The sequence below is a fragment of the Toxorhynchites rutilus genome, chromosome 2 (assembly GCF_029784135.1).
Source record: "Toxorhynchites rutilus septentrionalis strain SRP chromosome 2, ASM2978413v1, whole genome shotgun sequence".
Lineage (NCBI taxonomy): Eukaryota > Metazoa > Arthropoda > Insecta > Diptera > Culicidae > Toxorhynchites > Toxorhynchites rutilus.
In genome coordinates this window covers 258,821,900-259,055,765 of record NC_073745.1, presented here as the reverse complement: position 1 = coordinate 259,055,765, position 233,866 = coordinate 258,821,900, and the positions used below count along the sequence as shown (strand labels likewise).

At 37.6% G+C, this 233,866-nt stretch overlaps 2 protein-coding genes and 1 non-coding gene across 4 annotated transcripts; all 3 read left to right on the top strand.

Annotated features, from left to right (window-relative positions):
* Positions 1-28,165: 28,165 nt before the first annotated feature.
* LOC129770071 (leucine-rich repeat-containing protein 15) lies at positions 28,166-195,153 on the top strand. Of its 2 annotated transcripts, XM_055772688.1 has the most exons (9): positions 28,166-28,523; positions 95,937-96,241; positions 148,161-148,719; positions 149,383-149,605; positions 158,700-158,836; positions 158,926-159,078; positions 159,169-159,349; positions 159,614-159,753; positions 183,607-195,153. In XM_055772688.1, exons 3-9 carry the CDS (start codon positions 148,233-148,235, stop codon positions 183,900-183,902), a joined length of 1,617 nt encoding a protein of 538 aa, XP_055628663.1. In that variant the 5' UTR covers positions 28,166-28,523; positions 95,937-96,241; positions 148,161-148,232; the 3' UTR covers positions 183,903-195,153. The 2 variants fall into 2 exon arrangements, with proteins under 2 accessions (XP_055628663.1, XP_055628664.1); XM_055772689.1 differs by lacking the exon at positions 95,937-96,241.
* An 11,898-nt stretch (positions 195,154-207,051) lies between these two features.
* Trnaw-cca (transfer RNA tryptophan (anticodon CCA)) lies at positions 207,052-207,123 on the top strand. Its single transcript has one exon. It is a non-coding gene; the product is annotated as a tRNA-Trp (tRNA).
* A 437-nt stretch (positions 207,124-207,560) lies between these two features.
* On the top strand, positions 207,561-221,915 carry LOC129770070 (uncharacterized). Its single transcript, XM_055772687.1, has 6 exons — positions 207,561-207,684; positions 207,759-207,896; positions 207,975-208,149; positions 219,779-221,246; positions 221,306-221,393; positions 221,460-221,915. Exons 1-6 carry the CDS (start codon positions 207,614-207,616, stop codon positions 221,746-221,748), a joined length of 2,229 nt encoding a protein of 742 aa, XP_055628662.1. The 5' UTR covers positions 207,561-207,613; the 3' UTR covers positions 221,749-221,915.
* The last annotated feature ends 11,951 nt before the right edge of the window (positions 221,916-233,866 follow it).

The window sequence follows — 233,866 nt, the reverse complement described above, 5'->3', positions numbered from 1 at the left end:
GACACATCGCAATCCGAACGAAATAAACTTTTGCATTCTGCATTTCAAGGTTTCAATATTTGTACAACCCGATAGGATTTGGCTCGATCAGATTGAGGGAGATAGAGACACGAATTTCGGACGTTTGTTCGAGCTCCGAAAAAGTAAAACAAAGAATATTTTTACCATCCATTATATCACTATTTGTTATATCAATAAAACAAAAATTGAACGGAAACATATATATCCATAATTAGAAGCTGATCGAGTGAGGGGGTTAAAAAAAAGTTGTGCCATGGCGTACAAGATTCCAGCACTTCTGGTTCTCTGAAACAAACAAATCGAACAGATTCTGAATCAGTAAAGATGCCACTATCGTATGAACCTCGGAAAAGTCAAAAACGTGTTTTTTGATAAAAATTTGAAAAAATAATGCTGTTTAAAACTTTTTTTTTTAAGTTTCTAGATTTTTTTAAAATAGTAAAGTTACGAAATTATGATTTTTTATAGGTTCATGCGATAGAAAGATACATACAGATTGTATTCACATAAACATAGATCGGATAAGTAGAACTTGAGATATCGTGTAAGCTAGTTTGAAAAACATGTTTCGAGAAAAACGCGTTTGAAGTTAATCGTTATGGCCGTACTAGATAAGATATCGCATCACTAAAATGGCTATAACTTGGTAAATAATGAGATTTTCGAAAAGTCTTTTCTATGGTATATTCTTTAATGTCTGAATTAGAGAAATATGAAGAAAAAAAAATGATTTTTTTCAAATTAGTAGACTAGAATACCCTCTTAAAGAACGCAACATTGTGCTAATTTCAAATCCGACCGGATTCAGGAATAAGGGTTTATTTTACCGAAAAACACTTGAAGGGACTTATCTCAATCTGCGATTCGTTTCATAAACGCGACGAAAATACATATTTGTAGCGAACTGTAAAGGGCTAATAATTTACAACAATGTTGAGTTAAAAAAATCATAGCAAGTGAATGGAACCCCGAAGCAAGTTTTCGCTTCAAGAAAGTTATGGCTGGGTCTGGTAGGACTGGAAGAAAATCTGTATCATGAGCTTCTACCAAGCAACTAGTTTCGATGAATTCCAACAAGTACTGCTAGCAGCTGAACGTATGAAAATCAACGATCCAGAACGCTTCTAGGGCACCTCTAAAACTCCACCCGCCTAACACACCAGATATTGCATCTTCAGATTATTAACTGTTAAGATTTTTGTAAGAACTTCAACTTACTGCATAGCATAAGTTCTGAGAGGATGGAATTGTCAAGTTGCATGAAGGATGCTGAAATATTCAGGAAAAAACGGTGCATCTATGATCGAAAAGATGTATGTCTACAAAAATATGCTTTTGGTTTTTTCCTTAGAATCGGCATGAATTTTTCAGGATAATATTTAGCATGATTTAACAATTAAGGGTTGTAGGTCAACGGTATCATCGATCACGATGATACTGCAGATGTTTTGTTTTTAGTATGTTCATTATAGCCATCAGGCACTACCGAACCTGTAAAAGCGAAAGTCATTGATGTTTAGGCGAGAAAATTCTGTTTTCAAACAAAGTGGTTGATCTCATTGTCTGATTTTTTGAAAACTCAAACAGCCAGCCAGCTTTAATAAAAATACTCGAGAATAAGCTCACAAAGGATATTTTAAAATGGATATGGAGATAACGTAAATGGAATTCGGAAGAAAATAATGAGCTTCCGGAAAATGTTGAAAAACATCGAAGATTTCAAGACAAATCGTTACCATTGGTAAGGCTATAATTTTTATCAATAAACATATGGAACAGAAAATAGAAACAAACTTGAAATGAAATTTAAGCGAAAGAATATAATTTCTTGATTTTTTCCTCAAAACCGGAGGAATATCCATGTGGACAACAGGGGGAGGGGTATAAGAAATGTCCACGCTTGACCACGGAGAGGGAAGGGGGTGTCTAAAATCATGCTTTTTCTGTCCACGTGGTATGTGGACAGCCCCCTAGGATTCTCAAATAAGAGTACTTTCGAAATGAAGTTGAGTGGAAGAGACAAAAAAAAATCAAAAAAGTCTGTTCTTCGCATGTATCTCCTTGTTTGTAATTTGTTACGAATGTTGTTTTTCGAACATCACTAAGTACCAACTTGTTTACGTTAAATCGCCGATGGTTGTGTGAAAAAGTAGTTAGCTTCGCACAAGTACCGATCACGATCACGGCGCTGCGTTTTTTCTTCCCTCCCACCGACATGGAGAGTGAATATGTTGTGATCTGTTTGCAGTTTGCGAGTACCATTCACACACGTTGCATGAATGTGTGGGTCAAGCTTTAGCAGATGCTGCTGTTGGTTTGCTCCATGGCATTTTGATGTGGCGCCGTCGCGGACAGTTTCTCGGTCTGTGTCGAGATGAATGATAGAACAAAATGTTTCATGATGCGTGCGATGTTGCAGATGATCGTGCATCGATCGATTGGGGTGCTGGTTGCTTTCGTGGTGACATCATTTGGATTCGCAGAAGAGAACAGAGGTGCAATCAGGGTCAGAAATCAACACGTTGAGCCCAGCGTCGGTCCCTGGGGGCCTACATTGAGCTTTTTGGTAGGAAAGCGTTGACTGACCGGGACTAACAGTTACAAAATAAGAAAATAAAAATATATACGGTTTGTTTTCGGATGTTTTACAAAATGTAACTACTCTCTAGTCGAATTTATGACTATTTTCTATTTATACAATAAGTATTTTTGCGAGCTGGGACCTACACTGATACAGGTCGGACTCGATTATTCGGAAAATTGATTTTATTTTCACTCCATGATTTGCACTGAATTATTTGTATATTGCAGTGCACAATGGTCCAGGAGGTGCAGTTATTGCAATTATATTCGACAGTTATTCTCTAGACAAAAACTGTCTTCGACAAACTTGCTACATACAATAGAGCACTCATTTTTGTGTTATCAAAAATAGTGTGACCTAAATTTTCGATTAAATAAAAAATATAACTTTCTCATCTTCAAAGATAGAGGTAAACATAGTTCGAGAATATTGTGGTCCCAGTTATTTGAGACATTTTTGCAGAACAAAGTTTTTTCCTATTTCTTGAAATTATCAATATATTTAGTGACTGATTGCGCTAGGGTCACCATGAAAAAAAACAGTTTTTGTTACTCTAACTTTTATATTTCAAAATCTACATGCAAACTGTATTCGAAAGACTTTTAGAGCTTTATAATACAAACATTTTGCGATGCAGAAATTGTCAATATCTCAACTCCACTCAGTGTTATTGATATTTCTTCTCAAAAAAAAAAAGACTCTTAATTTGTTTGTCATTCTTTCTGGTGCAAATATAAACAAAATTTATTGACGACATTTGAAAGAGCATATTTCACTCTACATAATGTGTGAATTTCCAAACTATGTTATTTTTTGTCTGAATCAAAAAATGAAATCATGAGTTTTTGGGTGAAAAACCATCAATAACTTTGAGTAGGGTTATGATATTGACAAGTTTTGCATTGCAAAATGTTGGTCTTAATAAGCTCTAAAAGTCGTACGAAAACAAAGAAAAAAAAGTTTTTCCACTCTAATGCAACTTAGAAAAAAAAGCGCTAAATCGATTATATTAACTTTTTGTGGTGGTTTGTCTGCTCTCAGCCACCATAGCAAGAAACCATGCTAATCTTATATTTTACTCAACCAAGTATCAGTTTATGCTTTTCCTAAACGAAGCTTGATGTCTAGTGAACCTGTTCACAAATCAATACGGTGCTTCTATAAGTAAAAGATAATCCTATCAATATCAAACAAAGTAGTCACACACACAAGGCAACGCACAGTGCGTTATGTGCATAGGAGTATGGGACAAAAATCATAACAGTAGAATTTAGCCATAGTAACACTTTGGTGTGATTGAAAAGATTGTTCATAAGTATCAGAATAGAGGCGAATGAACTAAAAAGTTTAAATCCCTCTTAAAGCCAAAAATTAGAAGAAGTAGTAATAAGAACGGGGGTCTCCGTAGCCACATTAGTTGCGCGTTCGCTTAGTAAGCGATCGATCGTGAGTTCAAAACTCAGGCCCCTCATTGACCATCTTTGTGTTGTTACAGAATAACTACATCCACGCAACAATCATCAGCGATGGAGATCGATCCACGGTCGAAATAAGATCGATTCATCCATACAACTGCTCTGCTCTGCAAGACACATCGGGCTGCTATTCTATAAATAACTCTACAATGTTCAATCAACTGTCTCCGCTGTCCGGTCTATCTGGATAATGGAATAGAAAAAATACTCTTACGCCTACATGGCTACTGTGTAAATGTACCATATGCAATGGTATAGAAGGAATACTGGCAAATTGCAACTGTTAATGTGCTAATTATAGATATGGTTACCATGAGACATGTACACGATTAAAATTCGGTTCTGTTACAGCTAAAATGCTAATGAGACTAAAATAAATAAATGGGATAAAAAAAAGTATCAGAACTGCTGTTTGCATAAATGTCTCATGCTATTTGAATAATCACACAAGCGACAAAATCTTTTTTATATAAAAGCATCACATTAAAATACACTTTTAAGTTAATACATAGGGCGGTCCGATAAGTATTCAGCCTCATCGCCCAATGGTGTCAGTATCGCATGTGAGATTACTTATCGTGTAGTACATTCTCTCAAACGGTTTCTGTCAAAATTTCAGTCGAAACGGACTCGTAGTTTTGTTTTGACCGTGTGTGGAATAAAAATGGAAAAAATGGAAATTCCGCCGTCGCCACGGTCAAATTGGTCGAATGCTGCCCCATCCACCGTATTCTCCAGATTTGGCCCCATGCGACTTTTTTAAATGGTTTTATTTAGCTTGCCCTGTAATCTGTTTGCATGTTTGTATGTTTGTATATTTGTATGTTTGTAACATGTTTGTCTGTAGCGCTGACCCACATTAATAGACATTTGACCCGCTTTCTGTTGACCGATTGATCTGAAATTTGGAACACACCTTTATCTCTGTAGTCATCATAAAACTACGTATTTCATGATCTTGAAAATCCAAGATGGTGGCCGCTACAAAATGACGGATCACATATTTTCTCAAAACCTCATCAATATGGGTTTTCCATACACCATTTATCTCTGCTGTCATTTTGAAAAAAATCCATTTGGCCGCCGCTACAAAATAGCTGATTTCATATCATCTCGAAAAAAAGTTGATTGAGATATTTGTATCAAACGAACGAACTTGACTTTTTCGATTTTATTTTAGTCTTATCAACTAATGAAGGAGAGGTGTGATAACTGCTAACTGCTACTTGCCTAATTATTTTCTAACTTTTAGTACATTATTATGTTTAATCACAATTAAACTGTTTAACTTAAAAAGTTTTTTTACTCATTTTATTTCACTTAGTATTTAGTTGAGATTTTAATTTGAACAACACGCCTTAATGATATTTAGAGGCGGAAGTATTTTGATTTGGCGAAAATGCGGTTAAATTACAGCCTCTCATCCTAGTAGGCCTGAGTTCATTTCTAACTGTAGTCTACAGATTAAAAGATTTTCTGAGGCAAACGCAACTCCAGATTTTCTAAGGTGAAACATATCTGGTCACGGCAAGCTTTTGACTCGGATTATGTGCTGTTATGTTTGGTAGATTGAGCCGAGATGATTTGTGGATTACTGCGATTTTGTACAATTGATGGAAAAACATTGCAATGGGCTTGATTTTTGAAAAAAAAGTAGTTTTATTTAAGCTATGCCACCAACGCCAGTTTATTGTGGAAACAGCAAATTTCAATCGCTGTTTCCACAAACGATTGGCGTTCATCCATCGAAGTATGTGAGAATCTGTTTCCAATTATTTCCTCCAAAATGCCACCGTTGAGCGCAGCATGAGAAAGTATCAGGAAGAAAAGTTTTACACATTTTCCGACTTTGTAGCATGCGTCGAGCAGACTAACGTAGTTGAGAACCCGATTGTAACAATTATGGACAGCACCAATTTTTTCCAATCCAAAATGCAATTGAAAACATTTATGTTAAATGAAAATGACTTAGAATGAAAGGGGTGTAAGTGATTTGATCGATTTCTCTACATCGACTCTCTCTTTTGGTCATAGCTTAGTCTCAAATACATTCCCAGCTGTATTTGACAATGTGCAAGATAGGCCAGAACCTCACCTATCAGATTCTATAGCAAACTTAAATTGGAACGTTTTTGCAATTGAGTTATTAACTAAAGAAAAAGTTGATGAAGAGAAATCGATCAAGTCACTTACACCCCTTGCATTCTAAGCCCCTCAAAAGAGATAATGCTGTCAGAAATTAAGTAAAGCAAACACAGTTTATGCGAGTATGTTTTGAGTTTTGTTATAAGATGCGTTTCGATGGAGAATTTAGAAGAGTGCAGCTGTTCACTAAATCCGACATTTACCATTCAATGAACACTCAGCTTCAATTCATCCGAAAGAGAAATTGAGCAGGTGAGGTAAGTAAACATCGTCAAGAAGCTTTGTCTCTTGATTCCTGAAGATACTACAGAAGACACTATTGGGAAATCTTTGTAATCAAAAATTAAATTGCTGAGTTTTAACTATTTAGTTTCAATCGCTATGTGCAATATGTGATAACAACAATACACTTCAATCTAGGATATTTTTTTCCTTTCAAGATGAGTTTGATTTTATGAATTTAAATATTTGACGAGATTTATAAACAGAGCTTCTAAGTACATAATTTGTAGTTCAAGTAGTAAAACAACGTTGCTGTTATAAATGTAGCATTGCACGGGGATCGACTGTTTTTTGATTAAAATATTTGGCATGACGAGCTTTTCGGAAAAGTGATTTTTTACAAGAAAGAAGGCATGTGACTCTCATTATACTAACAGTTCATTACGGAACATGTTGTTATGTGAAATTTCCTGTCCGTGTTCCTTTATTCTATGCCATCAGAACAGGTCAAACAATCACATCGCATCACAATCAAATTACGTCACAACATAAGGGAAATGGCGCCTACGCCATTCCGTTTTCAAGTTTTTACGGAGTCATTTTTTCACATTTCTGTAAAACTTTGCAGTCATTTGAAAGGATTTGGTATTCTTTAACGATCAATAACATAAAAAGTTAAATGTAAATTTCGGCGCTTGCGTCACTTTGCTAGATCACGACAGTAGAGCTTTGGTATTACCACTCTCCCGTATCTGCACAGCTTCGTTGAGTCAACGGATCTGTCCAGACGTGTGGAAGCATTCCGTTATGTTTCCTGTGTTTAAAAAAGGAAACAAGTGTAACGTGGCTAACTATCGTGGCATAACCAGCTTATCTGTCGCCTCTAAGCTTTTTGAGCTGATCGTGAACGATGCTGTCTGTTTTGAAGCTAAGAATTATATCTCACCAGTACAACATGGCTTATTGCCATCAAAACTCTCGAGCTGTGTTGCCACATTTTATGTTTATAGCAGAGAAAAATCATGAGGCATGAAAAAACACCCATTTATTTACTAGAAAATATTATATTTACTTATTCACTTTATATCTAGATTTATTCGACTACACGATTGATGATTTCATCTTGGAGAGAGTCAGTCAGGTCAACGAGTTGGGTGTAACTCTCGACCCTAAGCTCACCTTCGACGCACACCAATTTGCATTAATATCCAATGCCAATCGTCAGCTTGGGTTTATGTCGAGAATTTCTAGGGACTTTACTGATCTCTCTTCTGCTCGCTTGTTCGGCCAATTCTTGAAACCGCATCTGCAGTATGGAGCCCTTACCAACACATGTGAATCGTCAGGATTTAACGGATTCAAAAATGGTTCATCCGTAAAGCGCTTAGAAATCTGCCTTGGCGTGACCCACGGAACCTGTCGTCGTATACAGCTAAATGATCAACTTTCGCGCTCCCAGCAGAATCCCTCGTTTTTGCTGCAACCGCTTCCACATCGGTCAACATGAGCCGATCACGGAAATGATCAGAATATTCGCGTCCGTAGAGCAGTTTTTTGACATTGGAGAATCATCACCACGCTTCAGAAACCGAATTGAAAATCCTGATGTAACAAATAAACAAATAAACAAATAAACATTTTTTTTTTCATTAAATTCGTTTATTTTTACAGGTTACATAAGTTTAAAGGAGCCGAATTCTTATTTATATTTTAATTACTATACATAAACATTTTCTAAATGTAAGGTAAGTAAGGTAGAAAACCGATTACTCGCGGTCTACTCGAGTTTAGAAGGGTGACATATTTGTTCAGGAAAAGGATGGGATATAAGGAAATTGTTACAATAATAATAATCTCACACACTCAATTCTTAAATCTATTCGTATATCTATTGTGTATTTACATTTCAACTTATTCTACTGTTTGTAGCAAGGGGACCAATTGCACGCAAAGGATATAAGGATAATCACACACGAACATCGATAGCTTTAAGGAAAATATAGATTTGGGACATGAAATCAAGGTCTAACCGAGCCAACACATCTCTCACCGGCACATTGGGCTGTCTTCCTCTAGCACTAATGGAGTTTTCTAAATTCGATCTGGCGACAAGATACAACTCGCACGACCAAATAACGTGCTCGATGTCGTGGTAACCTTGGCCACAAACACAAAGATTGTTGTCGGCAAGATTAATACGAAAGAGTAGCGCGTCTAACGAACACTGGTTGGACATGAGTCGGGAGAAGGTGCGAATAAAGTCTCGACTCAAGTCCAGACTTTTGAGCCATGGTTTGAAGCTAACCTTAGGGATAATTGAGTGGAGCCACCGGCCCAATTCATCTTCGTTCCATTTGCGTTGCCAATTAGCGATGGTATTTTTACGGACTAAAGAATAAAATTCATTGAAGGCAATTTGACGCTGATAAATATCGCCTTCAATCGCACCTACCTTTGCCAATGAGTCAGCCCTCTCATTACCCGGAATTGAGCAATGAGAAGGGACCCAGACAAAGGTAATGACATAACAGCGTCTGGATAAAGCACTCAAAACTTCTCGTATTCTCTCAAGGAAATACGGCGAGTGCTCTTCCGGCCTCACTGAACGGATAGCTTCGACAGAACTAAGACTATCCGTTACAATGTAATAGTGTTCAACAGGTCGTGAGGCGACGCTGTCCAGCGCCCAGTGTATTGCTGCCAATTCAGCAATATACACTGAGCAAGAATACTGAAGACTGTGTGAGGTGCTAAAAAATACGTTGAACACTCCAAATCCTGTGGACTCATTAATAGAGGATCCATCAGTAAAGTACATATTATCGCAATTGATACGCCCATACTTTGCATTAAAGATCCTAGGAACGATCCCCGATAGAAGATAATCTGGAATTTCATGGATTTTCTCCTTCATGAACAGATCAAAATGTACAGAGGAATTGATGTAGTCAGGAAAACAAACACGGTTGGGAATATACGAAGAAGGATCAACCTGCATGGAGACGAATTCATGATATGAGCTCATGAATCCAGAATGAAAATTTAGCTCGATCAGCTGCTCAAAATTCACCAATGGGTTCATAACCTTACACCGGATGAGGAACCGAAGAGATAATAAATTGAAGCGATCTTTTAGTGGGAGTACGCCTGCCAAAACCTCGAGGCTCATGGTATGCGTTGAGGGCATACATCCCAACGTAATACGGAGACAAAGATACTAAATTCGCTCGAGTTTAATGAGGTGTGTTTGGGCAGCTGATTGAAAACAGAAACTGCCATACTCCATCACTGAGAGAATAGTTGTTCGATACAACATAATAAGATCTTCGGGATGGGCTCCCCACCAGGTGCCGGTAATTGTACGAAGAAAGTTTATTCTTTGTTGGCGTTTTTTACTCAGATACCTAATATGGGCCCCCCAAGTACATTTGGAGTCGAACCAGACCCCAAAATACTTGAATGACATAGCATGAGTGATCGGTTTACCCAAAAGTTGCTTTGGTTTTGCTGGTCTATGCTTCCTAGAAAAAACCACCATCTCTGTTTTCTCCGTGGAGAATTCGATCCTTAGCCCAATGGCCCAGGTTGAAAAATTGTTCAAAGTTTCTTGTAATTGTCCTTGCAGGTCGGATTCGTTTGATCCTACGACAGACACCACTCCATCATCTGCAAGTTGTCTTAGGCTGCAATTTTGTGTAAGGCAATTGTCGATGTCGCTTACATAGAAGTTGTACAAAAGGGGGCTTAAACATGAGCCCTGGGGGAGTCCCATGTAGGAGACCCGGCTTACTGCCGAATCTCCATGAGAAAAGTTCAAATGTTTCTCACAAAGCAAGTTATATAACATATTAATCAATATAGGCGGCAGACCCCGAGAGTGTAATTTGTCTGACAAAACCTCTATTGAAACAGAATCAAAGGCCCCCTTTATGTCCCAGAATACTTAAGCCGTTTTTTTTTTCGGCGTAAGCCATTTGAATTTCTGAAGAAAGCAACGCAAGACAATCATTCGTCCCCTTGCCCCTGCGGAACCCATATTGTGTATCTGAGAGTAGGCCATTCGTTTCAACCCATCGATCAAGGCGAAACAAGATCATTTTCTCCAACAATTTCCGTATACAAGACAGCATTGCTATTGGGCGGTACGAATTGAAGTCGGACGCGGGTTTTCCGGGTTTTTTAATAGCTATAACTCGCACTTGTCTCCAATCATCTGGAACAATATTATGCTCCAGAAACCGATTGAATAAATTCAACAAGCGAAGTTTCGCTTGTTGAGATTTTTCAGCAAGCAGTTTCGGGAGATTTTTCAGCAAGTTGAACTTAATTCTATCCGATCCCGGAGCAGAATTGTTATATGAAAGGAGAGCAAGAGAGAATTCTACCATCGAAAACTCGGAATCAAGATCGCACCTATCTTGTGGTATATCTCGAACAATTTTTTGCACAGGAGCGGAATCAGGACAAACCTTCCGCGCAAAATTCAAAATCCATCGATGTGAATATTCTTCGCTTTCATTCGTTGAAGAGCGATTTCTCATGTTTCGAGCCACTTTCCATAATTTTTTCATTGACGTTTCTCGTGACAAACCTCCCACGAAATTTCGCCAATAAGCAGGTTTTTTCCCTGTGATCAAATTTTTGAACTGATTCTCAAGGTATAAATACGTTTGAAAATTTTCAGGAGTTCCACGTTCTGTAACAACTTTGTCACAACAGTTTTTGTCTAAAGAATAAATATCTCCTACAAAGTTGTTTTTAGTACTTTCTATCTAAGTTGCATTAGGGTAACCATGAAAAAACGGGTTTTTTTACTCTAATTTTTATATTTAAAGTTCTACTTTTTTTTTGTTCATGGTGACCCAAACGCAACCTAGGAAAAAGCACTATATCGGTTATTTCAAGAGATGAAAAAAAAACTTTGGTCTCAAATAACTTGGGCCACAACATTGTCGAACTGTGTTCACCTCTATCTATAAAGATAAGAAAGTTATATTTTTTATTTCATCGACAATTTTGGCAATCCTAACATAAAAACATAAAAAAATAACATAAAATGAGCGCTCTATCATATGTAACAACTTTGTCGAATACAGTTTTTGTCTAGAGAATATCTGTCGAGCCCTTAATGCTAATTTCCACTTAAATGCATCTCCTGGACCATTGTGCATTGGTTACTGTTACATCATCGTGGTTCCTGTTACAATATCGTGGGTGCAAAAAAGACCAGATTACTTTATTTTGTGTCTGTTTGAGTATGGTTAGTAAATAATGATGATAAAATCCAACTAGAAGGTGAAGCCAATCTTTTTCGTCGTTTTTTCCTCCATACGTTTGATTGAGGATAACTAGATAAATAACTAAAAATGATAAACATTAAAACCAAAATCAATTTCATTTATCAAATCCAAAAAAAGTAAAACTTTTTTCCCGAGAAATTTTTACATCAATCAAATTAATTCATAGAAATGACAAATGGAAACATAACATTCCCTAATGATGGTATCAAACCACTTTTTATGTTTTTCTTCATACAAGGTAGTCCAGGATGACATTTTCTTAGAGACCGAACTCACTCTTCAACGGACCTAACCAGAACATCGGTAACATTCGAAGCAGATGGAACCGTTCCCGTTTTCCCCTCAGAAAAGTCGAAGCCATTTTCGTTAAATACATTTTATATTAAACTTAATCTCAAATCGATATTTCATAGATAATGCATTGCTGCGCTACCAACATAAAACAATGAAAAAAAAAATTGACAATGATTTTTAAAATAACATTTTCACAATTATTCTTCAGCACAAGTGTACACATATTTTGAAACATGAAAAACACGATATTATTTCTGTGAAAATTCCAATGCCCTTATTTAAACCCAGGAATCTATACCAAGGTCAGTAATCTGTGTGAACCTGTAAGGTTGACAGGATATTCAATCAAATGTTCATGAAACTCTAAATACCGATTCTGAAGAGGTTTGTTACACGTTGAAAATGTGTACGTTATATCGGGGGTACGTAATAACGGGCACGTTATGTCGAACTTCACCTGTATTACTTTTCCTGTTGCGTAAAAAACATTTGCAATGCTTTACCAATCCTATCCGTGTGACGAAATAACTTTACGGTATCGTTTTTTCAGCTCTCCAAACCCATTCATTCAACACATCCTATTGAGATTACAAACGACGATTCATATCTATTTTCTTGTTCCTTTGTAGTTGCGAGCCACGTCATGCTGCGGATAATATATACGTTTTGAACAGTTTCCTGTTTCTGTAATCCTACAAGTCTCCTCTCCACCCACACTGCCACCGACTCCGTTTGTACACACAAATGATCCCACCCACACCATCATCATCATCCGATCGTCAATCTGCTTTGCTCATTCGCTGTGACGCCTTTAGTGATTCAAAACCGCCTTTAGCTATGCTTCAAAGCTACGGTATGGGCAGCAGCCAACATGGACTATTGAAGCTTTTCTAGCCGCTGGTAGTTTTATACTCATTTTCTTTTCCTCCACTGGTGGTAGTCCGTGCCACAACGATTGCTATTTGACGGAGGTGGTCATGAAACATAAAACAACGGAAGCATAACTCAAGATTTATATTATGATAGAGAAACGACACTTTACGCTCTCGCTCTCTCGCCATGAACCTCATTCCACCCCCCTGGAGCGAATGAAGGTGGGTGGGTGGCAATTCGTAACACCTTCGAAGCAAGCCGCAAGGGAGCAGCAACCATAAAACGAAACTAATGGAAAATGGAAAATGTTAGCCGATGGCCTGCTTCGTTTCCTCCGTTAGTTCTGCGAGTCGGAGTGGAACGGAAATGGTAACTGAGGCGCCGAGCAGATAAACATGTCAATGTGGAACCAACAAGTTGCGCACAATCGCCACTTGTTTGATTTTTCCTCAATGCTTTTTACGCTTACTGCTGAGCTCGTCATCCGTGCAAAAGTGAGACATTTCATTTTAGCCATAGTAAAAGTGTGTGATTGTGCGCGCTCCTTGTGGGTACCATTGATTATTCCTCGTCGGGAGGGTGAGCAGCGATTCTGATGTGTGCGATAGAGAGGAGAGATCGAGAGCAGCTTGCAAAAGGATCATGATTCTAGATGAGATAACGCGTTTATGTTTCGCAAAGCGCTCTTTTTGAAGGGTGGTGTTCGAAACAGCGTTGCCGTTACATTATTTTTTACTGCCTGGCCTTGACAAAAAGGCTGGTTTTCTATTTATATATGCCAAAATTTTATTTTTGAATTACTTGTGTGTAGTTGTGTGAAAACTGCATTCCAAAATTGCAATAATTCGTAGGAAGGAAAATTCATCTACTTTTTTGCCAACATGGATCAGCTAAAGCAACCCATTAGATATTTCAGGCATCCAAATACTGTATAAAAGTTGTCTTCATACCTGGGAACAAGAATTTCTAATACGGCGTCTGAATAATCATCTTTTGTGTGATACTGCTTTGAACATTCGTTGTACTTAATTTTAGATACGGTAGAGGAGAAAACTATTTCAGTCACGGAGACATGGGCATTATTTACCGCTTGGGTTAGGCTCTTGACACATCATTCCATGAAATATGTTCATTAGCAATGTTATAATTTTGTTTAATAATGAACAATGATCTAAGATGAATTAAGGTCACAAAAAGCATCGAATTTTTACACAGACACGGTGTTGATAGCATCTTGAACATCGAGCTCCAGCAATTATATCATCTGCTTTTATATTTTTTTCCATTCGATGCTGCTAGTTTGGCTATTTTCATTATGGGAATTGCTAAGCCTGTTCCGAAACCGAAAAAAATCTACAATCACGAATAGCTATCGGTTTGCCCACTGCCCTCTTCAAGCTGTTTGTCAATTCAAATCCGAATTCGCGGATCGCGGATAAGAATGACGTTTTCCTTGAGAAACAGTTTTGGTTCCGTTTGGATAGATCCGCCTTGAAGTTATTCATATCATTCAACGGATTGTCATCCAAGACGATAGCAACAGTGTTCTTAGCCATTGAGATGGCATTCTTTAATGTAAGCCACGATAGTCTGATGTTCAATGTGCCTCTATACAGCTACTTATCAGGATCAACAGTAGCTACCTTTATGACAGAGCATTCCGGGTTTCTCTGAATAACACCCATTTTATTTTTTAGTCTTTCAATGCTCTTTTATTATTTTAGTCTTATCAATGCCCTAGACTAATGAAGGAAAGGTGTGATAACTGCTAAGTGCTACTTGCCTAATTATTTTCTAGCTTTTAGTACATTATTATGTTTAATCACAATAAAATCGTTTAACTTAAAAAGTTTTTTTTACTTATTTTATTTTTACTTACGTGTTACTGCACCAAGAATCGTGTACTGAATGACGCGAGAAATCGACCTCAATCACGTAATGCATTCAAATTCGCTTTCATTTTTCGTTGCAAACCGCTATTGGGTTCGTTCTCTCTTTTGCACATGTATGATTTGATAAGGTTTTTTGGTTTTCTTGCATGTTACAAGACGCGAAAATTTGTGTTTGTGGACCGCATAGGATTCTTCGTTTCCCTATCCCTATATTTAAATATAATTGTTTGTGTTATCTCATCCACACTTTCAATACCCCTACCAGAAATACGAAAGTTTTGTTGTTCTAGCTGAAGCAATATTGTGAGTGCATCTGAAGTTATGTCATCTGATTCTTGTTCTCGATCATTATCTCCATTTACCATTGTCAGAAAATCGTCATCTCTGAGCATACTATCTGTACTCATCTCATTAATATCCGATGAATCAAAGTTATCAAACCCTTCTACTGTCATACCATGGACCAAGAGGATAACTTGAGCTTTCATGCCTTTAGATGGACCATTATTTTTACCTGTAACACATTCAGGTGAAAACGATGCTTTCCAGCAAAAATTCAGTGAATTATTGATTTTTTTTCTTCCCATATCGGAAAAGTCAGTTCTACGTGATTACCGCGTTCACGAGCGGTAAATAATTCCCATGTCTCCGTGACTGAAATAGTTTTCTCCTCTACCGTATCTAAAATTAAGCGCAACGAATGTTCAAATCAGTATCACACAAAAGAGGATTATTCAGACGCCGTATTAGGAATTCTTGTTCCCAGGTATGAAGACAACTTTTATACAGTATTTGGATGTCTGAAATATCTAATGGGTTGCTTTAGCTGATCCATGTTGGCAAAAAATATATGAATTTTCCTTCCTACGGATTATTGCAAAATTTGGAATGCAGTTTTCACACAATTACACACAAGTGATTCAAAAATAAAATTTCGGCATATATAATTAGAAAACCAGCCTTTTTGTCAAGGCCAGGCAGGCTCTTAGCCTAAATGCCAAAAAAAATCAAAACTTTGAGTGCTTTGAGGCATCCCTAAATCATGTCCAATTGAGCTGAAACTTTGCACAGGTAATTTTTTTGGCAAATACACGAAATGCACAAGGTCGGTTCTTCAAATCGATAATTTTTTTTTCCATACTTTCATTGCCTCTCCCAAAAGGTCGATTTTTGGCCAAAAAATTTGTTTTTCGAGATGACACCAGATCTCGACGTTTCATGCATTTCTAAGTCATTTGGCATCGAAAAAAATCGATTTTCCAAATTCCCTTTACTCCTTCCTTGGAAGATTTTCGAGGATCAAAAAATCAAAACATTGAGCGCTTTGAGGCACCCCTTAATCATTTCCGATTGAGCTGAAACTTTGCACAGGTCATTTTTTTTGGGCCTATAAACAAATTGCACATGGTCGGTTCTTGAAATTCGACGATGAATTTTTCTCCATACATCCATTGCCACCCTAATATACACCCATTCCATACTTGACCGGTATAGTAGTTTCCAGCTTTTTGTCAAAAGTGGTAATTTTGTTATTTATCGCAAAACATTTGACTCCTTAACCGATTTAGATGATCGACACATTTCGTTCTTTATCGTAAAATATTAGATCCGCATTTTTTTAGGACTACGTCTAACCGGAAGATATAGGGTGTGAAATGAAAATCTAGGCACTGAACAAGTAGGAAAAAATGCAAGATTTGGAACGCTTATAACTCGAGCATTTCTCAATAGATCGCAACGGTGTTTGCATCAATTGATAGGAAATATATCTACGCATCTATCATAACGAATAACATTTCATTTTTCTTGAGATAAACGATTGAATAATTGTGAAGTATCAAGCATTGTCCAAATGCACTATGTGCCCATTTTTGATTGGTCCATTTTGTGCTCCTCAAATCGTACCGACCAAAACGGGCAACCACAGCAGCAGCGAAATACAATGAAGCACGATTGGAAAGGGAAAAGAAAAAAATTAACGAAACATTGGTCGCAGTCTCATACATGCGTAATTCTCGAGCGAGCCAGACGATCATTCTCATCGAAACCGTACACCACATCGTTTCGCATCACATCAACAAACTAACACAAGCAGCCATGTCTGGACATGGCAAAGGAGGAAAAGTGAAGGGAAAGGCAAAATCCCGCTCGAACCGTGTTGGACTGCAGTTTCCCGTAGGTGTATTCGCCAATTGCTCCGCAAGGGTAGCTAGGCCGAGCGCGTTATTACCAGTGCATCAGTCCACCTAGCCGCCGTTATAGAGTTTCGGCTGCCGAAGTGATCGAGTTGGCTGGCAAAACTGCTCGCGCTTTGGTTCGGTGAATATCAAGACAACAACAGGCAGACGCAAACGCAATCGCAAAACTGCAGCAGGTAGCAGAAGAAAAAAGTTTGTTCTTTATACAAACTGCTTTGGTGGAAAATCCAGAACAAGGCGGCATCGAGGGCGTTCGAAATGGTTTTTTTCAAAACCACGAGTACAAAGTTTTCTAAATTGGAACCATTCCATAAAACACGGCGCTTATCAGGGCCATTAAACCTTTCAAAAAAGAGTTTACAAAATACAGTTCAATGCTTTCTAAAACAATATCCAAAATAATAATAACACAAATAGATTTTTTCATAATCCTGTTTTCCAGGATATGGTGAGTATGAGAATTTGGAAGTTGTTCTGAGCTTATTGATGGTTGTGGACTTTCCCGATTATTCAATTTTCACCAATTCTTAAATTGTTTTCAGATTGAAAGTACAGTAATTTACATTTAGTTCGACATTTGGCTAATTGGACGGTCATGTAATGCGTCATATTTAGTTGGACATTTTGGTAAACATAGAGTTCGGGGTCCAAATTATGAAACATTGAAAGTCGACACTGTTCCACTGTCATCACAAATGTTCAATTAAAGGTTAAAATCGCCTCCAATGCGACACTGAGTGGTGCTTCGGCACGTCGCATTAAATATAATATTACTGTATGTCACGAGCTGGATGGGAAGAAATTTTCCAACTGTGAAAGCTGTGGCGAGTGGCAAACGCAATCGTTAAACAGGAAGGTTTAGCCGAACAAGATGGGGATATCGAGTGATAACAAAACAATAAACTCTTTAGATTAAAGATATTGTTGTGATCCTGAAAAGGACCCTTTTTAGTCTGCATGTGAATCCAACGAGCGAACAAATCGTAATGAATGTATTTTTTCTTCTTCTTTCTTTGTTTTTAAGAGGCTTTAAACTTTTGCAGTTCATTCGCCTCTAAGGATGTATTTTTCTGCCATAGCTGCCTTTTAACGCTCTTTCGTTCGTCTCGTTGGACTCGCCCCTTTAGCTGAGTCTGCCGATTTTTCTCTATCCTGTGACCGTGTACCGCTAAAGTACAAAACGCGCGGATACGCTGAAAAATATATCATTCTCTTTCAAACCGTAAATCAGTGTCATTCTTTGTGTGGACACCGACTGGACAACATCGTTGCTGGACGAGCTGGACGGCGAGGAATCGAGTGCCTTTCTCAAGGCAAGAGGGTGGAGGTGGTAGCGCTGGAGTAGAGTAGAGTTTTCAAAGGGCCTTTCTCAAGGCTAGAGACGAATGAACTGCAAAAGTTTAAAGTCTCTATAATACAATACCATACCATAAGTCAGTGTGGTTGAATGGCATCGTTTCACATCACATCGCATCAACGGATTGGTACCGGAGCACCAGTATACTTAATAGCGGTTATAGAATTCCGGCCGCCGGAGTGCTCGAGATGGCTTGCAAAGCTGCTCACGACAATAAGAAAACCCGCCTACAGAACAGAGCATATTCGGTTCGGGGCAACAACTAGTTTCAGCGAGTGGCAAACGCAATCGCAAAACGGCAGCAGGTAGAAGAAGGAAAAAGTTTGTTTATATTGACTGTTTTGGTGGCAAAACCAGCCACCGTAAAACACGGCGCTTTTCAGGGCCATTAAACCTTTCAAAGAAGAGTTATTAAAAGTTTTTCACAATACCAATGCATTCTAAAGTGACATAATATGATATATAATATAAACTGATTTATTTTGTTTATGCTTGTTCTTGAACTTATTGGTTTGGGGTCTTTTAAATTGGTCATTCAGTTTTCACAAACCCATACATGGTTTCCGAATTAAAAGTGGCTTCAAATTCCAACACATTGTATGCAGGATGGCATTAACGAATTTTCTCGGTACCAAGAACTGCTTTCTTTGGTTGATAACTGATGTTGAAAATTGACTGACGTTACATCTGCATTGTATAGAAACATATCTAAGGAGCAACATGATGAGCTATGTAATTCCTGCTGCTCTGTTCTTATTTTAAAGGACTTTAATCCTGTGTTAATTTACTGTTGGTTTTTCAGAACGCTTATAGCTCGTTTAATTCTCGACAGATCGTATAGTTCGTCTCCAATACCTCAGTTCTTTTTCATTTCTATTTACTTTGTTTGCGGAGATACAAATCTTACAATTCATTCGTCTCCAAAACCACAGTTTAAGGTACGGTAATGTGCTGTGAAATATATGATAGTGAATGAGCTGATGACCACCTATGCATTCCCTAACACAGCCATCATTTTGATTGTACGATATGTGCATACGCCAAAATATGCCTGATGTTGAACATTTAATAAGTACAAAGTCTTCAGAAAAAAAATCAAGAATCAACTATGAGATAGTGAGAAAAAGTTGAGAAAGTCTGTAAAAAAAAAGCAAAAACACAACACAAAAGATTCTTTTCAGAACCCCCAACATGTTCATAAAAAGTAAACAGTAAATTAATCCATTTTTCAGGTAGATGGGTAGTAGGAGAAGAAAATAAAACAATATATTTAAAATATATATTTAGCAAAAGCTGTCCCCTTTGTATAGTCCAACGACACTCCGGTTATGTCCCCGACATTGCCCACCCGTCTTTTTTATTAGGGTGCTCATTTCCATTTTAGGGTGGTCCGAAAATCAATTTATTCCACTTTTTCTCAAAAACGACTTTTTTCGGCGCTATATTTGTTATATTTTTTTTTGAAAGCTGAGGAAAGCTTTTTTACATAATATATCTCGAAATCTGAGATGCTATTTCTTTCGTTTTTGAGTTATTATTCTTCCATGTTACTAATTTTCCCCCTTTTTTCCACTTAAAAAAATCATAACTTTTGAAGTACTGTACTGATTCAGATAATCGATTATGAGTTATTTTTCTTAAAAAATTATTATTTTTGCGAAACATTTGTTTTTTTTTGTTTTTTGTAACTATTGATTGAGTTAGTTCTTCATAGTTTTCTCGGTTAAAGATAGAGGGTGCTATATTTTTATAAATTTTTTCTGGAAAGCTTAGGATTTTTTACATAATATATCCGAAAATCAGAAAGATGTTATTTTTCGTTTTTGAGTTGTTATTTTGCAAATTTAACATGATTCAAGTTTTCGTTCAATATTTATATTAGCTTATTGGATTCAATTTAATATATCGATCATCTAAATCGGTTCAGTAGTTCAAATGTTATAAATTTTAGCAAATAAGGCATTTTTGAATAAAAGGAGAAAAATGATTTTTCAGGCCACCGATTAACTTTGAAAACTCACAACTCAAAAACGAAAAAATAGCATCCCTGATATCGAGACACGTTATGTAAAAAATCCTCAGCTTTCCAGAAAAAATATAAACAAATATAGCGCCTTCTAGTCCAAAGCCATGAAAACAATAAAAAACTACTACAATAAATAATTAGAAAAATAAAATCCAATTTTTTGCAAGTTCTATATTTTTTCAATAAGCCCATTGGTAGCTCATTGGATTTCATTTGATATGTCGATCATCTAAAACGGTTTAGTGGTTCAAAAGCTATGAATTTTTGACAAAAGTCATTTTTGAAAAAGTAAAAGTGAAAAAAATGATTTTTCGAACCACCCTAAATCGGAAATGGCCACCTCGACGAAAAAATAAAAAACTACGGGTCCGATGTTATGATTTTTCAAAGTCAACATATGATCTGAGAAATCATTTTTTGCCTTTTCGTGCAAAAATGACTTTTTCAAAAATTCATAACTTTTGAACTACTAGACCGATTCAGATAATCTATATATATAAAAATGGATTTCTGTCTGTCTGTCTGTCTGTCTGATGTCTGATTCTTATGGACTCGGAAACTACTAAACCGATCGACAAGAAAATTGGTATGTAGGGGTTTTTGGGATCGGAGAAGGTTCAGAAACACAAATTTCTGCATAACTCGAAAACTAATCGAGCAAATAGAGCCAAATTTGGCATGTGAAGGTTTCAGAGTGCAATAAATGTTCATATGTTGATTGTTCACTCCTCCCTCCTCTCTAAGTGGGGGCTGCCATGAAAATGAAACACAAATTTCTGCATAACTCGTGAACTTATAATTGGATACGAGGAATAGTTCTATGATGGCATGACCCCTCCCTCCTCTGGAATGGAGAGGGGGTCCCATAAAAATAATACACATATTTTAACCAAACATGGCAATTGAAATTTTTTGGAAAACTCCGAAGAAAATGGAAAAATTTACAAAATTTAATTGGGATACGTTGCACAATTACATTTTGACAAGCGTTTTTAGTCCTTTTGATGTTTGTGCTAACGAAATTGATCTTCGTTCGAAAGTGGAAATGGATTTCAATGTGATAAAACGCACTCCTATGTCGTCTTCTATCTGTATAAATAAAAATGGATCGCAAAATGTGTTGATACCTCCTCAGCTTTCAAGGAAAAATATAAAAAAATATTAGACTAGAGCCACGAAAACAACAAAAAACAAATACAATAATTACGAAAACAAAATCATTCGTTCGTTCAATTGCAAGCTTATCGGACGCATTCTACAGTCGATCCGATAGAGGTGTTTTATTCACATCGATTCTATTGTGTTTTTTTTCACCCGGCGCGCTTGCAAGCGTGGTGAATCTCAATCAGATTAGTGCTACACGATCGAGACGCTGAGGGTCCATTCAACAGAGCAAATACACTCATCATATACGCCACACAGCAGCGGCAAGTAGAAGTTTATTTCTTTTTATACCTTTCTATCTTTTCTTCCACTTTCTGTGCAAGATAAATACCATTGTTTTGCTTGGTGTTTACGTAATCAACAAGCGTTGGCATTAGGGTGACCATCTTCATATATATTGAACTTGAACATTTTTTGGAACTTTTTTCATTTTTGAATTTAATTTAACAAAAAAATAGTTTGAATAAATATAATTTTCTACTATAACTGAAATAGAAATTTAACTTAATTTTTTATTTATTTAGTTTTTTTTTGTTACCAATATATTCTGTTCATATCGAACAGTCTTCGGAATTTATTACTATGACTGAAGGCGGAGAGGATCCCGCAACGACGCCATTGTATATCTCTGATACGGAATCCCCTGAAGAACAGGAAGGTGAAGTAGAAATTAGAAGAAACAAGAAAAAAATAGAAAATGTAATTTCTGATGATGAGGAGGACGAAGAGAAACTGAATTTTCGTCAAAAAGTGTACCCTGAGGGCTCCAAAGGCCCATTCATTGTATACTTTAGACGAAAATCTAAACCCCTCAATGTTATTCGCATCTCTAAAGAACTGACAGAAAAATTCTCCGAGGTTACCGAGATTATTCGGATGGGACCAGACAAATTACGAATTGTCGTCTCCAGCCGGACCCAAGCAAATGATATGAAGTGGTTGCGATCTCTTTGCGATTGAGTATCGCGTATACGTGCCCTGTCGTAACATAGAAATCGACGGCGTAATCACCGAAAAGGGTTTGACCCGAAATGATGTACTCAAGGACGGAGTCGGTCGCTTCAAGAACTCTTCGCTTAAAACTGTGAAGATTCTTGCATGCGACCAACTGAAATCCGTATCTATTATAAATGATAAGAGAGTTCTCAGTTTGACAAATTCTTTTCGAGTAACCTTTTAGCTTTTGAACTTCGTTTCGATAGGTGCGATTTGTTTACCTGTTTGATTGTTTGTACCCCGGGTAATGAGTTGCAACAACTGCAAGCAACTTGGTCACACGGCCGTCTACTGTTGCAACAAAAAGCGTTGCGCAGATTGTGGAGAGAGTCATGATGGGACTTCTTGCGCAAAAGAGCGCAAGTGTCTTCATTGCGACGGGGCTCCCCATGATCTTTCTCAATGCCCGGCGTACATACAACGAGGGGAAAAATCAAGCGTTCCTTGAAGGAATTTTCAAAACGGACCTATGCAGAAATGCTTAAGAATTCCGTGCCAACGACGCAGGACAATCCTTACTCCCTCCTGCAGAACGACGAGCCTGTCGCTGACGCTCCCAATGCGGGAAGTTCTGGTACATCGCAGGGTGCCATCAGGAAAAGGAAAATCAGTACTTTTCCATCACTCCCCAGTAAGAAGTCCGAAATTTCCCAAGTTGGATTGAAACTTCGAACCGAACGTGCTGAAAATAGACCGAAGCAAGTACCTTCTGGTTTACACGGTTCTTCTGCCAACAAGGGGTCCTCAGCACCTTCCGGAACAACACATACGTCTGTTCCTTTTTCGCGGTCAAAGCAACAGTCACAACCTGGCTTGTTTGCGCTTTCTGACCTGGTGGACAACATTATGAATGCTTTGAATATTAATGACTCTCTTAAAAGCATAGTATTATGTTTGCTTCCAGTAGTGAGAACATTCTTGAAAGAAAAATGTGCCTTTTTAGCAGCGATCATTTCTCTCGATGCCTGATTCAGTGCAAGAGGTCAAGGATTTGACCACTGTCATACAATGGAATGGCAGAAGCATCATCCCTAAACTAGATCAATTTAAATTTGTAATTCACAATTCTAACTGTGATATTTTTTCTCTTTGTGAAACATGGCTTTGTGAAGTTCGCGTGAGTCAGTCGATATTGCGTATGACCTCACGAAAAATATTGACTGGAGAAAATGTGCAGAAATAATATCTGAAGCACTTGTTTCAATGCATGAACTTCCTCCACTCGAAGAGTATAACTTTCTATCGAGTTTGATTTACGAAAGCGCACTTCAAGCTCAAAAGAAACGTGTTCCTGCTACCACTTTCCGACGTCGTCCTCCATCACTTTGGTGGGACAAGGAGTGTTCAAAGGTCTACCTTGAAAAATCATACGCTTTAAAAAATTTAGGAAAACTGGATTAGTGGAATGGTTTCGAAAGTACCAAGCTCTAGAAGCCAAACTAAAAGGTCTGATTAAAGCAAAAAAGCGTGGATATTGGCGGAAGTTCGTCAATGGTTTGTCAAGGGAGACCGCTATGAGCACTCTTTGGAATACGGCTAGGAGAATGCGTGGCTGGAACCATACAAATGAAAGTGATGAATACCCTGACCGTTGGATTTTCAAATTTGCAAGAAAGGTTTGTCCCGATTCCGTTCCTGCACAAAGCGTCGTACGCGATATTCCGCTCCAATGCGATTATGAGAATTTCTCGATGGTAGAATTCTCAATTGCCCTCCTCTCAATTCAGCTCCGGGGTCGGACAAGATTAAATTCAACTTGTTGAAGAATTGTTTCTGGAGCTGAATATTTTCCAACATGACTGGAGACAAGTGAGAGTGATAGCCATACGAAAACCCAACAAGCCGGCTTGCGATCACAATTCGTATAGACCGATTGCAATGTTATCCTGTATTCGTAAATTGTTAGAGAAAATGATTCTACTTCGTGTGGACAAGTGGATCGAAACGAACAATTTGCTGTCAAACACGCAGTTTGGCTTCCGCCGAGGTAAAGGGACGAATGATTGTCTCGCGCTGCTATCTTCTGAAATCCAAATCGCATTTGCTCGCAAAGAACAAATGGCTTCCGTTTTCCTCGATATCAAAGGGGCATTTGATTCAGTTTCCATGGAAATTCTCTCAGAGAAGCTTCATAATTGTGGACTTTCACCAATTCTGAATAATCCTGTACAATTTACTGTCAGAAAAGCACATGTTTTTCAATCATGGCCGCTTGAAATCTTCTCGATACAGTTTTATGGGCCTACCACAAGCCTCCTGCCTAAGCCCCCTCTTGTATAGTTTTTACGTCAATGATATAGATGATTGTCTAACTAGAGATTGCACATTGAGACAACTTGCAGACGATGGAGTTATTTCCATCAGGGGTACTAATCCCGCCGTTCTGCAAAAATCCTTCCGATCAGCTGCCAGGATTCTTATTCTCAAGCTGGAGAGGATACAATATCGTTGCCTGCGTATAGCCATGGGGTGTTTGCATTCGACACATACGATGAGTCTCGAAGTCTTGGCAGGAGTACCCCCGCTTACTCTTCGGTTCACAGAATTATCCTACAGATTTCTCATCCGTTGCAAGATCATGAATCCATTGGTGATTGATAACTTCGAAAATCTACTTCAACTGACTCCTCAGTCAACTTTTATGTCTTTGTACCATGAGTACCTTACCCATGAAGTACACCCTTCACCAGGCATATCCAACCAAGTTTGCTTCCCATACTTTTGCAATTCCTCTGTCATTTTTGATCTGTCCATGCGATAAAAAATCCATGGAATCCCAGATCATCTACGCTCAGATTCTATTCCGCCGATATTTTCGGCAGAATATGGGGGCATAGTTAGATCTGATAAAATGTTCTTTACTGACGGTTAATTTATAAACGGGTCCACTGGCTTCGGCCTCTTCAATGAAAATTCCAGTGCCTCTTTCAAACTCAAAGATCCTTGATCCGTGTATGTCGCTGAACTGGGTGCGATATACTACGCACTAGGGATCATTGAAACATTGCCCATCGACCATTATTTTATTTTTTCAGACAGTCTCAGTTCAATAGAGGCAATCCGCTCAATGAAAGTTGATAAGCGCTCATCTTATTTCCTAACAAGAATAAGACATCTATTGAGTGTTTTGGTCGAAAAATTATTCAAGATTACCTGGGTTCCCTCTCATTGCTCGATTCCGGGGAATGAGAAAGTGGACTCGCTAGCTAAGGTGGGCGCTTCAGAAGGCACACTTTTTGAAAGGCAAATTTCTTATAACGAATTTTTTCACATTGCTCGTCAGTACACACTCGTAAGTTGGCAGCGCATGTGGAGTTAAGATGAGTTCGGTCGTTGGTTACACACGATTATCCCTAAGGTCTCGACGAATGCATGGTTCAAGGGATTGAATGTAGGTCGTGATTTCATTCGCGTGATATCTCTGCTTATGTCCAATCACTACAACCTAAACGCGCATCTCTATCGCATATGTGCCTTAATAGAATATATATTTTGGAAAAAAAAAACAAAATCTGAATCTTTGACAAGCCAAATATTTTTCCGAAAAATACTACATAATTGGTTTTTATTTGATGTATAGCTCATCTGAATCGGTCCAGTAGTTCAAAAGTTATGAGTCATGAATTTTCAAAAAAAAGTATTTTTTTTGAATAAAAGGCGAGAAAATGGATTTTTCGGACCACCCTAAAATGGAAATAGACACTCTGATGAAAAAAATAAAATACGGGTCTATGGTAGTGGATAGTTTTGAGAACTGAAATTCACGATTTGAGCGGTAAACAAGTACATAGTAGCGACGAATGTGGTTTATTTTTTTAAAACATTAAAATATTACATTGATAAAGTTTTTTTTTGCCACCGAATGCTCAAATATAGTTTAGGAATTAAATTCAAATCAAGCAAATCAAGCAATCTACCGAGTTAAATTGGAACTGAAAATCATACTAAGTTAAAATATACTGAACAATGCACTAAAGAACACTGTAAGATGTACTATCTTGCCTATTTGAGAACTGACAGCACATTTCATCATATTTTGAAAGCAAGTAGGTGTGGTGAAGAACAATCATACACGTTCAGCAACATACACGGAACAAGCATCTTTGAGTTTGAAAGAGGCACTGGAATTTTCATTGAAGATGCCGATGCCAGTGGGCCCGTTTATGTAGGAACCGTCAGTAAAGAACATTTTATCAGATCTAACTTTCCCATATTTTTCCGAAAATATCGACGGAATAACATTGGATCGTAGATGATCTTGGATTCCATGGATTTTTTGTCGCGTGGACAGATCAAAATTTACAGAGGAATTGCAAAAGTATGGGAAGCAAACTTGGTTGGAGATGCCCGGTGAAAGGTGCACTTCATGGGTAAGGTACTCATGGTATAAAGACATAAAATTTGACTGAGGAGTCAGTTGGAGTAGATTTTCGAAGTTATCAATAACCAATGGATTCATGATTTTGCAACGGATGAGAAATCTGTAGGATAATTCTGTGAACCGAAGAGTAAGCGGGGATACTCCTGCCAAGACTTCGTGACTCATCGTATGTGTCGAATGCAAACACCCCATGGCTATACGCAAGCAACGATATAGAATCCTCTCCAGCTTGAGAATATGAATCCTGGCAGCTGATCGGAAGCAAAAACTGCCATATTCTAACACTGATAATATCGTTGTTTTGTACTACTGAATGAGGCCTCCTGGATGGGCACCCCACCATGTTCCGGTTATTGTTTTGGTTTTGGATTTTTGGATTCTTTGCTGGCATTTCTGTTTCAAATACGCAATTTGTCTCCCCCAGGTACACTTAGAATCAAAATATACACCCAGGTATTTGAGAAACATAGAGTGTTGGATTGTTTTGCCGGATACGTGAAGCTGGAATTGGGCGGGTTCATGCTTCCTAGAAAAAACGACCATTTCAATTTTTCTCTGTAGAGAATTCAATACCCAGCTTGAGGGCCCACGTGAACAGGTTGTTCAGAGTATCTTTCAAGGATTTTTGCAGAACGGCGGGATTAGTACCCGTGATGGAAATAACTCCATCGTCTGCAAGTTGTCTCAGCGTGCAGTCTCTAGTTAGACAATCATCCATATCATTGACGTAAAAACTGTACAAAAGGGGGCTTAGGCAGGAGCGACCAACCAATAGTTTTTATTTTTCGTATCGTAGGGGTTTCATACATTCGTCCTGTCAATGCCATCACATTAGTTTTGAAGCATGTTACGTTTTCAGTAGACTATCCTATTTGATCTATACTATCAGAAAAGTTAATGTAGAAACATCGTTTATTAAACATTATAAGTTTTCCCAACATCGTTAGTTTTCCATTAATTTCATTTTTCATTTGCAATGGAGACGCACGGCTAATGGTGGACTGAGTTCGAAAAATTTCGAACATCCTGCCTTTCGGCCCAACGTGTCACCCTGTATATCCTTTTTCTTGACTCTCAACTCGTGCGAAGAGAACTCTCCCATATTGAGCGCAGAGTGTGGTCTTCCTCTCTATCTCACTTTCATCCTCTCCGATCCATCCTGCAACTGGTGGATTGCCGCTGGGGGCAATTTCTGGAAACGGAGAGGCGCCCATCTATATAATGAATGGAAGCAGCTTGGCTTAGACTGGTGTGGTGGGGTCGTTCTATCAGTTCAGTTTCAGTTCAGTAGAGAAAAGCGCTCGTTGCCGAGTGAACGTGTTTTATTTTTCGTTCCGTACTCCGAAAGGTGTTGTTTCTGATCTATCTGCCCAAAAAAAAAGGATACACTAACACTTTTTCAAAAACTTTTTTTTTCCATTCCCCGAGATATTTTTCCAAGCGTGTGTTTCAGTATATCCTTTGTTGAGAGTGCTTCTGGTGGCAGTCGAGTATCGAGGAAGAAAAAAAACCTAAGTTTTCTTTTGTTAGATTCGGTGCGCGCGGACTCGCGTTTTCTCGCAGGAAGACACGCTCAGTGCTGTGTGTATTCGAAGGTAATAACCGCTATCGTCTGTTGGGGATACCCAAATTCTTCCATTCCACAGCTCAGTGTGGTGTGTATTCTTTTTTATATTCGGGTAATTGAATTCCTCGCCCAAAGGCGAAAGGTGCTTTATGCGTGTTGTGGGTGAGAAGGAGCGCAGCAATAAAAAGCAATCGGGGAAGTTCTTCAAGGACAAAGACCGTAGCTGCTGGCAGGGTGCTGAAAAAGGTGCTGATTTCTCACAATGTTTTGCTTCCCTCGGTTGGTCAATACGGTTTCCCCAGCGGGAGAGGTATAGATAATCGGATAATCTGATTCCCGCCAATGTTCGACCGGTTGGTGAATATCAGGAGTGAAGATTTTTTTTGTTTGCGTGATGGTTTTGTGTTTTATTTCGCATTTACCGGAAACCAGTCGAGCGAAACGTAGTGACAGTGTTGTGATAGGTTCCGGTCATCCTACTGCCAGTGGATGAAATATTTGCCCTGTGATCCTGTGTTATAACAAAGACTGAAAAAAGTCAAAAGTCTGAAAGATTGTTGCGGATTTTGATGACGTTCTTTTGCTCTTGCCGCTGCTCGAAGGGAGTAAATTCAGTGACCATGTTAACTGGTCAAAAGAATATTTCATTCAATTCGTGAATTGAGTTAAAATAGACCCGGATTAGAACGAATTACTTCAACCCATCAAGATAACCATCCTCAAGTGTTAGTGCATATTATCATCATCGAACGACAGACAAACGACCCGCCGCTAGTGCTATGTGTCTCCTCCCGATATGTGTATATGGATGTCATACTGTTGGATGTGATGAAAACAGTTAGCGAATGGAACGAAGCGGCTGATGAAAAATGAATGGAGGATAATTTGAATGAATTGTCTGCCTCCTATTATGCACCCACCGGCTCGGTGGCCGAGGGAGACATTTTGCGTCGCTTCGATCGTCTGCTTTCATTGTATGCATGATGTGTGTGTGTAGTGTTTTATCTTTGCCTAACAAGAGCACAAAACCAGGAAGAAATCATTTGTCGACTGGTAATTGGAGTGAGAATTTTTGGGTGGTGCTGAATAAACTGATTATCTTTATGTCAAAGTGGAAGATAGTAGTTTTGAGATGGAAGTGTGTGCTGATCAACGTAAATCCCATATACTACAAACATTGTATATCAATTTAAAGCAGTTAAATTGAATTTCATTGTTTGTCCATTTTGTGTCCTCGAAAGAAGCATATTCCAATATAGCACCGTAAATGTGAATGGTGTTTTGAGCAGTTATATGAATACAAAATCAACTTTTATTAAACATTTATTATCGTTTTTCAGAGACTTTCAATGTGCTACAAAAAAAAAACCGGTACGGTTGACGAATAACAAAATATAGGTTTTAGGTTGATCGTATACAACACGAAATATTTTGTTTATATTTTTTGATTTGACCAATTTCAAATAATTTTTTTTCCGTGCTTTACAAGCTAACCTATTGATCAATAGTTTTGTTTGTTAAAGATTATATTAGGGGCCTGATTCTCGAATACACTACGAATACACTTCACGGTGGAAACGGTATGAAACGCATTCGCGATGACAACGGTACGGTGTCGACATCTGGATGCGAGATTAGTTTCCCACTAAATTTATCATTATAATATCAAATTATCTTCAGATAAAATTTTTGTATGGGATTATTATACCACATGAAGAAAACAAAGGTTTCCACTCACATTGAATACCAGTTTGATACGAAGAAGATAATTTTCATTAATGATTTTTTATTTGAAAAGTGCTCATTCTGCCTGAAAACTCATCACTATCTTCGACACTTCACTAACTCGTAAAACGTAGTTCAATGGCGTGCCGTTCATTTCGTTTCCACCGTGAAGTGTATTCGAGAATCAGGGCCTAGATATTTGAAATTGTCTATATAAATTTATTGTTGACATAGGACTATGTCTTTGATTTCTATATAGGAGGGTAACTCTACAAAAAATGTAACGATTTATTAAGAGTTTCCAAACGTGTATTACTCAAAATCGTCATTGCGATATATATTGTGTTTTTATTTATCCAGATTTTTTTTTGCTTAAGACAAGAACAGTGAATGTAGTAAAAAAAAGTTAACAATTTAACGATTGAATTGGGTATGTTCTTTTTTCGATTTTAGTAGTCACTCGTTTTCCCTTACAAACGCAACGTGCATTGTTTGCCCACATTTCGGCGTTAGCTCACAATGTGATTAGATGCGTATTATGAATTATTCTCGATTTGTCGCTAAGAGGCATTTATCAGTCCCCAAAGATTTGACGAGAGCCTGGCTCAAAAGGTTAAACGTTGATAGAAATTTTATTAGACTGGAGTTCAGGTTGTTGTCCAATCAATTCGTGCTCAATTCACGTTTCATGGTGTAGGTCTTGCTACTAATAATTTTGTAATTGTAGGCAGGATGTCATTTTATCGAGCATGTTGTTTGGTTTATGAAAAAAGCCATTAATAAATTTAACTGGCTGCTGATTTAGAAGTTCGAAAGGGTATACTAACGCATGTTTTCAGGGCTTCAACTTGATGAGTCAAAAAAGAAAAAAAAATACAAATTTTGAACAATGAACAAAACTCAATTCAAATGCAATTATTACACACAATCACAGTCCTATGTCAAGATCCCGTTCGTGCCCCTAGGCCCAGACCCATCAACTTTTTCAAGTTTGTTATGATGTTTTTGGGAGGGATTTTTTTTTTAGTTGATCATTACCAATTTATTTGTGATATTAATGAACAATTTGAAATGTTCATTATTACTCAAAATGTGCATTCGTCAAACAGAGTGTTGCGTACTTAATAAAAGCGTTCAAAAAAGTCGAAATTATGGATATAATTTATATAGTGAGAAATATGGCATGTTTCCATTATATTGGAAAGCCTTAGCAAATGTAACAATCGTGTTATTCTGAATCTACCGTTCTATTTTAATTTATTCCAAAAATGTTCTCTGGATGTTCATCGATCTAGAACAAAATCGTTAGTTTCACGACCAGTAATAAACTGCCAATATTTGGGTTTTATATGGATTTCTTTTTTCATGTCAAATGTTTTTCATGTTAATGTTTTTTGTGGAATAGGAATAACTGGAATAACTTTCTTCTGCATTAAATATATTAGGGTTTCAAGGTTGAAATAGGAATGCAAAAATGAGAACTTTGACGGTAACACGAAAAAAGGATATTTCAGCCTGAAAACTATGTTTTATCAATATATGAATCATTAAACTTTCCATCTGTAAGGTCGTGTGCACAAGTGGTCAAATAATATGAAAGCTATGACCAAAATAAAAGAGCAAATCCTTACGTCACACCGACAAATTTTGGGAAGCTCTATAGAATTACTATGGAATTCGCTTTCGCGGATATTTCGCACCGTGGATCATCCGCTCGCGGATAATCGGCGTTCCACTGTAATCGTCATTTTTATTTTGAAATAAAAAAATAAAATATATAAGTTTACTTTTTTTTTCATCTAATTGAATGCGTTTGAGATTTTTCTTGTATGATTTTAGGCATTTATTATTCGAGAAATCAGAGAACTACATTAAACGCAACATTCAATTGTACAATGGTCCCCAGAGCCCTATTATAGAATTACTTTAGCATTTATAATGCCAAGAAAAAATAAAGTATTTTTAATATTTGTTAACATAATAGGAACCCTGACGAAAATTTACATAATATACACATTTAGTGTTACCATATAATGCTTCCAAGCATTGGGACAAAAACCGTCATTTAATCGTCATTTTTATTTTGAAATAAAAAAATAAAATATATAAGTTTACTTTTTTTTTCATCTAATTGAATGCGTTTGAGATTTTTCTTGTATGATTTTAGGCATTTATTATTCGAGAAATCAGAGAACTACATTAAACGCAACATTCAATTGTACAATGGTCCCCAGAGCCCTATTATAGAATTACTTTAGCATTTATAATGCCAAGAAAAAATAAAGTATTTTTAATATTTGTTAACATAATAGGAACCCTGACGAAAATTTACATAATATACACATTTAGTGTTACCATATAATGCTTCCAAGCATTGGGACAAAAACCGTTGTATTGTTAATGCTCGAAAAAAAAAAATGATTCGATAATAAATTTACTAGTTAGTTGATCGGTCGTATAGATCCTGAAATAAATTAACCGTCAGGTGAAAAAAAAATGGTTTCGAGAAAAACGCGTTTTGACTTATGTTTCTCGTTGTAACTGTGGTAAGAAAACCAAAATTGGAAAAATATGTTTGATAAAACGTCCAATAAGGGCCCTTCCAATCTGTATATAGTCGCAGATCCCCTGATTTTGTAACGGAATAATATTCGAAAATGCCAAGTTACACAAATTTTATTGTATGTAACGGAATGGATATGCCTGACAGCTTCGATGTTAATAAGCTTCGGTGATGAAGAACTAACAACGATAAAGGAATTGGTTGATGCCCTCGAACCAGTTCTGGTCACTGTAGAGCTGTTATGCCGGAAGAACTGCACCCTTTGTGAAGCTGACGTCGGATTGCAATTTATGCTAGAATGGCTATCGGAGCAACCATCAAAAATTTCGAGGCAGCTACTTCAAGCCCTGATTGAAAGTATTGCAGAAAGGCGTTTAGTATGTGCAGCTATGTTCGCGTATATTAATAATCATTCTGCTCGTAATCGTGACACAATCAGTGCCGATAATATTCACGTTCACATTGAAATGCGGGGATATTTCAGCCTATCTTGTATTGATAACCTACTGCTCAAGCGAGAATCGATAAGTATGAAACAACACCTTCAATGAACACGAGTGGAATGAACATCAATATCAACATGCCATGAAGTTCATTTTTCATTTCCGTCACGATATTCAAAACGTTGAAATTGAATATCACTGCTTGTGAGTGAAAATCAAAGCATAAAATTCAACGTCAAATAATTGAGAGTGAAGTCGATTAATGGTAAGGAAAGGCCGTTTATCACATAAAATTTTTGTTTTTGATGACTTCGGCATTGAAATGTATAGTATAACTCTTTGACTATGTTTCATGAATCTACTTCCGATTGTCCGGAAACGACATACATCCCCAATTATATGGGCAATGGGTGAAAATAATAATCGAACGGCAAATGAAGCTAATCTTGTTTCGATTTCGGATTTAATAATACTGGCTCTAAATGACCAGTAACGATAGAAAATTCCTAAGTAATGCATATTGAGTGAAAGGGCTGCAAAAGCAGAAGAATGCCAATTGGAATACGAATATCGTATTCCGATGCTATTTTGGTCGCTTAACTGCTCACCACCGCAAAACGGTCAACGTTCAACGAAACCCACAGTGTTGCCTTTTCCTGATCCCTGGTCCTTTCTTTTTTTTTTTTTGACGTAGAACTATGTCTTTCATTAAGGGTGCCAAATCAGAAAACAGGTCACGTTTTTATGAAATAAAATTAACGTTAATAAATATTTTTGCCGCGAACGGATTTTAGTGATTTACATACTAAACGAATCGGAAATTCCCTAAGATTTGTTTCATATGCTATACATCAGAATCCCCTGGTTTGTAAATGGTTAAAATTCATGAAAACTTTGGGCGTTTCCATTTTTCCATACATTTGTTCTGTCCATTTGTGTGCTTTCCCGAACAGAGCTGTCAATAACGAGCAACTTATCGACGCCCAACGAAGGGGAAATCGTAGGATTTGAAGTCGCCGTGAACAAAGGAAAAATAGAAGAATGAAAGGGAATATTTCCCTTGAGTATAAACAGTTGATCTCGCTGAGGCAAACTTTCATTCGGCATCGGACTGTTGAGCAATCCAGTTCACTTTGCTTTCGCTGCGCTTCGATCTAAAATTGGACCCCACCAGTGGTAATCCAACTCGGATATCGTCGTTTGCTTTTTCTGTTCGTTTTTCGCGTTATTCGTATCGTGTGTTTTTCTTTCCGCGTCATAAATTGGACGCTTCACGTAGTGTGTGATGAGCAAGAAGAAAAGGAAGACAGGTCCGAGCCCTGCAAAAAACGAACGCATTGCCAGGAGCAATAAGATTTCGAGGCAAGCGTCATCTAATGATGCACGCGATGTTGGTGCAGTGAAAAACGCTCGCACTGAACCGAGCCTTCGCGAGTGTGACACCGCAACGAACAACAGCAAAATAGGCGATTTCGGCACGTCGGTCGAAAATGTAAACGGCTTCTTTGGTGCTTTTGAGAATACATCAATGCATTAAACTGACGTTATGGCGAAGCAGGCGTTAAGGTTATGCTCCAAAAAATATTTGGGGAATACCAAGCATCTTGAATGTATTACTGGAATGTTATAAGTTATTTAGGTTTAGGTCAACTAGGATTGCATTTGGGCTAATATTGATAATAATGAAGCATTGCTACTGTTTTCGAGGTTGGTGGTTGATATTAACAAAAAGAGTCTATTTCGCTTGTTTAGGCATCAAGAAAGTAAATGTCGTTCTGGAGTGTTGTATGTGATTAGGTTTCGCTTACCAGTAGCAAACATTCCTCCACTAAGGGTGACAGTTGCGCTTCTCTCGAGCATGAGAAAGTAACGCAACTTTCTTTGAGGCCTGTATATTAACAAAAGCGTTTCTTTTGAGAATAGCGCAAAATGATGAGAAGTATTTGTATTCCTATTAGCTTCAAGCCACCAATGTATGGTTCTGTATGCATGCTATGGCGAACGCTTGTTTGGCGCTTGGTTTACGTTGTACGAACGATGCCTAGAGGTTCGATTGCTTTGAGGCAATACTAAATAACATGTAGCATGATATTTTATACTTGCAAGTGTTGTCATTGTTGTTGTTTCCGTTCGGTGCCAAAGATATATTGATGTAGTTATGAGATGTGGAATAATGGTGCTGGTGTAACATGTATATAATCGACCGTAGCCGAGTCTATGTCAATTGCGAAAAAGGCCACCGGAATAGCATTCGAGGTAAATTTTCAATGCATTGACATGAAATAAATTGCGATATACGATCAGCTAGTGTATTGTTTTGCAAGGGCAAGAATGAATCATCAATCAATTATCGTCAACTGATTCTACAATGAAAAACCATTTCAAAGATTATTCTACTAAGCAGTTGTTTCGAAAATTTCACATCATTATAGAATAATATCCGAAGGTATAAACAAGCGACTTATATAAAATAACAGCGTAGTTCTACGCCAACAATGCGGTGGTATCTTGGACACAACCTCCTATAATTTTTTCTAAATATGGGAATAAAACACGTTTTCAATAAAAATTCACTGCATCAATTTGGCTTTCGTGATAATCATCAGAAATTATTGACAATAAGGAAAGTGCCTGAATGCAGGCTTTTCGAAATTCATTCATGCTGTTTTCGTTCATTATATTACGTAAAGTTCACGCGTCTCGACTCTTTTGTTATACTCATGACAGATATGATGATTCAACAGACGAGAATTTCAACAGAAGAGAATTCGTCCGACACTGGGAAAAAGTTAATTTCTTCATTCGTGAATAAATTTTGATAATTTTTGACACTGGACATAATTGACTTTGGCGTAGTCTATCAGGCATCTGAAATTGTTAGTGACTTGATGAAATTTGACGATTCTGCTATTGATTCAGTAACTGGACAACAGGAGGAAAAATCCACTGGACGATGCGGAGCCTGCAGAACAGTTGAGCATCAAGGAAAAACTTGACGACGATTGCGGCATTCAAAGGTATCAATGTGCAGTCCAAGCTCAACGTCTACAAACGGATTGATGAAAACCCTCAGACAAGAGTTTTCGTACAGAGGGCATCAGAGGTAAATACATGACAATGGTATTCGATGCTCTTCGTACTGTACGAACATAATTGCCGTTTCTTCAAGAAAATGGTTTTTTTTACCAGTAATATACCGGTTTTACCGGTAATGAAATTTTCATTACTGAATAACCGGTTATTGAAATTTTAGTATGACAGAGTTATACATTTTTTTTCTTGTTTCGGCTCCTGTTTGCCTTAAACTTGAGTTAATTAGAAAGTATATTACATAGAAAGGTTCTGAATGATTCTGATACTGAATACTGTTGTAAACAAATTAAACAGAGTAAACTGAGAGTAAACAGAGTCGAGGAGTCGGAGTCGGAGTCCGAAAGAATTTCATGGTATTAGGAGTCGGAGTCGGAGTTGGAAAAATTTCACCGACTCCGACTCCGACTTCGACTTCCTGTTGAATGACACAACACAATCAAAATATTTAGCTCATAACACGACTATTTATTTCATGATAAGGAATCTTTGATGCTAATTTTGGTTTATTTGTATAATACTTTGCAAAAAGGCCGTAGAACAGTAAAATTACCCATGAGGGGCTCAGAATGTAGGGGGTGTAAGTGACTTGATCGATTTCTCTTCATCAACTTTTTATTTAGTTAATAACTCGACTGCAAAAACTTTCCAATTTAAGTTTGCTATAGAATCCGATAGATGAGGTTCCGACCTATTTTCCACATTGGTAAATACAGCTGGGAATGTATTTGCAGCTAAGTTATGACCCAAAGAGAGAGTCGATGTAGAGAAATCGATCAAATCACTTACACCCCTTTCATTCTAAGCCCCTCCTATATTAACGATACACTCAACCAGAGGCCGTCAGATTCTCTAACATTTTGAAGATGAGAAAGTGTACTGTAATTTCCATCGATCCAAAGATCATAATTTTTTTTAACGAAAGCTAATTAGCGATGGCCATGGAAGCATTATGTGAAACATCAGTAAGGATGAAAGGTTTGTTTTTGACGAAGGAGGATGATAAAACTGTTAGCGAATCTTGCAGCGATAATCCTGAACCTTCATTTTAATCAGAGAGCACATATTTCGATTGATTGACACATGAATAACAAAAAAGCGAAACGACGTCACCTTGGAAAAGAGAATTATCAGGAAAGCCTTCCGCTGAACATCTTTCGAAGTGGAATCCAAGCTTGTTTGCCAGTGATTGAAAAATATGACCGATCGTGCAAGATGACAGTACATTAAGTGATTGCAGCATTTCCTGAGCTCATCGTGGATGTTGCATGAACGATTACTGCCAAGCCACCAACTCAAGTCTGCGTAGAAAGGCTGTTCCAAGCTTTGAAAATTACGCAATCAGATCTTCGAGTCTCCATGAAGGAAGATTTGGCTGAAGCAATTCTGTTTTTACGAGTAATCCAAATTTTTCTATTTATTTTTGTTGCCCAATCGAGAAAATCGTAACAAGGTTCTAATGGAAAACCTGTTTTCGAGTTATTTCATTATTTTTAGCAGGAGTCGGAGTCGGAGTCGGAGTCGGGAAATTTTCCTCCGGCTCCACAGCCCTTGTTGGTGAACAATTTGATTCATGGAATTAATTAACATTTTACAACTAAAAACATCAAAGTTTTTTAATGTTTTCTTTTTTTATCCCAAAAATGTATGATAAACTTGATTGTTTCTGTCTGCGAAGTTAACAAACAAGTGCTGAATATATTTGTGAATTCATGTCGAAGGAGACGATAGAAAGTGATATTTTTCTGTGTCTTTTTCACACTCTCACCATCACAGGAACAAATGAATTTTCATTATTTTCGCGATAACATGACTGTATTTTCATGTGATGTGATTTGATGTGATTTGAAAATAAAATTTACAACTAAGCAACATTTCATTGAAAATACTGCTATTCCAGAGGATTGAGAAAACGACTGTTCCCCGAACCTGATAGAAATAAGTCACAATATAATTGCTACAAGATTTCATGAGTAATTTTCATTATAACATCATGAAACCGTGAGTTATTAATTTGTTTTGTTTTTTCCTTAAAGATTCCATATTGAATGTAAATAATGACGACACCATATTTCCAACCAAATATACTCTGCCTTCTGCTCCCCCTCGAATGTCTCATTGGATCGATTCGAAATGTTTTCAATCAACAGTTGATTTCGGTATCAATGGGATTTTTTTCCTGGACGTGATGCTGACTGTTGTTTTCCATTGCCACTTCGTTGAAACAGTCCCGAGAAGTGTCTTGAGCTTCACGTGTAAGGATTGATTCAGTTTCAGTATCTTTTGTTTCGTTTAACAGATGATGAAGACGGTGAAGAGCAGTTAGCCTCAGAAGATTCATCGGAAGAGAGTTTTTTATACACCAATACGATTTTTGGCCGGTCTGTTCCCATTTGAAGAATTCCCAAATAGTCTGACATGAATCTCGGGTCCAAAAAGGTTGCAATTGCAATTTACAATTTGGATTTTCTCCTAAGGAGTTGAAATTACTTCCCAATCCAGTGTTTAAAAATGTAATTGTAATGTAGTTTTTGTTATTTCATTTTGATTTGTAGTGAAAAAGTGTATCATCTCTCAGATTATCGTTCTACAGCTCTTAGTTTTTTTTCAATTTTGAATACTAATAATTGATTGCTGTTATTTGCATATTTAAATTCGTAGTCCTCACTCTTACTCGTCTAGTACTATAATTATTTTAATATAGCCATTCCATTTGATACCGAAAAGTACTTCTCAGATTTTCATGAAAATTAGTAGTTTTGTTCCTTATCGCAAAATATTTGACCCGTATTTTTTATGTTTTTATTAGGGTACCCATTTCAATTTTCAAATGGTCCGAACAATACATTTTCCCGTTTTTTTTCCAAAAATGCCTTTTTTCAAAAATTTATTTCTTCTGAACTACTGAACCGATTGAGACGATCGACATATCAAATTGAAACCAGCTAGTCTTTTGAGCTAGTCTTTTATTAATTTATTTTATATGTCGATCATCTGAATTGGTCCAGTAGTTCAAAAGCGATGAATTTAAAAAAAATCACTTTTAGAAAAAGAGGAAAAAAATTCGAACCATCGGCTAACTATGAAAAATACGTATGTAAAAAAACCTCAGCTTTCAAGTAAAAAAAATATAGTGCCCTCGGCCCCGAGACCATGTAAACTCTAAAAAAAATAAATACAATGAATAATTACGAAAACAAAATCCAGTTTTCTCGCAAGTGTAAACATTTTTCAAAGACGATTAGATTATTGGCTGAAAACCCTGAGTTTACGATGCCACATGAATAGCTGAATGCTTTTTATATAACCATTCTCACTAATATCTGTCAGAATTTCTACGTTGTTGGAATGCCCAATGTTACTGAATTGGAAGATCATTTGTAAAAACGGAAAAAAATATTTATGTTGGGATTGCAGCAGAAGAAACTATGAGAATAACGGAGGATTTGTAGCAGTTTTTTCGTAGAGGTGATCAAGCAAATGAAAAAAAAACAATATTTTAGTGATCTGATGCTCAAAGCTGCTGTTTCTAACGATCTCACTATGCCTTACTTCTAGACATATGCCGAGCGATTTTTTTCTGAATATAATCAGAAAAACAATATGTAAACTAAATTCAGAAATACTATGTATCAGCATCATCTATCATCACCCCTACCGGTACAGATGAAAATGTGAAAACACGATCCAGAGGCTCAAAAGAAAACAGTTATTTTCGAAAAAAAAAGAGAGAATATTGATTTTTCGGACCATTCTAAAATGGAAATGGGCACCTTGATGAAAAAATTAAAAATACGGGTCTAATATACAGCGAAAAGGAACAACCACTTTTCACGAAATTCTGGGTATGGAATGGCCTTTTTATCTTCTATATTTTCTCTTGAAAGTTTGGGTTTATTTAAATAACATATCCAAAAATCAGAGAGGCATTTTTTTTTTCGTTGAGCTGATTTTTCAAATTCAACCGTTGGTGCAAAAAAAAGTTTTTTTTTAAATTCGTAACTTTTGAACTACTAAACATTTTCGAAAAAAATAACTAGCTAAAAAATTGGATTTTGTTTTTGTGATTAATGATTGCATTTGTTTTTTATAATTTACTTGGTCTCGGGACCAAGGGCGCTTTTTTTCAAGTTCTTTGAAAGCTGAGGCTTTTTTCCAAACATCCAAAAATCGGAGGAGTGTTTTTTTTTGTTTTTGAGTTATTATTTTTGCAAAGTTACCGTTTTGTCTCATATTCCGAACAGTCTCAAATTCCGAACACTTCATTTTTAAATGTAAATTTACTATACTTCAATGTTATAAATAATTGAATAATAAAGGCCCAGACATTCTTTGGGGTATAGGCTAGATTTTAACATCATTCACAGGTATCGATACAGCCTATAGTTTATAATATTAAACATTTGCAAAAAAATGACAGTCAAAACCAAAGATAAAATGTTAGCGTTAGCAAATTCCGTAAAAAACAAGCATCGTTAATTTTTCAATTTTTGTACTTGTTACAACTATTTTGTTTGTCTTTTTTCATGTTAAGTGCTAGAAAGGTATGAATCTACAGTAAATGGATGTGTTGGATTCTGAACAACAGTTAAATATTTCACCTCTGCCAGACCCCTGCATTAATGTGATTTGCTACATGGGTTAAATTTACCAATACAGAGGACACAAGAAATACGAACACGATAATAAGAAAGAGACAGGGAAGGAAATGTGAACAAAACAAGAAATTATGAGAAAACCAAAGGGAGACAAGAGAGAAAGGAAAAAAGAATTATTGGGAAGACGACCATTGCATTAGTCAGAAATCTATGTGTTTTTATCATGTTTTATATGTAGTAAAATTGTAATAAATGTAATTGTTCAGAAAGTTGTGAATAAATTACTGTAGTGCGTAATTATGTTGGTATTCGGTTAATTTGGCGGTTACACACTCCCGAATACATATCCCGGAGGAAATCTCTATCCGTCCTAAACCGAAGAAACGCAGGATAGGGCCCTGCGTATGACAAAGAACCAGCTCCCAAAAATTGATCCTTCGAACCGGATCCTACGGGAAGAAACGATATTTCTGCAAACAATGATATTGTATGCAGAAATACTTATTAAAATTAGTATTGATGTAGTGTTCGGAATTTGAATCAAGTTTCGAACCATGATTCAAATTCCGAACACTTCATTTTAAATGTAAATTTACTGAGCTTTAATGTTATAAATAATTGAATAATGAGAGCTTTAACATTCTTTGGGTTATAGGCATTTTAACATCATTTACAGGTATCGATGCAGCCTATAATTTATAATATCAAGCATTTGCAAAAAAGTGACAATCAAAAGCAACGATAAAATGTTTGCGTTAGCAAATTTCGTAAAAACAACAAGCATCGTTAATTTTTCAGTTGTTGTAGTTTTTTCAACTATTTTGTTTGTTGTTTTCATGTTAAGTGCTAGAAACGGTAAGAATCCACAACAAATGGATGAAATAAAATGATATTTTATACAGAAATCTTCATTTGAATTAGTGTTCGGAATACGAATCAAGTTTCTACGCATGATTCAAATTGCGAACAATACATTATGAAATGTGAATTTACTGAACTTTAATGTTAATATTCAAAACCCTGACATTCTTTGGGTTATAGACTTCATTTTAACGTCATTTACAGGTATCGATACCGATATAGCGCCCTTGGTCCCGAAACCATGTAAACTATAAGAAACAAATACAATCAATTATTACCAAAGAAAAAACCAATTTTTTTTTGCGAGCATAACATTTTTCCTAAAAAGACCAATTGCCAATTGACTTTAAATTGATATATCAATCATATAAATCGGTTCAGTAGTTTAAAACTTATGGTTTTTTTTTTAAATGCATTTTTGCTGTTCGGCGTTTGAGACAAAAGTGTTCGGAATATGAGTCAGTGATAAAAATGGTGTTCGGAATTTGAGACAAATGTGATTAGTGTAATTTTCAGTTTATCACCATGAAAACATATTTGTAAATCAGTTTTTTTGTAGTCAAATGAAAAATAAAGCTCTATTGTATCCAAAAATCAAATGAATTTCGCGAAAAAGTACCATTTTGAGTAATGAGACACTGTTTAAATGCCATCAAAGCTTAAGTGTTCGGAAGTTTAGACAGAACGGTACGATTGTTTTAGTCTTCGTTTAATATTCCTTTGCAACTAGGCTAGATATATGCGATTTTAATCTATTTTATTCGCAGATGTGATATTTTTTAAAAAGAATATTAGCTCATTGGCTTTAAATTGATATGTCGTTCATTTGAATCGATTTTTTTTTCGATGTCTTTTTTCAGCGGACATTAATTTTCCAACAACGTAAATTCAAATACACATAGAATGTGAACAACTTATTCCACCTTTCAACTATTTTTTATGAAAATCATGTATACGGTAAATATTGGGTTGGGGAAAAAGAAATGTCGTATATTGTCAATATATGGCAACACTTGAACATATCTTATGTTGTACTTATCGCATCGGGTCATACTATACGGCTATTTAAAGATTTTGACAGTGTTGTTATTATCCATTTCAGTCTCAAGCTATAGCGCGTCAAAGATGGAGTCCACCAAGCAAGAAATTCGCCATATTTTACGTTTTTACTACCTGCGAGGTAAAACTGCAACGAAGGCGGCCGAAAAAATTCGTGTAGTTTATGGACCCGATACTGTAACGATTCGCACACAACAGCGTTGGTTTGATCGCTTTCGTTCTGGTGTAGTGGCTGTCGAAGATACACCCCGTACTGGTAGGCCAATCGTCGTGGAAACCGATAAAATCGTTGAAATCATCCAAGTAGACCGGCATGTGAGCACTCGTTCGATTGGCCAGGAACTGGGTATAGACCATAAAACCGTTTGGAACCATTTGCTGAAGATTGGATTCCAAAAAAAAAGCTGGTTGTATGAGTGCCACACGAGTTGACGCAAAAAAATCTTTTAGACCGAATCAACGCCTGCGATGCACTGCTGAAACGGAACGAACTCGACCCATTTTTGTAGAAGATGGTGACTGGTGATGAAAAGTGGATCACGTACAACAACCTAAGGTGAAAAAAGTCGTGGTCGAAGTGCGATGAGCCGGCCCAAACCATCGCCAAGCCCGGACTAACGGCCAGGAAGGTTTTCCTGTGTGTTTGGTGGGATTGGAAGGGAATCATCCACTATGAGCTGCTCAACTATGGCCAGACCCTCAACTCGGTTCTCTACTGTGAGCAGCTTCACCGTTTGAAGCAGGCGATTGACCAGAAGCGGCCAGAAATGATCAATAGGAATGGTGTTGTTTTCCACCAGGACAACGCTCGGCCTCACACATCTTTGATGACCCGCCAAAAGCTACGGGAGCTCGGATGGGATGTCCTACTGCACCCAACTTATAGTCCGGACCTGGCTCTAAGATGGCCTCAAAAGAGGCTTGCGAAAACTGGCTGGCTGAGTTTTTTGCAAATAAGGAGGGGGGGGGGGATAATGAAGTTGCCATCTAAATGGCAACAAGTTTGCGAACAAAACGGCGCATATTTCTCTTAAATTAGGTAGTTTTAAGTATGTTAAATAAAGCGTCAAATTTCGATCAGAAATGCGACATTTCTTTTTCTCCAACCCTATATTATACCTTCTATTCATAATGCTATGCGTGAGCTGATGGTCAGATACTGTAACATTGTCAAATATTACCGGATTTGAATCGTCCAACTGGAAATAAGAACATGTTTGGTTTAGGATTGAATTGAAATAGAATATCGAAAGAATTATTTAAAAAAATCAGCATAGGTCCAAATCTTCCGAGTTGTGGTCATTTTTCTGAAAAATTATTCTGATGAAGGGTCAAGTTATCTCCTTATCAGTGTGCTTGTTGCATCGGCACAAAAGCAATTTTAATTTAATTCATGAAATGAGATCTTATTTTTTTTCTTTCAAAGCGTTCGATTATATTGAAATTAACACTTTGACGGCCATGAGTGCAGCCTTGCGCACGCGAAATCTTCCAAAGATTTAAACATGTGCGCTACATCACACGTTTTACGTTAAAACTAATGTCTTTTTCGTTTTCTACAGGCCTCAATACATAGTAGGACATTTCGATATCATAGTTTGGCTTCACTGCTTGTATTATTCTACAAATTACAATTTATCACTGCCCAAAACGCTGCGAAAAGTTTTTATGTCTGGATTGTTTTAATAGAAGACATTTTACGAGTTTGAAATAATGTTACAAAAATGTAATTTCGAACAAATAAATTGTTTTATAATGATTTTTATCGATATTTTACTCGTTTACCTTGAGTTGGGGCCGCGTGTGCAGTACTACACACGGGTAATTTTACCCTTATATGGCAGATAAGTCTGAAATATTATGCCAGATGGGTTCCTGGCACCATCTAGTATAAGAATGGACCCTCCAGGTTTTTACGAACTTTTTGGCCAGAGCACCATGACCGTCAAAGTGTTAAATTCTTCAGCAACTACAGAAATGTTTTGAAATAGACTTGGTGGAAAAACTACAATACTAACATGGGCTTTGGCCTATGATAACTTTCTTGACCACCATGTAGCTATTTAGGTTTAGTAGCTGGAAGAAGGGCAATTCAAATCGAGTGGAATCAGACCAATTATTGCTTATTCTCATTCTCAGATTGTACCCTAACATTAGAAGATGAACACTAACGGAAAAATAACCATTCAGCATGAGATATTAGCAGTTCAATGCTGATATTCCTCGGGGAGCAGCTGCTAACCCGTTCTCTGTCTCGAGTACAGACGCCGCTATGCTATAGATCGGTCTCCGGTAACATTTCGTGAATATACAATCACGCAATCAGATAAGTGCAACGTGCCGTTTGAATATTTATGAGTAGAGTAGAGCTCGAAACGACGCGCTGCGGTATTATTCTTAGCTGTTTTCCCTCCTTTCAACACCACTGCTCTGCTGAGTGATTCGGTGTGACATTTTTTTCGATTACATTGGAATATGTTTCTGGAAATAAAAACACAACGCGATATAATCAATCAGATCTCTGAATAACGGGCCACAACTAGTCTAACTGGCCTATAATCAGCTTAAAGTGAGAAGTTCTAGGCTAGACGCCTTATTTTATTCATTTTTTTACGATGTTTATATGTATGGAGTTTATTATTCAGGAACAAATTACTACTGTCTTTAGCGCGGCGTCGTTCAATACTATACAATACTATTCAATACTAATAACTACGATTCAGACGAAAAGATCGAAACTTTGCTGAGGGATGCAGTGACATCAAAGAAAACAAATTATTTTATTTATTTTTGCGAGTATTACGGGCACTCCAACGTCACCGGTGAATAACGCTTTGATATGGGCTTTTACCTACATTTCAGCCTTCAAACAACCCAAAAAACACTCGCTCAATCCTACCCTGGTTGGAACATAGTCTCGGTGTGTTACGGAGGGGTGGAAACAAAACGACATAGAAACGCCATATCCATCCGCCATAAACTCGCCCGAATCACCGACAGTGCTTTTTTATTAGTTCCAAGGCCATGATCATCATCTGGGCGTGGTGAAAGCTATAACCTCCGGCTCGCCGCTCCCCACAGGATGGCGGACACTGGGAATGCGAAATAACGAAGAAAAAGCACTTGCTTTGTCGCTCCCGGCGGACACATACGCACTTTAGGAGCCATTACTCTCATCTTATTAGTTCCTTCGCTACGGCTAGATGTTGTAGGCTGCGCCCAGGATCATAGGACACGGCTTGCGCTGGGATTTAATTAAACGGCATCTACGATTCCGGCCAGCAGCTGACAATAAATATCGACCCGTGGGGTGGGAGAGGGATGTGCACACTTGTCCGGATGCGTGGTGGGAGCTAATTTGTGATGCTCATAAGTCGACACGAGAGCACAGCGATAATTAATGGTTTATACCTAGCCTAAATCATCCCTAAGGCGTCAGAATGTTTATTTAGGTCTTTTGTAGCTAACAGCGCTCTTCATTTTCTAGATAGCTTTGTTAAATCACTCTCTATGGGTTCTAAATTACCAGTCGAACGATGAAACGAAGGAAGATGTTTTTGACGTAGGACTACGTGTTTCATTTCTATACCGGGGTGTAAAACCAAAGTTTCGGAAACGAAAGCGTTAAGCCGGAGACCGAGATTTTGAGCGTTAATAGCTCCTAATCAACTGAACGAAATGGTATGATAACACTTCATTCGAAAGATAAAATAACTACGCGTTATATACTTGTTACTTTTTCATCCAAAAACTTGTTTCAATAGCCTTAAAATTGCTTTCAAAACAGAAAAATCGGAATTCGGAAATCCACGCAGTCATAATTGAACAGCGATTGAAGCATGTTGTCGCTGTTATGGTGAAGCTAACTTAGTTTATCATGAAAGCGCTGATGAACGGTGTCACCAAGAGCGTTTGTGCACCTTAGGCCGGATTCCCTTCTGGAGAAGAGTGATGTCATTGAAAAGGCGACCAAAAGAGTATCAGCATCGAAAAACGGTTCCGCTTGAGGTATCGGAGCAGCCGCCACACAAACACATACACGCGCGGAATTCTTTTCATCTAGTTGCTATTCAGCATCGAGAAGATTCCGGAAATCGTTTTAATCGTTGCTGAAAAATAATCTGCCAATTCCCCTTGGAATTGAATAATACATTCAAGCGAAAAAGTTTATTTTAATGTTTTCTATCCATATAATACTGCGACCAAATACAATTGGTTTTGTGGTTTTTCAATCAAGTGCGTTCAACGTAAGACCACGTCTTTCGGCAATCTATTAGAGGTGCATTGAATCTTAAGGAGGAATCCTCTACGCGCACTGGCAAACGATGTTTACAAAACAATTTCTAAAACGAGAAATGGGTGTTGTGAGAAAGGATGAGCGAACGCAAGAATTATGTAGACTGATTTTTAATGCAACAGATATTTTGTCTATTAGAAATGGAATACAAATCATATCACAATACAAGCAATGTATTATGTATTATACAGCTTTTTTGTGATTGCTGCTTTCGCTGAATACTAACGTAACGCTCTCTCCAAATATTCATTTATTCATTCATTCAGAATTGATGCAGATGTAACTAAAAACAAATGATCACTAAATCAACGATAGTTCTACGTCACCCTTGCGGTTATACCACAGATATAATCCACTTCCTGTTTTTTAATATGTGTAGTGTAAATGATGTTGGTTTGTATGATTTAGGGTGTTTTCACGCAACTAGTAAATGCTATCGATTTTTCTTCATAAAAATTACATATAATTGGGGTTTGTTGTAAAACCCCAAGTTAAATTTTCTTAAAAGAGAAATCATGAACATGGTTTGTCTGAAAAATGGTTTCCGGTTTAAGGAATCATCATTTTTGAATGAAGAAATTTAAATTTTCAGGTAGATGTTGCATTTCTCATTGTTTGAGTTTACTGTCATCATATTGATCCATTCATAATGTAGACTTTCTTCACGCCCCTTATCTTGGGCATTTTACAGGTGAGCAGCACTCAACACAGACCTTATTTCTGCTACGCGCGAAGGACACCATAAAGAAACTGCAGCGCGCCAAGCGACTGCCATAGTAATCATGTGGACAAACCAACATCAGTGTATCGGACAAACCATGATCAGAATTGAGGTCATCGAGATGCATTAATTACATGAGACGAATTCCATGCCAATTCGTCTTAGGAGTTGACAGCACCTTCTCAGATGGTAGTGAAACGTTGTAGTTGTAAAGAAATGTCATTGGGTCATTTAAGGAACTTTGCATACTTGAGATATTCGAAAAATAATTAGACTACTTTTTGGAAAAAAACAAACTTTTTTTTTTATTTTTTACAAAAATTTATAACTCAAAAACAATAATACCTACAAAATTCTGGTCGAAGGATGAAATGTAGAAAATAGATTTTCGTAAAAGAATACCTAAAATGTTTTGAAAAAAAATTTCGTTGAAAAAAAAGATATTTTAAAAATTTTTATACAACGTTTTTTTTTAAATTCTCAAAAATTATATGAATAACTATTACAATATCCAACAAGTCGTCTTTACATCGGAAGATGGGCACTTTCACACGAAAAAAGATTTTCTAACAACAACTTTTTCATGTTTTGTTTGAGAAAATTTCAAATTTTCTTTTCAAAAGTTTATTTCATATATTTTAAGGAAAACCTGAATAATTTTCTACATTTCATTCTTTGGCCAACATTTTGTAGATCCCATAATTTTTAAATTAAGACTTTTTGGAAAAAAGTTAAAAAAACTAAAATTTTCAAAGATTCAAAGAATTAAATTGAGGAAATTAATTAGGTTTTCATTGAAAAATATCGAACAAATTTTTGAAAAAAAGGTTATTGAAACAAAACATTTTGAAAAATAAAATTCATTTTTCTCGAAAACATGTGTTTTCAAAATTCTGAAAAAATGGATATAAATAGTTGTAACTTACAATTTCCAACAAGTCACCCATACATCGGAAGATGAGCCCTTTACATGGAAAACTTTTTCGAACAACAACTTATTCATGTTTTTCTTCGAAAAATTATTATTTATGTTTGACTCGTATCATCTATCTATATAGATAGATATATATAAAATTGGATTTCTGTCTGTCTGTCTGTCTGATTCTTATGGACTCGGAAACTACTGAACCGATCGACCTTAAAATTGGTATGTAGGGGTTTTTGGGGTCGGGGAAGGTTCTTATGATATTTCCAGACCCCACCTCCCTCTCTAAGGGGGGGCTGAAACACAAATTTCTGCATTTTTTGAGAATTAATCAAGCAAATGAAATGAAGTTTGACATGTTTATAGACGGCAATGAATGTTTTTACGGTAGTTAGACACTCTATCCCCTTCTCTAAAGAGGGTGCCATACAAATGAAACACAAATTTCTGCATTACTCGTGAATTTAGCAAGCAAATGAAACACAAATTTCTGCATTACTCGTGAATTTAGCAAGCAAATGAAACCAAATTAGGCATGCGAAGGTTTTAGGGGACACAAAACGTTTCTATAGGGAATAGACATTCCTCCCGTCTCTCTGAGGGGAAGGGGGGGCTGCCATACAAATGAAACATACATTTCCGCATAATTCAAGAACTAATCAAACAAACGAAACCAAATTTGGCATGTGGAGGTTTTAGGATGCAATCAATTTTTCTATGGTGGTTCGACACTCCTCCCCCCTCTGTTAGGGTGGGCTGTCTTACAAATGAAAAACAAATTTCTGCATAACTCGAAAACAAATCAAGCAAATGGAGCCAAATTTGGCATGTGAAGATTTTCAATTTTTCAAGTGATTGAAAAATCTTGAACGAGAATTGTGTCTGAAAATAATCTGATATTATAATGATATGTTTTGGTAGAAGTACTAGGAATTTTTTAGTAAAAGGTAAATTCAACGGGGTCGATTAGAAGATCAATCAAAGAACAGTTCTGCGATTGGACTCATAAATTTGCGCTTAGTAAGAAAACGTGAATGTTTGAAGATATTGAAAACAAAAAACAAATTTTTGGCGGGACGAAGTTTGCCGGGTCAGCTAGTTTTTATATATAAATTATCGCAATTCACATGCTCTGCTAACTTTTTTTCTATTTAGAAACATGTCAGGAACATGTCAAACGCGAGAATTTACACACAAAAATGTTACGAGTAAAACATTTTCGAAAGAGTCTTCATACAAAAATGCCTTATATTCGGAAAACTATAAAATATAGAAAGTTGACGTCTTCGACAAAAATTTATATTTAAAAAAACTAAAACTTTGAAATTCGTCAAAAATATCTCCATATTGAAAGATCCTATAGGAACGTTATAGGATTCAAATGAGTGTTGGGGGATAAGATTGAGTGAATTTACTTTTGACTAAGTAGGCAAAAATTTGTGTTGGTCCACAAAATCTTTGGTAAACAGAATAAAATCGTTTTTTATTTCTTCCCGACATTTTTTTCCCACTACATCTGCACACATCAAGATAAAAATATTAGGTTGGGGAAAAAGTTATCCATTATTTTTGGGTGAAATTCAAAACTACACCCAAAGTTAATTTTTAGCACATGTTCTGGCATCCCGATTTATTACATTAAATGAGCTGAAAGATAACATAAAATGTTCTACTACCCAATACTTGTATATCATTTGTATAATATATATGCTAGAGCCAATATGAGGGAGCGAAACAGAAGACACATTTAAATGAGAGCATATGAAAGCTTTTCGTATAGTTTGCCAAATACACGGCCCAGGCAGAGAAAGATATATTCTCGTTCATGTTCTTCTTTACCGTCTTAGAAAACACCTTTCAACTTCATTTTATGATGAGGTGTAATATTATCACGCTCCTTTATAATAGCGCTGGCAGCTATATGGGTAGCGTGGTCGTGTAAAGTAACTTTGGATTCCAGCCGGCCTTGGTTCGATCCCCATTGACGTCGTGTGGACTTTTTTTTGCACAATCCCAAATGGAAAGAGAAAAGAAAACAGAAAGAGATGTCTGCTCGCATACATACAAACCATTTTTAAGTTTTTAAAATAGCTCATTATTTGCGCATTTGACTCTCATGTACAGGAAATGGCATTTTTTCTGCCAAAGATGACATGTTTTCTGCCAACGCTAGTTTGGGTGTATTTTTAATATGCTTCGGATTGTCCGATTTGGGTCAAATATGCACCGTTTTGTTGTAAATTTTTTTTCTATTCTAAAGATAGCTTCATATATCTCAATCATAGAAGTCTTGGTCCTCCGATTTTTTTCTTTGACCTTCATTGTTAACACCCTATAACTCACAACTGAATGGAACAAATAAAGAACTGCAAAGGAATTTGTAATAGTGTGAAATGTCACCCTTACAACGAGCCTGAACTTGAATTGTATGATCGATATTACGCGAGATATTGATCACTAAAGCCAGCTACCGAGAAAATAAAGAATAACTTTTTCCCCAACCAAACATTACACTGAAAATAATTCTGATTCTGCAACAAAATTGAATTTCTCATGAAAAATCAGGACAAAGGCTATATTGTGAAAAATAAATAGATTTCAAAATCAGCACATGTCCTGCTAAATCAAGACAGATGGTAACCGTATTCTGAATACAATACTGTACACTATTTTATATGTATGGATAATTTTCCTGTACGATACAAAAAAATCTAGCTCACCTGTAGTATATGTGAAATCACGGTGAACTCAAACATCGATATATGCATACAGGGATGCCAGATGATTTTTTCAAATGTCTTCACATGGTACAAAAAAGTCTTCACTATCATATCGAAGAAAACTAAAGTTCATAACCCATTTTTAAAAATTTGATAGCTTATTCAATGTTTATTCTAATTGACATTTTTATATACCGCATTTTATTAAACTTACCTTGAAACTTTGAAGTTTAGTTCTATAAATGTACAAAGAATATTTACCGTAACTGTGAACTGAATTTTATGAGTTTAGAAATTATAATTGGCTTGATATACGTTGATTGAGTGAATATCGTTCCAGTACATCCACAAAAACGGAACTGTAATAACTCAATTTGTTTATTTCAGCTTTGAAGTTTTGGTTGTAACTCAAACCATATACATAAAACTGATTATTGAAAAAGGTATGTAACTGGAAAAAAAGGTTTGAAAGATCTAGGTTAGGTCTTGATCTAGGTATATTAATTGTATTGGCCCAAAATAATAAAAAAATACAATTTCACAATCATTTTAATTCTCGAGTGCAAATGAACTAATGGCTGCTAGACACAATATGTATTCAGACCGCTTGAAGCTCTCCGGAATTTGAAGTAAAAACAGCATCGAAATCGTAATGTTAGAGTTGTGCATGAAGAATTTTGTTCACTGTTTAAAACGCGTTATTTAAAATAAAAATCGGTTCACTTTTGTGGATTTATTAAAATTTGTTGCGTAAACGTTTAATCTGAAATACCCTGTATATACTTGTGGATTTTCTGCTTGGAAAAGTTTGAAAAATGCGAATGAATGGCCGATGAAAAAGCGAGCGAATGTCCTACCTCTTTTTTTTCGGCTGATTGTTAAAATTTCATGGAAATAATATGTCTCATAAATTCACATGCTCTAACAGTTGGGCTGAAAAGATTATAAGGTACCCAATTTGGTTTCATTTGTTTGATTAATTCTCGAGTGCGGAAATTTGTGTTTCATTTGTATGGCAGCCCCCCCCGTTTTGGGAGGGGGGTCGAGTGTCTAACTATCATAGAAACATTTATTGCACCCTAAAACCTCCATATACATATTTTGGGTGCATTTGCTAGATTAATTCTCGAGTAATGTAGAAATTTGTGTTTCATTTGTATGGCAGCCCCCCATGAAAACCTTCCCCGGCCGCAAAAACGCCTACATACCAATTTTCATGTCGATCGGTTTAGTAGTTTCCGAGTCCATAAGAACCAGACAGACAGACAGACAGAAATCCATTTTTATATATATAGATAATTGCCTTCGAGGGCGATACAGCGTTTATAGCGATCTTGCAACTTTTCGATACCATTTTAATTTTTTCGGTTTCTCTTAAAAATAGGCCTCAGTTTTGATAATTCGGTAATTTCGGTAATGTTCCACAGTTGCAATAGCTGGAGCAGAGTCCGGATAACGTTTGTCAAGCCATGCTTTGGTTTGTACTGTATTTTTTTCCATCATTTTCATTTTCCATTAATTTATTTTCCATTTTTTCACAATAACAAAAGTTGCTTCGCTCTCAATGCTGTAACTCACGAACCAATCGATCGATTGCTGTCAAATTTTGACACGTATCCATTGAAAGATGGTGCTTTGTGATAGTCAAGTAGATTTTTGCAAGAGGCACCATCTAGACGTCAACCTTATGAACTTTTCAGCCGAACTGTTATCATACTGAAATGTCTTCTCGTATTTCATAATGTCTCCACAAAATCAAATGTCTTTACAGTAAGTCAAATGTCTTCAAAATGAAGAAATAACTTCAAACCTGGCATCTCTGCATGCATACGTGATACATGATAGAGCGAGAAACGAATTCATTTTTTGGGAGCCACTTCAATATGCATTGAAGTCCATTTGACGGGGAAGAATGAAATGCGATAGTCGAGTCGTAGAGTGAGATAGCAACTAAACGCCCGAATGGCTGTTGGGTAATGTTGACGGAGAAAATGCTGGAAGAAGCCAAAACTCATTTACAATTGAATAGGAAGGCGAATTCCTTCATAGTCCGCTGACTATCTTCAGTTGAATATGACTTTACCGAGCTCTGGCACTAATACAAATTTTAAGAAAATCAAACAAATTCAGAATTTGTCCATCCTGCTCCATGGACATTTGACGAAATGAGAGAAATCCGAAAACGGTAGCTCAAAGCTATAGTGCACCAGTGGCCGAGTGGTTAGCGTCTCACATTATCATGCCGGGTGTTCGAGTTCGATTCCCGTTCTGGCCGGGGGATTTTACGTCAGAGAAATTTCCTCCGACTTGCACTGTGGTCACGCGTATTCTAGAGCTTGCCCCTAGGAATACATTCAAGGCGTGTTATTTGGCTTAAAAAATCTCAGTTAAGTATTGATAAATGACGCTAGTTAATACATACGTTGAGACGGCAAAAGTTCCACAGGGAACGTTAACGCCATTCAAGAAGAAGAAGCTCAAAGCTATAATTTTTTTTTGTGCTGTCTAGAAAACTTTGGTTAGGCGGAAGGAAATTCCATCTTAATTGGGATAGGAATAAATTCGACGTGACGGTAATTTGACAGTTCAAAATTATTAATACGTAGTGACTGTTTGCGTAACCACGCGAACATCACATAGCACCATCACGGCAGAAATTGCTTGACGATTTACATCCGTGGGGTATTAGGCAAATGTAACTTTCAGAGGAAATAAACAAAGTCTCATTAGTGCGATCTGCGAAAGCGATCGTATAGAAACAGAATTATTAAAGTGGCATGAACCGAAACCATATTAGTTTGTTTCTCTGATAGTTTCTTGATCTGCATTCATAAAATTTGAAACGAGTGTACTCCCAAGCTACCGAGAAGGATCTATTTGTCCAGCAGTCATTCACGAAACAATACCTCACCCGTCAACAGATAACACAAACAAGAAGCCGAACAGGAAGTACCAAATCAACTCGAGTATCAGTGCCTAAAAGACGGCCGTATTCCTATCGCTTATTACGAGAACACTACTCTGATTCCGAAACAATTGAATTTGTCTCCTGCAAATTGCATTCATTCGTTCCAGTTCGTTCTGGTGACAGCGAATGGGATACGAGATACGAGATCCATCGCCATTGCCGCCTGCCGTATGCGGGTATTTGTACATCGTTTCTATCATATCGTTATCATGAGAAATATTCTTCTCCTCCGAGTTTCCCACCCCCGCCCGAACGATTTCTCGTGTATACTCTAATTCGATTTAAGCGATGGATTTTTTGAACAATAAACTGCCCACATCTGTGCAGTTGTTGGGCGTTTGCGATGTGTTGTACCGATCAATGCTCCCTGGTTGTTGGGGGTCTGTGTGTGTATATACTGAACGGCGTTTGCATACATCCATTGCATTATTGTCCAGAGCATCTACTCCGATGCGATGCAGATGTCACGGCCGACGAATAATTCCCCACGGGATTTGACCGTTGCAGCGGCCCTTGATTTACGTTCCAAACTGCGTTTTATGAGGGGGGAATTCACTATGCAATTGCTGTTTGTCTGATAGGACAATAACAAACTGTGATGAACAACCATGTTGAAAGTTCGGGGATTATTTTCTCCGATTGATAGTGACCGTAACGGGAATATTGGAGGTCAAAGCCATCTGCCCAGCCTTATCGGGTGGGGATTTTTGGGATGACTCTAAAAACCCAGAAACCACAGAAAATGCATCGCTCGAAATGTTTTGAACGATTAAGTTGTAAAAGATGTAAACTGTCACTGCTGGATAGTTGGATGTCGTTTGTTCCGAGACTTCTTGAGCTGCCTAAATGTATTACTGTAGTCTGATGCAATTCTCAGGAAAAAAAATGTTCCGAGTAATTCCGAGTAGAATGTGGTATTTCAGTCGCACACATGTAGCCAAACAGTACATTCTTTTCCATGTACATCGTGCAGCTGAACACTTTTATAGCTATAATACCATTGATATAGTGCCATTCTCATATCCGTGCCGGAAAAAGTGACAATCAGACAGCTTCGGAATTCCGACTCACTTCCGTTTTCCATTTGCTTTGTAGAAAAGAGAATCCAAATTGAAAGGCATCCCTTCGCGCGTACTAGTTTCTCTAATCCTTCATTCAATGAAACTACTATCCCTTGGACATGAATGAGAGTTGGCACACTATTTCGTACCATGAGATTCCACATGAAGGTTGTATTGATGAAAAGGAAGGAATATAAGATATATCCAATTTCTTACTGCTGATGATTGCATCGTGAACCTCTGTAACATAACCCAATCAATGTCCCTTTTTTTGTTATGTTAGTTGTTTTCATTGCCATTAGCTAAAACTTCTAGGACACCTGTGTATTGTTTCCATTGTCTTTGATTGAGAAACTCGTCCACATTCATTCACTCATTGAGAATTCGTCTCGATTTGTGTTATGAGGATTTACGTCGTTAGGCTTCCTGGTAGAAAATTATTGTGATTCTTGAATATTTTAATATTTGTTCTAAGATGTAATATCAAACATACACGTACCAATGTTTGATATGAAACATTCCGGATAAAACCGAATTTCCAACTGCTGCCATGAACATAATCTTAATCTAGATCGACTCTATAGAAAAAAGGATCCGGATGTAGGATATGAACATAAAAAAATCATTCCATCGGAAAACAACACTGTGAAGTTGACAACTTCTTTTCACCACTTATCGTAACCACTTGCTGAAGGATACAAAATGATGCCCTGTCCCATTCAATTTCGATCATGAGGGTAGTAAAGCCATTCGTGCATGAATTACTGCTCGCTCCAATGATCAAACTTTTCCATACATTGTGTGCTGCCAGCGCCAAGACTAGGTCGACTCATGTCCGCCTTCCTTCCCTTTTCCCATGCGGGTTCGATAGCAATATCCTTGGGCCACAGTAAACATTTCCTCGGCATTGGGACGCTTTTCCTCCAGTGTTTTTTTTTGAAATTCACGTTTCTTGCCTGTACATGTGTTTGTGTATGTCCCAATCAACCCATGATATACACACACACACACGCAGCAAGTTTTGTCACCGAGCGCTGCTGGGATGATTGAGACGCTTGTTTTGTCTTCGCCCGCGAGGCGAGGTTAAACAAAGTGTGAATGCTTATCAATTATGCAGGAAACATTTCACCTGGTCACGAATGAGTGGGAAATCGATACGGGCGTGATAATCAACACGCTGTCCGTGTCACAATCAGCGTGATAGCTGATGAGCGGAGGAGCCTTTCTGAGAATGCTGAATGTGCTAGTGTCCATCAAACGATATGGATACAATCATACCGCACAGCAAGAAGGACTCGATTATGACTGAATTTTTCATTCACCTTAGGAGTTCGCCGCACCATATCAGATTGCAGTGAAACGTTGTAGGTGTAAAACCATTGAACTTTTAAGCAACTTTGCATACTTGAAATTAAAAAAACACATTCAGACGATTTTTTGAAAGGGGCCTATGTTTTTTTGACGTAGGACTACGTCTTACACTAAGGGTGCCAAACCAGAAAACAGGTCACGTTTTTATGAAATAAAGTTAACGTTAATAACTATTTTTGCTGCGAACGGATTTTAACGATTTGCACACCAAACGAATCGGAAAGTTACTAGGATTTTTTTGATATGCTATACATTGCAATCCCATAGTCTGTATATGGTTTAAATTGATGAAAATTGGAAGCATTCCCATTTCCCCTTACATTTGTTCTGTCCATTTGTGTGCTTTCCCGAACAGAGCTGTCAATAACGAGCAAATTATGCATCCGCTAGAATGGAAACAGTCGGAGACGAATGAATTGTTGGATTTAAAGTCTCTGTAAATAAAGGAAAATAAGAAGAATAAGAAGAAAAAGAATATAAACAACGAAGGGGCGAAAAGAGAATATTTGCGAAGTAAGTAAGCTGTCGCTAGCGTATAAGTATTGCATCTCCTCTGAGGAAAATTCTTAGAATTTTTGTGTGCCCGAAACAACAAAGATCGCTTATTCTGCTCGTTTTGTGTTTTATGTTTCCCCTCGAGCTGTGAACGCTAGCGAATATTTCACTTGAATTGTCCGAGAACGATGCTGATAGTGAATGAACTGGTATAATAAAATCAATGAATGACAAAAATAGGGATACACAACGGTTTTTGTTTGCGCGGTTTTTAAGACGTTTTTTTGACGTAGGACTACGTCTTTCATTTCTGTACCGGGGTGTAAGTTCGAAGTTTCGAAAGCAAGAGAGTGACGCTGGACGCTCTTTTTCGGCGCTCTGGAGTGGTGTAATAATCACTTCATCGGAAAGATAAAATGTCAACGAGTTATATGATTGACACTTATTGGTCCAACAAATCGTTTCAATAGCTTGAAAATTGCTTTAAAAGCAAGCTATTGAAGTTTGATGATGATTGGTGTTCGCAATGTGTTCCCGAACACGGACGCAAAATCCAGGCACCTGGAGAAACCGTCATAGCGAATACATGCAAGCTGTGATTTCTTTTGCTCGCTTGCATTAGTGTTTGGGAAACTATAGCGAACACATGCAAGGCGTGAGTACTTTTACTCGCATTAGTTTCTGTTCTGCTTTCGCATGGAATAGTCATGAAAAATTGTTTGCGTTAAATGCATCCGAGCGGAGGAATATTCACACCCATTTCCGTATTCGATTTGATGTTCCAGTGATGCAATATAATAGCATCAGTTTCTGTTCTGCTTTCGCATGGAATAGTCATGGAAAATTGCCACACCACGATAAAAACGTATTTATAAAAATGAATTTTATGCAAGGTTATATAGACTTTATTTCGTTTTCACTGTGAAATGGCGCCCTCAGTTTCTATTCTGCGCATGGAGTGATCCTGAAAAATCTCGTGTTATTCTCATGAAAACAAAAATGAATCACGTATCAAACATCTTCAATTGCTTTTCCAAGGCCACTCAAATTCCATCGGTTCGTTTCGGGACCACCAACATGTTCGAAAGAGTTGAATTTTATGTTAATAACAATTCCATACTTATACTCATTCACCCACACACTAAAAAGAAAAACTTTCAGCAATCTTTCAATATATTAATTCATTCATTAATTATAAATTGATTCAGATGTAGGGGGTCTTCGTAGCCTAATTGGTTGCGTGTCCGCCACTACGCGAACAATCATGAGCTCATAACTCAGATCCCTCAACTGACCCAGGTCCCAGGTAATCTCACATTACGGTCTGCTGCATCGGTAGTTAGTGCTATTTGTAACATAACAATGGATACCTCATATCAACAGTCACGCTGTGTATATAGCCCAACTGTGAACATTCCAACAATAGGAATAATCTTAAGCCGAAAAAATGCGACATGTGTTGTGCATCGATAGAATAGGAATACTCTAACGCCTAAACGGCTACTGTGTAACAGATAAAATGTGTATCGATAAGATAGGAAAAATTTTACGCCTGAAAATGGCTAATGTGTAATATACAACATGAGAGAAATGAGATGCAATTTCAAATAAATGATTACCGAGCCAACGTAAGTCCTACGTCTACCTTGCGGTTATACCACATATATAACCCACCTCTTGTTTTTTACGCGGATTTTCCAATTAACGCGTTTTTTAAGCGGATTTTCCAATTAACACGGTACCCGCGTAATAAAGTACCAGTGCAATATCACATCTCTCCTTCAGCTCACATTTCTCTGTTATGCTCCCTCAGAGCATATTACGGTAATTAGAGCTTGTAACGGAGTTTAGCGCTTATGAAGGAAATTAGTGCCGCACCTTATCACAATTCTTACGTGGATTTTAGGTGTTGAGTAACGGGGAGCTCACCGGGCGGTACAACGAGGTTTAGCGATTCGTGAATTTCCCTGTCTAATTAGCTCTGGACGGTCCAACAGCGGTGCTGCAAGTGCATCGGCAGTAGAGTGTACACAAGTGTATCACAAGGGAATCTTCTAGCAACAGCAGATGACCTCATTCGTGAGGAAAACCGAACCATATCTACCAGTAACCAACGAAATTACAGGGAAAAACTTCCGGGTTTCGTAAATGAGCAACACTAAACTTTTTACTTCCGTTTCACGTAAGGATAGTCCCATTTGATATCTATCATTAGGTGACATGTTTTTTTACGCGGATTTTCGAATTAACGCGGTTTTTTACGCGGATTTTCTAATTAACGCGGTTTTTTGCGAGGTACTTATCCCCCGCGTAAAAAAAGCTGGATGTGAGCGCAGAACAGAAGGAAAAAGAGAATGAACGATAATTAATGAATCAACTGGGAGTGGCTTTGTGTGATTGTGAGGTTTGGTTCATTTTCGGTATCCCGATTGCAATGGTATAATGATCGAATGTGGTCGGAAGTTGAACTGAAAAGATTGATATGGAACAGATATTTCCAGGCACTGGACATCACACACAAAACATCTCACTAGGAGTATGAATATCGGTTACCGGCACGGCAGCTCATCTCATTTCCTTCTTAACCATCATACAGAGTAGACCAAAAACGATCTACGAAGGAGCAGCTGGTGTTTTCCTTTCCTACCAACAGTCTTTTTTTAAACTTGAAAAAGTTTACAAGTTCTCTTACCTTACCAGTACCAGTGACCCATAATCCTATCAGTTCGCTCCACCTGTTGAGACGTGGTAGCTCGTCGAAGAGGATTCCGTGGCGCGGACAAATGCAAAAAAAATCTAAAACCAATTCACTAAAAAAAGAAAAAAGAAAAAAATCAAATTTGTATCGGGGGCCTTTTCTCAACCGTTTGAGTGCGGAGCAAATTTTGTTAGCATATGCCAAAAATGCGGATGAGCTGGGGTATATTTAAAAAAATACTAAAGAGCTTAGATAACTGATTAGGTCACGAAAGTTGTATTAATAGAAAAAAAAACACATAAAAAGTGAGGTTTATAAAATTTACTAAGATGATACATAAATAATTTTTTTAAAATAATGAAAAATAATATTTAAACAATTTCATTCAAAATTATGGTTTGCTGCACAGAGCGCGTGAAGTCCTTTGTGAAAAATGTCCCCGAAAGACGAAATCATACGTTAAGAGGTGCTATGTCAATAATAATAACATAGAACAAGAAGAGCGCTATAGCGCTCCCCCGTATTCAAACGGTTAATAGACAATTTACACGTTAGGATCATTTTTAGGACTCACGGTCTCTCGTTTATTTTCCGTTTCTTGTCGGTTCATATATCCTTATTATCTACCTACTATGTTTGCATTCTGTTATGGATTGCGCGTACACTAACCAGCAACTCATTCACACATCAAACATACATTATTTTGAAAACTTTTTTCCTATTAAAAATGACATATATTTCTAAACCTATGAGAGATAGAGGAGGTTTACGTCTTGACAAAAGTCTATATGTTTAAATTATCTTAAACTTCGCCGAATATAACATAAGCTATCTGGACTATAAATAACATTAGGATCTCTTTTTTCCACAGAAAATATATGTATTTTTTCCACAGAAAAAATGAGAAAGCTGTTAAGCTTGAGCTTGGGTAGACTGTACACATCATAGTTGCCCTCTGTAATTGACCTGAGCTAGAGAAATTAGAAAAAAATAACCACTGAATCACTAATGGGGTTGAACACTTATGGGGTGGATTTTGCTTCAACGGGTGATTGCTGAAATTTTTTCGGGTAATATTGGGAACTCCAATCTCGATCGCTACGTGGACCACAGATGACTTCGACGGGGAACACTCGGGGGACACTTGGGGGATACTGTTTGACTTCTGCTATACAGCAGTAGAACGACTCATTAAACTATTTCGGAGTATTAATGAAAACCCGCAGTGTGAATGAATTATTGATACATTCCTTGAAGACTGCGAATCGGAAATTGGTTGACTGAGATTGAAAGCAAATTTTTCAGTAAAAAAACAATTAAATGGGACGAAAAATAATGCAATGCGAATCCGATCATGTGGACAGTATTTTTTTTTTGTAGAGTAATTACGATACACACTCAAGGATGTGTTTACAAATAACCAAATAGACGATATACTTAAACGTAAGAAGAGACCTCACCTCAAAACGAATCGATTTGAAGAGTTGGTAGGCTTAAAGACGTTATTCGATTCATGGACTATGCGAGAATGGGACAAGATACGCAATCAAAAAACCTTGAGTGCGTTGTGTCTCACGATGAGCTATCTCTGTCTAATATCTGTTCTACTGAAATGAAAAATTGTCAAAAAATTGACACGACCGCATATTTTCGACGTAGAACTACGTAATTTTATTATACAATCCACTTGTTCACCACTTCGAATATTATTTTAGAATGCATCAACATTTTTGTAATACAGGGTGGGCCATTTAAAGTGGAAGGATTTGTTTTTGCAATAGCAAAGTAAAGAAGTGGAATTTTAATTTTTTTTTTGAAATTCATTTATTTTGGTCCAAGGAGATTTGTTCTAACTACTTTTTGATTATGATATCTCGTAAATGACCGCCTCTGGCCTTGACCGCAAAATGTGCCCTTTTTTCGGCATTTTCCATCACTTTGCCCAATGTTTCGGCCGATATGGCAGCAATTTCTTGTCGGATATTGTCTTTCAGCGCAGCCAGGGTCCTTGGTTTACCAGTGTATATCTTGGATTTTAAATATCCCCATAAAAAAAAGTCAGGAGGCGTCAAATCAGGTGATCTCGGTGGCCAGTCATAATCGCCGTTTTTCGATATTAATCTTCCGGGGAACATTTCGCGCAATAATTTGGTCGTGGCAGCCGCGTATGGCATGTAGCGCCGTCCTGTTGGAACCAGTGATTGTCCAATTCATTTTCACGAACAAATGGCAATAAAAAGATGCCTAACTCTTGCGAACGATGGCGACCTGATGTCGATGGAGTCTCTGCAACACTGGCTCGAACGGCATCAATATTCTCGTCGAAACGTCTTGGTCGTTGTCTGGACAGATGACTGGCATTACCAACACTACCAGATGATATAAATTTGGCATATAACCGACGTATAGTGTTGTCTCCAGGCGATGTTTTAACTTTATTTTTATTTTTCCACGCACGTTTAGTTAACATAATTGAGAAGTTATTTTGAATGTACAGCTGAACAATTTCAGCGCGTTGTTTAGGTGTGTATTGTTCCATGGTTAAAATTGTACTGAAATGACGCTTCCAACGCGGTATGACATTTGTTAATCTGACATCTCTGTCAAAAGTTATGGGGTTGCCAGATGCTTCCACTTTAAATGGCCCACCCTGTAGATTATGTTCTTCGTTACAAATAAATTTGATGGACATTCTTTTACGTTTGATATGATGCCTAGGACTACCAAAATATGTGAACGGATAAATTGTCAAACGATCATTGTATTTTACATTTCCCTCTGAAAATATTGCACAACTCATATTTACGTAGTTCTCGAACCGCGAAATTTCATTCACCTCTAGTATCTGAAATGACGATTTTCTCAGGCTTCTCAGTTTAAAAGTACTTTTTCCGGAAACATATTCCAGATTGCACAACGACAAAAGACGGGTGGTAATGTCGGGCACATAACCGGAGTGACGTAGGACTATACAAAGGGGACAGCTTTTGCTAAATATATATTTTAAATATATTGTTTTATTTTCTTCTCCTACGTGAATACCTACCTAACTATCTGAAAAATGGATTAGTTTACTGTTTACTCTTTATGAACATGTTGAGGGTTCTGAAAGGAACCTTTGGTGTTGTGTTTTTGCGTTTTTTTTACAAACTTGATTCTTCATTTTTTCTGAAGGCTTTGTACTTATTAATTGTTTAACGCCGGGCATCTTTCGGCGTATGTACATATCGTACAATCAAAATGATGGCTGTGATAGAGAATGCATAGGTGGTCATCAGCTCATTCACTATCATATATTTCACTATTGAGCACATTACCGTACCTTAAACTGTGGTTTCGGAGACGAATGAATTGTAAGATTTGTAGTCTCCGCAAACAAAGTAAATAAAAATGAAAAAGAACTGAGGTTTTGGAGACGAACTCTACGATCTGTCGAGAAATAAACGAGCTATAAGCGTTCTAAAAAACCAACAGTAAATACAGGGACGGATGACCTTCGGATTAAAGTCCTTTAAAATAAGAACAGAGCAGCAGGAAATACATAGCTCATCATGTTGCTCCTTAGTTATTTCTCTATGCAATGCAGATGTAACGTCAGTCAATTTCAACATCAGTTATCAACCAAAGAAAACAGTTCTTGCTACCGAGAAAATTCGTTAATGCCATCCTGCATACAATGTGTTGTAATTTGAAGCCACTTTTAATTCGGAAACCATGCATGGGTTTGTGAAAACTGAATGATCAATTTATAAGACTCCAACCACTAATAATTTCAAGAACAAGCATAAACAAAATAAATCAGATTATATTATATGTCATATTATGTCACTTTAGAATGCATTGGGTATTGTGATAAACTTTTAATAACTCTTCTTTGAAAGGTTTAATGGCCCTGAAAAGCGCCGTGTTTTACGGTGGCTGGTTTTGCCACCAAAGCAGTCTGTATAAACAAATTTTTTCCTTCTTCTACCTGCTTCCGTTTTGCGATTGCGTTTGCCACTCGCTGAAACTAGTTGTTGCCACCGAACCGAATGTGCTCTGTTCTGTAGGCGGGTTTTCTTATTGTCGTGAGCAGCCTTGCAAGCCAACTCGAGCACTCCGGCGGCCGAAATTCTATAACCGTTATTAGGTTCACTGGTGCTCCGGCACCAATCCGTTGATGCGATGTGATGTGAAACATCACACTGATTTACGGTTTGAAAGAGAATGATATGTATATTTTTCAGCGGATCCGCGCGATTGTACTTTAGCGGTACACGCTCACAGGATAGAGACAAATCGGCAGACTCAGCCAAAGGGGCGAGTCCAACGAGACGAACGAATGAGCGTTAAAAGGCAGCGATGGCAAAAAAATACAATCATTACGATTTGTTCGCTCGTTGGATTCACATGCAGGCTAAAAAAGGTCCTTTTCAGGATCACAAAATTATCTTTAATCTACAGAGTTTATTGTTTTGTTATCACTCGATATCCCCAACTTGTTCGGCTGAACCTTCCTGTTTAACGATTGCGTTTGCCACTCGCCAAAGCTTTCACAGTTGGAAAATTTCTTACCATCCAGCTTGTGATATGTTGTACAGTAAATTATATTTAAAGCGACGTGCCGAAGCACCACTCAGTGTCGCATTGGAGGCGATTTTAACCTGTAATTGAACATTTGCGATAACAGTGGTACAGTGTCGACTTTCAATGTGGGGTAATAATTTGGACCCCGAACTCTATGTTTACAAAAATGTCCAAATTATTATGTCGCATTACAAGTCTGTCCAATTAGCTAAATGTCAAGCTAAATGTAAATTACTGTACTTTCAAGCAATTTAAGCAATTTAAGAATTGGTGAAAATTGAATAATCGAGAAAGTCCCCATCCATCAATAAGCTCAGCACAACTGCCAAATTCTCATACTCATCATATCCTGGCAAACAAATTATGAAAATTCAATTTGTGTTTTATTATTATTTTGGATAATATTTTAGAATGCATTGAACTGTATGTCGTAAACTCTTTTTTGAAAGGTTTAATGGCCCTGATAAGCGCCATGTTTTATGGAATGGTTCCAATTTAGAAAACTTAGTACTCGTGGTTTTGAAAAAAACCATTTCGAACGCCCTCGACCGCCTTGTTCTGGATTTGCCACCAAAGCAGTTTTTATAAAGAACAAACTTTTTTCTTCCGCTACCTGCTGCCGTTTCGCGATTGCGTTTGCCACTCGCCACTCGCTGCAACTGCCTGTTGTTGTCTTGATGTCCACCGAACCGAATGTGTTCTGTTCCGAATGCGGGTTTTGACGTAGGACTTCGTCTAACCGGAAGATATAGGGGGTGAAATGGAAATCTAGGCACTGAACAAGTAGGAAAAAATGCAAGATTTGGAACGCTTATAACTCGAGCATTTCTCAATAGATCGCAAAGGTTTTTGCATCAATTGATAGGAAATATATCTACGCATCTATCATAACGAATAACATTTCATTTTTCTTGAGATAAATAATTGAATAATTGTGAAATATCAAGCATTGTTAAAATGTACTATGTGCCCAATATTGATTGGCCCATTTTGTGCTCCTCAAATCGTACCGACCAAAACGGGCAACCAGAGCAGCAGCGAAATAGAATGAAGCACGATTGGAAAGGAAAAAGAAAAAAATGAACGAAACATTGGTCGCAGTCTCACACATGCGTAATTCTCGAGCCAGCCAGTCAGCTTAAAAATCCCCGCTCCGCTGCCGTAACGATCATTCTCATTCAAACCGTACACCACATCGGTTCGCATCACAACACATCAACAAACCAACCCAAGCAGCCATGTCTGGACATGGTAAAGGAGGAAAAGTGAAGGGAAAGGCAAAATCCCGCTCGAACCGTGTTGATCTGGAGTTCCTCGCAAGGGTAGCTAGGCCGAGTGCGTTAGTACCAGTGCACCAGTCCACCTAGCCGGCGTTATATAGTTTCGGCCGCCGAAGTGATCGAGTTAGCTGGCAAAGCTGCTCGCGACGATAAGAAAACCCGCATTCAGAACAGAACACATTCGGTTCGATGGACAACAAGACAACAGGCAGTTGCAGCGAGTGGCGAGTGGCAAACGCAATCGCAAAACGGCAGCTGGTAGCAGAAAAAAAAGTTTGTTCTGTATACAATCTGCTTTGGTGGCAAATCCAGAACAAGGCGGCATCGAGGGCGTTCAAAATGTTTTTTTTTCAAAAGCACGAGTATAAATTTTTTTCTAAATTGGAACCATTCCATAAAACAAGGCGCAGGGCCATTAAACCTTTCAAAAAAGAGTTTACGAAATACAGTTCAATGCTTTCTAAAATAATATCCAAAATAATAATAAAACACAAATTGATTTTTTCATAATTTGTTTGCCAGGATCTGATGAGTATGTGAATTTGGCAGTTGTTCTGAGCTTATTGATAGTTGGGGACTTTCCTGATTATTCAATTTTCACCAATTCTTAAATTGTTTCCAGATTGAAAGTACAGTAATTTACAATTAATTCGACATTTAGCTAATTGGACGGACATGTAATGCGACATATTTAGTTGGACATTTTTGTAAACATAGAAATCCAAATTATGACCCCACATTGAAAGTCGACACTGTACCACTGTCATCGCAAATGTTCAATTACAGGTTAAAATCGCCTCCAATGCGACACTGAGTGGTGCTCCGGCACGTCGCATTGAATGTAATTTACTGTACAACATGTCACAAAGCTTGATGGAAAAAAAATTTCCAACTGTGAAAGCTGTGGCGAGTGGCAACAAATCGCTAAACAGGAAGGTTTAGCCGAACAAGATGGGGATATCGAGTGATAACAAAACAATAAACTCTTTAGATTGAAGATAATTTTGTGATCCTGAAAAGGACCCTTTTTAGCCTGCATGTGAATCCAACGAGCGAACAAATCGTAATGAATGTATTTTTCTTCTTCTTCTTCTTTGTTTTTAAGAGGCTTTAAACTTTGCAGTTCATTCGCCTCTAGATGTATTTTTTTGCCATCGCTGCCTTTTAACGCTCATTCGTTCGTCTCGTTGGACTCGCCCCTTTGGCTGAGTCTGCCGATTTGTCTCTATCCTGTGAGCGTGTACCGTTAGTGTATAAAACGCGCGGATCCCAAAAAAAATATCTCATTTTCTTTCAAACCGTAAACCAGTGTGGTTGTACGGCATCGTTTAAAATCGCATCGCATCAACGGATTGGTGCCGGAGCACCAGTATACCTAATAGCAGTCTTCCGAAAAACACTTACACATGTCCACGCGATGTGAAAGTTTCCTGTTTTTGTTTGAACTCGAACATGATTTTCGCTAGTGTTGAATGTCTATCCCGAACACGAACAATGATACACAAACATAAACATGTGAAAACAAACACGATGTTTATAATTCAAGAACATCATGTACAAACATATCACCCGATGTCGCAGTATTCATTGCTTTCGTTTCGTTTTTTTTTCTTGCACGGAAATAAATTATTCATCCTAAAACATTTCTTCGTAGAATACTTTCTCACAGAAACGAACTTGAAATTTAGTTCGCATTACTCGTATTATTCGCATTGCATGAATTAAGAGGCTATGAGATCATGCACATTTGGTCTGATTAAATAGTCCTTGGTTTCGTGCAAGGAAAACATTCTCTGAATAGAAAGAAGCTTTCTAAATGATTTTTTTTGCGTGCATGTTGCCAATTGAAGTTTGGAGAACCGACTGCACAGCGGGTGACGTCGTACAGATGCTGGCCAAATAAATAAATAAATACCCAAAAATTAGTTTTAGATGCAACCTTCAGCGGCACACAGCAGAACCAGCAGAGAAATTTCAGCGGCTGAAACACATCAATAATTTCTCGATGTTATCACAAACTGAATGAAGGAACAAACTAAAAGCTACACTACACTACATATACTATGTGTGTATGCCATTGCATCATCTTTTCTTCTCCTCTTCTTCGCTCGTTTTATAGTTCGGGTCGCGTTCGTCGCGAACAAACAATATTAGACATTTGTAAATATTCAAAGATCCAGCCAAAATTGTTGCTCCCGTGGTCGAGTGGTTGGCGTCACGCCTAACATGTCACTCCTAAATTCTGGTACTTTATATTCGATTAAAATTATAGAAATATTGTAATCAAAATTTGTTGTGGGTAACAAAACATCTCCGCCACGCTCTATTCAATTTTAGTACTTGTTCAAATAGCTGATAATAGCAAATGTAACATGAATTCAGTATATAAATTGATGCGTGCACTAAATAATGATATCAATTGTGAAGAACTCTGACATCAATCGACGTTTATTTTGTTCAGAACAAATAAAGAGGTTTATTTTATTTGCCCAATATATTGGACGAAGCACCCATTGTCATGATAGGAAAGCATTTTGTCCATGTCAACATACCAACACAACACGTGTTGAGTGGTGGTGGTGTGGTGTCCGATTCGTTCCTTTTACTCCACGCACTGCCGGTGCTTGGTGTGAAAATGCAAAAGAAACTGGACATACGATGTTTAATCCTAATGTTTCACGTGATGTTCGAACATGATGTACAAACATACTACGAATACAAACATGTCACATTTTCAAACATATGTACGAAAAAATCATGTTTGTATTCAAACACAAAACTGCGAACAGCAGCGTGGACATGTTTATCCCGGACGCAGTGTTTTTTGTAAAACATGGAAGACTGCCTAATAGCGGTTATAGAATTTTGGCCGCCGGAGTGCTCGAGTTGGCTTGCAAAGCTGCTCACGACAATAAGAAAACCCGCCTGCAGAACAGAGCCCATTTGGTTCGGTGGCATTAACTAGTTTCAGCGTGTGGCAAACGCAATCGCAAAACGGCAGCAGGTAGAAGAAGGAAAAAAATTGTTTATACAGACTGCTTTGGTGGCAAAACCAGCCACCGTAAAACACGGCGCTTTTCAGGGCCATTAAACCTTTCAAAGAAGAGTTATTAAAAGTTTATCACAATACCCAATGCATTCTAAAGTGACATAATATGACATATAATATAATCTGATTTATTTTGTTTATGCTTGTTCTTGAAATTATTAGTGGTTGGGGTCTTATAAATTGATCATTCAGTTTTCACAAACCCATGCATGGTTTCCGAATTAAAAGTGGCTTCAAATTACAACACATTGTATGCAGGATGGCATTAACGAATTTTCTCGGTAGCAAGAACTGTTTTCTTTGGTTGATAACTGATGTTGAAATTGACTGACGTTACATCTGCATTGCATAGAGAAATAACTAAGGAGCAACATGATGAGCTATGTATTTTCTGCTGCTCTGTTCTTATTTTAAAGGACTTTAATCCGAAGGTCATCCGTCCCTGTATTTACTGTTGGTTTTTTAGAACGCTTATAGCTCGTTTATTTCTCGACAGATCGTAGAGTTCGTCTCCAAAACCTCAGTTCTTTTTCATTTTTATTTACTTTGTTTGCGGAGACTACAAATCTTACAATTCATTCGTCTCCGAAACCACAGCTTAAGGTACGGTAATGTGCTCAATAGTGAAATATATGATAGTGAACGAGCTGATGACCACCTGTGCATTCCCTATCACAGCCATCATTTTGATTGTACGATATATGTATACGCCGAAAGATGCCCGACATTGAACATTTAATAAGTACAAAGCCTTCAGAAAAAAATCAAGAATCAAGTTTGTAAAAAAAAACGCAAAAACACAACACCAAAGGTTCTTTTCAGAACCCCCAACATGTTCATAAAGAGTAAACAGTAAACTAATCCATTTTTCAGGTAGATAGGTAGGAATTCACGTAGGAGAAGAAAATAGAACAATATATTTAAAATATATATTTAGCAAAAGCTGTCCCCTTTGTATAGTCCTACGTCACTCCGGTTATGTCACCGACATTACCCACCCGTCTTTTTTTTTATCGTCGCGAGCAGCTTTGCCAGCCAACTCGATCACTTCAGCGGCCGAAACTATATAACGGCGGCTTGGTGCACTGGTACTAACGCGCTCGGCCTAGCTACCCTTGTCGAGCAATTGGCGAATACACCTACGGGGAATTGCAGACCAACACTGTTCGAGCGGGATTTTGCCTTTCCCTTCACTTTTCCTCCTTTGTCATGTCCAGACATGGCTGCTTGTGTTGGTTTGTTTATGTGATGTGATGCGAAACGATGTGGTGTACGGTTTGGATGAGAATGATCGTTACGGCAGCGGAGCGGGGATTTTTAAGCTGACTGGCTGGCTCGAGAATTAAGCATGTGTGAGACTGCGACCAATGTTTCGTTAATTTTTTCTTTCTTTTCCCTTTGCAATCGTGCTTCATTGTATTTCGCTGCTGCTCTGGTTGCCCGTTTTGGTCGGTACGATTTGAGGAGCACAAAATGGACCAATCAAAAATGGGCACATAGTGCATTTGGACAATGCTTGTAATTTCACAATTATTCAATTATTTATCTCAAGAAAAATGAAATGTTATTCGTTGTGATAGATGCGTAGATATATTTCCTATCAATTGATGCAAAAACCTTTGTGATTTGATGCAAAAACCTTTGTGATTTGATGAGAAATGCTCGAGTTATAAGCGTTCCAAATCTTGAATTTTTTCCTACTTGTTCAGTGCCTAGATTTTCATTTCACCCCCTATATCTTCCGGTTAGACGTAGTCCTACGTCAAAAGTACTCAACACCAAAAAATACCCACGACTTGCATGTATATTTGAAAGCGGATTTCCACAGGTACATCGATTTTGAAGTTTGTGTTGGTGAATCGGGTCAATCAAAACTTGGCAGTTAGGGCGTTTAGATAACGTTTGACATTTTAAAGTTATTCAATTATTCATCTCCTGAAAAATAACATTTTATAAATTGTGATAGACGCGTACAAATATTTCTCATCAATTGATGCAAGCATCTTTCCGATCTATTAAGAAATGTTCGAGTTATAAGCATTCGAAATACGGGTAGAATTATCACACAAATCAACAAAACAAAGGTATGGGAAAAAGTAAATTCTTCCGGTTTTCATGAATTATCATTTTCATTTAGAGATTAGCGAATTGTAATGTATAGCATATCAAACCAATCTTAGAGAGTTTCCGATTCGATTGATATACAAATCATGAGAATTCGTTCAGAATGGATATAGTTATTAACGTTAACTTAATGATTTTTTAAAACTTAATGAAAACTTGGCCTGATTTCTGATTCAGAACATTCCTGAAAGACGTAGTTCTACGTCAACAAAGTGAAATTTGATTGAATACAAAGATAAATCATGAAAAAAGTAATAGTGAGGCAACAAATCGAGCGAAGCCATTTTTTTCTGCTCGCATTTGTTAGTGAGAATTCTCTCTAATCGTTGTGCTCCTAACTGTCGCGTTCTTGGTTTCGTAATATGCTTGTGTTCGTCATACTCTCAGTTTCGCAATGCTCTCACCCGTCACGCTCTCGGTTGCATATTGTGTTCTGAACCGCGGCGCTCTCGTTTTCGCGATGTTTGTTTACGAGTATTGCAGCAAACATTATGATTGGAGTTATGCCGGAGTTGCTAACGAGTAGGACCTTAGGTTTTTGTTTTTTTTTGACGCCGCAGTGAAAGTATCACAACAGAAGGAATCGCTAACATCTCTGGGATAGCGACATGAGCTAAGTTTATTTTTTTCCCTATCTCATACATACGAACGTTACATGTAATTTCTTGTGGGATATGTATGTATGTGCGCGGATATGTTTATATGCAGCATGAAATGTTTCTGAGCGAGTGTCGGATTTATTCGGAGAGTGAGAGTGTCGGATACGCTAGTGGCATCTCTTCTTTCTCTCAATATCTCTACCTTTCTAGCGTTCGGCCAATACATCGCTGTTGTTCGGTGATATGACTCTTTTTGTGCGATTTTATCATGAAATCGGGACTTGAATCATATAAATCAGCAGCACAAACATTGAAGTCACACGGCTGAGAAATTGCAACGGGATGCAATCGCGCAGGAACGGGTTTGCCTGTATTACATTTGCATTGCAGTATAGTGGAACCCTGATCATCCACGAGTGGATGATCTGTGTTATTCGCGAAAGCGAGTTCCATAGTGAATCTATAGGCCATGAGGAAATTTGTCAGTATGTGGAAGACTTGTTTCGGTCAACGCTTTGGAATTATCTGGCCACTGGCCTTTCAGATAATGCGAGTTCATTCTCTCCGTACAGAGGTTTGCGCTCTGTTCTCTATGTGTTATGCATTTCTCTGAGGGGCTAATTAAGCTCATGTGTCACGCGAGACGAGTGATTTCAGCTAAATTTAACCTAAGACAAGACGTGACAACTGGCTTCTTACTCTTCTTTCTGCATTTTCGTCGACCAAGTGCTAGATAACAGGAAAGCGAGATGTGAAGGTTGCCAAATGTTATAAAATTTCGGAAGATTATTTTCCCATGAAAAACATGTGTTCTTCGTATCATGTATTTTCTGAGCTGCACTTTTTTTTGTATTAATTGTTCAACCGAATGTTCACTATACATTCATATTTCAAACAATAAGTACTTTCCTGTTATTTTGGTATGCAAAAAAAATTAAATGTGAAAAATTAAATAGAAAACGTAGATTTGATAGTTGGAGTATGATATTTTATTTATCAAGAGATTATGGGCTTTACCGTTTACACTTCACGATGAAATCGAAATGAACGACACGCCATTAAATTTCGTTTCACGAGTTAAAGAAAATGATGAGTTTTCAGGTGGAATTCTTAAAAGGTTGAATTATTGAATTAGAAATTATGAATAAAGATTAACTTTTTCGTATCAAATTAGTGTTCAATGTGAATGAAAAACTTTGCTTTCTTCATTTGGTAAAATAATCTCGTACAAAAATTGTATCTGAAGATAATTTTATATTATAATGATAAGTTTTAGTGAGAATTTCGGAAAGTGTTTAGAAAATAGCTCAAGTTAGGGTAAGAAAGACGTGCTTCAAGTAAATAAATAACGCCAAGTAAAAATTTTCATTCAGATTTTAACAATTTAAAAGTGCCTTCGGGCCGAGTAGTTAGACTTGTTAAAAACCAATTTCGTATCCATATGTCGACACCGTATCGTTGTCATCGCGGATACAATTCATTTCGTTTTCACCGTGAAGTGTATACAGGAATAAGGCTTTATAATTGAACTTTGATATCGTTCAAACACTAACAGTACTGAAATATTGATAAAATAATACATTTCCAGAATATAACATATCGTTTATTCAGGTTTTTATTCTTTGATATGTATGCTTTATTCAGGTTCCAACATGATTTATACTTTACGGTTGGAAAATAATTGAATGTTCATCTCTGCTAGGCCGCTGCTATTATGCTATGCTAGAATGCAAGAGAATCACAAAAAAAAGTAGGGTGGAAATTCCGATGCAATGTTTCCCTCTTCAGGAACTGAACACCGGACGTAATAGAAACGAAAACTTACAAAGAATCCATAATAGAAATTTTCGCTAAAATGAAATGTGAATGCAACTATTATTCAATATTGAATATATTTGGCAACACTGTGAAAATGTTGGAAATCCCATTTTTGTATATTTATCTTTGTCAATTATTTTCCTCATCAACCAATCAGAAGCCGAGTTGCAAGTGGTCCGAGTTTGACAGAAGTGGTGGTCCGGAATCGGCCCCCTATTTTCATGTCTCGTCTCAGAATTTAACGACTAAACGCATGAGCTCCATTTAGAGATGTTCATGGTTGCCAGTCTTTTTAAAGGTTTATTTTTTTAATTTTGTCCCAACCCGTAACGACTTTTTATGAAAGTTTGTGAGACATAGGTTCATATTCTGTTGGTGTTCTGTCAATGATTCTAGATACTCTTTCAGACTCCAGTTTCCTGATTCAGTCTTTTATATTGTGTTTCAAAATCTCATATTTCTTTCCTGGCGTTCATCGATCTGCGTGTTCATCTGTAGTAATTTGTATATGTGAATATAATTGTGCGATATTTATACATTTAGTTCGAAGGATGATGAAACTTCGATCATAAAATTTGTTTTAAAATTGTCTAAAATACTTGAAGTACGTGTGATAAATATTAACAACACAGGCTTTCCTTATCAGTATACCTAAAGATAATCTCTATCGCGTGTTATGACAAGAATTTTCAGAATTTCATTTCGTCGAGGCCATCAATTCGTTTTAACATAATCATATCACTTACCTTAGTGTATCCTGATTCTTACCCCACCCCACTAACAACTATCCCTTCCTTGATAAACGCTAGGGAACCACGTTATATAGGCGACCCTTCTGGCCTTCGGACGGCGAATATCATATTGACCATTTAAAGCTCGAATCATCGAAAATTGCACAACGAGAATGATTTGCTAGCCCTAAGCGCCATTCTGTGTATTCTTTGTGCAATTTGGTTGGTTCAGGTCAATCATGGAGAGCAACTACGAATTGTACAGTCTACCCAAGCTAGAAGTATTAATAAAAACCCGCAGAGCTTTTAATCAAACTTCAGTCCCTTTAACACGTCTTCCATTCTTGAAGGTTCGATACGAAGTAAGATTTTTAGTGAAAAAACGTTGCTATAGGAGCGAAGAACATGTGAGAGTGTCGAACGTAAATTAAATCAACAATGCTTACATGCGCTATTTTGGTTCCGAACAATACTGTATCTGTCCCTAAGATAATAAAGGGTATTTCAATAGGGACGCTACAAAAGTAGACCGATGGGGACAGCAAACGATCCCTTATTTTTTCCCGCTCTCTTGGTGCTTCTCTTCAGTAAGGTTTGTCATTTCATAATGGAAAGATATACGATCCAACAAAGAGTCGAGTAGGCGAAAAGATCTTGGCCTACATCCTTACAAGATCAAATTGACGCAAGAACTGAAGCCGTTTGACCACCCCAAGCGTCGTATGTTCTCGAACTGGGCTGAGCAAAAACTAGAAAATGATCCGAATTTTCATCGAAAAATCATCTTCAGCGATGAGGCTCATTTCTGGCTGAATGGCTTCGTCAATAAGCAAAACATGCGTTATTGGTCAGGCAGCAAACCACACGTACTCCATGAGTCACCATTGCATCCCGAAAAAAATTACTCTTTAGTGCGGTTTATGGTCCGGCGGCGTCATTGGGCCGTAATTTTTCCGTGATGATCAAGTCCAGTACGTCACTGTGAACAGCGGCGTAGTGAGGGTAGACAGCGCCCCCGGAAAACTATGAAAATGGCGCCCCAAAAAGTACCACTTTTTTATTTTTTCACTAGTTTTCAGTTTGCGATATTTTGTAAAAACTACTCACTTATACCAATATTCATTTTAAGCAGTTTATTCATATTTATAAGGCTAGAAATATCATTACCAGCTTGGCTTATTCTCTAGTCAAACATTTGCCTAGCGTGCATTAGTTGAAGTAAAATGGTCCACAATTTCATCTAAATCTAAATCTAAGGTGTAAGGCGATTCTTTAGCGGTTTTTTCAAATGAATAATTTTACTCAATTTCAAAAAACAAATTAACGAATGAATACCGCACAGTTATGTGTATCCATAAGGATAATAAAGAAGTATTCTTATAAATTTTTATCAATGAAAGGACAAATGACATGTGCAAATATATATGCAACTCATTCAAGTCGTTCAATAACTAGAACATGATTTCCAATAAAAAATTGATATCGATTACGACTTGCACGGTTGGAAATCATAAACGATTTATGAATCAATGCAAAATTGATGACAATACAAGACAGAGCAAGAGAATTGTGAATCAAATATTTTTATTATTATTATTACTACCCTGAGGTGCCAAGTTTTCTAAAAATGAATCAATGGCAACTGCCGAGAAATTATATCCTCTATAAATCTAATTTCAATTCAATGATGCAATCAACATAAAGGGTGTGTCACATCAAATTGCATCACGGAAAAAACGCTGTAGAAATTCGCCCAGTAGACCGATCCTTTTGAAAATTTTAGACAGTAAAATAAAAACTATTAAACAACTTTTGGCATTTTCTTTTTATTCATACTTCGAGCCCAAGCCCGTATGCTCGTACCTTCCTCTCTACCCCGTCCATAAGGTTCTGTACAACGTCAGGTTGTAGTTTTTTTTGAACAGAAATCCATTTTCTCTTGAAGTCCGCCTCCGATTTGACAACTTTTGGGTTCTTCCGGAGGGCCTGCTACATAATCGCCCAATATTATAATCTATTGGGCGAAGCTCCGGCGCGTTGGGCGGGTTCATTTCCTTTGGCACGAAGGTGACCCCGTTGGCTTCGCACCACTCCAACACGTCCTTTGAATAGTGGCACGAAGCGAGATCCGGCCAGAAGATGGTCGAGCCCTCGTGCTGCTTCAATAGTGGTAGTAAGCGCTTCTGTAGGCACTCCTTAAGGTAAACCTGCCCGTTTACCGTGCCGGTCATCACGAAGGGGGGCGCTCCGCTTTCCGCAAGAGCAGATCGCTTGCCACACCATGTACTTTTTGGCAAACTTGGATAGTTTCTGCTTGCGAATCTCCTCCGGAACACTGAATTTGTCCTCTGCGGAGAAGAACAACAGGCCCGGCAGCTGATGAAAGTCCGCTTTGACGTAGGTTTCGTCGTCCATTACCAGGCAATGCGGCTTCGTCTGCATTTCGGTGTACAGCTTCCGGGCTCGCGTCTTCCCCACCATGTTTTGCCTTTCGTCGCGGTTAGGAGCCTTCTGAACCTTGCATGTACGCAGGCCCTCCCGCTGCTTGGTCCGCTGAACGAATGAACTTGACAAATTCAGCTTATTGGCGACATCCCGGACCGAACTTCTTGGATCACGTCTAAACTGCTTAACTACGCGCTTGTGATCTTTTTCACTGACGGAGCATCCATTTTTGCCGTTCTTCACCTTCCGGTCGATGGTTAGGTTCTCGAAGTATCGTTTTAGTACTCTGCTGACCGTGGATTGGACGATTCCCAGCATCTTACCGATGTCCCGATGTGACAACTCCGAATTCTCGAAATGAGTGTACAGGATTAATTCACGATGCTCTTTTTCGTTCGACGACATTTTTCCAAATTTACAAAAAATTGACAGTGAAGCATGGACAACGTGATCTATACACTCTTATCTGATTTTAAAGCGAAAGCTGAAGATATAATTCCTAAAAATTAAATTTCTACAGCGTTTTTTCCGTGATGCAATTTGATGTGACACACCCTTTAGTAGAAATATTAATGAAATAAAAGAGCATTAATTGAAAATGAAATCTTCAATTTTAATAGCGATATAGTTTTGAAATCAAGAGAGATGAAGCTCTTGATTTCGAATGTATTTCAAATTAAAATTTACTGTACTTGTTGGAATTTAGTTTGCGAGGAAATGTGTTGCATTTTTGGGATATACTTATACCCGAAAACAATATTTTCTACCATATATACAATCGAAAAATGTTTCCAACGGTTTATCAGATACAAAACAAACATTCAGGATAGAATATGTTTAAAATAAAATCGTTCGCAGTAAAAATTAAAAAATTAAAAAAGCCTATTACTATTATTAATAATTAGTTTTAGAGAAAAAATCATTGTTCTCGTTACCTAATTTTATATAACATTTTACAATCAAACTACTACTTATTAACGGTCACTTAAAAAAACATAATGTGTTGGTAGTCTGCCGTGTACTTTTGGAAAAAAGGCGCGCGTGGTGGTGAAAAGATTGGGCAACCCTGCTATAGCGGATATAGCATCAGATTTTTCATTTATAACGAGAGTCTGACTAACATCTATGTGTATGGATCAATTGAAGCAGATTGTGTCAAATTTCGGGCGGAAGTATTCTTCAGATGTTGAAACAGAGGAACTTGTATCAGAGGCGGAAATGTTCAAGATTCAGATGAAGGATCTTTACCCTGACCTGAACTCTTCGACGCCTTGAACATTATTCTCAGTTATTCTCTCGAAGCATTTTATCCTAACATTGAGACAGTGCTACGAATTTTACTTACGCTTTCAGTTACAAAAACATCGTGCGAACCTGAAACTACGTTCGCACGACGTTTTTGCTGAAATTGAGTGAAATTATTGAGTAGAAATTTAATATGTGAATCAATTGATTAACACAGAGCTTGTATTGTCATCAATTTTGCATTGATTCATAAATCGTTTATGATTTCCAACCGTGCAAGGAGCTCCATCAGTCGTAATCGATATCAATTTTTTATTGGAAATCATGTTCTAGTTATTGAACGACTTCTTTATTATCCTTATGGATACACATAACTGTGCGGTATTCATTCGTTAATTTGTTTTTTTTAAGCTTCTGTTTTACTTATAATTGTTTCTTGACAGCGTCTTTTTTCAATCAAAGTAATTATTTCAGATTAATTGTTGAAATTGTCAAACAATAATTCTCCTGATGCAACAAAACCCCTTTCACCGTCTTCAAAAGGCTACTTGTGCTTAAATAAAATTTCATTTACTTCAAATGATACAATTGTGGCATCGATTTTTCATGAAAATAACTCATTTTTAGCAAAAAAGGCCGCCATTTTGGCATTTTTTCGGATTTAGAAAAACCTCTATATGACGCTTTAGGTATTATCCTAAAGTTTCAAAATATTTATTGGAATTCGTTATGTGACACCCCGTTGCTTCAGAACCGATACCACCAGCAATGCTCCGATTTTCTGACAGCATCTACATATCCAGCGGCCAACAGCGTAATAATCATTATTCGTGTACTTAGAAAACGGAAAATACATCTTTAAATATGCATTAAACAATAACCAAATACTCGAATACTTCACCTTATTCCTAACATCCGAAGAAATATCACAAAAATTCATTGTTTTACGACCATCCCCTTAAGCAATAACTGTATAACAACATATAGCATGGAGGGGCGCCCAGGCATGCATAACAACAAACTAAAAGGGTATTGTTGTAATGTGATGTTGGGTGTTTCAATTTTGCGAAAATCAAAGAGAGGTTATTGGTTTCATGTTCGGACCGAAGCAAACTCTTCTGATAGATGTTTTTTACTCAATTGAAGGATGAAATATAATACGGTGAAAAAAATTGCAAATGACAATTCTTTGATTTTGGCGCCCAAAAAGGCCAGTGCCCCCGGCAAATGCCGGGTTTGCCGCCCGCACACTACTGCCTGTGAATGGAAAACGCTCAATGATAACCGAATATTTTTGGCCCGAATGGACTTGGTTTCAACAGGACGGCGCCACAAGCCACACAGCGAATCGATTTATTGAAAACCAAGTTTGGTGAGTGTGTTATCTCACGAAATAGCCCAGTCAATTGGCCGCCTCGGTCGTGCGATTTGACGCCGTTAGCCTATTCCCTGTGGGTCTACATCAAGTCTATGGCCAACAAGCCAGCGACGATTGATGAACTCTGTACGAATATCGAACGTGAAATTGCAGCAGTAACGGCCGATTTATTCTAATAAAATCTAAAACTTTGTCTAGTACACTATATTGCTATCTTGAATTTGAACTAAATTAGGATTAGTTCCAATTTTTTTCAAAGAAAATATGAAAAAGTTGTTGCTAGAAAAAAATGTTTTCCCAGTAAAAGTGCTCATCTTTCTATGTATGGATTACTTGTTGGAAATCGTAAAATCTATTCATATATTTTTTTTTGAATTTGAGAAGAAAAGTTTTTGAGAAAAATGCATTTTTATTTTTAAAATAATTTGTTTTTTCAAATGAATTTTGTTATTTTTTAATGAAAATTTAACAATTTATAGAATTATAGAATTTTATCCTTTGACCCAAATTTCGTGGTATTATAGTTTTTGAGTCATAAAGTAGTCTAATTCTTTTTTGATTATTTCGAGTATGCAAAGTTGCTTAAAAGCCCCATGTGTTTACACCCACAACGTTTCGCTGCTATCTGAGATGGGCTGCTAACTCCGTCATAGGAGTTGGCATGAAATTCGTCTGAAGGTCGTCTAGTACTCAACCTTTTTTTCATAGGGGCCACAAACACGTGTTGGTAATGATGCCGCGTGCCGCAAAGAAAAAAAAGCTAAATGAAGAAGGGTGATGTTTAAGACACAACCGCTCTGTTAACATAGAATTACGAAAATATTGCCGTCGAGCACAAACATTGAAGAAATTTAATAATAGAGCTCTTTAATAGATTTGATAGATTTGATAGCAAAGACAAGGATTGACAAATGAGTGCTTTCACTGAGTGAGGAGTGAGGAGCATTTTTAGTAGATTGTCAAATTAATTCTAAGTATCAACAAGTACTGTTGATTGCTCGCTATATAGAGCACTGAAACTGGAATACTGAACTTCTTGTACTTGTATTCAGTACTTTTTCAGTATCTTCTAGCAAAGTCACATCTTCAACACAGAACGAAACATCTCAGCAGACACAGAACGGTAACAGAAAATCCGAACCGACACTATCATGTGGTGGCTGCGGAGGCGTAAGCAATACCATCGAAACAAAATTTCAACTTAAGTTTTTCACCGAAGAACACAACTCTTTGTACAACTGACAAAGAGGTGTCAACGGTTGAAACTTTGTACCCCAAATGTAACGCTTTTGTTTCAGAAATTTTAAACATACACCCCAGTACAGGTTCAAATATGATCTGATTCAAAAATACAGAGGCAATCTTCACCATACGGCACGCAAATCGACGCGGTGCCCCCACCGAACAAAATTGTACCATACAAAAACATTTACATAGAATCGAGAAAAATCATTGTGTGATATCAGCATTGAGAAAGACTGCTGTTTGATTGTTGGAGCGAGACGACATGAATGATGATGATGATGTTGATGTTTTCAATTATAGAGGCTTTCAAATTCATCAGTTCATTCGCCTCTAGCCTTGGAAAAGACCTATTTTCAACTAAACACTCGGCCTTGAGAAAGACTGAAAGACTCGCTGCCGTCTGTTACTAGCTAGATGACTGATGAATTGTGAATACTGTGTTTTAAAACCGCGAATGACTTGTTTATACTCAATGAATAGAATACGGGGAAGCTAAGACTGTAATATTATCTCTATCCACATTGTCCGTAGCAGGGCTAGTTATTTTCGAAGCTAATAAATGTGATTGAATTTTATTCATACAACTCTCACTTCCACTACAGTCATTTTCGGTGGATTAATTTCAGTGTATCGGGGTGAAGTGGAAACGAAATATTCTCTACGCATACAGTAACATTGATTCTTTTGTTTCGTTCCTTTCCTTTTTCGTTCTCTTAAAAGTATAAAAGCAGAAGCTTTCACTGACGATTAAAACTGCTTGAACGGGTTATATTTATTTTCATTTCGCATGTTAGAAGATGCTTGCTGCTTTCAAACGTAAGTTTTATTTTACCAAAATGCATCGTCGCGGACCGTGTTCAAAATTCTTCAATCACTTGTAAATAACATGTTTCTCTGTTATTTGGATTACATGTTTGATACAAAAAATATAATAAAATGAAAGACGGCACAGATCGGACTATTCCTTTCTCAAGTTTTTCACCCTCTCTAAGGGTGAAAAGAATAGTCCGATTTGAGCTGTCTTCATTTCATTATATTTCCTGTATCAAACAGGTATTCCATGTTACGAAGAAGCATGTTATTTGCAAGTACGCTGGATTCTTTTTTATGCGTTTTTTGCATGATATTTTTTACGCTATTCGCTCAAAATTACGCGATTTTTTTACACGATTTGCTCGAAATTACGCGATTTTCGACTAGGTCTGCGCTTTCAGCGTGCCCACGCAGAATTGTGAGCGCACGCACAAACACATACACAACGCCGGAAGCACGCGCACGCACATACCATTGGGTGCACAAACACGCACACACACGCGTAAACATGCACAAACATGTGCACAAAAACGCGAGCGCACACAAACATACAAATGGACGCACAGGTGCCCACAAACGCACATACACGCGCACAAACATGCACACGCCCAGACGCACGCGCGGAAAGAATCGAGCACGCACGTGCACACACGCACACAAATACGCACAAATACGTGCACGCGTACGCACACACACCCACACATGCCCATGCACAAAAAAACGCGCACACCTGCACACAAGCAAGAAAAAAAACACGCGTAAACGCACGTACACACGCGCACACAAACACGCACAAATGCGCGCAAACACGCCTACACATAAAAAAAGCGCACACCTGCATGCAAGCAAAAAAAAAACACGCCCAAATGCACGCGCACACACGCACACAAACACCTAAAAAACGCGCGAACATACACAAACACCCACACAAATACACGTGCACGCACACAAACAAGCACAAACACAAACATCGGGCTGTCGAATACTCGGCTATCCGGACTCGAAGCTGACCGGTATCCAGTATCCGACCAAACCACTATCCGTTTCATCACTAATTTCACACTGACAACTAGTGCCGGTAAATAATTACTCCTGCAGGCATACTACACAACACTCACTGCACCGTTTTCATTAGTTTCAGTGAATAAGTTTCGAATGCAACAAGGAAACATTCATTTCTATACAAACTGCCAGAATACATGGATGCTTCAAATTAATTTCTAAGTGACGATTTCTAACGTCGCTTTTGTTTGCAGAATGAAAGGAATCAACGTGAAATGAAAGGAATATGTACGAAAGAGACGAGATATTTTTCTTATTGTGCGTGAAAAGAGAATAGATATATTTATAGCCTGCATGGTTCTGGTTCTGTTCTGAGAAGCGATAGACACATTATTGAGTGACGATGTGCTAATTGAAGTGAAATTGTCAGGCCCTGGTCCGTAGAACGAATGCTGCAATTGCATTTCGAGCGACCAATTTACGTATGTCTAATTAACAGTAATATTTAAATATGGTACCTCCCTCAAACAAGAACACGATAGGAAAATGTGTATTCTTCCAGTTTTCCCCTAACTAAAATCATTTACGGATTGGAGAACCGTAATGTATAATTTATTGAAAAAATAAAGAAAATTGCGATTGGAATGCAAACCATCAAAATTGATTCACAGCTAAAATAATGCGAACATAACAGCTTAACGGTAAAACTGTTTCATAGAAAAACCAGTTTTCTGATTTGGTACCATCACTGGAAAACGTAGTCTTATGTCTAAAAAAGGTCACGATTTTCATATCGATATTTTCTTTTTTATTCACTAATATCGACGGGTTTAGTGCTAATGATCGAATTAAATATATTTAATAGATATTCAATTTACTAATACCACCTAACTAGACAACTAACTAATGTGTAGATGTGAAATGTGTAGTGTGTTAAACTCCGTTATTCTCATCTCATGTCTCCTAAATGATTTCTTAAGTTTTCGTGATTGTTGCACATACAAAATGATAACGGGCCAGGCGGGCCAACCAAAAGAGCCTGTTGGGCCGCAGGTTGAGTATAGCTGGTCTAGTGCTAAATCCGTACCAATGAACAAGATGATAAGCAAACCGTTAATCGTTTAGGCTATTCGTAGGGAGAATTCTAGCATTCAGATATATGAACAAAAGTTTTTTTTTATAATTTGAGCTCATAAAACCTGCCATCATTGATTAATTGATTCGTTTCGGTTCTTCGAAGGATGTGTTCCGACAGTTAAAATGTCCATAGGCTAGAAAGTTTGATTGATTCGGAAAGGTTCCTTGGAAGCGACTTTTGCTCTTTTCATAATTTTTTATTCAATTAGGTGCCTTCCTACCCACATGGGTCCACTGATAGAGGTGATACAAATATTTGCTCATCATTACGAAAGCATCAATTTTCGTTTCGAAGTAAAATGAAAGCTAGTGCCAGCAGAGCTGGGGAATGTATTCATCGAAAAGTCTATATGCAAACTCATTTAGCATCTAGGTATAGGCGATTAGCATGAATGTTTTTTCGAACGTAATCATCCATCCCTCCATGTCATATCAAGTTGGCAAATATATCATTGCTCGTCGTTTCTCGTTCGCCACAAGGATGCTGCGGTACCAACTTGAGGTTTGTGGCGCATATTTTCAGCTCGTTATTCATTCGTACCGATGTTGACAGGTGCTTCTTGATAGCCACCCACAGCAGTGCCACCCTCTGTATGTAACATCATTGCAGAGGGTAACGAAAATCAGTCTCATCAAATTTTCCAGGTACACTCCATAGCGTGAATAAATTTGCCCTAGCATCAAACGACAGGAATTTGCCGATACAGATACAGTGAAAAGGTTATACGAGCACTTTCGTTTGATGGAAAATCGATACACACACAATCGTATTCGATTTCAAGAACAGCTTTTGCTAATGAAAATTGATCGTGGAAAGTTTCCTTGTGAGCCCGAGTCAGGAACAAAAATATTCAATATAGCCTTTGCTAATTTGGCCGCTATAAATAAACTCCAAGAGATAGGGATTTTTGGTGGAGCCTATCCGAGAGCATTAGGGAATGAAAGGTGTGGCAACGGATCGATCGATTGGATAAACGAATTTGATGTCCTGGCAAAATGTTCTCCATATGTTACCCATGTTGGAATACGTCGTGGGATGTTGTCTTTCAGCCTTCAGCCTTCAGCCTGTTGTTGGTTCAGCCTCCTCCGATGTACATTATTCCAACGTTTATGGGAATTGTGTGATTGAGTGCTATTATAATGGTTGCTGCTGAATCGAATTAACATATGTTTTTCCAAGCATCCTCCGAAATTAGTTGGAACAATTTGCAAACGAGGCAAAATATTGCTTCATGGAGAAATAAATTCACCGAGCATGGCAGCTGTTGCTCTGGCTGGAGCTGAAAATTGATAATGGCTCCCAGTTTTCCATCGAATCACTTGTTGTTAATTTCACTTCATCATAACCACTTTCGCATTCGACAAGCCTCCGCCTAGACGCCTGGTTTTGTGGGCCGCAACACGTTTTATGTTTTATGCAAATGAGTGTTCGCATCGCCTCTTGACGGCAGGCAGTCGTGGCTTCCATGAAGGCAGTTCATTAAAACTTTATTAGAATCACGGCGGAAGTGGGGAGTACGGAAAAAAATATCCTCGTCTTCATACTTGCACGCGGTGTGTTCGCACAAAAAGGCAGAGCGCTAGCGTTGCAAAATAATCAGAAACAGTACTGCTGAGACCAATAATAATTACCTGTGAAAAATGGTTATTTCCAATGGCAGCCAGCCGCAGGATCTGAGTTTTAAAATTGTGCTTGCTTGCTTGTTGATTGGGGGAAGGGCTTCAAGTTATCAGGGGGTGGAGAGGCGTCGGCGGAGTCGAGGCATGAATGGGATGGAAAATTCATTAAATTAAATGGAAGCCAAAAGTTTGAGTTGGGAGTGAACCGTTACACTCAATGTACTCGAGTAAATGGACTAATTTAGGCAACAGAGGAGGGGCACTTTTTTTCGTACGGAATACTTGTATTGTGCTGTATTTTTAAGCTTACCGATTTCCCTACTTCTCATAGTCTAATCTGTGTCGGGCTGACACGATGGGGATTGTGTTATATATTTTGAGTTTGCCTTGGGTATTGGCGTTATCTACTAGATTGGAAAAAGCCCGGTTCCGTTTCTTCGGATGGTAACAGTGTTCTTCAACGACTTGTCATGTTGCTGGATTATCGAATTGAATTATTGTGTAATTTGACTTTTTTTTATCATTTTCAGCCTGAAATCTCATTTACGAGAGCTTGTGCTTTGAAGCTAAAGTAGGCAGAATATACATTAATTGGAGAGAATTCGCATTTTTCAAGTGGTTTATTTTCACAGGCTCAGTTACATAAGATTAAAGGAACCATATTCAAAATCTATTTTTAATTCTATAGTTTATTTACAATTTTACTTCTTCTACTGTTAATTGGATGGGGAACCGATTATGGAGTGTATCTAAAATAAGCTGTAAACACATTTTTAATCTTAAAGTCCATTTTCATTGATCGACCAAACAAGGAAACCGTTCCGAAATGTTTTATGAACCTTTTTCTTATAGTGTGTGAAAAAAAAAGTAAAACAATTAAAAAAATGATTATTGGCAATATGCTGTGACCTCCAACTGAACGCCTTTCATTAGGTTTTGTACAGTGGATCAAAAGGCTTTCTTAAATGCAGCATTCCAGGTTTTCTTGAATTTCGCCATGGTATCATTGATCTTACCATCCTTTTTGAAGATTCGCTTGACAATTTCTTTTGTGTAGAAACTAACCGACTTCAATCAATATCGACACAAGCACTTTCTACCCAATTTTTTCCACCTGAATTAACTTCTCATAGTCACTCGCATCCTCGCCGATGACTGTGGTGTAAAATTGTGATCCCGAAAGAGCTCTTGAGTTCTCTTCAACGTAAGTCTCATCATCCATCAGAATGCACGCATTGGATTTCTGCAAAATTCGATGATACAGCTTCCGGGCTCTGGTTTTTGCTCGTGATTTTTGTTCAGAACATTGTTTTGATAATTTTTGCTTCTTGTATGTGTTCAGGTTATTCCGCTGCACAATTCCGACTGTCGCCCGGCTTTTCTCGCCAAATTATGTATTGATATCGATTTATTCCGATTGATGAGGATGATCACTTCCCGGGGTACAGATCGGAGTTGGAAAGTCCTGGTTTTCTTCCGCTTCCGCTAAATCAACGAATGAATAGTGTTCCCCGAACTTCTGGATGGTGGATTTCACACTTGCCAGATTAACACACAAACCCTTAGCAACTTTATTCATTGTAATACCCTTCTCTGGCATCCATGTGTCCAAGACTTGAACTTGAGTCTCCTTTTGTGTTACGCGACATTTCGCAAGGAATGAAAAATCCACACGTAAATAAATCCTTGGTGGACTCTTGACAGATTAAGATACTAAATACAGGTGAGCACCAGGGTTACCATATCTACAGAATTATCTGTATTTATACAGTTTTTTCCGACTTTTTGAAACTAAGAATCTGTTGAAACAGATTATAGATTTTTTGATTTTCATACAAATCTACAGATTTTTCAAAATAACGATCCAATATTAGTTATGGATTGATCTCTATAATATTTTTCCCAACTCACCAATTTTATTTATATAGCATTCGAATCAGCCTGAATAAGAGTCACTTTGGCATTCATATGTAGCGTGTAGTAATGCTTTCTCATGTTCAATCTAAGGCGAAAAGATGCAAAAGTCTGCGTCATCGGCTAGCTTTACAATAAATAAATAACACTGTTTATCTTTTTCCTACAAAAGCACAGTGAAAACGAATCTTTTCGTGGATACCATCACTATCGTCAAATTCATAATAACTATGCCAATCAATGATACTAAAGCTAAAATTATGCTTCAAGATTGAACTTGTACATTTAACCCTTTGCGGTCGTATAAAATTTCGACATGTGTGTCGTACTGGTCGCATCTTTTTACATGATAAAGCAGTGGTATATAACTTTGTGAGATTATGAAAGATGAACGAGATTCCTTTATTTTTTGTAAAAGTATTTACTAAACTATGTTTTTATGCTTATGTTTAAAAATCTTTTTTTTAATTCTTCTTCGTGAGATATTTTTTTGCATATATAATAAAAATAATTAGTTTGGCGTCTTTCGCCTTCATTAATCATTTTCATTAATCATTTCCTCAAGCATGGATGACAACTTTTGTTTATACAGAATACCGTTATCTATTATTCATAGTAGCACCGTTTTTGTTCGTGAATAAGTTCACAAAACGTTAAAATTCGTTTAGAAAAAGTGTAAACTTATACATTCTTATACAGCCATTCCATGCCAAACCGATATAGTGGTTCTCAGATTTTCGTCAAGAGCGGTAATTTTGTTCTTTAACGCGAAACATTAGTCCTGTATTTTTTTATTTTTTCCTTTAGGGTGCCCGTTTCCATTTTAGGGTGGTCCGAAAGATCGTCTTTTTCCACTTTTTCCCAAAAATTACTCTTCGTAACTTTTAAACCACAGAAACGATTTAGATGATCGATATATCAAATTGATCATTGCTCGATCATCTAAATCGGTGCAGTACTACAAAAGCTATGAATTTTTGAAAAAAAAAATTTTTTGGGAAAAAGTGGAAATAAATTAGTTTTCGGACCACTCCCTTAAAATAGAAATGGGCACCCTAATGAAAAAAATAAAAACTACGGGTCTAACGTTTTTAAATAAAGAACAAATTTACCAATTTTGACGAAAACCTGAGAATCACTATATTGGTTTGGCATGGAATTGCTGTATATAAATACACACAGATTTCGATATAGAGTTTCTGAGAAAAAATACAGATAAAAAGGATTTTTTGAGAGCAAAAACACAGATTTTATTATGGCAACCCTGGTGAGCACAACTGCACCGCGTATGCACAAATAAGCTCACCTTAAAGCTTTTCGCATACTTTGCCACATACACGGCCCAAACCGAAAAAGAAATAGATTCACGTTTATGCTCTCCTTTTTACTCTTAAGAGACACTTTCCAACTTCATTTTATAATTAGGTGTAATATTGTCATGTATTTATGCAACAGTACCAGTGGTTATGTGGATAGCGCGGTCGCGTAAAACAGTCTTGCATTCCAGCTGGCCTTGGTTCGATCCCCGTTGACATCATTTGGACTTTTTCTTGGTTACAATCCCAAGCTAACGTTCAGTTTGTGAGAAATAGATGTCTGCTCCCATACCTAGGAACATTTTAAAGCTTTTTTTTAAAGGGTTTGAAAAATGATTCGTTCATTTCACCCTTCAGCGCAGTACCTTTTTTCTGTCGACGATGAAATGTTTTCAGCCATCGCTAGTTTGGGTGTATAATGTATGGATTAATTTACCCAAAATGATTTACAAATATGCGAATTAAACAATGTTCTCGCTATCAAAAAGACTAAGTATTTTCTGTGGGTGGATACCTAATAGAAGGAGATTTAGTTTAAAAAAAATATGAACGAACATTAATTTGAAAATTGTTGCGTTTCGTTGTCAAAAAGTTTCATAGTTACGAGTTGTAGGAAACTGATAATGTTTTATGAAAAAAAATATACAAAAAGAAAAACAAATATTGAGATAATTTTTGTACCAAATTTTTTTCACTTTTGTATTGTGAAACCTGCAAGCAATACCGATGATTTAAATGAGATATCCAGGATAGAGAGACTTAAGGTTAATAAGTTTTATGAAGGCCAAATGTGTATTTTTTTTAAATTTGATAGTTTTCGATTTCAATGATGTAACATTATTTTAGTAATAATTTTAGACCATATAGTTGATATCACAACAAGAGGAACGCGATAGAACACAACACATATTGTTCTTACGAACGTGACAAGGTTGTTAAATTTACCGGTTTTTAAGTCAATGTTGTCCATCTATCGGACGATGTCCAATCGAAAAATATTATTATTTTTTTTCAGAAAACATTACTAGGTGTTCTAGATATTTTGTTTGGTACAGAAAATTGTTCACACAGATAAGATAATGTTCAAAACCATTCTTCTTAATAATAATTCCATTGTTCTTAATAAGTAATACTTTGGTATGTTCTATATATTTTACCCGTTTTCCAATCTGTTTTTTGTTCAAAATAGAACTCACCGAAGAAACGAACTAAATGGTGATTACTATTACCGGGTACGTTACCGAACCCTTCGACTGGATCAGTGCAGATGTTCCTATGTGTTCTGGCAATGTGTTCTGACAATGTTGAAAACATTGTCTCTTTGGCTTATGCCCTTGATATCAACAAATATTCTTATTTAGGAAACATACGTACATCCCGGTTTTCCACTGACGGAATAAGAAAAAAGCAAAAAGACATTCGGTTGCGAGCAAACCAACACATTGTGCCGAAATTTTATCAAGAGACCAATTCGCTCGGCTATGTTTTGAATTAAATAGGATTTTAGCTTTCTCAGTTCACTCGCTTTTAACCTCGAAGAAAACCAATTTTGAATACAAAAAAAATCCGTTTACGAGAAAGCCCACTTGGAAAGTTTCAGCATTGTTTTGAATTAAAAATGATGTCATTCGAAAGATAAAAGGTGTATGAGCGATGTTTGTTACTTATTGACTTATTGATTGATTGTTTCAATACATCATACACGGCTTTGTAAGCAGAGTATTGTAAACTAAAGTTGTCCATGTAATGGTTTGAAAATCCACTATTACAAAAAAAAATTATAGGAGGTTGTGTCCAAGATACGACCGCATTGTTGACGTAGAACTACGCTGTTATTTTATATAAGTCGCTCGTTTATACCTTCGGATATTATTCAATAATGCTGTGAAATTTTAGAAACAACTGCATAGTTGAATAATCTCTGAAATGGTTTTTTCATTGTAGAATCAGTTGACGAAAATTGATTGATGATTCATTCTTACCCTCGCAGAACAATACACTAGTTGATCTTATGTCGTAATTTATTTTATGTCAATGCATTGAAGATTTACCTCGAACGCTATTCCGGTGGCCTTTTCGCAATTGACATAGACTCGGCTACAGTCGATTATATACATGTTGCACCAGCACCATTATTCCACATCTCATAACTACAACAATATATCTTTGGCACCGCATGGAAAAAACAACAATGACAACACTTGCAAGTATCAAATATCATGCTACATGTTATTTAGTATTGCCTCAGTGGAATCGCACCTCTAGGCATCGTTCGTATAACGTAAACCAGGCGCCAAACAAGCGTTCGCCATAGCATGCGTACAGAGCCATACATTGGTGGCTTGAAACTACTAGGAATATAAACACTTCTCATCATTTTGCGCTATTCTCAAAAAATGTATGGGAAAATGGAAACCCTTAAAGTTTACATGCATTTTAACCATTTACAAACCAGGGGATTCGAATGTATAGTATATTAAACAAATCTTAGGGAATTTCCGATTCGTTTATTATATAAATCTCCAAAATCCGTTCGCGGCAAAAATAGTTATTAACGTTAACTTTATTTCATAAAAACGTGACCTGTTTTCTGATTTGGCACCCTTAATGAAAGACGTAGTTCTACGTCAAAAACAATCCTGAGATGGATAAACACTACATAAAATCAAAATTGTATACCTCAAATATAATGGAGCAAAGTCATGGAAATCCATCTGTCTTTTTCCGGTCTCACCCAACACACAGTATGGTCTTCCTGCTAAAAGAATTGGATAATTGAGAATTGATTGCACCCGAATCTATTCTCAATGAATGAACGAATGAGTGGACATTTTAAAAGAAAAAGTTCAACAAACAAATTACAAATATCCATTCATTCCTTCATTCATTGGGAATTGCTTCGGATGCATCTTAAAACAAATATTTAATTCGCTTTCTATTAATTAAAAATTTAAGTGAAAGTTTCGGTGGCCCTGAAAAGAGCCGATGGTTTGTGTGGTTTAGTCGATGAAGCTGAGGATTGTTGACTCATGAACATTTTTTGTTCTCGCGGGAACAATGTACAAGCTGGCCATATGTCCAGATTTGTCAATGCACGAAGTGCACTTAGTGTGGCACTCTTCTTTCAGAAATAGCTGACACATACTGTAGTCACAGGCAACTCTATGTTTGTTCTATTACCATCATTTGTAACTCATCTTTAACCTATGACAACGCCTAAAATTAACAATGTGTACGTGTGATTCAACCGTTGTGACACAAACATTGTCCGTCAGTCTGTATGAAACAAAATAAAAAATAAAAGTCACAGGAGGGTTGTGTCCGAGACACGACCGCATAGTTGACGTAGGATTCCGTTAGGCTATCTGTTGATTTTGGGTATGTTTGAAGAATTACATCGTTAAACTCTTTGATAATGATTCGGTGCCCTGAAAAAGGCCGTTTTGTTTGGTTGTTGGGTATTGTTTGTTCACTCCACCAGTGTTTACCGAGTGATGATGACAGAAGGATGGTAAACAGTCGTTGGATGGTAAGTATCAGACAAAAGATACCAAAGTGGAACGAGATATGATGAGTACCGCTCTCTGTGATCCTAGACGAGATGCCTCCTGTGTTATGTATGGATGAAATAATGAAAAAAAAAAACACACCAATGTAACATAAGATAGTTACCAATACCGAACACAATTATCATTTTTTCTCATCAGTAAATAACATGTTACTTTAATATAGAGAAATCATATTTGAAATGGAAAAGTAATTTTCTTTTATAATTTTTACTTTCTGAGTGTTTATTCAACCCAATGCGAATTTTAATTGGGCGAACAACACCTAATACTATATGTAAAGCATATGGGAAATCACTTTTTCTACTATTTATTCACTTTTCCAATCTTTCTCGTCGTATAAACTTTCCCTGGGTGAAAATGAACATAACAAAACAGACAGCTTAAACCAAACGACCCGTTCTCGAGCGGGAACACACCTTGGTTTTTATTTATGAAAATTGAACTAAATCGTTTCATATATCAAGTCATTTTAACACAAATGCTACCATATACAATTTTACACTTACACTTATGCTAAATTTTTCACAATACACGATCGGTCATTGAAATGAAATTTCACGAAGCAACCAACTTTAAAGTTCCAAATTTAAATTTTATTTGTTAGAATTAATCGTATCACTCACCTTACTTGCAATATAAAAATGCCCTTTACTTTCATGTATTTGCATTGTCGATTTCCCCCAGGCAGCTTGGTTTTGATGTCTCTGTTAGGGACCCGCCGCATGTGTCGTCAATTTCGACCAATCAGAAGTGGGTATTTGCGTTAGGAAAGGGGTTGAGAGTTTTCAATTGTTCGATAGTTAGTTACATGATATATATTATTTTATTCAAGGTGAAAAATTGTTATAGAGTGCCGAAATTGTTTGATGCAAAAATCTCATTAATCCACCATGAAATGACTGAGCAATAAGCGTTTGAAATTGGACATTTTTAGAAAAATATATTTTATTAGCATGAAAAAAAAATCATTTATTTACAAGAAACGTGCCTTTACACTACACCACAGTCTTCAGAATGCAACGCCGTGCTGATGTGTAACAAGTTTCCACTGTTGATAACTGAAGAGTGGTAAACAAAATTGTGTTTTTACAAAATTTAAAATCAAACTTTATCTGTTAAAAAGTATCACATATTTGGCCTCCGAACAAAAAAGTGTATGGTCACTAGGGTGCCAATGAATGTATGGGAAAAAATTGACCCTAAAAATTAAAAAAGTTACCCTATACAAAATGTTTACCACGGAAAAACACCCTATGCCAAATATCAGCTCAATCGGACTCAAGGGACAGTGGCGCAAAGCGGTCAAAGTTTGAGTTTTTTGAAAATCGAAAAACCACCCTAGAGGGGAGTGATGGAAATTGGGGTTTTCGAAAAAAAAGTTGATGCCAAATGTCTTAAAATTGCATGAAACATCGAGATCTAGTGTCATCTGGAAAAAAAAATTTTTTTTTTGATGCCATATGTCTTAAAATTGCATGGTACATCGAGATTCACAGTTATCTCAAAATTTTTTTTTTGATAAAAATCGCCTTTTCAAACGGAAAAACGAGCAAGCGCTAAAAACAAATTTTTTTTGACAAATTTTTTTTCGAGCTAACAGTAAATCTCGACGAATAATGCAATTTTAAGACATTTGGCGTCAACAATTTTTTTCTTGAAAACCACGATTTTCGGTTATCTTTCGGTTTTAAAAAAAAAAATTTTTACGTCTGTGGCACTAATAAATGAAGTTCGAATGAGCAATGCAATGCAATGAATAAGCAAGTTCCGAATGAATAATCCAGATAACTTTTTTTATTGGTACCCAAAACCATACGTTTCGTTTCGTTTTCCGAAAAAAAAATAAAGTCGCAGAGTGTCGATTTTTTTACAAAAAAAAAATCGAGATGACACTAGATCTCGACGTTTCATGCAATTTTAAGACATTTGGCATCAATTTTTTTTTCGAAAACCCCGATTTCCTTTACTCACCCCTTGGGTGATTTTTCGAATTTAAAAAAAAACCCAAACTTTGACCGCTTTCGCCACTCTGCCTTAAGTCCGATTGAGCTGACATTTGGCATAGGGTGTTTTTCCGAGGTGGTGAACATTTTTTAAGAGGTAACTTTTTGAAATTAGAGATCACCATTTTCATTGGCACCCTAATGGTCACCTTGAGCAAAGCATAATAACAACAGCGCGCCTCCATACCAACCGTGTGCGCTTGTGTGAAGAATGTCAAACATAGATCATGGAAAAAATTTATTGAAATATTTAAGGTAACCTAACCATTTACCGACAGGTTCAAAGAACAGACCGAAAAATATTTTATGCATACAATAACTAAATATTTGCTTGTCGTGGTTTGTGTCGAATATATTAGATCAGTACACGCTGGTCCTATTTTATCTGTCAAATAAAGTCAAGTATTTGGCTTTGGTCAAACAGTGTATGAGCACCCTTAGAACGAGCGAAGACAAAACGGGCGCTAGAATTTGATGTGTGCGTTTATAAAGCGAGGAACGCATCACTCAAGTGAGAAGCGGTGTTGAGTATTTGAATTCTGCGCTGTATTTATTCGGCGCTCTCGTGTTTATCAATTTTTTACACTTCGTACCAAGAAAGAATACGTGTTTGTTATGAACGCACGCTGATGAAAATTAAACTCAAGTGCAGCGTAGCGTATGTTTTCTGAAGATTGAGTTCGACACAATCTAGCAGAATCGTTAGACGTTATTCATATCGATGACGCGTGGCCAGGTTGGGCAACAGTTTCATTTTTACGAAGACGCAAACAAATGGGTAGACTCGTGGATCGCTTCAAAGAGCCCGCAGTTCTTCAGACAACGAATCTGTTTTCTGCTAGAAAGATTGAACAAGGCTTTGGCTATAGACAGACGATACCTTCAAGAATGAGGATAGAACAACTTTAGCAGTAAAATCTCAATTTTCTTACAAAAACGGCGGGAAACGGATGTTAGGTACTCATTCCCGTCCCTCTCAATGTAGGGAACTAAAATTTCATCCAATTGCTTCAGATACAAACCTGAATTTATTCGGTTTAAAATGAAACAAATGAGAAGCTTGGCATAATATGAAGGCTGATCTCCAAAATTTCGCTCAAGACGCCCTTCTGATTAAGATCATGCTAATATCTTTACTGTCCATTCCACTAAATACGAGTAGAGGTATGATGTTTCACAGTTTCATTCAAGCAATGTTTTTCCTTCAAACGAATGCATTTCAATAGATTCATAATTTTCTACATCTCACAAGAGTGATTGGATATGCTGCAACGGACGCATTTTATCCCAAGCTCCATTTCCATATGGTTACACACTGGACATGTCATAAAATAATTACATCTATCACAAATCCAGACGTGCCCCAGAAAAAGCAATTTTATGTGACAGACCAGTTGAATAATGGATGGTGAAATGTTAAATAATGGATCACCGTTTATATGCTGACCGGCTTACCAGTGTTTCAGCATCACTCTCCTTTGTGTTCGTCCAAGTGGATATGTATGCTTTCGATTTAAATTCGTTCGTATAAACAAGCACCCATTTGTCGGTTGTTATCCTAGCATTTATAAGCATAGCATTCGTTTGTAAAGGGCGGGGAAAATTAATTAATTACAGCAACTAGATGGAGAGGGGTAAAACACACAAAAAAGCTCAGTTGATTAATGAGAAAATGCCTTAGAGCTTTTTTATCAGTATCTTATGACGCTTTTACACTGGAATTAATGCCGCTCGATTTCAATATTTACATGTCATGTTTATACTGTTTTATGACACTAGATAGATATAGTAAAGGTTGACTGCTTGTCTAAATTAGTTGAATAAATCACGTATAAACCTGGGTGCATGCACAAACAAATTGGAGTAATTCAGTCACTCCTTCGAACTCGAGGGAAAAACTGTGCAAACCATGATATCACACGATACATCACAGAACTAAACATGGTGTAATATATATATATATAATCTTCTTCGTATTTTCTTCTCTTGCAGGGAGTGTATGCTTTGAGCGCAAATTTCTCTGCGGTTGATTTTTCTTGTGTTTCCTCCACCATATCCCGACAGTGGAATCGTTTCCAGAGTTAAACGTATTTTGTTTTTGTCGAAAGTGATTTCCCGCGACAACGGCGGAGCAACATATATTTTAAAGGAGCGGTAAACATCTCCGAAACAAACAACCGAAACAACCGAAAAGAAAAGTGGATCGCCAATATTGACATTCGGGCGCGGGCATCGAATTCGATAATGATATAGGATATGGGACAGCCGGCTGTTTATAAACTCCCATTTGTGTATTGGTAAGTATTGATTCGGTCGATTTCAGTTGATGGCTTGTGTCTTGTGTTGGCAAATTTATATTTGTTTATATTTGTTTGGATTTTCCTTTAGTTTTTTTTTCAAATGGTATAAATCGTCCACTTATGCGGATGACCATGCAATGAAATACTCTCACCCCAGCCACTGCTGATCCTAGATAATTAATCTAGCCCCGGGTCGCTCAACACATACGTAAGCTTACTAATTATTTGAATCACGCAAAGGTTTCATATTTCTTGGAAAGCAAATAATACAGCTCTTTTTTATGTCCTCGATGAGTTGGCTCTTGTTGGCTGTACTTTCTACAGCCTTCGACGGAGGACCGTTGGTTCATTGTAATCATTCGCCTCATCCCACATTTTTCCTTGGACAAGCTACATTTTGTAGGGCATGAAGCTCGGCGACGTCGCTCGATAGCAATTTGCATGACTTTGCCAGTGCGGAGCGAGTGTTGGTGAATAATTCATGTACTGGTACCTTTCATGAGTATTATTCAGCCATTGGAATTCTGATGGGAGAAATTAACCTGACGGTTAAGCTTGATGTGTGTATTGTTTGCACAATTTCTTTAAAAAATATCTTCACACAATACCTGGAGACGCTTCATAGTTTATAAAGAAGTACTAGTAGATTTTGGTGGAGCTCGGCGGATCCCCTGGCAATTAAATGCTCCTAAAACTTTGAGATAATATTCTCCAATAATCATTTTTCCTAGTGGAAAAAATCTTATAGAAATTAGTTTGATATAGAGTTCCGGAAATTAACCGTGTATCAAAAGCAATTCCAAAATGAAATCGTCCCAAAAATGCAGATTTTAAAATCTTGTATTTTTGATTCGAATGAAAGTGTGTATTCCGTTTGGGTTGGAGGAAATATGAGTTTTTCACAGCAATTGGGAATTTTTTGACTCAAGCGTAACTTTTGAAAAGGGCGTTTCGATTTGAGTAAGAGAAATCTTTGATAATTTATATCTCAAAAACTATGAGTCGTACCGAAATAGTGTCTTAGAAAGAGTCATAGAGTATTGATGGTTGAATATGAAAAAAATGTACACTGAGAAAAAAAAATTAGTACTCTGTTTTTCATTTACAAAATAAAAATTCAATTTGCAATATCCAAAATACATATTTTTAATTTTTTTTTAAATTTTTTCATACAAAAAAGAAGTCATGCAGAAAATTTAAAAAATGGGCCCAAGATGGTAAAACTATTTTTGACGAACTTTGTGGAACATCGAATTTTTAGGAATTTTCGAAACTTCGTATTTTAGTATGTTAGCAATCTTAGCCATTCTCGAGATATTTAAATTTTTTTTTGTAATTTATTGTCTTTTTAATAGTAAATAGGCCCTTTAAACATGTTTGTCGTGTTATACCACCATGTTCATGAGATTTTATGAATTCGCTTATAATTTCCAACAACTTTTCCAAATACATCGTTATGGTAAAGACATATGTTTAGGAGTTACGTTACGAAACATTCGAAGACATGTGGGTTAATACAAAACGTAGCGAAACTAAAAAATCTTTTTTATCTTAATACAAACTTTAATCAATCGAAAAAAATGTTGGAAATTATAAGAAAATTCATAAAATTTCATGAACATGACGGTATATCACGACAAACATATTTTTTTTTTTTTTATCCAAAATATATATTTTATTAAGGCTCATATGGCGTCAGCCTAACGGGGCCGGGAGTTCAATATTTTGACAATATTTGCTTAGACTATGTTAGTAATATGTAACCGATTACTCGCGGTTGACTCGAGGTTAGTATTACAAGTGTTCTCATAATTGGTATGTCGCAGTCTTCGATGCTCTGTACGTGTGCCCGACACGGGATACTTCCTATTGGGATGCAGCTGACCATTAATCAGCAACGCCCCCCTAGTCTGTACCCCATATCTAGCGTGGTGCGTCTTTCTCGACTCGAGGAATCCAGGATAGAATGGCGGCGCAATCATCAGCTCGTGTAGAGTTGTCATGAGCGGTACAACCTTTGGCTCTTGTTGAATGATCAGTGGACTGCACAACCTTTGGCCCGTGTGTCTGTAAAGAGTGTGTGTATGTATTGCCGCGACTAAGTAAAAGTTTATCGATCGGATAGGAGGGATATGAAACGGGGACACAACGAAGGAAACATCATTAAACGTTGACATCGGCGTTTCTGAGGAACAGCTATAGATGAAGCAGAAGATCAGGATCCCGGCTACCTAAGATATCCCGGACGGGGATATCCGATTGTCTGCCTTGTGCTCTCAGTGCTCTAGAGAGCTGAGAGCGAGCAGCATGGAACCGGATACACGACCAGACAACATGCTCGATGTCGTGGTAGCCATCGCCACAATCACAAAGATTGTTTGCTGCGAGCCCAATGCGATAGAGATGCGCGTTGAGGTTGTAGTGATTGGACATAAGCCGAGATATCACGCGAATGAAATCACGACCTACATTCAATCCCTTGAACCATGCCCTCGTCGAGACCTTAGCGATAATCGTGTGTAACCAACGACCGAACTCATCACCACTCCACATGCGCTGCCAACTTACGAGCGTATACTGACGAGGAATGTGGAAAAATTCATTATAAGCAATTTGCCTTTCAAAAAGTGTGCCTTCTAAAGCGCCCACCTTAGCTAGCGAGTCCGCTTTCTCATTCCCCGGAATCGAGCAATGAGAGGGAACCCATACTAAGGTAATCTTGAATAATTTTTCGACCAAAACACTCAATAGTTGTCTTATTCTAGTTAGGAAATAAGATGAGCGTTTATCAACCTTCATTGAGCGGATTGCCTCTATTGAGCTGAGACTGTCTGAAAAAATAAAATAGTGGTCGATGGGCAATGTTTCAATGATCCCTAATGCGTAATATATCGCACCCAGTTCAGCGACATACACGGAACAAGGATCTTTGAGTTTGAAAGAGGCACTGGAATTTTCATTGAAGATGCCGAAGCCAGTGGACTCGTTTATGAATGAACCGTCAGTAAAGAACATTTTATCAGATCCAACTTTCCCATATTCTGCCGAAAATATCGGCGGAATAGAATCGGAGCGTAGGTGATCTGGGATTCCATGGATTTTTTGTCGCATGGACAGATCAAAAATGACAGAGGAATTGCAGAAGTATGGGAAGCAAACTTGGTTGGAGATGCCTGGTGAAGGGTGCACGTCGTGGGTAAGGTACTCATGGTATATAGACATAAAACTTGACTGAGGAGTCAGTTGTAGTAGATTTCAATCACCAAGTAGTTATCAATCACCAATGGATTCATGATTTTGCAACGGATGAGAAATCTGTAGGATAATTCTGTGAACCGAAGAGTAAGCGGGGGTACTCCTGCCAAAACTTCGAGACTCATCGTATGTGTCGAATGCAAACACCCCATGGCTATACGCAAGCAACGATATTGTATTCTCTCCAGCTTGAGAATATGAATCCTGGCAGCTGATCGGAAGCAAAAACTGCCATATTCTAACACTGATAATATCGTTGTTTTGTACAACTGAATGAGGTCTCCTGGATGGGCACCCCACCATGTTCCGGTAATTGTTTGGAGAAAATTGATTCTTTGCTGGCATTTCTGTTTCAAATACGCAATGTGTCTCCCCCAGGTACACTTAGAATCAAAATATACACCCAGGTATTTGAAAAACATAGAGTGTTGGATCGTTTTGCCGGATAGGTGAAGCTGGAATTGGGCGGGTTCGTGCTTCCTAGAAAAAACGACCATTTCAGTTTTTTCCGTAGAGAATTCGATACCCAGCTTGAGGGCCCACGTGAACAGATTGTTCAGGGTATCTTGCAACGACTTTTGCAGAACGACGGGATTAGTACCCGTGATGGAAATAACTCCATCGTCTGCAAGTTGTCTCAGCGTGCAGTCTCTAGTTAGACAATCATCCATATCATTGACGACGACAAACATATTAAAAGAGATTATTTACGACAAACAGGCTATACGACAAACATATTAAAAGAGATTATTTAGTATAAAAAAGATTATAAATTAGAAATATTTTTTTAAATATCTCGAGAATGGTTGCATTTAGAAGGAAATTGATAATAACTTGTTTTGTTTTAAATTACATCAGAATTCATAATTTGTGGCTAAGAATGATTGCTAACATACAAAAATTCGAAGTTTCGAAAATTCCTAAGAATTCGATGTTTCACAAATTTCGCCAAAAATAGTTTTACCATCTTGGGCCCATTTTTTAAATTTTCTGCATGACTTCTATTTTATATGAAAAAATTGAAAAAAATAAAAAAATACATATTTTTTGATATTGCAAATTAAACTCTTATTTTGTAAATAAAAAAAGAGTACTAATTTTTCTTCTCAGTGTATATTTTTTTCAAATTAAGCCAACAATACTCTATAACTCTTTCTAACACACTATTTCGGTACGACTCATATTTTTTTAGATATAAATTATCAAAGATTTCTCTTACTCAAATCGATACGCCCTTTTCAAAAGTTACGCTTGAGGCAAAAAATTCCCAATTGCTGTGGAAAACTCATATTTCCTCTAACCCAAACGGAATACACACTTTCATTCGAATCAAAAATACTCATGTTTTGTCATTTGTCGATTTCATTTGGAATTACTCTATATACCTTTAACGCTCTACAGTCCAACCTCGCTTTAAGACGGGTTTCATGGATATTCTTTTCAAATTATTCAGACATTATTTTCAATATTCACCCCCACTAGAACGTATTTTGTTGAAAGTTTGAAATTCGAGATAAAAGTGGAATGGGTATTTTTAGACGAATAAAAAATTTGGGTCTTAGAGGGTTAAGATGGCTTACAGTGTGAGTGCAAAGTTATCATGAAAAGGTGTCCTCAACGTCCGAAAATAACAATCTACTCTGCCAAAGCTCATACCAGGGGAACTATTAAGTCAAGAACCTGAAGACGGTTAACACGTCGAGCCTCGCGTTTGATCACAGGACCTGGCACTGAATTTATCGTTTGGATCCCACCGGTCTCATCGGTTCTGGCTGAGTTATGAAAAATCAACTCGAAAACGAAAAAAAAACAACCCTCTCTAATTTTTTGGATAGTGGATAGTTTGGAGCACAAATCAATTATAAAATTATTTTCTCCCAAGAGACATGATCACTGTGTGAGCTATTGTAATGTATGTTGTGGATCGCGAAATAAAGGGAAAAAGAGGGTTTTTCGAATCATCGGTTAACTTTGAAAAATCACAACTCAAAAACTAAAAAACGCCTCTCTGACTTCTGGACATGCTAAGCGCAGAAAATCCTCAGCTCTCAAGAAAGATATTAAAAATATAGCGTCCCGAAACCATGTAAACTATAAATACCAAATACGAAAAATGTACTAATATTTTGCATAGGGGGGTGTATTATCGTGCAAATCAACATTTCGCAGCAAGTTCCGAATGAAAAATAAAGATAGCTATTTTTATTGGCAACCAAAACCATACTTTTCTTTTTGTATTCCGAAAAAACTAAGTCCCAGAGGGACGATTTTTGACAAACAATTTTTTTTCGAAATGACACTAGATCTCGACGTTTCATGTTTAAGATATTTGGCATAATTTTTTTTTTCGAATACCCCGATTTCCTTTACTCACTCTTTGGGTGATTTTTAGATTTTCATAAAACTCAAACATTGACCGCTTTGCATCACACTCCCTTAAGTCCGATTGAGCTTATATTTTGCATAGGGTGTTTTTTCGAGGTGGTGAACATTTTTTTATGGAGTTACTTTTTGAAATACGAGATGACCATTTTCATTGGCCTAATGGACACTTATGCTTAGTCGCACTGCAGAATTTGCCCACATGTTACTCTCCGCAAGTGGCACTGCGCTCCTTGTTGGCGTAATAAGATGCTGTGTGACAAACTAACTTGCATTTTTGGAAAGTCATAGCCTTTGGCACTAAGAGTCGCATCGGTAGCCTCAATTTGTATACCATGACATAGTCCGGTAGAGCGGAACCAGCAAAAGTGACTCGAAACGAAAGGTGTTAGCGTGGGTGCGTGTCGGTTAGCCTATATATGAGACTAAAACTGACACCAATACCAACACAAAGAATGCACATGGTGCGCAACGATGAAAAGTTGTAGTTTAACTTATTGAACAACCTGTATTTACCTTGGATCGATATTAGCTTTCTTATACACCCACCCAACTCAGTGTTATTTTTCTCCTGTCTACTCTCTCGAATGAATATAAAATCTAAGTAACTTTTGAATATTAGTTTCTCATGGCCACTCAAAAGATTTAGTTCTAGATAGCATTGATATTAAGCATCATCTGAACGCATACAGTCAGTCGCAAAATTGAGTTTACACATGCTACTTGGCTATATATTCCATTTATTTGGTACGAAATATTTTTAATCCATTTATTCTTTTGATGAATGCTTATTACTCACACATTTAACTAGCTATACGTGCAATAAAATTCCGCGGAAAGTTTTTTGACTAGTTATTAAACCCTAGAAGATGAAAAAATCTCAATTGCAAAATTGATTGTACACTTTAAATTTCTTCAAACAAACAAACCTTGTAAGTAAGATCATTGCAAATATGCGTACTTTTTTGTCAATTTGTAATGTCTACACCCAACCATTCCTTGGGCAGTGATGATTTTTGTTTTTTATTGATGTTATCAAAATGGCAAGTAAGAGCTGTTTGCGTCGACACTTTCCGCAGAGTAGCATACAGAAACGATCTGAGAGGTCGTGTTGCCCCTAAATAGTCTTTCTCAAATGTGGATATAAAAAATGACTACAGTTTGCTTAGGCATATGTTAACAGACCTAAGGAGTTCTGGAACGAGGTCCTTTATACGGATGAAATGAAAACCAATCTCTTTGAATCGGATGGAGGACAGATGGCGTGAAAGAAACCAGGATCGGTGCTCCAAATTCAGCATTTTGTTCCCACAGAAAACGGCGGTAGTTGATGTATGATACGTTGGTGACTTCTGGAACTGGAACCATGGAGTTTATCGATTCGGCGATGGACAAGATGGTTTAATTAATCTTCCTGATACGTCCCTGCAGTATCCCGTTCAGAAATTGGATCTCCCTCGTAATATCTACTTTCAACAGAATAATGACACGAATCATGCGGGAATGCCTGCTCTACAATGTCTCAATCAACTCAAAACGAGTCACTGGACTTGAACACTATTGAGTATCTGTGGTGGGAATTCAAGAACCATCTGAAGAATGAAAATCCAGGGAACGAAGCGCAACTCAAATCGACGATTATGGATCTGGGATGCACTTCCGTATACAGTGACCAGAAATCTCGCCTCGGTGCTTGTACACCCAAACTAGCGTTGGCAGAAAACATGTCATCTTTGACAGAAAAGATGCCTTTTCCTGTTCATGAGAGTCAAATGCGCAAATAATGAGCTATTTTGAAAGCTTAAAAATGGTTTGTATGAATGCGTGCAGACATCTCTTTCTGTTTTCTTTTCTCTTTTCATTTGGGATTGTGTAAAAAAAAGTCCATACAACGTCAATGGGGATCGAACCAAGGCCGGCTAGAATCCAAAGTTACTTTACACGACCACGCTATCCATATTGCTGCCAGCGCTAGTATAAAGCAGCGTGATAATATTACACCTCATCATAGAATGAAGTTGGAAGGTGTTTTCTAAGACGATAAAGAAGAACATGAACGAGAATATATCTTTCTCTGTCTGGGCCGTGTATTTGGCAAACTATACGAAAAGCTTTCATATGCTTTCATTTAAATGTGTCTCCTGTTTCGCTCCCTCATATTGGCTCTAGTATATATATTATACAAATGATATACATGTATTGGGGAGTAGAACATTTTATGTTATCTTTCAGCTCATTTAATGTAATAAATCGGGATGCCAGAACATGTGCTAAAAATTAACTTTGGGTGTAGGAAGTTCTGGACGCCAAAGGGAGCCATACCAAATACTAGAGGATTGATTTTTGTTATCTGTTAACATTTCTGAACTGATTTCAATTTTCTTTTAAAAAAAAACACAATTTTGCCACGTCTTAATTGGAGATTTTTTGTTTGTATTTCAAACATGAAGTAGAAATGTGACCATTTTAATTTTTTTCTTATCACTACATGATAATAAAATGGATCGATTTTCGATGAATATGAGTCGCCCATTAATAGAAATTTGACCCCCTTCCTGTTGACCGAATGATCTGGAACTTTGGAACCCACTATTATCTCTGCAGTCTTTATAAAACTGCGTATTTCATTATCTTCAAAATCCAAGATGGCGACCACTCCAAAATGGCGGATCACATATTTTATCATACCTATATTATCAAATGAAAGGGCTTGACTAGTAGAACACAGTTATTCACGAGGAATACAAATTCAAAATGGCCGTCACAACGAAATGGCGATATATATATATATATTTTTTTTTTGGAGTCCTCATCAATATGCTCTTTTTATCAATATCTTTAAACTGTCCGTTTTACCCGCACTAGAAGTTGTTTGCCTTACCCCACCTGTACGATCATTGAACACACAATGTTTTGCTCACAAATGAATTTAACTGAAGTGCCCCTAATATGGCTTCGATGATAACTTACCTACGGAAGTTGTTCGAATTATGATTTTGAACGACTCAAAACACCTAATATCGAGGTCAAAAACATGGTTCAAACATCATAGAATATCATGTAGCAGAGGTACTCATCAAGATAAATATGAATTTAAATAATTTAAATAAATAATCTTACCGATGAACAGACAAACGAGAGGTCGTAATAATACTAACTCGTACAAGTCTTTTGTCACTGAAACTGGATTACCAATATAAAAAATGTTATCGATTACAATCGATATAGCTCGTCATATGGTTGCAAATCTGAAATAATTCATTATAAAATTTTGTAAAAATTATCATATATCAAACTACCATTGTATTATTCATCTGCAAACGCTTTGCCCAAAAATGTGAAAGTAAGTTGATGTGATGGAATTGACATTAATACTCGTAGAAGCAGTTTTTGGGAATGCAGATTCAATGTCTGGAACTGTTAAAAAATACTTAAACGAAACGTTAAATTTTGCCAAATACTGAGTGCCAACTTGGAACCGTGCTTAGATTTTATGGGTCTACATGAAGCTGGAATAAATTCTGTACTACATCTAATTGAACTTTGGAACTTTCGAATTGATTAAAGTAATCGAAATTTGAACATTTGAATTGCCAATCATAGTATGCTAATAATTATCCAACCATTAAATATCTTAACACATTGCTCACCCAGTTGTCTTACTGATAAGACAATGATAGTTCCTGTTAAGAATATAGGCAAACCGCATGCTACTACCATTCGATGACTTTTTGAAAACTGAACTCAGTGTTTGACAGCTTATGCTTCTAAGCTTCCATCAAACAGTCAATTATACAAAAACAGCAGTCTTTCGACGTACCCTAATTGTAGTAAATGTACCGCTGAATACATAATATGCGCATCAGGAATTAAAAATTCAATTATTTCAACTGCTCTGACGTAGAAACTCCTCTGAACAGCTTTCCACCACCTCGGTTCGTTCGACGTGGAATGAACGATGTTTGCTAGAAAGGAGCGCTGTTGGTTCAGGATAGGTCGCCGTCTAACAAACGGTTTCCGGGCGTCTCGACACTACCTACGTGCCCTGTAGGCCCCCCGGATAGGAAGAGTGTAATATCAGCATCGTCATTTTTACCTATCACAGTTTCCGCTAGCAGTCAAGCCGGTTTGATAAATGGTTGTAATGCTTTATGTATCGCCGAGGGCTTGGCGCTGGTACTGAACTCGCGACGGGTGGGTGGCTTCTCCCATCGTTTGCGTGTATCTTTGTATGTATCTCGCGGTATGTTATTTAATGTGGAGTGTATGCACGGTGGAAACCCAGACATGTCGACACGCTAGTAATTTTTGGTCGCTCGAATTTTACTGAACATTGTGATGGTTCTACGCTGCGATAAAATTCAGTATGATGAATAATGAAGCATGTTCCGTAGAAATACCATTTAAGCTTACCTTGTAGCCTGTGAAAACGTTAAAATATTTTATGTTCCTTAAATTTATCTTCTCAACAGTGAAGTAGGACAACGAACATATTATCGTTAAAAGGTAAACATTTCAAATTTACAGCGCTCAGGCAAGGATCCGGTTTCCTCTGAATTTTAGCGATAGGGCAAATGGTCTTGGTTTGTCCGTTTTAGGGTGTTCTCACGCAACTAGTAAATGCAAATCCATTTTTCATCTTGAAAATCACATGCAATCAACCCGAGTTTGGGTTTGTTGAAAATCCCCAAGTCTCTAGTTGCTAACACTACCATAAGGCGTTGAAATTATTCAAACTTTTGTGTTTTTTAACGATTTCCTCAAAAAGAAATTATGATCATGGTTTGTCCAAAAAATGAACATGGTTTGTCCGGTTTTAGAAATCATCATTTTTGAATGAAAAAAAATCAAATTTTCGAGAAGATGTTGCATTTCTTATTGCATAAGTTTACTGTCATCATATTGATCATTCATAGTTTAGGCTTCTTCTTCTGTAGGAGCATTGTATCACTGCGACCATTAGTTCGATCTATTGTAGTGCACTCCAGTTTGCTATGTATGCAGTGTCAGTTCGTTCTATCATTCGGGGAATAAGTGATAGTCGCACCAGGACTTTGCATATTCCCCACGAAGGTATGATTTCCTTTATAAAGCTCCTGTTTTGGTTCAGCTGACCAAATCTTGTTAGGCATAAGAATGGCCTTTCCAAGAATTCACAGTCTTCGCTGAATTAGTGTACTGCATTGACACAGTAAATGTTCCGAAGCCTCAGATTCGAAATTGCAGAAACGACAAGGTGTAATGAATAATTTGGATTGTCTTGGTGTTGATAGATCCCTCCAGTTGGCTTCAATCATTGATATTTCCCAGGTTTTGAGCTCAGGTTTGCATGATGTAGATAATCCGCAAAATGGTTCAAGCCCGACGAATTTAGTTGAAGATCCTAATCTTGCTAAGAGATCGGTTTTTGACGTAGGACTACGTCTAACCGGAAGATATAGGGGGTGAAATGGAAATCTAGGCACTGAACAAGTAGGAAAAAATGCAAGATTTGGAACGCTTATAACTCGAGCATTTCTCAATAGATCGCAAAAGTTTTTGCATCAATTGATAGGAAATATATCTACGCGTCTATCATAACGAATAACATTTCATTTTTCTTGAGATAAATAATTGAATAATTGTGAAATATCAAGCATTGTCCAAATGCACTATGTGCCCATTTTTGATTGGTCCATTTTGTGCTCCTCAAATCGTACCGACCAAAACGGGCAACCAGAGCAGCAGCGAAATACAATGAAGCACGATTGGAAAGGAAAAAGAAAAAAAATGAACGAAACATTGGTCGCAGTCTCACACATGCGTAATTCTCGAGCCAGCCAGTCAGCTTAAAAATTCCCGCTCCGCTGCCGCAACGATCATTCTCATTCAAACCGTACACCACATCAGTTCGCATCACAACACATCAAAAAACCAACCCAAGCAGCCATGTCTGGACATGGCAAAGGAGGAAAAGTGAAGAGAAAAGCAAAATCTCGCTCAAACCGTGTTGATCTGGAGTTCCCCGCAAGGCTAGCTAGGCCGAGCGCGTTAGTACCAGTGCGCCAGTCCACCTAGCCGGCGTTATATAGTTTCGGCCGCCGAAGTGATCGAGTTAGCTGGCAAAGCTGCTCGCGACGATAAGAAAACCCGCATTCGGAACAGAACATCAGGTAGCAGAACAAAAAAGTTTGTTCTTTATACAAACTGCTTTGGTGGCAAATCCAGAACAAGGCGGCATCGAGGGCGTTCGAAATGGTTTTTTTCAAAACCACGAGTACTAAGTTTTCTAAATTGGAACCATTCCATAAAACAAGGCGCTTTTCAGGGCCATTAAACCTTCCAAAAAAGAGTTTAGGAAATACAGTTCAATGCATTCTAGAATAATATCCAAAATAATAATTAAACACATTGTTTTTTTCATAATTTGTTTGCCAGGATCTGATGAGTATGTGAATTTGGCAGTTGTTCTGAGCTTATTGATAGTTGAGGACTTTCCTGATTATTCAATTTTCACCAATTCTTAAATTGTTTCCAGATTGAAAGTACAGTAATTTACAATTAGTTCGAAATTTAGCTAATTGGACGGACATGTAATGCGACTTATTTAGTTGGACATTTTTGTAAACATAGAGATCCAAATTATGACCCCACATTGAAAGTCAACACTGTACCACTGTCATCGCAAATGTTCAATTACAGGTTAAAATCGCCTCCAATGCGACACTGAGTGGTGCTTCGGCACGTCGCATTAAATATAATTTACTGTACAACATGTCACGAGCTGGAAGGGAAGAAATTTTCCAACTGTGAAAGCTGTGGCGAGTGGTAAATGCAATCGTTAAACAGGAAGGTTTAGTCCTACAAGATGGGGATATCGAGTGATAACAAAACAATAAACTCTTTAAATTAAAGATAATTTTGTGATCCTAAAAAGGACCCTTTTAAGCCTGCATGTGAATCCAACGAGCGAACAAATCGTAATGAATGTATTTTTTTGCCATCGCTCCCTTTTAACGCTCATTCGTTCGTCTCGTTGGACTCGCCCCTTTGGCTGAGTCTGCCGATTTGTCTCTATCCTGTGAGCGTGTACCGCTAAAGTACAAAACGTGCGGATCCGCTGAAAAATATATCATTCTCTTTCAAACTGTAAATCAGTGTGGTTGTATGGCATCGTTTCACATCACATCGCATCAACGGATTGGTGCCGGAGCACTAGTATTCCTAATAGCGGTTATAAAATTTCGGCCGCCGGAGTGCTCGAGTTGGCTTGCAAAGCTGCTCACGACAATAAGAAAACCCGCCTACAGAACAGAGCACATTCGGTTCGATGGCAACAACTAGTTTCAGCGAGTGGCAAACGCAATCGCGAAACGGCAGCAGGTAGAAGAAGGAAAAAGTTTGTTTATACAGATTGTTTTGGTGGCAAAACCAGCCACCGTAAAACACGGCGCTTTTCAGGGCCATTAAACCTTTCAAAGAAGAGTTATTAAAAGTTTTTCACAATACCAATGCATTATAAAGTGACATAATATGACATATAATATAAACTGATTTATTTTGTTTATGCTTGTTCTTGAACTTATTGGTGGTTGGGGTCTTTTAAATTGATCATTCAGTTTTCACAAACCCATGTATGGTTTCCGAATTAAAAGTGGCTTCAAATTACAACACATTGTATGCAGGATGGCATTAACGAATTTTCTCGGTAGCAAGAACTGCTTTCTCTGGTTGATAACTGATGTTGAAAATTGACTGACGTTACATCTGCATTGTATAGAAACATAACTAAGAGGAACATGATGAGCTATGTATTTCCTGCTGCTCTGTTCTTATTTTAAAAGACTTTAATCCTGTGTTAATTTACTGTTGGTTTTTCAGAACGCTTATAGCTCGTTCAATTCTCGACAGATCGCAGAGTTCGTCTCCAAAACCTCAGTTCTTTTTCATTTCTATTTACTTTGTTTGCGGAGATACAAATCTTACAATTCACTCGTCTCCGAAACCACAGTTTAAGGTACGGTAATGTGCTCAATAGTGAAATATATGATAGTGAATGAGCTGATGACCACCTATGCATTCCCTATCACAGCCATCATTTTGATTGTACGAGATGTGCATACGCCAAAAGATGCCCGGCGTTGAACATTTAATAAGTACAAAGCCTTCAGAAAAAAATCAAGAATCAACTATGAGATAGTGAGAAAAAATTGAGAAAGATTGTAAAAAAAAAGCAAAAACACAACACAAAAGGTTCTTTTCAGAACCCCCAACATGTTCATAAAGAGTAAACAGTAAACTAATCCATTTTTCAGGTAGATAGGTAGGTATTCACGTAGGAGAAGAAAATAAAACAATATATTTAAAAAATATATTTAGCAAAAGCTGTCCCCTTTGTATAGTCCTACGTCACTTCGGTTATGTCCCCGACATTACCCACCCGTCTTTTTTCATTACCTTTTATACCGCATTGACCAGGCACCCTGTATAGATTAACTTCGTTAGTAGCAGCTACTTGTTTTAAGGATAATATACATTCCCAAGCTAGCTTCGACTTACATGTGTATGCTTTTACTGCATTAAGAGCTGCTTGGCTACCTGAGAAGATACATATATTGGTATACCTGTATTTTCTAGCCAAACAAATATTTGAACATGTTAGAATAGCTCGTATTTCTGCTTGAAAAATTGTAGGCCACTGTCCCATTGGAACTAACATGTTGATTCCTGGTCCAGTAATCCCAGCTCTCGTAGATTTACCGATTTTAGATCCATCGGTATAAAACACGAGTGATCCTGGGCGAATTTTGGGACCACCTTCTTCCCATTCGTTGCGATTGAATTCAATTACTTTGAAGGGAACACTGAAGTTAGTCTTTGTTTCCATCCAGTCTTCATTCATTCTTAATATAGTGTTCAGTTGGATTTGTAAATGCCCTGTGGGATCTCCTTCTAGAAAATGTTTCATACGTTTCAGCCTAAGAGCCTAAGGGTAGAAGGTATAAATGAGCATCTAGGGCTTTGGAAGGTGCGCTGGGCATTGCTCCACTTATTGATAAGCATGCCAGACGTTGTAGTTTATCAAGCTTTTTCGAAGCTGATATTTGTGTAGTTTTAGGCCACCACACTAGCGAAGCATATGTTAGTCTGGGTCTCACAATTGCCGAGTAAATCCAGTGAATCATTCTCGGTTTTAGTCCCCACTTTCTCCCGAATATACTACTACAACTCCAGAGCGCAGTCTTGGCTTTAGATATTGCATACTCCAGTTGGTCGTTCCAATTTAGTTTTTGATCAAGCATGACACCTAAATATTTGGTTCGTTTTGAAAGCTCCAATTGTACACCTCCCAATCTAAGAGGTGGGATCTTATACTTTCTTTTTCTGGTAAATGGAATAATGATTGTTTTTGAAGGATTAACACTAAGTCCTTCCACGTTAGATCATTTAAGTGTGTAGTTAAGGGCTGTTTGAATTCTATTGGAAATAGTATACTCACATTTACTCCTCACTAAGATGATTATGTCATCAGCAAAACCAATGACTTCGTATCATAAATTAGCTAGGTTATTAAGAAGATCGTCGACAACGAGGGACCTCAACAGTGAGGGCATCCTCTAGTTGGTTTCGTTGTTAGAGTAGATCGTCCTAATTTAGCTGTTATTAGTCGGTTGATTAGCATAGCATATATCCAGTTGGAGATGCAAATGTCAAAACTACATTTTGACATAGGACTATGTCTTTGATTTCTATATAGGGGGGTCACTCTACGAAAAATGTTATTGTGACATATGTTGTGTTATATATCATTAGTCAGGAAATTTATTCAGAGTTTTTTTTTGCTTGAAACATGAACAGAGAATATCGTAAAAAAATTAAACAATTTGACGATTTAATTGGGAATGTTTTCTTTCGATTGCATTATCCACTCGCTTCCTCCCTGACGCAACGAGCAATCTTTTTGCCTAAATTCAGGCGTTAGCTCATAATGTGAGTTGATGCGTAAAATGAATTATTCTATTATCTCCGATAATAGGCATTAATTTAATATTATATTGTATGTTGTCCGATTGGACTCACTTCATGTTTTTGTCGTGTAGGTCTCACTACTAACAATTTGTGTAATTATGGTCCAGGATGTCATAATATCGAGTATGTAGTTTGGTTATGTGAAAATGCAATAAATGAATTTAAATGGCTGCTGATTTAGAAGATCGAAAGGGTATACCCACGTAAATCAAATTATGATAGCTTGAGTAGTCGCGATCTTACAGGTTATTACAAACAATGTTCCGGACAACGTGGTAACGAAGGAGATAATGCTATTTTTATCTATAATATATTTTTGTAGTCAAAGATTGATTTGACTCAGGATTATTTTTATGTAGGTCTTAACTATTTAGACTTGTGTTTAAAAATGATACATGATGACTCTTTGTCTTCTTCTGCATGATTGAATAAACAGAAGAAAAGGGTACTAATGGCCAACCTTGGGAATAAATATAACCCGGACTTCTCGCCATTTAGGAAGGAATCCACTGCCCACTCAACCCTTGACTTCGTAAAGACCGCCCTAGCCAATTCTCGTCTCTGATGATACAAGATTGAGCTGTATTGAAGACCTTTGCGGGTCCGGAAATCAATTGGATTGAGCAGTGTTTGCCAAATGATCCACTCATTGAAAAAATCGATTTCGTTCGTTCAAATATGATCTTTCAGGAAACATTTCCCCCAGCGGTATTCTATTGTTGTTATGTGCTGCAAATCACGACACAAAAGAGAACGAGACAACTCTGCATCGGCTCGCACTTCATTGCACACCAGCATGCAAGCAAAGCTATCATATACGCTTTCGGTGCAGAAAGCTTATTTTCTTCTTTGCCTCTCGACCTCTCCATGCATCATGAAACAGCAGGATCGTACGGACAACGCAAAGCGAAAGATTCAAATTCAGCTAATGTAGCAGATCCTGATTTTTAAGTCTCAGAGAGTGCAAACTATATGATTATTTAGCTCGATAGAGGCTAAGGGTAGGGTAGTCAGATTATATTTTCCATTTTTAACGTCTCTATCCCTTGAAATGTGTATATTCATATAGACCGCATAGTTTTTAGAGATGGGCAAACCGTTCACGAACGGTACGAACGAACTAGTTCGCCGAAAAGAGCGAACGAGCGGTCGTTCTTTTTCAAGGAACGATAGTTCTCCCCACGAACTGATTGCGAGAGATTGCGAGCGAACGGTTTATGAACGAACTGATTCCGTAAGAACGGTTTGCGAGTGAACTGTTTGAGAGTGAACTGTTGGAGAGTGAACTGTTTGTGAACGAACTGTTTGCGAGTGAACTGTATGGGAAAGAACTGATTGAGAGTGAACTGTTTGGGAACGAACTGTTTGAGTACGACGTGTTTGCGGGCAAATTGTTTGCGAACGAACGAGTGCAGCTGAACTGATTTGCGCTGGGCGGAATGGATAAATATAACGAGAACGCTTGTAAGGAAAATAAAACGATTTGTCATTTATGAGCAAAATGCATGTAACGCTGGGTTTATTTTGTTAATGTATTCTCAATTTTGGGTTAAAAATTAAATTAGATTTTTGTAATTTTAAAAGCAAAACTTCATATACATATCATATACTTTCTGGTTATCAGAAAAAATCTGGGGGAAGCTGGGGCGATTCATGGATTAGGTAAACATAAAATTTTATAGTGAGGGCATGTTGAGAAAAAAGTTTTTTCGTTGCTTTCAATTCATTGTTTGACCTATTGCGTGTACATGTTATCGTGATTGTTTATATGATTGATTGTTAGTGAAAATCGCTGCTGATTTTTTTCCCTGAATGAACATTATGAAATATGATTTTACATGGAACCTGTGTGTAAAAATGAAGTATGAAATATGAAAAATTGCACATATTATGTGCGCATAAAACTATTACATAATTTTTGTCGACCGATAAACATATTTTCACATACAGTTTGCGACTTTTAATGAAGCAGGTTATCTTTCCCCACTAAATTTCAAAAATATAAATCCCATACGTACACTATCCAATCCAACGATATCAAATAATAGCTGTTTATTGATGTTGGGTTCCAGCCAACATTCTATGTTGTTCTTAATATCGCTGAACGAAAGAGCGAAAGAACGGTTCAAAAGAACTGATTCACTTAGATGAACGGTTAGTGAGTGAGCCGTTCTTCAAAGTGAACTGTTTTGCCCATCTCTAATAGTTTTACTAGCAACACCGCTCCAGTGAGAAGCAAAAACTCTCGCGTTTTATCTCTTTTCCCATTCGCTGCTCTCCGCAAATGGTGACGTAATGATGACGTAATTTTTCTTGTATCATTTATTGCTTTGCACTTTTCTGTGCAGTGGGTTTCGCTATAGTAAAATGGGACGATATATGCGGTTGTATGCAGGCTTCGAAAATGGTATGCGATGTTTGATACAGATCGGATATGCAATCAACAGTCTTCGTTCCTCTCTCAGTTTAATCACTAAATATTATACAAGTGATTAAAGGGTGTGTCACATCAAATTGCATCACGCAAAAAACGCTGTAGAAATTTAATTTTTAGGAATTATATCTTCAGCTTTCGCTTATAATCAGATAAGAGTGTATAGATTACGTTGGCCATGCTTTACTGTAAATTTTTCGTAAATTTGGAAAAATGTCGTCGAACGAAAAAGAGCGTCGTGAATTAATCCTGTGCACTCATTTCGAGAATCCGGAGTTGTCACATCGGGACATCGGTAGGATGCTGGGAATTGTCCAATCCACGGTCAGCAGAGTACTAAAACGATACTTCGAGAACCTAACCATCGACCGGAAGGTGAAGAGCGGCAAAAACAGATGCTCCGTCAGTGAAAAAGATCACAAGCGCGTAGTTAAGCAGTTTAGACGTGATCCGAGAAGTTCGGTCCGGGATGTCGCCAATAAGCTGAATTTGTCAAGTTCATTCGTCCAGCGGACCAAGCAGCGGGAGGACCTGCGTACATTCAAAGTTCAGAAGGCTCCTAAACGCGACGAAAGGCAAAACATGGTGGGGAAGACGCGAGCCCGGAAGCTGTACACCGAAATGCTGACGAAGCCACATTGCCTGGTAATGGACGACGAAACCTACGTCAAAGCGGACTTTCGTCAGCTGCCGGGCCTGTTGTTCTTCTCCGCAGAGGACAAATTCAGCGTTCCGGAGGAGATTCGCAAGCAGAAACTATCCAAGTTTGCCAAAAAGTACATGGTGTGGCAAGCGATCTGCTCTTGCGGAAAGCGGAGCGCCCCTTTCGTGATGACCGGCACGGTAAACGGGCAGGTTTACCTTAAGGAGTGCCTACAGAAGCGCTTACTACCACTATTGAAGCAGCACGAGAGCCCGACCATCTTCTGGCCGGATCTCGCTTCGTGCCACTATCCAAAGGACGTGTTGGAGTGGTACGAAGCCAACGGGGTCACCTTCGTGCCAAAGGAAATGAACCCGCCCAACGCGCCGGAGCTTATGAAGCAGGCCCTCCGGAAGAACCCAAAAGTTGTCAAATCGGAGGCGGACTTCAAGAGAAAATGGATTTCTGTTCAAAAAAACTACAACCTGACGTTGTACAGAACCTTATGGACGGGGTAAAGAGGGAGGTGCGAGCATACGGGCTTGGGCTCGAAATATGAATAAAAAGAAAATGCCAAAAGTTGTTTAATAGTTTTTATTTTACTGTCTAAAATTTTCAAAAGGATCGGTCTACTGGGCGAATTTCTACAGCGTTTTTTCCGTGATGCAATTTGATGTGACACACCCTTTACTGACATTCATACAAGTATCTGAATGATCCTCTCATATTTAGTTATATGTTCGTGAGAGTTTACTTGCATGACACATTGTGTATCATTCGATTTTGATCGAAATCCAAACACTGGGATTGAGCCTGGGAAGTGTGTTTTCATCATGATACTAAGTGTTTCCTGGGAACCGGGCTTATATTGACCATTTCCTTTTTTCAGACCACCAAGTCCGTTTGTGTGATCCTTAGAAAGGGCTTTATGAAGTCTTGCTACAACAGGTAAACTTTCTACCTGTTCACAGGTGAACTTCCAATCCCTTCTCTTAGATTTACGGATTTCTTTGTTATATTCTGTTAGACAGTTTTTGTAATCTGTCCAATCAGAGGGAATTTTTGCTTTGTTGAAGAGTTTTCTAGACAATTTTGTAAGCCTTTCAAGTTTTTTGTTCCACCAAGATGTATCCTTACTTGAAGTTTTTTGCTTCAGTGTTCTTAAAAGTTCTTAAAAGTGTTCACCTCAACACACTCAACACAGAGAAACTTTACTCCTGCTATGCGCGAAGGACACGATAAACAAACTGCAGTGCGCAAAGCGGTTGCCCTAGAAATCATGTAGACAAAACAACATTGGTGAATCGGACCAGAATTGATCATCGAAATGCGTTAATTACCATTCTGAATCATATTTCGGACGCTTAAGGCATATGATACAGAAAACAGATCTAAACTTTTTGCACAGGTATTATTTGGTTGATATTTTCAATAAATTAGTTCAATAAGCTTTTAAGCTTTCTACTTTAGTACCTATTTGATTGGAAACATGAAAAAATCATCGAATAAAATGCTTTTCAAATAAAGCGAATGAGAATCAAACTTCGGACACTATTTATAAAAAAAACTAGAAGTGGGTTATATCTTTGATATAACCGCAAAGTGGACGTAGGACTAACGTTGACTTATCAAAAAAATAAGTAACAAACATATAAATCTCAGACATTTAATCTCTTAGACATACCACTTCGTTTAGCCGGAAAAGAATTATTAACGCTCGAAGGGGGCATCGATTCCTCCTTGGAAATACCCAGCGCAAATAGTACCCACTCCCCGAGCCCCGACAAGTGGAATAATCGTTGATCCGGAGCTGGATTATTAACACTTGAAAAGGAATGCATTCCTCCTAGAAATTACACAGTAAAATAAGGCCTCCTTCCAAACATTTCCAACTTCCCAATAACGACGATCGATTGCAGCATTCGTAAACAAATATTGATATGTAATAGAATATCCACTACACCATATCAAATCGTGTTCTTCACTATCAAATCCATAGTCAATGGCACCCATCGATACCTCGGTTTTCGCTAAATGCTCTGTTAGGTTCGACTGCAGAGGAGAAATGGAATTGAAAAGCGACAAACGGGAGAAAGAGATATTGGAAGTTGAAAGGGGATTGGCAGAAAACTTCAGCATTTTATCATTCGAATAATGTGATTATCATACAACTTCGTTTTGCCAAAAAGAGATTATTAATGCTCAAAGGAGGAATCGAGTCCTCCGAGGAAATATTCAGCGCAAATTAGAATCGAGTATCGATTGCGGCATTCGTACACAAATAATTTTCCTTTAAAAATTTTACAAACTATCACAAATATTCTTCATTATCAAATCCATAGTCAATGGCACCCATCTGTGCAAAAACTTTCCTAAATTCTAATGGGTTATATAAGGTAATAGCACACTCTCCTCGGATACCACGGGCCAGCTGGATGTGACGCGTTTTGCGTGGATAGCACACAAATTGGTATCTTCGAATAGGCCTCCTGCAGTGCCATAACCGCGGAACTTCGGAAGCGCCAGTCGGTTTAAAGTCCTGGTCAATTCCACGAACCAAACGCTGCAAAGGTAGCTTGCGGATCAGCAATTTGGTCGACTTCTGATAGCGACGAATTTCACGCAAAGAGATGGTATCGATGTGGCTTCTTCACACTTCCTGCGACTGATGCGCTTTTCCGAGCTACTTTACCAAGACTTTACTAGATTTACGAGCTGTCTGCTTGGTCCCGATGAAACGAGTCCTCACGGTGCGAGAGTAGAGGTAGAATGAACGAAAGCAAAGGAAGCTTGATGTTATAAACCATAACAGTATTAAATATAAATCCCACCACTTTTATTATGTTCGTAGCTTAGCCTGAGAGAGAAATGAATAACATCGAAGTAAGTATATAGTAATGTATTCGAATCCGGACACTTTGCATTATATTCAATATCATACCGCAGCCATAACATTTTGTGCATGTTGTGTTATTGCGATTGATTAGTAACTATCATGCGATTGATGCGATTGATTAGTAACTATCAATCGTATTAATTCAACATGCACAAAATGTAATGGCTGCGATATGATATTGAATGTAATGCAAAGTGTCCGGATCAAAAAGCGTCCGGATTCAAATACATTACTGTATACTTACTTCGATGTTATTCATTTCTCTCTCAGGTTAAGTTACGAACATAATGAAAGGGGTGGGATTTACATTTCATACTGTTATGGTTTATAATGTGACGCTTTCTTTGCTTTCATTCATTCCTATTTCTACTCTCGCACCGTGAGGACTTGTTTCATCGGGACCGAGCAGACAGCTCGTAAATCTACCGGTGGTAAAGTAGCTCGGAAAAGCGCATCAGCCGCAGGAAGTGTGAAGAAGCCACATCGGTACCGGGAACCATCTCTTGACGTGAATTTCGCGGCTATTAGAAGTCGACCGAATTGCTGATCCGCAAGCTACCTTTGCAGCGTTTGGTTCGTGGAATTGTCCAGGACTTCAAAACCGACTTGCGCTTCCAAAGTTTACCGCCGTTATGGCACTGCAGGAGACAAGCGAGGCATATTTAGTCGGCCTGTTCGAAGATACCAATTTGTGTGCTAAGCCACGCAAAACGCGTCACATCATGCTCAAGGACATCCAGCTGGCCCAGCGTATCCGAGGAGAGCGTTCTTAAACAGCCGCGCTTCCGCTTTCGTCATTATTATCTTAGTACCTTGACATACAATCAACGGCCCTTTTTAGGGACACCAAATTCATGGATTAGAGCTCGGAAAAGTTTCGCAGGACGAACTGAAAGAAGCATTTAGCGAAAATGGTGGTGTCGAAGAAAATTCGACACCGATGGGCGCCATTGACTATGGATTTGATAATTTTTTTTATTAATTCGTTTATTTTTACAGGCTCAGTTACTTAAGTTTAAAGGAGCCGAATTCTTAAATATAATTTTAAAACTATATATATATATCTATATATATATATATATATATATATATATATATATATATATATATATATATATATATATATAAACAATTTTCTTACATCTATGGTTAGTAAGGTGGTAAACCGATTACTCGCGGTGTACTCGAGTTTAGAAGGGTGACATATTTTTAGGAGAAGGATGGGATATAAGGAAATTGAAACAATGTTGATGAACACTCAATTCTTAAATCTATTCGTATATATATAGTTTATTTACATTTCAATTTATTCTACTATTTATAGCTTGGGGACGAATTACCCGCAAAGGAAGGAAAGGAGGGTATAAGGACATAGGTACAATCACAAACGAAGATCGATAGCTTTAAGGAAAACATATATTTGGGTCATGTAATCAAGGTCTAACCGAGCCAACACATCTCTCACCGGCACATTGGGCTGTCTTCCTCGGGCCCGAAGGGAGTTTTCTAAATTCGTTCTGGCGACCAGATACACCTCGCACGACCAAACAACGTGCTCGATGTCGTGATAACCTTGACCACAAACGCAGAGATTGCTGCTGGCAAGATTGAAACGGAATGTAGTGCATCTAACGAACAGTGATTGGACATGAGTCGGGAGAAGGTGCGAATAAAGTCCCGACTCAAGTCCAGACTTTTGAACCACGGATTGAGGCTAACCTTAGGAATAATCGAGTGAAACCACCGGCCTAATTCATCTTCATTCCACTTGCGTTGCCAGTTAGCGATGGTATTTTTGCGGATTAAAGAATAAAATTCATTGAAGGCGATTTGACGCTGATAAATATCGCCTTCAATTGCACCTACCTTTGCCAATGAGTCAGCCCTCTTATTACCCGGAATTGAGCAATGTGAAGGGACCCAGACAATGGTAATGACATAACAGCGTCTGGATAAAGCACTCAAAATTTCTCGTATTCTCTCAAGGAAGTACGGCGAGTGCTTTTCCGGCCTCACTGAACGGATAGCTTCGACAGAGCTAAGACTATCCGTTACAATGTAATAGTGTTCAACATGTCGTGAGGCGACGCTGTCCAGCGCCCAGTATCTCGCTGCCAATTCAGCAATATATACCGAGCAAGGATTCTGAAGACTGTGTGAGGTGCTAAAAAATACGTTGAACGCTCCAAATCCTGTGGACTCATTCATAGAGGACCCATCAGTAAAGTACATATTATCACAATTGATACGCCCATACTTTGCATTGAAGATCGTAGGAACGAACCCCAATCTAAGATAATCTGGATTTTCATGGATTTTCTTCTTCATGAACAGATCGAAATGTACAGAGGAATTGATGTAGTCAGGAAAACAAACACGGTTGGGAATATACGAAGAAGACACAACCTGCATAGAGGTGAATTCATGATATGAACTCATGAATCCAGAATGAAAATTTAGCTCGATCAATTGCTCAAAATTTCCGATCACCAATGGATTCATAACCATACACCAGATGAGGAACCGAAGATATAATAAATTGAAGCGATCTTTTAGTGGGAGTACGCCTGCCAAAACCTCGAGACTCATGGTATGCGTTGAGGGCATACATCCCAACGCAATACGGAGACAAAGATACTGGATTCGCTCGAGTTTAATGAGGTGTGTTTTGGCAGCTGATTGAAAACAGAAACTGACATACTCCATCACTAAGAGAATAGTTGTTCGATACAACATAATAACATCTTCGGGATGGGCTCCCCACCAGGTGCCGGTAATTGTACGGAGAAAGTTTATTCTTTGTTGACATTTTTACTCAGATACCTAATATGGGCCCCCAAATTTGGAGTCGAACCAGACCCCAAGATACTTGAATGACATAGCATGAGTGATCGGTTTACTCAAAAGTTGAAGCTTTGGTTTTGCTGGTTTATGCTTCCTAGAAAAAACCACCATCTCTGTTTTCTCCGTGGAGAATTCGATCCCTAGCCCAATGGCCCAGGTTGAAATTGTTCAAAGTATCTTGTAAGGGTCCATGCAGGTCGGATTCGTTTGATCCTACGACAGACACCACTCCATCATCTGCAAGTTGTCTTAGGCTGCAATTTTGTATAAGGCAATTGTCGATGTCGCTTACATAGGAGTTGTACAAAAGGGGGCCTAAACATGCCCCCTGGGGGAGGCCTATGTAAGAGACCCGACTCACTGCCGAATCTCCGTGAGAAAAGTTCAAATGTTTCTCACAAAGCAAGTTATATAACATATTATTCAATAGAGGCGGCAGACCCCGAGAATGTAATTTGTCTGACAAAACCTCTATTGAAACAGAATCAAAGGCCCCCTTTATGTCCAAGAATACTGAAGCCATTTGTTTTTTTCCGGCGTAAGCCATTTGAATTTCTGAAGAAAGCAACGCAAGACAATCATTCGTCCCCTTTCCCCTGCGGAACCCATATTGTGTATCTGAGAGTAGGCCATTCGTTTCAACCCATCGATCAAGGCGAAACAAGATCATTTTCTCCAACAATTTCCGTATACAAGACAGCATTGCTATTGGGCGGTACGAATTGAAGTCGGACGCGGGCTTTCCGGGTTTTTGAATAGCTATAACTCGTACTTGTCTCCAATCATCTGGAACAATATTATGCTCCAGAAACTGATTGAATAAATTCAACAAGCGATGTTTCGCCACATCAGGGAGATTTTTCAGCAAGTTCAACTTAATTCTATCCGATCCCGGAGAAGAATTGTTATATGAAAGAAGAGCAAGAGAGAATTCTACCATCGAAAACTCGGAATCAAGATCGCACCTATCTTGTGGTATATCTCGAACTATTTTTTGCACAGGAGCGGAATCAGGACAAACCTTCCGCGCAAAATTCAAAATCCATCGATGTGAATATTCTTTGCTTTTATTCGATGAGGAGCGATTTCTCGTGTTTCGAGCCACTTTCCATAATTATTTCATTGACGTTTCTCGTGACAAACCTCCCACGAAATTTCGCCAATAAGCACGTTTTTTACCTTTGATCAAGTTTTTAAATTGATCTTCAAGGGCTGAATACGTCTGAAAATTTTCAGGGGTTCCACGTTTCCGAAAAGCTTTAAACGCATTCGATTTTTCTACATAAAGCTTGGAACATATGCTATCCCACCATAGATTGGGAGGCCTTCGACGAATAGTGGAACCTGGGATGGGTTTCGTTTGAGCGCGAACCGCGCTGTCATAGATCAAACGAGAAATGAAGTTATACTCCTCCAATGGAGGCAAACCATCTCTGGAATTGATGGCTAGAGCAATCGCGTCCGCATATTTTTTCCAGTCAATGTGTCTTGTGAGGTCATATGTCATGTTTATAGATTCAGAAGAATTCGACCCAAAGATGATGGAAATTTTGATTGGCAAGTGATCACTACCGTTGGGGTCCTGGATTACATTCCACTTGCAATCTAACGATAATGAATTCGAGCAAAGCGAGAGGTCAAGAGCACTTGGGTTAGCAGGAGGTTTAGGCACACGTGTTGTTTCCCCAGTGTTCATAACGGTCATATTGGAGTTGTTACAAAGGTCATATATCAACAATGAACGTTTGTCGTCGTACTGTTCCCCCCAAGCAGATCCGAGAGAGTTGAAGTCTCCCAAGATCAATCGTGGCTCAGGAAGGAGTGAGCACATGTCATCAAGTTGTTTGCGGCTAACCGCAGCTCTCGGAGGCCAATACAAGCTGACAATACAGAAGTCTTTGCCTCTGATGTTTGCATGACAAGCAACAGCTTCGATCCCTCCAAGGTCAATTCGAAAAAATGAGTGGCACTTATTGATCCCCAATATACCCCTCCGTATCTGTCATCGCGGTCCAAGCGTATAATATTGAAATCGTGGAAAGAGATATCATCTCGCGAAGAAAGCCAAGTTTCGGACAGAGCAAAAACATCACAATTGAAGTTATGAATTAAAAATTTGAATGTATCCAATTTAGGGATAAGACTACGACAATTCCACTGAAAAATAGTGATATCTCCGACCTCTCTATTTGAATTAAACATCAAGAGAGATAATCATTGCAAGGAGGAGCCATGTTTGCATCAATTGCTGTAAAATTGTCTTTAATACTGGAAGCATTGAGATGACAAGGGTTCTGATGGAGTCGGAAACATTAAAACACTTGAAGATTTGATCCAAAAGATCAGACAACTTTATAAATCCCGATTGGGAATGGATTTGATAATGACGAATACGAAATATATGAAAGTGAATATTTCCCCATATCGAAGAAATCACTTTGATGAAACTGCATCATATAATTATTTGTGTACGAATGCCGCAATCGATAATCGACTCTAATTTGCGCTGGGTTATTTCCTCGGAGGACTCGATTCCTCCTTTGAGCAATAATAATCTATTTCTGGCAAAACGAAGTGGTATGAATCACATTATTCGAAAGATAAAATGAAGATGTTTTCTGCCAATTTTCTTCAACTTCCAAACATCTCTTTCTCCCGTTTGTCGTTTTTGCGTTCGCTAATCCTTTCTCATAACTCCCATTTCTCGTTTGAGAAATTGTTGAGTAAACATCGTGCCAGTGCGCTGGAATTCCTTAAGATTCATTGAACCTCTAAGAAATTGCCGAAAGTCGTGGTCCTACGTTGATCGCACTTGATTGAAAAATCCAAAACGAAATGTATTTGGTTACAGCATTATGTGAGTAGAAAGCAAATAATCGCTCGAAAATAACATGATTTTCGCGATGTGAAACATTTCCCGTTTTTCATGTTATGCACCCAATATTGGATACGAAAATTTTCTACTGATGGGGAAGAATAATTTTCAGAAGCTTTCCTGTTAATTGCGATTGATTGAAAAATCACAAAACCAAATGTATATGGTTGCAGTGTTATATGGATAGAAAACATTAAAATAAACTCTTTCGCATGAATGTATTTTTAAATTCCCAGGGGAACTGGCAGATTATTTTTCAGCAACGATGATAGCAACGAGGGTTCCGCGCGTGTATGTGTGTGTGGCGGCTGCTCCGATGTTTCAAGCAGAACCGTGGCATCACTCTCCTCCTGATGGATTCCCTTCTGGCCTAAGGTGCACGAACAGGCTCTTGGTGACACCGTTCATCAGCGCTTTCATGATAAACGAAGTTAGCTTCTCCACAACCGCGACAACATGCTCCAATCGCTGTTCAATTATAACTGAGTGGGTTTCCGAGCGGCGCTCGCTTATATGCAGATTTGTGATTTCAATAGCCTGTTTTGAAAGTAATTTTAAGGCTATTGAAACAAGTTTTTGGATGAAAAAGTAACAAGTATATAACACGTAGGAATTTTATCTTTCGAATGAAGTGTTTATCATACTATTTCGTTCAGATGTTTAGGAACTATCAACGCTCAAAATCTCGATCTCCGGCGTAACGCTTTCGTTCTCGAAACTTTGATTTTACATCCCGGTATAGAAATGAAAGACGTAGTCCTACGTCAAAATCAAATTTCGAACACTTTATTTTGTAATTTTTTGAACGAATCTACATTACTACATTACTTTATTATATTTTATAGTGAACTGTGAAACACTCACCAAACAATCACAGTAAACTGTTAACGATGATGAAAACTGATGAAACACGGTAGAAATTTATATATTGATGAACGGGTAAATTTTACGTGCTTTTAATGAGTAGTGTTGTCATCTTTTTTGCCGATTATGTTATAATGTAGTTCAAATGTTCAAATGTTCAAATGTCAAATGTAGTTCTCATATGAAATGATAGTAAAACCAATGGATTACTCTAAAAAAGCAATTGTGATATTAATTTTATAGTTATATCATCAGTGCATTATGTATTTCAAGATATTAGAACAAAGTGTCCGAATTATGATGTTGTCCGAAATATGATTCAGAACGGTACATGGTTTAGCTATGTAAATCTGATACAAATGGTGTGCAAAACATGTTGTTTACAATATTTGTAAGTGTTATAATCCAGAAAAGGTCTGAATACCAAATAATCATCTGGTGATTGATTAAAAGTAAGCTCAAATGAGGAGCGCATTGACACCAATAGAAGGTGGATTTTATAATCCTTTCAAACATGTGAATCCGTAAAAATATACTATAAAACTACTGTAAATCATGGAAAAGACAATTTTATTTATATGTTTTGAAACATTCCAATACCTGATTTGACACAGGTACGCTGAATTAGAGCATTCAAAAAAGTGGACAAACCATGATCACATTTTCACCTGGACATACCAAAATCATTTACCTTACTATGTCACGACATAAAACCATATCGATAATGATGTCACGCACAGGGGACACAAATAACGTTGAATGCCCATCGAGATAAGGACATTTTCATGCTATTATACCCCTGTGCCTCTCAGCATAAACGATGGGAGGACAACATTATATTCAATCCACATTAACATACGTGGTATATTCAACGTGACTGTGAATTTCATACCTTTTTTTTTCTACGACTATCCAGTGTCAAGTTGACTGGGTTGGCAAACCAATGAATGCGGAAGGTTCTGACTTAGTAACGACGATGAAGATATCGCTCATCATCTTCGTAGGGTTCACGTGGCATCCACAGATTCATTAAATCACTTCATGTCGGTGGGGTGAGGAGCGATAGAGTGATAGTGACGCAGCAAATCTTGACCACACAAGGATAAACCACAGGGCGTCACCTTCGCCACATCACCAATCCAATCCTGACAGATCTGAGACACGCAGGATTATGAGGGATGTTTTTGGTGTGCCATTTCTGCTATCCCTTCCGGTTGGCTGATTTGTCTTCTTTGTCTGGAGAATTACACAACGTTTCCACTTGCGTCTGCATTATTTTGCGTGCTCCGAGAACATCGGCATGAATAAATTATTTTTTCGCTTTATACTGATTGATGTCAATCCCGGAATGTCATTTGATTGCTGCTTCGTGAGACGAGGGATAACATCAAAACTCAATCGATACCCTTTGTGGGGGAGGATTTTTATTACGCTTTACGTTTTATTACAAATCGTTGTGACAGCAGAAGTCGCTCGTTGGGATGCGCCATGACGGAATATGTTTCATGCAGATCACACTGATTTAAAGCAAGCCCATATGCGGAATCTGTTTAATTTATTCATTAAAAATAAACGTTAGGCCACTGGACAATAACTTACTTCAAACTCTAAATCGATCGGCCAAATGTTTTACAAAAAAGTGTTTTTCAATTTTTTTTACTAAAATTAAAACAGACCGGAATAGATCGAAGCGAGACTCAACTCGCAAGTAGATCGGACAGGTTTTCGAAACTATCCAATAAAGGTGTTTTTGACGTAGGACTACGTCTAACCGGAAGATATAGGGGGTGAAATGGAAATCTAGGCACTGAACAAGTAGGAAAAAATGCAAGATTTGGAACGCTTATAACTCGAGCATTTCTCAATAGATCGCAAAGGTTTTTGCATCAATTGATAGGAAATATATCTACGCATCTATCATAACGAATAACATTTCATTTTTCTTGAGATAAATAATTGAATAATTGTGAAATATCAAGCATTGTCCAAATGCACTATGTGCCCATTTTTGATTGGTCCATTTTGTGCTCCTCAAATCGTACCGACCAAAACGGGCAACCAGAGCAGCAGCGAAATAGAATGAAGCACGATTGGAAAGGAAAAAGAAAAAAATGAACGAAACATTGGTCGCAGTCTCACACATGCGTAATTCTCGAGCCAGCCAGTCAGCTTAAAAATCCCCGCTCCGCTGCCGTAACGATCATTCTCATTCAAACCGTACACCACATCAGTTCGCATCACAACACATCAACAAACCAACCCAAGCAGCCATGTCTGGACATGGAAAGGAGGAAAAGTGAAGGGAAAGGCAAAATCCCGCTCGAACCGTGTTGATCTGAAGTTCCCCGCAAGGGTAGCTAGGCCGAGCGCGTTAGTACCAGTGCACCAGTCCACCTAGCCTGCGCTATATAGTTTCGGCCGCCGAAGTGATCGAGTTAGCTGGCAAAGCTGCTCGCGACGATAAGGAAACCCGCATTCGGAACAGAACACATTCGGTTCGGTGGACATCAAGATAACAGGCAGTTGCAGCGAGTGGCGAGTGGCAAACGCAATCGCAAAACGGCGGCAGCAGGTAGCAGATGAAAAAAGTTTGTTCTTTATACAATCTGCTTTGGTGGCAAATCCAGAACAAGGCGGCATCGAGGGCGTTCGAAATGGTTTTTTTCAAAACCACGAGTACTAAGTTTTCTAAATTGGAACTATTCCATAAAACAAGGCGCTTTTCAGGGCCATTAAACCTTCCAAAAAAGAGTTTAGGAAATACAGTTCAATGCTTTCTAAAACAATATCCAAAATAATAATAAAACACAAATTGATTTTTTCATAATTTGTTTGCCAGGATATGATGAGTATGTGAATTTGGCAGTTGTTCTGAGCTTATTGATTTTCACCAATTCTTAAATTACATCTAGATTGAAAGTACAGTAATTTACACTTATCTCGACATTTAGCTAATTGGACGGACCTGTAATGCGACATATTTAGTTGGACATTTTTGTAAACATAGAGTTCGGGGTCCAAATTATGACCCCACATTGAAAGTTGACACTGTACCACTGTCATCGCAAATGTTCAATTACAGGTTAAAATTACCTCCAATCCGATACGTGCCATTGAATGTAATTTACTGTAAAATATGTCACAAGCTGGATGGGAAGAAATTTTCCAACTGTGAAAGCTGTGGCGAGTGGCAAATGCAATCGCTAAACAGAAAGGTTTAGCCGAACAAGATGGAGATATCGAGTGATAACAAAACAATAAACTCTTTAGATTTGAGATAATTTTGTGATCCTGAAAAGGACCCTTTTTAGCCTGCATGTGAATCCAACGAGCGAACAAATCGTAATGAATGTATTTTTTTGCCATCGCTCCCTTTTAACGCTCATTCGTTCGTCTCGTTGGACTCGCTCTCTGGCTGAGTCTGCCGATTTGTCTCTATCCTGTGAGTGTGTACCGCTAGAGTATAAAACACGCGGACCCCAAAAAAATATCTTATTTTCTTTCAAACTGTAAACCCGTGAGGTTGTACGGCATCGGCATCGTGGACGTAACAAAGAAGGACAAGTTAAGGGAAAGGCAAAGTCTCACTCGAACCGTGCAGGTCTCCAGTTCCCTGTTGGTCGCATTCACTGATTGCTCCGCAAGGGTAACTAGGCCGAACGGATTGGTGCCGGAGCAACAGTATACCTAACAGCGATTATAGAGTTTCGGCCGTCGGAGTGCTCGAGTTGGCTTGCAAAGCTGCTCACGACAATCAGAAAACCCGCATCAAGAACAGAGCAGCTTCGGTTTGGCGCTCATCAACGCAACAATTAGTTTCAGTGAGTGGCAAAGTGTTTCTCCGGCACGTCGCATGAAATGTAATTTACTGAACAACATGTCACAAGCTGGATGGGAAGAAATTTTCCAACTGTGAAAGCTGTGGCGAGTGGCAAACGCCATAGCTAAACAGGAAGGTTTAACCGAACAAGATGGGAATATCGAGTGATAACAAAAACACAACACCAAAGGTTCTTTTCAGAATAATCAACATATTCATAAAGAGTAAACAGTAAACTAATCCATTTTTCAGGTAGATAGGTAGGTATTCACGTTGGAGAAGAAAATAAAACAATATATTTAAAATATATATTTAACAAAAGCTGTCCCCTTTGTATAGTCCTACGTCACTCCGGTTATGTCCCTGACATTACCCACCCGTCTTTTTTCCACATCGAATCAGACTGTGTTTTTTTTCATCGGTTGCGCTTGCGAGTAGAGCGAAGCTCAAAGTGGTGCGCGACCGAGACGCAGAGGATACAATTCAGACAGATTCATCACACACGCCACACAGCAGCGGCAAGTATAAGTTTATTTTTCTTTTGTCCTCCTATTATCCCTTCTACCATCTGTGCTCGATTTACACCATTGTTCATCTGTGTGTTTACCAAATCGGCAAACGTTGGCATTAGGGATGTCTATTTTTTCTTGGTTACATTACCGTTGAAATTTTATTGGAACTTTTTTTCATTTTAGAATTTTATATAAATAAAATAAATTAATATAAATATTATCCGCAGCATAACCTTATAATATGTTTTTTTTTACTTATTCATTTTGATAATTATTATATTCTGTTCATATCGAACAGTTGGCCGATTTTTCTAATATGGCTGAGGGCGGAAAGGACCCCCCGTTGACGCAATTGAATATTTCTGATACCGAACCTCCTCCTGAAGAGCAGGAGGATGAAGCAGAAATTGAGGTAGAAAATTCTGTTTACGAAGTTGATAGTTCCGAAGATGAGGAAATCGACGAGAAACAGGATTTTCGTCCTACAGAATACCCTGAAGGCTCCAAAGGCCCATTCATTGTGTACTTTAGACGAAAATCCAAACCTCTCAATGTCATTCGCATCTCGAAGGAACTAACTCAACATTTTTCTGACGTTACCGAAATTACACGGATGGGGCCAGACAAACTACGAGTTGTCGTCTCAAGCAGGACCCAAGCAAACAAAATAACGCGCTGCGACCTCTTTGCGATTGAGTATCGTGTATACGTACCCTGTTGCAACGTCGAAATAGACGGCATAATAACCGAAAAGAGATAATCGATGGTGTCGGTCGCTTCAAGAACTCCACACTAAAAACTGTGAAGATTCTTGCATGCGATCGACTGAAATCTGTGTCACATAAAAATGACAAAATAATTCTCAATCGGACAAACTCTTTTCGTGTGACTTTTGAGGGTTCCGCCCTTCCAAATTACGTTGCAATAGGGGCACTTCGTTTACCTGTTCGGTTGTTTGTACCCCGGGTAATGAAATGCAACAAATGTATGCAACTCGGTCACACGGCCGCCTATTGTTGCAATAAAAAACGTTGCGCAGATTGTGGAGAGAGCCATGATGAGAATCCTTGCGCGAAAGAGCACAAGTGTCTTCATTGCGGCGGGACTCCTCATGGTTTTACTCAATGCCCGGTGTACATACAACGAGGGGAAAAACTCAAGCGTTCCTTAAAGGAACGCTCCAAGCGGACTTTTGCAGAAATGCTTAAGAGTTCCGTGCCAACGACACAGGACAATCCCTACTCCATTCTGCAAAACGACGAGCCTGTTGCTGACGCTCCCAATGCCGGATGTTCCGGTACATCGCAGGGTGCCATCAGGAAAAGAAAAATTACTTCTTTTCCATCACTCCCCAGAAAGAATACCGAAACTTCCCAAATTGGAATGAAGCCTCGAACTGAACGTGCTGAGAATAGGCCGAAGCAAGTACCTCCCGGTTTACGTGGTCATGCTACCAACTAGGGGTCCTCAGCACTTCCCGGAACAACAACGAACACGTCTGTTCCTTTTTCGCGGTCGAAGCAACAGCCACTACCTGGCCTGCTTGCGCTTTCAGACCTTGTGGATAACATTTTAAATGCTTTAAATATAAATGATCCTCTTAAAAGCATAGTATTATGTTTGCTTCCGGTTGTGAGAACATTTTTGAAAGAAAAATGTGGCTTTTTAGCAGCGTTCATTTCCCTCGATGCCTAATTCAGCGCAAGAGGTCAAGGATTTGACCACTGTCATACAGTGGAATTGCAGAAGCATCATCCCTAAACTAGACCAATTTAAAATTTTAGTTCACAGTTCTAACTGTGATGTATTTTCTCTCTGTGAAACATGGCTTTGTTTAGCCGACGAGCTGAATTTTCACGATTTCAACATTATTCGCCTAGATCGTAACGACTCGTTTGGTGGCGTACTATTGGGGATCAAAAAACGTCACTCCTTCTATAGAGTCACCATCGATTACAGGCATTGAAGTTGTCGCTTGCCAGATACAAATCAATGGCAAAGAACTCTGCATTGCTTTGATATATATTCCTCCCAGGACTACGGTAGGCCGCCATCAGTTCTTTGATATTATCGAGGCATTGCCGGAGCCGCGGTTAATCTTAGGTGACTTCAACTCCCATGAAACAGCATGGGGGTCACTCTACGATGACAACCGTGCCACTTTGATTTATGATCTGTGCGACAACTTCAACATGACAGTTTTAAATACTTGGGAAGCAACTAGGATAGCCAACCCTCCTGCACGGGCAAGCATGCTAGACATATCTCTCTGCTCTTCTTCATTATCCCTGGATTGCACATGGAAGGTAATCCAAGATCCCCACGGTAGTGATCACCTACCAATAATTTTATCGATCGCCAATGAATCAAAATCTAGTGAGTCAGTCGATATTGCGTATGACCTCACAAAGAATATTGACTGGAGAAAATTTGCAGAATTAATATCTGAAGCAATCATTTCGATGCATGAACTTCCTCCACTTGAAGAGTATAATTTTATATCAAGTTTGATTTACGATAGCGCACTTCAAGTTCAAACGAAACGTGTACCGGCTACCACTTTCCGACGTCGTCCTCCATCACTTTGGTGGGACAAGGAGTGTTCAAAGGTCTACCTTGAAAAATCATCCGCTTTCAAAAAATTCAGGAAAACTGGATTAGTGGAATGGTTTCGAAAGTACCAAGCTCTAGAAGCCAAACTAAAAGGTCTGATTAAACCAAAAAAGCGTGGATATTGGCGAAAGTTCGTCAATGGTTTGTCAAGGGAGACCGCTATGAGCACTCTTTGGAATACGGCTAGGAGAATGCGTGGCTGGAACCATACCAATGAAAGTGAGGAATACTCTGACCGTTGGATTTTCAAATTTGCAAGAAAGGTTTGTCCCGATTCCGTTCCTGCACAAAGCGTTGTACGCGACATTCCGCTCCAATGCGACTATGAGAATTTTTCGATGGTAGAATTCTCAATTGCCAACCTCTCATGTAACAATTCAGCTCCGGGGTCGGACAAGATTAAATTCAACTTGTTGAAGAATCTTCCCGACTTGGCAAAACAGCGTTTGCTGAACTTGTTCAACAAGTTTCTGGAGCTGAATATTGTCCCGCATGACTGGAGACAAGTGAGAGTGATAGCCATACGAAAACCCAACAAGCCGGCTTGCGATCACAACTCGTATAGGCCGATTGCAATGTTATCCTGTATTCGCAAATTGTTAGAGAAAATGATTCTACTTCGTTTGGACAAGTGGGTCGAAACGAACAATTTGCTGTCAAATACGCAGTTTGGCTTCCGCCGAGGTAAAGGGACGAATGATTGTCTCGCGCTGCTATCTTCTGAAATCCAAATCGCATTTGCTCGCAAAGAACAAATGGCTTCCGTTTTCCTCGATATCAAAGGGGCATTTGATTAAGTTTCCATGGAAATTCTCTCAGAGAAGCTTCATAATCGTGGACTTTCACCAATTCTGAATAATTTCCTGTACAATTTACTGTCAGAAAAGCACATGAATTTCTCTCATGGCAACTCAAAATCTTCTCGTTACAGTTTTATGGGCCTACCGCAAGGCTCCTGCCTAAGCTCCCTCTTGTATAGTTTTTACGTCAATGATATGGATGATTGTCTAACTAGAGACTGCACGCTGAGACAACTTGCAGACGATGGAGTTATTTCCATCACGGGTACTAATCCCGTCGCTCTGCAAAAGTCGTTGCAAGATACCATGAACAATCTGTTCACGTGGGCCCTCAAGCTGGGTATCGAATTCTCTACGGAGAAAACTGAAATGGTCGTTTTTTCTAGGAAGCACGAACCCGCCCAATTCCAGCTTTACCTATCCGGCAAAACGATCCAACACTCTATGTTTTTCAAATACCTGGGTGTATATTTTGATTCTAAATGTACCTGGGGGAGACACATTGCGTATTTGAAACAGAAATGCCAGCAAAGAATCAATTTTCTCCAAACAGTAACCGGAACATGGTGGGGCGCCCATCCAGGAGACCTCATTCAGTTGTACAAAACAACGATATTGTCAGTGTTAGAATATGGCAGTTTTTGCTTCCGATCAGCTGCCAGGATTCATATTCTCAAGCTGGAGAGGATACAATATCGTTGCTTGCGTATAGCCATGGGGTGTTTGCATTCGACACATACGATGAGTCTCGAAGTTTTGGCAGGAGTACCCCCGCTTACTCTTCGGTTCACAGAATTATCCTACAGATTTCTCATCCGTTGCAAAATCATGAATCCATTGGTGATTGATAACTACTTGGTGATTGAAATCTACTACAACTGACTCCTCAGTCAAGTTTTATGTCTTTATACCATGAGTACCTTACCTACGACGTGCACCCTTCACCAGGCATCTCCAATCAAGTTTGCTTCCCATACTTTTGCAATTCCTCTGTCGTTTTTTATCTGTCCATGCGACAAAAAATCCATGGAATACCAGATCACCTACGCTCCAATGTTATTCCGTCGATATTTTCGGAAAAATATGGGAAAGTTGGATCTGATAAAATGTTCTTTACTGACGGTTCATACATAAACGGGTCCACTGGCTTCGGCATCTTCAATGAAAATTCCAGTGCCTCTTTCAAACTCAAAGATCCTTGTTCCGTGTATGTCGCAGAAATGGGTGCGATATACTATGCTCTAGGGATCATTGAAACATTGCCCATCGACCATTATTTTATTTTTTCAGACAGTCTCAGCTCAATAGAGGCAATCCGCTCAATGAAAGTTGCCCTCTCCCTCTCCATTCCAGAGGAGGGATGGGTGTCATAACATCATACCAACATTCCCCCCCCCCCTTCTCAGAAAGGTTGGAGGAGTGTTGAACCACTTTAGAAATGTTTCTTGTCCTTTCACATGCCAAATTTGGTTCAGTTTGCTTGATTAGTTCTTGAATTATACAGAAATTTGTCTTTCATTTGTATGGCAGCTCCCGCTTAGAGAGGTGGGTGGAGTGTCTAACCTCCGTAAAAACATTTATTGCACCCTAAAACCTCCACATGCAAAATTTGGTTCCATTTGCTTGATTAACTCTCGAGTAATGCAGAAATTTGAGTTTCATTTGTATGGCAGCCCCCCATTAGAGAGAGGGGTGGAGAGTCTATCCACCATACAAACATTCATTGTACCCCAAAACCTCCATATGCCTAATTTGGTTTCATTTGCTTGATTAATTCTCGAGTAATGCAGAAATTTGTGTTTCATTTATATGGCAGCTCCCCTTAGAGAGGGGAGTGAAGAGTCTAACTACCATAGAAACATTTATTGCACCCTAAAACCTCAATATGCTTAATTTGGTTTCATTTACTTGATTAATTCTCGACTAATGCAGAAATTTGTGTTTCATTTGTATGGCAGCCCCCCCTCAGAAAGGGGGGTGGAGAGTCCAACCACCATAGAATCATTTATTGCATCCTAAAACCTGCACATGCCAAATTTCGTTTCATTTGCATGATTAATTCCCGAGTAATGTAGAAATTTGTGTTTAATGTAATCGGTTTTCAAAAAACTCAGACTTCGATGGCTGTGCGACACTAGTAGATGATGCCCTATTGAGCTGATATTTTGCAAAGAGTAGTTTTTCGTGGAGATCAACATTTTTTATCAAGTTCCGTTTAAAAATTTGAGATGACCATTTTTATTGGCACTCTAATCTTTATATTGTTGTAACACAAGAGAACAATTCTATTATCCATTGTCATTGCTATTCTTTTCTATTCAGTCATTGATTGATTATGGTCACTCATCATCATTCACTGTTAAGGATAGCTCAGCTCGTAACTCTATTCCTCCTTTACTTTTTGACGTAAGACTACGTATTTGATTTGATACCGAGGATAACTCTACGAAATTGAAAAAAGAAATGCAACGACTATTGAGGAGATTTCAAAAGCATATTAGGAAATATTGCTCCTGTGATGTATGGTAAACATTTTCCGAGAAGTTAGAAATAATAATCGCTTTGGAGAGCCAATGTCGTGAATGTTGTGAATGCAAGATTTCATACATCGCGTTGTGGGTCATCTCTTATCTTCTAAATGGAACCCCTTGAAGAAATTCGGGAATCTATAATAGACTTATCCTGTACTTTTTCAAGCATTTTTTATGATGATCACTGAGATCCATGCTCACTAATTGAGTGAACTTCTCGCTACCAAAAATTCAAACTAAACTTTCGATCTCTGCCCGTTTCGTTATAAAACCGCTAGCATATTGAGCTATGAACAGTGTTTCTTAAATTTATCTGAATTAATGTGCTTAGTCATTAGTCATGCACGAGTTGGCTATGGAAGTATATCAGCCAGCAAACTCCTATGAAACGGTTTGAACCGGCACGAATGATCGTCCCGTTCGTTCCATCTCGTCTATTATTCGGTGCAAAGAAAGTTCTCGTCGTGCGAAATCAAAATCGTAGCCCCGGAGTAAACATACATTATTCATACCCAGAAATCCCAGCGCTCTCGAGCTGGAGGGGTAAAACTTAAGCTCTATTCGCGTCTACTAGAAAAGGAACGAAGACCGTGCATCCGCCGAATGGCGACTGGCAGCACCTGAGACGACGCCGCGCAAAGGTTCATTTATCATTTCTTTAAGCTGTATGTTCAGGCGCTTTCACCACCTGATGCGCGCTGCACCGCACCTGCCAACCGCAACCGTCCACAATCACGTGAGTCAGATTTGCTGCCAACGCCAACGGCACCGGGTGTGAAAGTGTTAAATTTAGAACCGGACCGGCGGAATGATAATATCGATTTTCCACGTTTCGCGATTGTCTGTGTGTTGGAATAGTCCCTGGTGGCGGCGGCAATCATAGACCATTATGTACATATATTCGAGCGTGCAAGGATCATGAGGAATTGACGATGTTATTGATGGTTTCGATAATAGAATAGGGCAGAACGGTTTCGGCCATTATCGCCTTATTTAAAGCACTTCACACATGGGCCCTCAGGATGAAATTTTGTTTAATCATTGTTTTGGGTCCTCTCAGTATGACGATTACTTTCTATTTCATAGGTTATGTTCAGTGTTACATTTTTTTTCTACGTAGAACTTTTTTTTATTTTTTAACGTACTTTTTTAACGACCTTTTTTTTATTTTTTAACGTAGAACTTACGTCTATCACAATCGGGGTTATTTTTGTTCCCACCGAGCTGTGTTTCCCTACAACGAACTTCAAAATCAATGTGCCTGGGGGGATCCCCTTTGTCAAAACATGTAAGTCGGGGGTATTTTTTGACGTAGAACTGCGTCTTTCATTATGGGTGCCAAAAAAAACAGGTCACGTTTTCATGATAGAGTTAACGTTAATAACTGTTTTTGTCGCGGACAGATTTTGGTGATTTACATACCAAACGAATCGGAAATTCCCTAAGATTTGTTTTTGTGCTATATATAACAATTCTCTGGTGTGTAAATGGTTTAAATTGATGAAAACTAGAAACATTTCGATTTTCCCATAAATTTGTCTTGCTCATTTGCGAGCTTTCCTACCCATGCCGACAATAACGAGCAACTTATCGGTGAGCAACGAAGGGGAATCTTTGCCTAGTGTATAAGAATTGGATCTTGCTAAGGCAAATATTCAGTCTTTTTCTGTATTCGAAGCAATGGACATCGCTTGTTCTTCTTTGTTTTGCGTCATCACATGTCTTCGTTTCGGATTGAGCTGTAAACGCGACCAAATTACTTACTCGCTGATGTCTCTGGTATTGCAATCATTACATCAAACTTACTTATACTTATACTTATACAATAAATATCTTTGGGAACTGGGATCAACACTGATATTGTGCAAACGCTCTTGATGCGGACTTAATGAAAAGCGCAACAAGAAAAAATCGGGGCTTAACGTGTTAACAGAAAAAGATTCTATTAAGAAGAGCGCAAAACGGAGATAAGTGTTTGTATATTAAGTTACTTCAAGCCTGCTCTTTCAAGTATCTGCTCCCGTGTGCATCGCACCAATCGCCTAATTTTTTGATGCGATGATGGGCGATTGTTTGGTGGTGTTAATTATGAAGTCGTGGTAATAAATATGATCAAGCGGATAGGGGAATATTTGCCCTAGGGTATGAATAATGAATCTCGGCTGAGGCAAGTATTCAGTCTTTTTCTATATTCGAAGCAGTTAACATCGCTTGTTTTCCGTCATCATAAGGTCTGCGTTGGTGCCTTTGACATTGCATCAATGCATTGAACTGATGCTTTGATGAAGCGGGCGTAAAGATTGTGCGCCAAATAATTAATTGGGGAATATCAAGCTAGACCATTGTGAATGTCGTGCTGGAATGTTATGAGTTTTTTGGGTTCCCGTGCCAGTCGCAAAACTGCCTTCAACAAGTATGGTATTTGCGCTAAACTTTATCATAGTGAAGCAATGCAACTCTTTTAGAGGTTATTTAGATTAACAGAAATGGTTTATTTCGTTTATTTAGTCACCAACAGAGTAAATGTCGTTCTGGAATTTTGTATGTGATTTGGTTTCACTTGCCAGAAGCAAAACTTTCTCCACTAAGAATTAAAGCTGCGAGAATATCTCGAGAATGAGAAAGTAATAAAACTTTTCTTGAGGCCAGTAATATTACCAGAACCGTTTCTTTTGAGAATAGCACAAAATGAAAATTTCGCCGCTTTCTAAAGCGGCTTTCTTTTCTTCTTTTTTTTCGAAAATTTATAGTGAAATTTCAATCAAAATATTTATTAAAACAATCGTGTATATGATCAACATTTGAATCACGCGGTTGACATAGATCTTTCGTCCGTAAGTAAACATCCAGAAGCCTGAAATACCTGAAAAGAAAAAAAGGGAAAAATGTTATGAGTGAATTTGTTGTCATATACATTGGTGGAAAACAGAGGTGGAAAAATCGAAGGAAATAAAGCTAAATTTGGTGGAAAGAAGGAAAGAAAAGCATCGGAAAAGTACAGGATAGAAGCAAAGGAGGAAAAGTATAGTTCGAAAGGCGAAGGATAGAGGCCAAAAGACGGCAGAAAGTTGTGAGCACGAGGTTGAATAAGAAACTACTTTGTGAGTAATATTGCACCTTTATTGTATGAAATTTGTATTTATAAAATGAATATATTTCAGTTTGAGCTGATCCTAAAAGGACTGCTTCAAAATTCGTTCGTATTCATAACACTGAGCGTTGATAAATGTCAGGTTATCACGTTCCATCGCTTTGTACAGCCAATCATATTTTATTACCATATAGGTGGCAATGCTTTAACAAAAGTAACCAGTGTAACAGATCTTAAGGTTCAACTGGACTCAAAAATGACTCTCGATCTACACCGCTATATGATCGTTTCGAAAGCATCACGGCAACTAGGTTTTATTCCGAATATAGCGAAGGATTTTTCGCACCCATATTGTTGGAAGTTGTGCTACCGTGACCAAGTGGTTAGCGTCACACCTAACATGCCGGGGGTTCGGGTTCGATTCCCGCTCTGGACAGGGCAATTTTTCGTCAAAGAAATTTCCTCCGTCTTGCACTGTGCTCACACGTATTCTAGAGCTTGCCACTCAGAATACATTCAAGGCGTGTTATCCGGCATAGAAATCTCAACTAAGTACTAGTAAAAAAAACGCAAGTAATACTACATTGAGACGGCAATGTTCCGCTAGGAACGTTAGTGCCATTCAAGAAGAAGAAGATTGTTGGAAGTCGTTATATTGCGCACTTATCCGTCCAATTCTGGAAAGCGCATCTGTTGTATGGAACCCTCATCAGATCACATGGTGCCTAAGGATTGAACGCATTCAACGACGTTTCATTCGCTTGGCCTTACGAAACTGACCTTGGAGAGATCCTGACAATTTGCCTCCTTATCCTGATAGATGCCGATTGTTGGGTTTAGACACACTGTAGCGCCGCCGAAAAATACAGTAATCGACTCTAGTGGCCAAATTGATAAACGGAGAAGCAGATGCTCCTGATCTACTGTCAATGCTGAACTTTCGTGTGTCAAATAGATCGCTTCGGAACACAACGTTGCTGCAACCAAGTTTCCATAGAACCGTTTTTGGATACAATGAACTACTGTCAAGTTTTGTTCGTTTCTGATGTAGAAAAGTTTTTTGATTTTAATGAACCAACTAGACACATTTTTAGCAGAATTAGACATGTTTTGAATTAACTCTTACCTAACACATTTTATTCATCAAGACTAGTGTCAAATGAGTTACAACAAATAAATAAAAAAAAAGAAAAAAAAATATGTTGCCCTAAAACGTACTTTTAAACTGAGAAGCCTGGAAAATCGTCATTTCAGATATAAAAGGTGAATGAACTTTCACGGTTCGAGAACTACGTAAACATGAGATGTGCAATAATTTCAGAGGAAAATGTAAAAATACAATGATCGTTTGACAATTCTTCCGTTCACATATTTTGGTAGTCCTAGGCATCATATCAAACGTGAAAAGACGTTCACCAAATTTATTCGTAACGAAGAACATAATCTATTACAAAAATTTCGATGCATTCTAAAATAGCTTGAGCTTGAGCTTGAGCTTGGGTAGACTGTACAATTCGTAGTTGCTCTCCGTGATTGACCTGAACCAACCAAATTGCACAAAGAACACACAGAATGACGCTTGGGACTAGCAAATCATTCTCGTTGTGCAATTTTCGGTGATTCGAGCTTTGGAAGGGGAAGGGGAAGAGAAGGAATGTTAGTATGATATTCGCCGCCCGAAGGCCAGAAGGGTCGCCTCTATAGCGTGGTTCCCTAGCGTTTATCATGGAAGGGATATTTGTTAGTGGGATAGGTTAAAAATCAGGATTCACTACGGTAAGTGATGTGATTCTGTAAACGCTAACTCTAAACTGCTCGACGAAACGAAATCTCAAAAATCGAATGTATTTAAGGTAATAAACATCCGGACGTACGATTCTATACTTTCTGGAATATTATAACAAAGAATATAATACAATTATATATGATTATATATGATTTCGACATCTATGAGAAACCTGAGAAGATCACTAAGAAACCTCTCTACAATAAGAAGGATCTGCAATACATATCGTGCCTTATTGGCTCGAGAACATTCTATTTTCTACATATTTTGACATCCAACGACGGAGGTAATGCATAAGAAACCTAAGAAGGTCACTTGAGAGCCTATCCATAATAAAACAAATCTATAATATATTTCGTGGACTATCACATCGCATGCTTTGTAGCTCCTAGAATATTCTAACAGCCGACTTTCTGAACTCTTGGAATATTTCAACACTCGACCTACCTTACCTACATTGTACTTCGTGACCAATCGCATCGCATACATGTGAACTTACGGAATATTTTGTCACCAGACGTAAGTTGATATTCATGAGAAATTATTTATCGCACATACCTTTCATTGAAATAACTCTCCGCGTCATCTTTGGGAAACCTGAGAAGGTAACCTTAAGAAATCTACATATTCTACTATTTATCGCACGTATTTGTAACTAGATCTAATCGTGATGACGAAGTGTTATATTTGGAGAACCTGAGCAGGTATCAGAGGGGAATTTATATATTCTAATTTATCGAAATCCTATCTCGAATGCGTACAGTTATCTTTGGGAGACCTGAGAAGGTAATCCAGAGAACTCTTCTAAAATCAATCGAGCCGGCGATATGTATCGTTATTCATCGCACGTGCTCTCCAATCGATTTATTTTTGAGAAACATGAGAAGTTAAATTTACATAATCACTCTTATACAAAACGAAAAGAAGCTCTATGAAAGAATTACAAAACGGAACATTAGCTCTTCTACACATAGGGTTTTATTACAATGTTTTTTTAACTGAATTGCAAAAACATTACAAATTCCTACAATTTTGCTACTCATGTAGCAATACTGGTATTTAGGCCAAATCAAAATCACCTGGCATCCCTGTATGCCGCAAAACATCAGACACATACCCACATATACACCGATGGAGAATAAACGAAATGTATAACATACACACAGCTCCAACTCTGGATTCCCTGGAATAATAATACAAATATATGTGCAAGGCCAAGAGAGGGAAACCCCCAAGATAAAGAGCGCGCGACGATTGAGTGCACAACGATACACATATTTTTCACCAACATCCTGAGGAACTAAAGAATTAAAGATCTACTTGGAGAAATGTATAATGTATGTATAACAGGAAACTTAGCTCATTACGCCTGTACGCTCCATGATATACCATCCCTGCGACACGCACAAATACACATTCGCCGCAAACCAGTGAAGAAAGAAAAAAAAACCAACCACACGGCCGTCGTTACCAACAAACTCTCCAGAACCGTCTCCCGTTCCGCCTATATCACCACCCACTACTTTACACTAATTAAAAAAGCATTCATACATGTGGGTAGCTGGAACGGTTAGACAAAATCTAAACCGGAATAAAACCAAATGCACGGGAATATACAAACATAATTCATTCATCATCACTTTTTTTTTTTTTTTTTATTAATTCGTTTATTTTTACAGGCTCAGTTACTTAAGTTTAAAGGAGCCGAATTCTAAAATATAATTTAAAACTATATATATAAACAATTTTTCTTACATCTATGGTTAGTAAGGTGGAAAACCGATTACTCGCGGTGTACTCGAGTTTAGGAGGGTAACATATTTTTAGGAGAAGGATGAGATATAAGGAAATTGTAACAATGTTGATGAACACTCATTTCTTAAATCTATTCGTATATCTATAGTGTATTTACATTTCAACTTATTCTAATATTTATAGCAAGGGGACGAATTATCCGCGAAGGAAGGAAAGGAGGGGATTCACCATCACTGTATGTATTTTCTTTCAAACAAGATTCTGTTCCTTTCTGCGGTTAGTTTCGGAGACACAGGCTTCATCAAAATTTCGATGCATTCTAAAATAATATTCGAAGTGGTAAACAACGTCGAAAATATGCGGTCGTGTCCTAGATACAATCCCTTACAATTTTTTTAATCCAAAATATATATTTTTATCAAGGCTCACACCATAGCCTGACGGGGCCGGTAGTTCAATATTTTGACAATTTTTTTATCATCTTTGTTTGTAATATGTAACCGATTACTCGCGGTTGGCTCGAGGTAATACTAACGAGGGCCTGATTCTCGAATACACTTCACGGTGTAAACGAAATGAACTGCACGCCATTGAACTACATTTTACGAGTTAGTGAAGCGTAAAGGATAATAATGGGTTCTTAAGCAGAATTAGCACTTTTACAATTAAAAATTATTAATGATAATTAACTTCTCCGTATCAAATAAGTGTTCAATGTAAATGGAAAACTTTGTTTTCTTCACTTTGTGAAATAATCTCATACCAACATTTTATCTCAAGTTCGTTTTAAATTATAATGATAAGTTTTAGTGAGAAACTTATTTCGTATCCAGATGTCGACACCGTACCGTTGTCATCTCGGATATACTTCATTTCGTTTCCACCGTGAAGTGTATTCGAGAATCAGGTCCAAAGTGTTCTCATAATTGGGATGTTTCGGTCTCCATATCTGACATCTTAATTTGTTGTGTTTCAGCCTACATGATGATGAATACCATTCAATTTTGTCTAAGTTTTCGAGATGTCCTTTGTCGTTTGATAATTGATTTCTACGCTCGTCTATCTGCATTCAAAAGATTTATGGGATAAGATTATTATTCATGGCTGTTTTATCAAAACACGATGCGAACGCGAACACAAATATTTAATGAGAATCTCCAATGAAAGAAAGTTAACTCGCTACTCCGACATCTGGGGCCCAGACCAGTTCTCAGCGTTCCCTCCACCCAATTCTACTAGTGAAGGACCCGCGGAATCAACTATAAACCAAAGTATTGCTGTTTTTGTTTTGCTTCCGTCGCCGTTTTCCGCGAGCAATCAGCGGGAATTCTCATCTTTTCAAATCTGAGGATGCAAAAGAACAAAAAAATTAATAATAAAAACAGCACCCCAAATCCGCAAGTTCAAGCAAGATTACTCTTTTTTCGTAGTTAAACTTTTTCTGTCATGGTGGTGAAAGACAGAAAAAAGCCGAGTGCAGAAGTCAAGTGAGATACAATTCGCGGGGGATACAATTCCACAACTTTCCTGTTTGCATCCTTCACTTCTGGCTCAAAGCGGGAGGAATACCACCCCGAAACCAACGCAAAATGGCGAAGAAAAAAAAAACATTTAATACACAAGAGGAACCGAAATAGATTTCTGAATCGTGAATGCATACCAAAGATGCACAACTCTAGTAAAATGTGAACAGTGGTGCTCAAACATATTTCGAAAGCATGAGAGCTTGCTTGCATTGTTGAAATATGACGGAAGTAGGTTATTGCTAACGAGTTCAGGTTAAGTTATGACATATTTTCTCTTTAACGTAGGAAAGCATAATGAAATTAGTTTGATTTGGCATGCTGTTGTCACAAGAACGTCAGTTTATGATTTATTTTTCAGTTCAGTTCAATATCATCGCTAATTAGATACAGGATCCGTTAATTCAGAAGCAGACGAGTATACGATAAAATGAAAGTGAAACCATCCAAACCAACTTTTCTGTCAATGTCGTGTGTTATTCTTTTAGTTGGAAATTTGATTTGTTTTTTTTTATTTTTCACCTCAGTACTACCATTTAAGGGCTTATTCGGAAAGCAAGAATTTCGTTGAAAAACCAGCCCCAGTATATTATATAGCAGTATATTGTGAATCATTTAGATCAGGGTTTTTCAAAGTGGTCGATAATTACCCCCTAGGGTTGATATCAGTTTCGCGGGGGTCGATATGAACCAAAACTGATTTTGGGGGTCGACGAGATCTAGAAATCGACCCCTGTTAATTAACACAAGTTCTTATTTGGACATTTCAAAATACTGTATAAGTTGTGTTACGTGTTCCACCTTGTTATATGAATGACTAATATTTTAGTAGAAAGTATTATTCTTCTACTTTTCAAAAACTCAACAATTGAATTCGTTTCTCTCTCTCTCTTATGTATCAAGTATGCATGTATCGATGTTTAAGACCAACGTGGCTTGACATATATTACAAGTCAGCTAGATTATTTTTGTATCGTACACAAAAATTACTCACACATATAAAGTAATGTGCAGTGTTGTGTTCAGAAACAGTGACAAATTTGCGAATTTTGTTAATATAAGCCCGTTTTTATGAATTTTTTTTTCCTCCTAAAATGCACGCTATTTACCAATACTAACGCGAGGATCTTTAGAGCATAACTGATAACTGTCTAAGTTCGTAGGTTTGACTTCACGGCGGGTAGACAATAAACCGTCCATTAATGGTGTAACTTCTTTTTTACATCAGAAATCATGTTTTCGTTTTACTGGACGTAAAAATAAAATTGTGTACGCGGGTAACAAGATTCATGTCAGTGGATTGAAGTCAGGTTGAATGGAGTGGCAGATCATCTTCTAGCCAATTCAAATAATGTTAACGGCGAATGCCGATATAGTCCTAGTCGAAGCAAAGCTACTGAGTGGAGAGTCGATTTTCATTTTTCATCTTCGAAGATTTCGGGCCCTGGTCATCCTTCTTCTTGTTTACGGCCATATTTGACTATCGTTCGAACGATTTAATTCGAGCAATTTAAAAAGACGGGTGGGTAATGTCGGGGACATAACCGGAGTGACGTAGGACTATACAAAGGGGACAGATTTTGTTAAATATATATTTTAAATATATTGTTTTATTTTCTTCTCCTACGTGAATAGTTGTAAAATTTCTTCCCATCCAGCTTGTGACATGTTGTTCAGTAAATTACATTTAATGCGACGTGCCGGAGAAACACTTTGCCACTCACTGAAACTAATTGTACCCTTGATGAGAGCCGAACCGAAGCTGTTCTTGATGCGGGTTTTCTGATTGTCGTGAGCAGCTTTGCAAGCCAACTCGAGCACTCCGACGGCCGAAACTCTATAATCGCTGTTAGGTATACTGGTGCTCCGGCACCAGTCCGTTCGGCCTAGTTACTCTTGCGGAGCAATCAGTGAATGCGGCCAACAGGGAACTGGAGACCTGCACGGTTCGAGTGAGACTTTGCCTTTCCCTTAACTTGTCCTCCTTTGTTAAGTCCACGATGCCGATGCCGTACAACCACACGGGTTTACGGTTTGAAAGAAAATAAGATATTTTTTTGGGGTCCGCGTGTTTTATACTCTAGCGGTACACACTCACAGGATAGAGACAAATCGGCAGACTCAGCCAGAGGGACGAGTCCAACGAGACGAACGAATGAGCGTTAAAAGGGAGCGATGGCAAAAAAATACATTCATTACGATTTGTTCGCTCGTTGGATTCACATGCAGGTTAAAAAGGGTCCATTTCAGGATCACAAAATTATCTTCAATCTAAAGAGTTTATTGTTTTGTTATCACTCGATATCCCCATCTTGTTCGGCTAAACCTTTCTGTTTAGCGATTTGTTGCCACTCGCCACAGCTTTCACAGTTGGAAAATTTCTTCCCATCCAGCTTGTGACATATTTTACAGTAAATTACATTCACTGGCACGTCGCATTACCACCACTCAGTATCGGATTGGAGATAATTTTAACCTGTAATTGAACATTTGCGATGACAGTGGTACAGTGTCGACTTTCAATGTGGGGTCATAATTTGGATCTCTATGTTTACAAAAATGTCCAACTAAATAAGTCGCATCACATGTCCGTCCAATTAGCTAAATGTCGAACTAATTGTAGATTACTGTACTTTCAATCTGGAAACAATTTAAGAATTGGTGAAAATTGAATAATCAGGAAAGTCCCCAACTATCAATAAGCTCAGAACAACTGCCAAATTCACATACTCATCAGATCCTGGCAGACAAATTATGAAAAAATCAATTTGTGTTTTGTTATTATTTTGGATAATGTTTTAGAAAGCATTGAACTGTATTTCCTAAACTCTTTTTTGGAAGGCTTTTTTCTTCTGCTACCTGATGCCATTTTGCGATTGCGTTTGCCACTCGCCACTCGCTGTAACCGCCTGTTATCTTGATGTCCACCGAACCGAATGTGTTCTGTTCCGAATGCGGGTTTTCTTATCGTCGCGAGCAGCTTTGCCAGCTAACTCGATCACTTCGGCGGCCGAAACTATATAACGCCGGCTAGGTGGACTGGTGCACTGGTACTAACGCGCTCGGCCTAGCTACCCTTGCGGGGAACTCCAGATAAACACGGTTCGAGCGGGATTTGGCCTTTCCCTTCACTTTTCCTCCTTTACCATGTCCAGACATGGCTGCTTGGGTTGGTTTGTTGATGTGTTGTGATGCGAACCGATGTGGTGTACGGTTTGAATGAGAATGATCGTTACGGCAGCGGAGCGGGGATTTTTAAGCTGACTGGCTGGCTCGAGAATTACGCATGTGTGAGACTGCGACCAATGTTTCGTTCATTTTTTTCTTTTTCCTTTCCAATCGTGCTTCATTCTATTTCGCTGCTGCTCTGGTTGCCCGTTTTGGTCGGTACGATTTGAGGAGCACAAAATGGACCAATCAAAAATTGGCACATAGTGCATTTGGACAATGCTTGATATTTCACAATTATTCAATTATTTATCTCAAGAAAAATGAAATGTTATTCGTTATGATAGATGCGTAGATATATTTCCTATCAATTGATGCAAAAACCTTGGCGATCTATTGAGAAATGCTCGAGTTATAAGCGTTCCAAATCTTGCATTTTTTCCTACTTGTTCAGTGCCTAGATTTCCATTTCAACCCCTATATCTTCCGGTTAGACGTAGTCCTACGTCAAAAATATATTCTTGTTCTCGTAGTCTTTATCAAGCTGGTTTTAACATTTCCATTGGCTCCATCGTTGCAGTCTGTGCTACTACTTCGCCACCGGAATCTTCCCGTTCCAAACAATATTGATTCAGCCTGTGTTGCAGACCCACCAACAAATTGTCTCTTCAGTTGGACGAGTCTACATTACCCGGCAATGAAGCTTTGTTGTTAGGGTTAGTTCGATATATCAGACATGAAAATATGGTCCAATAACTGCTTTTTGCTGCATATTTAAAGACTGATACAAGAGGAGTATCGATTTTCCAGGCCGTGCAACATTTTTTTTTTCGACAGAGCTATTCCATGGAAGAACCTTATTTCTGTTGGTGCACTATCTATAATTGGTCGTCATCGTGGTTTTATAGTTCACTTAAAGCGACAACTGCCTAAGGTACAAAAAATAAGGGCCCTAGATTACATCAGTTTTTACAATATGTTATAATTGCTTTCAACAAGATTCGAAGCAATCCTTTGAATTCTGGGATATCTACTCAGCTATGTGAGGGAAACGACGAAGTCTTTATTCGGTTACTTCTGCACACTGAAGTTCGCTGGTTATCAAGAGTGTCTTACTTAGAATGAATTTCAGCTATTTTTGAACAAAATTAATTTGCAGCTGCAAGGACGATCTCAGAAAACTAAATCAATAATATCGGTATTTGTGAATAAACTGATTCTTTATAAACAAAATTTAAGCAGAAAAGAATATTCACAGTTTCCGCATTTGTCAAAATTGTCACAAAAGTTTCAAGACTCACTTGGATGCATTACACAAGGATTTTGCAGAGAGGTTTGAGGAACTCCTAAATTTACAAATTTCTCAATGGATAATAAATCCGTACAGTATCTCAGCCATGGAAGAAGCCAATGTGATAATGCAAAAAGAATTGATTACCATCAGCACAGATGAGGAACTTAAGCCGAAGTTCAACCAAGGCTATCAGAATTTCTGGTTGCAACGTAACATTGAAACTCAGTGTTCTGCATTGTGAAACGTTGCTGTACAATACCTTATCGCTTTTCCTTCAGCATTCCTCGTCGAAAAAGCCTTTAGTGTGGTAGAAGACATTTTGACAACACAAAGAAACCGATTGAAAATCAACGAATGCGGAGATTTAAGGCTTCAACTCACCAACTGATTTAAAAAGATTTATAGAAAACCATCAGGTTCATCCATTACGATTATTTTTTGTATGTAATTTGTATGAATAAATATTAGTTACACTTGATATTTACTGAATTTCATCATTTTGATCAAAAAATGATGACAAGTTTAATTATTCAAACAAATGTAAAGTTTTGAAATTGGTCAGTATTTTGTATGTATAAGAAAAAAACAAGAGACATAATTTTTAAAGAAAATTGGCTATAGGGGTCGATGGTATCGCCCCATTCTAGAAAAGGGGTCTCCCACCCAAAATAGTTTGAGAATCCTTGATTTAGATCAATACTAGTTTTTATTAAAGGCGGCTTGCTTCCTGTTTCTAAGCTGCAGACCCTGTAGTTAATCACCTTAGATTGTCACTCGAAAATTGTATTTATCGCTCGTATTCTATTTTCTTTTTTTCTCCAGATGTTAACGTAATCAACGTGTCGGCACGAAAGAAGAAGAAGAAAAACTACACTGGACGGCACCCGCGGGAAGATGCCGTCAGGGAATGCCCACCGGACAGTGAAGACTACTGGGACCACCACCACGGTGACAGCCACGAAGAAGCGATCGACGGTGTCCTCTCCTCGCCTCTGCCCCCAGCAGCAGTTGGCATTTGAAGCTTTGAGGAGGTCTGCGCCGATAACGGTGTACCTGGTAGTCTTGCTGCAGCTGTGTGCGTTGATTACGGCTCAGTCCAACCCGGCCCAAACATGTCCCCCGACGGTCGATATCAATCCGTGCCAGTGTCAGGTGAAAAAGAACGGACTCGATATTATGTGCGAGGCGACCGATGTGCAGCACATTACCAACGCGATGAGTGCGCTGAAAGGGAAGAATCCGATCATCTTCTATCTGAAGCTGCGACATAACAACCTGCCCAAGCTGCAGGGCTTTGTGTTCCTCTCGCTTGATATCCGGCATCTGACGATCCATAATAGCAGTCTGGCCGCTATCGAGGAAACATCGCTGAGTTCTTTAGGTAAGCGTGAGCATTGATGTATTTCGATTCATTTAAAATAGATTAATTCCTTTCATTACAGACAGATCTATTTTTAACGATAATTCATTTGTACTATTAAAATCTTAAATTAGTTTTCGAGCCTCAGGAAAACGTGCGAAAAAGGCTAGGTGCACGGAATCATCACATGAGTTGTCCATTCATAAAAAGAAAGAGAGAAAAGACACGAAAAGATAATTTTACAAAATGACAACGTCAGATCATATGTTCATGGATCTATGTAGAATTATCTAGCCAGAATGAACTAGGAGGCCTGCCATTTCGCTAAACATTGCTTCCTAAGATTGCTCTTTATTCCGGTCCATAGCGTTGGTCCTTATGGTCCTATTAGAAAAAAAAAAGTACAATTTATTTCAATTTTCAATTTTCTTTTCTGTCTGGATAGCAAGGAAGGGACAAGGATATAGAAATATTAGCGAATGATGCTACTTTACTACAATTCATCTTGTACCCATTTTCGTTCCTTTTGGATCTCACTTATAGCGTGTAAATCTTTGGAACAGTTGCTTCAGTGCTCCTAACTCGCCCCAAAAGCTAAAAGTAGAACTGTATTATCGCTTTCATAATGTTATCTCTATAGCCTTCATACTGGACTGTACCTTAAAAATATTACCATTCTTACAGGCCGTGGTTTGACTCAGCTGGACGTGTCGCAGAACCAGCTGATGACGGTTCCCTCGAGTGCGCTGAAAAACCTCCACCACCTGCTGATTCTCAACCTGAACCACAATCGAATCTCCGTGATTCATAACCGAGCCTTCGAGGGACTGGACACGCTGGAAATACTCACCGTCTACGAGAACAAACTGACTTCGGTCGAGCCGGATGCGTTTCGCGGGTTGGACAAGTAAGTGATATTTATAGCTATTTATTAAGCCAAAACCATCATAAAGCTGATGTATAACAAATGTTTCCGAAATGGGAGGTTCATTATGATCGAGTGCGTGGCCTAAAATTAATGTTTTTCAAATATATCGCGATTGGCGTTTCTTGAATGCATTAGAATAATGTCATAGATGAAAGCTGATTTCAGGATCATGTGACAGCGTTTTAACTTTTCACAAACACGTTTTGGTACCTTTTTAATATAGGAGAAATCAGGGTAATACCGACATCCCCTGATTTTTCCAGTTAGAAACCATTTTCTGCAAATTTTCCGATGTCTTATGTACACACTTTTCATGTCAAAACAAACAAAAAACAGTACCGGTCAGCAAACAGGAGTAAGTCTCCGTGTAAAGTTTCGGAAATTCGGAGACGAGTCAAAACAAAAACGTATGAAATCGAATATACGTAACCCATGGAAATTCAGAAGTTGTGACAATTTTTGAACAGACCTCGTATGCTACATTTCAAAGGAAAAGAGAAAAGACAAATTAATAACTACTCTAAATTTTATTTGAGTATAATCGTCATCTCTGAATTTAATTTTGAAGAGGCATTTTAAGTTTAGCAGTTCAATTTTACTTTTCCATAACGCCTCGACCATTTATTGACCATGGATGGTTTATTAGAGGAATGAATATGTATGATTATGAGTTATTTTAACAAATGAAACCTAATTCTATAACGTTCTTTAGTCAAGTTACGCAAAAGATAATTAAAAGCTAAATTGCTAATTATAACTTGTAAACCTCACAATATTTTTGAGCATGTGTTTACTGTGTTTTAGTTTTTTTTATACCAATGCACAACAAAAGCAAATTAGCATTTATAGCTTGACAGTTAATATCTAGACAAAAACTGTCTTAAAGTTGTTACTCATGATAGAGCGCTCGTTTTTATATTGTTAAAAATAAGGTGACCAAAATTGTCGATGGAATAAAAAATCTAACTTTCTTATCTTTGTAGAGAGGTAAACATAGTTCGACAATGTTGTAGCTTCAATAATTTGAAACATCTTTGTAGAACAAAGTTTTTCTCTATCTCTTGAAATAACCGATATAGCGCCTTTTTTCTAAGTTACGTTAGGGTTACAATGAAAAAAACTGTTTTTTTTGCTCTAACTTTTATATTTTAAATTTTACATGCAAACTGTCTTCGAAAGACTTTTAGAGCTTACTAATACAAACATTTTAAGATGCAGATCTTGTCAATATCTCAACTTTACTCAAAGTTATTGATATTTCTTCCCAATAAACACGCTCTTTTCATTTGTTTGTCATTCTTTCTGGTATCGATGAGCTCTAAAAGTCGTACGCAGACCATTTTGATGTAGAATTTAAAATATAAAAGTTAGAGTAGAAAACCCCGTTTTTTCATAGTTATCCTAATGCAACTCGGATAGAAGGCGCTAAAAACAACTTTTTGGGGGATATTTATTGTTTAGACAAAAACTGTCTTAGACAAAGTTGTTACATATGATAGAGCGCTCATTTTTATGTTATCAAAAATATGGCGACCAAAATTGTCGATGAAATGAAAAATCTAACTTTCTTATCTTTAAAGATAGAGATAAAAATAGTTCAACAATGTTGTAGCCCCAGTTATTCTAAACTACTTGGTAGAGCAAAGCTTGTTTCTATCTATTAAAATAATCGATTTAACGCTTTTTTCTAAGTTGCATTAGGGTGACCATGAAAAAACATGTTGTTTCTGCTTCAATTTTTATATTTCAAATTCTACATCAAAACTGTCTTCGTACAACTTTAAGAGCTTATCGATACCAACATTTTGCGATGCAGAACTTGTCTATATCTTAATCCCACTCAAAGTTATTGATGGGTTTTTACCCAAAAATTCATAATTTCAGTTTTAATTTACTCAAACACAAAAAATAACATAGATCTGAAAGTCACACATCATGTAGAGTGAAATATGCTCTTTCAAATGCCGCCAATAAACTTTGTTTATGTTTGCCCCAGAAAGAATGACAAACAAATGAAAAGAGCATGTTTTTTGGGAAGAGTTGAAGTTGAGATATTGACAAGTTCTGCATCGAAAAATTTGTTCAAGATGACAGTAGTTCTCGACGTTTCATACAATTTCAAGACATTTTTCATCAATTTTTTTTTCGAAAACACCATTTTCATGTACCATAGATACATTTTCATGTTTCGCGAGATAAATACACAAACCAGTATAAAATGGTGTGAGTTAGAAGAAAATGTGATTCTGAAATAAAGCTTGAGCTTGACCTTGAGCTTGGGTAGACTGTACACTGTCTGTAGTTGCTCCGCGTGTTTGACCTGAACCAGCCAAATTGCCCAAAGAACACATTGAATTACGCTCGGAAGTAGCAAATCATTCCCATTGTGCAAGTTTCAGGGATTCGAGCATTAAATAGTCAATAACGACGACATCCACGTCCTAACAGTCACCAGAGGAAGGGAAGGAATGTTAGTATGACATTCGCAGCCAGAAGCATGCTACATAGATGCTACTATGCACTATAGAGATTCGTCATTCGTAGACGGAGTTTAAAATGCGACTCTGAAATATAATTCACATTTTTTATAATATCGCTCAAGGGTGGAACATACGATGCAAATGTTTTGATTTTCCTTCATGTCTTAAATGTCAGTTTAATGAATTCGAAGAACATGCTTTGAGTATGACTGATTCACATAGCAGCAGAATAACAACTGACGGTTTACCGCATCAAACCCACATTTCATTATGCGACTTCTTGTTGTTGTTTTTTTTGCGCTTGAATGTGTGATGAACAACTATCAGTTACATATATATATATATATATATTATATATATATATATATATATATATATATATATATATATATTCTTTTCTTTGATTATTTTCGTTAACAGTACACTTCCAAACTGCGTGATCGATATCATCGTAATTGTTTCAAAACCGACAGATATTGCTGACCACGAGGTTGTTGAGGTGCGCAGTGGTTGCACATTGGTTACACACTAGTGAAACCTTGCACATGCTTTCAGTATAAGAAACTGAGAAAAAACGAAATGTGAAAGACTATTCTGACTATAAAGTCTAATCCGCTTCGAACCCGGAAAAAATAACTATCTCGTAGTAGATTCTCTAGTGGTCCGTTCCGTAATTTTTTGTCATCATTTTGTTTTGAAAATTTTCCTCTGCAGAGGGTTTCATCCCCATACGTGATGATTGAAAATAGTTGCGTTAGATGGAAGAAGAAACAACTCCGTCTCCGCCGAGAACTAATTGTGGTCCACTCTGAAAATTGGAGAAGTCATTGAAATTGGCTGAATCTACTGCACCGTCCACTAAAGTTTTCGTGAACGAAAATCTTTCGTTAGATAGAACGCGTGGATTGGAATTTACAATTAGCAGTTGCGTTTCAACGTAATGATAATAATTAATGCAACTGATGCTGATGCTAAAATCCATTTGATGTTGCGTTACTTACTGTTTGTTAGAGATAGATTTGCATTACAAAAGGAGGAGGGTTAAGGGGTCAAGATCAGAATTTTTAGCGTTACGTGATTTGTGCACTACGTCTTATGAAGTACGAAGTGCGCATCCTCATGGACGACGAAACGTAGATCAAAATGGATCAAGGGCAGCTTTTCGAACAAAAGATCTATGAAAGCAGTGGTCTAGGGGATGTCCCTAGCAGGTTCAAATTCATTTTTACCGATGAATCCACATGAAAGCTTATGATTTGGCAAGGTATTTGCAGCTGCGGACCTAGTTTCTCGTGACAAATACTACTATGAATTCCTAATTGTACAAGTAGGATTGCCTGAAAAAACGTATTCACCAAAGCTCACAATGGTCCTGTAAAGTTTGGGTCTGATTTGACATGCTGCTACTACAGCGAAGAAGTATTACAGTGCACAATGGTCCAGGGAGGTGAATTTAAGTGGAAATTAGCATTTAGAGCTCGACAGTCATGATCTAGACAAAAACTGTCTTCGACAAACTTGTTACAAATAATAGAGCGCTCATTTTTATGTTATCAAAAATAGGGTGACCAAAATTGGCGATGAAATAAAAATATAACTTTCTTATTTTTATAGATAGAGATAAACATAGTTCGACAATGTTGTTGTCCCAGTTATTTGAGACTTCTTTGTACAACAAATTTTTTTCCTATCTCTTGATATAACCGATATAGCGCCTTTTTCTAAGTTGCGTTAGGGTCACCATGAAAATTGTTTTTTTGCTCTAACTTTTATATTTAAAACTAGCTGACCTGACGAACTTCGTCCCGCCCAAAATAGATTTTTTGATTTGAATACTTTAAAAAATCCTCGTTTTCTTACTAAGTGAACGTTAATGAGTCCAATCACTGAACTCTTCATTGATTAATTACCCTTTAACCCTTTACAATTTCCTTTTACTATAAATTGTTTAGTACTTCTACAAAAATTCGTCTTTATAATATAAAATTATTTTCAGACACAATTCTCGCTCAAGATTCGTCGCAATTTATTTCATGTCAATGCATTGAAAATTTACCTCGAACGCTATTTCGGTGGCATTTTTTGCAATTGATATAGACTCGGCTACAGTCGATTATATACATGTTGCACCAGCACTATTATTCCACATCTCATAACTACATCAATATATCTTTGGCACCCCATGGAAACAACAACAATGACAACACTTGCAAGTATCAAATATCATACTACATGTTATCTAGTATTGCCTCAAATGAATCGCACCTCTAGGCATCGTTCGTACAACGTAAACCAAGCGCCAAACAAGCGTTCGCCATAGCATGCATACAAAGCCATACATTGGTGGCTTGAAACTACTAGGAATATAAACAGGAATATAAAACAAACACTCCAAGCGTTTGGAAATAACATGTTTCTTCGTTGCATGAAATACCATTTTGATACAGAGAATATTACAGAATAATGACATCTCAAATCGGACCATTCCTTCCTCGGGTTTAGGGCACACCAACACAGTTGGCCTTCCATTTCTGGTTATATAGATAGAAGATATAGGAATGCGTTATTCCGCCTGAAAATCCATTTCCACTTACGAACAAAGATATATTTTCGATAGCGGAAATATCGAATGGAGTATTAACACTTATGATGATGTAATTTTCGAACATGTGGGAATTCGTTTTTCCGATTTTTCTCTACACTATATTGATCTACGGGAAGAGACGAATACAACTAAATACAGGAGGCTAAAATCGTACCATCCCTTTTTTGGGGTTTCCCCTTACCAACAGATTTTGCCTTACATTTTTATTTATATAGATTCTACATACAAACTATCTTCGAAAGACTTTCAGAGCTTACTAATACAAACATATTGCGATGAAGAACTTGTCAGTATCTCAACTTCACTCAAAGTTATTGATATTTCTTCCCAATAAATACGCTCTCGTCAATTGTTTGTCATTTTTTTTTGGGGCAAACATAAACAATGTTTATTGGTGGTATTTGAAAGAACATATTTCACTCTACGTGATGTGTGATTTTAAAAACAATGTTATTTTTTGTGTTTGAGTAAATTAAAATTTAAATTGAATGTTTTTGAGTAAAAAACAGGAAGTGGGTTATATCTATGGTATAACCGCAAGGGTGACGTAGAACTATCGTTGATTTAGAGATCATTTGTTTGAAGTTGAATCTAAATCCATTCTGAATGAATGAATAAATAAATATTTGGGGAACTTCGAAAACGAGAGCGTTACGTTGGAGGCACAAGGTTTTATGCATCCAATATAGGATACGAAAAACCTTGTTCTGAAGAATAATCTTCAGAAGCTAACTGTACTAACTGTACTTGATTGACAAATCACAAACCCAAATGTATTATATGGATATATGGATAGAAAACATTAAAATAAACTCTTTCACATGAATGTATTTTTGAATTCCCAGAGGAACTGGCAGATTATTTTCCAGCAATGATTAGATCTTTCCGGAACTTTCTCGATGCTGAATGGCTTCCAAACGGAAAGAATTCTGCGCGTGTATGTGTCGATCCTTCGCCGTCCACCTCCTCCAGCACGTTAGGCAACGATGTTGTCTTGTCGATGTCCTCACGAAAAATGAATGTGTCTCACCACCAGAATATCGCTTAAGTATGCTTTTTGTGTGTTTTGAATCGTGATTGTGAATGAATCGAGAGAAGGTGTGGTTTACGATGGCAATTTGGAAGGCAAACTAGAGGGGAATGAACTCTCTGAGCTCGGAACTTTCGGCGACTGAGCAATAATCGATTGCGGGCGCATACAATATTGGATACGGAAATATCCTACTGATGGGGAAGAATAATCTTCTGAAGCTATCCTGTTAATTGCGATTGTTACATGGATAGAAAACATTCAAATTAAACTCTTTCACATGAATGTATTTTTAAATTCCCAGAGGAACTGGCAGATTATTTTCAGTAACGATTAGATATTTCCACATTTTCCTCGATACTGGAAGCCCACCAGTGGTTAATACTAACTCGATAACCACCTGTTAATAGTACTTGATTGAAAAATATTTGGTCACAGTGTTACATGGATAGAAAACATTGAAATAAACTTTTTCACATGAATGTATTTTTAAATTCCCAGAGGAACTGGCAGATTATTATTAGATCTTTCCGGAACTTTCTCAATGCTGAATGGCATCCAAACGGAAAGAATTCCGCGCGTGTATGTGTGTGTAGCGATGTCTTCCCGGGGAACCGTTTGTGGCATCACTCTCCTTCTGATGGATTCCTTTCTGGCCTAGGGTGCACAAACAGGCTCTTGGTGACACCGTTCATCCGCGCTTTCATGATAAACGAAGAGCTTCACCACAACAGCGACAACATGCTCCAATCGCTGTTCAATTAGAACTGAGTGGATTTCCGAGCGGCGCTCGCTTATATACCGATTGGGGATTTCAATAGTCTGTTTTGAAAGCAATTTTAAGACTATTGAAACAAGTTTTTGGATCAAAAAGCAACAAGTATAGAACGCGTAGACATTTTATCTTTCGAATGAAGTGATTATCATACCATTTCGTTCAGTTGTTTAGGAGCTATTAACGCTCAAAATCTCGGTCTCCGGCGTAACGCTTTCGTTTTCGAAACTTTGATTTTACACCCCGGTATAGAAATGAAAGACGTAGTCCTACGTCAAAACCATCAATAACTTTGCGAAGGTTTAGGATATTGACAATTTCTGCATCGCAAAATGTTGGTCTTGATAAGCTCTAAAAGTCGTACCAAGACAGTTTTCTATCTTTTAATATAATCGATTTAGCGCTTGTTTTTAAGTTACATTAGGGCAACTGTGAAAAAACGGGTTTTTACTCTAACTTTCATATTGAAAATTTTACATCAAAATTGTCTTCATACGACTTTTAGAGCTTATCAATACCAACATTTTGCGATGCAGAAATTATCAATAACTTAATCCTGCCAAAGTTATTGATGGAGTTTCACCCACAAACTTACGGTTTCAATTTTAATATACTCGAACATAAAAAATAACATAGCTTTGAAAATCACATATTAAATATAGCAACATTTGTTCTTTCAAATTCCGTCAACAAACATTTTTTTATGTTTTCCCCAGAAAGAATGACAAACAAATGAAAAGAGTGCATTTTTTGGGAAGAAATATCAATAACTTTGAGTGAAATTGAGATATTGACAAGTTCTGCATTGAAAAATGTTTGTATTAGTAAGCTCTGAAAGTCTTTCGAAGATAGTTTGTATGTAGAATTTGAAATGTAAATGTTAGAGCAAAAAACGGTTTTTTTTTATCTTGACCCTAACGCAACTTAGAAAATAGGCGCTATATCGGTTATTTCAAGAGATAGGAAAACATTTTTTTTTCTAATTAGATGTCTCAAATAACTGGAACTACAACATTGTCGAACTATGTTTACCTCTATCTATAAAAATAAGAAAGTTATATTTTTTATTTCATCGCCAATTTTGGTCACCCTATTTTTGATAACATCAAAATGAGCGCTCTATTATGTGTAACAATTTTGTCGAAGATCGTTTTTGTCTAGAGAATGACTGTCGAGCTCTAAATGGTAATTTCCACTTAAATTCATCTCCTGGAGCATAGTGCAGTGGTATCGAGTATCGAGTAACGGGATGGATTTCTTCGAAAAGTACATCAATCTACTCAACTGCCCTTATTTCCGTCAAATTGAGAAATATTGGGCAATTGTCTAACAGGAGGTTGTGTCCAAGACACGACCAAATTGTTGACGTAGAACTACGTTGTTATTTTATTCAAGTCGCTTAATCATAACTTCAAATATTATTCTAGAATGCTGCGAAGGTTTTGAAATAACTGTTTAATAGAATGGTTTTTGATTGTAGAATCAGTTGACGATACTTGATTGATGATTCATCCTTGGCCTCGCAGAACAAAACACAAGCTTATCGCATGTCGCACTTTGTTTCATGTTAATGCATTCAAAATTTACCTTGAACGCTATTCCGGTCGCCTTTTTCGCAATTGACTCGGCCATAATCGATAACATACTTGTTGCACCAGCACCATTATTCCACATCTCATAACTACAACAAACTTTCTTTGGCGCCGCACCGCAGTATCAAATACCATGATACAAAAAAGTTCTATAAGACGACGATTCGAGGAGATATTCCAAGCAAATTGATTTTTGTTTTCGATGGAAAATTTCTAATCTGGCAAGAAATAAGCAGTTACGGACGAAAACCCGAGATTTTCATACCAAAGGGGAATCTCAAATGTACAAGTAGAAGTGTATTCTTCCGTTCATTAAAACACACGAAAGACATGTGAAGTTCTGGTTCTTGTAAGTGTATTGAATAACCTTAATTTCGGCTCCTTAACTTGTACGCAATATTTTTCACTTGATCTACTCAATTTTCTTGATCTACTTGATCTACTCAATTTTCCCCTATTACGAAAAGAAACATAAGAATTGATAAATTGACGATGTGATTTTTACTTGTAACTTATTGCGGTCTCGCTCTGAATGCGAATTACTATTTTTGTCTTTATTCATACCGCTTTTTGTTTACTATCTTTCAACAGGAAACTCAAACGATTAAATCTTGGAGGTAATGAGCTCACCTCGGTTCCTCAGAAAGCCCTTGCCATTTTGGATCTGCTGCGAAAGCTGGAACTCCAGGAAAATCGCCTGAAAACCATCAAGGAGGGTGACTTCGAAGGTATGTTTATTTGTGTGCGCGTTTGTTCGCATACCGTGGCATAGTTAAGCAATTATTTTTATTCGCTCCCCGTATTTTGTTCGGTTTAGGCCTTCAGAATCTCGACTCACTCATTCTGGCCCACAATCAACTCACCGAAGTACCAGCCCGTGTCTTCAGTCACTTAATTCTGTTGAATTCCCTGGAGCTGGAGGGAAACTCGATCTCATACATCGATAAGGACGCTTTCGAAGGCCTCGAAGGTATTTATCATTTTTTTTTTGTTTTTGTTGGGCACTTCCACGGTATAGGCGATGATGAAATTTTCCCATTTTTCATTTTCCATTCTCTAGAAAATCTACAATATCTTCGGCTCGGCGATAATAATCTGCACCGTATTCCCAGCGAAGCTCTGCGACCACTCCATCGTTTACGGCATCTGGATCTGCGCTCCAACAATATCTCCTCCATCAGTGAGGATGCTTTCGTTGGGTTCGGGGACTCTATCACCTTCCTCAATCTGCAAAAGAACGAGTAAGTCCGATGTGTTTTTTTTTTGCTGGCTCACATTATTTTCCCCAAAAGTTGTAATCCCCGATGAGTTTTATCTTCAGGTTGAAATCTCGTATGCTTATATACTGTTGCGCCTCGCGTTTTTTGTTGCTGTCGAAAATTTTACATTACAAACCCCCTTTTTTCTCCTCAATACATCACCGGAGCTAATCTCCCAGGGAAATATAATTAAAGATAAATAATCCGCACCGTTTTTTTCTCTCTGCTCGTTCGTGCTCGAATCAGCATCAAGGTGTTACCGGCGTTGGTGTTCGAGAATCTCAACTCGCTGGAGACACTGAGCATCCAGAACAATAAGCTGACCCGCATTCCGGAGGAAGTTATGGAACCAATCATCGACTCGCTGCGTGTGGTCGACATAATGGGTGAGTTGAAGAGACCGGGGTAAACCCGGTTGCCTTTGTTTCATATCACGCCATTCCATAAGGTATTAAAATTGCTGCCGGTTTATGTTGCCAGCCCCTTTCCTCGTGAATTAATAATGCAGGGGGGAAATTGCGGAAGGCTACATGTAATAATTCCCTGGATGAGGAGTGTCATGCGTTCTGAATCGTTTCATATTCACTGCATGATAATTATTGTGGATAGCCTGGGCGGAAATGACAATTAAAGCGAATGATGTTTCAGTTGTATGTGATAGGGAACCTTGAAATTCTGTGTTTAGCCATTAGAATATTCATGGCAGATTATGGTACGGTATTGGCAATATTCCTTGGATTTTAAACGACAAAATGAAAATTTCCGAATGGTTAGAACACGACTATTTCTTGATCAAGCTCAGAGATATTTGCATCAGTCGATTGAAATTTTTTTATGCAACTATAACAATAAAGAAAATAATATTTTGTTTCAAATTTTAATTTTCAAAAAATCAATCATTCCGATTGGTCCACGAGCAATCAGTGCTCCCAAAACAATACCTTCAAAAATGAGCTCTTCGTTACATGTGCGAAAGAAATTCATTAATTTGAATGATTCAATTACGGAGCAGTATGTAGCAAAAGTGCAATTCCAAATGAAATCGAACTAAAAATGCCGACTTAAAAAACATGTATTTTTGATTCGAACGAAAGTTTGTATTCCGTTTGGGTTGGCGGAAATATGAATTTTCCACAGCAGTTGGGAACTTTTTGACTCAAGTGTGATTTTTGAAAAGGATGTATCGATTTTAGTACATATGTGAAATCTGTGATAATTTATATCTCAAAAAATATGAGTCGTATCGAAATAGTGTCTTAGAAAGAGTTATAGAGTATTGATGTTAAAACGTTAAAAATATACACTGAGAGAAAAATAGTACTCTTTTTTTATTTACAAAAAAAAAAAACTTTAATTTGCAATATCTATAACACATATTTTTTATTTTTTTCATTTTTTTCATATAAAATAGAAGTCATGTAGAAAATGGGTACACAATGGTAAAAATATTTTTAATGAACTTTGTGAAATATCGAATTTTTTATGAATTTTCAAAACTTCGAATTTTTGTATGTTAACAATCATTTTTAGCCACAAATTATGAAAAACAAATTATGCATTAAAATAAAAAAGCTCATTATGAATCTCCTTCTAAATGCAGCCATTTTCGAGATATCTACAAAATACTTCTCATTTATTGTCTTTTCGTTATGTTTAGTTACGTTGAAAAACATTATCGCTACGTTTTGTATTACCCCTATGTCCTTAAATGTTTTTCAACGTAACTCCAAAACATATATTTTTACCATAATGATGTATTTGGAAAAGTTGTTGAAAATGATATAAAAATTCATAGGATTTCATGAACATGGCGGTATAACACGACAAACATATTAAAAGAGCCTATTTACTATGAAAAAGACAATAAATTAGAAATATTTTTTTAATCTTGACGATGGCTGCAATCTCCTTCTAATTGATGAAGAGCTTTTTTGTTTTAAATCACATCAGGATTCATAATTTGTGCTTGAAAATAATTATTAACATACAAAAATTCCAAGTTTCAAAAATTCATAAAAATTTGATGTTTCATAAAGTTCATCAAAAATAGTTGAGTCATCTTGGACTCATTTTTTAAATTTCCTTTTTTTTTAATTTTCTTTTTTTCATAAAAATTTTTTAAAAAATTAAAAAATACATATAAAAAAATATATATAGATGTAAAAAATAAAAATAATTGAAAAAGACAATAAATTAGAAATAGTTCGTCAAATATCTCGAGAATGGCTGTATTTAGATTGATAATGAGTTTTTTTTTTATTTTAAATCACATCAGGATTTATAATTTGTGGCTTAAAATGATTGTTAACATACAAAAATTAGAAGTTTTAAAAATTCATAAAGATTCGATGTTTGTTTGTCAGTTTGTCAAAAATAGTTTTACCATCTTGTAGCCATTTTTAAAATTTTCTACATGACTTCTTTTATTTTATGAAAGAAATGAAAAAAATAAAAAATATGTATTTTAGATATTGCAAATTAAAGTTTTTTTTGCAAATAAAAAAAAGAATACATTTTTTTTCTCAATGTATATGTTTTCACGTTTTAACATCAATCTCTTTATATATAAAAATCTCGTGTCACGATGTTCGTGGTCGAACTCCTCCGAGACGGCTCGACCGATTTTCATGAAATTATGCACAAAAAATTTGGTAGGCATGAGAATAGGATGTAAACTATATATGATACCGCTAGGGTACCGATTACCGTATGTTTAATACATATTAGGGTGGCCCTATGCAGACTAAAATTTCTAAACAATTTTTATTTTTATTTTTATCTTAAATTTGGAATAAAAGTATATATATTCTCAAATGTTCATGGGGGTGAACATTTGAGAATATATGGGTGGGTGCTCCTATTTTTAATCGCGATTTTAGTATTTTGGTATAAATAAAATCCGAATGATCGACTCGCCGTTCGTTTTTCAAAGAGAACGAATTAATTCACGTTGATAATGACAGATGGCGCTAAGTTCACTCCATCGAACTTTCATCCACACATGCAATAATCTCAATCCGGCTAGAACCATCCGTATTGCCGGCGAACTGGAACACTTTTTGAGTAAACATAATAAATTATTGAAATTCTTCATGTATGAACTCGGTTTGCAAGGTGACAATCACGTTATTGTCATCAATCCTAATGAAACTCCGACAGGAGATCACGTGTATACATTCAATGCGTTTGTTGTTGAAGACATTGCTGGAGTCATGTTAGGCGACTGCACAGCGATGCGAGAAATTGTGATTTGAACATGAAACAATATTCTGGAGTTCATCGTTAACACCCACCGCCTGAACGACGCTCTCCATCTTCTTCTTCAATGGTACTAACGTTCCTAATATTCCTAACGTTCACCATCTCAACGTAGAATGACTTGCGAACGATAGAGAGGTAGAGAGTAAGCGACTGCGATTCTAGACAATCATAAGCGGTGTGAGGAAAAATACATTCACTTGTGAAACGCTATCATGAGCAACGCCGACGCAGCCTTTGCTATTGCCAGGCCTAAACGCATGCATTGTCATAATATTACAGCACGTTTGTTCAAACAAAAAAAAAAATTAACGAAATATAGAATGAGCTTCATTACAACGTCACATGTATTCGGTTCCACACCTTGCTGGATGTATTCGGCTGGACAGTAAAAGCGAGGATTACCTCAAAAATTCCAGATGCGTCTGTTGATCAACTACTCACCCGTATTCTGAAATCCGACCGCGTCAAAATTACCCGAATCGATTGCAATATCGCATTTTATCATCCATTCGTTTTAAACAGGCTTTAAAGCATAAAAAATAAATGAAATATGGCTCTATTGTGTGTTCTAAGTAACAGAATTTTCTAAGACACTATTTCAATACGACTCATAGTTTTTGAGATTTAAATTATCACAGATTTCACTTACTAAAATTGATACGCACTTTTCAAAAGTTACACTTGAGTCAAAAAATTCCCAAATTCTGTTTCCTCATATTTCTTCCAACCCAAACGGAATACTAACTTTAATTCGAATCAGAATTACTCATGTTTTGTCATTTGTCGATTTCATTCGGAATTGCACAAAAATGACGATGTATACAATGTAACTCACCACGAAAGATAGACTGGCATTTTTTTGCAATCACAAGTTAATGTTATTGATTGGTTGATAAAATATTGAAACACTGTACTCACACAATGGCCTCGTTCCATATACCTCGAGCTTTTTTCATCCCATACTCTGTTGAATTGCGCTATTTGTTATCAATGTCGACCAAACACACAAACCCTCGACACACCCACCGTACGATATCATAACTTTTTCAACTCGCTACTAACTTCTCCAGACCTGTCAAAACAAAATTAAACGTCAGTGTCATACCGGGAAACTTTTTTTTTTAATTTCCTCGAGAAACTTCCTAACGTTATTTCGGAGAACCGTTTCATCCTCCATCAGAGTGCCATATTTGTCTTAATCAAGCAACTAAAAGTTTGGATTACGTGACACTGATAACATCGTGCAACAATATACCACAAACTTCGAAGCGAGCTAACAGTTCTGGCGAAAGGAGGAAAACTACTTCTCGACAACAGCAACAAAAGCTATCTCCAGGAACTTTGTGCGCCATTCGGGGGCCCTGCAGAATACCAACGAGCGAGATCAATTTTGCAGGACGAGGAGAACGACTGATTCGAAGCTTATTATTTTGATTTTTTTATTGGGGACGGTAAAAGTTTTGCTCACTCAAACTCGTATCCACTGGATCCACACTGCAACTCACGACCAGTTTGATTGCTATTCTGCACGATAGTGGAAAGAAATCACGTCCACTCACACTTACGTTCCCCTTTTGCCAGCCCACCGATAACCGATGTGTTGTGATGAAGATTATAGGACTCGATTGGATACTGAGGGCGGAACCAGGAAATCCGATTTATACGGGATGTGGAATACTTCCAAAAGTGGGGCTAATGCTGCTGAAATCGACATTCGAAAAACGTTTCACTGCAAATGCGAATGTCAGAAACAAGAGTATTAATTTGAACGTACATACTGCCGTTCTACGCATAGTTGTCCCATGTTACCTTTTGGCAATTTTCACTTTTCCGCAAAAAACGATGTTTTTATGTTCACTCTTCCGGAAAAACACAAAAAAGGTTATTGTTTGTTCCCATCTTTAAAATAATAACATCAAGTTCAATTGTCCCATGTTGATATGTTAGGCATGACAGTCCCGCCATGTATTTTTTGTAGATCCATAATAAATGAATCGGTTCAAGTACAAGAATTTTATGCCGCGATTTCAGCAGGGCTAATGCACCCATTTCTGGTTTGGAAGAACGAACTAATTCTCAAACAAATGAAACAAAGTTTTACAGAACACCTTGTTAGCGAATGCCCAATAACAATGAGATTTATATTCTGCAAAGGTGCTGCAGATCACTCCCTTCTTCATAAAACGACGTTTTATGCATAATCTTTCGGAGAAACACAAAAACAATATTGTTTGTACCCAGAATTTCAAAACAGTTCCAAATGAGAAAGTCTTGTCATATTTTATTGAACAATAGTTTAGTGTTTATAAAAAATCCGGTGTACTGCTAAACTGAAATGCTTAAAGCTTCTGGCAGACAAATATGCTAGAAAACTTTGATTGCGTTTTTCTCAGTTGCTGATTTTGCAACATGGGTACAACTATGCGTAGAACGGCAGCATAATGGTTGCCGAAGTCATCAAGGTTAATGGGGTTACATGATGCTCAACTTTTCGTTCAAAAACTTGATATTTGTTTGATGCTCGTCAGCCATTCCCTCTGATAAAAAGTTTTCTTTAATTTGTTTTTGGCTTGATTGCACGGAGTTCCTGAATGACGTGACCAAGGCCGACAGAATAGTTTAAACGACTGATAGTAATGACGCTCTCGTGGTAAACTCGTAATAGTTGTAAATTCTATCAAAGTTATTTCGAGGTTTAAAATTTATTTCTTTGTACTTCACTGACAAATAAAAGCTTAGTTCAGCGTCTTTCATATGATTTCTGTGTCTGTTGCTATTTTGGAATTTCGTCGAAAACTAAGCTTCTAGAAAATTGTGGGGGGTCTCTCACGAGCTGCCGTGCAATTCAGACGTGTTTGTCAGTCGCTTCGTGTTTGTTATTATTTCATTCAAGATGTCGGTGATGTAATGATGTAATGTAATGTAAAACTGTGAAAAGTGTAAAAAGTGTTGTTTCTCATAAAATTCGAGTGGTTTTTCGGCGACATTTCATGGAAATTCCTTTGAATAACTTGTTTTCTGATCAACATCATAGTTGTGCAAAAATATGAAGAATTGTGTTTGTGTGACGTGTTGGGACGCGTTTCGATTTTGTTGTGAATGGTCCGTGAAATTCAAACAGAATGTATAGAGGAAAAAGAATGCTGAACGATGCTAGTTTAGTCTATCTAATGCTATTATTGTTATTTTTGAAATATCCAATGTCTCGTGAAAATTCATTTCGAGTTGAGTGTCCGGTTTCAATGTGTTTGCTTTTTTTCTTGCTGATGATCTGTTGTTCTCTTTCACTCGAGTCATTTATGTATACGATAGAGAGGCACAGTGAGCGATTGCATTTTGGAGAATGTTCGGAGACAGCGGTGACGGTGGAGATGTGTACACTGCGACTGTGCGGTGTTGTGTGTGTATGGTATGCTTGAATATACATAGTCAAACACAATCCACGAGATACTTCAACCAAGAAGGGTGAGGAAAAGAGCGTGAAAGAATTTGAAAGTGTTGCCTAATTAGAGGCGTAAATAATCGCAGTGAATATATCACATCCAATGAAATCATCGACATCGATTAGATGACCGTGCAGTGGCGTCAGATAAGTTTAATTCTTATTTTTTTCATACGTTATTCAAATTATTTATTTGTTTAATTTCATCTTCTTGAATCTTGGAATTATTTAATTACCTAATTCTGTATTTTTTTATTCTTAATTTTTCAATTCCTCAATTCTTTAATTTTTTAACTATCGATATCATTAATTCTTCAACTGATAAGGTATAAAGATTTGTGCCTATGGGAGAAGAGATAATTAAAGCACTTCCACTCCCACGGATTTTCCCCTTTATAAATAAAATCATTTCAACATTAAACAAAACTCTTATTTTTAGACATTTATCAACGTGACAGCAACCGGAGTAATGGAGTACATTCGTAACATTTAGTATCTTATAATTCTAATAACCAGTTTCCTCCACAGATGCCATTTCGTAATAGTAATAGTAATAGTAATAGTAATAGTAATAGTAATAGTAATAGTAATAGTAATAGTAATAGTAATAGTAATAGTAATAGTAATAGTAATAGTAATAGTAATAGTAATAGTAATAGTAATAGTAATAGTAATAGTAATAGTAATAGTAATAGTAATAGTAATAGTAATAGTAATAGTAATAGTAATAGTAATAGTAATAGTAATAGTCATAGTCATAGTCATAGTCATAGTAATAGTCATAGTCATAGTAATAGTCATAGTAATAGTAATAGTCATAGTAATAGTCATAGTAATAGTAATAGTAATAATGATTTGCGCCAGTAACACCGGCTGAGTGTATCCTATGGCTTACCTTCCCTACTAACACATTTCCTGAATTCCTGAGATATTTATGAGAGATCGTAGAGTTCTCTGCATCTCTCTTAAGTAAATATCGACCTAACATTCCTTCCCCTTCTCCAGCAGTTGCAAGGACGTGGCCAGGACAATTCTTAACTGTTGGAGAAAACATGCCTTCATCTAAGAGATATTACTAATCACCAGCAACGGATGGAGGCTAGTTTTTAACTTATCAGTTCTGAATTCGTACCACCTACGGTATTGTGCAACTAGCTCAATGCTAATGCTAATGCTAATGCTAATTAAGCTTCTAGAAAATTGTCTGAATTTTTATAAAATTTTGTTTATCATATTTTAAGTACTACACTGAAGAAAAAGCTGATTCAAAAACTAGAATTCGATTCCAAACTAATTGTCATTTCAGAAATGGATCCAATGGTTGAAAAATTAAAGGCAATCTTCTTGGCTACAAAACCATATATCAGAAAATGATAATATCTAAAGGAAAAACAAAGGAAAAAAATGTTATTGAACCTTTTTTCCACTTTTTTTCTATTAATCGATATAACTAAAAATGGATACTTCTATAAACTTTTGTTCAATAAATGGAAAATTGTGTGAATTTTCTTGAAAAATTATGGAAAAAAATATATAATTGAATTGCTACAATGAAAAAAACGCATTTTAAACAAAATTTTGCGTAGAATACAGTTGCAAAACATTTAAATTAATGGAACCAAGTAACTTTTAGAGGTAAAGATGAAACTTAAATTTTGGTGCTTTTATCTATATAAATAAAAATGTAAGGCAAAATCTGTTGGTAAGCGGAAAACCCGAAGAAGGGATGGTCCGATTTTAGCCTCCTATATTTTGTTGTATTCGTCTCTTCCCATAGATCAATATAGTGGAGGAAAAAATCGGAAAATTTTCGGAAAATCGGAAATGAAGGAAGGTCGGAAAATTCGGAAAATTGAATTCCCACATGTTCGAAAATTACATCATAATAAGCGTTGTTAGTCCATTCGAGATTTGCGCTGTCGAAATTGATCTTTGTTCGTAAGTGGAAATGGATTTTCAGACGAAATAACGCATTTCCATATCTTATATCTATATATATAAAAATGGAGTGATGTCTTTCTGTCTGTCTGATTTCGTGACAGTTTGAGACCCCTCACTTCTCTCTGAGGGGGGCTGCCATACAAATAAAACACAAATTTCCAAATTTCTCGAGAATTAATCAAGCAAATCAAGGTTCAATAAATGATTCTATGGTGGTTAGATACCCCTACCCCCTCTCTTAGGGGAAGCTGCCATACAAATGAAGCACAAATTTCTGCATTACTCGAGAATTAATCAAGCAAATAAAACCAAATTTGGCAGGTAACGTAACGGAGAAATATGTTATTTGCAAGTGGTTAAAAATCTTGAACGAGAATTGTGTCTAAAAATAATCTGATATTACAATGTCGAGTTTTGGTAGAAGTAATAGAAATTTTATAGTAAAAGGTAATTTTAAAGGGTAGATAAGAAGATCAATCAATGAACAATTCTGCGATTAGACCCATGAACAGCGCTAAATAAATTTTGGGCGGGACGAAGTTTGCCGGGTCAGCTAGTAGATTTTTATAAATTTTTCGAAAATGCATGATAAACTGGATTGTTTCTATCCACCGCATTGAAGCTGTCCAACCATTCTACAATTCTTTCCTAGACACAACACTGTTATTCTTCTTTTTATCTTGCAAAAATTTAAATGATTCACAACATAATTCATGTACAATTTTCTCAAATGAAAACAATTGAATCGTGCTAAGCAGCGTAACTTTTGAATTAAAGTCAATTTAAGGCAAAAAAACGGTCTCAAGGAAAAGTTCAATAATTCTTTCGTAGATGAGATTTGACCATAAGCGTGGAAGATTTTTTTCATCAAATACTATCCTCTATCACCTGAAATATTTCGGATCACCAGCCTAACAACTTGTATATAACAATATTTCAAACAGATATAATAGTTTTCGATATTCTTTTTAATTTATGAGAAAGTTTTCTCAGCAGTTTAGCCCATTAACGACCAAGCTGTAAAACATATTTTTAACGAACTCCATTGGTGTAATTTTGATTATTGGCGTTACAGAAACCTAAATATTCAAGAATTATTCCTCAATTATTCTAATTAAATAAGCAAAATTGTCCACGTGGACAACAGGGGAGGGGTATGAAAATGTCCACAGTGGGGGAGGTGGGAGTGTAAAATCGTGCTTTTTCTGTCCACGTGGTATGTGGACAGCCCCTAACTTGTAAGATTTTTAAAAATTAACAAGATTTATTTATTTTTTTGTGAACTCCAGATATGTATTTATTGACAAATGGGTTTTGATATGCGCAATGTTTTTGTACAAAAATCTAGCTGACCCAGCAAACGTTGTACTGTCATATAAATTATTGTGTCCAAGATACGACCGCATTGTTGACGTAGAACTACGCTGTTATTTTATATAAGTCGCTTGTTTATACCTTCGGATATTATTCTATAATGCTGTGAAATTTTCGAAACAACTGCTTAGTAGAATAATCTTTGAAATGGTTTTTCATTGTAGAATCAGTTGACGATAATTGATTGATGATTCATTCTTGCCCTCGCAAAACAATACATTAGCTGATCGTATGTCGCAATTTATTTCATGTCAATGCATTGAAAATTTACCTCGAACGCTATTCCGGTGGACTTTTTCGCAATTAACATAGACTCGGCTACAGTCGATTATATACCTGTTGTACCAGCACCATTATTCCACATCTCATAACTACATCAATATATCTTTGGCACCGAATGGAAACAACAAAAATGACAACACTTGCAAGTATCAAATATCATGCTACATGTTATTAAGTATTGCCTCAAAGGAATCGAACCTCTAGGTATCGTTCGTACAACGTAAACCAAGCGCCAAACAAGCGTTCGCCATAGCATGCATACAGAACCATACATTGGTGACTTGAAGCTACTAGGAATACAAATACTTCTCATCATTTTGCGCTATTCTCAAATGAAACGCTTTTGTCTATATTACTCAAAAAAAGTTGCATTACTTTCCCATGCTCGAGAGAAGCGCAGCTGTCACCCTTAGTGGAGGATTTTTTGCTACTGGTAAGTGAAACCTAATCACATACAAAACTCCAGAACGACATTTACTTTCTTGGTGACTAAACAAGCGAAATAAACTCTTTTTGTTAATATCAACAACCTCGAAAACAGTAACAATGCTTCATTATGATCAATATTAGCGCAAATGCAATCCTAGTTGAAGGCAGTTTTGCGACTGGCACGCGAACTTAAATAACTTATAACATTCCAGTAAGACGTTCAAGATGCTTGGTATTCCCCAAATATTTTTTTGGAGCATAACCTTAACGCCTGCTTCGCCGTAACGTCAGTTTAATGTATTGATGCATTCTCAAAGGCACCAAAGAAGCCGTTTACATTTTCGACCGACGCGCCGAAATCACCTATTTTGCTGTTGTTCGATGCGGTGTCACACTCGCGAAGGCTCGGTTCAGTGCGAGCGCTTTTCACTACACCAACATCGCGTGCATCATTAGATGACGTTTGCTCGAAATTTCATTGCCCCTGGCAATGCGTTTGTTTTTTGCAGAGCTAGAGCCTGCCTCCTTCTTTTTCTTGCTCATCACACACTACGCGAAACGTCCAATTTATGACGCGGGAAGAAGAACACACGTTACAAATAACGAATAACGAACAGAAAAAGCAAACGACGATATCCAAGTTGGATTACCACTGGTGGGGTCCAATCTTAGATCGAATCGCAGCGAAAGCAAAGTGAACTGGATTGATCAACAGTCCGATGCCGAATGAAAGTTTGCCTCAGCGAGATCCACTGTTTATACTCAAGGCAAATATTCCCCTTCATTCTTCTACTTTTCCTTTGTTCACGGCGACTTCAAATTCTACGATTTCCCCTTCGTTGGTCGTCGATAAGTTGCTCGTTATTGACAGCTCTGTTCGGGAAAGCACACAAATGGACAGAACAAATGTATGGAAAAATGAAAACGCCTAAAGTTTTCATGATTTTTAACCTGAGTGCTCCCGTGGCCGAGTGGTTAGCGTCATAACTAACATGCCGGGTGTTCGGGTTCGATTCCCCTTCTGGTCGGGGAAATTTTTCGTCAAAGAAATTTCCTCCGACTTGCACTGTGATCACGCGTATTCTAGAGCTTGCCACTCAGAATGCATTCAAGGGGTGTTATTTGGCATAGAAATCTCAACTAAGTACTAATAAAAATGACGCAAGTAATACTACGTTGAGACGGCGATGTTCCTCTAGGAACGTTAGTGCCATTGAAGAAGAAGAAGAACCATTTACAAAACAGGGAATTCCAATATATAGCATATTAAACAAATCTTAGGGAATTTCCGATTCGTTTAGTATGTAAATCGCTAAAATCCGTTCGCGGCAAAAATAGTTATTAACGTTAACTTTATTTCATAAAAACGTGACCTGTTTTCTGATTTGGCACCCTTAATGAAAGACGTAGTTCTACGTAAAAAAAATCACAGGAGGGTTGTGTCAAAGACACGACCGCATAGTTGGCGTAGGATTCCGTTAGACCTGTGGTGGCCAACGAGCGGCCCTCCGGCTTAGTTCATGCGGCCCGCAGCCTTATTTGAAAAATGATGGATTTTTTTCATCTGAGTGATGCAAGAATATAGTTAAAAATTTCTTCAGAAAACTGAATAAAAATAACTTTGTGAGTAATTCTTGTTAACCATGTGTATCCAAGCTGATCATTTCGGTTTTCATTTCCATTTTTTATGGTAATTCAATCTTCTGACAATTGTTCTTGTTAGTTCTCAATGAACTTTTTCGCACTGTTATGCGGTTCTGCTCACGCTCTCATTAATTCATGAGGGTAACTTCTGTAATTGCAGTAATTTAATTTTAAGCTTTTTTAATCGGACATGTTCAATACCATCAGAAGGTTCTTTTTGTCAATGGTCCTCAACGAATCACTTATTAAATTGCATGAAAAGTATTTTTTTCCTGAATAGCATTTTCGTTTCCATTTTCAATTATGGTAAAGAAACATATTTTCAACACACCAAAGCAATATTTCTAGACACCTAACATATTAATTCACTTCTAACCGATACTTGATGAGTTGAATAAGTAAACACATACTTGTAATTACTATTCAAACAAGTGAGAACAAACTATTTTACAAAAAAGCACCACAAATGACCAGAACCGAATCCCATCATGCGACATATCGAACGTCTTGGTTTGTCAAAATTAGCTCATAAGTGAGCATTTCAAGGGTTTTTGGCTACATTAGGATAACCTGAATGGTCTACGGATGACCTACAGATCAATGTTTAAATCGAGTTATGGAAAGACATGACCAGACCTTCAGGTGGATTCAATCAGGTTTCTGTATTATCATCATTTCAATGACCGTAGGTGGAGAAATCATTGATTTTGACGTAGGACTACGTCTTTCATTTCTATACCGGGGTGTAAAATCAAAGTTTCGAAAACGAAAGCGTTACGCCGGAGACCGAGATTTTGAGCGTTAATAGCTCTTAAACAACTGAACGAAATGGTATGATAAACACTTCATTCGAAAGATAAAATGTCTACGCGTCATATACTTGTTACTTTTTCATCCAAAAACTTGTTTCAATAGTCTTAAAATTGCTTTCAAAGCAGGCTATTGAAATCACCAATCGGTATATAAGCGAGCGCCGCTCGTGAACCCACTCAGTTATGATTGAACAGCGATTGGAGCATGTTGTCGTTGTTGTTGTGAAGCTAATTTCGTTTATCATGAAAGCGCTGATGAACGGTGTCACCAAGAGTCTGTTTGTGCACCTAAGGCCAGAAGGGAATCCATCAGGAGGAGAGTGATGCAATGGTTCCGCTTGAAACATCGGAGCAGCCGCCACACACACACACATACACACGCGGAACCCTCGTTGTTATCATCGTTGCTGAAAAATAATCTACCAGTTCCCCTGGGAATTGAAAAATACATTCATGCGAAAGAGTTTATTTTAATGTTTTCTATCCATATAACACTGCAACCAAATACATTTGGTTTTGTGATTTTTCAATCAATCGCAAATCACAGGAAAGCTTCTGAATATTTTTTCCCCATCAGTGGAAAATTTTCGTATCCAATATTGGATGCATAACATGAAAAACGGAAAATGTTTCACATCGCGAAAATCAAGTAATTTTCGAGCGATTATTTGCTTTCTACTCATATAATGCTGCGGATTTTTTTCAATCAAGTGCGATCAACGTAAGACCACGTCTTTCGGCAATTTATTAGAGGTGCAATGAATCTTTAGGAATTCCCGCTCTACGCGCACTGGCAAACGATGTTTACTCAACAATTTCTCAAACGAGAAATGGGTTTTGTGAGAAAGGATTAGCGAACGCAAAAACGACAAACGGGAGAAAAAGATGTTTGGAGGTTGAAGGAAATTGGCAGAAAACATCTTCATTTTCTCTTTCGAATAATGTGATTCATACCGCTTCGTTTTGCAAGAAGAGATTATTAATGCTCAAAGGAGGTATCGAGTCCTCCGAGGAAATTACCCAGCGCAAATTAGAGTCGACTATCGATTGCGGCATTCGTACACAAATATTTTTATCAAAGTGATTTCTTCGATATGGGGAAATATTCACTACACCATGCCATGTATTTCATATTCTTCACTATCAAATCCATATCCATGGCTCCTATCGGTATCGAATTATCATCGACACCACGATTTTCGCTGAATGCTCATTTCAGTTCGGCCTGTAAAAAACTTTTCTGAACTCTAATCCATCAAATTTGGAGCCCTGAAAAGGGCCGTTGATTATATGCTAAACTAATACAGCACGCTCTCCTCGGATACGATGGGTCAGCTGTATGTCCTTGGGCATGATGTGACGCGTTTTGCATGGATAGCATACTAATTGGTGTCTTCGAATAAGCCTCCTGCAGCGTCATAACCGCAGAACTTTGGAAGCGCAAGTCGGTTTTGAAGTCCTGAGCAATTCCACGAACCAAATGCTGCAAAGGTAGCTTGCGGATCAGCAATTCGGTCGACTTCTGATAGCGACGAATTTCACGCAAAGTTCCTGGTCGATAGCGATGTGGCCCACCCTTATTATTTTCGTAGCGTAGAGAGAAACGAATAACATCGAAGTATGTATACAGTAAGCTAATACAATAAAGAGGGTGGGGTTTACATTCGATACTTTTGACGTTTACATTCGATACATTTTATAAAATGACGCTTCCCTTGCTTTCGTTCATTTCTTACTCTACTCTCGCACCGTGAGGACTCGTTTCATCGGGACTAAGCAGACAGCTCGTTAGTCTTTCGGTGGTAAGGCACCACGAAAGCAGCTCGGATAAGCGCACCAGCCGCAGGATAGGTGAAGAAGCCACATCGCTATCGACCGGGAACTTCGCATGAAATTCGTCGCTATCAGAAGTCGACCGAATTGCTGATCAGCAAGCTACCTTTGTAGCATTTGGTTCGTGGAATTGCTCAGGACTTCAAAACCGACTTGCACTTCCAAAGTTCCGCGGTTATGACGCTGCAGGAGGCCTATTCAATATATAATAAAATATAATTTGTGTGCTATCCACGCAAAACGCGTCACATCATGCCCAAGGACATTCAGCTGGCCCGTCGAATCCAAGGAGAGCGTGCTGTATTAGCTTAGCATATAATCAACGGCCCTTTTCAGGGCTCCAAATTTGATGGATTAGAGTTCAGGAAAGTTTTTTGCAGGCCAAACTGAAACGAGAATTTTTGTTTGGATGGCATACAGCATCGAGAAAATTCCAAAATCCGGATTTTTAGCGTTACGTTATTTATGCACGACGCCTGAGGACATCGACAAGACAACATCGTTACTGAACGAGCTGAACGGCGAGGGATCGAGGGATTCATTACCTGGCCTGACCTGACCTGAAATGCAATCAGTTGGTTTTAACTGTGAGGGAGCGCAGAAAAGCCGATGGATCAGAAGAAGAAGAGAAGGTGACCAAGAGAGTATCAGCATCGAATTATGGTTCCTCGGGAAGACATAGAAGCAGCCGCCACACACACACACATACACACGCGCAACTCTTTTCGTTTGCTGGTTATCGAGAAGAAACCTGGAAAGAAATGATCGTTGCTGAAAAATAATCTGCCAGTTCCCCTTGGAATTGAAAATTAAATTCAAGAGAGTTTATTTTAATGTTTTCTATCCATACAATACTGCGACCACATACATTTGGTTTAGTGATTTGTCAGTCAAGTGCAGCTTCTGAAGATTATTCTTCACAACAAGGTTTTTTGTATCCAATGTTGGATGCATAAAACCATGAGCCTCCAACGTAACGCTCTCGTTTTTGAAGTCCCCCAAATATTCATTTTTCCATTCATTCAGAATGGATTTAGATTCAACTTCAAACAAATGATCTCTAAATCAACGATAGTCCTACGTCACCCTTGCGGTTATACCATAGATATAACCCACTTCCTGTTTTTTATACATTTTTGTGCATATAACACTAGAAAATCCTGAAAAACATAGAATGATCAATTTCACCCCGAAGCTACATTTTTCCGTTAAAAATTTTCCATTTTTTTTAAACAAAACTTTCCATAAAGTTTCGTAACCAGTACTTATTTTAAAAATAATTGGGTATAAATCTAACTAAAGCAATCGGAAATATTCACATTTTTCTGAAAACAATGATCAATTTGCCCCTGGTTTACGGTACTTACGTATTAACACCACCGGAGTGCATTTTTTATTATGTATTTATTTTTTCGTAATAAAACTTAGGTCCCCATCTAACGAGAATTAGGCACCGAGGCGGCCCCAAGACGCACAGATGACGCAATCCGAGTCGACCGCAGACCTGCCGCCTGAAGCGGCGACCTCTCGCCAGAAAACCTGTGTTTCACCGATTGCCCGATTATTTTGAAACATAGGAGAAAGTGCTTTAGAAAATCCTTCAGTTAGCGTGCGTCGGAGGGTATGTATCATTCTTGCTCGGGCCGGCGGCCGACTCGGATTGCGTCACCTCAGTACCTTACCCTCGTTAGATGGGGATTTCGCCCTCATTACATTGACCTCACAATAATTTACATCACAAGCCATCTGAAGCATTTGAACTTGGGCTTGCAAGGTAAATCGGTTCACAACTCAACCGAATAAAAAAAATGACAGCAAATTCATGTTGTTCGAAAAACAAATGGAAAATTGATTTTTGCCCATTTTTTGACACTGATAATTTACAAAGTATCGTCAGTAGGTTATCATTACAATAAATCAAATGAATGGTCGCAGTAGTTCAAGGCTCCTACCGACGGAGATCGTCAGCTTGTAAATACGTTGACGCACCTCAGGCGATGAAGGCTGATTTTTCTCACAGACTTGGGAATTTCAAAACACAAGAAAGATTTCTCGAAACTTTTTCTATTCCATTCAGTTCCTTGATGAACATGCCCCTTAGAAAATACAGATGTAACTCATTAAAATGCAGTGTGATTCAGAACTGCGTAACAAATTTGATACCCATGTTCTTTTGGATTTCTTTTCTAATTTTTTTTTCAAAAGCGTGATTTCCAGAACTAAAAAAAATCTCTTGTTATTGCTTTTTATCTGGATCCATTTGTTTTTCATTATAAAACAAGTGAAATCGATTTGAGCAGTAGCGTCCAATAAACTGGCTCAAAAAAGTTGTCTAGGTAAAATCGAAACGGCGTTGGGGTATATTGTATTATACTGTATTTCAACATTTTCTATATTGATATAAATTAATGAATATTGTAATTTTTTTTTAATGACCGAAAGAACACTCAATTTACCCGTGATCATATTATAAAACAGAATAGTTTCTAACTTAAATGCTGTAGTGAGGCATACAAAAAACGGTGAAATCTATATTTTATATTTCACACTATATTATAAACAACAGTGGGAAAAAAAATCATTGCGGCCCGCGGCTATGATGAAAAACCTTGATGCGGCCCGCGTCATGCCTATACCTGGCCACCACTGCGTTAGACTATATATTGATTTTGGATATGTTTGAAGAATTACATCGTTTAACTCTTTTATAATGATTTGGAGGCTCTGAATAAGGCCGTTTTGTTTGGTTGTTGGATATTGTTTGTTCACTCCACCAGTGTTTACCGAGTAATTATTACCGAAAGAAGGTAAACAGTCGATGGATGGTGCGTATCAGATAAAATATACCGAAGTAGAACGAGACATAATGAAAACCGCCCTCTGTGATCCTAGACGAGATGCCTTCTGTGTTATGTATGGATAAATTAAAGAAAAATAAACTCACCAATGTAATATAAGATAATTACCAATATCGAACCCAATTCTCAATTTTTCTGTTCAGTAAAAACATGTTACTTTAATGTAGAGAAAACATATTTGAAATGAAATAGGTAATTTTTTTATAATTTTTACTTTCTGAGTGTTTATTCAACCCCATGCGTATTTTAATTGGACTAACAACAACTAATACTATATGTAGAGCATATTGAAAATCACATTTTCGAATATTTTTTCACTTTTCCAATTTTTTGACGTAGAACTACGTCTTTCATTAAGGGTGCCAAATCAGAAAACAGGTCAAGTTTTTATGAAATAAAGTTAACGTTACTATTAACTATTTTTGCCGCGAAAGGATTTTGGCGATTTGCATACTAAACGAATCGGAAATTCCGTAAGATTTGTTTAATATGCTATACATTAGAATCCCCTGGTTTGTAAATGGTGAAAAATCATGAAAACTTTTAGCGTTTTCATTTTCCCATACATTTGTTCTGTACATTTGTGTGCTTTCCCGAACAGAGCATTCAGTAATGAGCAACTTATCGACGACCAACGGAGGGGAAGTCGTAGGATTTCAAGTCTTCGTGAACAAAGAAAAAGTAGAAGAATGAAGGGGAATTTTTGCTTAGAGTATAAACAGTGGATCTCGCTGAGGCAATCTTTAGAGGCGAATGAACTGCAAAGTTTAAAGCCTCTTAAAAAGAAGAAAGAAGAAGAAGGCAAACTTTCAGTCGGCATCGGACTGTTGATCAATCCAGTTCACTTTGCTTTTGCTGCGCTTCGATCTAAGATTGGACCCCACCAGTGGTAATCCAACTTGGATATCGTCGTGTGGTTTTTTCAGTTCGTTTTTGGCGTTATTCGTATCGTGTGTTTTTCTTTCCGCGTCATAAATTGGACACTTCGCGTAGTGTGTGATGAGCAAGAAGAAGAGGAAGGCAGGCTCGAGCCCTGCAAAAAACGAACGCATTGCCAGGGGCAATAAAATTTCGAGGTAAGCGTCATCTAATGATGCACGCTGTGTTTGTGCAGTGAAAAGCGCTCGCACTTAACCGAGCCTTCGCGAGTGTGACACCGCATCGAACAACAGCGAAGTAGGTGATTTCGGCGCGTCGGTCGAACATGTAAACGCCGTTACCCAGGCAGCAACCAAATCAAGCTCTACCCGCTGGTGGTGAAGGCGGTCGCTCTTGACAAACTCATCAGCGAATTCACATCGAAGGGTGTTACAGCAGGGTACAAGCTGTGTGGCATAATTCAGTCTTTTTCCAAACAGTTAACATTGTTTGTTTTCCATCATCATAAGGGCTTCGTTGGTGCCTTTGAGGATGCATCAATGCATTAAACTGACGTTATGGCGAAGCAGACGTTAAGATTGTGCGCCAAAGCGTTATAGAATGATATCCGAAGATATAAACAAGCGACTTATATAAAATAACAGCGTAGTTCTACGTCAACAACGCGGTCGTATTTTGGACACAACCTCCTGTAATTTTTTCGGCGTATAAACTTTCCTTGGGTGAAAATGAAAACAACAAAATAGACAGCATAAACCAAACGACTCGTTCTCGAGCGGGAATACACCTTGGTTTTTATTTATGAAAATTGAAATAAATCGTTTCATATATCGTTTAATATCGTTTCAAATCATTTTTAACACAACTGCTACCATATACGATTTTACACTTACACTTGTGCTAAATTTTTCACAATACACCGTCGGTCAATGATATGAAATTAAACGAACCAACGAACATTAAAGTTCCAAATTTTAATTTTATTTTTATTAAAAGCATCCCCTACTTTTATGTATTTGCAATGATGATGATGATGTTGATTTAAGAGGCTTTAAACTTTTCAGTTCATTCGTATCTAATATGCAATGCCGATTTCCTCCAGACAGCTTGGGTTTGATGTCTCCGTTAGGGAACACATCTCGGCAGGAACAAAAGTTCCCCCTACTTTCATGTGTTTGCAATGCCGATTTCCCCACAGGCAGCTTGGTTTTGGTGTTTCTGTTAGGGAACACATTTCGGTAGATACAAAAAGTTCTCCCTACTTTCATATATTTACAATGCCGATTTCCTCCAGGCAACTTGGTTTTTATAGCTCTGTTAGGGAGCCGCCGCATGTGTCGTCAATTTCGACCAATCAAAGTGGGTATTTCCGTTAGGATAGGGGTTGAGATTTTTCAATTGTTCGATAGTTAGTTTCATGACATATATTATTTCCTTTAATATAAAAAATTGTTATGGAGTACTGAAATCGATTGACACAAAAATTTCATCAATCCATCATGAAATGACTGAGCAATAAGCGTTTGAAATTGGACAATTTTCACGATGTACTCGATTTTCGATTTTCAATTTGTACCCCAATATGTTCCCGAAAGACGTAATCCTACGTCAAACGTATTTGTTAGAAAAACTTTTTTGCACGAGTTGCAATGTATGGAAGAGTTGTAGGGCACATATTTATCTACCATTTATCTATCACTAGCTGACCCGGCAAACTGCGTCCCGCCCAAAATTTGTTTTGACGTGGGACTACGTCTAACCGGAGTATATGGGGGTAAAATGAAAACCTAAACACAGAACATGTAGGAAAAAATGAAAGATTCCGAATGCTTATAACTCGAACATTTCTTACTGGATCGGAAAGATGTTTGCATCAATTGATAGGGAATATTTCTACGCTTCTATCGCAATGAATAAAATGTTATTTTTCATTACATAAACAATTGAATAATTTTAAAATGTTAAGCGTTATCTAAACGCCCTAACTGCCTCATTTTGATTGGCCTGATCTACGGTTTCCCTAACACAGCCATCAAAACCAAGCAGCCTTGGGAAAATCGGCATTGCAAATACATGAAAGTATGGGGACTTTTGTTCTCACCGTAATGTGTTCCCTAACACAGACTTCAAAACCAAGCAGCGTTGGAGAGATCGGCATTAGAAATACATGGGAATCGGGAGTATTTTTGTTCCGACTGAAATGTGTTTCCCTAACACAGACTTCAAATCTAAGGAGCGTGGGGAAATTGGCCTTCCAAATACATGTAAGTCGGGGGCTTTTTTGTTCCGACTGAAATTTGTTTTCCTAACACAGACTTCAAATCCATGGAACGTGGGGAAATCGGCATTGTAAATACATCGAAGTCGGGAGTATTTTTGTTCCGACTGAAATGTGTTTCCCCAACACAGACTTTAGAACCAAGACACCTGAACCAAGAAATTGGTATTGCAAATTCATGCAAGTCGGGGGCATTTTTGTTCCGACTGAAATGTGAAATCGGCTCAGCAAATAAATGCAAACTGCGAGTACTTTTGTACTCGCTTACCTTTGTGCAAACTAGAATATGTTTCCTCTAAACAGTCTTCCGGGGGTACGTTTTTTTTGCACTCCGAAAAGTGTTATCGTAACACGGATTACAAAAGGGGGACGAACACCACTCTTTGGCTCGGTTATTCAAGATTGCGTTAAAGGATATGCCTTCATATCTTCTGCTCACTGAATTCCTACGCATACCATTTGATGATCAGGCAAGATGTTGATAACCAATTGCTGCGATGACGCCTATTGATTAAACAATATGCGTTCGACGTACATGTCAAAATCGAAACTAAGTGCCTGAAGTTCATCAAATCAAGCATCAAACTTGTAACGAAGAACATAATCTATCACAATGCATCTTTTTACTCACAAAGCAAATATATTGAATTCAATTGAATTCGGGAATTGTTTCATTCAATCAAAAGTTTAATCAATACAAACAAATGATTGTTACGCTAAGATAGTCCCACGTCAACCTTGCGGTTATATCATAGATATAACCCACCCATCTTTTTTTGTTATCAATACCTTCAAACATTCACGTTTTCTTACTATGAGCAAGTTCATGGGTCCAATCGCAGAACTGTTCATTGATTGATCTTCTAATCGACCTCGTTGAATTAACCTTTTACTATGAAAATCCCAGTTTTTCTAACAAAACTCATTATAATATCAGATTATCATTATAATATCATTATAATATCAAATTATTTTCAGACACAATTCTCGTTCAAGATTTTTCAACCACTTGCAAATAACATATTTCTCCGTTACATGGAATAAATGTTTTATACAGAAAATATGATAGAATAAAGACAGCCCTAAATCGGACAATTCCTTCCTCGAATTCTGCTCTTATCAACACATTCGGCGATACTTTTTTATTGGTATAGATAGAAGAAGATATAGGAGTGCGTTTCATCACAATTCGCTAGCGCAAACATCAAATGGAATGTCACAATGTTATTGTTGAACATATGGGAGTTTAATTTCCCGAATCTTCCCTTTTTCCTTCAGAGTTTTCCGAAAATTTTCAATTGTCATGTTTGGTTTGAATATTTTTGGTTGAAATATGCGTAATATTTTTATGGGACCCCCTCTCCATTCCAGAAGAGGGAGGGGTGTCATACCATCATAGAAACATTTCTCATACCCAAAAACCCTCACATCCCAAATTGTAATTGATTAGTTCTCGAGTTATGCAGAAATTTGTGTTTCGTTTGTATGGCAGTCCCCATTCGAGAGGGGGGAAGAGTGTATTCACCACAGAAACGTTTCGTGCCCCGTGAAACCTTCACATGCCAAATTTGGCTCCATTTCCTTGATTAGTTTTCGAGTTATGCAGAAATTTGCGTTTCATTTGTATGACAGGCAACCCTTAGAGAGCGGAAGGAGTGTCTAACCACCATAGAAATATTTTTTGCATCCTGAAACCTCCACATGCCAAATTTGGTTTCATTTGCATGATTAATTCTCGAGTAATGCAGAAATTTGTTTTTCATTTGTATGGCAGACCCCCCCCCCCCTTAGAGAGGTGAGTGGAGAGTCTAACCACCATAGAATCATTTGTTGCACCCTAAAACCTTTATTTGCCAAATTTCGTTTCGTTTGCTTGATTAATTCCCGAGTAATGTAGAAATTTGTGTTTCATTTGTATGGCAGCCCCCTCTTAGAGAGGAGGGAGGGGTCTATCACGAAAACCTTCCCCGGCCCCAAAAACTACTACATACTAATTTTCATGTTGATCGGTTCAGTAGTTTCCGAGTCTATAAGAATCAGACAGACAGAAATCCATTTATATATATATATATATATATATATATATATATATATATATATATATATATATATATATATATATATATATATATATATATATATATATATATATATATGTATATATATATATTAGCTGACCAGGCAAACGTTGTTCTGCGAAATAAATTATTTCTAGTGAATATTTTGGGTGTTGAATAAAACACACTAATGTATTGTAAGTGTGTTTGAATATTTTAACCATCTTTAAAATAAATCAAATGTGACCGATAAAAAAACGAATTAAATGATTTGAACGAAAGGTAATAGGATGTTTCTTGGTGTATTTCATTAACGTACACATGTTTGATCTCTTAAAAGTTAAACGTCAACTGAAAAAAGTAAAATAAGTTTGCCGCTTGGTCTCGTTCATAAACTGGAAAACGGAGCTGATTAGTCGGCCTGTTTGGAATCGCTTTATTTTATCGTTGTCATTCTATCGAGGAGTATTCACATCGGTAATCTAAGTTTGAAACACAGCCATATTGCTTCCTTTATTCATGGATGTTTTTATTACTCTTCACCGATTTGTAGAACTCAATATTCATATATGCATATGAGTGATCGGATTTTACAATTCGATCGAAATCGACTTTTACACTCTTAAATTCGTTCGCCTTTTCGCGAAACAATGGTCAAAATAAGTCATCCGTATTTGTGATTCAATTTACTCTCTATCTGATCGGCATGATTCCGGAAATAATTCTAAATTGTTGAAATTTGAATGAAAATTATTATTCGATTTCGTTTGGATGTTAAATTTGTTTTGAATGTGTTTGAATGCTAAATTTGGCGAGCTTATTCCACCCGAAAAACCATTACTATTTTTGCTTCATAGAAATGGAACATGGAGACCAATGTTGTTCACGTCGAATTGCGTGGCAAGGTTGTCACATTTGCTCAACTCGATTGGACTTGAGCTTGAACAGAATGCAAAATTGCGGAGATGAACTCTTTTGCTTCTAGACTTGTGGAACAGACGAGAACTGGGTTCAATGAATATTGAGGTGTCCTCCAACAACTGCTACACCGTACCTTGAAAGAGCGTGAATTCTAAAATGTTAAGACAACTACTGAATACGACTCTTGCTAACAAAGTTTTCGTCTCTTGGGTTCCCTCTTCCCAACAGATAATCCCTTGATTTGCTCGTGCGAGCTGGTTTGGTTCCCGAATCTGCTGAGAGACTTAAAGAATCGCGACGACGAGATGACCCAGAAGAAGCGCCCCATGTGCACGATGCCTAACGAACTCCGGGAGTACTACGTCCAGAATATGCCCCTGGAGCGGATGCATTGCGTCGGCAAGAAGTTCCAGACGTCATCGCTCAGCGGCAACGGTGCCGGCGAGTTGACGGTGCGCAACCTCGTGATGCTAGCCGGCGTAAGCGTAGGCTTCTGTCAGGCTCACTGGTATCATCGCCATTGAATCGAGAACTGATGACGACGACGACGAGTTCGAGACGAGCAGCAGGTAAGGAGTTGTGGGTGCGATTCAGCTTAACACATGAGAGTATGGGAAAGAATGTGAAAAGCCTCTTAAAAACGAAGAAAGAAGAAGAAGAATGTGAGGAAACGCAAGGGTGAAGAAGAGGGTTTGGATGATGGGGATAAGAGATAGAAAAATACAAATGTTGCTTTATTTTTCCACGCTTTTTGTTGGACCCATTATTTTGTTTCGTGTTGCTGTCGGGCTAATTTAAAGTTCGTGGTGGTAATAAGGTGAGGAGAGAGTCACTTTCTGAAAAAAAAAATTGAGAACACGGTTTGAATGTTCAAAATAAAAGAAAAACATTAAGTAAATACAGCCAGGAAAGGAGAAGTCTCACTTGCGACTGAGAACTCCACGATTGATACGAAAGAAATAAACTACAATTAACACTACCCGAGTGGCAAAATGAAGCATCACATTACCAAAGAGTCTTTCAACAAAGTAAAATGCGCTGAAAATGCGTTTCAGAGTTCCCTTCGTTCTTATCTATGTTGTGCTTTACCGCTAGCAAATGAGCAAATTTTACACTTAGTTCAAATGATAATCTTAGGTCTAGGCGACAAGATGAGATACATCTATGCGCTCGCAAATGTGCACTGGATTACTTTCGCTTGCCATATTAATAAAGGTATAATAATCAACTATATGCTATGAAAGTTGACGGCAAAAAATGCTAGTTCATAAAGCTCATAAAGATCAGTGTAACCAAAGAATTCAATAGCATTATTTAGTTCCACGAGAGGAAGCAAATCTTTGGACGAATCACGTACGAATTTCGACAGGAAAAGCAGTGTGGACTTTCATCTATGTGTCAGGGATGAGGGTCTTAGCTGCTTGCAGCTGGGAATTCCACCTTTTTTTTGCATTGCAATTACCGTGTATAAATGTTACTGAAAAAAAAACCTCGTGTGATTTATCTATTTTAAAGAAATATCTAATTGAAAAAATTAACAAAAAAAAAAGTTTAAGAAAAATTACTAATACAAATATGCATATGCATAGTCGTAAATTAAAGAGGTCATGTTACCTTCGACGTATTACACATATCTACATATATATTTATATACATTTGGAAATGAAGTAAATCTGTGAAATCGTACATATCCGTATACACGTGTCCCCCGAGGATCCACTATTTACCATTTCGAGCAAACAAACATATCACTTTACCCTCGATTGGAGAGAACAGTAACAAAACATAATCAGTGTTGAGACATATCAAATTGAAATGTGAGAGCAAATGAGCTTATTTTTCTTGGTTATGTCATCAGAAAAAGAAAGTATATTAACACATATCACATACCTTTAGTACAGTAAGGACGTTTCTCATAAGATATTGGATAGATCGTTTATTCATATACTCCACAAATGGAGAGAAGGAGAAATATAAAAAAAAACATGCAAAGAATAACAATCAAGACCCAACAACATTTTGATATAAATTTACATCCAAAACATAGCATTTCGATTGAACGGAGAGTTGGCAACCGAGCCAATGCAGCGAGAACTCACTTCTGCTCGGCGGAGCAGAGCACGAGGGAAGGGAATTCTGGCAGGTCGTCTAAATTTGAGCGACACCGGAAGTTTGTTTATTTGCGATCCACATTCGGGTCACGCTCGCCAACAAGGTTTTTTTCTGTTGGTCTGTGTCAATTTCGTGTATTACGCCATTCAGTTGGAAAATTTCATCGTTATCACCATCCCCCGATTTAAACTTGTGATGAAAATGTGTCCGGGCTGAAAAAATGTAGACATACTTCCAACTCGGTGGGGGCTTGAAGGAGTGTGTCCTTCGAGCCATCCATGTTGGAGGCTTGAAATGGGTCACCGTGAGAGAGTGCGAAGAAGACCTCGATTAAGACTAGTCCTTCCGGGTATTTTTTTTTGTGTTGCTTCACCTAACCGTACACATTGGGAAATGGGGCGACATCTTCATCCTGAGTGAATGGGCTGGTTCCAAGGCGGCAATGATGATGTGGTAAACTGTTTTGCGAGAAGATTGATGATGGTGTGTGATAGAAACAAATTGTAGATTTCCAAGGAAGTGATTTGAATAATGGTGGAACCGAGACATTATACTATGTGCTTCGATGCTCCATTAGCTGCATTCGTTGGGCGCAATCTGGGTGAGCTCGGGATGATTAAATATATCTGGTACGGGATAAGGCTTTTTGTTATACTTCGATGGCGTAATGCTGACGTGACGTACTCGGTAATTGAAAGCAGACATAATTAATTGATTTTGAAACAAACAATATTATCTTCAACAAATAGTGATGAATCAATCAATCAAAAGATTCGAAGATATATGTGCAGTATAGTGAGGGTAAAACTATTATAAAGGTTATTATCAAAGTAATACTGTAGAAAAAGTTTACATATTTTTGATTTTTTTTCCTTAGTTTATATGAGATTGTGTACTATCGCGGTATAAAAACGTCTCGGTTACTACGGAGGAATTTTCGGCATTAATTAAACCGCGCATGTCGATGGTCAGATATCAACTCTACATTCTTTGTTTACCAACTAGCTAATGGAGAAGGCTTCGGACTTCGGATCCGAAGATTGCAGGTTCGTGTCCTGTCACGGTCGCCATGTCGCGATATAAAAACTTCTCGGCTACTACGGAGGAATTTTCGGCATTAATTAATCCGCGCATGTCGATGGGCAGAAATCAACTCTATATTCTTTGTTCACCAACTAGCTTATATAATAACCTAAATTAGTCTTAACCCAAACTCAAGCCATCGACCGTGTTTGAAAATAAGTGTTGATCCATGCGGAAGCCGCATCGCTGCTTGTACGCAAAGCTTACACGCGGCGAGAGACAGAAAGTAAACGAGGAAAAGTGTCGGATAGCAATAATATTTTATGACCCAGTGAGGAATGAATACGAAGCAATAAATTTGGTTCTGGGTCGCTTGAATGCAATGTCTTTAACTTCTCTTTCTAGGAAGTATCGTTTTTGGGGTTACTGGAAATAATGCATGATGAAGATGCATAGGGATGCTACAGTACTTTCCGCACATAGTTGCTTTAAATCTAATTTATTGCCCAATAAAGTTGTACAAAATTGAAAGAAATTGATAGTAAGTGGCAGCTAATAGACTAAGCTATCTTTTGATGCCAAAACCTTACCATATGGTTTGGCGGCTTCAAACTAGGGCCATAATTTGGGTCCCAAGCTCGTTAGTATAATCTCTACCAGATAAGAAGACACGAAACCGGTTTTTAAATTTTCAAATTTGTATGAAAATTTTCACATCATTTTATTTAATTACTTGAAACACGTATTTCCGACTTTCATTCAACCATATGGCTATACAATTCCAACATTGTTGCTGATTTTTTTCTTTATAAGGTAAATGATTTTGGTTTGTCCAGTCGAAAATATGATCATGGTTTGTCCACTTTTTTGAATGCTCTAATTCAGCGCTCCGGTGTCAAATCAGGTATTCGAATGTTTCATAACATATAAATAAAATGGTCTTTTTCAAGATTTACAGTAGTTTTACAGTATATTTTTACGGAATCACATGTTTTGAAGCATTATAAAAAACACCATCTATTGGTGTCAATGCGCCCCTCATTCGAGCTAACTTTTAATCGATCACCAGATGATTATTCGGCACGTATTCAGACCTTTTCTGGAATATAACATTTACAAATATTGTAAACATCGTGCTTGCACAACATTTGTATCAGATTTGCATAGCTAAACCATTGAATTAACGCATTTTGATGAACTTAATTCTGATCATGAGTTGTCCAATTCAATAATGTTGTTTTGTCCGTATGATTTCTATGGCAACCGCTTGGCGCGCTGCAGTTTGTTTATTGTGTCCTTCGCGCATAGCAGAAATAAAGTTTCTCTATGTTGAGCGTGTTGAGGAGAACACTTTTAAAATGCCCAAGAAAGTTTAATATTCTGAAGAAAACCTAAATTATGAATGGATCAATATGATGACAGTAAACTCAAGCAATGATAAATGCAACATTTACTTGGGAACTCGAATGTTTTCATTCAAAAATGGTGCTTTCTAAAACCGGACAAACCATGATCATTTTTTGAAGAAACCATGATCAGAGGTGGTCAAACCATGATCATAATTCCGCGTTGAGGAAAATTGTTAAAAAAACATAAAAATTTGAATAATTTCAACGCCTCATGATAGTATTAGCAACTAGAGACTTGGGGCTTTTCAACAAACCCAAACTCTAACTATCGATTATATGTGATTTCCATGAAGAAAAATCGATTTGCATTTACTAGTTGCGTAAAAACACCCCAAATCGAACAAACCAAATCATTTACCCTAATATAAAGTTGTCTTCATAAACAATTTTCGTATGAGACTTTTCCACCACCTGCAAACAAAAATGTTCTCAATTTAAATACAATACTAATTTGAAATAGAAAAGCTAATTTTCATTGATTATTTTTATTTTGAAAACGTTCATTCCGACTGAAAATCAGCTATTCTTTGACGCTTCCATAAACTAGTAAACGAAGCTCAACGCCGTCAACGCGGATCGCTGTTTTGAAGAAAACAAATACTTTTGACGTTTGAGATGTTGGCACCAAAAACATGGTGGGTGCCGTACAGCTGTTCGAAGCTCTCTAGTCTTGCGTATAATGAAAGGATGATTCTCCGTTTATTTTTTTTTTTGTGCAAATCATCTTGTCATATGGGAGATTTTTGTGATAACAGCTTCCATTCCAAAATCCAGTAAATCCATCTTTATTTCGTGATAGAATGAACATTCAGAATTAAGGGCATCAATATCAAATATTAAAAATCACAATTATAATACATAATCATCATCAAACATAGTTTTCGTTTGTTATTTTTGCACATTTTTCGAAAAAAAACGTTTCACTTTATTGCATAGAATCCACGAAGAAAATCTATTATCATTTTCACTTTCCAAAGGGCGCAACACGAAGTCAGAGTCGTGAACACGAATCTACAGCGAGTTTTTGTTTATATCTCTGTTCTTTGACATTTCTCACGCTCAGTTCGATTCTTCATCGGCCAAATTATACGGCGATTCGACTGAGGCTTGAGCAGTGCGGTCAGAATAGGTTTTTTTTAAATTACCAATTGATGTATCGATAATATTTTCTCAGTATAATGAGAGTATTTTTTATTTTTAGCTAGGCAAAATCGAGCTAAATGGCTGTCCTTCAAATATGTTATGAACTGTTTCGGAGCAGCAAACATCTCTGCACTACTTTCATTTTGTCATTTGGTTCATCAATAGCCGAGGCACGAGGTACATTCGGAAATGCTTATCCTACAATGATCAATCATATCTATTAATATTCCTCGAAGTGCAGACGATTCTCTTTGTTCTATATCACCATTGAAAGAATGGGAAATTTAGCGAAATTTCACTTAAATTGATATTCGTGCAGTACTGGCTACAATTGAAACTAAAACTGAACTATAGAGTATTAGTTTCAGGCATTTAATACGTTTTCGAATGCTGTCCACAATTTTCTGTGAATATTGAGTCCATTTCTAAAAAGTTGTCATTAAGAACATAGAGAACATGGACAACCGAAACGCCTGGACGCCTGAATGGTACGTAACAAGATGAGGTCACACACGTAGGTATTTTCTGTTTTCGTAGGTGCAGCTACTGTTCCGTCATGTGGGATTGAAATGAGTGGCCACCTCGTAAGAGGGACACTCACTCACTAATTCATTTACTCGCAGTCTGTCCGAAAGAATTTCAGTGCGGGTCCCTGAATTGATGCCGAAAAATCGCTGACTCCTCATGAAACATGCAGTCTGCGTTCCGGTTTCTCTTATTTCTCGGCTGTTCGAGGCATTTAACCTGTAAATTTATGCCAATTACTTTTTATAAATTATGTTTATGGTGCATAACACTAATTTGGTATTTGCTGAATCAAACAATATTCTTTTCAAATTCGCGAACTTCCATCAGCCCACGATTTGAAAAAGAGCAAAGAAAAAAAAAGTTCGCTCTCACTAGTCAGATTGAGTTCACATTCTCGCGAGTTTCGAGTGTGACGAAACATGATTCACTGTGCTTGCCCCCAACCACAAAACGATTACATATAGGGGTAGTGGGGGTAATGTGGTCACGTGGGGTAAAATGGTCACCTGCTTGTTTGGTAGTATAACTATTGACTATTGACACCGTATTGATAGTCATCTTATGTTTGAAGAATTCCATGTCATTTGAGTCACCATGTAGAACAGTGGAGCTGTCAAATGTCAAAATATAAATAAAAAAAAAAGGTTCTCTCGGTGGCCATTCGACCGTAGTTTTGGGGTTTCGAATTTGAGGAATTTCTAGTGGAATTTAAGCTAAATCCGCCCAAAGGAAACTATTTGACCTGATATTTTCGACAAATCAACAGTTTGGATGACTGTACACATATTTTACGGTAGGCGAACAGATATTTTGTTCAATTTCAGTGATTATTTCGCATATTTCGCACTTCGTTGTTTGGGGGGCAAAGTGGTCAGTGGGGGATTACTGCTGACAATGTTCTGTTTTCGAAAGCTGATATACCTTATCACCTTCTGCTCCTGAAGGGGTCCCTTTTGTGGTTTTGACCCAGGAAAAATATGCCACCCCAACCAAAACCAAGCATTTCATTTTGAAAAACGTTATGTGTTTCCTAATACGTTTTTGTACGTATTAGAAAATTTAAATTACGATTGTAGGTGAACAGGCCTAGCTCATTTCATACATGTACCTACTATTTCAATAATGATTTAAACAAATTTGGTCAAGTAAACACGCATAAATCTATCTCTTCTAGTGTGACATGTGCGAGTGATCACTTTGCCCACCACAGGTGACCACTTTAGCTTCTCACTAAAAAAATGTTAGATTTTTGAACCTTTTTTTTAATAATGAAAAATGTACTATTTTCAATTTTCATAATAAAAACCTCTTACTTTCTTGAACTACAATAAGTTGAGCTACAATATTCTTCGAAGAACGGGAATTTTAGTGGTATGTGGACACAGGATATGGGCATGTTCCTTAGGTTATTCAACTGTTTCAAGTATTTCGTATGATTGAAGAAGTTTGGCTATAGGGGTCCGAGGTATCACTTAATTCTGGAAAAGGGGTCTCTTGTCCAAAATAGTTTGAGTACCCCTGATTTAGATGAAGATTCTCCAATTTTTTTTTGCTTCTTTCGCATGGTATAACAGATGCAATCTCAACCGCACAATAGAAAGATACACTTTACCTGTGAACATGAATTGTTGACAAAGGCTTGAGTCCCATTAGAAGGGTAGTTTGGATTCCTGCTTCAGACACAGGTTCCTAGCGTCATTTTTGCTGTTGGAGTCTCGTTTATGTTAGTCTGTGTAATGATAAGCTCTACATTATTGCTATCAGAAAGCTATCAGGTATTGCGTTACCAAGAGAGCAATCCGAAGCTTCCAAACGAATATTATAAAAATACTTTGTATTGGGTTTTTGGGATAGAATATCATCTTCATAGTCTGATTGGTCTGTTTCGTAATATTCTTCGCCTGAATTGAGAGCGGATGTTCTTTTTTTTTTAAATAGTGGTGATGGTCCCATCTTATTCCGCTACAAAGGTTTGAGCAGGACGAGTTATCTTATCGATAATAATTGAGTTACTGTATTTCTTTATTACATCATACTAACCAGTGAGTACATTAAATTGAAAAGAAAACGGACTGGTTATCCCGCAGACATAGATTACTAATCGAAAGAACAATTTATGTCTTTATCCCTAGACCGATCGGGAATTGTACCCAATGCCTCAGTATTAGCCATGAATTTACAAAGAAAATCTCGCTTTATCAGATCTTCGGCCACGGCCTGCAATTCCGATCGTTTCCAAGTTCTAGTAGCTGAGCAAACCCAAGCCTAATTCTAGCTGATACTTCAGGCCCTTTACTTTACATATCCCAAGGCATGTCAAGAAAATTTCCAACCCGAAAAAATCCTTGACCGATCAGGAATTGAACCCAATACCTATGTCAGCATTAACCTTGAATTTACAAAGGGATTCCCGCTTCACTGGAAACCCGACAACGGTCTGTTAATCGTTTCCGAGACCAGACAGCTGAGCAAACCTAAGCCTAATTCCAGCCGATACTTCAGGCCCTACATTCAACCTGGGGTATAAACGTGTCAACCTGAATCTGCAATGAGATCTGCCACAACACAGAAAAGTCTTGATATAATTATCAGTTAAGAAGATGGATTTACAAGTACTCCGATTGAGCTATCCCCAGCTTACCTCAGGTTTCCACATTAAACCCATTTGAATACTTTCATTGAAAAAAATCATTGTTTTTGCACATGTTCTATCTCAAGTTGTCTATGTTTGCTGTTGTTTAAGTTGAAGTCTACAGATAAAGGAAAATAAAATAACCATCATCATTATAGTCTAAAGATAAGAAAATACAAATATCCGTTAAAACTTCGTCATCTTACATACTAACATTAATTATATGCAGGGTCAAAAATCTAAATCATGCTTCAAAAACTCTTTACAAATACTACGGAATATTCGAAGGCCTGTTGCTGTCTTTGCTTCATTTGGTAATGTGTTATACAGGCGATATCCTTTATAAAAAAAGTGAGTTTTGGGTACATGACATTCGAAAGTTCATGGTTCTGAGGTCACTTGCTTGTCTTGTGTTATATCGGTGCATATCTCTTCCATACGTTATCGTGTTTTGTAAATAGTTCGGTGTTATACCGCTAATCATCTTATATATGAACGTAAGAACGTAATTCCTTAATAAATGAACACCATATGTAAGCGATATCTCTGGGGAACTTCGAAACACTCATCGGAAGACCTTAAGAAGATGACCGTCCTGAGTAGAATCGTTCAAACTGTCACTTGCCGTCAGTGTATCGACCAGAAAAACAATCTGGTGGATACATTCCGATCAGTTTATGGATCTCATCCTCAAATTCATGGGGGTTATTAGGTTATTATCATTAAAATATTATAGTTGTCACTACCGTGTAGTCCAAGAATATATTGGTGGCTACATTTGGACGAATATTGGAGCCGATTTCAAGGATGAATCTGCAAGCTGCCCTGAATAAAATGTTTCCATCAAAGAAGGAACTCACTAATTTGATGGGGTTTTTTTTTGCGAATTAAAACCAAATATGCTCTTGGTGCTTATAGATCGCGACATTTTTACAAATTCAGCGGCCTTAAAATGAGGAATGCTGTCAACCATAATCAGAGCCCAATAAGTACCCGAAAAACTAAAACAATACAGGGGGAATAGCGAAAAGAATATACAATAATGTAGTTGCCAATGCCTTATAAAAGATTAACCAGACTCGAAAGTAAAATGATATTGGAATAGTTTAGAATACGTTTGAGTTAATTCAGTATTAGAGTATGACAAAAATGTATTTTTTTCAAAGCTTCGAGACGTAAATAATTATGTGTTGCGTCATTAAAATTGAACCCGGAATACGTTTTTCTTCTTTCCAATGAAATGTACAAAATTCAATTTAGCAAAAACATCGCGCGTGGCATTATATCGTTTTCCGCACTTTCAAGCGCCTACAGCTACGCTATTTGCACAACAGCGACTAAATGTTTTTCCGCCCACGCTTCGGCTCAGTTTGGCTCAGTACACTCCGACGAATTTTAGTACATCTCCAGATCCGCTGCGATTTTAATGCTTGTGTTCCATTAAAAATGCAATAGCTACGGGGGGATGAGGGAGCGTAAATTGAATTACGCGGCCATAACCTTCGGGGCATCATTCTCCGGAATCGGAAAGGCCGCAATCCATCGCCAAATGAATTACTGGGAAGGAACGCCGATTGCCGGCTGACTGGCGGCTGGCTGGCGTTGAGCCGGTGAGGTGATACAATCTAGGGACTATAATGGATTTTCCGTTTGTCAGGTAAAAATGAAAAGAATTTATTTCTCGGAAACACAACATCTTGAATGAAAGATTAATGATTCCGATGGCCGTCGGGTTCGAAAGAGTTGCGGAATTGGAGTAGGTGTGTGCTGTGGGGGTAGAAGTGGAGTTCTCGCATTCGAAAGCAACGATGTTCATTTATTGGCTCAATTCATATCCTTGTCTTTAGTGCTATAAACTGGCGGAAGAGAATGAAACAGTTATTAATTAATATTTAAAACTATCAACTGTCAGATTGGAACTGACAATCTGAAGTTCTACCAGCCAGAGAGAGCGGGAAAATAACATAACTGTTCCTTGCACGAGCCTAGATATGGAGTGTCGGCCAATAAAGTAACACCGTTCCGAAACATGGTTTCTCTTTCCTTATGCCAAACAATGCTACCGTTCGGGAGCATGAGATACATATAAATCTTTTCGGAAAGCCCTTTGAAGCAAGTTTCTCGGAAGGGAATTCCGAGCTGACGATGATTAAAGCATGTTATATTGTAGCCAGGTGGTGGAGAAACGTAAATCCGTTTGTGAATGGTTCGTATCCTGCAAGGATGCACATGACAGGCGCTTTCCAGGAAATCCTTTCCCAGTGGTGATTGAGTCGAAACTCACTTATAAAGCATACATATCAAATGGATTTTATCCAACAAAATCGCATCAATGTGTGACACTTGTCACGTAAAATTATAAAATAATCAATATTGTTAGCACGTAAGAAAACTCATTGTGTATACTTGCAATCAATTTATCATATCGAGAGGAGAGAGATCCTTCACTGTTTCTCAAAAGAAAGAAAAAACAAGTATAAAAACACAAATCTTGATGTAAACCAAATCAACCCGAAACCAGGTCCACGATACATATCCAATGAATACTATCAGCTCGCTGTTCAACCAGAGAGGAACCACACTTCTTCTTCAGCAACAATTTGCCTTCACTGTTTTCATACAAATTTTACCAGCACATCGGTGTAACAGCAGACGTCAAACATTTGATCTAGTTATTCTCTGCGTTCGATTAGCCAATTTTCATGCTTAGAGTGATTACCCATAAACATATATTTACGCTATATATTTAGAGATTAAGCAATGCATTCAAAGTGTAAAAACAAAAAAAAAGAAGAGAAAAAAACCAAAGCTATTTATGAGAGATTAAGTGTTATCTTAACATTTAAAAACAACAGATGAATTATCTATGTAATCGAAGACTATTCATACGTTTATATACACATTGAACAAATGATCAAATACCAAAAAGACAGATTAAGCTCTATTCACTCTGCTCGTCCTTAATACAGTTGGCTGCAAAAGGGTGAGCACGACTCACCCGTCCATGTCACGCAGTCTACGTGTTTTTGATTTATTCTCAGAAGAAAAAAACAAAAATCAAAAAAAAACATCGTTTCACAAAGTTCAAGTCCTAATGCTAAACCACCCGCGATTGAGATCTAATGATAACATAAGCAAACACTTGATGTCGTTGTCAACTCTCGGTGTATTTAAATCCAATCACCCAAAAGCCAAATAAAAGTATGATAAGCATCAAACCAAAAAGTCGGAGGAGAGCTCCTTCGAAACTGTCCTTAGCGAGAAGCATTTTGTAACTTTAATATGGAGCACAGTCGAACACAATTTCAGATTTTTTCCACCAGTAAAATCGTTTCTCAGAGTTGTTACAAATACAAAAAAAAAATAATAAAACAAAATGTTCTTACCCGGATTCTACGAAACATGAAACACATTACACAAAACAGTAGTGGGAAGCGAGCGGGAGGGAGGAAATGTTCCACCTCGCTCGACGAGCGAAACTTTAAAATGGACAGCAAGCAGGAACAATCGAAACACTAACGCTAAAGGATAGAGCGTCAAAACGTGGATAGCGAAGCTTAGTGGAAATAGTGTAGTGTAGCAAACTGACGGAACAAAAAAAAACACTCACCCACGCAGCAGCAACTACGGCAAACAAGCAGTAGTTGGAAAATGAAGTTATATTTGTATTTTTTGAGGAGAAGCACGCGGGGGAATGCAGAAAGAGAGAGAAGCTTTTGTGTATTTTGTGCTGGTGAGCAGATGCAGCTATTCAGACTCGAAGCATGGTCGGAATCGATAATCAATTAACACCTTCAATTAGCGCAGAAAGGAAAACAAATCAATAGTAAAAAAACAGAAGTAGAGATCACTAGAAACAAAGAAGAAGAAAAAATGATACTAAGAGAAACGGGTTGTAATGTTAAAAGAGATGGAAAATAAAAAATCAAAGTGGAGGAATCACCGAAAAAGAATTGAATAAAAATCAAAGAAAGGTATATGTAATATAAAAGAACGTTGTTTTTTTATTGGGTAATTATCACAGTCCTTTTCATCGGAGATCTGGTAGTTTCGTAATTCTTCTTCTTCTACAGAGGCAGATAAAGATTGTGATTTCCATCGCTGTTGCTTAATGTGTGTTGTGAATATTGAATTTTGAGAGTGTCATTATGAAACATTATACTCTGGATATATTTTTAAAAGAGATGAAACCGATACCCGGTTACTATCTGGCTGGATATAAGAAAAAAATTCTCATTAAGAAATAATAAATCATAGGTTTACTACGGAAATACCAGGTAACTTTCCAAAATTAAATTAATATCAACTCATAACATCAATTGATCAACAGTATTACATTTATTATTATTATTATTTTATTAACAAAGTTACTCAGTACTCAGAATTAACCAGTGGTAAATCATGAATAATTTTTTTTTCACCAATTTTCTATCTAACTTTGGCATCCAATTACGTTTTGCTTCGTACACCAGGCCAGCTTTAGTCTTCGCTGTAAACACTTCCGCATGGAAGATAAACTCTAGCAAACCTTGCCAATTGGCGATCTAACGTACAAATCTACACCTAGGCGGCGCTACGGTGAAAGTGATGATAGTTTTAAATTTTACAATGTGGGTTTATGGAAGGTTCGCAGTTCTTTCCATAAATCACAATGTTATAGTCATAAAATATTATTATTTTGCGATGAGTTTGGAAGAAATTTAATTCTGCGCAATTTTATATATAACACTAGCTGACCCGGCAAACTTCGTCCCGCCCAAAATTTGCTTTTTGACATCCGGCGATCCTTTTTTGGTATAGATAGAAGAAGATATAGGAGTGCGTTTCATCATATTAAAATCCATTTCCAGTTTCGAACAAAGATCAATTTCGCTAGCGCAAACATCAAATGGACTAACAGCACTTGTCACTATGTAATTGTAGAACATATGGGAATTTAATTTTCCGAATTTCCCCTTTTTCCTTCAGAGTTTATCGAAAATTTTCAATTGTCATGTTTGGAGGGGTGTCATACTATCATAGAAACATTTCTCATACCAAAAAACCCTCACATCCCAAATTGTGCTTGAATAGTTCTCGAGTTATGCAGAAGTTTGTGTTTCGTTTGTATGGCAGCCCCCCTTAGAGAGGGGGGTTGAGTGTATTCACCATAGCAACGTTTTGTGCCCCGTAAAACCTTCACATGCCAAATTTGGCTCCATTTGCTTGATTAGTTTTCGAGTAATACAGAAATTGGTGTTTCATTTGTATGGCTGTCTCCCCTTAGAGAGGGGGGTGGAGAGTCTTACCACCATAGAAACATTTATTACACCCTCAACATGCTCAATTTGGATTCATTTGCTTGAAAAATTCTCGAGTAATGCAGAAATTTGTGTTTCATTTGCATAGTAGACCCCCCCTCCTAAGAGAGGGGGGAGGCGTTTCTAACCACCATAAAAACATTTATTGCACTCTAATACCTCAATATGCCCAATTTGGTTTCATTTGCTTGAATAATTCTCGAGTAATGCAGAAATTTGTGTTTCATTTGTATGGCAGCTCCCCCTAAGAGAGGGAGGAGGGGCATCTAACCACCATAGAAACATTTATTGTACCCTAAAACCTCCACATGCCAAATTTGGTTTCAGTTGCGTGGTTAATTCTCGTGTGATGCAGAAATTTATGTTTCATTTGTAAGGCAGCTCCCCCTAAGAGAGGGAGGAGGGGCATCTAACCACTATAAAAACATTTATTGCACTCTAATACCTCAATATACCCAATTTGGTTTCATTTGCTTGCATAATTCTCGAGTAATGCAGAAATTTGTGTTTCATTTGTATGGCAGCCCCCCCTTAGAGAGGAGGGAGGTGTCTCAAACTATCACGAAAACTTTCCCCGACCCCAAAAACCCCTACATACCAATTTTCATGTAAATCGGTTCAGTAGTTTCCGAGTCCATAAGAATCAGACAGACAGACAGACAGAAATCCATTTTTATATATATAGATGTTATTTTCTTACCTCTTTCAGTAGTGTAAATTGTATAAATGTTGACAATGGTTGAATCAAAAAAGGAAATTAGAGAGCACAATCAAAACTAAGTTGAAAAATGCGTGGTTCCTGCATGCGAGAACTACCTTGGAAAGTCCGGAAGTAGAATATACGAGATTTGTTTTTGAGTTTTAGGTTACCTCATCATAATTTTCTCAGTTCAAAAACAAAAATCCAGATGTCTTACCGATCGTTTACGTTTTGCGTTAGATCGCCAATTGTACTTAAGGTGAAGGTGGAAGGAAGCCACAAATGGCTGCCACAATGGCGCTCATTTCTTTCATCTCCCTTCCTCACCCTTCGTCCGAAAAACAATAATTTTGCGAAACAGTGTGAAGAAAATGATCGTTTTCGCACACTTCCCATCAAATAATATCAACCAAACTCTAATTGATTATTCACAAAATGTTAGATTTTCATCTGCCGTCGCACTGTATAGTGAAAAACGTCGGAACACTCGAGCTAGTGCCCTGAAGGTTAAATTATGATTTTTCAATGTTCCGCAATGATTTTGTTTGTATTGGTGAAAGCATCGTTATTTTTTCGACACTGATGCCAGACAACATCATCGAAACAGCTATAAAAACCACTCAACAAAATGTTATTCCTGAGTCATAGCGTTTCATGTCATGAAAATAATAAAATAAAATTGTGTTGATATCAATACAATTATTATTTTTACGTTTAATGAGTCTATTATGTAAGTTTTAACAACTTTAACATTGGATAAAAAAATTATATTGCAGAGCTCGGAACACTGCCACGAGTGCCTATGTAAATACTAAAAAAAATAGTAAATAGTAAACGGAAAAGTATTTCATTCAATCAAAGTGCCTCGGCCAACGAAGAGAAGAGTTAATGTTCTCCAACGTGAATATGTTATAAATTTGCTCATGAGTAATTGCTCACGTATAATCAGAATTTTACTTCATATGCAAATACACCTTCTATATATATTTATGTTTGCAATTGTTCATCGGAGCACATCGTTCATACATTTTACTTTAGTATTGAATTGTTATTTTTTCCAAATGTATTCTAAGACTCGTGTCAGTGTAGCGCCACACAGTCTAATTAGTGAATTGATCTATTTACGTACAAAAATCAAAACAGACGATACAAATTGCTCTTCTGTCACAAACACTATTGCCCCATTACACCATACTACTACAATGGCTTCCTCCCACCTTCACCTTAATACTGCTTAGAGTTTAACCCTCCTGTACTCGCGTGCAAAATCATAACACGTATACTCGCGCACAGTGTCATTGATCTTCTCTGTAATGTTGCCATTGTGTATTTTCCAGGCTTTATTGGCATTTATTTGAAGAAGAGGGTATTATTAAGTGAAAAATCTCCAAAAAGTATGTTTTCTTCGGCTTATTATGTTTTAATAGTCATCTAATTCAGCCTCCTCAAAACAGAGTAATTTTTGATACTCCAACACAAATAACGAAATTAGAATTTTTCTCTGTCATTAATTAAACGTAAGCAACTGAATATAATTCATGAAAGAGCTATAAAATAACATAAAAACGTATTAATCGATTGTGGTTTCATTGGAGTTAGAATCAGAACATAGCATAACTGCATGCTCGAAACAAACATAATTTTTACATTTCATGCAGTTGTTGCGTGTTTTTCAGGTCTTTTATCGAAAAGAAGAATGTATAACGACCTTCTAGATAATTACCAGATGATAAAGGTTCTGGAATATAAAGTTTGCATATTTCTAATATTCTTTGTCTTTGTATTCTTGGTAAACTAAGAATTAATGCCTTTTTTTAGATGGGGCATGAAAAGATGATATAAAAGGATTTCTAGGAACTTCCTTTTCTTTTTCTTGTTTTCTTGTCGATATTGTTCATTATAAAAAAAATATCCTCAAAACTGTAACTGTTAGAAATTACCGTAAGCCACCGATTAGTTTATAGTTTACTTTTTACAATTCTTCCAAAAGTGAAATTATTTCACAAGTGTGTTTATGTATGACCATTATATTTAGCGAATAATTATACGAAAGTCAAACATTACTATTTTGCTTTTGAACGTATGAATCTAACGACGAATAGTTAATATATGGATCCGTTCAATCCAGTTACAAAAGGGACTGAAATCAGATAAGAATAGTCCGGTAATGATCTTATGCATTATATTCAATAAAAATTCCACGCCACTAACATTTCATTCAACAATATTCTAGTATATGAAAAAAGGCACTTGTCCTAAAAAGTTACTCTTATACTCGCGTCGGTGTGTCAGACCGAAAGTGTTAAAAAAGTGGCATAGTCCCGTTTGTACCAACACATGCGATACGCTAAACGATGACGAACGACGAATAACGAAACTAGAGAGAATCGCAAAGTCGCAGCGTTGATATTTTCTGAGAAATGAACGAATTATTGATTTCTCGGTCTGACAGACCAATGCGCGAGTATAGTAGTGTTAATGATCATCAAATGTAAGGATCGTGATTGCATTCGTTTCGAAATGTTTTCACATAACTGTCAATTTCCTTAGCAATGTATTTTTTTCCTGAACGCGACACTGACTAATATTTTCATTAGTCACTTCGTTGAAACAGTTCCGAAAGGTTCTGTGAGCCTAATGTGAAACGGTGTTGAAGACAACGATGAGCTGTTATTCTCAGAAGATTCATCGTTAGATATTATTGTATAATCCAATAAAAAATTTTGTCAACCTATTTCAACCTCTAGAGCTCCTAAATAGTCTGACTTGAACCTCGGGTTCAAAAAGTTAAGTCTGGTTGAGCTGAAATTTTGCATAGGGTGTTGTTTCGAGGTGGTGAACAGTTTTAATGGGGTAACTTTTTGAAATTCAAGATGACGATTTTCATTGGCACCCCAGCACTGCTACTAGGATTGGGCGATTTTAGATCGACGATTAGAAGATTGATTTTTTCCATTGCGGTTTTCGATTAGATTGATCGATTCTTTGTACTCGGAAAAATCGAAAAAAAAATAGTTCTTTTGACGTAAGTTCGAGCCGAAAGAATGTTTTCTGTCGCGAAAACCAAGAATCGTTTCGCCTTAATGACAGACCAACGGCACGGTTAGATCGTTGATCAGGATCGTTGTCAGCTGAGTTCTGGGTAGATACCAGTTGTTGAATTTCTAATAATGCTTCTCAAATAATTTATTTAATTAAATGGCAAAAGATGAATGCTCTGGAAAAGTTTTTGTGGCCTTCGTGCTGTGGAACAAAACTAAATGTTTTTGAACAGAACTATGAGAATTTTATTCCCTGTTTAACCCTTTGCGGTCGGAATTAATTTCCCTTCAAAGAGATCCTCTTATCTTTTAACGCTGATAATATTTTGCTTATAACGAGTACCGTTACTTATTATTCACAGAAACTTCGTATACATTTTGGAAAAAAATCACTAGGCATTAAAATTCGTTTAGAAAAAATATAAACTATTACATTGTTGTATAAAGTAATTAGTATGATTCCTTGCTGTGGTGGCTGTGAACAGACAAACGACCGCAGAGGGTTAAAGAACACACGACACTCACATTGTATAAGTAGATAAATTGTATTTTTTTTTGTTTTTCAAAGATCGATTCTCTTGTATCAATCTCATCAGTGAATTGGTTCGTCTTTTTAGAATGATCGGTGAATCGTACTCAAAACTCACAAATCGCTAAATAGTTTACGAGTTGTGCTCCCAAAACTTAACTAAGACCTATCGCAGAGCTTGGTGATCGCCGTCGAAGAATTCCGCCCACAATCTGTAGAACAGGATACGGAAGATCATATTGTAAACTGAATTGGGCATGGTAATCTCCTCTATTCTGCACGGCAAACGACGTGTGATAGCTCGAGTTACATTATTCCCAAAGTGAATTGCTGTCGTGTCGTCTCCTGTCATCCACTCAGGTATAAAATATATGCTAAAAAGCAAGATGATTTCCAGAATAAAAGGAATAACTTTGTTATCTGACGTCACTCGCAGTGAAAAATACAGGGAAATGCTACTACAATAGAGTCGATACCTTTTTTCGTAGATAGAACATATGAGACCTTCCGACCAGGCTCCCGGTATTCATCTATCTGCCCAGATCTGTAACATAATCCGATGCTATAAAATATGAATTTTAACCTTCTAAAATCCAAGTTTTAAATTTGCTTGAAAAAAATATAGTAGATCATATTTTGGTGAGAAAATCGAAGTTCATAACGGAAATTTTTTGAAGGCACGGATTTTTTATTTATATCAGAAAACCAGTACTCCGCTTGAGGGGGGACCCCGGTCTGGAAAATCGAAAAAAAACAAATTTTTGTTTTTTGCATTTTTGGGAAGCTTATGCCCTCAGAAATGTTGTATTAGAAGGATTTTTCGATATTTGATTTCGTTGGAAAGATACAAACAAAAGTATGAAGTCACCTCAAGGGGCATATTATTGCTGTACGAATTTTCAAACGCGTTTTTCTCGAAACTATGTTTTTTCAACTGGTGGTATCGATATCTCAGGATCTACTCAACCGATTTGGATGAAATTTTTTATCAGCATGTAAAAATGGATCATCTAAGGCGTTACATAGTCGTTTTTCGGTATTCATTTTGTCGATTTTTTATGAGCTTCTAAACATTTTTATGAAAAATAACTCATTTTTAACAAAAATGGCTGCCATTTTGGCAATTTTTCGATTTTTCAAAAAGCCCTATGTAACGCTTTAGATATTGTCCTAAAGTTTCAAAATATTTATTGGAATTTGTTCTAAGACACCCTGTTGCTTCAGAACCGATACCACCAACTAGGTACCGATTTTCAAACAGCATCTACGTATATAGCAGTCAACACCGTAATAATCATTATTCGTGTACTCAACAAATGGAAAATACGTCTTCGAATATACCTTAAACAATAACATCGGAAAAAAAAATCACGAAAATGAATTATTTTTCGACCTTCCAGAAAGGGGCCCTCCCTTAAAGCGGGGTTGGGTATCTGGTTGAAAAAAAAATCATTTTTCTCTTGAATTGCTCGTAGTAGTTATTGCTTACGATGGAAAGCATAAAAACAATTCTGGTTTGGTAATTTCAACTTGTTTTTTGTTTCTTCCCCATAAACTTCATATTCAATGTAAACAATGACGATTTTTTTTTGTTTACCGATCCACATATACTCCATCTACCATTTCACCCTGTTATGAGTCACACTGATATTCATGATTCATTTTCAGTTGAACTTCCTGACAGAAGCTTATTTTCTTTTTTTGTTCGTTACAAACCGTTTGACGGTTATGAATACATATGAAAAACTGCACTTTCCGAGGCTACTGTTTGGAGTTTCAAAAGAGTCAAACTAACAGATTTTCTGAACAATGAAAAAAACTACATTTGAAAAAACTGTTCTGAACAATCACAGTCCTTCGTCACACTTCCGTCCGTGCCCCTAGGCTCAGACCCTTCTACTTTTAAGTCAATAAGTAACCAGCATTACTCATACACCTTTTATCTTTCGAATGAAGTGATTGACATTTACACTTTGGTTAACCGACAAAATTGACGCTCAACACTCCAAGCACACCCCAGTACAGATTCAAAACTGATGTGATGCTAAAATACAGAAGCACTCTTCACCAGACGGCACGCAAATCGACGCGGTTCCCCCACCAAACAAAATTGCACCATACTGTGCGGTATCTATCTTTCATTCTTTTTTATAATCAAGCGGAATATGTGTTTGACATCAACACTACGATAGACTGCTGTCTAACAGCTGGTGCCAGACTGTCAGCTGTCACGTGGTCGTTAGCTAGATGACTGCTGAATTGTGAATACTATAATTTGAAATCGCGAATGGTTTGCTTATACTCAATGAGTAGAATACGGCGGACCTAAGATTGCAATATTTCCTCTATCTACATTGTCCCTAGAACGAACGCGGCATTTGCATTTCAGGCGACTGATTTACGCTCGTCTAATTAGCACTGATATCCAAATATTGTGCCTTGGCCACGGGAACACGATAGGAAAATGTATATTCTTTCAATTTTCGTTAATTTCAATCATTTGTGGGTTAGGGAACCGTAATGTATAACGCACCGAAAAAACTACCGAAAATAACGAATAGCGCACCGGAAATAATAATTGAGGTTAAAACTATTGCATCAAAAATTTGAAGCGCTTTCTGATTTGGTACCATTACTGAAAGACGAAGTCTTATGTCAAACAAAAAGGTATATTTCATACTCATTTTTATTCTCATTCACTAACTTCAACAGGATTAGCAACTACACAACTGAAAACTAATGAATATACATCATTCGACCATCTGAACGGTCCTCCAAAGTTTCCAGGAACGGGTGGCAGTGAACCACAAGCCATAAGCTGGACGAAATTCGGAAATAATGTGCAAAGAAGCTGTGGGTACTCATTTCAAAAACGAGAGAAACGTACCGGAAAGGACTGCAGGAAAGAGATGGGGGTCTTATACTGAAGTAATGTAATTTTTTTTTCTGATAAATTATAGCCGATTTATCAGTCAATCTAAAGTCTCGCAATAATTATCGACTCATCAGTGCGTCAATAAAACGTTATGTGTAGTTTTACACGAAGAATCGTATTTAGATTCCATTTGTATGTCACAACAGCTGACCCGGCAAACTTCGTCCCGCCCAAAATTTGGTTTTTGTTTTCAATACCTTCAAACATTCACGTTTTCTAACTATGAGCAAGTTCATGGGTCCAATCACAGAACTGTTCATTTATTGATCTTCTAATCGACCCCGTCGAATTGACCTTTTACTATAAAATTCCTAGTATTTCTAACACAAGTCACTATTATAATATCAGATTATTTTCAGACACAATTCTCGTTTAAGATTTTTCAACCACTTGCAAATAACATGTTTCTCCTTTACATGGAATAAAATTTTTAAACAGAAAATATGATAGAATAAAGACAGCCCTAAATCGAACAATTTCTTCCTCGAGTTCTGCTATTTTCAACAAATTCGATGATACTATTTATTGGTATAGATAGAAAAAGATATAGAAGTGCGTTTCATCACATTAAAATCCATTTCCAGTTTCGAACAAAGATCAATTTCGCTAGCGCAAACATCAAATGAACTAACAGCATTTGACACTATGTAATTATAGAACATATGGGAATTTAATTTTTCGAATTTTACCTTTTTCCTTCAGATTTTTCCGAAAATTTCAATTGTCATGTTTGGTTGGAATATTTTTGGTTGAAATATGTGTAATATTTTTATGGGACCCCCTCTACATTCCAGAGGAGGTTGGGGTGTCATACCATCATAGAAACATTTCTCATACCCAAAAACCTTCACACCCCAAATTGTGCTTGATTAGTTCTCGAGTTATGCAGAAGTTTGTGTTTGTGTGCCCCCTGTAATTTGTGTTTCATTTGTATGGCAGCCCCCCCTTAGAGAGAGGGTGGAGTGTTTAACCACCATAGAAACATTTATTGCACCCTAAAACCTCCATATGCCAAATTTGGTTCCATTAGTTTGATTAGTTCTCGAGTTATGCAGAAATTTGTGTTTCATTTCTATGGCAGTGTTGAACCACTTGAGAAGTGTTTCTTGGAGAGTTTAGCCACCATAGAAACATTTATTGCACCCTAAAACCTTCACATGCCAAATATGGTTTCATTTGCTTGATTAATTCTCGAGCAATGCAGATATTTGTGTTTCATTTGGAAGGCAGCCCCCCTCCCCCCTAAGAGAGGAGGGAGGAGTATCTAATCACCGTAAAAACATTTATTGCACCCTAAAACCTCCATATGCCTAATTTGGTTTCATTTGCTTGGTTAATTCTCGAGTAATGCAGAAATTTGTGTTTCATTTCTGTGGCGATTTTTAGGAAGAAAGGCAAATGAGAAGAGAATTGAACGCCAAGGCCACAAAATATCTGAAAAACATGCTGAAATTTATCTCTCATCGAACATAGCTAAGGTTCTGGTCAACAGGGCGTCGAATCATTGTTAAAGAAACAACGCTTTTTCCCGAAGAATGATAATGTTTGGGCAGACGACTAATATTGGCGAACCGAAAGAATTTTTTTTTGGGTTTTTTCCGGGCCGCTAAAAATCGTCCTAATCGCAGATAGAACAGATTCCCCATCATTTTCGAAGAAGATTGGTTCGGAAAAAAAATTTAAAGAAGTCTTAATAAATGTAGCATTCAAGGAAAGTTTGGTCCATTGAATTATCTTTATCGGTTTTTTCATCGCCATCCGAAAATTTGTCCGTTTTCTATGCATACGTTATAGAAAATGTTGTGTGGAAAATAAATACGTTAGAGGAGGCACCACTGAAAACCTAGTGATAACTGATACACGCTTCGCTGCTCCCAGGCGGGTCTGCAGAATTATACGACCAGGAGCCCAATTGGGCTTTTATATTGAGCCGTAGAATAAAAAAATCATCCATTAAATACAATACAATTCAATTATTGTTTCAATTGAACCAGTCCTTTCTAGTTTGGAGCGGTTTCAATGTTTCTTTTGATTACACGCGTGTTTGTGTGAGCCCTCCTAAGATCGGAAGCCAATATTGAGAAAAAAAGACAGGTGAGCTAATTGGGTAAAGAGACGCAAAAACCCGTGCACAAAGAGGCCAATTTCGTTCCGAGAAAATTTGCATTGATAACATTGCGAGAAATCCCACAGCGTCTTTCGTCTGTCTGTATGCAGGGTACAACAAATTTATTTTCGGTTTTTCTCTAAACTTCAAACAACTGAGTAAGATAATATTTAATTAATGATATGTTTGATAATGTTCGCAGTAATTGACACGGGACTCCGTGGCGCAACGGTAGCGCGTCTGACTCCAGATCAGAAGGTTGCGTGTTCAAATCACGTCGGGGTCAGTCGATTGTCTTTTTTGATGGTCATAAGTGTATATAAAATTTTTTGACTCAGTTTTCAACACTATTCGAAACTACAATTAAACCGTCACAATATATTTCCTCACAGCATTCACATATTTTCCGATAAAACAATTCCGCGGAAAATCGTACATCATGAACGCAAGCTTATCACTCCATTTCGGCTAATATGGGGCAATCTTGGAACAGCACAGTGCACTTTGCGCGCCGCAATTTGCATACAGCGAATATCGACACATTTATGATTCCAACAAGTGATTACTGTTACTATTTATTTGTTTGATTGATTAGAGCAAATTCGATTAGATTGCGTGTCGCATTTACACCTAGCTGATAAGCATCACCAATCGATCGAAGGGTGAAAGCAATTTAGCGAAATAGCGCGGACGGTCTTTTGGAGTTGTTGAGTTTTAGTGGGGTTTTTGGATAGGCGTGATTTGGATTCGTTGCGGGATTTTCTTGTGTGTTCCAGATGCGTGTACTATTCAGAGGACAATCAATTGACATCACTAAACCTCCGGATGAAAAGTGGCCGCGTCAATCGTGCGTTGAGTGATTTTTTGTTATCTGAAATCTTATTCCAATCATAATTTCTGATGATTTGATGGTCTCATTAGGAACTCGAGATGGAATTGCAGAGCGAAACGGAAACGAGTGATGCCCGTCGTGTTCTGCGTCGTTTGCTTCTCGTTTCTAATTGGATGGGTTTTGAGGGACATCTTCCAGTATCGATCAACGGTTGTTTCCAGCAGTGGGTGAGATTCAAATGACACGGGTTCTGGTGATCTCGGAACAAGAATTGAACAAACGACACTTATTTGCAAGTTTTTCAGAGCCAACACCACAATTTATGATGCGGTTGAGTTTGGTGTGGATGAAAATCTGGACGGGAAAAGTAAAGTATCAGGCGGTAACAAGAATCCTTGTAAGCTAACGAGCGAGTGTAAAATTGTGTGCAATGATGCGGACTTGGCTGTGCTGTCGGAGAAAATTAATGAAACACTCAAGGTATGGGTATATGTTGGTGATTTCGAATAGAAAAACAGGGAGTGGGTTGTATCTATGGTATAACCGCAATGGTGGTGTAGGACTATCGCTGATTTAGTGTTGTTGAATCTGAATCCATTCTGAATGAATGAATAAATGAATATTTGGGGGACTTCGAAAACGAGAGCGTTACGTTGGAGGTACAAGGTTTTATGCATCTAATATTGGATACGAAAATATCCTACTGATGGGGAAGAATAATCTTCAGAAGCTTCCCTGCTAACTACACTTTATTGAAAAATCACAGAACCAAATGTATTTGGTCGCAGTGTTATATGGTTAGAAAACATTAAAATAAATTCTTTCGCTTGCATGTTATTTTCAATGCCAAGGGGAACTGGCAAATTATTTTGCAGCAGCGGTATCTTACCGGATTCTTCCCGAAGTCCATCACCAGTGGGTAATGCTAACTCGATAACCATCTGTTAATTGCACTCGATTGAAAAATCACAAATCCAAATGAATTTGGTCGCAGTATTATATGGACAGAAGACGTTAAAATAAACTCTTTCACTTGAATGTATTTTTCAATTCCCAGGGGAACTGGTAATTATTTTCCAGCAACGATAATATCTTTGCTGATACTCTCTTGGTCACCTTCTCTTCTCCTTCTGATGGCTCGGCTTTTCTGCCCTCCCTCACAGTTCCAAACAAACTGCATGCCTTTCAGGTCAGATCAGGCTAGGTAACGAATGCGAATGAATGCGTTTCATCACCAGAATATCGCTTAAGTATGCTTTTTGTGCGTGATTGAATCAAGAGAAGGTGTGGTTTACGATGGCAATTTGGAAAGCAAACTAGAGGGGAATGAACTCTCTGAGTTTGAAACTTTCGGCAACTGAGCAATAATCGATTGAAAATTATATAATTTTCACGAAGCGAAACATTTTCCGTTTGGCGCGCATACAATATTGGATACGAAAATTTTCTACTGATGGGGAAGAATAATTTTCAGAAGCTTTCCTGTTAATTGCGATTGATTGAAAAATCACAAAACCAAATGTATTTGGTTGCAGTGTTGTATGGATAGAAAACATTAGAATAAACTCTTTCGCATCAATGTATTTTTCAATTCCCAGGGGAACTGACAGAGTGTTTTTCAGCAACGATTAGTTCTTTCCAGATTTTCCTCGTTACTCGAAGCCCACCAGTGGTTAATGCTAACTCGATAACCACCTGTTAATAGCACTTGATTGAAAAATCACAAAACCAATTGTATTTGGTCGCAGTATAACATGGATAGAAAACGTTAAAATAAACTTTTACGCTTGAATGTAATTTTCAATTCCAAGGGGAACTGGCAGATTATTTTGCAGTAACGTCTTTCCGAATTCTTCTCGATTTTTCTCGAAGTCCACCACCAGTGGTTAATGCTAACTTGATAACCACCTGTTAATTGCACTTAATTGAAAAATCACAAAACCAAATGTATTTGGTCGCTGTGTTATATGATTAGAAAACATTAATTTAACATTAAAACATTAAAATAAACTCTTTCGCATGAATGTATTTTTCAGTTCCCAGGGGAACTGGCAGATTATTTTTCAGCAACGATTGAATCTTTCCGGAATTTTCTCGATGCTGAATGGCACCCAAACGAAGAGTTCCGCGCGTGTATGTGTATGTGTGTGTGTGTGGCGGCTGCTCCGATCTCTTCCCGGGGAACCGTTTGTGGCATCACTCTCCTCCTGATGGATTCTCTTCTGGCCTAAGGTGCACAAACAGGCTCTTGGTGACATCATTCATCCGCGCTTTCATGATAAACGAAGAGCTTCACCACAACAACGACAACATGCTCCAATCGCTGTTCAATTATAACTGAGTGGGTTTACGAGCGGCGCTCGCTTATATACCGATTGGTGATTTCAATAGCCTGTTTTGAAAGCAATTTTAAGGCTATTGAAACAAGTTTTTGGATGAAAAAGTAAGTATATCACGTGTAGACATTTTATCTTTCGAATGAAGTATGTATCATACCATTTCGTTCAGTTGTTTAAAAGCTATTAACGCCCAAAATCTCGGTGTCCGGCGTAACGCTTTCGTTTTCGAAACTATGATTTTACACCCCGGTATAGAAATGAAAGACGTAGTCCTACGTCAAAAAGCGATTTTTCATTTTCGAAGTTTAGGAACATAGTTACGTACTCCAAGCATAAACATTTTTCATATCGTTTTACTTTTATTTTACATGTATACATCTAACAATCACTCACTTTCATCTGTTTAGGATGATAAGTTGATCGTATTCACATTTGTTGTGCTCTTTGTAAAGTGCATTCCAGTGTGACGCCGAGAATACTCAAATGGCTTGTTATCTGTTTGAAAGGCTGGTGTTATTCTGAGTAGGGTATTGTTGTGCATTTGAGGATAGCAGCGAATCTTTCGTTTTGTGATAATTAATGCAAATTCTTCAACAATTAGCAGAAAAGTTATTCATTCAGGACGCAAAATCAATGCTTCCAGTAGATTCGATACGATCCGTTTCATTTTAATAAAGTTGGGCAAGTGGGAACCGAGAGAATAAAAGAGAAAGTTCGTATAATTTTTTCGATAACTACATTCAATGTTCCGGCAGTTTCCGGAAAGTCTAATCTTAATCCAATTAGTACGTAAGGTGTCACTTTATTGGCGCATCAGCATAGCGTATACCTTGCATATACTTTATTAGTATCATTGATGATGGTTAGCTAGACTTAGAGCGAAAAAAAATACATTGCGAATATTTCATTACGGATTTTATATACTACAATGAAAACCAACAAGTTTGGAAAAATAGAAGAAATAAAAAAAATGTATTGTATCTACCTGGTTCTTGTTCTCGATTGCCAATGATGAAAAGTTAAAAACCTTGAGATCCGGTGTAGTTGCTTCTTTAAAAACCCGTGTTGAAATAATCTAGAATTTTTCAGTAGGCGATAGCGGATACTTGCAAACAGGAATAAAAACGGGACATTCAGACCATGAACAATTCTATATCATAATATAGGGTGTACAACCTAATTCGTTTCATTTTTTACATGAAAAACACATTTATTCGAATAATAAAATTAATTAAAACATTATTGAAAATATTGGTCATCACTAGCCACTTCTTTTTGCCATCGGATTCCGTCGCGAAAGAAGCGTTCATCTTTCGAAGCCAAAAACGAATCCGTTCAATTTTTGATACCCTGTTTGAACTAACGTATTCCACTCAATGTAGAGATGGGCAAAACGGTTCATTTGAGTAAGCGGCTCAGAGCCGTGCGTTCAATGAAAAGAGCCGGCTCATTTGAGCGATTCAGCGGGTCTTTTCAAGAAAGGTTTATTCGGATATGTAAAGAATAGAAGACGTAAAAAATAAGGTTTAAAACAATAATCAGTGCAGAGAATAGTAAAAGTATTACTTTATTGAAGGTTTTCTCTGATATATTTCCATCACAATAATCTACTTTACTTTTTTTTATTTATAAACATTTTATCTTCTCAATAATATAATGAAAGTATACTACATCGTTCACCGTAAACTTGTCCTGCTTTCGGAAAAACTCGCTCACATGGTATTGAAGTCGCCGGAATACAAAATATTTTCAAAAAAAAAGGTAGAGCCACGGAGAGATAGATTTTCTTTCTTATCACCAAATCAAAGGGTTGCGTATTCTCTGCAAATGTAGTTCCACTAAATATTTATCTACAATAGATATTGCAGCAGCTTTTGCATCATGTGAGGATCGAAGATTACCAACCAATGAATCAAACTCCTCCCATACAGATGACCGCGCTTCATCATCAACGATTTATGGTATCCTATGGAAGTCATTTTTAGCGTCCTTATCAACGACTGGTGTGCATAGTTGTACTTTCTGTTATACCCAAAACTTTGTTACTAATTCGTCTGACTCAAGATTTGTAAATCGCTTCACCAGCTTCGAAATCAATTCATTACAAAGCTTTTTATTAATCACTAGAACTGATTTCTCTTGATCCATATAATGTGGATCATGTCGAATTTTCAGTCAGTATAGCAGTTTTCTACAACGACACCGTTTTCTCCCCGTTTTATATCCCAAACATTTTTAAAATGTTTTGAATGGAAGTTTTTTATGATTAACTGTATTATATTAGTCAAATCATTTCATTCGACACCCATATGCGGGAGTTGCATACAAATAGTAATTGGCTATTTTGGAATTGGATTTATCATACATAAATATGCTCTACTAGTCAAGCCCTTTCATCTGATACCAATATGAAGGGGTTTTCAGAAGAAATGTAGTCTGCCATTTTGTAACGGTCGCCATTTTGGATTTAAATTTTTCATAAATAACTGTGTTCTACTAGTCAAGCCCTTTCATTTGATACCCATATTGATGGGGTTTTGACGAAATTTGTTGTCTGTCATTTTGTAACGGCCGCCATCTTTGTTTTCTATGTTACATAAATAACTGTGTCCTACTAGTCAAGTCCTTTTCGAGGTTTCGAGAAAATATGTAATCCGCCAAAATTTACAAACATACAAACAGCTACATAAAACCGTTTTAATAGCAGCATGGAAAACATATATTTCTTCCGCACTGTTGTAAGCCACGGTTCGTCAGAACGAGCGCACGATTCACGGTTCATTACCAATAGACGCCGGATCTTAAAAGGAACACGATTCTTTCACGAATCGTAGTTCTTTTTTTAGCCGTGGTTCTCAAATGAACGGATCTTAAATGAACCTCGGTTCAAAAAGAGCCACGGCTCATAAAAGAAACGTGGGTCTTTTTTGAACCGTGCTTCATTTGAGAGCCGCGGCTCATTTTTAAAGAACCGTGGATCGTACGCTCTTTCTGACGGCCCGGCTCAAATGAGCGGCACGTGAGCGCTCGCCCATCTCTAACTCAATGCGTTCCGCATCCATTGAAACAAAAAGTCGAATGAAAGTTTTGTATTCCATTTGGGTTGGAGGGAATATGAATTTCCCACAGCAATTGGGAGTTTTTTTATTCAAGCGTAACTTTTCAATAGGGCGTATCGATTTTAGTAAGTGAATTCTTTGATAATTTATATCCCAAAAACTATGAGTCGTACCGAAATAGTGTCTTGGAAAGAGTTCTAGAGTATTGATATTGAAACGTGAAATAAAATACACTGAAAAAAAATAGTGCTCTTTTTTCAATACAAAAAAAAAACTTTAATTTGCTATATCTAAATAAAAATCATTTAAAAAATAAGTCCAAGATGTTGAAACTATGTTTGACGAATTTTATGGAACATGGAACCATCTTTAACTTAGCTTTGAAAAATCATATCTCAAAAACGGAATGAAGCTTCTCTGATACCGAGATATGTTATGTAAAAAATACTCAGCTTTCAAAAAAAAATATAGCGACCTCTATTCCAAAGCCATAAAAACAATGAAAACGACTTCAATAAATAATTACGAAATTAAACTCCATTTTTGCTAGTACAATATTTCTTAATAAAATACTCATTGACTTCAATTTGGTATGTCGATCATCTAAATCGGTTCTGTGGTTCAAAAGTTATGAATTTAAAAAAAACTCATTTTTGGGAAAAAGCTGAAAAGTTTGTTTTTCCGGGTCACCCTAAAATGGAAATGGACATCATAACAAAAAAAATCGTAGTGCTCCCGTGGCCGAGTGGTTAGCGTCCCTTTTTATCATGACGGGGGTTCGGGTTCGATTCCCGTTCTGGCCGGGAGACTTTTCGTCAAAGATAAAAAAATTTGGTAGTAGTTCTGATAATAATTGAAAATCAGTTGAACATAGAAGCTCCTTTATTATTTTTTCATTGAAATATAAATGATATATTGAATATGAATGATATATTGAATATGAATGATATATTGAATATGAATGATATATTTCAAAGCAAAAATTAACTGGACAAACGTAGTACACCAGACAAACGTATACTAACAAAAGGATTGTCTCCTATGTTTCAAATTAATCGGGCAATCGGTGGAACACAGGTTTGTTTGCGAGAGGCCGCTGCTTTCGACGGCGGTTCGGCGGCCGACTCGGATTGCATCACCTTGGCGGTTGGGACCACCTACGTTTCTTATCATCGTTAGATAGGGACTTCGCCCCCATTACATTCTTATCAGAATAAATTTCATTACAAAATAAAATCATATGGTGCTGTGGTGGTGAGTGGTTAGCGTCTCACATTATCATGCCGGGTGTTCGGGTTCGATCCTCGTTCTGGCCGGGGGATTTTTCGTCAAACAAATTTCCTTCGACTTGCACTGTGGTTACGCGTATTCAAGAGCTTGCCCCTCGGAATACATTCGAGGCGTGTTATTTGGCTTAAGAAAACTCAAACATGTATTAATAAATGACGCTAAAGGGTGTGTCACATCAAATTGCATCACGAAAAAACGCTGTAGAAATTTAATTTTTAGGAATTATATCTTCAGCTTTCGCTTATAATCAGATAAGAGTGTATAGATCACGTTGGCCATGCTTCTCTGTCAATTTTTCGTAAATTTGGAAAAATGTCGTCGAACGAAAAAGAGCGTCGTGAATTAATCCTGCGCACCCATTTCGAGAATCCGGAGTTGTCACATCGGGACATCGGTAAGATGCTGGGAATCGTCCAATCCACGGTCAGCAGAGTACTAAAACGATACTTCGAGAACCTAACCATCGACCGGAAGGTGAAGAACGGCAAAAATGGATGCTCCGTCAGTGAAAAAGATCACAAGCGCGTAGTTAAGCAGTTTAGACGTGATCCGAGAAGTTCGGTCCTAGATGTCGCCAATAAGCTGAATTTGTCAAGTTCATTCGTCCAGCGGACCAAGCAGCGGGAGGGCCTGCGTACATACAAGGTTCAGAAGTCTCCGAACCGCGACGAAAGGCAAAACATGGTGGGGAAGACGCGAGCCCGGAAGCTGTACACCGAAATGCTGACGAAGCCGCATTGCCTGGTAATGGACGACGAAATCTACGTCGAAGCGGACTTTCGTCAGCTGCCGGGCCTGTTGTTCTTCTCCGCAGAGGACAAATTCAGCGTTCCGGAGGAGATTCGCAAGCAGAAACTATCCAAGTTTGCCAAAAAGTACATGGTGTGGCAAGCGATTTGCTCTTGCGGAAAGCGGAGCGCCCCCTTCGTGATGACCGGCACGGTAAACGGGCAGGTTTACCTTAAGGAGTGCCTACAGAAGCGCTTACTACCACTATTGAAGCAGCACGAGGGCCCGACCATCTTCTGGCTTCGCTTCGTGCCACTATTCAAAGGACGTGTTGGAGAGGTACGAAGCCAACGGGATCACCTTCGTGTCAAAGGAAATGAACCCGCCCAACGTGCCTGAGCATCGCCCAATAGAGAAATATTGGGCGATTATGAAGCAGGCCCTCCGGAAGAACCCAAAAGTTGTCAAATCGGAGGCGGACTTCGAGAGAAAATGGATTTCTGTTCAAAAAAAACTACAACCTGACGTTGTACAGAACCTTATGGACGGGGTAAAGAGGAAGGTGCGAGCATACGGGCTTGGGCTCAAAGTATGAATAAAAAGAAAATGTCAAAAGTTGTTTAATAGTTTTTATTTTACTGTCTAAAATTTTCAAAAGGATCGGTCTACTGGGCGAATTTCTGCAGCGTTTTTTCCGTGATGCAATTTGATATGACACACCCTTTAGTTAATGCATACGTTGAGACGGCAAAAGTTCCACAAGGGAACGATAACGCCATTCAAGAGAAGAGTGTGGTGGGGCTAATACGTAAGTATCATTTTTTTCTCAATTCTTTTTACATAACATTCATTCTCTATATTTGTCATGTTAAAAAAAAATATTCTTAAGCCAGGGTTCAATTCTAAATTATCTCTTTACCCTTAAGAGCAATACGGTAAGGAAAGAAGAGGCATGTTCATTGTGTCTATACTAATTCGTTAAAATGAATCAGCTAAGCATCCCGCATCATTTTAAAAAAATTTCAGCACAATTTTTTATTTTACTCCGTATTTTTGTTGCTCTCTCATGTTGTATTGATTTAATTTTATATATTATCAGGAGGACAAAGCTCATAACCTGATTTGTCGGAATTTTTCCTTTTTTTTAATCGGTCAAACATTGACGTTGACGCGTAAGCCTAGTGTTAATATTACTCGAATAGATTATATATGAGAAGGTCACAGAGGGAATTCCTGGCCTAGGGGTCAAATCGAAGATCTTTTTGACGTTTATCGTTTTTCTTCGTCTATACCTATCTATCTGCTATAAGCACACAGAAGTACGGTATGATGTTTTCCTACTAATTTGTCTTCTTTTATTGACATTTGTTCGCTCTAGAAGGCATGTTTAGCCCATCTACAATGTCTTCCAAATATTTGCGATCGAAATGATATAAAGGGTATCGATAAAGAATTTGGGGAGATCCGAAACCTCGATTTTACTGACTCCGCTTTAAACGAACGCAAAGATGTGTTTTTCGTTTGGGGTGAAAGTTTAGCACTAAAAAAGTATGACAATAATATTGATTTTCCCAGATTGGAGAAAATTATCACAACATTTCTGATTTTGCTTGATTCCTCAGCAACCATCGAACGTTTGTTTTCAGCATACAATTCAAGCAAAACAAAACTAAGAAGTACAACAGGAACAAAAGATGTGCAATGTATTCTAGCTTCTAAAAAAATATGTAGGCATGCATAAAGAAAAGTCAGGAATAATTAGAATGACACAAAATGTAAAATAAAAGTATAATTAAAACATGTATGATCACAAACAGGATAACGAAAATTAAAAATGCTACTACTGACACTGTCACTGTACATCGTATTTTTTGTTACTAATATAAAAAAATTAGAAAAAATTGATTCTTTTCGCCCTTCTTTTCTATTTTTTCCAGTTATTTCAAACCTTTGGTTGGCATCTCTGAATGGGTTTGTCCAGATCATAGATCTATATCTTTTATCAGTTCCGTTTTTAAGCAAATATCGTCGACTGTTGAAAATTTCTTTTTTTGCTGGTTTTACATGAAAAATATTACTGTGCCAATAGTAGACCTATTCCATGAGGTTATGCACCAGAAAACCAAATTTCAAATCTAGTTTTAGGAGAAAATTGAAAAAGTTATTTGAATAAGCACGTATTATATCATAAATTTTTTGCAACAAATTTAATTTTTATGCACCAACCTTTGAGAGAGGCGAGTTTGAAAAACTACTTAATTATATTTAAAATATTTCAGGTTTTCACTATTTTTATGTTGAGATATCTCTGCACATGCTTAACCTAATTTCAATGTCTATATACCATTGAATGGATGACTAAATGCTTGTTTGAATAGCCGTGGGTGGACCTACGTTTCATTTTGTAATTTATGAGAAACAAGCATTTGAAAAACAGGTATTTTGAAACGTTGTCACGTCACAAAAATAGAGCATTTTTTTAGTTTATCAAATGAACATAATCCTTTTCCTGAGAAAAATATGTCACCCTTCTAATCTCGAGTTCACCGCGAGTAATCGGTTTCCCACATTACTAACCATAGATTTAAGAAAATTGTTCATATATATAGTTTTAAAAATATATTTAAGATTTCGGCTCCTTTAAACTTATGCAACTGAGCCTGTAAAAATAAACGAATTTATAAAAAAAAAAAAAATGAACATAGGTTCAAACATTTTTATACTTGGGTTTCTCTGAGCAAACAATGAAAGTCAACAACCCACAAAATTTGGTTGAGATCGGTCCACAAATAGAGAAGTACCAACTGTCTCCAGAAGTTGTTGTCACGTCACGAATAGTATTCGATCCATTCCAGTGTGACGTAACAACATTTTGACTCACTACAAACACTTTTTTTGCATTTTCATGAATAATGCACACAACATTAAACGATGTTATAGTAAAATTAAGAAAATTTCCAACAAGAATCATCAGTTGGAGAATATTTTATAGTTAGGTTGGCTTGTTGTCCGTCGAACACTTTTGTGACGTGGCAACACCTGACTTTTTGCTGTTTCGGACTGTTGAACATTAATGACTAATTTCATTAATTACCGTTTCGTTTCAAAACATACAAATGATATTTCTCCTGTGTTTTATCAACAATATATGAACGTAGATTCCATAATATAAACTATAATCTTACTACAACTTCCGGTTTGCTGATGGTATTATTGAATGCTAAAAAATATGGAAAACCCATACGATATGGGCTTACCAGCGGAAGTCGAATATCGTATTCCGATGCCATTTTGGAATCGAGAATGTTGACTTCCGGTTCGTTAAAAACGGATATAAAAGGCCGGGAATGGCATGAAATCCCACAATACGATCGTGAATGGTAATGTTGGCATATAACCATGGGTGCACGAAGAGGAATAAAAAAAGAATAATGTTTGATAGTGAGAGATAGGATTTAAATGAGAGGGAGATAATGTTTGAGTGGGAAGAACTTAGCCTTAGAGCGACGTGTGTGGAGTTATACAAAGAAAGTGCACATACAAATGTACACGCAAACATCAACGATTAACGATAAACGATCGAAGTCAACGTCAAAGTCAAAGTCATCTTCAATACCCAAACATAAACGCCCTTGTACAGGTATGTGAGTTTATCAAAAGTTTCTGATAGCAAAATCAAATGCGTTCCCCCTGTAGTGAACGCCACACGATGAACCAGGATTGTGCTAGTCATTGATGGCAAGCGCCAGAGTGAACGTGTTAAACAATCACGATATAAAAACTGGAGGTCGGTTTTGGACCACCCCAACTTTTCCCAAATAAAGACATACCGTGTATTACAGGTGACAGGTAGATTCAAATTATATAGCTTTTTTTTTTATGAACATACCATAAACAATTAAAATTGCATTGTTTCGCAATGTTTCACAAACTAAAAGAACATAGAACTCATTTTGCACACAGGTCGAATATATTTCTTTTCTGACTTTGGAGGAATGAAAAGGTAAAATGGCGCCAAAACGCTAGAATGAAGAGAATTCACCATATTATCAAATTGTCAGCGTTATGACACCATTGAAAATTCAGTAGGAAGCACGGTTGCGTTAGGACCACTTTCCCCTATAGGATGGACTTTTGGAAGGGGAAGGGGAGATCTCAGAGGAAAGTAAGAAGTATTCAGAGTAATAAAAAAACATAAAGAATAGTATATCGCTTGCTCAAATACGGTGAAAATCTTATTGAATACAACTTATTGATTGTGTGACGTGACAACGCTTCGTGGAGACTGATTATTCGCACAGAGCGCATTGTCACGTCACAAAATGCATGCCGTCAAAATGTACGTTCTTGCGAGTTTTTCGAAAAACTGAGTATACAGGAATCTTCGTTCATCTTTCATTGCCAAATCATAGAACAAAGTTTATGGTAATGTTCAAAAGTCGGAATCCGCAAAAAGACAGGTGTTGTCACGTCACGAAAGTATTGGGCTGGCAACAAGCGAATTCAACTGTAAAATATTCTCCAACTGAAGATTCTTGTAGGAAATTTTTTCAAATTCACTTTAAAATCGTTTACCATTTGGAAATCGTGTGATGTATACATGAAACCGAGAAAAAACCTGTTTTTAGTGAGTCAAACCGTTGTCACGTCACGCTGGAATGGGTCAATATAACACTACTTTACTTTTTTCAGGATCAACCATGCACTGACATAACCTTGACCATCGACTCTCTTCGCACCGTGGACAATAAACTTTTTCGAGGCTGGATTACCCTTGATGGTGATATAAACATTCAATCACTAGAGCTCAAGAACTCCTCCATAAGCGAGATCCCACCGGAATCCTTCGACGCAGAATTCTTTCGCGAAACGATAACTCTAACTCTGGAATCTCTGCAGGTATCCCATTTGTATGGGAATGTTTTCCTCGGACTATTGCAGCTGAAAGAACTAAACCTGAAGAACCTTCCACTGGGAAACATCGAGCCGTTCGTGCTGGCCCCTATAAAGTTCACTCTGGCGAGACTGCTCGTGGAGAACTGCTTGAACCGGATGGACCCTCGGACGATCCTGGGTGAAACAACACTGGATCACTTAGTGATTGTTTCGTTTGAGTACAATGTGTTGGAGGATGTTATCAGCGATGAAACATTCGCGATGACTCCGAATTTGTCGAGCCTGTATCTGAGGAAATCACATATCACTTCTTTGAGCAAAGGAATCATAGACTCTCTTACCAAATCGGTGAAACAAATTCATCTCGATGGGAATAGTCTGAGCTCCGTACCGTATGGAGCGTTCGATAGTCTGCTGAAAAGAAATGTTAAAGTTTATTTAAAAGACAACCCATGGAACTGCGACTGCGAACTCAATTATTTACGAAACATCATAACGTCGAACGAAGATATGTTTGACGATATAAAATGTATGTCTCCACCTGAATACGCTGGAAAATATGTAACTTCAGCGAATTTTTGTGATTCAACAACTACAACACTCATTCCGGAAACAACATTCAGTCAATCCTCACATTCGACAAACGATGATTCTACTGTGGATTACACGACACTGACCACGTCAACAGATATCGCTACACCTATAACACCTACCAATTCGACCTATCATCCAATCACTACTCCACAAGCGAATTTATTTGAAATTCAGTGCATGACAACGGCGGTACCGTTGGAACCATCCATCGTTAGCTACGACCCATCGCGAATCAGTCTAACGAAACGGACCAAAGTATTTAACGTCTTTGAGTCACAGGTAGGCTCCGTTGAAGTGCTTTTTGACCGGCTTTATACAAACGCGGTCCTGCTCTGGTTCTACGACCCATCTTCAACAAAGTCAGTTTTCATAGCAAACATCGAGAATAGGGCCAAATGTGCGGATGTTTTCGGGCGAACCGTGCGAATCTCAAATCTCATTCCTGATAAGAATTACATGTTTTGTGTAATTTACCACAACGAGTTGATGATTACTCCATTCGACTGCTTGCCGTACAAATTGTTACCATCTTACGAACAGAGAACTTGGTTGGTCCAAGATCAAAAGATTGTTATGATCAGTATTTTGATTTCTTCCATAGTTGTTGCGGTTTTAACCGGGATTATGGTGTCATACTGCTTCATTAAAAGTTTTACAACGTACCAGAAAGGTGAGATATTTATGAAGAAAAAAAATTATATTTCAAGAAAGTGACAGATTTTTTCCTAGCATGCAAGCGTTTGACGTGTGATTCGAAAGCCGATCGTAGCACGGCAAATCATAGCTACATGACACCGGTTGTAGGACATACAAGAAGGTTTGAAGAATTTGAATTACATATGGACAAATATTTTCCATTTTTTTTATATTCCCATCGGCTTAGGCAAACGCTTCATAAACGTAGCGTATCGGATACCAGCGCGGTAAGCTGCCGTAGTTATATTTCCGCGGTTGCTCCTGCAACCCAATTTCAATACATCTCCTGGAAAATGGACAATCGACCCCGGCTTTCGATGGAGTACTACCCAAAGGAACCGCCGCCGCCACCGTTGCCGCCACATCCGAGCAAAAGAATGAAGACGCAGAAAAGGGAGGTAAAAGCCAATCGTCAGGAATCGTATGACGAACCAAGCGTCAGCTATGAGTGCAGCCCATATCCGGAGAAGCATTAGGGGTTTTGTTGCAAAATTAGGTCGTTTAACTTGAAAACGTGTTCGTATGTGGTGTTTGAAATTGCTTTGCTCTTCAGTCGGTGTTCAATTATTGTTCATCAATAAAATAAGTTAAATAACAAGTGCGAATTAAGTCCGTGGCAATCTGTTTAAAGTACTTGTAAGTATTTTGAGTAGAGGATGGAATCAGTTTTATATAAATGAAGATTTATTGCAATAAATGTCACAAAAAAGTGTTCACAAAAACGTTAAAAATGAAATAATAAAATTTCTCTTTAAAATGATCCACATTTAGTTCGAAGAATCGAATTTGCAAACAATGTGAACCTACAAAGATAAGAACTAATTTATGACGATCAAGCTAATGTGTATTACCAGGTAAATAAATATGATGAAATATCAACAATTCGATGTATCTATCAATGTAATCCACATAATATTGCGTTATTGGCAACAATGCTTTGTTTTGACATCTTTTGAAGGAATTCAACATAGAACAAAACAAGTTTTTCTCTGCAGCATGGGTTTGAAGAGCTTTGAAAATGTCCACTTTTGAACCTGGAAAGTACTATTTGCGATTATGATTCTGCTATCACATACAGACAACTGCTGCAGCATTGAATGTCTATCGAATTATCGAATGATGGTGAACATACTCTCGAAAAGTATCGGCGCTTTGAGTGGTTAAAAAAATTGAGGTAGTAATTTGAGAAATGAAGATATGAAGAGCGTGGAAAAAACTCCGAAAAAAATCGAGTACAGTGAACTGAAAGCTCTTTTGGACGAAGATGACCTGCTAGGACCCCCCCCCTCTTTCAGAGGAGGAAGATATTTCAATCCATCGCAGGAACATATCACATGCTTAATTTGGCTCCATTTGTTTTATTAGTTCTCGAGTTATGCAGAAATTTGTGTTCCATTGTATGGCAGCTTCCACGCCAACCTCGGACGGAAATTTGACGTAGGACTGGTTATTCAGAACATCTGTTAGTTGACCACATTTGAAACTCAAAATAGTAGCCCTAGCTTCTGCAAGGAAGTTCAACTGTCTAACTGAAAATGATTAATGAATATCAGTGGGACACATAACAGGGTGGAATGGTATATGAAGTATGTGTGGATCGGCAAAGAAAAGAAAATTATATCGTCATTGATTACATTAACTATGAAGTTTATGGGGAAGAAACAAAAAAACAAGTTGATATTTACTATTTCGTGATAGGTAAAATACACATGAAATCATGAAGTTGCTTTATTTTCAATGGATAGCTATGGTATCGTGATTTCTTTCCATTGTCTTATTCTTATTATTAGTCTTGTTCTAAGCCTTAGAATCTATAGCATCAGCAAGGAATTTTCGGTGAAATAATGTTCGTTTAAGAGGGTCTCCGTAGCCACATTGGTTGCGCGTTCGCTTAGTAAGCGATCGATCGTGAGTTCAAAACTCAGGGCCCCCATTGACCATCTTTGTGTTGTTACAGAATAGCTACGTCCACGCAACAATCATCAGCGATGGAGATCGATCCACGGTCGAAATAAGATCGATTCATCCATACAACTGCTCTGCTCTGCAACACACATCGGGCTGCTGTTCTATAAATAACTCAACAATGATCAATCAACTGTCTTCGCTGTCCCGTCTTACTGGATAATGGGAAGAACAGAAGGAAATCTCTTACGCCTAAATGGCTACTGTGTAAATATGTACCATTTGCAATGGTATAGCAGGGAATACTCTAACGCCGAAAAATGGCAACTGTGTAATGTGCTAATTATAGATATGATAAATATGTGACATGTACACGATTAAAATTCGGCTCTGTTTCAGCTAAAATGCTAATGAGCCTAAAATAAACAAAAAGGGATAAAAAAAAATGTTCGTTTAAAGACTATCACATTCAAGTCGTATTGGTTCTACTGCTCAATCTATCATAGAAGAAATTGAATCATTGAGAATTATGAATATGAGTCATGAAGATTATTAATATTTCATATCGTTTCATTTTTTAATGTAATGTAATACCGATCTCAATAAGTCCTCAAATGATTATAGCTGCCAGCCTCCTAGTATCGATATCATTTTACTCTATACAATTGTCCATATTGCCGCAGCCCGAAAGACACTCGCTTAAGATGTTCGTCACCCTGTCATATACAGAAGACATTCGCTAACTAGACTATCTTCAACTGGACTTATCTATAACACGTTAACTTGGGCGCAAAGCAGTTATGTATCAATAATAGATGTCATCTTCAATTTGAAGTATTGCTTCTGCTGTTTTGCAGACCAGTTAGCGAGTAAAATTCGATAATTGTATTGATTTTCCAGCCCAATTAATGTACGCTCACTGTATGGGTGATACTTTCCTCGTTGCTCTGATGAAATCTTGCATAAAATTTGAATGATGCATGAAATCTTGAATTTGATTACTTCAACATGTCGAAAAAGGTCTTGCTAATTTGTTTGATAGAACGAATTATTGAACACAATTTTGTATTGCATACAATATTCATGGGAAGTTGAAAGAAAGAATGCATAATACATGATTTACCTTCGCGTCCGATGTTGATGCCTCATGCGAAAAAAATGCTGGGTAAATTTGCCGTCTAATTGTATGTATTATCACACATATCGTAAGAACGATTCTGTGTTATATGGATTTGAAAACTCCTAATAAACGTTACATTTTTCGTAGAGTGACCCCCCTATATAGAAATCAAAGACGTAGTCCTACGTCAAAAAATGAACTCCAAAAAGAAATGGATTTTATGTTTGTAATTATTGATTGACTTAGTTTTTTATAGTTTTCTTGGTTAAAGATAGAGGACGCTACATTTTTTATATTTTTTTTCTGAAAAGCTGAGATTTTTTTACATAATATATCTGAAAATTAGAGAGGTGTTATTTTTTGTTTTTGAGTTATTATTTTTGCAAATTTAACATGTTTTAAGTCTTCGTTCAACATTCCTATGTGACTAGACTAGACTTATGTGACTAGAATCTAGAATCCTTCCTGAAAATATGATACTTTTTAAAGCTTATTTAAAGCTTGTAGGTTAGCTTATTAGTTTCAATGCAATATGTCGATCATCTAAATCGGTTAAGTAGTTCATATGTTATGAAGTTTTGCAAAAAGTCATTTTTGGATAAAAGGGGAAAAATTAACTTTGAAAAATCATATCTCAAACCGAAAGAAAAAAAAGAAATAATGATTCGGAGAGGAAACAATAATCTGGAGTTCATCGTCGACACACTCCGTGCATACGATGCTCTCCATCAACTTTTTCAATGGTGCTAACGTTCCTAACGTTCGCCTTCTAAACGTAGTATTACTTGTGTCAGATTTTGTTAGTACTTTGTAGAAATTTTCATGCCAAGCAACACATCTTGGATGTATTTATTTATTTATTTATTTATTTCTCTATTAATTTCATTTGACTGTATGTTGTCACATTGAAAATGGTAAAAAAGCACACTTAGACGTTATAAATTGTACGAAGCACATTAAAACATGCGGTAGTCAAAACAAGAAAAACATCAACAACTTAAAACAAATTTGAAAAAAAAAAGTTCGCATAGTCCATCGTAGGAAGTGTCTTTTCCGGCATTCACTCTTGATCCAGTAATCCTCGTTGAATCCGAAAACGAAAAGCTTCAGAAGAGAGGTAGAAGTCGGAGTAACCATAAAATTCATTGAACCGGACTGACATGTAGCGAATTGGGTCATGCAAGCTGTAGCTTGCAAAACGGGATCCAAGATTAAAAAAAACTTCTTGAATAAAGTACCCTCTCAGGTGCTATTGAGCTCTCAGGGCTATTAAGCTCCGCGAGAACACCAGGACTATTTATCAATTTAGCTCAGTAATACCTTAGTTGCAAACATTGCCTGGCTAACCTTTCTTCTAGAACCAAGTGTTTCCAGTCCTAGCAGCTGACAACGGGCCTCGTATTGTGGTAGATTGTTTGGGACATTCCATGGAAGGTTACGTAAGGCATAACGGACGAATTTCCTCTGAACGGCTTCAATCCTTGCAATCCACAATGTATGATAAGGGCACCAAACCACCACGCCGAATTCCAGAATCGATCGAACAAGCGTGCAGAACAATGCTTTCAAACAGGTAGGATCGCGAAACTCGTCGGGGATTTTGACAATCCGAGTTGCTTGTTAGCCCTATTTATTATGTCCGAGTAATGCGGCTTAAACGTTAAGGCAGAGTCAAGCGTAATACCGAAATCAATTATTTTTTCAACCCGTAGCAAAGGTTGAAAGTCGATCGTGTATGCGAACGTTATTGGCTTCAGTTTTCGGTGAAATGTTATGACACTGTATTATTGCACACTAAGTGTCAGAAAATTTCTTGAGCACCACTCTACAAAGGTGTTTATCAGGTGCTGTAGTCGCATGCAATCTGCTGAATTTAGAACTGTCATAAACATTTTAACATCATCCGCGTAGAATGATCGACTACCAATTGGAAGGATCAATCCGATCTCGTTCATGAATATAGAGAAAAGCAACGGTCCAAGGTTGCTGCCTCGAGGTACTCTAGAGCTGTTAGTGAAATTCTCCGAAGTATCAGATCCAATTCGTACGAATATATTTCGGGTGGTAAGGTAAGACTTGAACCAACGAGCAAATCTTGGAGATACAACAAGCTTCTCAAGCTTAGCCAGCAGTATAGTGTAGTCGATCCTGTCGAAAGCGGCCTTGAGGTCTGTGTACACAACATCCACCTGCGCTCCAGCTTCCATATTCCCGGGGCAAAGCGAGACGAAAGAAACAAGATTGGTTGAGATTGATCTCTTCGGATGGAAACCGTGTTGATCAGCAGGAATGTAATGTTTGCAGCAAGAAAATAATGTGTCGTTAACTATAATCTCTAATATTTTAGAGCATGCGTTAAGCGATGTGATCCCTCGATAATTTTCGACATTTTGCTCGTCACCTTTCTTGTGAACCGGAAACATAAATGAATATTTCCAACATGTATGAAACATACCTTGCTGCAACGAAATATTGAATAGTTTCGACAGCGGAGTTATAAGCTCAAGAGTGCAATTCTTCAGAACACAGGAGGAAATTCCGTCGGGACCAATTTCAGTTTTTTGATGGCAGATTCGACGCTGGCTGGTGAGATCGTGATAATATCAAAATCGAAAATATCTCTAGGAGTGTCCCTTACCGCATGATCAACTTGGGACGACGAGGCGGAGTAATCGTTGAAGACACTTTTGAAGTGCTCACATAGTAGTTTACATATGAGTGACAAATTTTCAAAAAGTGCGGCAAATCATGATAATCTTCTTAGAGGAAAAATCCCAGGTCGATAGGAAGGGACAATACGGATATCGCATAAACAATAAACAACGAAATCCCGCCACAAGTACATTACTCATTTTTAATTAATATCAGGTTGGGGAAGAAATAATCCATTATTTTTCCGTGAAATTCAAAATTTCATTAAATCCCCAACCAAGCTCTCGGAGTTTCTGGCGAATCACTAAAGACGTGTGTACTGCCCATGTTTGCATAGGAGACGTAATCACCAACTCCATTAGTGTTGGGAAAACGCATTTTTGTTGTTTTTTGGCCTACAAGCATAACCATGCAAATTTCCAATGAAATAATCTGTCCAGTTGAAGGATATAAAGGGTGTGTCACATCAAATTGCATCACGGAAAAAACGCTGTAGAAATTCGCCCAGTAGACCGATCCTTTTGAAAATTTTAGACAGTAAAATAAAAACTATTAAACAACTTTTGGCATTTTCTTTTTATTCATACTTCGAGCCCAAGCCCGTATGCTCGCACCTTCCTCTTTACCCCGTCCATAAGGTTCTGTACAACGTCAGGTTGTAGTTTTTTTTGAACAGAAATCCATTTTCTCTTGAAGTCAGCTTCCGATTTGACAACTTTTGGGTATTTCTCTATTGGGCGAAGCTCCGGCGCGTTGGGCGGGTTCATTTCCTTTGGCACGAAGGTGACCCCGTTGGCTTCGTACCACTCCAACACGTCCTTTGAATAGTGGCACGAAGCGAGATCCGGGCAGAAGATGGTCGGGCCCTCGTGCTGCTTCAATAGTGGTAGTAAGCGCTTCTGTAGGCACTCCTTAAGGTAAACCTGCCCGTTTACCGTGCCGGTCATCACGAAGGGGGCGCTCCGCTTTCCGCAAGAGCAGATCGCTTGCCACACCATGTACTTTTTGGCAAACTTGGATAGTTTCTGCTTGCGAATCTCCTCCGGAACGCTGAATTTGTCCTCTGCGGAGAAGAACAACAGGCCCGGCAGCTGACGAAAGTCCGCTTTGACGTAGGTTTCGTCGTCCATTACCAGGCAATGCGGCTTCGTCAGCATTTCGGTGTACAGCTTCCGGGCTCGCGTCTTCCCCACCATGTTTTGCCTTTCGTCGCGGTTAGGAGCCTTCTGAACCTTGTATGTACGCAGGCCCTCCCGCTGCTTGGTCCGCTGGACGAATGAACTTGACAAATTCAGCTTATTGGCGACATCCCGGACCGAACTTCTCGGATCACGTCTAAACTGCTTAACTACGCGCTTGTGATCTTTTTCACTGACGGAGCATCCATTTTTGCCGTTCTTCACCTTCCGGTCGATGGTTAGGTTCTCGAAGTATCGTTTTAGTACTCTGCTGACCGTGGATTGGACGATTCCCAGCATCTTACCGATGTCCTGATGTGACAACTCCGGATTCTCGAAATGAGTGCACAGGATTAATTCACGACGCTCTTTTTCGTTCGACGACATTTTTCCAAATTTACGAAAAATTGACAGTGAAGCATGGCCAACGTGATCTATACACTCTTATCTGATTATAAGCGAAAGCTGAAGATATAATTCCTTAAAATTAAATTTCTACAGCGTTTTTTTCCGTGATGCAATTTGATGTGACACACCCTTTATTTTGGCCATTCGCTCAAAAGTTTTCTATCGGGGAAGCTGGAAAATATTCGGAAGGTTGATGGTCTTCGCGACAGTGTTTATCTCCAGCCGATCCATCCTTCAGTGATCTTTTGGCATAATGGCTGATCCCAGGTTCGGCATAAAGACCACATCACCTTCCCAACTCCGGCAAGCACTTCGTACTATATATCTCCCCGTTCACCGTATGACTCGAAAGAAGAGCGGCTTAGACATTCCCTTCACGTCTGTCAGAGAAGGACCTTCTTCGAGAACTTGATGTGAATGATATATTCGACGTCATCGCTTACCTGGGGAACGTAAAGTACCCGGTCCCCTGCCATTCTTTGAATTCTGGCATCAAGTACGTTTCGTCTTTCATTATGAGTACGAAAACAAGTTTTTTACATCTTTCGTCGGAAAAAAGTTTTTCAGCAGCACCTCAAGCTGCTCCTTCTGGGTGATTGCCCGCTGCTCAGATGTGGGGTGGAGCTTGCAGTATGGAAAAATCATCAGGTTGTTTGACAGTTCTGCTGCTGCGAAACAACATCCTTGAATCATTTTTGTTGTAGACTTAATAAACGTAAAATTTAAAGAAAAGTTGTTCCTATAAACTATCTTTCATTGCCATCCGAAATTAGGTCATTTTTCTGAATGCATACGTTAACATTAAAATCGATGAAACATTAATTGGAATTTTCTAGCATTCCATTCGGTAATTTGAAGAAAATTTTATAATTTGAATCGTGCTTGCCAGGCGTAAATGCTCTGATTCGAGCGTAAACAAAATCTAAATCACCGAAAAATCACAACTGAGTGCCGATACTCCGAAAGAAATAGTACTGATCAGTTTAGACTCGCTAAATTATGGTTTATGTTGACATAGCGTATTTGTTTTTTGTGTCCCGCGTTAGACCTCTGACCATCTGGTCACTTTAATTTTGAGTAATATGCATTTGAAAACTCTTAATAAATCGTTACATTTTTCGTAGAGTGACACCCTATACAGAAATCAAAGACATAGTCCTACGTCAAAAATGTACCACCCCAAGTTTTCCTGAAGAAGTATGGTCTATGGTATATAGTTAATAAAGTCCTTCACTATCCTTACACACCACATTTTCCGAATAGATGATATGTTATGATTTGACTGTGTTAACGAAACAGAATCTTGTTTCAAAGTGTTTCATGCATGTGAGGCTGCAAACCATAGATTAATGCTAGCAATTTCCAGTGGCCACTTTAATGTATGGTCTACTAGCAACTCACTAATCGCTGGTCTTATTTCGAAGCCATTGCTGATATTCCGCCGCACGAGAACCCAACGAAGCGCAGATGACAAAGTGTCCAAGTACATACAAGTTATACAAGCCACAGATAAATTAGTTGCTGACAGTCGTTTTAGCATTCTGCACCAGTTTCGCGGATTTCAAATTTCGTTCTGTTGAATAAGATACTGAGCGAAAGAGTGAATGACACTTCAACATCAACATCGGGGACAGCGAGAAATAAAAAGAACTGACATATTGCAACCAGTTTCATGAATAGCAAGAAGAAATGCTAAACCAATTCCTCTCCTCAAATTATGTCAGTACATCAGTTCATTGATTCATCTCATCATCCGGCCTGATATGCGAGTCACGCAAAACTAATTAGGACTGAGTGCTCCCTTTTGCGATTGGCGCGATGAAACAATCCACCCGCTTCCCAATGTGCACAATAAACGCAGTTGTCGTAGCTGCTTTCAGTCAGGTGGCCACCCACTCCTCCCACAAATATACGAGTATTATTATGTAAATGAGCAGTCTTATAGTCGATTCTCAATGGTAATTCACGAGCTTTCTCTCTTTCTCGCTAGTAGTGATTCCGCGGTCAACGATAGTCCTTCAGAAATATTGACGCGAAATATTTCTATTGTCATCCGAGGAGAGCGAGGTCTGTTATTTGCACTATTCTTAACAAGGAGGATAGAGCGAGATTTGTTATGTATTCTTCATCGAAAACAAATCTAGAAAATAATCGATTCAGGATAATTTGAATTTTATTTATTCATGAAAGTTTGATTCGACAAATGATTGATTCTTCGTTTTAATACTGAACACAGACGGATTTATATCCGCCATGAACTTCACAATGGTAATTCACTTTCCACTAAAGGAGGGTTGTATTTCAAACCCAACAACAGAAAACAACACCCAACACTGCTAAATAACTCAATCAGTTTCCCCTCCCCTCTTATTTTCAAATTGCCTACCGTTTGCGGGAAAACTCGCAAACCAGTTATAACGAAACTGTTGAGCTATTTATTTCCTCTAACAAAAGTAAAATATGCCCGTGGGAGGGAAGACGATGGGCCAAGCGCCTCGTCCGTCTGCCGCGCGTATTTTTAGCAACCAAACGGCTCAAATGGATGAAGTCTCATCGTTGGCCATATTATCGTGGTTGTCAGACGCATGAAACGTGCTTTTCGTTTTTTTTTTTCCTTTCTGTGCGACTCTTTCCACTCGTGCTCACTCATCCTTCTCGGCTCGTGGCATTTTTGACAATTTTGCTCATCTTTACAATGTTTAGCAGGTTTGAATGGTTCGAATGATGTATGGCTGTAGCTCCTTGCTGATGTCATGAGTAGCAAGTAACAAGTGATGATGATCTGCTCTTGCTAGCTAGGAGCTTATCTGGGACACTCGCATTGGAAGGTACGATTAGGAAAAAAAAAAGTAATAAACAAGACAAATCGAATAACAACGACGCTGAGTTTGTTTTCAAGTTGTAAAACGATTATAGAGTAAATTATAACGCTGACAGACAATGGTGTATTTGCTAGCAATGTCATCAGTCTCCTGATGTTGGATCGTTTCGCTTAATTACTAAAAAATGGATTCAATCTGAATTGATAGGGAAATATTCTGACTAGCTGATAAACGAGTTTTGAAAATTAGTATTTTTATTTTTGACTTGATTACAAGTGATTGTTGAAAAATACTTGAGTTCTATTACTATTTTGCAAGATTAATTATGAAATTTTGTATCTAGAACGAAAGGGTTTGATGGCCTTCCTTAAACTGATTGGACTGAGTGATTCATAGTTAGGGCGACCAAAACGTTTGGAACGAGGCAGTACCGTTTTTTCGACCCTTTTTGATTGTCCCGTCTTTTTGTCAGCTTGTACCGTATTTTGAGTTTTTATTTCTTTGTCATTATTTTCAATAACCCAGACCTCAAAATTCTACTTTTCTTCTGCCATGAGTTCTATTTATGGTTTTTCATGGGCTTCGGCACAAATCTGGATGTTCTTTTAGTTTGAGCCCTTTCACCCTGGTGGAACATCATTTTGAATTTATGAGAAATCTGTTTTTTAGGGCTTTACGGTGCCATTTGTTTTAGAAAAAAGATATAGAAAGACTAAAAAGACTACCAGTCATATGTTTTACCAGAGAATTGCTACAAATAAATCCGAAATTGGTCAAGAATTGCGCCTAAAAATGTTTTTTGTATCTTTTCAGATACCTTCAGAGACCTTCAGAAAGATGGTGAGCAGAGCCGGTGGATAGCGATGTCTACATTGCGACGTTTAGTTTTGAGCCAAACACAAAAAGAAACTGTTGCACCGTGTATTTTTTTCGAATTTGAATTTGGAAATCGATTGTTTGACCATCAATATTTGAAGCTTCGCTGTGAAAATTTATAATATTTTCATATCTACACGGTTCGTGTAGATATGAATGGATCTTTTACAGAGAGGAGTATTTCTGACGGATTGCGCTTCTATTTTCATTCAAAGGAGAAACGTCCTGCGTAATTGATTTGAAACCTCATGCCTCAAACTATGATTGCTTTTTACCAGATTACCAGAGAGCCTTTCAAACATGCATTACCTTGTTGAAAAAGACGATGCATTTGCCACTGACTTTTCAGTTATTTCTAATTATTTCATTATTGTTCTTATTTATCTAGTTTATTCAAACTAAAAACAGGAGGCTAAATTTCTCAAAGCCTATGAAAATTTTCTAAGATACTGTGTTTTTTTAATCCCATTTGTTTATTTATTTAGGCTCATTAGCATTTTAGCTGTAAAAGAGCCGGATTTTAATCGTGTACATGCTACATGTTTTATCGTAACTATAAATTGTACATTAAATAGTAGCCACTTTGAAGTAAGAGTATTCCACATTGATTCGTCATGTTGAAAGACGTGATAATTACCGCTACTGCTGGTGATTTTGATGATTTTATTAGAACTCTTTGGCAAAATGTAAGTAGTTTTTTTGAACACCTAGTTGCACAGTATTGTTTAAGTTCTAGTTAATTCGGATGAAATATAGGATCAGTCGGAAGATAATTGCCGAATAGATCTTCGATCTAGAATACATCCATGCCTCGCTTTACGGCCTACACCCAAAATAGATTTTTAGCTCATGTTTTGTCATCCCGATTTATGACATTAAATGAGACATAACAAAACAGAAAATTTCATGGCTTACAAATACTGGTAAGCACTTGTATAATATACATGGTACAGCAATATAAGATTAATACGAGCGAGCAAAACAAAAGACAAATAAGCTTTCCGCATACTTTGCCATATACATGGCCCAGACAGAGATAGATATTGTTCTCCTTTATGCGCTCCTTCTTTACTCTTAGAAAACACTTCCCAACTTAATTTTATAATTAGGTGCAATATTATCACGTATTTGCTGAACAACTTCTGAAGCATCATTAGCCATATGGATAGCGTGGTTGTGTAAAATAGCTTCGCATTACAGCCGGGCTTGGTTCGATCCCCATTGACGTCGTATGGACTTTTCTTTGGCACAATCCCAAATGAAATGAGAAAAGAAAACAGAAAGAGATGTCTGCACGCATACATACAAACCTTTTTTAAACTTTTAAAACAGCTCATTACTTGCACATTTGACTTTCCAGCACACTAAATGGCATCATTTCTGCCAAAGATGACATGTTTTCTGCCAACGCTAGTTTGGGTGTAGATTCGTTTCACAAAATTAGGCCACAAAGCGAGAAGCCGTATAAGGAATCAATTATTTTAATACAAATTCATAGTAGCAGATCGGTTCCATTTTTTTTATTAATATGTAGCATGGTTTATTATTCGACATGCGATTTTTATTTCGTTTGAATCAAAAATACATACATAACAAGTACACATATATGTACGAAAAATAATAACAGACTGTG

Excerpts from the sequence above, each read along its gene's own strand:
- LOC129770071 (XM_055772689.1), top strand. The coding sequence starts at position 148,233 with ATGCCGTCAGGGAATGCCCACCGGACAGTGAAGACTACTGGGACCACC. Across the intron at positions 158,837-158,925 it reads CAAGGAGGGTGACTTCGAAG|GCCTTCAGAATCTCGACTCA; the intron begins GTATGTTTATTT and ends TGTTCGGTTTAG. Across the intron at positions 159,350-159,613 it reads CTCAATCTGCAAAAGAACGA|CATCAAGGTGTTACCGGCGT; the intron begins GTAAGTCCGATG and ends TGCTCGAATCAG.
- LOC129770070 (XM_055772687.1), top strand. The coding sequence starts at position 207,614 with ATGCGTGTACTATTCAGAGGACAATCAATTGACATCACTAAACCTCCG. Across the intron at positions 207,685-207,758 it reads GAAAAGTGGCCGCGTCAATC|GAACTCGAGATGGAATTGCA; the intron begins GTGCGTTGAGTG and ends TGGTCTCATTAG. Across the intron at positions 221,247-221,305 it reads TTTTACAACGTACCAGAAAG|CATGCAAGCGTTTGACGTGT; the intron begins GTGAGATATTTA and ends ATTTTTTCCTAG.